Source organism: Myotis myotis, unplaced genomic scaffold, assembly GCF_014108235.1.
Source record: "Myotis myotis isolate mMyoMyo1 unplaced genomic scaffold, mMyoMyo1.p scaffold_m19_p_7, whole genome shotgun sequence".
In the NCBI taxonomy this organism is placed as follows: Eukaryota; Metazoa; Chordata; class Mammalia; order Chiroptera; family Vespertilionidae; genus Myotis; species Myotis myotis.
This window is the reverse complement of record NW_023416379.1, coordinates 92,485,669-92,743,796: the sequence shown is the minus strand read 5'-3', so window position 1 is coordinate 92,743,796 and position 258,128 is coordinate 92,485,669. Positions and strand designations below refer to the sequence as shown.

At 46.5% G+C, this 258,128-nt stretch overlaps 5 protein-coding genes, 1 long non-coding RNA gene and 2 pseudogenes across 12 annotated transcripts; 4 read left to right on the top strand and 4 right to left on the bottom strand.

The window, feature by feature from the left end:
- Window positions 1–9,108: 9,108 nt before the first annotated feature.
- LOC118660506 lies at window positions 9,109–10,417 on the bottom strand. Its single transcript, XR_004968964.1, has 2 exons — window positions 10,256–10,417; window positions 9,109–9,529 (listed from the first exon to the last, which is right to left on the bottom strand). It is a non-coding gene; the product is annotated as an uncharacterized LOC118660506 (long non-coding RNA).
- Window positions 10,418–41,582: 31,165 nt separating this feature from the next.
- FKBP5 (FKBP prolyl isomerase 5) lies at window positions 41,583–160,525 on the bottom strand. Of its 7 annotated transcripts, XM_036317839.1 has the most exons (14): window positions 160,373–160,508; window positions 114,024–114,107; window positions 113,476–113,644; window positions 112,620–112,702; window positions 107,223–107,348; window positions 96,667–96,811; window positions 80,048–80,190; window positions 78,688–78,802; window positions 67,549–67,705; window positions 55,805–55,895; window positions 53,484–53,567; window positions 47,503–47,688; window positions 44,569–44,808; window positions 41,583–43,935 (listed from the first exon to the last, which is right to left on the bottom strand). In XM_036317839.1, exons 5-14 carry the CDS (start codon window positions 107,325–107,327, stop codon window positions 43,828–43,830), a joined length of 1,374 nt encoding a protein of 457 aa, XP_036173732.1. In that variant the 5' UTR covers window positions 107,328–107,348; window positions 112,620–112,702; window positions 113,476–113,644; window positions 114,024–114,107; window positions 160,373–160,508; the 3' UTR covers window positions 41,583–43,827. The 7 variants fall into 7 exon arrangements, with proteins under 7 accessions (XP_036173732.1, XP_036173731.1, XP_036173733.1 ...); XM_036317838.1 differs by lacking the exon at window positions 160,373–160,508 and having other exon boundaries at window positions 112,624–112,702; window positions 114,024–114,113; XM_036317840.1 differs by lacking the exons at window positions 112,620–112,702; window positions 160,373–160,508 and having other exon boundaries at window positions 114,024–114,113.
- LOC118660907 lies at window positions 114,469–114,552 on the bottom strand (annotated as a pseudogene).
- Window positions 121,269–121,906, top strand: LOC118660427 (annotated as a pseudogene).
- Window positions 160,526–196,715: 36,190 nt separating the features above from the next.
- On the top strand, window positions 196,716–213,936 carry ARMC12 (armadillo repeat containing 12). The gene is made up of 6 exons (XM_036318150.1): window positions 196,716–199,654; window positions 200,266–200,411; window positions 200,618–200,752; window positions 207,191–207,364; window positions 207,809–207,880; window positions 212,961–213,936. Exons 1-6 carry the CDS (start codon window positions 199,414–199,416, stop codon window positions 213,291–213,293), a joined length of 1,101 nt encoding a protein of 366 aa, XP_036174043.1. The 5' UTR covers window positions 196,716–199,413; the 3' UTR covers window positions 213,294–213,936.
- A 10,330-nt stretch (window positions 213,937–224,266) lies between these two features.
- On the top strand, window positions 224,267–226,707 carry CLPSL2 (colipase like 2). The gene is made up of 3 exons (XM_036316106.1): window positions 224,267–224,476; window positions 225,295–225,417; window positions 226,512–226,707. The coding sequence occupies exons 1-3, from the start codon at window positions 224,291–224,293 to the stop codon at window positions 226,605–226,607; spliced, it is 405 nt and encodes a 134-aa protein (XP_036171999.1). The 5' UTR covers window positions 224,267–224,290; the 3' UTR covers window positions 226,608–226,707.
- A 5,632-nt stretch (window positions 226,708–232,339) lies between these two features.
- On the top strand, window positions 232,340–237,285 carry CLPSL1 (colipase like 1). Its single transcript, XM_036318437.1, has 3 exons — window positions 232,340–232,354; window positions 236,373–236,495; window positions 237,139–237,285. The coding sequence occupies exons 1-3, from the start codon at window positions 232,340–232,342 to the stop codon at window positions 237,283–237,285; spliced, it is 285 nt and encodes a 94-aa protein (XP_036174330.1).
- An 8,260-nt stretch (window positions 237,286–245,545) lies between these two features.
- Window positions 245,546–247,226, bottom strand: CLPS (colipase). The gene is made up of 3 exons (XM_036316249.1): window positions 247,103–247,226; window positions 246,205–246,327; window positions 245,546–245,807 (listed from the first exon to the last, which is right to left on the bottom strand). Exons 1-3 carry the CDS (start codon window positions 247,187–247,189, stop codon window positions 245,676–245,678), a joined length of 342 nt encoding a protein of 113 aa, XP_036172142.1. The 5' UTR covers window positions 247,190–247,226; the 3' UTR covers window positions 245,546–245,675.
- Window positions 247,227–258,128: the final 10,902 nt, after the last annotated feature.

Genomic DNA, 258,128 nt, shown 5'->3' with positions numbered 1-258,128 from the left:
CTTGGGTTGCAGGCTCCCTCCCCTGTGTGGGGTGTGTAGAGGCAGATGATCAGGAACTCTCTCATCATTGATGTTTCTATCTCTCTCTCCCTCTCCCTTTCTCTCTGAAATCAATAAAAAAATATTTTTAGAAATGGGCAAAGGACCTAAATAGACACTTCTCCAAAGGGGACATACAGATGGCCAAGAGACATGAAAAAATGCTCAAAGTCACTGATCATCAGAGAAATGCAAATTAAAACGATAATTCTCACACCTGTCAGAATGGCTACCATCAACAAATCAACAAATGACAAGTGCTGGAGAGGATGCGGAGAAAAGGGAACACTCGTGCACTGCTGGTGGGAATGCAGACTGGTGCAGCCATTATGGAAAACAGTATGGAGTTTCCTCAAAAAAAGAAATATGGAACTGCCATTTGACCCAGTGACCCCACTTCTAGGAATATATCCTAAGAAACCTGAAACACAATCAGCAAGGATATATGCACCCCTATGTTCATAGCAGCACAATTTACAATAGCTAAGATCTGGAAACAGCCTAAGTGCCCATCAGTAGATGAGCGGATAAAAAATCCGTGGTACTTTTACACAATAGTGCCGGGGTCCAGCCCCAGCAGGTCCAGGGGTTCCCAAAGGCGTAGACGGAGTCGGCGAAGAAGGAATGACACAGAGACAGCGTTCAGTTGATCAGCAGCCTAGCCAGGATCTCCAGCCAAGTTCTGGTCTGGATCTCCAGCCAGGTTCTGTGTCCATGTTCTCTTGCTAGGTTCTCCAGGTTCTCCAGCCAGGTTCAGTCACCAGGTTCTAGTCAGGTTCAGTCCAGGATCTTTTGCCATGTTCTCCCCAGCGAAGTTCTTCTGTCTCTAGAGAACGTTCTGTGTAGGTTCTGTGCCTCCTGGTTCTGTCTTCTTAGTTCTGTGTTCTGAGTTCTGTGTTGTTACATCTGTATTTATACCAGTTGATTCCAATCCTATCAATCTCTATTCAAAAGGTTAGGGCGTTTCTTATCTCCATTCTAGGGAGTAAAGATTATGTAGCTTAAGCATGATTGTAGTAAAGTGATTAATTACCCACCTGGCACTTAGTTAAGAGGTTTTATTCCCTCCCTAACTTCAGGGGAAAATCCCTACCTGGGGAAACAACCTTTCTCAGAGAGGAGACCCTGGTTAAAACACATAGTGCCAAGAAGGTGAGAAAACATTTTAAGAACAGTATGCCATATATGCCAGGTCCTTTGAAACAGCAAGCATGGACCGGCTCCCGACAAATAGAATACCATGCAGCTGTAAAAAAGAAGGAACTCTTACCATTTGCAACAGCATGGATGGACCTGGAGAGTATTATGCTAAGTGAAATAAGCCAGTCGGAGAAAGATAAACATCACATAATCTCGTAGAATCTAATGAGCAAAATAAACTGATGAACAAAAATAGATCCAAAGACATAGAAGCATGAATAGACTTTCGAACCTCAGAGGGAAGGCAGGGGAGGGAAGTGGGAAGAGGTCAACCAATGAACTTGTATGCATATATGCATAACCCGTGGACACAGACCATAGGGTGATGAAGGCCTGGGGGGGAGGGGGCCAATGGGGGAAAAAGGGAGACATCTGTAATATTTTCAACAATAAAGATTAGGAAAAAAGAAACATGCCTGTATGGGGTGTACACTTAAAGGTATTTTACTGAGAGGGGACATGTTTTCTTAAAAGTTAGAGATGAGAGAGCCAGTGTTGGTGTGATTGCCGTGGTGGGAGAGGGTTGGGTGAGCGCTGGGGAAGCCCAGAGGTCTGCCTGAGGCTTCCTGAAGCCCGGCCTAAAACTCCACAGGTGAGTAGCAGTTCCACAGGCCAGAAAGCAGGGGGGCTGCTACCCGGGGAAAGAACAGGGAGATAAAGGCTCGGGGGTTGGAAATAGCCAGAGGTATGCACAGGTCTGTCATCTCCAGCACGGTCACCCCTGGACTGCCACTTGGTGGCTGACCATCCCCGAGTGACAGCCTCACTGGGCCTTGGTTTGTCATTTATAAATGGGTTTGATGATGGCACCAACGTGGCAGGAGTCCTGTGCAGACTGAAGGCGACGGCAGGTGGGACCTGCACATAGTGGGCACTCAGACTTGGTCTTCTGCTCCTCTTCAGAGCTGCACTCCGTCTGCCTCCCGCATTCCCAGCCCAACTTGGCACGTGGTTGCGGTCATTTTTTGAGGGAATTAACGAGTGCGTCTTTATTTCAATTGTTTCTCACAAGAGTCCAGTGAGATAGGGTAGAGGTTGTCTCCATTTTACAGGTGGAGAAACTGAGGCTCGGGAGGCGAACTGACTAGCTCAGTGTCACCAGATCATAATGTTGCTTGAACCCAGATCTGTCTGCTGCCCGTAACGGTTCCCGTGTGTGTCTTATACTCGCAGGATTAGAGCTGGGGATTGAACAGAAGGCTCCGGCTCTTTGTCCCTCGTCACTTCCTTGGTCCACCTGACCCAGATTTGCCATAACTAATCTTTCTGAAATGCCACTTCTTCAGTTGACACCTTTGCTCAGACGCATTCACTGTCTCCACACTGCCGAAGGTTCAAGTTTAAATGTGCTGGGCTGACGTTCAAGGCTCTCCCTGTTCTGGCCTCCGGCTGCCATCCCAACTACAGGGATGCGTCAGACCCTGCTGTGCGTGTGTGTGGTCAAGGGGTAGATCAGCCGTGGGCAAACTACGGCCCGCGGGCCGGATCCGGCCCGTTTGAAATGAATAAAACTATTGAAGAAAAAGACCGTACCCTTTTATGTAATGATGTTTACTTTGAATGTATATTAGTTCACACAAACACTCCATCCATGCTTTTGTTCCGGCCCTCCGGTCCAGTTTAAGAACCCATTGTGGCCCTCGAGTCAAAAAGTTTGCCCACCCCTGGGGTAGATGCTGCGGACGGTCAGTGAGGGCATCTAGGAAGTCGGGCTTTCGGAAGGCTGCGAAGTCCACGTGAGGCTTCCTGAGCGATTCGGCAGCTTGGTTATGGTTAGAGTCGGGTTGGGGTGAGGTTTGAGGCTGAAGTTTATGCCAGAGTTGGATTCCAGTCAAAAGTAGGAAGAGTGCAATGGCAGGCGTCGGTGTCCCTGAGGCGTCTGACTTGGGAAGGGACATTGAGGGTCTAGTGATGCCTGGTGCTGGGATTGGGGTTTGACGCAGGGGCCGACAGGCAGCGCATTTGGAGGTGTGGGGGTGTTTTGAATTGTCACACGACTGGGGCTGCTGGCGGCATTCAGAGAGAGGAGCTCAGGCTCCAGGTGTCTGTAATGCAGCAAGCAGGCGCCGGGGCCTGCCCCACATGCAGCCCGCCCCTCCTGGGGACACTGAGGCAGAGCCTGTGTGAGGAGAACTGGACAGCATTAGGCTTGAATTCCAGTCTGTGGCTCTCTTCTCGGCAGCTGGGAGAGGCGGGGACCCTCGGTCCCCTGGGACAAGCCGAGGCAAATCTGGGGACCGTCTGGCCAGTTTGGGGCCGTGGTGTCCAACCATGCTGGGCATTAGAGTCGCTCGGCGGGGGTGGGGGTGGGGCTTTACAAAATGCTGATGCTAGTCTGACCTCCCAGCAATTCTGAGTTAATTAGTAGGAAGTGGGGTTAGGGCAGTAGGAGTTTTAAAAGCTCCTTGGGGGACTGGAGCCTTCTCTGGGGCTTGAGACTCTCTCTTTAAACTACTCCTCTCAGTAAAGCAGTGGTTCTCAAAGTGGGGTTCCGGGACCAGCAGCATCAGCGTCACTTGGGAACATGTTAGAAGGGCACATTCTCAGACCTCACCATTGACCATTGGAAGCTCTGGGTGGGGCCCAGCAAGCAGCATTCCAGCACCTTCGGGGCCTTTGTGCCCCTCAGCTCTGAGCCCCTGCAGCCCAGCACGGAACTGAGGCCCGCATGCAGAGACCGACCGTATTGGCCCGGAAGTGGGGGTGGTTCTCCACACTTCTGGAGTGATGGAGCGGCCACGTAGTTGTGGGTGCTGTGGATGGCAGGGTGCACGAGGCCAGGACGTTTCCATCCTGCTCCCGGCTCTCTCCAGGGCCTGGCCCTGGGTGTGTGCTGAGCAAGTGAATGAGGGGAGACACACAGAGAGACAGAGAGACCTGGGAGCGGAGACGTGACTTTCGCTTACTGTCCTGGTCCCACAGCATGTGAGGCTAGCGTTTCTAGTGCCTAAGATACAGGCTTCAGGCACCAAGGGGCCCTGACCACCTGCCTCTTCCCTGGCGCTCATTCAACGTCTGGGCTTGCCTCCAGTGTGGTGCGTGAATATGACGCGGGTGCACCACCCGACAGGCAATCTACAAGGTTGTTTTCTTTCCTCAGCTGAGGATCGTTTTGCCACTGATTTTTAGAAAGCGTGGAAGGGAATGAGGGAGAGAGGGAGAGAGAGAAACATTGATGTGAAAAGAGACACATCGACTGGTTGCCTCCCACATGCATCCGGACTGGGGCCGGGGATTGTGTGAGGGCCGATGAGTCACACCTACCAGGGCTACTTTTTGTTTTAAAATAATTCAAATTTACACATAAGCTGCAGGATAGCATAAGGAACTCTGGAATGAACGCTTGGCCAAAGGCCACTCACGTTTTGCTAATTGTCCCAATAATGGCTGTTGTAGTCTGGGCCACACCTTGCACTGGTTGTGCTCCAGTCCTCTTTAATGGATGGGGGATGGTGCAGGACAAGTTTCCTGCGTGCGATTTTCACTTGTGAGCAATTAACATGACTAGAAAGTTGCCTTTAAGTCCCCACTTCCATGTAAAAAGCCGTTCGGTTCACTGGGGTGTCTCAGCTGAGTCTCCAGTGGCCCTGGGCGGCAGGGAGTATGAATCAAGGGAAAGCCAGGCAGGACTCATGGCAGGCGACAGAAGTCCATGTGGACTAGCATACGCTCAGAGCTGATAACCCCTGACCTGGGCCTGCTGGGAGCATTCCCCCTCGGGCAGGGCGGTGCCAGGGCTATTTCCTCTGCTGGTGGGAAAGGTGACCACTGCGCCTCCCTGACACATCAGTTCCCCCAGGGGCGGGCAGGGGGGAGAGACTGGCTCTACTGGAATCACTTGCTTACTCCTGAATTAGTCCTATGGCCCAACAAGATGGGGGCACTCTGATTGGCCAACTCCAGTCATGTGCCCGCCTCTGGGCGGGGCTCTCTTGACGGACAGCCCTACCCCTCAGGAGGGGGGAATAAGGCGCGGGAAATATTTGGTCCGGCTCTGCCTAGGCATTAGGGTGAGTTAACTAAATGTTTGCCTAAATAGAGCAGGCGACCTTTAGAGCTGATAATTCTGTGTGGCCCCGAATGATGTTATACATACCCAAATGGCCGCTGGCAGAAAAAAGGTTCTCCCGGTTCTAAAAAGGAAAAGGGGGGTTCCGCTTCTCCCGGTGACTTGCGAGGAGTCCAGGTGGGAGCTCTGGTCAGAGCAGCGGCGGTAGCTGTGACGGTCACTGAGAGCTTGCGGGGCTCCAGGCACCGGGATGAGTGCTTCATCTGTTTTACCTGGTGTACCGAGGCCGTTTTATGCGATAGTCGCGTTCATACATGTGTCACATGCGAGGCAATTTCACAGAGAGGCGCAGTCGCCTGCCCAAGGCCACACAGCCTGCACTCCGCAGACTGCGGGCCCGGGGTGGCCGGCTCCGGAGCGCCCGGCGCCCTCCCAGGTGCAGCGACGCCAGGTCTCCCGCTGCAGGTGGCGCTGGAGCGGGCGGGGGCTGCCCCGCGCCGTGAGCGCACCTGCGGGCCGGGGTGGGGGCGGAGGCGAACGTCTCGGGGCAGATGGCTTATGGGAAGTTGCTCTTACTCCCAGAGCAAGGAGCAGAGCCCCGAGGTACAGAAAACAGAATGGGTGAGTTTAGGGCAGCCGCTAAAGTACTTACCTGAGCTTTGCAAAGTCCCAGAGCTCAAGCGCCAGCCCAGGCCGGTACCCTAACACTGCCCAGGTGAGCTGAGTGTCCAGCCCACGTGGGAACCACTAGTTTAGAGGCCTCGTGGTTTACTGGAGACAGTCGTAGGTTAAGACCCACCTGGGTCTGAGACGTGACAGTCATTGCAAACTGTGACTCTGTGCCAGCCACTTGACTTCTCTGCCTCCATTTCCTCATCTGTGGGGAGGCGTGAGAAGTCCCTGTACCTCATGCAGGGTTGTGAGGGCCCAGGAGAGGGTGTCTGTAAGGCCCTCGCGTAGACTTGGCAACTGCCGCACTGCCGGGAGGGGCAGAACAGAAGCCTGGTCGCTGGCAGGTCAGGACTGCGCAGGACCACCCAGGGAGGCAGTGTCGCCCACGACTCAGCATCACCGGGCTGAGGCTGTGGCATGGACTTTTGCAGCTGCTGAGACCGCGGCCCCGGCCCTCCCACCTTGGGCTTCCGCCTGGCCTTCACCGAGGGCCTCGAGGCTTCTGAATGGGGTGCGCTTGGAGTGGGACCGGGGTAGGAGAGTGGTGGTGCGTGGGCGCTGGGGGGCAGAGTGGGGTGGGGGAAAGGGGAATGGCTCTGAGTGCACTGGCTTAGTCCCACCACCAGGTGGCGACAGGAACCCACCCACTGGGCGAGGCCACCAGCCAGGCTGAAGGACGACTGGGAATAACAAAGCTATTAGAGGACCTTTTTGTTTGCTGTTTGTTTGTGTGAGTACTAGTTAGTATAGGCTAAAACTTCCTTTTCTTTCATCTCCATTTACTTCGTGCAACAGTCCTGTGGTAGGCGCCATTACTCTCCCTTAGGTTGTGAAAAAGTCAGTGCTGATAACTGGCAACTGGAAACTGAAGCCAGTCAGTCTGACTCCAGATTAATCACTTTAAAAAATATATATATATATATTTTATTGTTATTTTTATAGAGAGGAAGGGAGAGGGATAGAGAGTTAGAAACATCAATGAGAGAGAAACATCCATCAGCTGCCTCCTACATACCCCCAACTGGGGATGTGCCCGAAACCAGGGTACATGCCCTTGACAGGAATCAAACCTGGGACCCTTCAGTCCACAAGGCCGACGCTCCATCCACTGAGCCAAACCAGCCAGGGTCCAGATTAATCTCTTAACCCCTGAGGTCATAGACTTTAAGAGGTGCAAGGGACTTTGGAAATCCTCAGGCCCTGTGATTTCTAAACCTGTTCCAGGACAAACATCCCCTGAGGCTCTTTTAAAAAATATTCCAAATTCCTGGGCCCAGCCCATGCACTGACCTAGAATCTCCCAGTGAAAGGGGCCTAGGAATGTGTGTCCTTAAGAAGCGTCGAGACTTGGAAATATGGATCTAATCTCAGAGTGGGAAAGTGACCTGCCCAAGGTCACACAGCTAATCCCCTCCGAGTTCCGAACACCCTCTAATCCAGAAGCCAGACCACCCTCCTTAAAGAGGAGATGATATGCCATGTGACCCAGCAATTCCACTGCTGGGTATCTACCCAAAAGAACTGAAAGCAATGTCTTGAAGAAATACTTGAACACCCATGTTCATAGCAGCATTATTTTTTTTTTTTAAAAAAAGGCAGATGCAGCCCACGTGTCCATCAAGGGATGCATGGAACAAAGGGAGCTCACGTGCAATGGAATATCATTCAGTCTTAAAAGCAAGGGGATTTTGACAGGTGCTGTAACATGGATGAACCTCCAGGACATTCTGCCAAGGCTCATAATAAAAAGACACGTTCTCCACGACTCCATTTACATGAGGGACCTACAGTAGTCAAATCATGGAGACGGAAGGTAGCTGGTGGCCGCCAGGTCTGAGGGGAACGGGAGTGGGGAGATGCTGGTTAACTGCACAGAGTTTCAGTTTTGCCAGAGGAAGAGTCTGGAGGTGGATGGTGGTGATGACTGCACAATGATATGAACGTGCTTTATATCACAGCTGTAGGCTAAAAGCTTACGGTTCTTGTTTGTTTGTTTTTGTTAATCCTCACCCGAGGACATTTTCCCATCGATTTTTAGAGAGTGGAAGGGAGAGGGAGAGACACACAGAGAGAAGCATCGATGTGAGGAATTGGTTGTCTCTCACATGCACCCCAATTGGGGCTGGAGATCAAGCCTGCAATCGAGGTATATGCCCTTGACCGGAATCGAACCCGAGACCCTTCAGTCTGTAGGCCAACGCTCTGTCTACTGAGCCAAACCAGGGCAAGACCGCTGGTTTTATGTTATGTGTATTTTCCACTATAAGAACCACTTTACCGCTAGAGAAGACAATGTGTGCCCCGCCCTGGGAGCGAGGAGTGAGAATGTAAATGTGGTTTTCTTCATCTTTTGAGCGGTTTTGTAAATCAGTATTATATGGAATTTGATGATGAGTATTGTCAAATCGCCTCTCTGCTTGAAAAGGATTGTACTAATAATGTACTTTTCCCCTCCAATAACTTCACCAACTTTGGGTTTTATTATTTCACCTTTTCTTTATTTAACGGGTGAGAGATGGAGCTTCTTTATTATTTAAATGTGCATTAAAATGTATTAGATCTAAAGTGGAAGGTCCAGAATTTAATCAATGTCGTTGACAGTCTCAGGCTAATATCCCCCCGAATGTTAATTCCCAATTTGCTGTACTAAATAAAACAATCCACCCGGCCCTTGGAGCTCAGCGGTGGAGCATTGAGCAGGAACCAAGAGGCCACCTGTTCGATTCCCGGTCAAGGCGTATGCCTGGGCTGCGGGCTCGCTGGGAAGCCGGGCGGGTGCAGGAGGCAGCCGCTAGAGCAGCGGTTCTCAACCTTCCTAATGCCGCGACCCTTTAATACAGTTCCTCATGTTGTGGTGACCCCCAACCATAAAGTTATTTTCGTTGCTACTTCATCACTGTAATGTTGCTACTGTTATGATTCATCATGTAAATATCTGATATGCAGGATGTATTTTCATTGTTAGAAATTGGACATAATTAAAGCATAGTGATTGATCACAAAAACATGTAATTATATATGTGTTTTCCGATGGTCTTAGGCGACCCCTGTGAAAGGGTCGTTCGACCCCCAAAGGGGTCGCGACCCACAGGTTGAGAACCACTGTGCTAGATGGTGTTTATCTTTGATGTTTCATCTCTCTATCCCTCTCCCTTTCTCTCTCTAAAAAAATCAATAAAATATATTAAAAAAACAAAACAAAAAACAAGTCGATGTTTATTGTTACAGCAAATCAATAACACTACTAGGTCTGTGACTGAGGGGAGAAAGCGGCCCCTGCTCACTGCCTCGCTGGCTCCCGCCGGTGCAGCGTGGATTCTGGGTTCTCAAACAGAGGCGCTCAAGGCGAGGTGGGGTCCCCATGGCTGGCCCTCCCAGTGGCTGTGCACCTCCCAGGCCACCTCCTGTGACAGGACCAAGTGACAGGCTGGCCCCCCTCGGTCCCCCGAAAAGAGTCCTGTCACCGCAGCCCAGTTTCTCCCCGTCTCCTTCCTTCCTGGACGGCCCGGGCGCTTCCGTGGGGCAGTGGCTGAGCTGAGCTGGGAGTGGAGGGGAGCTTCTGCTCTTGTTCAGGGGGAGCTGGAGATGGAAATGAGCAGCACAGAGGCGCTGGGGGGGGGGGGCGGGGAGGGGATGGTAAGGGTGTGGCTTTGTAAGGAACTGAGTATAGGAGCCCTTTAAAGACCTCGGGGGTGTGACGAGTGACTGCTTGTTCATTGCTCTGGGCTCCTGGCTTGTGCTTCTTGTGTTAGATTCCCTTCGGAGGTCAGGGACCAAGTACACGCCGCGCACTTTAGCAGGTTCCACCTCAGTAAGGAATTGGGCAGCGGCTCCCCAGCGTCCACCACCCACCACCCACCACCAAGGCCACGCCCTGGACCCTGTCATCACCCGAAACTGCCCCACCTCGGCAATTACACGTCAGCCGGCAGCCGTCCCATCGGATGGCAGCCTCCTCCCCTCCCGCTCTCCGGCCACACCTCTGCCCTGACCCCATTGGGAACTCCCAGCCCATGGGCCCCAGGCCTGGTGCCCAGGCATCTTCCCCCCTTGCCCTTGGCATCCACTCTTCCCTGGAAGGAAAACTCATTGTTCCTTCCGTGCGGATGATGTGACTCAGCCGGGCCGGACCCGCCCTCCCCGCCCCCTCCACTGCGAGCCACAGCCACGGCCAGCCCCCCCCCCCCCCGGGCTGCTCAGGGGGGCCGCCGGGGCCACGCGGGGTGGGGAGCTGCAGGGTGCAGAGCGAGGCTCGGGGACAGGCTGGGCTTTCGGTGTGCGGACCGTCTCGGGTCCGTGCACGAGTCAGGGCTGGATTCCGTCCCGGAAACAGACCTGACAGTGGCCGTGTCCCTCAGCCGGGCTCCGGGCCGGGGGCCCTGCACGGGCTCATCAGGGTCCCGGGGCAGACGCTCCGTGAATCCTTGGTGTGAAGGCGCCGCAGACACAGGGAGCGCGGCACCCACGCACACGCCAGGGCGTCACGGTGCGGCCACCTCCGCACCTCAGCGAGGCCAGGAAACAGGACACTGTCACCCCCACTCCCGCTCCCGCCCCCCGCTCCAGCCCCCCGCCCGCCCCCCTCCCCGCTCCCGGTGCCCGCCGCCCGTCCCGCTCCGTCGCCGCCCGTGCCCGCCCCCGCTCCCTCGGGGTGCCCGCCGCCCGCCCCGCTCCCCGCCCCGCCGCTCCCGCCGCCCGGCCCCCCCCGCCTCCCCCCTCCCGCTCCCGCTCCCGTCCCGCTCCCGCCCGCTCCGCCCCCCCTCCCGCCCGCCCCGTCTCCTGCTCCCGCTCCCGGTGCCCGCTCCGGCTCCCGCTCCGCCCGCTGCCCGCTCCCGCTCCCGCCCGCTCCCGGTGCCCGCTCCCGCTCCCGCCCCACCCCGCTCCCGCCCCAGCCCGCTCCCGTGCCCGCTCCCGCTCACGCTCCCGCCGCCCGCCCCCGCTCCCGCTCCCGGCGCCCGCTCCCTCCCGCTCCGCTGCCCGCTCCCGTCCCGTCCCGGCGCCCGCTCCCGCCCGCTCCCGCTCCCGGCGCCCGTCCCGCTCCCGCTCCCGCCCCCGCTCCCGCCCCCGCTCCCGCCCCCGCTCCCGCCCCCGCTCCCGCTCCCGGTGCCCGCTCCCGCTCCCGCTCCCGGTGCCCGCTCCCTGCGCTCCGGTTCCGCTCCCGCTCCGCTCCCGCTCCCGCCCCGCCTGCCCGCTCCCGCTCCCGCCTCCCGGTGCCCGCTCCCTGCTCCGCTCCCGGTGCCCGCTCCCGCTCCCGCCCCCTCCCGCCGCCCGCTCCCGCTCCCGCCCCCCGCTCCCGCCCCGCTCCCGCCCCCGCTCCCCGCCCCCCGCTCCCGGCGCCCGCTTCCCGCCGCCCGCTCCTCGCTCCCGTCCCGCGCCCGCTCCCGCCCCGCTCCCGCCCCCGCTCCCGCCCCCGCTCCCGCCCCCGGTGCCCGCTCCCGCTCCCGCTCCCGGTGCCCGCTCCCGCTCCCGCTCCCGGTGCCCGCTCCCGCTCCCGCTCCCGGTGCCCGCTCCCGCTCCCGCTCCCGCTCCCGCTCCTGCTCCCGCTCCCGGTGCCCGCTCCCGCTCCCGCTCCCGCCGCCCGCCGCCCGCGCCCGCCGCCCGCTCCCGCTCCCGCCGCCCGCTCCCGCTCCCGCTCCCGCTCCCGCTCCCGCCCGCTCCCGCCCCCGGCGCCCGCTCCCGCTCCCGCTCCCGCTCCCGCTCCCGGCGCCCGCTGCCCCTGCGGCCTCGCCCAGCTTCCCCGCCAGCCTGCTCCCTGGCACGCGGCGCCGTAGAAATGGGACTGTTGAGCCATCGTAAGGGGACAGGCTCGTCCGACTTTCCGTTCAAGGTTGGCGCTTCTGTGTCATGAGGAGACACCTGTCCCCGCCCTGCGGTTCGCACCCTGAGTCTCTCCTTTCAGCTTCCTGGCCAGTGATGGCGAACCTTCTGAGCTCGGCGTGTCAGCATTTTGAAAAACCCTCACTTAACTCTGGTGCCGTGTCACATAGAGAAATGTTTTGATATTTGCAACCAGAGTAAAACAAAGACTTATATTTTTGATATTTATTTTATATACTTAAATGCCATTTAACAAAGAAAAATCAACCAAAAAAATGAGTTCGGGTGTCACCTGACACGCGTGTCATAGGTTCGCCATCACTGTTCTAGATCTTTCAGAATCTTTGTTGTCCTGCCTGGTGGACAGCCCACCGGGATTTCTTTGCTTTGGGCGTGAGGTCAGGTCGGGTGTCATTTTCCCTTTGAACACTAGATGTTTCCTGAAAGGCTCACCTTCCCCGTGCTCTTCGGCGCCACTGACTCAGGACCCAGGCCTCCATCTCAGCGCAGCTCCTCTCTTCTCCTGTCTGTCTCCTTGCACAGGCCTCCCGCTCCTCATCCCGGAACTTTTACCAAAGGTCCTGATGATCAATAGAGCAATATTCCCACGTGTTCCTCTTCAGGAAGCTCTTGGCCCTTTCATTTCCTCATTTCCACGTGTATTTTAGAACCATCCTAGCACATTCTCACACCCCCCCCCCCCCCAAAAACAAAACAAAACTAAACCAAAAACCAAATCCTGGAGAGTTTTTAGTTGATTGCATTGAATCTATAAATCAATAAGTTGTTCAACATCGATCTTCTAATTCCTTTGTTTTTTAATATATTTTTTATTGATTCTTTACAGAGAGGAAGGAAGAGAGATAGAGAGCCAGAAACATCGATGAGAGAGACACATCGATCAGCTGCCTCCTGCACACCTCCCACTGGGGATGTGCCCGCAACCCAGGTACATGCCCTTGACCGGAATCAAACCTGGGACCCCTCAGTCCGCAGGCCGAAGCTCTATCCACTGAGCCAAACCGGTTTCGGCAAATTCCTTTGTTTTTTTTGGAAGAGTTGCATATATTAAGAAGAGGACATAGAGGATGGGGAACCTAAAGTAATTAATTTTTTCCAGTTTTATTGAGGTATAATTGACACAACATTGTATAAGTTTAAGGTATACAACTCACTGGCTTGATACACGTATATAATGCAAAGTGATGACCGCCACACATTAGCTAACACCTCCATCCTGTCGCAGAATCGCCTTTCCTTCTTTGTCAATATTTAGATTTAAGTTCTTTATTGTAGAAAGTCTCCTCCTCCCCCCACAATGACGTCTCCCCGCCCGCTCCCGCCCCCCACCCTGCTGTCTGTGTCCACTGATCACCTCGTCTGTGTGCTGAGAACCTTTCGGATCTACTCTCTTAGCCACTTTCGAGTATGCAATTCAGTATTATTAGCTACAATCCCTTGCTGTACATCCGGTCTCCAGAGCTTGTTAATCTTATGCCTGGGAGTTTATCTCCCAGTCCTTGAACATGGCATACGTGTGTGTGTGTGTACTCACACATATGCATTCAGTCAGTTAATTAAACTTCTTTTTCTGTATGCTTTTTGCACATCTCTTATTCGATTTGTTCCCAGACAATGGCTGTATATTTAATGCTATTCAAGGGGCTTATTTGGAGTCAGATATTTGGCTCCATCTTTGGAAAGTCTGAGTAGCTCCGGGCGGCCCAGAGGTGGATGCTGAGAGAGCCCCCGGGATTCTGATGTGCAGCCAGGCTCGGGGATGTGGCCTGTCTGGGGCTCCCTCTTATCTCTGTTCAATCCGATTCAGCCCCTCCTCCCCCCTGGCCCAGTCCCATCCGCCTTGGGACAAGCTGAAGTCTCTGTCTGGGGTAACCCCCACCCCCTCTAGTCCGGCATCGCCTTTTCCTCCCCTTCACAGCCACACTGTCAGAGGGATTGCCACTGCGACCTCACCCCTTTATGCTTGCCCACTCCTTCCGGTAAATGTGAGAACGCACATGTAAACACTGACCTCTAATTCAGGCCATCCCCCCCCCCCCCCCCCGCCCCCGCTCCTCTGGCCCACCAGGCGGCTCCCCCTCACGCTCTCTTCTGAGGCCTGTGTGCCCCGAGTCAGTGTCACTAAGTGGTGGGGGCAGCTCCAGTCGTTGTCCCACCTGCCTTCTCTGCAGCTTGTGGGCCCTTGGCATTCCTTCCCCTTTTCTGGCCCCACCTCTCGAAGGATCGACTTCTGACTGATGAGCGAGTAAAGGGAACAGGCCCTGAGAGAAGAGGGAGGGCCTGGGAGGAGGGTGCCTAGGACAGTGATGGCGAACCTTTTGAGCTCGGTGTGTCAAAATTTTGAAAAACCCTAACTTAACTCTGGTGCTGTGTCACATATAGAAATATTCATAATTTTTTTGATATTTGCAACCATAGTAAAAAGAAGATTTATATTTTTGATACTTATTTTATATATTTAAATGCCATTTAACAAAGAAAAATCAACCAAAAAATATGTATAAAATGAACAAAAACAGAAAAACAATGTACATTTAGGAAAAAATAATAAAAACAATGATAATCAAATGGTACGAAAACTAGAAATTAGTGACTTTTTTGGTGCTGAAGTTTGTCTGCTAATTCTTCGATTGCAGGTTCATACTTGGTGCACTTCAAGGCCAAGCAAGCGCCACTAACTTCATCTGTTAGCGGTTTCTTTTGTTCGTTTTAATATTATTTAATGCTGAGGACAAAGTCTCACAGAAATGTGTTGATGAAAAAATTGTTAGCAAAGCCATCGCTAGATTTTTTATGTCGCTAAAAGTGTCAGGTACTCTGTTCCAAGCACTCAAATTTCTTGTTCGTAGTTGCACTCTTCTTCATTATTCAAATGATTTCGTTCCAGATTTTCAAGTTTCGACCTTAAGTCGACAAACACATGAGTCCAAATGCTACCTTGAAAACCTGCAAATTGCATCTCTAAATCGTCAATTTGCATCCATTGGAAATCCTTCAATTCCAAAGTACTGTAAACAACTACATCTGGATACTTAATTATTTTAATGGTCTGTTCTAGGCTTCTAAATTGGTCGAATCGTTTGCTGAACTGTTCAAATAACGAGTTTACTATATTCTGGCACATAAGTATGGACTCCATTACACTCGTTGTAGTGGCCTTCTCGAAATACTTTTTTATCCGAGGAAAATACTTGTGTTAGTTTCAGTATCTCGCTTGAAAATTTTAAGTTTACTTTCAAAAGATTTGATGTGTCCAAACATAACGTCGATACTTTTGCCAAAACCTTCTAATTTTAAGTTCAGCTCATTCATATGAACAGAGAAATCTGTAAAAAACACCAAATTGCTGACCCACTTATGATCATTGGTCTGAGGAAAGTTTGCCAGATCCTTCTTCTCAATAAATACCGTAATTTCTTCAAAGCACTCCACAAATCACTCAGGTACTTTACCTCGACTCAGCCATCTCACATTATTGAACATCAGTAGTCCACTGGAGGTTGAATCAACTTCCTGTAAAAGTGCAGAAAATTCTCGCTTGTGAAGGGGTCGAGAAGCTATAAAATTCACAATTTTTGGTACAACTGACATTAAATCATTCAATTCTGAGAATCCCGATTTGGCACACAACACCTCCTGATGGATAATGCAATGAAAAGGTCCAAGTGGATGTCTAATAGCGTCCATAAACAACTTCAGGAATCCCACATTTTTCCCACCATATTTGGTGCCCCATCTGTCGTGACTGACACAATTTTAGAGATGTCAATGTTTAGGTCACTGAATGTTTTTATAAACTTACATATTTTGTTTCCTGATGTACTTATTGGCACTGATTCTAACTTTATCAACTCTTCTCTCATTGTGAGACCGTCAGAATAATGTATTCCTTCCTTTCATGGATACTTTTTTTCAAGAGCTGACAATGATTAGTTTAAAAATGTCTCTCTACATTCCACGTTCTGCTTACTACCGTTTCATTACACAGTATGCACAGTGATCTGTTGTTTCTGTCGACAATCCCGTACATCTCGGGCCATATGTCTTGAAAGGGTCGGCTAGTGCTACTTCCACTTCCTTTATCATTCAATCTTGCTTTTTTATTTTTTTGATTCTCCATCACAAGGCTGCAAAAATAAATAAATATAAATCACGGCGTTTTTTTTATAAAAGGTTGATAGGTTTCTTACCTATTAACTTTTTGCAGTGTTGTTGCACTGACTCCTGGTGCAAAACAATTCAAAGATAGTATGTATAACCAACAAATATATGGTGCTGTAATCAATTATCCGACACGCAGAATGTCTCGTCGAGCACTGTTGCACTGTATATCTTTTTCTTCTAACCCTCCCACTCCTGTGTCCTATGAACATGGCGATCAAGCGCGTCCGTTTGCCGAATGCACCCGAACGCACGGGAAGCTTACCCGAGGCGCATGTTGACAATAACGAGGCCGTTTCCAGAATTGGGCATTTCGTCACTCGAGTAAAAATAAAATGTCATGAGTAAAGATTAATCTCTTTATAGTGCAATTATTTTTTTAAAATATATTTTAGTGATTTTTTTTTTTTACAGAGAGGAAGGGAGAGGGATAGAGAGTTAGAAACATCGATGAGAGAGAAACATCGATCAGCTGCCTCCTGCACACCCCCTACTGGGGATGTGCCCGCAACCAAGGTACATGCCCTTGACCGGAATTGAACCTGGGACCCTTCAGTCCACAGGCCTATCCTCTATCCACTGAGCCAAACTGGTTAGGGCTATAGTGCAATTCTTAACCATTTTATATTAATGTCAATATTGGAACAATGTATCTTGGATGTTTTCACTATGTATCTTGGCTACGCAACACCGCTGTACATGTTTACATCCGGTTTTAGAATGGCATTATTGATCATGAGTAACGTGAGTAATAATATTACTCGAGTGATGCCCAACTCTGGCCGTTGCGAGAGACAAATATTTGAATTATGCAATTTTTTGTCTCTGTTGATGCGTGTCACCCAAAATGAGTTCGCGTGTCACCTCTGACACGTGTGTCATAGGTTCTCCATCACTGCTCTAGGAGGAGGGTGCCTGGGGGGAGGGTGCCTGGGGGAGGGTGCCTGGGGGAGGGTGCCTGGGGGGAGGGTGCCTGGGGGAGGGTGCCTGGGGGGAGGGTGACTGGGGGAGGGTGCCTGGGGGAGGGTGCCTGGGGGGAGGGTGCCTGGGGGAGGGTGCCTGGGGGGAGGGTGCCTGGGGGGAGGGTGACTGGGGGAGGGTGCCTAGGGGGAGGGTGCCTGGGATGCGAGGTGCCTGGGATGCGGGGTGTCTGAGTGTTTCCTGGGCTCCACCCTCTCCCTCTCCCACGATGCCAATCCCAGACCTGCTAATCATCACCCGCTCACAGCATTTTTTCCCAAGAAGAAAAGAATGATGCTGATGAATGTAAATATTTAAATATACCACAAAGAAAGAGATTACACTTGCCTGAAACCCCCTCCCTGAGGAACCCCCTGTAATGTTGGCACGTGCCCCTCGTTGGCCTCTTTATGCGTCTGTACAGCCCCCAAGGGTTAGTTTCAAAGTTGGCAAAAGTGGTTATTATCTCAGATGCCCTTTTTTCCTTTTAAGAATGTACTCGTTTATTTATTTTGACTTTTCTTTTTCAGAAAAACAGCGTTAACACTTTGGTATTTGGCCTCCCAAACTTCCCACTTGTTGATAGAATAACACACAAAACCCTGGAACATGTGTAGGGTTATTTTTGTTACTGGTTTTTTTTTTATAAGCAGTGTTATTTATTTATTTATTTATTTGATATATTTTATTTTATTTTATATATTTTATTGATTTTTTACAGAGAGGAAGGGAGAGAAATAGAGAGTTAGAAACATCGATGAGAGAGAAACATCGATCAGCTGCCTCCTGCACACCCCCTACTGTGGATGTGCCCGCAACCGAGGTACATGCCCTTGACTGGAATCGAACCCGGGACCTTTCAGTCTGCAGGCCGACGCTCTATCCACTGAGCCAAACCGGTTTCGGCATTTTTTTAAAAAAATATATTTTATTGATTTTTTACAGAGAGGAAGGGAGAGGGATAGAGAGTTAGAAACATCAATGAGAGAGAAACATCGATCAGCTGCCTCCTGCACACTCCCTACTGGGGATGTGCCCGCAACCAAGGTACATGCCCCTGACCGGAATCGAACCTGGGACCCTTCAGTCCGCAGGCCGACACTCCATCCACTGAGCCAAACCAGTCACGGCTTTTGTTACTGTTTTTATGTAAAAATGTGATCATGTTATATTCACATCTCTTCTTGCTCATTTAACTTAACCCTTCATATGAATTAATATAGCTCTGACTCTGCCTTTTTAATGGCTGTATAATATTCCACGGCGTGGATGTACCACCATTTATTCACTCACTGCCCCATGAAGCATTTCAGGTTTGTCTTGTTTTGTTTTCACCACTGTGACTAATGCTACAGTAAATATTCTTGCACATCGTACACATCTATTCTTACACACTTTTGCTTTTATTTTTAAAGGGGTTGATTCCCAGGTGTGAACTGCTGGGTTAAAGAGTGTGTGATTTCAATTTAAATAAGTATTTCCGCCCTAGCCGGTTTGGCTCAGTGGATAGAGCGTCGGCCTGCGGACTGAAAGGTCCCGGGTTCGATTCCGGTCAAGGGCATGTACCTCGGTTGCGGGCACATCCCCAGTGGGGAGTGTGCAGGAGGCAGCTGATCGATGTTTCTCTCTCATCGGTGTTTCTGACTCTCTATCCCTCTCCCTTCCTCTCTGTAAAAAATCAATAAAATATATATTTTTAAAAAAATAAATAAATAAAATAAGTATTTCCACATTGTTTTCCAAAAAAGCTATTATGAAGCACATTTTCACTAGCAATGAATGAGAATAGAGCCATTTGCCCATATCTCTACAACCAAAAGTTATCACTTGTGTTTTTATTTTTTGTTGGTCTAGGGGTATTAAGTGATAGCACACTATTACTTTACTTATTTTACTTTTTAAAATATGTTTTTATTGCCCGGCCAGTGTGGCTCAGTGGTTAAGCATCAGCCTATGAAGCAGGAGGTCACGGTTGAATCTCCATCAGAGCACATGCCCGGGTTGCGGGCTCCATCCCCAGTGTGGGGCGTGCAGGAGGCAGCCAATCAGTGATTCTCTCTCATCATTGATGTTTCTCTCTCTCTCTCCCTTTCCCTTCCTCTCTGAAATCAATAAAAAGTATTTTAAAAATATTTTAAAGAAAGGGAGAGGGATACAGAGATGGAAACATCAATGAGAGAGAAAGAACCATAGATCGGCTGCCTTCTGCACGCCGCCTACTGGGGACTGAGCTCACAACCTGAGCATGTACCCTGACTGGAACTCGATCTAGTGACCTCCTGGTCCATAGGTTGACGGTCACCCATTGAGCCACACCAGCCAGGCTGAGTCATCTGAAATTTTTATTTGTCTAAGGGGAGAGCTAGGGTTCCATCTCATTTTCCTCCTGGTGAGATAGCCAGTTGAGTTAGCATCGCTGATTAAATAAGGTACCATTCTTTTCTCATCCAATTGAAATTCCATTATTACATATTAAATTTACATATTACATATTTATGTAGAAACATCAGTGAGAGAGAATCATTGATCAGCTGCCTCCTGCATGCCTCCTATGGGGATCGAGCCCACAACCCAGGCATGTGCCCTGACTGAGAATGGAACCATGACCTCCTGGTTCATAGGTCAATGTTCAACCACTGAACCACGCTGGCTGGGCTCACTGGTATTTTTATTTTTTAATGACATTTTATATTCAATATTATTTTGTATTAGTTTCAGGTGTACAGTATAGTGGTTAGACAATCATATACATTACAAAATAATCCCCTCCTCCATAGTTCAAGTACCCACCTGGCACCAGGCATATTTATTATAATATTATTGACTATATTCCCTATGTTGTACTTTATATTCCCATGTCTGTTTCGTAACTAACAACTTGTACTTCTTCTTCTTTTTTTTTTTTTAAATGTATTTTATTGATTTTTTACAGAGAGGAAGGGAGAGGGATAGAGAGTCAGAAACGTCGATGAGAGAGGAACATCGATCAGCTGCCTCCTGCACACTCCCCACTGGGGATGTGCCCGAAACCCAGGTACATGCCCTTGCCCGGAATCGAACCTGGGACCCTTGAGTCCGCAGGCTGTCGCTCCATCCACTGAGCCAAACCGGTCAGGGCCCAACTTGTACTTCTTAATCCCCTCACCTTTTTACCCAGCCCCCAAACCCCACCCCTTCTGGCAACTATCAGTCTGTTCTCTGTTGCTATGAGCCTGCTTTTATTATTATTTTTTAAATTTTTATTCATTTCAGAGAGGGAGGGAGAGGGAGAGAGAGAGAGATAGAAACATCAGTGATGAGAGAGAACCATTGATCAGCTGCCTCCTACATGCTCCCCACTGGGGATCAAGCCCACAACCCAGGCATGTGCCCTTGACCAGATTCGAACCTGGGACCTGTCCATCCACAAGCCAATGCTCTATCCACTGAGTCAAACTGGCCAAGGCAATGAGCCTGTTTTTATTTTGCTTGTTCATTTATTTTGCTCTTTAGATTCTATATATAAGTGAAATCGTATGGTATTGTTTTTGTCTGCCTTATTTTACTTAGCATAAACCCCCGTGGGTCCATCCATGCTGCCTCCTGCACATCTCCCACTGGGGATGTGCCCGCAACCCAGGCACATGCCCTTGACCAGAATCGAACCTAGGACCCTTCAGTCCGCAGGCCGACGCTCTATCCACCGAGCCAAACCGGTTTCGGCAATAACAAATATTTTTAAAAAATCATTCTTGGAAAGGTGTTGGTAGGAGTCAGAGTTCTGGAAAAGCCCATTGTCCCATGTCCTTGGCCAGAGGTGAAGGGTGAGAAGCCCAGATCATTGCTCTGACAAGACCCCCGTCCCCCCATAGAGGACTGTTTCTGACTGTATGTCCACCAGTGGTTCTCAACCTTCTGGCCCTTTAAATACAGTTCCTCATGTGGTGACCCAACCATAAAATTATTTTCGCTGCTACTTCATAACTGTAATGTTGCTACTGTTATGAATCGTCATGTAAATATCTGATAGGCAGGATGGTCTTAGGCGACCCCTGTGAAAGGGTCGCGACCCACAGGTTGAGAACCGCTGGACTCTACACACTTGTCTGCGCCCGGCTGGCTTTTCTCCCGCCAGCCCTGCGGGCCACGCAGCCCCACGCTGCCCCGCTGCAGACGCCAGGACTAAGCGCATTACTCCCTTATCCCTGCGCGGCAGGGCAGCCCTCTCCCGGAACCTAGTCCCCATCTGGCCTCCCTCCCCTCCGCCTTCCCAGCTCGCACCCCCAGCTAAGGAAGCTATTATTGCACCGAATCCCCTTGAACTGAGGCGTGGGAAGGGCCCTAGGGTCTGTCATGCAGGAGTTCAGCCTCAGCTCTCCTGGGACACTGCCTCTCCCTGAGGCCCCCTCCCCCACCCCTGCGTTCTCTCCCTCACCCCTCTTGACCCTTCCCTCTGCTCCCCAAACTCACTCTGAGCTTTAAACCCTGTGCTACTTAGCAACGCTGCCTGCAGACATCCGCTGAGCGCTGGCCACTCCTCATCCCTGGGAGAGCTGAGCACCCGACTCCTGCCCTTCCTCCAACACCTTCCTCCAACACCACTCCAGCCATCATTCTGGACGTGGTCAGTGTCCACAGTCCCCTGCTTCTCTCCACCTGTGACCCCACCCTTCACCTGACCTTGACACTCGCCTCATGGTCACACCCCAGGCTTTGCTGTTGCCAGTGACAGGCTCTCAGGTGGGGACCTCTTTGCTGGCTCTGTCTGAGGTCCCAGCTGCAGGCGTCTTCCCCCCCCCGCCCCCCCCTTAGCTCCCCAGCGTCTCTTCACCTCATTGCGTTGGGCACCCTCTTCGCCCATGTTGGAGTGGGTTTAGCTCTCTCCTGGACTCACCCATACGAGGTCGCTTCCCAGAGACTCTGGAGGGGACCTGCGCCCCAGTTCCCTACTATAGAGCCCAGTGGCATAAAACAACGACTCGTGATTCTGTGGGTTAGGAACTTGCTCTGCTCAGCTGGGCAGTTCTGCCCGTCTCCCCGGGATCCTCCCGGGTGGCAGTCATCGGGTGGCGTGGCTGGGGCCGGGGGAGCGACCCGCGGCAACTGGCCTGTTGGTGCGGCTGGGACTGTCTGCACATGGCCTTGCACCCTCAGGAGGCCAACCGGGCTTCGCTCCCTGACAGTCTCAGGCAGCAAGGGAGGGAGAAGGGAATCCAGAAGCACACGGAGGGAGAGCGTGAAGGGGGTGTCACATGGGGCCTGCACATCCTGTCCTATTGCACCCCCCCCCCCCAGGAGCCCCAGAGGACACAGCCGACAGAGGGCGTTAGGAATGCGGCCTCCAGGGGAGAACAGTGTCCTCCACAGCCCCGGGGAGACGGGCAGAACTGTCCCCCCCACCCCACCCCTCACTGGGCGCCCACATTTAGACAGGAAGGTGGAATCCCAGAGCAGGCGGGGCCCAGTGACAGCACTTTGTCACCAGAGAGTCAGTGGAGAGAGGTGAGCGGGCTGCTCGACCTGAACAGGCCCGGAGGACGGGGAGCTGGCTGCGGTGCCCTAGGAAAAGAGAGAAGGGCAGCCCGAATGCAGGCCAGGACCCTCTCGAGAGAGGATCTTGCAGAATTCCATAAGCGTGCAATCCAAATCTCTACAGCTCCTCCCACAGACAGGCCAGCCTGGACGTCAGCGAGTGCAGAAATGCACCAATTACTAGGGTAACGGTGTCCTGAGGAAAAGGTTTTCTCAGAATGTGTGACGGTTAGTAGGCTAATGACAATTCAAGCTTAGAAGGCAACGGGAACACGGGCTGGGGAAGGGAAGGAAGAAGTTGGTAACATCAACTGAGGTCTTGTGGCGAGTTGCACCTAGCTAGTGCATTCTTGTTTGTGGATTTTCTCTCTTGCCTGTTACGTGTGCTTGTGCGCGCACACACACACACACACACACAATTCATTTCCTAGTAACGAAAGCACAGGATGGGTGGCTTAAGAAGCAACAGAGATTTCTTCTCTCACAGTCTGGGAGGAGGAATCTCAGGTCAGGGCGTGAGGAGTACCATGCCCGCTCGAAGGCTCTGGGGAGAGGAAGGATCTTTTGTTCCTTCAGCTCCTGGCGGCCCCCGCAGTCCTTGGTGCTGCTGGGATTGCAGACACATCACTCCAGTCCTGCTTCCCCCAGAGCGTGGCCTTCTCTCTGTGGCTGTGGCTTCACATGACATTTTGTTCTTCTTGTAAGAACACCAGTCAGATTAGGGCGCATCCTAATGACCTCATCTTAATTTGATTTCATTTGCAAAGACCCTATTTCTAAATGAGGTCACATGCTAAAGTACTGGGGGTTAGGACTTCAACCTGTGTTTCTGGGAGACATACGTATCCATAACACACACCCATACACATATATACATGTAAACAGATCTATACCGTTGGCCCTTTGTATCCACAAGTTCTGTATCTACAGATTCAACCAACCACTGGTTGAAAATATAGTCACGCCCTGTATAGCGATGTTTTGGTTGACAATGGGCTGCATATACAATGGTGGCCCCGTAAGATGGTAATGGAGCTGAAAAATTCCCATCACCTAGTGATGCTGTTGCCATAGTAAAGTCATGAAGCAAGGCGCTACACAGACACTTACCACTGTGTTTCAATCGCCTACAGTGTTCAGTACGTAACATGCTGTGCAGGTTGTAGCTAGGAGCTGTAGGGGAACAGAATTTGTCACCTCAAAATATGTCTCTTTGTATGTGTAGGATTATTTTAGGCTGGTTAATTTTAAGAAATAATAGACAAGGGAGGAGCTCAGAAAACCAAGTAGAAGTCACCCTGTATAAAGACACTACATTTGGCCCTAACCGGTTTGGCTCAGTGGATAGAGCGTCGGCCTGCGGACTGAAGGGGCCCAGGTTCGATTCCGGTCAAGGGCATGTACCTTGGTTGTGGGCACATCCCCAGTAGGAGATGTGCAGGAGGCAGCTGGTCCATGTTTCTCTCTCATCGATGTTTCTAACTCTCTATCCCTCTCCCTTCCTCTCTGTAAAAAATCAATAAAATATATTTTTAAAAAGACACTACGTTTGAAGAAATAAACTCCATTTACGAGGTGTCTCCCTGGCTGCAGCAGGAAGAGGGAGCTGACCTTATCCCTAGAAGCTCTCACCACTGTAACTTGAATCTACATACACAACAGCAGTGGGTGCATCAGCCCAGGCGGGCAGGTGGCTTCATCCAGCTGTGGGAGTCCCAGCTCCCAGGCATCACCCGACGATATCTTCCCCCCGCCCCCCGTTGATTTTTGGACAGAGTGGAAGGGAGGGTGAGAGACACAGAGAGAAACATCAATGTGAGAGAGACACATCCCCTGGTTGCCTCCGCAGCGTCCTGACCAGGCCAGGGATCAAGCTTGCAACTGAGATATGTGCCTTTGACCGGAATCAAACCCAGACCCTTCAGTCCACAGGCTGATGCTCTAACCACTGAGCAAAATTGGCTAGGGCTGGCGGGTAAGTTTAAATCAGTATCAGGTTACAAGGATAGGTTAACCCACTGCTCTGAGGAGCCTTGGTTAGGGGATAGGTTAGCCCACTGCTCTGAGGAGCCTTGGTTAGGGGATAGGTTAGCCCACTGCTCTGAGGAGCCTTGGTTAGGGGATAGGCTAACCCACTGCTCTGAGGAGCCTTGGTTAGGGGATAGGTTAGCCCACTGCTCTGAGGAGCCTTGGTTAGTGGATAGGTTAACTCACTGCTCTGAGGAGCCTTGGTTAGGGGATAGGTTAGCCCACTGCTCTGAGGAGCCTTGGTTAGTGGATAGGTTAGCCCACTGCTCTGAGGAGCCTTGGTTAGTGGATAGGCTAACCCACTGCTCTGAGGAGACTTGGTTAGTGGATAGGTTAGCCCACTGCTCAGCGGAGCCTTGGTTAGGGGATAGGTTAGCCCACTGCTCAGAGGAGCCTTGGTTAGGGGATAGGTTAGCCCACTGCTCTGAGGAGCCTTGGTTAGGGGACAGGCTAACTCACTGCTCTGAGGAGACTTGGTTAGGGGATAGGCTAACTCACTGCTCTGAGGAGCCTTGGTTAGGGGACAGGCTAACCCACTGCTCTGAGGAGCCTTGGTTAGGGGACAGGCTAACTCACTGCTCTGAGGAGCCTTGGTTAGGGGATAGGTTAGCCCACTGCTCTGAGGAGACTTGGTTAGGGGACAGGCTAACTCACTGCTCTGAGGAGCCTTGGTTAGGGGATAGGTTAGCCCACTGCTCTGAGGAGCCTTGGTTAGGGGATAGGTTAGCCCACTGCTCTGAGGAGCCTTGGTTAGGGGATAGGATAACACACTGCTCTGAGGAGACTTGGTTAGGGGACAGGCTAACTCACTGCTCTGAGGAGACTTGGTTAGGGGATAGGCTAACTCACTGCTCTGAGGAGCCTTGGTTAGGGGACAGGCTAACTCACTGCTCTGAGGAGCCTTGGTTAGGGGACAGGCTAACTCACTGCTCTGAGGAGCCTTGGTTAGGGGATAGGTTATCCCACTGCTCTGAGGAGACTTGGTTAGGGGACAGGCTAACTCACTGCTCTGAGGAGCCGTGGTTAGGGGATAGGTTAGCCCACTGCTCTGAGGAGCCTTGGTTAGGGGATAGGTTAACCCACTGCTCTGAGGAGCCTTGGTTAGGGGATAGGCTAACCCACTGCTCTGAGGAGACTTGGTTAGGGGACAGGCTAACTCACTGCTCTGAGGAGACTTGGTTAGGGGATAGGCTAACCCACTGCTCTGAGGAGCCTTGGTTAGGGGATAGGTTATCCCACTGCTCTGAGGAGCCTTGGTTAGGGGATAGGCTAACCCACTGCTCTGAGGAGACTTGGTTAGGGGACAGGCTAACACACTGCTCTGAGGAGACTTGGTTAGGGGACAGGCTAACTCACTGCTCTGAGGAGACTTGGTTAGGGGACAGGCTAACCCACTGCTCTGAGGAGACTTGGTTAGGGGACAGGCTAACTCACTGCTCTGAGGAGACTTGGTTAGGGGATAGGTTAGCCCACTGCTCTGAGGAGACTTGGTTAGGGGACAGGCTAACCCACTGCTCTGAGGAGACTTGGTTAGGGGACAGGCTAACTCACTGCTCTGAGGAGCCTTGGTTAGGGGATAGGCTAACCCACTGCTCTGAGGAGCCTTGGTTAGGGGATAGGTTAGCCCACTGCTCTGAGGAGCCTTGGTTAGGGGATAGGCTAACCCACTGCTCTGAGGAGACTTGGTTAGGGGACAGGCTAACCCACTGCTCTGAGGAGCCTTGGTTAGGGGACAGGCTAACTCACTGCTCTGAGGAGCCTTGGTTAGGGGATAGGCTAACTCACTGCTCTGAGGAGCCTTGGTTAGGGGATAGGCTAACTCACTGCTCTGAGGAGCCTTGGTTAGGGGATAGGCTAACCCACTGCTCTGAGGAGCCTTGGTTAGGGGACAGGCTAACTCACTGCTCTGAGGAGCCTTGGTTAGGGGATAGGTTAGCCCACTGCTCTTGGTTGGGGGGAGAGAGGGTTGGGATTCATCCGCTGGCTGTGAATTGCTCAGCCGCTCTGGCCGTTTGTCCAGCCGTTTGTCTCATGTCCTCATTCCACTTGCAGGGAGTTTTCCTAGTTTCTTAGTAAACTGCCTCGGTTAATAATACAGTTTAGTCTTGGCTACAGATATTCAGCTAGAACTGTGGCTGAGTCAGGAGTAGCGACATCTGGAGAGGCTGCGGGGAGCCCGTGCTCCTCTTTGGGGAGAGGGCTGCAGGTCCTGTGAGCACAGCTGTGTTGTTATGTGCAGTCGGATACAGGGAGCGGGCGGCAAGGGTGCTGCGCAGCCACGGGTGTTCGCTGCTGTCAGGCTCAGTCTGCGCTCCCGCGCTCTGCCCGCAGGGGGCGCTGGGCCTGGGCCACGCTGCTCCTGCCAGGGAATTCCTGTGAGGCTCTGCCGGCAGGGGGCGCTGGAGGGAGACTGGAGGCGGCGCTGGGACTTGTCCTGTCACCTGCTGGGCCCGATGAGCACCCTCAACAGCCCAGGCCTTCCCCTCCAGCTGGCTGTGGGCGTCTCAGCCCCGAGCTCCCCACAGCCCCGACCCCCGTGAGGCACCCGACCCCGGGCACAGCCTCTCCTCTCCAGGGGGGTCTGAGCCGCAGGTTTGGGAGCCCCGCCTCCGAGCTTTTGGGTGGTAGCAGCAGGTCCAGATCTCGCCTCCGAGCCCCCGCCCCGCCCGCCAGGCTTTTAGGATCTTCCTTTGTCCCCTGGCCTCCCCAGCAGCACCTCCCTGCGGCCTCAGCGTCCATTTGTGCTTTTCTGGTCCTCCAGCCCCGTTTCACCAGCGTCCTGTTACATTCTCTCTGTTCACATAACCTGGTGTGGTGTCAGCTTTCTTGACCGGACCCGGCTCATACAGATGATTTCTAGACAAGGGTGGTGGGCGGCGCCGAATATTAACTGTAATGTGTTAAAGTCAGAAGCCAAGGACCCGGTTTACAAACTTTTGCGTATCCACCGGCTGAATGAGGACCCGTCCAATGTTCAGTAAGTGGCTGAGGAGTGAACGCTGAATGAAACCACGCGCGCTTAAAAGAGGCACATGTCCTCAGGTACGAGCCTGTGACTGCTTCCTCACGCCGGGGAGGGTCTTCGCCCGTAGGACTCAGGTAAGGAAGCTGAGCCTGGAGCTGATCCTAGACCGGTGGTTCTCAACCTTCCTAATGCCGCGACCCTTTAATACTGTTCCTCATGTTGTGGTGACCCCCAACCATAAAATTATTTTCGTTGCTACTTCATAACTGTAATTTTGCTAGTGTTATGAATCGTAATGTAAATATCTGATATGCAGGACGTATTTTCATTGTTACAAATGGAACATAATTAAAGCAGAGTGATTAATCACAAAAACAATATGTAATTATATATATGTAGGTGGATGGTCTTAGGCGATCTCTGTGAAAGGGTCGTTCGACCCCCAAAGGGGTCGCGACCCACAGGTTGAGAACCGCTGTCCTAGACCACCCAGGTGGGCGCTAAATGCAAACGCACGCGCCCTCCTTAGAAGAGGGATGCAAAGGAAGATTTGATCGACAGGAGAAGGCGATGTGACGGTGGCGGAGGCGCAGTTTCAGACGCTGGCCTGGAAGGTTGGCGTGACGCCGCGGGGAGCCACAGATTGCTGGCGGCCCCTGGCGGCTGGAGGAGGCATGGCGCAGCCTCGCCCCTGGAGCCTCAGAACGTGAGCTGAGCCCCGCGTGTCCGTCCTGGCCATCAGGTTTCCGCGATTTGTTAGAGCAGCCGCAGGAAACTGATGCATAAACATTGGGTCGGATCCAATGGCTCCTGGGGTCAAAAAGCCACAGCCCAGGCTTTTAAAGCTAGAAGCAAGGAAGAGGAGAAACAACAGAGCAAACAACGGCACGGGACGGGCCCTCGTGGTGTCAGCCCCCAGGGGCCTAACCAGACAGTGTCCTGCCTGTTTTGGCCCATGGGGGCCCCTCATTTTCAACCCCCTGGTTTATCTCATATTATAACCCACCTGCCGCCTAAAGGATTTGAGGTGGTTTAGGGTGGAGGCAGCTCTAGGTCTAGCAAAGGGGTGCAGGGGTTCAGAGCGAGTTGCCCCACGATGCCATGTATGGTATGCGGGTTACTTTGAGTTAAAGGTAATGGAGGCCTTGCGGGCTCAAGAGAAACTTCTGTTTCCCTCTTAACTACCCGGAAGAATTTAAATTAGGGGCCCTGCTCATAAAATGGGTTATTAGCAGAGATAAGGTTTGACATGTCTATAGGCGGGGCAAACATCTAATTACTGAACGTCTGCTCTTCCTACGGACCCACAAATGGCCCTCGGCCCTTCTGACGCCCCAGGGGCCTGACCTCATTCCTTAGCGAGGATGTCACGTATGCCTCGTTTTACCTTTCCGTCCTCTCCTGTATTGAGATTTTGTGCACACAAATTACACTTTCTTCTGTTAACCTGTCTCCTGTCGATTTGTTATTTAACCAGCCTAAGGACAGATAAGGGGAGGGGGACTTCCCCACTGCCCCCCAGTGCAGAGGAAAGAACAAAGCACACGGTAGTGCTCACGTCCATTCGTTCGTTTGTTCATGTTCTACTCATTTTAAATATTCTACACACCAAATGGACACACGCGGCACTGTGCTCGATTTGCTAACGATGACCTCACAATGCAGGGTCAAGATATTAAAAAATTATCAAACTAGTAAGCCCGGCCCCCTGGCTCAGTAGTTGAGCGTTGACCTATGAACCAGGAGGTCACGGTTTGATTCCCCGTCAGGGCACATGCCTGGGTTTCGGGCTCGATCCCCAGTAGGGGGTGTGCAGGAGGGAGCTGATCAGCCATTCTCATCATTGATGTTTCTATATCTCTCTCCCTCTCCCTTCCTCTCTGAAATAAATAAAAACATGTTTAAAAAAAATTGTGTCAGCATAATGGACACAGACAATAGTGTGGTGAAGGCCTGGGGTGGGGGACGAATGCCGGCTAGAACGGGTCAGTGGGGAAAAAGGGGCCAACTGTAATACTTTCAACAATAAAGAATTATTTAAAAAAGAAAAAGCCATCCCCTCCCTCCCCCCAGTGTCGCTCACCTAAGTGGTATCTGGGCGGGGGGGGGGGGGGGGGGGTTGGAATCCGAGCCACTGCGGCCTGAGCTCTCGTGGCTGTATCAGCCCCCGGCAGGCTGGGCAGCTGGGGGTGGGTCTGAGACACTGGGTGTTTCCCTCCTCCAGGGGCATGGGCGAGCGGATCTGTGGATGGATTAATGGATATGTGGATGGGTAGACAGAAAAAACACACACAACAAACTAAAAAAAAAAAAAAAAAAAAGTTTCCAAACCTGTAGAGAATTTTTAGGAGTTTATCTGAGCCAAACTGAAGACAATTGTTGAGAAGCAAAATCTCAACAAATTGAGAAAACGCTCCAGAAAGATGGAAGTTTTGCACCATATTTTAACATTACAATAAAAGGAGGCGTGAGGAGGGTTACATGAAATTCGTTGGTGATAGATTAGGGAAGTGGGCGGAAGCAAAGAGGAGAAATCTCTGCGATTGGATAAAGAGTAAAATGGTGAGACAAATACTTTTACGTCCGTGGGCACAGGTTAACATTAGCATTACAGCACGCAGCGGTGGCATGCAGGGTGAGAGGGAGGGGCTCTGGGACTGTGCCCTGACACCCAAGGATGTGCCGTCTGAGACGGAAAAGGACAATGGACAGGCTCAGCTGCGGTAGAGATGGGCCTTTGCCAAGGAAAACCCCACCCAGGACTGACTACCCGCCACCAGTTAGGCAGTTTTAATTTCAAACCATCCTATGTGGTTACTTTAGGTCTCTGAGTTTGTCAGGTTTCGTGTGTGGCCCCTTTTTCGTCTGCACCAGAGTGGAGTAGGCAGCGGGTGTTTGGGCTCAGCCTGGCTAAGAAACAGCAGGCCGCCTGCTCCAGTCCCCACCTGCTTCTTGTCTTGCTACCCGGCCTCTGCGTCCTCCAACAGCGCGGGGACCTGAACGCCTGCACGGAGGTGGCTGCTCACTGCTGTCACATTGCTCACAAAGACATTTCCGTTGTGTGCGAGCCTTACATAGTTTGGGCTGTTTGTTGCTGCCACTGGCCTGTCCTAGCCAATACAGCCTTCTCGGGCTGTAGATTGGCCCTTGGTTGGGGGTACAGTGCTCTGCTGATTTCGCTGGAGGGCCAGGCAGCTTGTAATATGTGACTTTTATGAAATATGTATTTGATCTTCCTTCTGTTTCTGGCACAGAGATCCTAGGTCAGCGGTTCTCAACCTGTGGGTCGCGATCCCTTTGGGGGTCGAGCGACCCTTTCACAGGGGTCCCCTAAGACCATCGGAAAACACATATATAATTACATAGTTTTTGTGATTAATCACTATGCTTTAATTATGTTCAATTTGTAACAATGAAATTGGGGGTCACCACAACATGAGGAACTGTATTAAAGGGTCACGGCATTAGGGAGGTTGAGAACCACTGTCCTAGATCCTTAGAATCCCCTAAGCTTGACGAGAGCAATGGGAGCGTCATTTGGTAGAATGTTTGTTTGGACCTTTGTCCTTGGTTCCTGAAATAACTCCAGAGCCATAAAGGCAAATGGAGTGTCTTGCACACCTGAAACTAATATAACATATATGCCAACTATCCTATCTAATAAAAGAGAAACATGGTAATTGGTGTATGACCACTACCCTTCCCATTGGCTAATCAGGGCGATATGCAAATTAACTGCCAGCCAAGATGGAGGCCGGCAGCCAGGCAGCTTGAAACTAACATGAGGCTTGCTTGCTTCAGTGACAGAGGACTGCAACGTTCCCCGCCTGCCGCTGCAGGCCTCTGAGCCTGCAGTTTAAGAAACATTGTAACAAATATAGAAGCTAAACAAAACCCCAGAAACCTACTTTAGTCCCCGGACTTCAGCCAGCAGGATCGCAACATTGTAAGCAAAGGCCAGAAACCTACTTTCAGCAGCGGAGGCCTAAGAGCTGGAGCCAAGCCTCAAAGCTAAAGCTGGCCCAGAATAAAAAAGAAAAAAAAGAAAAAAAGGAGCAGTTGGGAGCTTCAGTCACCCCCAGCCTGAAAACAGCCCTCAGCCCCTCACCCATACTGGCCAGGCACCCCAGTGGGGACCCCCACTCTGATCCAGGACACCCTTCAGGGCAAACCAGCCGGCACCCACCCGTGCACCAGGCTTCTAGCCTATATAGTAAAAGGGTAATATGCCTCCCAGCACCGGGATCAGCGGAGCCGCGAGGCCTCCCGGCACTGGGATCAGCGTGATAGGGGGCAGCGCCCAAACCCCTTGATCGCCCTGTGGCTCTGTGTGTGACAGGGTGCGGCGCCCCAACCCCCTGATCGGCCCTGCTCTGTGTGTGACAGGGGAAAGCGCCCCAACCCCCTGATCAGCCCTGCTCTGTGCCTGATAGGGGAGCTCCCCAACCCCCTGATCGCCCTGTGGCTCTGTGTGTGACAGGGTGCGGTGCCCCAATCCCCTGATCGGCCCTGCTCTGTGTGTGACAGGGTGCGGCGCCCCAACCCCCCAATCGGCCCTACCCTGAGCATGACTGAGGGTGGCATCGCAACCTCCCGATCCGCCCTGCTCTGTGCATGACAGGGGGCAGCGCCCCAACTCCCCAATCGGCCCTGCTCTGAGCCCGACCAGGGGCTGCACCTAGGGATTGGGCCTGCCCTCTGTCACCTGAGAGCAGGCCTAAGGCAGCAGGTCGTTATCTCCTGGGGGTCCCAGACTGCGAGAGGGCACAGGCCAGGCTGAGGGACCCCCCCCCCCCGAGTGCACAAATTTTTGTGCACCGGGCCTCTAGTACTTTAAATAAGAAGAGCTTTAAAACTACGTTCCAGAATGAAAAATATTATTTCAAAAATATATTTTTATTGATTTCAGAGAGGAAGGAAGAGGGAGAGAGAGACGAAAACATCAATGATGAGAGAGAATCATTGATCGGCTGCCTCCTGCACGCCCCACACCAGGGATTGAGACCGCAATCCGGGCATGTGCCTCAACTGGGAATCGAACCGTGACCTCTTGGTTCGTAGGTTGATGTTCAACCACTGAGCCATGCCGGCCGGGCAGAATAAAAAATATTTTTAAAAAGGAGTATCTTGTTATTCATCAACCCCCTTTCAATGACACCAGACTGTGCGAATGAGGTGACTTTTGGAAAGCCCCTAAGGGTGGGGGGCTGGGTGCCAGGGGAGCCAACCCTGATTAGATGTGCGACTTGCAGCCCCTCTGTCTTCCAGAGGGGAGTGTGGCTGAAGTCTGAGTTTAACCACCAAAGGCTAAAGGTATCCACCACGCCTAGGTAATGTAGCTGCTGCACAAACCCAAAAGGACCAAACTGTTTTGTGGTTTTCAGGGTACAAGTCTTGCACTTTTGGGGTTAAATTTGATCCTAAGTATTTTATCCCATTTGGATGCTTTTGTGAATGGAACTGTTTTCTTAACTGTGCTTTCATGTTTGGATTGCCCCTTGCTGAGGGCAGGGAAACGCCGCTGGCTCTCGTGTATTGACCTTGTGTCCTGCAGTGTCGCCGCCCTGGCTTGTTACTCTGCTAGTTGTCGCTGTTTGTAGATGTCTGGTTCTTGGTAGACACACGGCCGCTGATGGTACAGAGCACCTGCCGCCTCCTTGCACCCTGTTCTGGCCGACGGAGCCGTTCTGGCCACCGAATAGGAGTGAAAGCGACCCGTGGGCTCCAGGGTGGGCCGGCCCCTTCTTTCCAGCTCCCTTTGGCCTGGAATGCACTCGCATCTGGGCCTGTCTTGCGAAGCCCTGCCATCTGTTTTGTAGAGAGAGTGTTACTGGAATTGGGCCCACTCGTTCGCTATGTATGGGCTACGGTGCTTTCAAGTGCCGAGAGTTTGCTGCGGAGAGTTGGCCCCGTCCCGTCCCGCAGCATCTTGTCGCCAGCTTGCTGGCCATCACACGGTGGCCTCTTCCAATAGGTGGCGTCTCCTCAGGCCCGTCCATCTGAGCTCTCGTCCCGCCTTCCCGGGCAGTGTCCTGCGGGGCCATGACCTCACGTCCTCATTCTCCTCTCGGCTCTGGTGCTTTCTGGGGTTTGGTTGCCCCCTTCCTGCTCCCCGGGTGTGTCTGTGTGTACTTGGCTCAGAAGTTATTACCTCCAAGCTGAGCGCTCTCCCACCGCACCTCCGCCTCCGGCGTGGGGCTGGAGCAGCTGAGCCCCCAGCCAGGGGCTGGAGGGGGACAGGGAGCCGCCGGCCGGCCGGGAGCGGGGCACTGGGAATGAGGGTGCACGGTCTGCGGAGATTTGTTGTACTTTTACATTGTGTTTTGGGGTGTCTAGCTTGAGTATATACAGTGGGGCCTTGACTTACGAGTTTAATTCGTTCCGAGACCGAGCTCATTAAGGAGCTCGTTAACTCAAATTACTCTATCAACTCAATGCAAAAAATCAGCCGAGAGACAGCTGGTATCTCAAAAAACTCGTTAGTCGGGACACTCGTAAGTCAAGGCCCCACTGTATGTTAGATTGTTGCCCTGGTTCAATGACCCCCATTTTACCCTTCTACCTGTGACTTCGTTCTTAGATCATCACAAGGTCGCGCAATGTAACGTTGATGAGACAGATGCAGAGAATGTAATAAATCTATTCGCTTATCTGCTTTTCTCTGTAAAACGGTTCACGGGCAGTCGGAAAAACGGCAGTGATAAAATGCTCCTCCTCCACCCCCACCCTCCCAAATCTTGTTACAATTGCTTTGGTTATTTTTGACTTTCAATTAAAAAAACAACTCTGTAAGCTTCATACTAGCCATTTTATTGTCTATCCCTAGTTGTCTGCTTGGAAGCTAATAGGGAGAACTCCCAGCTTATACAGTAGGCCCGCCGCCCTGGCCATCACACACATACACTCAGCCACAGGGGCCATGGGAAAGTAGGTCCCTGAAGGTTGGGGACCCTTGAAGCTCCGCCCCAGCCCCTACTCCAAAGGCCTGCCTGTAATTCGTAAATAGGAAATAAAAGATGGCCAGTGCTTGTAAAAATGATGAAACAGACTGCAGCCATTTCAATCCTGTCGGTCCAGAGCAGCGATTTCCAGCCGCGGTGCCGCGAGAAGTTTTACAACACACAACGCCCGATTATTTATTTAGCCAGGGCCCAGGCCTCTTTTCCCTTAGATTGTCAAAGAAAAAAATGACAGCAGCCAACACAACCATAGCTCTTGTCAAGCTTAGGGGATTCTAAGGATTCTAGGATCTCTGTGCCAGAAACAGAAGGAAGATCAAATACCTGTTTCATACATGTCACATATTATAGTCCATTGACCATCTTATTTGTTTTTATGCCAGTATTCTACTCTTTTGATTGTTGTAGCTTTGTAGTGTAGTTGAAGTTAGGAGCATGATGCCTCCCACTTCGTTTTTTTTCTCAAAATTTCTTTTGCTATTTGGAGTCTTTTGCGGTTCCGTATAACTTTTTAGGATTAGTTGTTGTAGTTCTGAGAAGAATGCCATTGGTGTTTTTATAGGGATTACATTAAATCTGTATTTTGCTTTAGGTAGTAAGGATGTTTAGATATTGTTCATCCTTTCAACACACAAGCACAGTATATCCTTCCATTTATTGGTACCCGATTCAATTTCTTTCTTCAATGTCTTATAGTTTTCAGAGTAGAGGTCTTTCAACTGGTTAGATTTAGGTATTTTATGCTTTTTGATGTGATTATAAATTATAAATGTGATTGTCTCCTTAATTTCTCCTTCTGATGGTTTGTTATTTGTGTATAGAACCACAACAGATTTCTGTATGTTGATTTTGTGTTGTGCTAATAGTTTTTTGTGTGTAGAGTCTTTAGGGTTTTCTATAAATAGTATGATGTCACCAGCAAATAGTGACAGTTTTACTTCTTTTCCTATTTTGATGCCTTTTATTCCTTTTTCTTGCCTGATTGCTGTGGCTAGTACTATGTTGAATAGAAGTGGTGATAGTGGACATCATTGTCTTTTTCCTGATCTTAGAGGAAAAGCTTTTAGCTTTTCATGATTGAGTATGATATTAACTGTAGGTTTGTTATATAGTCTTTATTATGTTGAGCTATATTCCTTCTTCTTGAGAGTTATCATAAGAGAATATTGAATTTTGTCAAATGCTTCTTCTGCATTTACTGAGATGATCATATTATATTTATCTTGCATTTTGTTAATGTGATGTATCACATCGGATGCTTTATAGATGTTGAACCATCTTGCATCCCTGGGGTAAATCCACTTGGTCTAGGTGTATTATAGTTTTACATTATTGTTGAATGTGGTTTGCTAAGTTGAGAATTTTGTATATATGCTCATTAAGGATATTGGCCTGTAATTGTTTTTTAAATATATTTTTATTGATTTCAGAGAGGGAGAGGGAGAGATAGAAACATCAATGATGAGAGAGAATCATTGATAGGCTGTCTCCTGCACACCCCTCACTGGGGATCGAGCCTGCAACCTGGGCATGTGCCCTTGACTGGAATCGAATCCAGGACCCTTCAGTCTGCAGGTCAATACTCTATCCATTGAGCCAAACCAGCTAGGGCAGCCTGTAATTATTTTTAAAAATCCTCAGTCTTTTAGTTTTTCTATTTCTTTTTGGTTCAGTCTTGGAAGGTTCTATGGGTCTAGAAAATTTCCCATTTTTTTCTGAATTGTTAAACTGGTTGGCATATAATTGTTTGCAGTATCCTTTAATGATTTTTTAAAATATATTTTTATTGATTTCAGAGAGGAAGGGAGAGGGAGAGAGAGATAGAAACATCAATGATGAGAGAAAATCATTGATCAGCTGCCACCTGCATGCCACCTACTGGGGACCGAGCCCACAACCTAGGCATATGCCCTTGACCAGAATCAAACCCAGGACCCTTCAGTCCGCAGGTTGATGCTCTATCCACTGAGCCAAAACGGCCAGGGCCCTTTAATGATTCTTTGTATTTCTGTGATGTTGATTGTAACTTCTCTTTATGATTTTATTTTTGCTCTCACACTTCATTTTTCTTTTTTAAAATATATTATTATTGATTTCAGAGAGGAAGGGAGGAGAAAGAGAGCTAGAAACATAATGATGAGAGAGGACCATTGATGGGCTGCCTCCTGCACACCCCCTACCGGGGATTGAGCCCGCAACCCAGGCATGTGCCCTTGACTGGACTTGAACCCAGGACCTTTCAGTCTGCACACTGACGCTCTATTCACTGAGTCAAACTGGCTAGGGCCATTATTCTTTTTAAAATTTTTTTTAAATTTATGGATTTGAGAGAAACATTGATTTGTTTTTCCACTTATTAATGCATTCAGTGGTTGCTTCTTGTATGTACCCTGACAGGAGATCAAACCTGCAACCTTAAGCATATCAAGATGACACTCTGAGCCAGGGCCTTCATTTTCCTTAATAAATTTGGCTAAAGGTTTATCAATTTTGTTTATCTTTTCAAAGAACCAGCTCAGTTTTATCAATCTATTCTACTGTGTTTTAAAATTTTTCTATTTTGTTTATTTCCACTCTGAAATTATTTATTTCCTTCCGTGTTTTGTTTGTTCTTCTTTTTCTAGTTTACTTAAATGTAAAGTTAGATTTTTATTTTATTTTTTAAATTTCTTTATTGGCTAAGATATTACAAATGTGTCCTCATCCCCCCATTAACCCCCAAACTCCCCCCCCGCCCCACTCATGCTCTCATCCCCCTGTTGTCCATGTCCGTTGGTTTGGCTTATATGCATGCATACAAGTCCTTTGGTTGATCTCTTCCCCTTACCCCCACCCTCCCCTACTTTTCCTCTGAGGATTGATAGTCTGATTGCTGTTTCTCTGTCTTTGGATCTGTCCCTGTTCATCAGTCTATGTAGTTCTCTATATTCCACAAATGAGTGAGATCATGTGGTATTTATCTTTCTCTGACTGGCTAATTTCAATTAGCATAATGCTCTCCAGTTCCATCCATGCTGTTGAAAATGGCAAGAGTTCCTTCTTTTTTACCGCAGCATAGTATTCCATTGTGTAGATGTACCACAGTTTTTTAATCCACTCATCTGCTGATGGGCACTTAGGCTGTTTCCAAATCTTAGCTATGGTGAGTTGTGCTGCTATGAACATAGGGGTGCATATATCCTTTCTGACTGGTGTTTCTGTTTTCTTGGGATATATTCCTAGAAGTGGGATCATGGGGTCAAATGGGAGTTCCATTTTTAGTTTTTTGAGGAAGCTCCATACTGTTCTCCACAGTGGCTGCATGAGTCTGCATTCCCACCAGCAGTGCAGAAGGGTTCCTTTTTCTCCACATCCTCTCCAACACTTGTTTGTTGATTTGTTGATGATAGCCATTCTGGCAGGTGTGAGATGATACCGCATTGTCATTTTCATTTGCATCTCTCGTATAATTAGTGACTTTGAGCATGTTTTCATATGTCTTTCGGCCTTCTGTATGTCCTCTTTCGAAAAGTGTCTATCGAGGCCTGTTGCCCATTTTTTGATTGGATTGTTTATCTTCCTATTGTTAAGTTGTATGAGTTCCCTGTAAATGTTGGAGATTAAACCCTTATTGGTGATATCGTTGGCAAATATGTTCTCCCATGCAGTGGGCCTTCTTGTTGTTTTGTTGATGGTTTCCTTTGCTGTGCAAAAGTTTTTTATTTTGATGTAGTCCCATTTGTTTATTTTCTCTTTAGTTTCCATTGCCCTAGGAGCAGTATCAGAGAAGAAAAGTTAGATTTTTATTTAAAAATTTTAAAAATATGTTTTTGTTCATTTGAGAGCGATAGGGAGAGGGAGAGAGAGATAGAAACATTGAGAAACATTGGTTGGCTGTCTTGCATGGCCCTACTGGGGATTGAGCCCACACCCTGGGCATGTGCCCTGACCAGGAATCAAACCAGCTACCTCTTGGTGCATAGGACTACGTGCCAACTGTGCCACACTGGCCAGGCTGTAAAGTTAGATTTTTTTATATCAATTTAAAAAAATATATATTTTTATTGATTTTAGAGAGGGAGAGGGAGCGATAGAAACATCAATGATGAGAATCATTGATTAGCTGCTTCCTGCACGCCTCACAATGGGATCAAGCCTACAACCCGGGCATGTGCCCTTGACTGGAATTGAACCTGGGAGCCTTCAGTCCGCAGGCTGACACTCTATTCAGACTGGTTAGGGCTAATAGCATTATTTTGTTTCTTGAGGTAGACCTATGTAACTATGAACTTTTGTTGCATCCCATAAATTTTGAAAAGTTATGTTTTTGGTTTCATTTGTCTCTAGGAAGTTTTTGATTTCCTGTTTTACTTCCTCTTTGATCCACTGGTGGTTTAGTAGCATGTTGTTTAGTCTCCAGGTATTTGTATTTTTTTCCAGTTTTCTCCCTATAGTTGATTTCTAATTTCATGCCATTGTAGTCAGTAAAGATGCTTGATATGATCTCAATCTTCTTGAGTTTTACTGAGGCTTGTTTTAAGGTCTAATATGTAATTTATCCTGGAGAATGTTCCATGTGTACTTGAAAATGTTTATTCTGCAGTTTTTATTTTTAAAATATATTTTATTGATTTTTTACAGAGAAGAAGGGAGAGGGATAGAGAGTTAGAAACATCGATGAGAGAGAAACATCGATCAGCTGCCTCCTGCACGCCCCCCAGTGGGGATGTGCCTGCAACCAAGGTACATGCCCTTGACCGGAATCGAACCTGGGACCCTTCAGTCCGCAGGCCGATGCTCTACCCACTGAGCCAAACCAGTTCGGCTCTTCTGCAGTTTTTAGATGAAATGTTCTATCAATATCTACTAAGTTGGTCTGACCTAATGTGACATTTAAGGCCATTATTTCTTTATTAATTTTGTTTGGATGATTTATCCATGGATGTAAATGGGGTATTTACTGTGATTTTCTCCCTTTATGTATTTACCTGCTACTATTTGGTGTGTAAATATTTACCAGTTATATTAATATTCTTATTGGATTGATCCCTTTATAGTTATGTAATATCTTTCTTTTTTTGCATTCTTTGTTTTAAAGTCTATTTTGTCCAATGTGAGTATTGCTACACCAGCTTTCTTTTCTATTTGCATAGAATATTTTTTCCATCATTTCAGTTCAGTCTATATTTCTTTCAATTTTATTTTTGTCTTTATTATTAAAAGTATTACAGATGTCCCCCCCCCCCCCATTGACTCCCTCCACTGGGCCCCTGTCCGCCCCCCCCCCCCCCCCAAGCCTTCACCACACTATTGTCTGTGCCCAGGGGTAATACATATATACATACTAGAGGCCCAATGCACAAAATTTGTGTGAGAGTAGGCCTTCCTTCCCCCAGCTGCCAGCACCGGCTTCCCTCGCAGCCCTAGCTTCATCTGGAAGGTCGTCCGGTCTAATTAGCATATTACACTTTTATTATTATAGATAAGTTCTTTGGTTAATCTCTTCCCCCACCCCCTGCCTTCCCTCTGAGATTCCACTCTCTGTCCCATGCCTCTGTCTCTGGATCTATTTTGTTCATTAGATTCCACATATGGATGAGATCATGTGATACTTGTCTTTCTCTGACTGGCTTATGTCACTTAGCATAGCACTCCCCAGGTCCCTCCATGCTGTCTCCAAGGGTAAGAGAGCCGTCTTTTTCACTCCACGGTAGAATGTGAGGCCTATGGCTCTGTGCCATTTCAATTCCAACAGATGCTTAGGGATTTTAAGGGACTACCAACATCTCATTCCATATGCCAAGACACTCATGCTTCAGACTAGAAAACAACCTATTTTGGGGTTGAGGGCATCAGGTGACCTGGATAACCATGGGACGGCCACTCTGCCACAGGGCCTCCCCCTTCCTGACCTCCAGTCCTCGGGAAAGCCTGCATTAGGGACTCTGCTCCGACTGTCCATCTATGGGTAGCAGTTAGCGCCAGCAGGATGCTTCTTGGGAGTTACGTTCAGTGATGTATTAATAAGGTAATGTATTATTAAGGTCACACATACATTATGTGCACTTATAGGTCGAGATAAATTATGCCAATATAGCAGCAGCAAAATTATCGTGCCTTCTCTATATCCTCTTCCTACCTCCAAAAGAAATGTCAGACATGATGCGACAAATCTTAAAGAACGTACCAAGAGTTCCCCAAAACGTCTTCAAGCCATTGGAGAATGCCCTTTTAGGTCATTGCTATTCAAACACATAAGCAGCCAATCGATGGGAATAGGATACGGCTAGGTGGGGGAACTCTGAGTTTGGGGTTGTGACTAAACTAAAATTCCATGTATTTCTCACCAGTGTTGGTGACAGTCTCCCATACATCCTAATGTGCCATGCTAAGCAGGGTTCAGTGTTGCTGGAACGACCAAATAGGTATGACAAAGCTCTTCACTGACACTCCGCAGGCTTTAGATCGGTGCAGGCTGCCTCGAGTTAGCCAGGATCACACATTTCCGCCAGGACTCCTTCTCTGGCTCATCTCAAGATCCCTGGCGAGATCATCATTTGCTTCGGAAAAATATGCCAAGAGGATTACCTCATTACTAACTTAGCAGCCAATGGGGAGGAGTGTAACTCAAATCCAGAGATGTCACAAGGAACTGAGAGAATAAAAGGTGCCTGGAGCCTGCACCAACCTGTCTGTACACCTTGACAGGACCCCTGGAGAAAGGTGTGCCACTGCCCCAGCCCCACGCCACCTTCCCTTTGTAGCGTGTGAATGACTCAGTCTGTGGCATCATCTCCTAAAGCCTCCAGAGTATGTAAGCATGAGTATCCGATGGAATATGCTGCTTACCTAGAAATGTGCTTAACACAGAGCATCACCTGGCACAGGCTTGCTTCTATTTCTCGTATTTATTAAAGGGCAAATTAAATTTCTTCATTGCCCAAATTGAACCTAATTTACAACCACTTAAAATGGTGGAATCTGCCCTGGGTAATGAAAAAACAAAACCCTCTTGTTTTTCTGGTTATTTGGGTCATTTGAACAAAGATGCATCCTCACTGCCATTAGCCCAATGCTGGTTTTGAGCTGTGCATCACAGCAAGGAGCAGGTCAGCCCTGCCCTGCCAGCTTTCTGTGTCATTTCAATGCGGCCCAGTCCTTTCCAGCCCAAGCAACCCTTCCTGAAGACTATTCAAGCAACACCAAGAACAATGTGAAATCACACTTTGCATTTAAGGAACACACAAAATGTGCACCTGAATGGTTTTAAAAATTTTGTTTAATTCATCCCCACTCCATATGCAGTCTAAAAGACGGTTCAAAGACATCTGCCGGTTTCTAGACCACCTGTTTGAGATTACTGGATTTGACACATTTCTTTTTCTCGAGTGGTGATGGCCCCTTCTGCTTGTTTGCTCAAATCCTCTTGCCTATTCCCCTGGGGGCACATACACACTTGGGACAGTCGCTGGGCTAATCTCATTTTGGACACGTTTATGTTTGCTAACTGGCCTTTTTAGGTCAAATCTCAATTGTGGGCTCACTGGAGTCATGCTCTAGTCAACAGAGCTATAAATGCTAAACAGTTATGAGGCAAATAAGCAAAATCAACTTTTGCTTTTCATATTTCCTAGGTAAGATTTGGGGCTTTAAAAAGAAGTATCTTATGGAAAAAGAAAAGTATAAGTGAGCATTTAAAAGGATTTTTGTTAGCAACAACAGAGAAACACAATTTAATTCCATTTGTTCCATGGAGAAGAAAACAGGTATAAAAGGAAGTGACTTTATATGTAGATTTAACATGGGTCCTAACCTAATAATGAAACTGTTTTGTTAAAACCACCATAAAAATTAAAACTAATCTAAAATATAACTGCAGTGTTCTTTAGGATTTGAGAGAAATGTTGCAGGATGAAGCGAATGTTCCCTGGGTTGCCAAATGCATTCCGAAGTGTTTCCTAGGCAGTGGGAATAGAAGGCCAGTGTCAATCTTGTTTATCCATAAGGACTAACCTTCAACTACACGTACAGATTTAAGACTTGCCCTACCGCAATGTCCAAGTATCGGAAATTGTAAGCTAGATGTACCTGCATGGGAAGTTTTTTTCACAACTCACACCAGAATAAAGAAGCTCTCAGAAAAGGAAAAAAAAAGCCACTGTGTGGCAACCTGCAAGGAAAACCCTAATGTAGAAGAACAACTACTTATTTTTTTCAACCGCAGAGTTTGTTTTTGAAGATTCACCTACTGCCCTGGCCAGTGTGGCTCAGTTGGTTGAGTGTCGTCCCCTGCACAAAAAGGTGATGGGTTAGATCAATTCCTGGTCCATGCATGTCTGGGAGGCAACTGATGGATGTTTCTCTTTCTCTCTCTCTCTCAAAAAAAAAAAAATATCAATAAAGACTTACCCTCAAGTGAGGATTGAAAAAAGATTCAGCTACTTAATAGTAAAAAGTCAAGGTTTTTGTTTGTTTTACATGAGAAAGGAGTGTAAATAAGTTCATAAACCAGTATACAAATGTTTATGAGCCAGTAAATTTAAAAAGACAACAAAGAAAGCTGCATGGATCCTAAGAGGATATGTGATACATCCCCTCCAGTCAGAGGTATTGTGAGAACAGTCTACGTCCCTCAGAGCGGGCAGCACGGAATCAGGTGCTGTACAGAGGCGATGCCGGCAGGCAGCACTGCGCTCAGTTATTCCCTGAAAGGAATAGAGGAAGGAAAACAAGCGCCGTTCTGATGGCTCTTTTCACATTTCAGCCTCTCAGAACCCCACCCCAAACAGAGAGAGACCGTGAAGAAGCCCTCTGCCGCGGTCCCTGCGGGAGAGGTGGGAGTGGCAGGGTTCCTGCTGAGGGCGGGCTGGGCGCGGGAGAAACCCACTGCCGCAGGTGGCCGCTCACAGGGGCTGGGCTACGACAGCAAGCAAGTGGCGCTGAGGCCTTGAGGTCCTGGCTTTCCAGTCTGTGGCGCGGCTGTGGGCCTGCGGGGCACCGAGCCCTCTACTGTGGGTTCTGTTGGTGGAAAATACAACAGTTGCATTCGCAGCACTTCAGTTATTTAACAACAACTTCATCCTCCGTTCCCTCATCCAGCTGTGAGAAAGGAGAAAGTCATTAAGCATTTATTTTCAGGTTTCTGAACTGCTATTAAAATTCAATTAAATGTAAAACCTAATAGCCCCAAATTGTTAGGATTATCTCAAGGGACCCTGAATTGGGCAGTGAAAGTTGACATCAACTGAAATGAGCTGGACTTCCGCTGTTGGCTGTCTCCAGGCCGGCAGCCGTCTGTTGTCTCCCCGGAGTGGTCCCTGCCACCCCGTGGTGAGAGCGCTGAGCAGCAGCAGGGTGTGGTCTGGGGGAAGCTACTGGTTTTGCCTGTTGCTTCCAGAATCACAGAGACTATGATGAACTTGACATTGAACACTGCTGAGTCCTGATTTGGGGAAAGCCCGTAGAGGAGGGCCGAGTTCAGAGGCTCTCCCCTCCTTTGCCTGGTGTCATACACGGCCCCGGGCTCTCTCTTCTTCCGCTGCTTGACTTCCTGTTTCTTTTTCATTGGTGACCCCTCCTAAAGTCTTCTTGCCCGTTGCTTTACTGGCCTCTTCCTGAGGAAGAAAGAGTGGAATGCTCAGTTAGCTCCTGGCCCGCAGACCGTCTGTCCGCTCTAACGGGAGAGGGCAGCACAGGACTACTCAGGCTTCCCAGCTGCCCACGGAGTGGGAGCGGTTACTTGTCTTCAGTTAAAATGACCAGCTTTCCACTGTTTGATAACCAGGTCCCTGTGGCAAGCTGGAGGGGAGGGTGAGCTCAGGAGCAGAACGCAGCCTGCAGCCGGGGAGCAGGCCTCTCTCACCCCGTGCCAGGCTGGCTCCCGAGCCTCCAAGTAGAGGGCATGCGGTGGGCAGCCCCACCACAGCCCATTTTCTGGAAAACAGAGGTCTCAACATGGAGGTATTGCCTGGAAAAAACCTGATGTGCTTGATTTTCTTAAAAAGAATAAAAGCTTTAGTACATGTCTAGGCAGTCGCTTTGCCTCAGCTCCTGCATGGACAGGCCAGTGCCTCTACTACGGGCCTGGTGAGCAGAGCAGCCCCACGCTCCCTCTGGCCCAGCCCAGCCTCGCAGCTCGGAACCTGTTTCCTTGGGCTGTGCCTGGGTGTGGAGCTGTCCCCCGAGACTATAAATCAAAGGGCGAGGTCAGTTCCGATCTCCCCGACGGCCAGTGCGCCCGCACACACCTTGGCATCCTGCTCCGCAAACTTGGTGAACATGTTGGCGTAGATTCTGCGGTCCCGCTCGTTGTGCTCCTTCGCCTTTTTCTGGCACATGGAGATCTGCAGCCGCGCGGCCTTGTTCTGGGGATTGACTGCCAGCACCTTCTCGAAGTCGCCCTTGGCTGACTCGAACTCGTTCATGAGCAGCTGGGCTTCCCCCCGCCGGTACAAGCCCTTCTCATTGGCACTGTCTAGTCCCAGGGCCTGGAACACAAAGTGTATGTTTCAGAAAGAATGAGTGTAACTTGTGGGGCTTTGAAAGAAACTCAGTATTTAAATAACTTACTAAAGCTCTCTAGCCAGGGAATTAGAAAAAGTGTACTGAAAAGATGTGCTCAAGGTTATCACATACTACTGATCAAAACACAACGAATTACCCAAACCAATTCCTGTGTTTAATACAATTTCTCTGAAGACCCCAAAGGATTTATTTGGAAGGGGGATCTTGAGAAGTTCGTTTTACAGTTCAATTGAAAGGAGTAAATGACCAAGAATAGCTGAGAAAATTTTGGATAAACAAAAATAATAAGAGGAGAATTGCCTTACCTGAGAAAAAGATATACTACCAACTACTGACATTAAAACAGTTTGGTTAGTAGTCCGTGAACAAACAGGTCAGTGGAGCAGAACAAAGCAAGACAGACTATGTAAATCAGTAAGGAAAGGGTTAACTTGACAAAAAAAATGGGGTCAAAGCAATAAGACTTAATTCTTACCTCACATCATAAACACAAAAATAAGTTCTAAATCAAGTATATTTACATGCATTGCCCAATAAAAATAATAGATTTTTAAAATTATTTTTTTAAAAAGTAAACCCAGTTCGAGTATGTATTGCAAGTACTGAACGGGGTTATTTTTATACTCTTAGGGTGGGGAAGACTTCTAACCAGAAAGGAAAAGACAGATTTGATTCCGTCAACATTAAAACTTTCTTTATGGAAAAAGATGCCATCTCAAGTTAAAAGACAAGTAAGGAGAATGGGGTCCTAGTGTCCCTACTGCCAGACAAAGCGTTCAGAGTCATAATGTATAGATTGTCTCAATCAACCGAAAACAGACCAATAATGCAGTCGAAGAAGGTGAACAGGCAATCACAGAAGTAAAACAATAAAAATAATGTGCAATAAGAAATGAAAAAAATTTGTCAGTTGAGGAAAAAACTACTGATAATCTTCAATAATAATATATATTTAAATTTAAAATGTTACTGTATTAAAATTATTGTCTTTGACCCAGTATTTCCACTTCTAGAAATTTATCCTATAGAAACAATCCCACAAGTATGCAGAGAGAGACACCACGTACTGTAACATCACCACCTGGATGTCTACCAAAAGGGATGGGGAGATAAACCACAGATGCATGCAATGGATCCTCAATAGATATTTAAAAGCCTGAAGGAGAGTTATATGACAGATTGATAATATGCAGAAAAATGTTCTCATTTTATAAAATTATGTGTCTAAATCTACACATTCTAATTTTTAAAAGAACTTATACATATATGTTACTCTACACTGTATGGAAAAAACAGAAGGAATATGTGTGAGATCAATGAGTGATTTTGGGAGAGATGGTCAACTGGAACCTTATAAATGAACTTTTACTTTCTTGTATGTTTTGTAATTTTTGAACTTGAATAACTTTATACTACTATAATAAAAAATAAAGAAGAAAAAACTTAAAATGTAATTAACAGTAACATTTTTTCTTAGGCAAAAATTGAGTAAAACATGATAGGAACATATTAATCCACAAAACTCAAGATCTTAAAATTCAAAAATAATCTTACAAAGAATATATGAAATCGTTGCTTGTTTTTCTTATCCCTGTTTATCTTTCAGATACAATTGATTGTTAGCTTTTACCCACAGCATAACACACAGTTGGCTCTGAGACCAGACACCTGACCTAACGGTCAGCATCACATACATGTGCATAAGAACACCAGAATCACGCTTCCGACAGACAACTTCACGAACACCTGGGTTCATAGCCCAGGAACAGTATTAATAACACAAATGTAAAAGGGAGAGGGCTCCTGATGCTCAGTGGGTCTTTCACACTATTTATATGTATTCCTAACTCGGGAATAAATTTGATGATAACAGTGACTTCCTTATATATCCACAGCATGAGTAGTTTTATTAAAGTCCTGAAAGGCTTAAGTCAAATCTGTTCTTATTAAATTGAACCTGAGGAATTATATGATACCAAGTTATAATCTGATACCAAGTGGTATTAATTTAAGGAAGGTCATGGATAAAATTGTTTCTTATCGAAACTTTTATTCATAATGCATTATTATAAACTAGAGGCCTGGTGCATGAATTCATGCACAGGTGGGGCCCCTTGGCCTGGCTGGTGATTCGGCCAACTGAGGCAGTGGGAGGTTGGCCAGCAGTGGGGGTAAAGGAGCCGAAGGAGGTTGGCTGGCCAGGGGAGGGACCGCGGTAGGTTGGCCAGCTGCTCCTGATTGGGGTCAACTGGGGCCAACTGGCCGGGGTGAAGGATTGCACCAATCAGGGCCATCGGGGCGGGGGGGTGGGGGGGTGGGGAGGAAAGGACCCTGGGAGGTTGGCCGGGCGTGGGAGCATACTGATCACCAGGGGACAGCTCCTGCATTGAGCATCTGCCCCCTGGTGGTCGGTGTGTGTCATAGCAACTGGTCGTTCAGTCGCTTAGGCTTTCATATATATAGATAGTCTAGGCATCAGAAAAGTCTTTAATCAAAACCTTTCTGAACTTCCCAGTTCATACTGAGAAAAAAATCCCAAACGAAAAAAATAAAGCCAAATGAAAACCCCTCAACCCTTGGCGAGCAGCAGCGAAGGCAGACCAGGGATGAGGCTGGAGAGATGTGTGGCCTCTGCAGTCCGGCCTCGCAGACGCTACCTTATCGCAGCACTCCACAGCTTTGGTGTATTCTCGGAGCTTCAGGTAGCACATGGCCAGGTTCAGGAAGGCAGCGAGCAGGAACGCCTCAGAAGCTTTCGATTCCTTTTCGGACAGGCCGTATTCCATCTCGAGCCAGGACACTATCTTCCCATACTGAATGACCGCCTGCAGGTACTTGCCTCCCTGGGAGAGAAGAGCTGGGCATTACTCTTTACACAGGCTCTAGAGGGGCACACGGGAAGTGTAAGCCCAGGCCTCCCTGGGAGTACCAAACCCTCTAAATGGAAACCTCCTGGGATTTCATGATTTCTTTCTGTTCTCAGGGGTGGCTAGCCAGGCACTTTTCCATTCTCTCTGAAGTCCAGTGACCAGTGAGCTGGTCAGGACAGAGGCTGCCCTGCACTTACCCTGTCCTGTTCCAAGGGGGCAGTGCTCTCAGCGAGGAGGCTGCAAGGGATTGGGGTTGCATTCTGTGGTGCCGATTATCTATCTATCTATCCATCCATCCATCCACCCATCCGTCCATCCGTCCACTTTCCAAAAGGCTGGTGCATAGTTCCAGACCCTGTCACTAGGTTAACTAAAGGTAAGTGCCTTTTCCCGGGCTCCTGGGCGTCAGCACTGTGCATGAAATACATCCTGGCAAATCTAGCGACCTACACCAGGGCCGGCAAACTTTCTGCATGCACTCCACCCTCACTCACTGAGAGAGAAATCACAGAGGTCTACAAGAACGTCCCTGCTACAAAGGACCTCAAGAGGTTGGCTTAAGAAATGAGTTCACCTGGAAGGAAGCCCTGATGTCGATTTTGGGTGAGGATGAAGTAGACCAGTGCCAAGTGGAGTCTGGGTCTGAATGAGGCCAAAGCTGCACCCCACTGAGCACCCCTCTTCAGAGGGAGCTTAGGAAAGGGGTGACAGAGAGCTCCCCGTTCCACTTGACAAAGGCAGTGCTGAAGGACTGAGGTTTCTGAAGGAGGCTACTAAAGTTAGTCTGTTTCTTCTCCACCTCAGAAATTTGTGATACAAGTTGGAAAAATATGAAACCAGGCCCTTTCAGAGTAAATGCTGAAATTCTTGAGGAAATCATATTGTACTTCCTATGGACTGAACTGAACCCCTCCCAATTCATACACCGAAGCCCTGCCCCCAATGTACTGTTTTTGGAGATGGGACCTTTGAGAGGCAATCAGGTTTAGGGGAGCCTTGTAGGGGGTGTCCACCAGATAGAATTAGTTCCCTGCTTCCTCTCTCCCCATCCACAGCAGCTAGGGAAAGTCACGTGAGGACACAGCAAGAAAGATGCCTTCTGCGACCCAAGACCCTGCTGGCACCCTGGCCTTGGACTGCCATCTCCAGAACTGTGAGGAAGGAATTCCTATTGTTCAAGTCCAGTCTCGGGCGTTTCACTGCGGCAGCCGAGGTAACTAAGACATAGTTGGGTGCGCCTTTTTGGGCACCAGGTGAAGCAGCCCTCCCCAGTGTCAGGGTTGGCGTTTTCTCTCTGTCACCCTCTCCTGCTGGACCGGGAGCTCTTCGAGGACAGGAAGCATGTTCCAACCCTTTTGGAGTATTGAGGGTTTAGCACAAACAGGCCCTTAATGAAGGTTTGCTGACTGATATTAAGGTCAAGGAATATAATTATGGAATCCAAAGATCTTCTATCATTGGGGGCAATGTGGAGGTGGGTAGAAATGAAGGGTGTCCTTTCATTTAGATCAGGTAAGGACACTTTCCCCTATGCCTAGTTTCTTCTTCCTCTTTCCTCCTTCACTAATTCACCTATTAAGTTCTAATTACCTCCTCACATATTGTTATAGAAAAAGAAAAAGAGAGCCAGGTAGGACAAAGACCAGATCTTATAACTTCGGTGGGTTTGGAATAATCAGAATGGTAGTCTACAGTTTCTAAAAAGAAAAACAATAGACTTCATAGTCGTTCCTTTACATTGAAAGAGCATTTTAATTTCTTGAAAGCTCTTTCATATATATCACAATCATACATAATTTTATTTAGATCCCTTCTAACGAGCACAGTACAGGTAATTTGTTTTGTGGTACTTCTGCTTCTGATGTGCTAACAGGAGTTCTTTACTGGGATGACTGTGGCCTCCGGGACATTTGGCAATGTTTGGAGATGTCCTTTAGTTGTCATGTACTAGTGGCATCTAGTGGGTAGAGGCAAGGAATGCTGCTAAATAACTTACAACGCCACGGCAGTCTCCCATTAACACAGATCATTTGGCCCCAAATGTCAATAGTGCTAAGGCTGAGAAATGCTGCAGTAAACGAATGCAGAAGGAGCCCTGACTGGTGTGGCTCGGCTGGTTGGAGCATTGTCCCTTGCACCAAAAGGTGGCAGGTTCAATTCCCAGGCAGGGCACATATCCAGGTTGCAGGTTTTATTTCTGGTTGGGGTGCCTCTGGGAGGCAACTGATCAATGTTTCTCTCTCACATAGATGTTTGTCAGTCTCCCCCCCCCCCCCCCTTAAAATCAATTTTTAAAAAATGCAGGAGAAAAAAGCAGGGTTGACTCATAAATGGCTTGTTTCTAAATCATAGCACTGGTTTCTTGGTTCAGCCAGGGTGGTCAAAACATAGTAAAGCCTGTTTGTCTGAAAAGGGTTCCGTGGTTGAAAGATGATCCTTAACTAGCTTGCTTTGGAAATGCCTTTTCCCCACAGAGCACAAGGGGGCGCCCCATGTCACTGCTGGGTCCGCAGCCTTCTCGCCACCGCATGGTCAGAAGAGAGAAATACCAAGCACGTGTGACAGTGAAGGCTTTGTCCTGCAGATTGCTGCCAGCAAGAGGGAGGACATAAAAACCATTTCTGTTTCCCTGAGGTGCACAGCGCCTGGCATGATGTCACGTTGTTACCGAGGCTTAATTATGTTTAGAGCCACGTGAAGAGTCCTCTCCTACCTTTCTTCCCTTCAGTGTTCAGAGGCTGAAAGGAAGAATGTACGATCTACGCAGCAAAAGCGTTCCTATTTAGCCAAAAATCCAACCCTCCTAAGAGAGAGATTTACGCACTAAAGTGTAAACCAAATCGCAGATCAATGGAACTGGAGCTCCAATGTCCTGATAGCATGAAATGCACATTTTTATGTCACCATCTCTGCCGCACCCAGTTTGGACGTCTCTGCCTGCATGTGCACAACGCTCCAAGTCAGTCCCCGGAAAGACGAGGCCCAGGAGGGCAGGGTGGAGGGCTGAAACCTGCCCTGAACTCTGAAAAGGGAATGTGGGCAGGAAACGACCCACCGACCAGTTTGAGGCCTTAGAGCTAAAAGTAGGCTCACTGCCGGGATCTTTTACCTCTAATTAGGAAGGTGCCTCTGGGGAAGTGTTCAGAAGTACAAAATGTTCAGAGACATTCTGGGAGAAAGGCTTAGGTCAGTGGTTTTGAACCTTTCATTAATTTTCCCCCAATAGCCTAGTGTTTTGAAAGATTTCGTCTGTCAAATTGCATGTTAAAAATAATATGTTCCATATGTGTGACTGCTGATCCAGATTTTATTCAAAGATCAGTAATTTTAAGAGGGTTCATAATATTATGAAACACACAAATCACTACTGCAGTTGTGGTGCTAAGAAGCAACCAAGTTCAGTAACTGTATAGACACCTAAGCAATGCTTTTTGCTACTGATCACAAATTCTGGCATCTCTCTGTATATATATTCGGGACACAGCCATATGGCCTGTGGCTTTGCAGCATTACTTCATTATCAGTAATGTTCCCCAAAGTTATGAGCCATCAGCAACCAATAGTTTCTGAATCGTCGAGCTGTTTTGCTACATTGAGTTGATATGATTCTAGTTAAATGCCAAGAGCCTCAACCCCCTGCCCCAACTATTAATGTTCTATTTAGAAGTTTGGGAAATATAAAAAAATACATTTAAGGACTTTAGTGGACTCCAGGTATATAGGAAACACTATCCAGGACCTGTGGTCTAAAGGGATTTTTACAGAAAATTTTCTTTTTATTCTAGTGTACTGTGTATTTGGGTTTATAAAAAGCACACTTGGAATGAATAGTTTAGAAGTATCCAGTATACATAATTGAATTAAAAAATCAAACTTGCTCTTGAGAGTTTAAAAATTTATAGGATTTTAGGGCTGGAAGAAACTTGGGGATCATTTAATCTAACTCCCTCAACTGAAAAAATAACCTCTTTAGAATTTAAATGACTTTAAATCATTTGGAATCATAAAGCCCAATTTCCAATTCAGAGCTCATTTCACCACTGTTTTCTGGTGATCCATACAGTATATATAATAAGTGTTCAAAGTAAATATAAATAATTATGTATTATGTAAGCCAACATGTTTCAACTTTATTTAACCAAAACCCATAGTAAAAAATAAGTCTTAAAAAAGTCTTAAATTATGATCCACTACCCATTCATACACAAGTAAACAAAAGATTTATAAAACATTTATCCTTAGTACATAATGCAATATACATTTCCACAATACTGATTTCATGATCTAGTAATGGGTTTCCTATCCAAGTTTGGAAAACAACAGCCATGCATGCTGCTCCCGGGCTGCATTCACTCTGCTTACGCAGGCTCACACAATTCTCCAGGCGTTTCATGTGAGTGCACGTCGCCTCCACTCCCTCCAGACAAGGCTGTCAACCAACAGCATATCTTAGAAGCAATGCTCCACAAGGACTTGCTGAAGCACAGTTGTGCATCGCTGCTGTAGACTGTTGAAAACAGCATCTGATTTTTGTTCTTGGATTGCAGTGGCAAGAAAAAAATAAAGAAGGAAGCCTAACAACACTGCCCTCCTTCTCTAACTGCCCACTAAGCCCTTTGCGGATACAGAGCAGGTCCATGGAGTGGGAAGCACTGAGGTGCACTCTGATTAGAACTGAACAGAGTGTTGTTTCTTTTTTGTCTTCAATCTAGGGATTTAAGATCTAACTGAGGAAATCACATTTTCCTAGGTGTTACAAGAAATGGTTTTCGAGAAGCAATCAATGACAAAGATCATTCAAAAAAGTAGATGTGTGGCCATCAGAAGAAATGAATCATCTCCTATCAGTTTCTTTTTAAAAAAATATTTTTATTGATTTCAGAGAGAAAGGGAAAGGGAGAGATAAAAACATCAATGATGAGAGAATCATTGATTGGCTGTTTCCTGTATGCCCCCTACTGGGGATTGAGCCCGCAACCCGGGCATGTGCCCTTGAAAGGAATCGAACCCTTCAGTCTGCAGGCTGGCACTCTATCCACTCAGCCAAACCAGCCAGGGCTCAATTAGTTTCTTTTGAAATCTGTGCCTGTTCTCTTTCCTTTTGTCACGTGCCTTAGTGACTCCACCGAGACAGTGGAAAGGAAAATGATGTGAAACTTACCCTTATGAATTCCATTACAGCTAACAATTATTTTATTCTTTCTTTGTTTCATCCCACAGACACTCATTGAGTGCCAACTATGAACTAAAGCAAGATGCCTCACGTCTGCAGTGAGTGATCCAGTAGTGGTGGCTGGGCAAGCCACGCTGGTCTTTCTTCAGGGTTACAATCCAGAGTAGACCATTAAAAGGGGTATCTGTGCCCTGGCCACGTGGCTCAGTTGGTAGGAGCATTGTCCTGTACACCAAAAGGTTGTGGGTTCAATTCCCAGTCAAGACACATACCTAGGTTGTGCGTTCAGTCCCCGGCTGGGGTACAAACAGGAGGCAACCGATCGATGTTTCTCTCTCACATTGGTGTTTCTCTCTCTCTAAAAATTAATAAGCATATCCTTGGTGAGGATTTAAGAAAAAAAAAAAAAGAGGCATTTGTATTCTTTTGTCACCTTAATTTATTCTTTCTCACTATTTTTTATACTGTAAACAATAGACCTGTAAAAATTCAGGCTTACTCTTACCCAGAGGGGTGCTGATAAAATTCAGAGCAGGGAACACCAGCACAGTTCATTAACCTCTGAGTGAGTTCTCTGAGACAGAAACTCACATACCTTGAAGTACACAGTTCCCTTCTCCTTGACGATGGCAGCCTGCTCCAATTTTTCTTTGGTATCCATCTCCCAGGATTCTTTGGCCTGTTATGTAAATATGTGACAATGTTAGGTGAACAGAGAAGGAAAAGGCGTCAGCTGATGCCCATAGAACAAGCAGTAGCTCCTTGTAGAGGCCACCCACACCTCAAACACACTGTCTTTTAAAACTCTGCCACCACCAAAGTGAGTTCTAGTCACTGCCAGGTTAGAACTGGCTTTCCAATGACAGCTGCGCGGGAACCCGCTGCCCGGGAGGAGACTGCGGCAGAGCGCGTCTGGAGAGGCGTGAGATGAGGCCACACCACGGAAGCTAGGGTCCCTATTTCCCTCCCATAAACGGCACCACTCAGCTGCCATTATGACTTGGAGCTGTTTCTCTCAGGCCTTGGTTTTCAACTCTAAAATGGGAACTATTGCAGGCAAGTCACAGTTGTATATTCATGAGAATTTTTAAAATCCAGGCCATGTAGTTGTCTTTTCCACTCTATCGCAATAAGATATATATATAAAGCTTCCACACTGTATCCGCCTGCAGATGTATCCTTGGGGAATTTCAAGCAAAACATAATTGGGAGGGTAAATTGTAAAAACACAATTTCAAAGCCATAGATAAACGATTTAATGATCATCTGCTCATTTGTATTATATGTCATTATTCTCCCTAATTACAGGTACGAATCCAGAGACAACTACACTTCCATTATGAACAACTGGATTTAGGAGGATCAGAGTCCACAGAACAATCTGGGGTCCTTCAGGTAAAACAAGGCTATGTCAGAGCCACTTGCTGTGTAGGAATTATAAGCGTAAGTGGGTACCTGTAAAATTCTCTTTCTTTCAAGACACTTGGTGATGTATTCCTGGTGTTCCACTCCCACCCCTCCAAAGTAAATAATGAAAATTACTAGTCTTTCTGGCAACTCCATGTTGCTTCCCAACAAATGAGCTCTATCATTTAAAATCTATAAACCAGGGTCCTTTGCGTTTTTCTATTAGGTTCAGTCTTTAATGTCCTTAATACGAGGCAGAACATCAAATCGTGTTGCCTGCACAGCACACCCCTTCTTCACATGGTTTCAAATAAAGCAGGTTCATGGATACACCTGGGCGATGACAGACCCAGCTCACTGTGGGCAAAGGAGGGCCCCGGTGGGAAGGGACAGGGAGCTACTTCATTGAAATGGGAAGAGGAAAGTCAAACGCCCACATAACCATATGCAAGGGATGTTCTCTCTCTAACAATGTGGAGGCAGAGCTGCAGGATTGGTGCTGAGCTAGTAGGCCGTCTAAAGAGGTCCTGTGACAAGAAGCAACGGTCAATGATGAGAACATGTCTGCTTTGAGGAACATGAGTGTGAGGTTTGATCAGCAGCATCACTGCTAGGGGAGAATCCCAAAGCAGGCCTCCCTTGCCTTTCTTAGCCCAAAGCTCCAGGTCTACTGGACTGACAATGGTCTCCTTTCAGAATCTAGTGAAAAACAGAGTTGTGTTTCCAGTCCAAAGCTTAATGCACAGAAGCTGGAGGGAGCCCTGGAGCGTAAGAAAGGCACACGAAGTGAGGGCTCTCGGGAGGGGTGGGCTCTGGTGACTGCTGCACAGGGACTCAGCTGGACTCCACAGAATGTCTAGCTTGGGCACACGCTCTGTGCTTGTCCGGTGAGGCTGCTGCTGGGAGCTTCCAGGGGCAGGGAGATGGAAATATACTCTAGAGGCCTGCTGTTTCTGCCCTCAAGGCCACTGACAAACTCTTTTTTTCTACTTGGACAGGTATGAAAAGAAAAGGCCTGGGGTTAGCAGGGTGTCCCTGAGTTCCTTGTCACAGAGCCTGGTGGCCCATGAAGCCTTGCATTTTTAGACAGTAACTTGGAGCCACGCTGAGGGCCTCTTCACCACTCCTGAGAAGGGTACAATCCGTTCAGCACTGGAAAACGGCGCCCCTCCTCCAAGGAGCGGCTTGGCAGAACGTGAACCTTTTTGTCTTCAACCCAGGAAAAAAAGTACAAAAAGAACAAGTCTAGGAACAAATAGGGAACAAGTGTTGGATTCTACCCAAAAAAGAAAAAAAGAAAAAAGAAAAAAAAGGACTGACACATAGGAACACACTCTGAACACTGCGCTTCGGAGCTGTGGGTCAGCCATGCTGGCTCAGGGGTCCCAGACAAGACAACATGCAGGTAAGACCACTGACCTACGCCATCCAGAAATACATTCTATAGTTCACAGGAAGTGCGCAGAGAAGAAATATACCATGATTTCAGAGAAGTTGGTATTTTCTCACCTTTTCGAAGCTCTTAAGTGTAACTTCATATATAAGCTCAGCATTAGGTTCAATGCCAAATTTAGGCTTCCCTGCCTCTCCAAAACCGTATCTGAAATGGAGAGTAGAAAAATAAAACTTTATAAGAATTGGCATATTTCCAGGCACTTCCTTTGGTACTTTGTGGCATCACATGAGTGCAGAGCTAGCATCTGCAAAGTACACAGACCGGAGACCCTGAGGACAAGCCAGATGCTGATCAGAAGACCCACCAGGTGGCCCTGCGGCTTCAGGAACCAGGCCAGACTGAGCCTCCTTCCTTCTTCACATCCCCGTGCAATTGCGACACCTGTTCTCCCTGGGACAGCTTGCTTAATGTGGCCTTAATGTCACTGCCCTTTTCTCTGCTTGATTTTCTATCGAGTTCTTTTGATAAAACAGCCTTCATTTGGCTACTAGACCCTCCCCGAGGCCTCACCAGCAGGAGGGCGAGAAGACGGGCACTGTTGTCACAGTTCTGTGCCCACAGCGCTGTGCATTAGAGGCTTTAAGAAGCTTTCAACTCTGAAGTGCTGTCTCCATCAAACAGCACCACTTCCAGTCAGATGAACGGGAGGGAAGGCTCACATAGCAGGGGGAAAAATACATTTTCACAGTATTTCTTCAATAGTTTTAAAGAGCACACTAGAAAACACAAGTGACATAACTAATATACCACCAAAAAGAACAGCCCTAGCAAGTTCTAACCCCCATAAAAGACATACTTTCCCCCTGGCTGGTGTGGCTCAGTTGGTTGAACATCGTCCCGTATACTGAGGGGTTGCGGGTTTGATCCCCGGTCAGGATGCATGCAGGAGGCAAACGATTGATGTTTCTCTCTCTCCCGCTCTAAAAATCAATGAAAACATACTTGGAAAAAAAGAAAAAGAGAGAAAGCAATATTCTTACAGGTCTGTGGCTCTTACTCTAAATGCTATACCTTTTAGCCAAAATCTATCTGGACAAAATCACTGCAGACATATAAATTTGATTTTCAGATCACATTAATAAATACAAGGCATGTGGGGAGGACACATCTGCCAGAATGAAGTGCTGACGGAGCTTTGTCTGTCTGGTTCAATGGTTTCTCCGGGTTTTGAACAACACCCAGCATATTAGGAAAGCATGCACTGGAATATATTCTGTTCTCATCTACTAGTATTTCAAGCCAGACTACTCTTTAATATATGGAAGAACATTGCGAAAACCTTAGTAAACCCAAATGTTCAGGCTATGGGTTGAAAGATGCCAAACCAGGTCGATGCCAATGAATTTTCTCTGGGGCAAAAGGACCAGAGTGGGATTATACAAATCCTGCTGCTTGCACTACTCTCTTTACCCCTTGCCTAAATTTTCCCGGAAGAAAATGATTACTCACTCACCTCCACTGTTACACAAGTAAATGAAAGCTGCAGCCAGAGCAAGGCCATGAGAGCTGGTAGGAATGGGGTGTGGTAGTCATAATAGCAGGGCAAAGGGTATCTTCCGCAAAGAAATAAGAGGACGTTAATTGCCAGTGGCCAATTATAGGAGGTGGTGACCAGTTCTCTACCTGAGCTCCTAGACCTATGTAACTGCTATTGTGTTCCTGCCATCTGGTAAACAAAGAACATTCCGTAACTGCTGGGAACTGGGCTGGGGGAGAGTCCTTGCTGAGCGTGTTTACTGACAGCACGTTATATTTGGAGCCCTGTGCTACACAGGTACAAATCCAACAGATGACCTGGCACGCACCTCAGACCATTGGCTCTCAACAGGGGTGGATTTAATCCTCCCACCTCAGGGGTATTTGTCAATGTCTGAAGATGGGTTTATCACACAGAGGAAGGGGGTATAGGCATCCAGTGGGTATAGGCCAGGGAAACTGGTGAACATCCTACTACTAGGCACATGTCAGCCCCCACAACCAAAAAACTTCCAGCCCAAGATGTCAGTAGTGCTGAGGATGAGAAAAGCTGCCTTACTGGAACTCACAAATAGAGGTCTCATGGTAGGCAGAGTGGGGGTAGGGTCAAGGGAGACACCAAATTGTCCTGATTTTTATCAGTGGGATTAAGGAAAACTGGGGAAGGGCATTATTCCTATAACCTCTCCTGGGTTCAGATGAAGAGATTCTGTGGCGATGCGTGTGGAGCCTGGGAGGAGCATTGAGTCTGACTGCCATGTTACACAGAAAGGTGTCTGCCTGACACTACACCAGCCTGGCAGGCTACGACCCCAGGCACAGAAACGCTTCTCCCTGAAGACAGACACCACAAATGGGATTCTAGGACTTAACCAACAGACAAGCTGGGCTACAGTAACAGTAGGAATTCGTTATTAATGTTTTTTTTTTCTTTTTTCTTATTTTTTTATTATATCTATATGAGAAGATGGATGTTAGTGGAACATATTTCACAATATATGTAATTCAAACCATCATGCTGTATGCCTTAAACTTAATGTATGCCAATTATTTTTCAATAAAACTGGAAAAAATATACTTCTATTTGGTGAATTGGAAAGGCCACAAAGCAAACTTTAATAAATCCCAAATAAATAAAAATAAATAATAAATATAATATTCTTGGATCACAATTCAATAAAAATACATTTTTTAAAAGTCAGAAGGAAAAAGTCCTGGCTAGAGATGTTAAAATCTTAATCTTAAGAAAACTGTTGATGCAGGGGTACTTCAAATAAATATGATAATATGTGTAGAAAAGAATAACAAAGGAAATAGCATATGTCAGAATCTCTGAGATACACATAAAATGGTACCCAGGGGAGCATTCATAATATATATTTTTAAATATCCCAATTCTAATTTTACTCCTTTTGTATATTATTCATGTAACAATTTGTAGTACTTATTGATATACCTTTATATGTATTTGCTCCCACATGCATATAAAAGTATATAAATATACAAATAAGCAGGGATTAATTTGCAGTCTTTAATTACAGTTTTAAAATATAATTAATTTAGTAATAAAGTAAAACAATGTAGATGACATTAATGTTCTTGAATAGTTGCCTGCAGACAGCTGAGATACAAATAATGACTATTAATGACCATTAGCCTTTATGTGCATATAAGCACTTATGCCATAAGTTCTTACCAATTGCTGCCTTTTTATAGACAAAGAAACTGAGGCTCAGAGAGAAGTGCTTCCTGAGAGTCACACAAAGAGGAGTGCAGAGCTGGGATTTAAACTCAGACTCTGGAACAACAACAAAAATCACAGACATTCCAGAAAACTGGGATCTTAAGCCAGCCAAAGGAATGATATTTCAATTTTTCATTTTTATTTTTTTATTATTATTTTGTTAGCTTTTGTATTCTCTTCTTTCTTTGTTCTTTTTTGTTTGTTTGTTTTTGTTTTTTTGTTTCTTCCTTTATTTCCTACTTCTTTTCACGTTATTTTTTCAACCACGTGAGCAGCAGACATGTGAGCGGTGCGCTCTTGACCAGGGAGCATCAGCCCCGTGAGCAGCCTGCCTCGAGCCTAAGAGCAGCAGCCTCATGTGGCCTGCCCCTGTCCAAGGAGCAGCAGCTGTGTGAGTGGCCCACTTCCCCATCCGAGGAGCAACAACCATGCGAGCAGTCCAACCTGTCCAAGGAACAGCAGCCACACGAGCAGTCTTCCTATGTCTGAGGAGCGGCAGCCCTGCGCAGCCCGCCCCATCCGAGGACCAGCAGCTATGCACAGCCCGCACCCTGCACTAGTCCGAGGAGCAGCAGCTGCACAAGCATCTTGCCCTTGCCCAAGCAGCAGCAGCCGCACGAGCAGCCTGCCCAATTCGAGGAACAGCAGCTGTGTGAGCAGCCCGTCCCCATCCAAGGAGCAGCAGTTCTGCAAGCGGTCTGGCCCCATTAGAGGAGCAGCAGCAGCCCACCCTGGTCTGAGGAGCAGCAGCCACACTAGCAGACCGCCCACATCCAAGGAGCGGCAGCACTACGCAGCACACACCGGTCTGAGGAGCAGAGCCACAACAGCCTGTACCTGTCTGATGAACAGCAGCTGGGTGAGTGGCACGTCCCCGTCTCAGGAGGAGCAGCCACGCGTGCAGCTCACTCCCATCCAAAGAGCAGCAGCCTCGCAAGCAGCCCACCCCCGTCCGAGGAGCAGCAGACTTGCAATCAACCTATCCAAGTCCTAGGAGCAGTAGCCCCACAAGCAGCCCACCACATCAGAGGAACAACAGCAGCGTGCAGCCAGCCCCCATTCAAGGATCAGCAGCCATGTGAGCAGTCCGCCCCAGTTCAAGGAGTAGCAGCTGCACGTGTAGCCCGACCACATCCAAGGAACAGCACCCTCGTGATCAGCACACCCTCTGTCTGAGGAACAACAGCTGTGTGTGAAGCCTCCCCCCACCAGCCAGAGGAGCCACCACAGCTGTGAACAGCACCCACCAGAGGAGCTGCTACCAACTGAGGAGCAGCTGCTACCACAACTGCCCGAGGAGCAACCACAGTCCAAGGAGCCACTGCCATCCAAGGAGCAGCACCTAACTGACTCAACATCTAGATATGTCGGTGAGATCAAACATGGGTAGACAAAGAAACTCCCAAAGGAAAGAAAAGGAGGACTCGCCAGAAAAGCAGCTAAGTGAAACAGAGGCGTGCAGCATGACAGAAAAAGAATTCAGATTAAGGTCCTAGAATGCATAAACCGGATGGAGGAAAAAATCACCAATTTATGCAAGAAGCAAGAAGAAACAGATGAAAAAAATCAATAAATTATGTAAGAACCAGGAAGAAATGAAGAGTGATATAGCTGTAATAAAAAACACCATTGAAAGTTTCAACAGTAGACTAGGAGAAGTGGAGGAACGAATTAGCAAATTAGGACTCAGGGAACCAAACACACCCAAACTGAACTGCAATTGGAGAAAAAAATTAAAAGACAGGAGGAGAGCCTAAGGGAGCTATGGGACAACATGAAACAAAACAACATGCGAATAATAGGGGTGCCAGAACAACAGAAAGAGGAACAAGGGTTAGAAAACCTATTGGAAGAGATAATATCAGAAAACTTCCCAGAGGTGGGGAAGAAAAAAGTCACACAAGCACAGAGAGTCCCAAACAAGGTGAACCTGAAAAGACCCACACCAAGACACATCATAATTACCATGGCAAATGTTCAGGACAAAGAGAGAATCTTAAAGGCTGCAAGAGAGAGACGGAAAGTTACATACAAGGGATCTCCCATTAGATTATCAAATGATTTCTCAACAGAAACACATCAGGCCAGAAAAGAATGGACGGAAATTTACAAAGTGATGCAAAGCAAAGGACTGAATCCAAGAATACTCTATCCAGCAAGGCTATCATTCAAAATTGAAGGGGAAATAAGAAGCTTCACAGACAAAAAAAGGCTAAGGGAGTTTATCACCACCAAGCCAGCAATGCAAGAAATGCTAAAGAGACTGGTGTAAAAAGAAGAAATAAAAAGCTCAGAAAGAAAACAGCCACAAAAAATAGAAATGGCTACAAACAAGTACCTTTCAATAATAACTTTAAACGTAAATGGACTAAATGCTCCAACCAAAAGAGATTGAGTGGCTGAATGGATAAAAAAACATGACCCATACATTTGCTGTCTACAAGAGACCCACCTCAGAATAAGGGACTAACATAGACTGAAAGTGAAGGGATGGAAAAATATCTTTCAGGCAAATGGAAATGAAAAAAAAAGCTGGGGTAGCAATACTTATATCGGACAAAATAGATCTCAAAGTGAAGGCCATAACAAGAGATAAGGAAGGCCACTTCATAATACTAAAGGGATCAATACAACAAGAGGATATAACCCTGATAAAAATATATGCACCCAATGCAGGAGCACACAAATACATAAAAAAAAAAAAGTTCCAGGAAGATATCAAGGGAGAGATTGACAACAATACAATCATAGTAGGGGACTTTAATACACCACTGACATCACTGGATAAATCCTCCAGACAAAAAATCGGCAAAGAAACAGCAATCCTAAATGACTCACTAGATCAGATGGAGTTAATTGACATCTTCAGAACATTGCATCCCAAAGCCACGGAATATACGTTCTTCTCAAGTGCTCATGGGACATTTTCAAAAATAGACCACATACTGGGTCACAAACAGTCTCCCCAAATTCAAGAAGATTGAAATCATATCAAGCATCGTCTCAGACCATGATGGCATAATATTAGAAATAAACTACAATAAAAACAACCCAAAATACTCAAACACTTGGAAGCTGAATAGCATGTTATTAAATATTAATTGGGTTACCAATGATTTCAAAGAAGAAATTAAAAACATCCTGGAAACTAATGACAATGAAAACACAACAATCCAAAACCTATGGGACACAATGAAAGCAGTCCTGAGAGGGAAGTTTATAGCTCTACCGGCCTATCTCAAAAAACAAGAAAAAATGGTAGTAAATCATCTAACTCTACATCTCAAAGAACTGGAAAGAGAGCAACAAGAAAAGCCCAGAGTGAGCAGAAAGGAGATAATAAAGATTAGAGCAGAAATAAATGACATAGAGACCAAAAAAACAATACAGAAAATCAATGAAACCAAGAGCTGGTTCTTTGAAAGGATAAACAAGATTGATAAACCTCTAGCCAGGCTCACCAAGAAGCAAAGAGAGAGGACCCAAATAAACAAAATCAGAAACGATAGAGGCGAAATAACAACAGACCCCACAGAAATACAAATGATTGTTAAAAAATACTATGGACAACTCTACTCCAACAAACTAGACAACCTGGAGGAAATGGACATATTCCTAGAAAAATACAACATTCCAAAACTCAATCAGGAAGAATCTAAAAATCTCAACAGGCCAATAACTATGTAAGAAATTGAAGCAGTCATCAAAAAGCTTCCAGCAAACAAAAGCCCAGAACCAGACGGCTTCACAGGGGAGTTCTACCAAACATTCAAGGAAGAACTAAAACCTATCCTCCTCAGACTACTACAAAAAATTCAAGAGGAAGGAACACTTCCAAGCTCATTCTATGAAGCCAGCATCACCCTAATACCAAAACCAGGTAAGACAACACAATGAAGGAGAATTACAGGCCAATATCCCTCATGAACATAGATGCCAAAATCCTCAACAAAATCTTAGCAAATCGGATCCAGCAGTACATCAGAAAGATCATACACCATGACCAAGTAGGATTTATCCCAGGGATGCAAGGATGGTACAATATCCGCAAATCAATAAACGTGATACATCACATAAACAAACTGAAAGAAAAAAACTACATGGTCATATCAATTGATGCAGAAAAAGCATTTGACAAAATCCAACACCCATTTTTGATAAAAAACTCTCAGCAAGGTGGGAATAGAAGGATCATACCTCAACATAATAAAAGCCATATATGACAAACCCACAGCCAACATCATACTCAATGGACAAAAACTAACACCATTTCCCCTAAGAACAGGAACAAGACAGGGATGCCCACTCTCACCACTCCTGTTCAACATAGTACTGGAAGTATTAGCCATTGCAATTAGACAAGAAGAAGAAATAAAAGGCATCCAAATTGGAAAAGAAGTAAAACTGTCCTTATTTGCAGATGATATGATATTATACATAAAAAACCCTAAAGACTCCATTAAAAAACTATTAGACTTAATAAATGAATTTGGCAATGTAGCAGGATACAAAATTAACGCCAAGAAATCTATGGCATTTCTATACACCAATAGTGAACTTACAGAAAGACTAAAAAAAAACAATCCCATTTACCATTGCACCAAAAAAATTAAGATACCTAGGAATAAACTTCACTAAAGAGGTAAAAGACCTCTACTCAGAAAACTACAGGATGTTGAAAAAGAGATAGAGGAAGACATAAACAGATGGAAGAAAATACCATGTTCTTGGATTGGTAGAATCAACATCATTAAAATGTCCATACTACCCAAAGCAATCTATAAATTCAATGCACTTCCCATTAAAATACCAACGGCTTATTTCACAGGCCTAGAACGAACTCTCCAAAAATTCATCTGGAATAAAAAAAGACCCCAAATAGCTGCAGCGATCCTGAGAAAAAACAAAGTAGGTGGGATCTCAATACCAGATATCAAGCTGTATTACAAAGCCACTGTTCTCAAAACTGCCTGGTACTGGCACAAGAGCAGACATATAGATCAATGGAATAGAATAGAGAGCCCAGAAATTGACCAGAACCAATATGCTCAATTAATATTTGACAAAGGAGGCAAGAACATACAATGGAGCCAAGATAGTCTCTTCAATAAACGGTGTTGGGAAAATTGGACAGATACTTGCAAAAAAATGAAACTAGACGACCAACTTACCCCATACACAAAAATAAACTCAAAATGGCTAAAGGACTTAAATGTACGACAGGAAACCATAAAAATACTAGAAGAATCCAAAGGCAACAAAATCTCAGACATATGCCGAAGCAATTTCTTCACTGATACAGCTCCTAGGGCATTGGAAACTAAAGAGAAAATAAACAAATGGGACTACATCAAACTAAAAAGCTTCTGCACAGCAAAAGAAACCATCAACAAAACAACAAGAAAGCCCACAGCATGGGAGAACATATTTGCCAATGTTATCACCGATAAGAGCTTAATCTCCAAAATGTATAGGGAACTCATACAACTTAACAAAAGGAAGATAAACAATCCAATCAAAAAATGGGCAAAGGACCTAAATAGATACTTTTCAAAAGAGGACATTCAGAAAGCCAAGAGACATATGAAAACATGCTCAAAGTCACTAATCATCTGAGAAATGCAAATCAAAACAACAATGAGGTACCATCTCACACCTGTCAGACTGGCTATCATCAACAAATCCACAAATGACAAGTGCTGGAGAGGATGTGGAGAAAAAGGAACACTCGTGCACTGCTGGTGGGAATGCAGATTCATGCAGCCACTGTGGAAGACAGTATGGCATTTCCTCAAAAAACTAAAAATGGAATTCCATTTGACCCCATGATCCCACTTCTAGGAATATATCCCAAGAAACCAGAAACACCAATCAGAAAGGATATATGCACCCCTATGTTCATAGCAGCACAATTCACCATAGCTAAGATCTGGAAACAGCCTAAGTGCCCATCAGTAGATGAATGGATTAGAAAACTGTGGTACATCTACACGATGGAATACTATGCTTCTGTAAAAAAGAAGGAACTCTTACCATTTACAACAGCATGGATGGAACTGGAGAGCATTATGCTAAGTGAAATAAGCCAGTCAGTGAAGGAAAAATACCACATGATCTCAGTCATTTATGGATAATAAAGACCATTATAAACTGATGAACAAAAATAGATACAGAGGCAGAGCAGCCTCAAACAGACAGTCAAACTACAGCGGGAAGGCCGGGGAGGGTTGGGGGGCAGGAAGAGGGGGGTAAGAGACCAACCGAAGGACTTGTATGCATGCACATAAGCATAACCAATGGACATAAGGCACTGGGGGGTAGGGGAGGCCAGGGGATTGTCAAGGGCGGGGGAAAAAGAAAGGAGACATATGTAACACTTTTTGTAACACTTTAAGCAATAAAACAATAAAAAAAAATTAAAAAAAACCACACCAAAAACAAAACAAACAAAAACACTGGGCCAAGCCTTACTCTGATCCCTTGTATGCATTATCTCATTTAATTCTTAGAACACTAAGAGGGTAGTGCCATTATAAAATAAATAAATAAATAAATAAATAAATAAATAAATAAATAAATAAAATAAATTCAGACTCTGTGTGTTCCCAGAAAATGGTTTAGTTTTTGACCCAGGCTGCCTTGTTGTTGTTTGGGGTTGGTACAGGACAGAAACATAAGGAAAAAGTTAAAACTAGCCACCCTTAAACTAAAATGAAAAAGTTGAATATTCACAGTATTTAAAACAATATACAAGATACTGTCCTGATGAGAAGAGAGAAAATAGGTTCTTTGGAAGTGTTTTATAAACTTCTTATGGAAACACCCCATCAAATAGTCTATCGGAATGGAGGAGAAGGTATGCCCTGGAAATCTTGAGCGAAGGCACCCTAGGAGACAGGAAGTGACACAGAGCACCTATTTGCAACAGCCACATTACAACACTCAAGTGCCACTGCAATGGTGCACAGGCCTGGTGCGTGGGGTTTTCTACATACGGGGATAATGCCACGCAGTGCACGTGTAAACAGTCTCCTTTTGCACGGCAGGCCATTAAGTAACTCAACATACTGACATCTTGAAGAGAAAAATAACAACATATTCCTTTTGAGGGGTTTATATGTGTCAGGCACTTTGCTAAGTTCTTTACATGCATTATCTTATTTAGTTCTCCACAACTTTATGAGATTTTGTTTCTCTCTGCCATTAAACTTGAGACATCTGCCTCTACAAGTGCCTTGTCAGCCAGTTTAAAATATAACAAATGGATTCAAATGATATCATATGCTCACAGTGTATAAAGAACTTATCCTCTAGGAACTGAAATCTGAAAAGATACATGGGACATAAATAACACTCTTTATAGAAATCTAGAACTACTGTGATTTTGGAATGCCAGATTAAAAAACATTAGATATTATTTAGATATGGGGGAGAAAGCCTTTTCCATACATTGCTTGATTTAAAAAAAATTCATTATAGAAAGAGACAAAAAGGTTCACCTGAGGGTGAACTACAAATATTAAGTAAATATAAATAAAAGACACCGACGTGGGAATCCAGTAGTGGAGAAAGGAATATGACAGAGGAAAAGAAGGTATTAAATAAAAGGTGCCCCCAGTGAAAGCTGTAACAAGGTTCAAGGTGGTGAGCATTTTGGAAGGGTTTTCAAGTGAGTAGTGGCATGGTTAAAACATCACTTGAGAAATAGGATCATGGCCCAAGTGTTAGGGCAAAGGTAAATATGCCACTGATTACTACTGAGGCTGCACAAAGGCAAGCGATTGTACAACAGGCGCAATATTACCTACTGGTAAGTCTATTTCATCAAGATTCTTAATTTCTCAAAATCCTACTGACTGAAACCCAAAGAGCCAGAGAGGGAGTAGACATGAGATAAGCAGATGCACTTACAGGCAAACAGAATCAAAATACCCTGGTTTCTCTCAAGGGCCCATTTCTCAAGATAGAAGGGTTGGGTCCATGGTATAATTTTAGATCTAAAAATAATACCAAACATGTTTTCATAAGAGAGACTGTTAGTGTCTGATAGTTCTAAGCTTGGAAGTGCTAATGGGTATCCTTATGATGGAAAAAATTTAGGCAAAAATGAGTCATCTCCACTGCCTTTAGGTCCAGGAAGAGCACTTGTTTTTTTTTTCAGGGACTCTGTATAAGAACAGGTGGCACAAATTCAAGTGGTAATAAGTCATCCAAATGCTGCTTCTACTTCCAACCCACCATGTTTTACTGCCTCATTTGGAGAAAAGGGAACAGGGGGCAAGAGGATCACATGAGAAGTCCCAATAGCTTCCTGTCTTGGCAATATGACAAGCAAAACAAATACACAAAAAGCAAAACTTGTCTGCCAGTCCTATTAACACACATCAATCAAGTAAACAGGTCCATAAACGTTTGTTATATAAGGCCCAGTAATTCACTCCATCACTAACTATAGCTTGATTTAATTGTTTCTGTTAGCATTAGCTTCACCTAAAATATCAAATGTTGACCGAACAAGCAAGCATATCCCTGTTCTTTAGACAATGTCACTGTGCACTGAACTGGTATGCTGCTTACCGTGGTCCAAGACATAAAATACATTGTTCTTCCCGCTGCATTTTCTCCAGGGCTTTGTCAATTCCGATTGGAATGTCGTGGTCTTCTCCTTCGCCAACAATGAAAACCACATCTCTGCAATCAAACATCCTTTCACCACAGCGGCCTTCCAGGTGGACTGAGGGAGAGGAGACAGGTAGTCAACCAAGCTGTTCCTTAGGACTGGCAAACTTAGAGAAGTGATAAATGAGTGTTTCCCCTTCTCACTGCATCTAGAGCAGCGGTTCTCAACCTGTGGGTCGCGACCCCTTTGGGGGTCGAACGACCCTTTCACAGGAGTCCCCTAAAACCATCGGAAAACACATATCTAATTACATATTGTTTTGGGATTCATCACTATGCTTTAATTATGTTCCATTTGTAACAAAGAAAATACATCCTGCATATTAGATATTTACATTACGATTCATAACAGTAGCAAAATTACAGTTATGAAGTAGCAATGAAAATAATTTTATGGTTGGGGGTCACCACAACATGAGGAACTGTATTAAAGGGTCGCGGCATTAGGAAGGTTGAGAACCACTGATCTAGAGATATAATGGTATGTGTTGTGGAAGCTTAGTCTATTCATTCTGAAATTTAAGAGCAATCATGTTTCTTCCTGTTTTAAGCTTAAACTTAGATTACTGATAACTATATCAATATGATAGCTTAGCGAATAATAAAAGTATGGAAAATGGGTTTAATTAAAACCTACTAAATGGCAGAGGTTTCCTCAGAGGATTAAGAAATACTATATTAGTGAATAGATAATTATCAAAATGCCACCAATTTAATATCAAATATGTAATGCCTTAAACATTCAGAACTGTACCTTGCTTTGGATGCTAGGATGAAAAACTGAATGACCATTTCCCAAGGTGTACTGGTTAATAATGGCAGATTTTATAATCAAAGAAAACACGATAATTTCAAGAGAAACATCAAAAGTGCTTTATTCAAAGTAATGTCCATTGCTAGCTACACATTTCCCCCATCTTTCAGGTAATTTGTGGATACTGTCCCAATAGAACTTTTCTTGTTTTGAGGCAAACCATTCAGAGACCCAATTTTCCACTTCTTATGTTTTGAAGTGCTGCTGAGAAAGTGCATGTGCCATTGATCAGAACAAGTGGTAAACTGAAGGAGCAAGGTCTGGTGAATACGGTGGGTGGGTTAATACTTCCCAGGCAAGATCTTTTAACGTTCTTTAACTGGTTTTGAAGTGTGTGATGGTGGGTCATCATGAAGCAAAATTACTTTGCCGTATCTTCTGGCCCATTCTGGTCGTTTCACGATCAAAGCGTGGTTTATATTATTTGTTGTTGGCAGCATCAGTATTAACGGTTTCACCTGGTTTAAGAAGCTCATAATACACCACACCTTCCTGATCCAACCAAACGCAGAGCATTGTCGTCTTTCCGAAGTGATTTGGCCTTGCAGTCGATGTTGATGATTGACCTGGATCAACCCATGATTTTGTGCGTTTGGGATTCTCAAAATAAATCCACTTTTCATCGCCAGTCACAATTTGATGCAAAAATGACTTTCTTTCATGCCGTTGAAGCAACATTTTACTGACGACTTTTCAGTTTTCCATTTGTCTTTCGTTCAGTTGATGTGGCACCCATTTTTCTTCTTTTAAAATCTTTCCCATTGCTTGTAAATAATAGGAAATTGTTTGCTGAGCAACGTTTAATCTTTCTGCAAGTTGTTTTTGAGTTTGACACGCATCTTCATCCAATAATGCTTGAAATTGTTGGTCTTCAAACTTTTTCGGTTGACCTGGATGTTCTTTGTCTTTCACATCGAAATCATCACTTTTAAAGTGTTTAAACCAGCGTTCACAAGTATCTTGATATGGAGCATGTTCACCTTAAGCTTCCCGAAGTATACGGTAGCTTTCAGTAGCACTTTTCTTCAAAATAAAGTAATGAATTAAAACTTTCCACAAATCGTTTTTTGGCATGAAATTCGACATTTTTTTTTAATTTTTTAAAATATATTTTATTGATTTTTTACAGAGAGGAAGGGAGAGAGATAGAGAGCCAGAAACATCGATGAGAGAGAAATATCGATCAGCTGCCTCCTGCACACTCCCCACTGGGGATGTGCCCGCAACCAAGGTACATGTCCTTGACCGGAATCGAACCTGGGACCCTTGAGTCCGCAGGCCAACGCTCTATCAGCTGAGCCAAACCAGTTAGGGAGAAATTCGACATTTTTAAGTGTAAAAATATCTATGATGTCAACACCTTCAGCAAATTTGACATATGAAGTTTTGAAGCTTGCTGTCAATACAACAAAACAGCATACAAATCAAATCGCATATATACCAACATATGCATAACTCCATCTATTGAAAAAAATCTGCATTATTAACCGGTACACTTGGTATATACCAGAGGTCTGGTGCACGAAATTTGTGCATGGCGGGGGGGGGGGGGGGGCGTGTCCCTCAGCCTGGCCTGCACCCTCTCGCAATCCAGGACCCTTCAGGTAGGGTCCCTAGGCCTGGCCGGTGATCAGGGCCTATTGGGGTTCTCCTTCCCCCAGATGCTGGCAGCTGGACCCACCTTTGCCGCTGCCACTGCTTGCCATCTGTGTGGTGTGATCGCTTTGGCTGGCCTGGGCCTCCCTCTGTGGGGCGATCTATCATGGGGCCACCAGATCAATCGCCCTGCAGAGGGAGGCCCCGCCCACCTGCTGCCAGCCTGGTAGCCTAGGCCTCCCTCTTTGGGGCAATTGATCACGGGGCTCCGTGATGGATCATCCAACAGAAGGAGGTCCCACCCACCTGGCCAGGGCTCTGCGATCAACTGCCGCACAGAAGGTGGCCTGGGCCTCCCTCTCTGGGGTGATCACGAAGCCCCCCTCCCATTGATCGCTCCACTGGCTGGTGGTCTGGGCCTCCCTCTGGGGCAATTAATTGCGGAGCCCCCCCATTGATCGCCCTGCAGAGGGTGACCTCAGCCTCCCTTTGCAGGGCAATGGTAGGGCACCCCGACCAATCGCACTGCATCCGTCTTGGCTGGCCTGGTGCCAGTGTGTATCATAGTTTGGTTGTCCGGAAGGTCATCCAGACAGTCGTTCTGTTGTTTGGTCATTAAGTCAATTTGCATATTACATTTTTATTATTATAGATATATCTATATATATAAAAGACTAAGTGACCATTCAACTGGTAGCTATGATGCACACTGACCACCAGGGTGCAGATGCTCTGACCAGTAGGTTAGCTTGCTACTGGGGTCTGGCCGATGGGGACTGGGTGAGACAGGCCGGACACGCCTTGGAGCCCTCCAGCGGATCCTCCCCAGCCGGCGAACCTCCCACGGTACATCCCTGGCCCCGATCGTGCACCAGTGAGGCCCCTTGGCCTGCCTGAGCCCTCTTGCAATCCGGGACCCTTTGGGGGATGTCCACAGGCCAGGCCAAGGGACCCCACCGGTGCACGAATCTGTGCACCGGGCCTCTAGTATTTGAATAAAAATGGAAAACCCAATGGCAACATCATCAACTAACATAGCCATATCCCTTGGTGGAGAAATAAATGTAAACTGTGACAATCAATAAGTACTCTACTATACCATCACAAACCAAATTACTTAAAAATGCATGTATTTTTTTCTTGCTCGATTAGACTCCCCCCTCCCCCAGGATAAGCAATACTCTCAAACTTTCAACTACTTTTTTTTTTTTTTAATAGTAAGGGTTATTCATTCCTTACCATTTAGATCTTTGACTGAATAAGAAAAAACCAACTGCTTGTATTATTGCACAACAATATAATATCTTGTCTTTCATAAGAAAATTCTTTATTCTTACTTCTGTAATCTAATGGCCTAGATTAAAATGTAACGATTTCCTAAAATGCTTACTTTTTTTTTACTGGTTGCTCTACTGTACATCAATTACTTGCTTTAGACTTAAAAAAAAATCACTCATTCTGTTATAGTCATTCCATGAAACAACTATTTTTCAAATACAAATTTAATTCCAACTTACTCTATTTTTGAACTACATGATTTCCAAGGTCCTGTGCAGCTCTAAAATTCTATGGTTCTGTGACCCAGTAATATAACTCTCAATATAGGCCACAAATCAGTTTTAAAGGTAATTCCCATAGTTAATCATTTGATCAGTTACTTTTAGCCTGGGCCTGAGAAATGAGAGAAACCCTGAAGACACCAGTTCCATTGACACGAGGAGCCACAATGTCTCATGGACATTTATGCCTTTCTAATTCACTAGGATTAATAGCATCCTGATTTGTTCCCACTGCAGACTTAGGATGGAGTCGAAGCATGGCCAAACTAGAAAAGGTTTGACTTTCAGGGTACAGCTGGCATATAGGAATTTTGCTCTTTGTCCCATACTCAGAAATGCTGATGGTTCTATTCCACAAACTTTTGGAACGCTCTAGATCAGTGGTTCTCAACCTTCTGGCCCTTTAAATACAGTTCCTCATGTTGTAACCCAACCATAAAATTATTTTCGTTGCTACTTCATAACTGTAATGTTGCTACTGTTATGAATCGTAATGTAAATATCTGATATGCAGTATGGTCTTAGGCGACCCCTGTGAAAGGGTCGTTTGACCACCAAAGGGGTCGCGACCCACAGGTTGAGAACCGCTACTGTAGATAAAACGTAATCAACTTGCAACACATTGAAAGTTCTTTTGAATTGGAAAATATCTGAAAAATAAATTCAACTTTATTATTTTCAAATGTATACATATACTAGAAGTATAGATATTTTTACTAGAGTAAATGCTGATGTTTCTAAAGTTGAGGGTTCTGAAAAGTTTGCGTTATTTTTAAATCTGCCCAAGAAATTGAATTTAGATGAATGCGATGACACTTTTCCTGACAGATTTGCTGAGTGAGAAGTGAGGTTCAGCCCCCGTGTACTGTGGGATTCTTCAAGTATTGAGATACCTTAGTAGCTCACAACTGAGTTGACAAATCTTTTTTTCTGAGATTTATTGTTAGAAGTATCTTCCTCCCTAAAGGAGAGTACATTTGTGGTGGAGGAAACTACCAGTACATTCATTGTGGTTTTTGGTTGATCAAGTTTAAATGTGTTTTCAAAACAGTAAACGCAGAGACTGCAAGGACTCCTGCCTGTGTGTCACGTCCCCGGCCTGGTTTGGGGCTCGATGCATGTATTAGATATAAAAATTTCACAAATAACTCCAGAAGTTCTCCTTACATGTGATATCCGATGATATTAGGAAAAAAAGATTGGCTACTAATAAACATGTTGGGAAAGGTAAGTGAAGCAAACAAACAAAAAAAGACAAGTTCAAGTCAAATGATAGTGAAGGCATAATTAAGAAAGCAAAAAAAAAACAAAACCCCACATTCATTGCAGCTGGCCTAAGACAATAAATGATAGAACCAATGTTTGTTTCTGGTAAATTGAACTCTTCTAAGTTGGACCTGAGCAAGCACTACATATAGTACCATAAAATCTGAAACTGATAAACTATCTGTGCGCGCCCCCTTGCCCCCCAGTTTGTATGTATATATAAAACCACCACCTTTAATACTGATGCTATCTGGAATGTTAGCTAAGAGGAGGTATTATAGCCTCAGAGAGTATATAGTCCATTGATTCTTTACATCTACAAGTAGCAAAGGCTATGGCTCCTTAACTGGCTTCTAAACTTGGAACACTGGTGTGACACGGACTCACACACCACCTCCGAGCCACAGCAGCCACACAAATGTGTGCCTATGGCTATAGTAGGGGCCCCCTTTGTGGTGACAGAGGCAGACATGCCTATCTTCTACAGATCCAGTAACTATTTTTTAAACTGTCTCAACAATTGCTAAGGACTACTCTGGCAGCTCTGGCTGTGGAGGACCTGCGGTTGCTTCTGACCTTGCATTTCTTAATGCAAATACTCACTTAATAAATATTTAATAATAACCACCATGACTCACTGGGAGCTCAGCCCCTAGGGCTCAGAAGGTCTGTTGCTAATTCCAACCAGTATAATTTATGGGAAGTAAACGATCTATGACGTGCCCAAAGAGAAGAAAAGTGCATACAGGATGCTTCTACTTAGGATTTTTTGGTAGGGAAGAAATACACAAGTTAAAAAGGGACAACATTTTCTTTTGTCTTAAAGTCTATGCAACTTAAAGAAGGGTGGGGGAGGGGGAAAGGTCCTCCAATCCCCCAAAAGTCAAACCAAACCAAATTACTCCAGTTTAGCTATGCAATATGAGCTGTAACCACATCAAGTGAGCCCCGTCTGCTGCAAAACATCACTTAAGCTGGAGCTCTGACTTATTGTTCTCTGACTGCCCTGGAGCAATTTTGTTTTGAAGAGCACAGAACACCCTGTTCTGAATGTGGCTGGCACATGAACTCAATGTGCTGACAGCAATTTGTACTCTGATTAAACCGTGTGTGTGTGTGTGTGTGTGTGTGTGTGTGTGTGTGTGTGTGCGCGCGCTGTAGTAACAAAAACTGGAATGCAAAAACTGTATAATTTGTATTTTAGGAAGCAAAAGTGAGGAAGGCTCCACAACCCAAAAATAAAGTGCTGTAAACGTTCCAGCCTAAAGACGCAGCTCTGGTGAGTGTCTGTTTTCCCTTTTCTAATTATAGTTGTTGGTGTCTGATAGCTTTGCACTCATTCCCAAAACAATTACTGGGTCATGGGGATCTAAATGGGAATGTTGTAATAGCATTACTACTAGACAAGATCGGTCATTTGGCCAGAGAAAACCAGGTTGTGGCAGGTTACTCCCACTTGCCAAGGTTTTTTTCTCTGCTGCCTAATTCATGCCAAATAAGCTTCTCTCTGCCTGTGTCTCCTGCCTAATAGAGCAAGAGCATCCAAGAGACAAGGGGACCTTAACAACCCTGTGAAAAGGCAAATGAGGAAGCAGAGATGGATTTCTAGAGTTAGGAGAGCATATTTAATCACTGATTAGAAGAGAAACTGTTCCCACCAGGCGTGGTGGTCAATTTGGGGGCAAACTGCCTCCCTTCTTCCTCTGCACCATTTCGTACTATTCGAGATGAACAAATGCCTCTGCAGGATTGCTTATGAAACTTAGGGACAGGTCCTAACTGACAGCAGGCTTGGAAGCTGGCTACTTGAATAGAATAACATTTATACAGATGACATATATCTTAGTCTAAACAGGAAGCATACTCATAGCAATACATTCTACACCAACACAAATCCTCACCATTCTACGCAGGTTAGCACTTTAATCAGACCTGGGTTCCAGTCCCAGTTTGCCATTTAACAAATGTGACTTTGGGCAAGTTCATTTAAATTGTCTGACTCAGTTTCTTCATGCATAGCATGGGGGAAAGGATATTAGCTAACTCATAATTGTTGCGAGGATTCAATTAAATACTGAATAAAGCTTCTAGCCCAGGGGTGGGCAAACTTTTTGACTGGAGGGCCACAATGGGTTCTTAAACTGGACCGGAGGGCCGGAACAAAAGCATGGATGGAGTGTTTGTGTGAACTAATATAAATTCAAAGTAAACATCATTACATAAAAGGGTACGGTCTTTTTTTTTTTAGTTTTATTCATTTCAAACTGCCCGGATGGCCCGCAGGCCGTAGTTTGCCCATGGCTGGTCTAAGGCGACCCCTATGAAAGGGTCGCGACCCACAGGTTGAGAACTGCTGAGTTAATGGCTCCACAGAGAAAGCTGTTAAATTGTGAATAAAACTTAAAAGTAGGCAAAGGCAATGTCTTATGCTTCTCACTGTGCCCAATACACAGTTCAGGGCCACAAAGAAAATATTTTTTTAATGATTAATCTGAAAACAGAACAGCAGGGAAAATGGTAGTAATTTTCACTCATTTATAGGAATTTTCCTTTTTGATATATTAGTCAGTACTCCCATTTTTAATAAATTCCAAGAGCTATTTAAATTCTTTACTTATATGGAGCTTTTGTCTTTTAATATTATTCTAAAGTAAATGATTCATTGGCTGGATTTTTTAGTAACAAAAAAAGACTATTTTCTACTAAGATTTTACTCTACCTTAAGACTTAAAGATACCTTTTTTTAGAAGGAGTTATATAAATCCAAAATATTTGAAAGAATAAATACTGTCCATTTTAGACCAAGTGCCACAGTACATTATTTTGTGAAAACATAAAAAAAAATGGTTTCAAGAATTTTCTCTCTCCTACTGGACAAAATTTGGCAGGACATTGATACTTGAAAAGTATGTGAAAAACCAAACTAAAAAAGAACTCATAGCTCTTATCAGGTCTCAAGATAGGCACATAAAACCATTCCTCTATTTTCAATTTTTGGTGCTATTTTGTTTTTGGTGTTTTATTTACAAAGACTACAGAGCTAGATTTTGTTCTCATTTTAACCTTATGAGAATCCTATTCCTATTTTTTGTAATCACTGATGATTTGTTTTATTCCTACCATCTTATTTTAGGTTTTCTATATAAATTTTGTTATTTTTCTTTTATTACTTTTGCTAGATTTATACAATTTTTCTTGATCCTCTACTTCCCTACTCCCTTTTGGGTGGATGTGTAAGTTCTACATGCTATTCTTACTAGTATCTAGCATTAATTTTATTTTAATATGGCCTTACCGGCTTCAGCCTGGGAGCAAAAGCCAGTCAGACCCTAGAGTAGGAATTCTCAATCCCTGGCTGCAAACTACAATCACTAGGGGAGTTAAAAACAAACAAACAAAAAAACAACCACCCCCAAACAACACACACACACACACACACTGTGCCTGAGGAGTTCCATCCTTTGGGGTTTGAATCTTTTGTTTAACTGGTCTGGGCTGAAGCTTGGGCATCAGAATTTTAAAAGCTCCCCAGGTAATTCTAAATTCAGTCAAAGAACTACTCCATTAGAGGTTTACTGGCCCAGCTGTTCCATATTGTTTTATAACAACCCTGAGGATTGCCCCATAGCCTGCTTCGGCTCCCTCACACCAGCTGCCTGTGGGCTTGGAGTTCTGCCCAAGCTTGAGAAGAACTGCATGTACCTCTACAGAGGTCTTCTCTACACCTGTTTTGGGTTGAGTTTCCCAACCCTAGTTTCCATCAGTCCAGTTTCATCTAGTTTACATATTCCAGAATTTTCATAATTTCTGATTCACTTCTTGTATTCTTCCTGGATTCCAGCACTAACTAATGTGGATTTCTTCCTCTTCTATTTGCAATAATTCCTCCTCTCTCACTTCAGTGGGGTTTGGAGAGGAAAAGGAGGTGAGAGGAAAGGGTACTCCAACAATCTGAATCCCGGAAACCACTCTAGAAATTTTCACATTTGAAAATTACTGCCCATTGTCTGCATTCTTTGCATGTGAATGTGGTTGAAAGCACTGCGAGGCACCAGGCAAGAGAGCCACATCCAGCCAGCACCTCCATGTACCAGCCACAAGCACTGAATTTAACAAAGCAGAAGATGGGAGAGACCAGGAGTTGGGAGAAGAGGAGCTGGTGGGCTATTTAGAGCCTTAGGTCAGTCAGACTGGATTTTCTGTGAAAGCAAAGCTTAAAAGTAACAATGTAGTCACTACTGGCAATTAAACTAAAGTGCCATGACTAACAGTCATCATAACAATGTCAATTAGAATACTTTAGAACACAGTGACTATTTTAAAATGGAAAAAGGACAGCATTGAATAAAAATTACAAGATGGTCATCTTAATTGAGGTAAGAAAAATCACACTGGAATAGTGATTGTTAATATACTGAAAATGATTTTCTACCATTCCTATAACTTTTATAAACATTTCGAATTTTATCAAAGAATGTTTAGGGCTAGTGGGACCATAGGAACCAAGAGGTCTACCTGCCTGCATCACTGTATAGGAAGGAAGCTGAAGCTCAGAGAGGTAAGGAGGAGGAGAGAGCCAGCTGAAGCCAGAATCCTATCTCCTGACTCCTGGTCTAGGGATTTCTCCAACGTACATCTGAGCTCTTCTTCATTTAGTCTAAATCTTATTGTGAATGATAACTATCTAAACGCTTCAACTGCAATAGTACAGTAATACTATTTTTACTATTTCCAATTTTAGAACAACTAATTTGGACTAATTTGCCAGACTCATAAAAATGAAATATGGGTCCAAAGTAATATTTGAAAATAAACTATTCTAGTTTACAGTTTTAAATGAACGCTTTATTTTCAAATGGAACTTTTATAATAGTTCATGTTGCCATCCTTGTTTAGTGATTTGATTTTTTTTTTCTTAATGGAAGTAGTCCTGTTTTCTCACACTTCTTTTTGAAGTACTTCAGCTCAATAAATGGCATCTTTCCAAAATGCATGCAAAATGCATTTTCTGAGTAAGGCTCTGTCGGTGATGCTGGAAACAAAAGGATGAAGAAGCTTCTAGTCAAGCACTCACTGTGTACTGAGGAAATGGGCAAATGCTGGTTGCAATGTTAACTGATGAGCAGTACACAATGGTGTACACAATGTGCTCTGGGAGGAAGAATGGCCAGTCATCCAAGACCTCAGTAGTATCCTCACTCTCAACTTAGCAAATGAAAAAATAAAATAGTCTCAGGTCACTCAATAAAAAGCAGACCTTGAACCCAGGTCTCCTGATGTAGAACAGAATGAACACTCTCATCCAATTCTGATCAAGCTTAAATGATAAACTGTTTATCTTGATGACAGCCAGGGACATGGGTTGGAAAGGCCTGAAGGGCATTATAATCTATTACTCTGTTTAGTAACTCCGTACCGGCAATTTAGAAAACTTCTTACTTTTCTTAGGATAATAAATCATACCGTACAAGGTTATTGTGAGGAACATGTAAATAAACATATATGGCAACTAATACAGTTGTTAGCACACCAAGGAGTCCACAGAGTAAGAATTCCCTGATGGGTGGGATATTCTTTTGTTCATTTTGTGAGTTTGTGGAGTCTGGAATAGTACCTGGTATATACATGTTAAGTAAATATTTACTAAATGGAAGCATTATTAAACAAATGTCAAATTTAAACTATTGTTGATATATATTCACTATATTTATTTCTATAAACAAAGTTTAAAAAGAAATCTCCATTTCACCCACATAAATGGAGCCCAACCGTTAGGACTATTTTGCTCTCACATCTGCTTACTTTCTACGGTGGCTCCCTCGTTGGGGTTTGAATAGCCTTCTCCTTTCTGTTTGATTCTTCGGATAATGCCTCCATCTTCAAATAAATCCTCTCCTTTGAAATCAAGGAGCTCAATCTAGAAAGAAGAAAGAAATTTGGCTGAGAAAAGATCAAACAAAGCTAATTTAATATACTTAAAGGGAAGGGCAACCAATTCTTTCATTTTACAAAAATAAAACTGTTTATATTTATCTACGCATCTTAGTTATTGGAAGAGTGGGAAAACAAGAACATTGCACTTTTCAATACCTGGAAAGAACCTTCATGTAATGATAATGTCTGGGACCACATCCTGTGGGGAGCAGAGTAAAGACAGACAGGAAATACTAGGAAAAATGCCTGATGGGCAAAAAGCCAGAACTACAAAGTGCTGGCCGAAAACCATTTTGTCTGACTTGAGACACCACCACTTTTCCATCCCAGATTCATGGAATCCTCTTCCTAAAATGTAAGAATAAATCCTATGAAACCAGGCCTGTAACCACTTAAGGGTGTATTTTACCTAGTTACACTGTTTCAGACATTTATTTCCCCCCTCAATTTTAAAATCAATTTTAGTCAAATGTGTGTAACTCAACACACAATCAATAACATGTTATCACCCCTACTGTGTCTAATGAGATGTTACATTTATAAACCTTATAATATGAAAAAATGCCTTAGAATTTGATTTAGGCCCTTGCCGGTGTGCTTATTGGTTAGAGCATCAGCCTGCACCTTGAAGTGTCACAAGTTTGATTCCTAGTCAAGGGCACCATACCTGGGTTGCAGGTTTGATCCCTGGCCCTGGTCAGGGCACATGTGCGGTGGCAACTAATCGATGTGTATTTCTGACATCGATGTGTCTTTCTTTCTCCCCCCACTTCCATCCCTCCTTTTCACTCTCTCTAAAAATCAATGGAAAAAAATTTGATTTTTAGAGAGAGTGAAATCCTTACCTTTGGGTAAGGATTAAACTAAATAAATACAAAAACCAAAAACTTGATTTAGACACATGTCAACATTTATTTCCCACATTCCATCCTGTCTTCTGGTCAATTTTAGTATGTCATACTCACACTACTGACCAGAACCTTTATTGCTAAGCCTGGTCGCTTGTTTATTTGGATATGATCTTTTTGTGCCAGAGACACATTTCTAAGAAAGCACTGGCACACACCCCTTGGATTTGTGGGAAACAATTCAAAAAGTCAAGCTCTAAAAGAAATAAATTGGACCTCATTCTCAATCGCAAGCTCAGCTCCTCGTTCTACTGCCTGCTGCTTTAGAACCAGCACTAGCAGAGCAGATGCTACCAAGGCAGCATCACACACATACTTGCCTCAAAAAAGAGAGTTGCATTCGAGGGAATTTTGGGGACACTGCCAGCGGAGCCATATGCATATTCTGGTTTGCACAGTAAATGACACACCTCTCCTTTCTTCATGGTAGCCACTCCAATGTCCCATGCCCTGATAACTTGGCCTAAGAGAAAGAAAAAAGTGAGGGGCTGAAACTGCAATTATGTGAGGTATTAAGTTGGTTTGCTGATGTGAGGCTTAGCACAAGTGACTCCATTTTGGACCAGTTGTCTCTCCTTTTTAACAAAAGCTATATATTTTTTTACATATTTTAAAAAAGTAACTGTCATTAACACAAAAGTTGAAACAAATTTCCAATTCTTTACACTACATACTCAGGTAGGAAGGGTTACAAAAGAACTCAGTAAAAGCTACACACTGAGAAATAAATTTATTTTAAAAAAATTTTAGTTTTATTGACTTCAGAGAGGGAGAGAGAGGGAGAAAGAGAGGGAGACGGGGAAGGGGGGAGGGGGGAGAGAGGGGGAGGGGGAGAGAGGGGAGGGGAGGGGAGAGAGAGAGAGAGAGAGAGAGAGAGAGAGAGAGAGAGAGAGAGAGAAATATCCATGATGGGAGAATCACTGATTGGCTGCCTCCAGCACGTCCCACACTGGGGATGGAGCCCGAAACCCAGGGCACATGCCCTGACCAGGAACTGAACTGTGACCTCCTGGCTCACGGGGTGGCGCTCAACCACTGAGCCAGGCCGGCCGGGTGTGCTTTCTATTTTTAAGGCTACCAGAAGATTCCCCCGTGAGGAGGACAAAAGTCTCAATTTCCCAACTGCTCAAAGATTAAGCCTTTGAAAAGTAGCAGTAACATATTCTTTGAACTGTGTCAAGGTTGCAGTTGTTGCTTAATTTATAATTTCAACCATAATAATAAGTGAATATTTTCTAGGTAGAAATGAAACAGAAATAGTATAGAAAATTGAATTTGCCTTGGTCGGCTATCTCAGTTGGTTCAGAGTATTGTCCTGATATACCAAGACTGTAGGTTCCATTCCCAGATAGGGCACATATACGACACAACCAATGAATGCATAAATAAGTGGAATAAAATGATATTTCTCTCAAAATCAACCAATGATATTTTAAAAAAGAAAGAAAATTGAATTTGTCCTAAGGAAGCTTATAATTTAGTTGGGTAGAGAAAAACAACACACAAAAACAACCAGAAAAAGCCCTAGCCAGTTTGGCTCACTGGATAGAGTGTCGACCTGGGGACTGAAGGGTCCCAAGTTTGATTCCGGTAAAGGGCATGTACATTGGTTGCAGGCACATACCCAGTAGGGGGTGTGCAGGAGGCAGCTGATCGATGTTTCTCTCTCATCAATGTTTATAACTCTCTATCCCTCTCCCTTCCTCTCTGTAAAAAATCAATAAAATATAAAAAACAACCAGAAAAGAATAAATTGCATAAAAGAGCCTATGGAACAGACATTTTCTTCAAATTTAGTATGAGGTGGGGGAAAACTGTGGGGTTTTTTTGTTGTTTGTTTTTTAAGAAAAACAAGATGGTATGTGTCCTTTTGTCAAATCACAATTACAAAATTCAGTTTTTTTGCCTAATTCTAGGACACTAAAAGATAATCTTATTGCTCAACTATAGAACTATACTAGGTTATAGAATCATCTTAAAATAAGCAATCTCAAATCCTTTAGGAAACAATAGAAAAATGTAGGTAATTTAAAGGAATAAAATACAAAATTAAGGTGCTATGTCAATAAAAAACTTAAATATTTGAAGTGGGGTCAGGTAAATAATGAAGCCCAGAGGAAGTGAATTCTGAAGAGAGCTGTATCTTGAACTGAGAGCAGTGGTAGGGTATTAGAATAAGGGAAACCCTGTACTAAGGTATGTAAAAGGGAAGGGATAAAGCATTCGAGACTCATGACTTCAGCTTAGTTTTCAGTATGCATTGTAACTTTTCAAAATACCAGATACACTTATTTTAGTTAAAAATTTATATAATATATGCCTATTACTAAAACACATGTAAGAAACAGAGGCCATCCACTTCCTCCTTGTAAGAAGCATTATGTTTATTTTGTATCCTTCCACTGTGTGCTGTTGCTTTTTTGAAAATGAAAAACACAAATGACAGCATACTATACTTTCAGTTTTGAACTGCTTTTTTATTTAATATGTAATAGATGCTCCTCGACTTACGATGGGGTTACATATGGATAAACCCATTCAAAGCTGAAAATATGTCGAAATGCATGTAATGCACCTAACCTACAAAATATCACAGCCTAGCCCAGCCCGTTTCTGCTGACTGTGTAATGCTTCCCTACACTGAAGAAAGTGTAAGGCAAACCTGGGTAAGGCAAGGACCATTGTATCTTGATCTTTCTCTTTCAACAGAAAGAAGGATATGTATTTCAGAGGTCCAAGTACAACCTGCTTAAGTCTCAGACTGCTTGGATCTCAATACCAAGTCTACCCCTTACTTGTGCAAGTTATTTAATTTCTGTGCCTCATTTTCCTCATCTGCAAAATAATAATAGATGCTAATACCTGCCATAATAATAGTAATACCTGCCATAAAGCTATTACAAGAATTATCAAATATGTCAAATGCATGGCAAAGTGCATATAATATGTACTTAATAAAGGGTAACATCATTACCACTGTCGTGAATACAAACAGACCAACCTTGCTCTCAGTGGCTGCAGCACTCCAGTCACTCTCCTATTGGGAAACACAGGACCAGCAGCACTCTGATAAGGACATTTGTCTGTATGTGTTTGCCTACTTTGTGCAAGTTTATTTGGAGAGTGAATGCCCAGAAGTACAAAGGTTATATGTATTTTCAATTTGACGGCTATTGCTCAACTGCCCTTCTAAAATGGCTACGTCAATTTATACGTGCACACATGGTTCTACTGTGAAAACAGCCTAAGCCATCAAAAGCAATGTAAAGGCTGCTGTAACGGCTGCTTTCCTGTCACTGATGCTTTTCAAAGACTATTATGTCTTAGTGTGGGCCACTGAGAACACTTTTTTAAAACTATGAATTGGTATTTTAAGACAAATACCTTACACAGCCCTTCAGAAAACCTTTATATTGTGGGAGTTCTACTGTACATTTGTTCAAGACGTTTAGCTAATTACTGAGGAGCAAAGGTCTCTCTAGGCACTAATACAAAGATGGCCATTCCCTTTTCCTTCTAAAGAACATGCAGTGTCGTGTGGCCAGTGGAAGAGAAAGATAATTGTACTGTTTTTTTCTTCTCCTTTTAAAAACAAAGTGTGGTAAACACTGAAACAGTGTATAAAAAGGGAGCATTTGCCTTGGGGTGAGGGTTGGTGTATCAGCAAAAGCTTATCTCATAGATGGTATGAATGCTAGGCCTTAAGGCTGGAAACAACCTGTCAATTTAACCCACAGGGGCCCCAAGCTAAATAAGTCATGCCTGTGCCTTTACTTTCCTTCTCATCTGAGAACATTACAGCTTCTTGTACTGAATAAAACACGGAGGAAAGAGCCAGAAGGATATGGACACAGGTATGTTTCTAAAGTGGCCAACACTGGGACTCTTTTCATAAGAAGCATTTCCCTGATATAAAAAACACACACATACTCATTATAGAACTCATGGCAAGTATAAAAAAACATAAAGAATACAATAAAAAACCTCTGAAATCTCAGCATCTAGAGTAAACTGTCAATTTCTTGGTTTATTTCCTTCAAATTATACAGGGTGGGGCAAGAGCGGGTTTGCAGTTTTGAGCATGCAAAACAAAGCCTATTCTTATATTATTACTTATTGCATTATTTCCATACAAACAATCATAAACCCACTTTTGCCCACCCTGTATATGTAGACTTTGCATAGTAAATTTTTTTTTAAATGTCTTTATTGATTTGAGAGAAAGGGAGAGGGAGATAGAAACATCAATGATGAGAAAGAATCATTGTCTGACTGCCTCCTGCATGCCCCACACTGGGGATCAAGCCCATAACCCAGGCATGTGCCCTGACTGGGAATTGAACCGTGACCTCCTGGTTCATGGGTGGATGCTCAACCACACAGAACCACACTGGCCAGGCAATACATTTTTACATTCTTAAAATCCTGGTCATAGTTTATTTGGTTTTTATAGTTTGCTCCTTATATTTCATATTATATGAGCTGGTGTTGCACAGTGGTTAAAACGTTGGCCAGCACACCAAAGGGACTCAGGTTCAATTCCCAGTCAAGGGCATATACCTAGGCTTCAGGTTAGATCCCGGCCCCAGTCAGAGTGTGTGTATGAGGCAACCAATCAATGTGTCTCTCTCACATCCATTTTTTTCTCTCTCCCCCTCCCTTCAACTTTCTCTAAAAAAAAAAAAAAAAAAAAAAAAAAAGGAAAAGATCCTGTTGAGGATTAACAAAAAACAAACAAAAATGATAACATAAAAAACACAACTTTTTAAAATTTTTTTTAAATTTTATTTTTTTCCATCACCATTTATCCTCCTATATTCTCTTCCACCTCCACCCTCCCCAGTCACCACACTGTTACCTATGTCCATGAGTTCTTTCTCTTTTATTTTCTCCTTTGTTGCTCAATCCCTCCATGTCCCCTGCCTCCCCACACCCTACCGCCCAGAGCTGTCAGCCTGTTCTTTATCTATGAGTATGTCTCTCTATATTTTTTTAATATATTTTATTGATTTTCACAGAGAGGAAGGGAGAGGGACAGAGAGCTAGAAACACTGATGAGAGAGAAACATTGATCAGCTGCCTCCTGCACATCCCCCACTGGGGATGTGCCCGCAACCAAGGCACATGCCCTCGGCCGGAATCGAACCCGGGACCCCTCAGTTCGCAGGCCGACGCTCTATCCACTGAGCCAAACCAGTTAGGGCGTATGTCTCTATTTTGATTGTTAGTTCATGAAAACATGATTTTTAATAACTATATACTATTTTACCTTTTGGGTATACCATAATTTCATTACTCCCACTAATAAACATATAGGTTGTTTGTATTTATTTATTTTTTACTATTATAAAGTTTTAGTGAACCATTTTTGACCTAAATCCTCACATGACTTTTTTTGCATTGTTAAACATTCTTACCTGACACAATCAAGACTATGATGAGTAGGTTAATTAATTTTTAAAATAATGTTTTAATTTTTCAGTTATAGTTGACATAGACTAGTCTCATGTGTACAACTTAGAGATTAGACATTTAAAATATATTTTTAATTGATTTCAAAGAGGAAGAGAGAGGGCAAGAGAGGTGGAAACATCAATGATGAGAATCACTGATTGGCTGCCTCATGCATGTCCCCATTGGGGATCAAGCCCACAACCCCAACATGGGCCCTGACAGAGAATTGAACTGTGACCTCCTGGTTCATAGGCTGATGCTCAACCATTGAGCTACGCCAACCGGGCTGATTAAACATTTATATAAACTTAAAAAGTGATCCCCGATAAATCTCGTACCTATCAGACACCATACATAGTTATTATATTATTAACTATATTCCTTATGCTATACTTTACATCCCTGAAACTGTTTTTATAGCTGGCAACCCTAATCCTAACTCTAACCTTGCCCCCTTTTCACCCATCTCCCCAAACCTGTCTTCCATCTGGCAACCATCAAAATGTTCTCTGTATCTAAGAGTTTGTTTCTCTCTTGTTTGTTCACTCATTTTGTTTTTAAAGTTCCACTTATATGTGTGATATGGCATTTGTCTTTCTCTTTTAACATAACACTTTCTAGGTCCATCCATGTTACAGATGGAAAGATTTCATTCTTTTTTTATGGCTGAGTAAAATTCCATTACATATATGTACCATCTCTTTATCCATTCATCTATCGATGGATATTTAGTTTGCTTCCATATCTTAGATATTTAAGTAAGGTTGCAATGAACATAGGGATGCATATGTCTTTTCAAATTGGTGTTTTGGGAAATACCCAGAAGTGGAATTAATTGCTGGGTTATTCTTTGTCTCTTGATATATAGCCTTTGTTTGTTTTATTTTATCTGGTATAAGCATTGCTACCCCACATTTTTTGTCTTGTTTTCATTTTCATGAAATGTTTTTCCATCCCTTTACTTCCAGTATAAGTATGTCTTTTGGCCTGAAGTAAGTCTCTTGTAGGCAACATATAAATGGAACTTTTCTTTAAAAAAAAATGTTTATTGCTTTTTAGAAAGAGAAGAAAAGAGAGGGATAGAGAGAAACATTGTTGATCGGCTGCCTCCTGCACACCCCCTACTGGGGATTGAGCCCACAACTGAGCATGTGCCCTGACCAGGAATCGAAGCAGCAACCTTTCAGTGGACAGGATGATGTCCCAAAAAACTGAGCCACACAGGCCAGGGTGCTATCTCCTCTTTTATGTTTCCTATCTCTTTGTTAAAGTTCTCACTGAGTTCAATGAGCATCCTTATAATCAATATTTTGAACTGCACATCTGGTGAATTGCTTGTCTCTCCCGTTCAGTTCTTTTTATGGAGGTTTGTCCTGTTTTTTCACTTGGAACATGTTTCTTTGTCTCTTCATTTTGACAGCCTCCCTGTATTTGTTTCCCTTTTGGCTGAGCTGCTGTATCTCCTGGTCTTAGTAGCAGGTGCCACATGGGGTCCAGTGGTGCAGTCTCCTTAGTCACCTGAGCTGGGTGCTCCAGGTATAGCCTTGTGTGCCCTCCTATTGTAGTTGAGCCTTGATCACTGTTGGCCCAACAAGGAGGGATTGACCCTCAGGCTGACTGGCTGTGAGGACTGACCCTGACTATAGCAGAGGAGCTGCGGTGCAGGGGCTAACCCCACAGAGCAGCATTCGCTTTAGCAAGGCTCTGATGCTTGCCGAGTCAGCCCTTTGGTATGTCATTGTGGAGGTGGTTGGGTTGTGCTCTGGTGTGGTATAAAGCTGACCACTGGGTGTGCTGATTCTGGGATCTCTTGGGAGGTACAGGTCAAGGTCAGCCACTGCCTATGCCCTGGGGCACTTGTATGCGCTCCAAAGTTATCTGCAGATGGCTGCTACTTGTGCTGGGCTTGGAGGTGCCTGGGAGAGGCTAAGCTGTGAACTAAGGCCAGCTGTACTAGTGCCAGGCTTGGTTCTGCTTAGCAAGGAATATGGGGCACACAGGCCAGATGCTGCTGTATAGGGTTTATGAACCTTTGACAGGTTTTGGGAAAGCCTGCTAGTATGGAAAAGCCACTGGAACCAGCTTGGGTGGGCCTGAATGTTGAGTGGGGTGGGGTCTCAGAGAATCACCAGGGCAGGGCAAACAGTATTAGGTATTTTGAGACTCAAGATATAGTGCCCCACTGTGCCTGGAGGGGGACTCTGCAAAGGAATAATAACTTCTGTCAGTACTTCTGTCTAGCAGAAAGCTGCCCCCCAGCTCTAGCCCTTGCCTCAAGGCCAGATGATTCAGTTCCTCCCTGTATGTCCCTGGCACCTTTTGCATTGCTGCCTCAATTCTGGAGCTCAGAGCAAGTGAGCCCCAGTAAGCCTGTGCACTGGTCTCCAGCAGCTTTTTGTCTCCCTCAGTCACAATCCTCGCTCGTTTTCACAGCCGGAAGTCACTGGGACTTCTCTCCCCAGCACTGAAACCCAGGGCGGAGACTCCTTGTTCCTCAGAGGGGACGACCTCCCCAGCTGAGAGTTCCCTCCTGATTTTTAACCGCCACATGTGGGTGTGGGCCAAGCTTGTTCAGTGTCTCCACCTCTCCTAGTCTCAACGTGGCTTCATTCTTTATATTCTCAGCTGTAAGATTTCTATTCAGCCAGGTTTCAGGTGGTCCTCAATGATGGTTGCTCCATAGTTTTGTTGTAATTTTGATGTGGTTGAATGAGAAAGTGAGCATAGCGTTTACCTATGTCATCGCATCTGTATTATTAATATTTTTAAATATATTTTTATTGATTTCAGGGGGGAAAGGAGAGGGAGAGAAAGATAGAAACATCAATGATGAGAGAGAATCATTGATCGGCCACCTCCTGCACACCCCCTAACGGGGATCAAGCCCACAACCAGGCATGTACCCTTGACCGGAATCGAACCCAGGACCCTTTGGTCCGCAGGCTGATGCTCTATCCACTAAGCCAAACCGGCTAGGGCTGTATTATTAATTAAATAAATTATTAGTGTATCATGCCACAAACACTTCTGTTTCCACTTAGTTGCAGAAAAAGTCATCAGAAGAAACACTAGCCGGCAGAGAAGGTTGGACCCACTTGACTCACAATCTTTAGTGAGAAGGTAAGGTGTGATGCTCAAAAAGTCTGCTGGCCCTAACCGGTTTGGCTCAGTGGATGGAGTGTCGGCCTGCGGACTCGAGGGTCCCAGGTTCGATTCTGGTCAGGAGCATGTACCTTGGTTGCGGGCACATCCCCAGTAGGGAGTGTGCAGGGGGCAGCTGATCTGTGTTTCTCTCTCATCAATGTTTCTGGCTCTCTATCCCTCTCCCTTCCTCTCTGTAAAAAATCAATAAAATATATTAAAAAAAAAAAGTCTGCTGATAGTCCTGGATCCTATTTCTTCTGCAAAGTGTTCCCTACATAGGAGACACAGCACTCTTACTCCATGGCTTCTAGGAAAGAAAATGCAAACTCACTAACCTGAGTCAGTATTAAAGCCTGTGTCTTGACATTCTTTGGGTACTGCCTGGTCTGCTTTTATATGTTCTACTTGATGCTTTTAAAGTGACAGTGAGCTTTTATACTCTCATGGATGATGTCAGGTATCTATCTAAAGACTTATAGCTTGACCAGAAGTCAAAAGGGTAGGTTAATTTAAGATGTTGCTTTAAATAAAGAGTCATAAAAAAAGGACATACACATACCTCAAACATTTTTTAACTTAAAACATATTAAAGTACATTAAAGCACTAACCTTGTGTTAGAAGGCCAAGGCCTTGTCTCTGAGTGTGGCTCCAATGATAAGAGTTCCACATCCTCTTTACTAGATAAATTACACATGGTATTCCATTTGTAATTTACAATGTGGGTTTCTTTGAAGTGGAATAAGAACCAGAAGACACATCAGAATCAGTATGCAGAATCCTTCTGATAAAAAACATATTCTCAATGGCCTCTATTTCCCTTTTTACCTACCCCTAATTCAATAGCCATTTTAAAAAAATGCTGTTAGCAATTCACCTAAGTCTTTCCAAAAATGTTCAACTTAGTCTTCATAGAATTCATTTTTTATACTAACTTCAATGTTTTACATGCTATCTAATAAAATTATATAATTACATAAAGTACAATAGATATAAACAGGTTTCAACTGATTCTTATCAACAATCTGAGAAAGAAAACCAGCCCTGAATATCTGGAAACTGCTTGACACAGCTAGGCCTCAGCGGTGTCTGAAGCTGGCTTGGGGCACACAATGAGGCCATGTTATTCTCCTGCTGGACATAAACAATCTCACAAAATATCAACATCAGACAAGGTCACTCTGAGACCATGAGTAAGTGAGACAAAACAAGAAACACTTCAAAATTTTGTCTGAATATGGACAAAAACAAGGTCACGGTGCAACCTACAGAATACCAAACATCCCCCTCTCCTGGCTAACATGTGACTGCTACTCCCTGGCAGGTGTAGCTGTCATCTCCCGCTTGTCAGCCCTCCCAGATAAGATTTATTAAGATAAGCAAAGAATTGCCCCACAGTCTAATAATATCCAATCCAAAGTAAAGCCCCTCTTCCTCAAACCCTTCCCCAAATTACCTAATACAAACCCAAATCATGTAAGTCCTATGAATACTCTTACTGAGACACCCCAGAGTGTGCACACTCCCTTCCTACAATGCATGATGAGCTCAGCTTGTTCAGCTACAGCTGTGTTTCTAGTGGTCTGTTCCTGGAGGCACTGACCAGGCCGGTCAACTGGCTAAAGCAGAGTGTGCGACCACAGAATAGAAAACCAACAGTATCACTTAGGATATTTACCAACAAATGAAGAGCATCAGTTAATCTGGAGCTTGTTAAGCAAGCTTCTACCACATTTCCTTAAGTTTATTTCCTAGAAGTGGAATTACTGGGCCAAAGCAGAACTTTTTAAGATTCTTTATCTTGGGGCTTCCAGTCAAGATGATGGAATAGGGAAATGTATGTAGTACTTGAATCCACCCACAACCACATCAACATTCTAACTAAACTACAGAACCACCACCATTCAGAACTACCTGAAATCTAGCTGAATAGAAGTCCTACAACTAAGGATATATAAAGGAAGTCACATCAAGACTGTTAGGAGGGGTGGAGACACTGAATGGGCTGATTCCACACCCACATGTGGTGGATAAAAATTAGAAGGGAAATCTTGTCTGCAGAGGTCCCCACTGAGGAGCAAGGAGTCCCAGCCCCACACCAGGCTCTCCAGCCCAAGGTTACAGTGCAGGAAGAGAAGTCCCTATGACTTCTGACTGTGAAAACCGGTGGAAATTGTGGCTGAGGTACAATTAGGCTCAGGCACCAGAGTCCCGATGAAGTGAATCCTGGTCCGTGGTGTTGCCCCTGCACTGTGGGGTGGCCCCTTCATGGTGGTGAAGGCCAGTCCTTGAAGTGATCAGCCTGGGGTTAAATCCCTCTTATTGATATGCCAATAACAATTAAGGCTCAACTAAAACAGGAGGGTGCACACAGTCCACACGAGGGGGAGGCACACCTAGAACACCCAGCTTAGGTGACCAGTGAGGCTCTACAGGACACCTACTACATAAGGCCAGTCTACCAAGACCAAAAGACATAGCGGCTCTAGCTAATACACAGAAACAAACAGAGACAGCCAAAATGAGGGAAAAAAAGAAAGATGTCCCAAATGAAAGAGCAGAACAAAACTCCAGGAAAATGGAGACAAGCAATCTACCAGATGCAGAATTCAAAACATTAGTTATAAGGATGCTCAATGAACTCAGTGAAAACTTTAACAAAGAGTAGGAAACATAAAAAAAAGTAGATTTTAAAAAAAAGGGGAAGGACCATGTCTTTTTTTCACCTAGTTAATGTCCTCAAGTTTCATCAGTATTGTCACATGTCAGAATTTCCGTTTTTAAAGGATGAATAATATTCCATTGCATGTGTAAGACATTTTGTTTATCCACTGCCTGTAGGTAAACACTTGTGCTGCTTCCACTTTTTGGTTATAATGAATAATGCTGCTATGAACGTGAGTGCATAAATACCTCTCTGAGACACTTTCAGTTATTCCGGATAACTTCGGTATCCAGAAGTGAAATTGCTGGGGTATATGGTAGTCCTATTTTTAATTTTTTGAGGAACATTTTCCTTAGTGACTGCACCAGTTTACAGTGCACAAGGATTTCAATTTCTCCACAACCTTGTCAACATTTTTTAAAACATATTTTTATTGATTTCAAAGAGGAAGGGAAAGGGGAAAGATAGAAACATCAATGATGTTATGTATCCTTGGATGCATAGAAGTTTTAAATTTTGATGTAGTATAATGTATGTATTTTTTACTTTTGCCGCCTGTGCTACTTCTGGTGTCACAGCTGGAAATCACTGTGGAATCCAATATCATGAAACTTTTCCTCTAAGGTCTCTTCTAAGAAAACATAAGTTTTAGGTCTTACAATATTTAGATCTTTGACCAATTTTGAGTTAATTTTTGTAGATAGTATAAAGTTAGGGTCCAACTTCATTTTTTTGCATGTGACTATCCAGTTTGGGAAAACACCATTTGTTGAAAAAAAATTGTCCTTTTCCCATTCAATGGTCTTTGCATCCTTGATTAAAATGATTGATTATATAATTTTTAAATGTATGTTTGCATTTGAAATATAAGCATACTTAACAACACTACAGGATGAAATCTGTACAGTATTATACAGAAAAAATACTTTTTTATATGTGAGTAGAAAATGAGAAGAAAGCAAATATTTTAATTGTAAAAAGTTTTCCTTTAAAATATAAAAGTTAGCCCTAGCCGGCTTGGCTCAGTGGATAGAGCGTTGGCCTGAAGACTGAAGGGTCGCAGGTTCGATTCCAGTCAAGGACATATGCCTGGTTTGTGGGCTCGATCCCCAGTGGGGGGTGTGCGGGAGGCAGCCGGTCAGTGGTTCTCTGTCATCATTGATGTTTCTATCTCTCTCTCCCTTCCTCTCTGAAATCAATAAAAGTATATTTAAAAAAATAAAATACAAAAGTTAATAAATATTTAAATGAGGCTAATCACTAAAGAGTTTCAGATAATTAAAAATAGACCTGATTCACGCATGCTGTACTTTCTTTGAAGTATTTCCAGGACGTATTACCAACTTCTGATCTGCAATATTTTGCAAGTATACAGTGTAGGGCTAAAGTAGGTTTACAATTGTGAGCACGCAAACACAAAGTTTATTCTTGTATTATTATTTATTAATTATTGTATTATTTTCCATATGAATAACTGTAAACCTACTTTTGCCCCACCCTGTATTTTGCATGTTTTTATGAATAAGCTCTTACAATTCTATTTTAAATACTGAAGTCACAATAAAATTAACAACTTAGCATGACTTTCCATTCATCTATTTACTTCTATTTATTTCCTTGGGAGAGTAAGTACAATATAAGGGATCAAGAGAGTTCAATATACAATATGTAAGCTATAGTCCATTTATATCATTTGTCTTCATTTTGATGAAGTAGCTACTGCTATAGCATATAAATATAACATTATCTAACCAATGTTTCTTGTTTTATAAAGGTAACTGAACACAATATGTTACAGAAGTTTTACCAAAGTATATTGCTCTATTATCATATTTCTAATTATCACTTTAAGGGAGCTTCTAAAGGCTCTGTCATTGGGTTGGTTTTAGTCATTAACAGTTTTTATTCCTGTATCCTTTTTTAAAAATATATATTTTATTGATTTTTTACAGAGAGGAAGGGAGAGGGATAGAGAGTTAGAAACATCCATGAGAGAGAAACATCCATCAGCTGCCTCCTGCACACCCCCTACTGGGGATGTGCCCGAAACCAAGGTACATGCCCTTGACCGGAATTGAACCTGGGACTCTTCAGTCCACAGGCCGACACTCTAGCCACTGAGCCAAACTGGTCAGGGATATTCCTGTATTCTTTGCAGAAAGTACAAAAATGGAATTGTAGGCTCAGGATTAATCTTAAAGCTCTTCTACATTTTATAGGATCAGGAAAGAAGGCTAGGTGGCTTATTCATGTTAACGTACCAGAATGAAGAGCGAAGAGAGGAACCCTGGCTGCCCAACACCCACTGGATGCTCTCCCCATGAGACGACGCTGTCTCTAAATAGTTATGCTGCAGGAACCATGTCACTGAAAGTTATCTGTCTTCTCTCTGCTCAAAATTATAGGAAACGTAAAAGGCTTCTTCATCATAGAGTGATTTACTGAGAATATCTGGGTAGAGAAGATGGCAGTATAAATTCTCAGCAAGTCTTAAGTCTACTTGCAAAGATAACTGCCAGGAGAAGACTTACCTTAAATCTATCAACTTCTTCCACACAGAAATTCAAAGGTTAGAATAAGAATCGGGGCAGTGGGAACAAAGAGGTCTGCCATGGCCATTTACTCTGAGATCATCTAAATTAAACAATGTCAGAGCCATACTGATGGCCCTTACGCTTCACATCCCTAAATCAACAAAATGAAAAGAATTCTAATTTAACTGCCATTATTATCTGCTACATCAAGAAAAATAATCTTAATTGCTATGTTTTTTTTGAAAAGAAACATGTTGTTACTGATTTAAGAGAGAGAGGAAGGGAAAGGGAGAGAAAAACTGACGTGAGAAGAAAGAAACTCTGATTGGCTGCCTCCTGGGGACCAAACTGGTAACCTGGGCATGTGCCCCAAATGGGAATCGAACCGGCACTCTTTCAGTGCATGGGACAATGTTCAACCACTGAGCAACACCAGCCAGGTGCTGCTATCTTATTAAAATACAAGATCACTCTCACATGAGCCGTTACGTCATGAAGGACCCAGAGGAGAAGCGGGCAGCGGCACAGCCAGCACGAGAGCCTGGAGAGAGAACGGATGGACAGAAAGCAGAAGGCACCATGACAAACAAACACCTACAAGTACTGGGAAGACAGAGTGACAGAAAGGCAGGAAGAGTTTAACTTCTTAGCTCCTCACTTGTTGCTTCCTTTCCCAGATCACTACTTAGTTAACAATTCAACTAAGTTGTAGAGGCAGAAAAAGAAAGAAATTATAGTAGACACTGAGTTGGGGAAAACAGTGGTTATTAACCTGTTTTATTTTCAGGACCCCTTGACATCTTAAAAATTGAGGACCCCCAAAATTTACTTATATATCTAAAGATAGTTACAATATTAAAAATAAAAATAATTACATACAATTCATTTAAAAATAACTTCATTATGTTAATATACTTATTTTTGTGAAAATATTATATTTTCCAAAACAAAAAAAAAGTTAGTAAGGACAGTGACATTGTTTTGTGATTTTACAAATGTAAAGTATGTCTGACTTCAACTGGGCACAGCTGGTGTGCCTCAGTGATTGAGCAACGACCTATGAACCAACCAGGAAGTCACAGTTCAATTCCTGGTCAGGGCACATGCCCAGGTTGCAGGCTTGATTCCCAGTGTGGGGTGTGCAGGAGACAGCTGATCAATGATTCTCTCTCATCATTGATGTTTTTCTCTTTCCCTCTCCTTTCCTCTCTGAAATCAATAAAAATATATTTAAAAAAATAAAAAGACAACCAGATTCTCAAACCTTACTTATATTCGTCTGTTGCAATTTTGATTGATGTGCATGGCAAAAATATCCAGACTCACAAAGATAGATAGTTGAAAAAGGTAAGAGTATTCTAATACCCTTTTCAGGCTATTATGAAATGTAATCATCTATTACTACATCAAAACTAGACAAATGATAGCTTCATAAACTTTAGTTGCAATGTAGAACCTGAAAACATATCAATGAACTTTTTACCTTATACTACAGTAAATCCATTGGTCTAGCGTGCACACTGAATGAATCTTTTACTCATCTGTAACTTTATAACTTGCACTGGTCATTGGGAAAAATGCTTGTTCACTGAGTTACACAGATTTTCCAAATGCTAACAGATTTCATCATATAATAGTTTTTAAATCACACACATTAACACCCACTGACCTAATCAGAAATCTTTAGGGCTTTGAGAAGCTGTCAAGCTCAAAGTGGCAGATACTAATGTCCAAACTGTAACTTTCACTTGAAAATTCAATGGTAACAAATATTGTCAGCTGTTCTCGAAGTGACAGGTTACCTCACTCATTTTCAAGAAAATATCTGCATACTACTGAATAATCAAGTCTGAATAATCATACTTTTTGCCCTTTCTAATAAAAATGATGTTTCATGAAAAAAACAAAAAGCAGCTAGTACAGCTCTCCACTAAAGCCAGTGCACAGGTGTGTTTCCTTCAGAGCCATGAACGTGGTGAAGAGTGTGCTTTGTGTGTGCTTCTCTTTATCACAAAACAGCAAGACAATGTGAAACTCAAGGATTAGGACTGAATAAAATTAGTATTTTTTACACTATATCAAGGACATTCTTAAGTGAAACTGGCTTCTCTTTTTTTCTAACTTAAACAGTAAATGAGGGCAGTAAAGGATATATGACTGCTGGTGTATGTTGGCTCCAGAGTAAAAAGATAAATAACATCTTAGTATTATTATGAAAATAATTTTGACATTACGGATCTCCTAAAAGGATCTCAAGAATGCCCAAGGATCCAGGAACCGTAATCTGAGAACTACTTTAAAGTATCTTTACTTTTGTGTACTGGCCAGGTGGCTCAGTTGGTTGAGCATCATCCTGTACACCAAAAGGTTCGGTTTTGACCCCCAGACGGGGAGGGTGCAGGAGACAACTGATCAGTGTTTCTCTCTCACATTGATGTTTCTCTTTCTCCCTCCATCTCAGCGGTTCTCAACCTGTGGGTTGCGACCCCTTTGGGGGTCGAACGACCCTTTCACAGGGGTCGCCTAAGACCATGGGAAAACACATATATAATTACATGTTGTTTTTGTGATTACTCACTATGCTTTAATTATGTTCAATTTGTAACAATGAAAATACACCCTACATATCAAATATTTACATTACGATTCATAACAGTAGTAAAATTACAGTTATGAAGTAGCAACAAAATTTTATGGTTGGGGGTCACCACAACATAAGGAACTGTATTAAAGGGTTGCGGAATTAGGAAGGTTGAGAACCACTGCTCTATCTCTAAAATCAATAAAAAAAAATCTGAGCCCAGCTGGTGTGTCTCAGTGGTTGAGCATCGACCCATGAACCAGGAGATCATGGTTCAATTCCTGGTCAGGGCACATGCCCGGATTGCAGGCTCAATACTCACTGGGGGACGAGCAGAAGGCAGCCTATCAATGATTCTCTCTCATCATTGATGTTTCTATCTCTCTGTCTCCCTCTACCTTCCTCTCTCTGAAATCAATAAGAACATACTTTTTAAAAAAAGCATTCTTGGGTGAGGATTAAAAAAAATCTTTAACTTCTGGCAAAGATAGGACCCACTAGCTCCTATATAACATAAATAGCAAAAAATCTAAGCAAAACAAAACTCAAAAATACCCTCTTACCTTTGCCAAGATTAAAGACAAATGGTTCATTTCTATCATGACTGGAATCAAACTTCTTTCCATTTGACAATTTTCCATCGTAATGGACATAAACTTTATCTCCGATCATCGGTGTTTCCTCACTATTCCCCACTCTTTTGACAATCTAAAAAAGACAAACATCAAGAAAAAGGAGGTGGAACTTTTAACAACTAACCAGAGAATGAAAAAATTACAGACCATTTCATATCACCCAGGCAGATTTGCAAATAATTACCTGTCTTTTCTAAATGCTCCCCTCCTAGTTCTCTTAAAAACCTGTACTATTAGAAAATGTCCTATTCTACTCTTAATTTTTAATACTACATTTAATCTCGTTAATAACAACATTGTTTCCTCAAAATAACTTACCAACAGATCCTGCTTCATTGGTTTAATGCTCCCCATGCTTTGACACTAAAAATCTCTCAAAACACAGAGCTAGTCCATATACAAACTGAATTAGATAAAAAAAAGATTAGTAGACTTCCAAAAACATTCAAAAAGAAGTCTAAAGCAACATTCCAAAGGTGAGGTTTTATTTATTCCCTTTGTTAAAAAGATTAGCTTCTGACTAGATTCTACTAGTTTGATTTAATTTAAAAAAGCCCTATTTCCTGGTGTAACAGGTTACCCTTCCTATTATTTGAATATTCAATGTATAAAAACACAGTGTGACTGCAGTTTGATATAATACTGAATAATTTATTTTCTAGTAAAGGAAATGCCAAAAAAACCACCTCCTAGCTACAAAATATTTAGCTATCGTATAATCCAGTTTACTTATTTTGTTTTTGGCAGAGCAAGCCACTAATGCAATTGGTCAGTCCTGGGAAAAGAAAATCAAATCCAGGCATGTTGTGGTGTAATTTCTTCTGTCAATCACCTATGCTAATGTAATCATTTTATTAGATAACAGAGGATGATAGCTAATGTCCCAAGAACATCTTTTTGGGGGAAGGGTCTGAATTTTTATCTAAAGAATTCAATTTTTACCCTAGCCAGTTTGGCTCATTGGATAGAGCATCAGCCCAAGGACTAAGGGGTTCCTCCGGGTTTGATTCTGGTCAAGGACACAAACCTTGGTTGCAGGTTCCCGGCAGTGATCAGGGTGCATGCAGGAGGCAACCAATTGATGTGTCTCTCTCACATCGATGTTTCCCTCTCCCCCCGCCTTTCCTTTCACTCTCTCTAGAAATCAATGGAAAAAATATCCTCAGGTGAGGATTACAAAAAGAAAAAAGAGCATGGAGGTCCCTTAAAAAATTAAAAATAGAACTACCAGCAATCCCACTTTTGTATATAAACTCAAAGTAAACAAAATCACTATCTCGGAAGATATCTGCACTCCCATGTTCATTGTAGCATTATTCACAACAGCCAAGCCTTGAAGTGTCCATGGCTAAACAGATAGAGAAGATATGATACACGTGCACACATACAGAGGAATATTATTCAGCCATGAGAGAGAAGGAAATCATACCATTGTGACAATATGGATGTATTTTGAGGGCATTATGCTAAATGAAGTAAGCCAGATAAAGAAAAACACAGTCATAGCCCTAACAGGTTGAATTTTAAAAAGTTGAACTCACAGAAACAGCAAGTAAAATGGTGGTTGCCAAGGGCTAAAAAGGGTGGGGGATATGGTGAGATGTAAGTCAAAGCATATAAACTTTCAGATATAAGATGGGTAAATTCTGCTCTAACCGGTTTGGCTCAGTGGCTAGAGCGTCAGCCTGCGGACTCAAGGGTCCCAGGTTCGATTCTGGTCAAGGGCATGTACCTTGGTTGTGGGCACATCCCCAGTAGGGGGTGTGCAGGAGGCAGCTGATCAATGTTTCTTTCTCATGGATGTTTCTAACTCTCGATCCCTCTCCCTTCCTCTCTGTAAAAAATCAATAAAATATATTAAAAAAAAAAAAGATGGGTAAATTCTGAGGATCTAATGTACTGCATGCTGACCATAACTGACAACACTGTATTACATTCCTGAAAGTTGTTAAGTTATTAGAACTTAAACGTTCTCACCACAAAAAAGAAATGGTAATTATATGAAGTGATGGACGTTTAACTAACCCTACCGTGATGATCATTTTGAAACATATAAATATATCAAATCATCACATTCTACACCATAAACTTACATACAAACTTACATAATGTTATAGGTTAATTATATCAACAAAATTGGGGAAAATAATTATAATTTTAAAAAGTAAATTAAGAGCTACTTAAAAAAATCATTACTGCCCTTCAAGGACTTCATTTTGCTGTGGAAACCTGAGTGATTTCACAGTACCGCTTGCTGGTGTGCGCAGCTATCTGACTCCCCGGTAGCCATTCATCCCATCTGCCCAATTACTTGTTCATGTCCTGGAAATGCAGATTCAAAACTGGTGCAGGGGAAAATGTTTAAAAAAAAAAATCAACCTAAGAGAAATCACTTTATATTCTAGAAGTGCTCATGTTCATGAACTGCATGCAGTATGTGAACCTGAGCCCCACCCAGAGGGAATCGGCATTTCCAGTAATTGGGCAGATGGGATGAACAGCTACCAGGAAGTCAGATACTATTGTATCACTTCAAGTTTCCACAGCAAAATGATCTTGTACCAAAATCTGGAGTTGCCCTAAAGCAACTAGTCTCAATTCATTTAAAAAGACGTGAAGTCCACAATATCAGTTTATCTCCTTTGGCTAGTTACTGACTTCAGAGCTGCCTTGGTCTTAAAATATATATATATAATCTCCTATATAATAAAAGCCTAATATGCAAATCAACTGAACATGGAATGACTGGTAGCTATGACATGCACTGACCACCAGGGAGAAGATGCTCAACACAGGAGCTACACACAGGCCCCAGGACAGCCAAAGTGAGTACTAGCAGGGGGTCCCCCTGGATCGCGGCAGCGGGGGGATGGGGCCAGGCAGTGGGCTGGCGGCGCCAGGCTGGCCAAGGTGGGTACCAGCGGAGCACCCTGATCGCCCCACCAGTTGCCCCACAGATCGGCCCTGATCGCCAGCCAGGACTAGGGACCCTACCTGTGCACGAATTTTGTGCACCAGGCCTCTAGCGTGTGTATATGTATGTTTGTATACATATCTTTTTTTTTTAATTTACTTTTTTTATTGCTTTAAGTATTACATAGGGTATTACATATGTGGCCTCCCCTACCCCCCAGTGTCTTATGTCCATTGGTTATGCTTATATGCATGCATACAAGTCCTTCGGTTGATCTCTTACCCCCCTCCCTCCTGCCCCCCAACCCTCCCCGGCCTTCCCGCTGCAGTTTGACAATTTGTTTGAGGCAACTCTGCCTCTGTATCTATTATTGTTCAAAAGTTTATAATGGTCTCTATTATCCATGAATGAGTGAGATCATGTGATATTTTTCCTTCATTGACTGGCTTATTTCACTTAGCATAATGCTCTCCAGTTCCATCCATGCCGTTGCAAATGGTAAGAGTTCCTTCTTTTTTACAGAAGCATAGTATTCCATCGTGTAGATGTACCACAGTTTTCTAATCCATTCATCTACTGATGGGCACTTAGGCTGTTTCCAGATCTTAGCTATGGTGAATTGTGCTGCTATGAACATAGGGGTGCATATATCCTTTCTGATTGGTGTTTCTGGTTTCTTGGGATATATTCCTAGAAGTGGGATCACGGTCAAATGGGAGTTCCATTTTCAGTTTTTTGAGGAAACTCCATACTGTCTTCCATAGTGGCTGCATGAATCTGCATTCCCACCAGCAGTGCACGAGTGTTCCTTTTTCTCCACATCCTCTCCAGCACTTGTCATTTGTGGATTTGTTGATGATAGCCAGTCTGACAGGTGTGAGATGGCACCTCATTGTTGTTTTAATTTGCATCTCTCGGATGATTAGTGACTTTGAGCATGTTTTCATATGTCTCTTGGCTTTCTGAATGTTCTCTTTTGAAAGGTGTCTATTTAGGTCCTTTGCCCATTTTTTGATTGGATTGTTTATCTTCCTTTTGTTAAGTTGTATGAGTTCCCTATAAATTTTGGAGATTAGGCCCTTATCGGAGATAACATTGGCAAATATGTTCTCCCATGCTGTGGGCTTTCTTGTTGTTTTGTTGATGGTATCTTTTGCTGTGCAGAAGCTTTTTATTTTGATGTAGTCCCATTTGTTCATTTTCTCTTTAGTTTCAAGTGCCCTAGGAGCTGTATTGGTGAAGAAATTGCTTCGGCATATGTCTGAGATTTTGTTGCCTTTGGATTCTTCTAGAATTTTTATGGTTTCCTGTCTACATTTAAGTCTATCCATTTTGAGTTTATTTTTGTGTATGGTGTAAGTTGGTGGTTTAGTTTCATTTTCTTGCATATATCTGTCCAATTTTCCCAACACCATTTATTGAAGAGACTATCTTGGCTCCATTGTATGTTCTTGCCTCCTTTGTCAAATATTAATTGAGCATATTGGTTTGGGCCGTGTATATATATCTTAATAAGAGGGATTACCAAGAGCATGGCACTGTACTAAATGCTTTATGTAATCCTGCTAACCCTATAAGCTAGGCAGTATTATTATTCCCCACAGATATGTTAACTAAACTGCCCTAGGTCACACAGTTAGTAGACCTATTCAATCTTAACAAAAGCCTGAGGCTCCAGACAGTAATAAATGATATGACTGACTTAAAAAATTTACAATCTCAAAATGTTTCTAATTAGCCTTACAAAACTAAAAATCTTATTAGTTTACTAGAGGCCCAGTGCACGGATTTGTGCATCAGTGGGGTTCCTTGGCCTGGCCTGCAGGGATCGGGCTAAAACTGGCTCTCTGACATCTCCCGAGGGGTCCCGGATTGTGAGAGGGCACAGGCCAGGCTGAGGGACCCTACTGGTTGTGCACCAAGCCTCCAGTATGTATTTAAGATCTTTGGTTAATCTCTTCCCACCCTCCCCACTCCTCTCATCCTCTGAGATTCATCAGTCTATTCCATGTTTCCATGCCTGTGGTTTCCGCTCCTACATTGACTGTCTGCTCTCTGGTGGTCAGCGCGCATCACAGCTACCGGTCGAATAGTCGGCCGGTTGCTTAGGCTTTTATATATATACTAGAGGCCTGGTGCACAAAAATTTGTGCAGGGGGGTGGGGGGGGGGGCCCTCAGCCCGGCCTGTGCCCTCTCGCAGTCTGGGACCCATCAGGAGATAACGACCTGCTGGCTTAGGCCTGCTCCCGGGTGGCAGAGGGCAGGCCCAATCCCTAGGTGCAGCCCCTGGTCGGGCTCAGAGCAGGGCCGATTGGGGAGATGGGGCGCCGCCCCCTGTCATGCACAGAGCAGGGCGGATCGGGAGGTTGCGATGCCACCCTCAGTCACGCTCAGGGTAGGGTCGATTGGGGGGTTGGGGCACCGCCCCCTGTCACACTCAAGGCAGGGTCGATGGGGAGGTTGCGGCGCCACCACCTGTCACGCACAGAGCAGAGACAATCAGGGTGTTGGGGCGCTGCCCCGTCATGCGCATAGCAAGGCCCATCAGGGAGGTTGGGGCTCTGTACCCTGTCATGCACAGAGCAGGGCCCATCAGGGGGATGAGGAGCCCCCCCGTCACTCACAGAGTGGGGCCGATAGGGGAGTTGGGGCACCACCCCGTCACACACAGAGCAGGGCCGATCAGGGGGGTGGGGCACCGCCACTGTCACACTCAGGGCAGGGCCGATGGGGAGGTTATGGCTCTACCCCATCACACACAGAGCAGGGCCCGTGGGGTGGGGGTTGGGGCGCCGCCTTCTATCACCCACAGAGCAGGGCTGATCAGGGGGTTGGGGAGCTGCCACTCTCACACTCAGGGCAGGGCCGATGGGGAGGTTATGGCTCTACCCTGTCACACACAAAGCAAGGCTGAACAGGGGGTTGGGGCGCTGCCCCCTGTCACACACAGAGCAGGGCCGATCAGGGGGTTGGGGTGCCGCCCCCTGTCACACACAGAGCAGGGCTGATCAGGGGGTTGGGGCGCTGCACCCTGTCACACACAGAGCCGCAGGGCGAATCAGGGGGTTGGGGAGCTCCCCCTATCAGGCACAGAGCAGGGCTGATCAGGGGGTTGGGGCGCCTTCCCCTGTCATGAACAGAGCAGGGCGGATAGGGAGGTTGTGGCCCCGCCCCCTGTCACACACAGAGCCGCAGGGCGATCAGGGGGTTTGGGCGCTGCCCCGTCACACTGATCCTAGTGCCGGGAGGCTTCGCGGCTCTGTTGATCCCGGTGCTAGGAGGCATATTACCCTTTTACTATATAGGATAGAGGCCTGGTGCACAGGATGGGACCAGCTGGTTTGCCCTGAAGGGTGTCCTGGATCAGTGTGGGGGTCCCCACTGGGGTGCCTGGCCAGCCTGGGTGAGGGGATGATGGCTGTAGCTGGTCACACACCCTTCAGGGTGGGGGTCCCCACTGTGGTGCCTGGCCAGTCTGGGTGAGGGGCTGAGGGCTGTTTTCAGGCTGGCGAGTGACTGAAGATCCCAACCGCTCCTTTTTTTCTGTTCTGGGCCAGCTTTAGCTTTGAGGCTTGGCTCCAGCTCTTAGGCCTCCGCTGCTGAAAGCAGGTTTCTGGCCTTTGTTTACCTTCTGTATTTGAAACAATGTTGCGATCCTGATGGCTGAAGCCCGATGGACTAAAGCAGGTTTCTGGGGTTTTGTTTAGCTTCTATATTTGTAACATAGTTGCTTAGAGTTGCAGCTCAGAGGCCGGCAGCGGCAGGTGGGGAACGTTGGAGTCCTCCGTCACTGAAGCAAGCAAGCCTCATGTTCACTTTAAGCTGCCTGGCTGCCGGCCGCCATCTTGGCTGGCAGTTAATTTGCATATTCCCCTGATTAGCCAATGGGAAGGGTAGCGGTCGTACGCTAATTACCATGTTTCTCTTTTATTAGATAGGACTAGGGGCCCGGTGCACGAAATTCGTGCAGAGTGTGTGTGTGTGTGTGTGTGTGTGTGTCCCTCAGCCCAGCCTGCCCCCTCTCACATACTGGGAGCCCTTAGGGGATGTCCTAGTGACGGCTTAGGCCCGCTCCCTGCTCCCCTTGGGGATAGGGCTTAAGCCGTAGTCTGGCCTCCCTTTGTGGGAGGTGAGTGGGCTGATCCAGGGGAAGGCACCAGCCCCATCACCCCGCTGCTTCAGCCACTGCCAGTCACTACAGCCAGCAAGGGTTTTTCATCAACACGGACTCTAGTCCCTTCACCATGAAAAAATGACAACTTTCTTTAGGCATTTTCAAGATGTGTCTTTCATATAATAATAATTTCTTTATTATTTTTTTTAATCCTCACCTGAGGATATGTTTCCATTGATTTTTAGAGAATGTGGAAGAGAAAGGGAAAGACAGAGAGAAACATCAAAGTGAGAGGAACACTTTGATTGGTTGCCTCCTGCATGAGCCCTGAACTGGACCCCGGCAAGGGAGAAGCCTGCAACCTAGGTACATAGCCTTAGTCAGAATTGAACTCAGACCCAGCAGTGGGCAGGCCAAGACATTATCCACTGAGCCAAACCGGCTAGGGCAGGATATGACATTTCTTAGCCCTCCAGCAGCGGACCTTCGTTTTTCTTTGCCAGGAGTGCGGTGAAAAACCCTAGATCACCTTTTTGGATTCTTATTACCCAAGTTACTAAGAATATTACCAGTGGCATACAGGGAGCTTAACCAATGAGCGGTCAGAAAAGGTGTTTCCTCTGTAGTTCACACCAATCGCCAGCTTGCACCCCCCCCATCCCCGCCCCAGGCCTGACGCCTCTGGCCCAGGCTTCAGGCCTGGGCAGGGGACCCCCATCTGCCCCCGATCACTGGCTCTGCCCTCGCCCAGGACTGATGCCTTGGCCAGAGGCGTCGATCCCCATCACCCTCTGATCGCAGGATCGGCCCCTTGCCCAGGCCTGATGCCTCCACCAGAGGTGTCATGCCTGGGCAGGGGACCCGCATCTTCCCCCAATCACCGGCTCTGCCCCCCGCCCAGGCCTGACATCTCCGCCAGAGAGGTCAAGCCTGGGCAGGGGACACCCACCTCCCCCCGATCACTGGCTTCTGGGCAGCTTCTGGGGCCAGCCTGCGGCCTGGGATGGCGGCTTGTGCTGGCAGCTGCACTGTCCCGCCCTGCCTGCAGTATGCAAATTAGCCGCCATTTTTATTGGCAGTTAATTTGAATATCGCACTGATTAGCCAATGTGAGGCATAGCAAAGGTACGGTCAATTACCATGTTTGTCTATTATTAGATTAGCTAGATAAATGCCCTAGAGCAGGGGTGGGCAAACTTTTTGACTGGAGGGCCACAATGGGTTCTTAAACTGGACCGGAGGGCCGGAACAAAAGCATGGATGGAGTGTTTGTGTGAACTAATATAAATTCAAAGTAAACATCATTACATAAAAGGGTACGGTCTTTTTTTTTTTTAGTTTTATTCATTTCAAACGGGCCGAATCCGGCCTGCAGGCTGTAGTTTGCCCATGGCTGCCCTAGAGCAAAGCAGAACCTGAGGCGAGTTGGGGACTGTGTTCTCTGATGAGTGCTCTGAAAAGATGAAAGAGGAGGGAAATGCTGAGGACAGACTACAGAATCACACTGTCTCAAATAGCATAGTGCAGTTTGGGATGAGTAATTCATATAGCCACAAGGTTGAGAAGCCATCTGAAAGAAGGTATCATGATACAAACCAACAGCATAAACCCTTATTCTATAGTTGCAAGTCTCCAAAACTTGGCTTGGCACACAGCAAGCTAATAGTAAAACATGCATATTCAGAAGAGATTCAGGCACAGAAAAAGCATTCATTCACAAAAGCAACATTAGACAAAACAAATTAAAAAATTCTGGTTTGTTACGACAGACACAAGAAAATATCAAAACTCAGCTCAGAGGTAATATTTAGAATGCGTAAGATAATCTTTTCAGCAAAACAATTTAAGAATTACACAAAACTTGTATATATAACAACAGTGTAGGGGAAATTAATATGACTAAAGTCATTTAACTTCTCAGCTTGTTTATTCACTTATATGGACTACAAATATCTATTTTCCATATATAAATAGAAGAACCAAGAGGTACTGATTTTCTTACAAGACCATTGTGAGATACAACAACAACAAAAATAACACATGCAAAAATGTTTAACTACAGAGTGAAAAAAATATAAAGTGTTTTAAAAGGAGGAAAGCTAATTCAAAAAGTGAAATGAACCTCAAAAAATACCTTTACTACACACTGGAACACTATTTGTATATAAAAACAAACCCTTGCCTGGCCAAGTGGCTCAGCTGGTTGAAGTGTCTGTTGCTCATACACCAAAAGGTTGAGGGTTCAATCCTCAGTCGGGATGAGTGTAAGAGTCAACGGATTAATATTTCTCTCCCTCTCTCTCAAAATAAAAAAATCAATAAACATATCCTTTGGTGACAACAACAAAACAATGAATCCTTTTGAACTTTGCAAAGTCTTCTTGTTTTCCTTTAAAAAAGTATTTTAAATTGTTATTGGCTAGATTTAGTATACTGAAACATTATATTAAAACTAGAGGCCCAGTGCATGAAATTCATGCACTCGGGATGGGGGTGGGGGGTGGGGGGGGTGGGCAGTCACTCAGCTGGCCTGTGTCCTCTCACAGTCCGGGAGCCCTCGGTGGATGTCCGCCTGCCATGGAGGTGGGAGAGGCTCCCGCCACCACTGCTGCGCTCACCAGCCGTAAGCCCGGTTTCTGGCTGAGTAGCACTCCCCCTGTGGGAGTGCACTGACCACAAGGGGGCAGCTCCTGCATTGAGCGTCTGCCCCCTGGTGGTCAGTGCATGTCATAGCGACCAGTTGTTCCACCGTTCAGTCAATTTGCATATTAGCCTTTTATTATATAGGATAACACATTTGTATACACTTAGAAAAGAGAAACTGCCTTTTGGAGTCAGACATAACTTGGACCTGAACCACAGATCTGCATTTACTTATACATATGATACTAGGCAAGTAATTTACCTAGCTGGGCCTCAGTTCACCATCTATAATCTGGGATTAAAAATAAACCTTAAGCCCTGGCCCATGTGCTAAATGGTTAGCACTTTAGACCTCACACCAAAGGGTCATGGGTTCCATTCCTAGTCAAGGGTACATGCCTGGGTTTTGGGTTCAATCCCTGGCCCCAGTCAGGGTGAGTGTGGGAGGCAACTATTGATGTCTCTCTGACATTAATATTTCTTCTCTTTCTCTCTCCCTCCTTTCCACTCTCTCTGAAAATCAATGGCAAAATATCCTCGAGTGAGGATTTAAAAAATATATATATAACAAAATAAATAAATAAACCTCAAGCTATGAAATAATAATTTATCTGTAATGTTTGTCTGGGCCTCAGTTTCACCATAAATAATCTGGGATTAAAAATAAACCTCAAGTTATGAATGAAATGAGAATTTAACCATAATGTTTGGCACTTAGTAGCCTCAGTAAACATTATCCCCCTCCAGACACACACACAAGATTTTCACAAACAGTAAATTTCCCTTTATATCATTCATCCTTGTGGCCTCACCTTTAATACTCCTCTATCTTTTTTAGAGGTAATATCCTCTCCCTGTTCAGCAACAGCTGCTGCTGGGTTTTCTCCATTGTTTTTGGCACCTTCATCAGTAGTCATTGTCTTTTATAAGTTGAAAACCTGTTGAGAAGAAACATATTTTAGGAAAAATATCACTTCCTTATGCATCATAAAATGCTCCCAGTAACTGAGCATTTATGACCTGACCTAAGATTTACTTAGGGGCAATAAGGTTAAACAATGAAAAACAAAACAAAACAAAAAAACCCCACAAAGAACACTGACTATGAGCACATGTTGATATCATAAGGCATGTAAATAAAACATCATCCAACTCTTCAATTTCCCATCCAGCTCTGGTCCCAAATTAGACAGCAGTATAAAGTAGGCTTGGTAGTGATTATATTCCTTAACATAATTACACTTTGAGAACCAGTGCTTTTAGAACTTTGAAAACATCCTTTCCCTACAGCCATATTCTTGACAGAATTAAGAATTTATCAAGTGATCTGATAAGAGAAATGTCAATCTAATCATTATCGGAAATAAACAGGCTTTGGAAGCTGACAGATCCCAGCCCGAGTCCTAGCTCCAGCAATATCTGTTTGATACTTGCAAACTTAATATCACACTGAGCTTCAGTTTCACATCTGTAAAATGGACACAGTACATTGCTCACACAGTTACTATGAGACATTAATAAGAAAATGTATGTTAAGAGATTAGCACTGAATCAGAACTTAAAAATATAACCATTTATTATGATTATTATTAGGTTTTCTATAGAGTCACATCTTTCATTTCTTGCTCAAAAAAACCTACAGAATGAGGTTCTTCCCTAGCGTGATATTCAAGGTCCTTCACAGTCTGATCCTAATCTATCTTTCAGGTCCAGCTTGCACTACTTTCTTTGACTTTTTAAAATGCAGCTCAGGCTCTAGCCAAACCCAGACCAATTCCTCTTCCATAACAATCCCTGTGCTTTCCTATTTCCAAGCTTTTGTCATTCTTTTTCTTCCCCAAATATTCTCCCCCTTCAAATGCTCCCTCTAACATATCAACCTTGACCTTATACTTGGTGGTGGTCTGCCCTATTCTATACTTCCTTAGCTCTTCCCTTGATTTGCTGTCTAAAACATATTCATAAAACAGATTTGTTGGACTTAAAAGATCCTTGAGAGCATGGGCTATACGTTTGTTTATATATAGACTAGTGGCCTGGTGCATGAAATTCATACACTCAGGGCAGGGGAGGGTGGACCCAGCCAGGCCTGTGCCCTGTCACAGTGCGGGAGCCCCATGATCCATTGCCCCAAAGAGGTAGGCCGCGCCCACCCATCCAGGGCTCCTCGATGGATTGCCCCAAAGAGGTAGGCTGGAGCTGGGGGAGGCCTGCAGATCCGGGCTAGGCCGCAGTGGAGGCCTGCAGATCTCCACGCACCTGCGAACCCCTGGCTGGGCCCACGGCGGAGGGGCCTCTCCACGCACCTGCAGACCCCTGGGCCAGAGCAGGGGAGCAGGGACTTGAGCCTCATGTCCCCAGGCCTGTTGCCGGGGGTGGGGACGCGAGCCTCAAGTCTCCGGGCCAGCGCAGGGGACAGGGACACAAACCTCATGTCCCAGGTCTGTTGCCAGGTGCGGAGACGCGAGCCTCATGTCTCTGGGCCAGTGCAGGGGGCGGGGACGCAACCTGCTGATCGGGCGTTATGTGACGGCATCCCAACCGATTTGCATATTATCCTATTATTAGATAGATTCCTTAGAATGTCTCTACCTTTCAAATTAGTAAGACAGAAAGGACAAAGAATTTGGAGCTCCTTTCAAGCTATTTGATGTTGGCTACTTTAACTTCGTATATGCCTTTTTCCCCTGCCTGTGTAAGTACAATAACAGCAATATGTACTTTCACAGAGTGATCTTCTGTATTAAATGGCATAATGTGTATTTTTAAAAAATATATTTTTATTAATTTCAGAGAGGAAGGGAGAGGGAGAGAGATAGTAACATCAATGATGAGAGAGAATCATCAACCAGCTGCCTCCTGCACAGTCCCTATTGCGGATTGAGCCCGCAACCTGGGCATGTGCCCTGACCGAGAATCAACTGTGATCTCCTGGTTCATAAGTTGACACTCAATCACTGAGCCACACCAGCCGGGGATAGTGTGTGTTTTAAAAGTCTACTATCCCAATGTTAGCTCTTAGTATTACCCGTCACCCAAATGATAGACATTTTTTTTATGCAAGGCAAGTCAGTGTTACCAAAGGCTAATTAATACATGGAACAAAGCACACCTCACTAGTTACTGCCATGATTAATTCCATACTCCTCTCCTGGTTGAGCAGGGAAAGTCAAGAATTAGTCACTTCTATAGCTATTCCATAATAGGCTAAAAATGAATGCATGGCTTCCTAAAGTCACCTGCTGGATCTTCTTCCCTACACAGTCAAAAAGAGCTATTTAACACTTGTGAAAATGTCTCAGAACAACTAAAACTACATTGTAGCATTTTAACTCATTTCCAATTGACCTAAATTTATTTCAGTGTCAACAAAGACACAAATCAAATTTTGCTGCCCCCTCAAAATCTCAAAGAGAACACCAAAAACCAGGGGCTAACCCCTTCTGCTTTATCTTCTAGTACAGTTTATGCCAAATACAAAAGATCCAAATGCTTGGCGCAGGATAAGGGAAAGGCCAGAACAAAGTGCTCTCAAGCAAACAACAACAAAAATTAAGTATCTGGTTGCATGGGATGCTTGGCTGATAATTAGGAAAAGTGGATGAACAGGGCTTAGTCCCAGCGCCTAGAAACCTACCTCTTAGAACAGACTTCTCTGATGCACAGAAACTTGTAGAAGGCACCTCAAAAACGAGGGGTAAAATCTTTTAACTATTTTGGAGGTCATGGATTACATCCCTGGAAAAATACATACACACAGGGGTAGGATGGGAGAGGGGGAGGAGCAGCTGCTTCACAGATCCAGCAATAGAACCCCAAGGGAAATCCTGAATTAAATCAATAAGCAAATTAAAACCACCAGGTGAAAGGTTATTAGGGAACAGGGCAGTCCCATGTCTCAAAGCATGAACCTACAGCTGACTTGTTATTAAAAAAAGGAAAAAGGGCTTTGCAATGAAGTGATCTGACAGATGTACCCTTAACACAAGTGATCTACATCACAATCAAGCTCTGCATCACCAATAATACCACAAACTGATATCACTATGCCTCCTGATGTGAAGTAATGAAATGTCCTACCAAAAATGCTTAACCTGAAACTAACCAAGAAAAAAAGACAAAATTAGGTTGTGAAACATTCTACAAGGCAACTGGCGTAGACTTCTAATAATGTTAATATCATTAAAGACCAAAAAACTAATAAGCAAACAAACAAAAGGCGGGGGCGGGGGGACTGCTCTAGTTTAAAGGAGACTAAAGAGACACAACAAACTCAATGTGTGGTCCTCGGCTGCATCCTGGATTAGGGGACAGAAGTTATAAAAGTACATTTGGGGAAGAATTAGAAAAATTTGGAAAAACAGACTGTATATTAGATTACTATTATTATTGTATAATGTTAGCTTCTAGAATCTAGAATGTGATACAGTACTGTAGTCTTATGCAGAACGACATCCTCATTCTTCAGAGACATATGCTGAAGTCTTTAGGGTGAGATGTCACAAGAAGTCTGCCATTTACGTTCCAATCATTTAAGAAAAAGCATGTGCGAGCACAAATATTGCAAAAAACGAAACCAAAGCACCGAGAAAGCATGTCTACAATACATCCAAAGGCAATGCTTTTCTTTTGAATGTTCATCATTTGGATCAGCTCAATTTTTAAATGAAAGTATTATCAATCAAAAAACATTTTATTGTGGGTCCTAACCCTGCCCTTTGGAAATAATGGCTTTCTAAAGTTCAAATAAATAGAAAACTTGTATAAGCTGATTTGCTCTTCAATCTCGACTTTAAGGGATGCAATGCAAGTAAGTATTCTTCATAATCTCAGAGAACAGTTCTGAGTAAAACGGAATCCATATGAAGAGGGGTAACATGAGTAATTAAAATGCAAAGATAAAACAACTTTTGAAGACAGATAAATGTGGAAAAATAAAGAAATAAATTGAACTTTCCAGTATTTCTCTTTAATTCCAGTTATGCCATTTGGGATATAAATTTTTGTAAGCAAACAAAATAAATTATTTAAAAAGCAACTTTTTCTTTGATCTAGTATTATATGAAAAAAGAGAGGCCCTGATCGGGTGGCTCAGTTAACTGGAGCGCCATCTGGTACACGAAAAGGTTGTGGGTTCGATTCCTAATCAGGACACATACCCAGGTTGCAGGTTCAATCCCCAGTCAGGGCGTGTGTGGGAGGCCGTCGCTCAATGTTTCTCTCACATTGACGTTTCTCTCTCTCTCCTTTCCTCTCTAAAACTAACTTGAAAAAAGAAAGAAAAAAGGCAGTAAAAACAGATGATTCCTGAGAACATGTAAGACACATATACTTCTTGAGAAGTCCCCCCCTTTTTTTTTTCTTAAGAGAGCCTTTTCTTTTTTCTAACCTAGGTTTATTCTGGATTTAAAATCACTATGTGGCTACGGATATTTATCTGTGATAAAACTCGCTGTTCTGAACCACCGAAGGGGAGAAACTGCAACCCAGTACAGCAGAGAGGAACGTGCAGTTCCTTCTGTTATGGACATGCTAGATAAGCACATACTCTCCAATGTGCCAGTCAGTAAACACCTGAGACATAACAGAAAAATGAGAATACGCTTAAAATTTCATCAACAGTACACTGAAAGCGACAGTTAACATAATTAAATTGTCATATTCCCCCAAATGAAAAGTCACTTTAAAGCTTTTTCCATTAATTTCCCGTGTATATTATTTACTGTGTTAAATATAATTCTCTTTGCTAAAATATCAGTCGGTATCTTGTACTATACTGTCCTCACAAGAGAGTTTTCACAAAAAAGAATACAGGAACTGGCTACTTTGTTAGAAGCATAGAAAATGACAGCACCATCTAAGTACCACAGATGTCTGGGCCATAAAGCCTTTCAGCCTCCTACAACTAAAACACAAAAGAAAGAAAGAAAACATAAGAAGGAGGTATACCAGGGCTTGGAAGTGAATGCAATACAAATGCATCCTAATTTTGAAAATATCCATGTAAGGATGAACTGGAAAACCCTCATTTACTTTCAATGCCAGACCTTTCTCAACCATTTAAGTCAGGAACACAGTATCGGCAATCAGGCGTTATCTATTTGTAGACAAGACATATGTACACAAAAGAGATAAGTATGCATGCAGAGGAAACCAGATATAAAGACAGACAATACAACTGTATAAAACGGCACACTATTTATATTTACCTACTTTCCTCCGCACTGGGGTGGGAATGAGGAGATGAACAATCCTATACATGCTCATCTTTTTTCTCCTTTAAAAAAGAAACCTTTGAGAAGATATACAAATAGCCAGTAAGCACATGAAAAGATACGCAAAATCATTAGTCATAAGGAAAATGCAAATCAAAATCACCATGAGATACCATACCCATTAGCATGGCTATTGCCAAAAATGGGAAAATGAGAAATGCTGGTGAGGATGTAGAGAAATTGGAACCCTCATGCTGGTGGAAATGTCAATGGCAGAGCCTCCATGGAAAAATTTGGTTGTCCCTCAAAATGTTAAACATAGAATTACCATATAATCCATCTATTGCACTCCTAGGTATACAACCAAAAGACGTGAAAGCAGCCCCCACTGGGTGGCTCAGTTGGTTGGAGCGTTGTCCTGTACACCAAAAAGGTTGTGGGTTTGGTCCCTGGCTGGGGCAGTTAGATACGAGATGCAACCAATGGATGTCTGTCTGTCTCCCCGCTCCCCTTCTTCTAAGAAATCAATAGCATATCCTCAGGTGAGGATTAAAAAAAGAAGAAGAAGAAAAAGAATCAGGTAGCCAACGCGGGGAAAGAACACTATAAGAAGGAGACATATGAGTTGAAAGTTGAAAGATAAGGGGTCATTCACCTATTCATTCAGCAAATATCTACTGAGCATCAACTATGTGTCAGGTAGTATATTCTAGGCAATGGAGATACAGTGTAAACAACAAAACAATTTCTATTTCCATGGAACTTACTTGACTTTTTATAAGAGTGAAGACAATAGGAGTGAGTCTCTACTACTTGTTCATGTTTTTGATTTTAAAAAATCAATTCCTACCTGTGTCACAGGGGTATTAACTTGGGTTGATTCACTAGGGCCAAACAGTTTGATTCCAAGTCTGATGATGATTTCTAAGAACAAGCCAGCAAGGTAACATATGACAAAGGTCTGTAGACTGTATATTTAGGTGGAGAATGTATCCTATTCACTTTTGTACCCCCACAACCTAGTATAAATAAATGACATACAACAGACACTCAATAAACACTGGAATGAATTGTGATTTCCAAAAGCAGTCAATATAAAGCTGACAAAATGCCAGGCACTCTGAGCAACCAGTGCTAAAATATATTACCAGTGGACTATATTCCTTCTCTAAATCTACTCTGAAAAATCTAATCTGGAGAATTACACGGTACCTGAATGTTCACTTATAAAAATAATATTCTGTCCTGATCAGGAGTGGTAATTAAGAAACCCTCGCATAGTTAATGTATCTCAGAAGTGCACTAAAAGTATATGTCTGTGCATACATACACATAGCAGATTTATCTTATTATTTTAGTTTGGCATTAACATGGGCAGTCAAGAACAGAGGACCACACCTAGCTGTCAATCCCTGAACACAGCAGTCCCCCCTTAAACGTAGTTTTGCTTTCCACGGTTTGTTACCCACAGTCAACTGTGATCTGAAAATAGTAAATGGAAAATTTCAGAAACAAATAGTTCATAGGTTTTAAATTTCACACAGTTTTGAGTAACGTGATGAAATCTCCCATAATCCTGCTTCATCCAGGCTGGGGACGGATTCTTCCCTTTGTACAGCATGTCCACATTGTATATGCTTCCCATTCGTTACTTAGTAGCCATCTCTATTACTAGATTGACTGCCTTGGTACCGCAATCCCTGTGTTCAAATACTTAATAATGGCCCCAAAGCACAATACAGCAATGCTGGCAATTGGGATATGCCAAAGAGAAGTCATAAATTGCTTCCTTTAAGTGAAAAAGTTTGAGAGACCACATTCACATACCTTTCTTTTTTTATTACATCAGATGGATAATGTGCCAAAGTTGTACATCTCACACAAAAGCATGAACACCCAATCATCACGCTTATGACTACAAAAAGATCGCATTCACATAACTTTTATCACAGTATACTGTTATAATTATTCTATTTTATTAGTTACTGTTGTTAATCTCTTATTGTGCCTAATTTACAAATTAAATGTTATCATAGGTATATATGAATAGGAAAAAACACAAGTCTATGCAGGGTTTGGTACTATTTGCAATTTCAGGCATTATACATTAACTAGCAACTGGAGGAAGAGACGGTTCAGAGAGCTGGAATGCAGAAGAAACTAACTTAGCATAAATATTCCATATAACATTGCATCCTCTTATAATATTCTCATTAAAGCACTGTAATATAAATTAAGAAAATTTAAAACAGGGCTTCACTATGTTTCCCAAGCTCCATTATATGTCCAAGAGAAAAACTGTACAAGAACACCATTTTGGTCCTGTAAACAAACACTTAGCCACTTAAATCCCTACCCTATCTAATAAAAGAGAAACATGGTAATTAGCCATACCTCCGCTACACTTCCCATTGGCTAATCAGGGCGATATGCAAATTAACTGCCAGCCATGATGGCGGCCGGCAGCCAGGCAGCTTGAAGCCAACATGAGGCTTGCTTGCTTCAGTGATGGAGGAATCCAACGTTCCCTGCCTGCCGCTGCCGGCCTCTGAGCTTGCAGTTTGAAGCATTGTTACAAATATAGAAGCTAAACAAAACCCCAGAAACTTGCTTTCAGCCAGTCGGGATCTCAGAGCTGGAGTTGAAACAGTGTTTCGATTATAGAACCCAAACAAACCAGATACCTGCTTTCAGCAGCCGAGGCCTAAGAGCTGGAGCCAAGCCTCAGAGCTAAAGCTGGCCCAGAATAAAAAAGAAACAAAAAGAAAAAAAAGGAGCAGTTGGGAGCTTCAGTCACCCGCCAGCCTGAAAACAGCCCTCAGCCCCTCACCCAGGCTGGCCAGGCACCCCAGTGGGGACCCCCACCCTGATCCAGGACACCCTTCAGGGCAAACCAGCTGGCCCCCACCTGTGCACCAGGCCTCTATCCTATATAGTAAAAGGGTAATATGCCTCCCAGCACCGGGATCAGCGTGGCAGGGGGCAGCGCCCAAACCCCCTGATTGCCCTGCGGCTCTATGACAGGGTGCGGGGCCACAACCTCCCTATCCGCCCTGCTCTGTTCGTGACAGGGGAAGGCGCCCCAACCTCCTGATCAGCCCTGCTCTGTGCCTGATAGGGGGGAGCTTCCCAACCCCCTGATCGCCCTGCGGCTCTGTGTGTGACAGGGTGCAGCGCCCCAACCCCCTGATCGCCCTGCAGCTCTCTGTGTGACAGGGTGCGGCGGCCCAACCCCCCCCCCCCCCACAACGGGCCCTGCTCTGTGTGTGACGGGGTAGAGCCATAACCTCCTCATCAGCCCTGCCCTGAGTGTGACAGGGTGCGGCGCCCCAACCCCCTGATCCACCCTACTGTGTGTGTGACAGGGGGTGGTGCCCCAACTCCCCTATCGGCCCTACTCTGTGAGTGACAGGGGGGAGCTCCCTAACCCCGATTGACCCTGCTCTGTGCGTGACAGGGGATGGCGCCGCAACCTCCCCATCGACCCTGCCTTGAGTGTGACAGGGAGCGGTGCCCCAACCCCCAAATCGGCCCTACCCTGAGCGTGACTGAGGGTGGCATCGCAACCTCCCGATCCGCCCTGCTCTGTGCATGACAGGGGGCAGTGCCCCAACTCCCCAATCAGCCCTGCTCTGAGCCCGACCAGGGGCTGCACCTAGGGATTGGGCCTGCCCTCTGCCACCCGGGAGCAGGCCTAAGCCAGCAGGTCGTTATCTCCTGCGGGGTCCCAGACTGCGAGAGAGCACAGGCCGGGCTGAGGGAACCCCCCCTCCCCCCCGAGTGCACAAATTTTTGTGCACCGGGCCTCTAGTTTATACTAATAAAATGGTAATATGCTAATTAGGGCAGATGTCTTCCAGACATCATTCCAGACGTCCATCCGGACAAAGCTGCAGCTGCTGCCCGAGGCTCAGGCAAGCCGCAGATGGTGCCTGCTGCTGTGAGGGCCCAAGGCTCAGGCAGCTGTGGCAGCTGGCAGTGGCAGCAACAGAGGTGTGATTGGGGCGTTGCCTTGCCCTGTTCAGCCACTTGCCTCCCCAGAGGGAGGCCAGACTAAGCCATCAGTAGGACATCCTCTGAGGTCTCCTGGACTGTGAGAGGGGGCAGGCTAGGCTGAGGGACGCCACCTCCCCCCCCCCCGCCAGTGCATGAATTTTTGTGCACCAGACATCTAGTTATAGAAATAAGCATAAAGGACAGAAGAAGAATCGGGATTGAGGAGAGAGGAAGAGAGTGCTGCTCTCATGCTTGGTGACCAGAGCCTATGTCTGGGCATGGGGTTCTGAGAACCAGTGGGTGTTCCATTGCAGGAGAGACTTACAGAGTTTAGGGAGAAGTCTAGGGACAAGTGAAATCTATTCGGCTATAACATATTCTAGGGAGGAAGAAATAAAGATTTATTTTTTATGTTTCCTACCATCTCTCAAACTTCTCCATTCTCAGTTGGTACCTTCCCCTGTATGAAAATCTAGTTACTGACCAGTGAAGTTTGTAAATGTGACTGATTTCACCTATTCCAGGTCAGGCTCTTAGGGCCTGCAAAGGTGACATGTTAATCTTATAAATTAATTCTATCAGCTAGAAAAAGATTCGTCTATCTCACTAAGTAAACACCCTCTTGAAGTGACTCATATATTCCACAGCTCCAGAACAAATTTCTAATTAAAGGGTGTATGTGGTAGAACACTAAAACATGTCTAAATATAAACTCAGATCTATTGGTAACTAGCTATGGAATCTTTGACCCTTGTTCAGTTTCTCCAACTGTGTATTTCAGGGGGTTGGCTAGAATGATATTTAAGGTTTATTCTAATGCTAATATTTTCTATTTAGAATTACTTTTAAATTAGTAAATACATGTTTTACTTGATGGGAAAATGAGGTTTGAAATGTAGAAGGAAAAACAACTCTCAAGGAATGGAAAAAGTTATTTTGGTATTAAAGAGTTTACTTTCCATTGCAACCCTTTGGCAAACATTACTAATTCTGAGCTTTACCCCCCCCCCCCACCCCCTTAGGTATTATACTGGTTTTCTGTAGCTGTCATAACAAACAACCGCACACTTAATGGCCTAAATAATACGTATTTAATGTCTCACACTTCTGGAGGTCAGAAGTCAGAAATGGACCCACTGGGCTAAGAGCAAGGTGAGGCCAGGCCCTGAGAGAATCTATTTCCTTACCTTTCCCAGATTCCAGAGGCCACCCAGATTCCTCATGGCCCTATTTCTCCATTTTCAAAGCCAGCAATATTGCATTTCACTGATCATTCTTCTGTAGTCACATCTCCTGCTGAACACAGCTGGGAAAGTTCCTCTAGTTTTTAAAGAATCAGTGTGATGACAGCCCAGACTCCAAGATGGCGTCAGTAGTACCAGTGAAGAAGAAACTCACAGACGTCAAATTAGGGGAGCTACCAAGCTGATATTGTTGTGGGATTTCACCCCTAACAACATTGCTGGAGAGTTTCAGGAGCTTTTCAAAGAGGTTACTACCAATATCACAACAAGTATGTCAATGTGATCAAAGGGAGCAACTTCCGTGTTTTTCAGCTACTGCCATTCTTATAAGGAACTCAAACATGAGGGGAACGCAAGTACAACTGAAGAGGGCCCAGTGTGGACTCCACAATGACCATGAGCTTTGCCAATGACCTATTAATCCTTTCATATCCTAACACCTAGTAAAAGATGACCTGCACTGGGGGAAAAGAGTCTCTTTGTGATTATGTCATGTCCATCTGGGTAATTCAGGATAATCTCATCTCCAAATCTTTAACCTTAATCACAACTGCAAAGTCCTCTCTTCTCTGTAATGTAACTATTAACAAATTCCAGTGATTAGGATGTAGACACCTTTAAGGAGCCATTATTCTACCTACCGTAGATACCTAGTCATCCAATCAAGGTCATAAGAATTTCTCCTAAGCCTAGAGTTCTGTTGATTTACTCCATTTTATACTTAGGGCTCTACAACATCCTTTGTTTCTCTCTCCCTTTATTTACTTACTAGAGGCCCAATGCCCAAAATTCATGTAGGAGTAGGACTTCCTTCCCCCGGCTGCCAGCACCAGCTTCCCTCTGGCACCCGGGACCCGGGCTTCCCTCCAGCCACCAACAAGCACCCGGGACCTGGGCTTCCCTAGCAGCCCTGGCTTTGTCCAGAAAGTCATCCAGTTTAATTAGCATACTGTGCCTTTATTATTATAGATCACCTAGTTGGATAACAGCATTCTAACCTACAATAAAATTAAATCTTACATTTGGTACTTATCATTCTGAAAATTCCCTCAGCCTTTCAGAAAGCCCAAACTGGAACATTCATTTAGTTTCTCAATCTATAAAGTTAAAAGCGTAATATGCTAATTAGACCGGATGTCCTTCCGTCCTTTGGGACAAAGCCAGGGCTGCCAGGGAAGCCCGGGTCCTGGGTGCCTGCCAGAAGCTGCTGCTGGCAGCTGGGGGAAGGAAGGCCTACTCTTGCATGAATTTCATGCATCAGGCCTCTAGTTTTGTAATAAGCTCAAATTTTAGGTAAACTTGGTATATACAATACATGTTTTCCTACCTCATCAAACTTAATCACTGGAAAAGTATTTAAAAAATTATTCTGAGTTCCTTACATAATTCCAAAATTTGAACAGCATGTTATAAATGTTGAACATACATGAATAGTTTTATAGATTTAGTGGCTTATACTTAACATAATAAACTATACATAAAGTATACAATTTGGTAAGTTTTGACACATGTATATATATCCATAAAGTCATCACTATTAGTAAGATAATGAACATATTTGTCACCCACAAAAGTTTCCTGTGCCCCTTTATAATTCATCCCTCACCAGCTCATATCTCCAAGCAATAACTGATCTGCTTTCTAAATAGTTGTATTTTACAGAATTTCATATAAATGGAATCATGTCTTTTTCCCCATGGCTCCTTTCTCTTATGGCAAATTATATTGAAAATCAAATACATTGTTGGGTGTATCAATCGTTCATTCCTTTTTACTGTTGAGTACTATTCCATTGCACGAAGACAGTGCCAAGTTTGCCTGTTGATGCACATTTTGATTATTTACCTATTGATGCATGTTTTTAATTTCTTTTACAAATAAAGCTGCTGTGAATATTTAGGTACAAATCTTTATGTATCTATTTACATATATATATATATATATTTATTTATTTATTTATTTATTTATTTATCTTGAATAAATGCCTAGGAGTGAAATGGCTAAGTCACAGGGTAGATGTACATTTTTGAGTCTTTAAGAAAGTACCAAACTGTTTCCAAAGTGGTTGTACCATGTTGCATTCCCACCAGAAGTGTAGGAGTTTCCGTTGCTCCTCATCCTCACCAGCACTTGGTACTGTAAGCCTTTTGAACCGAAGACATTCTAACATATATGTAGTGGTATCATTGAGGTTTTAAACAGTATTTCTCTAATGACAAATGATGTTGGTCATCTTTTCATGTACTCATTTGCCATCCATATAGCTTCTTTGATGAAGGGTCTATTCAAATCTTTCGCCTATTTTTACTGGGCTGTTTTCTTTTTTCTTAAATATATTTTTATTGATTTCAGAATGGAAGGAAGAGGGAGATATAGAAACATCAATGATGAGAGAAAATCATTGATCGGCTGCCTCCTGCACACCCCACACAGAGGATCGAGCCCGCAGCTAAGGCATATGTCCTAACCAGGAATCAAACAATGACCTCCTGGTTCCTAGGTCGATGTTCAATCACTTAGCCACGCCAGCTGGGCACTAGGTGTTTTTTTTAATTACCGCGTTTTCAGAATTCCTTATACATTCTGAGTAGAAACATTTGAGATATTTTCTCCCAGTCTATGGCTTGTCCTTTTAGTCTCTTAAAGATGGCTTTTGAAGACATATTCCTAATATTGATATAGCTTAATTTACTTTTTTTCTTTTGCAAATCATGTTTTTAGCGTTATACTTTAAAAATTTTTACCAAACCCAAAGTCACAAATATTTTCTTATAGAAATTTTATAGATTTGAGTTTCAAGATCAATTTTGAATTAACGTTTACATATGATGCCAAGATACAGATTAAGGTATGAATTTATTGTTGCTGTTTTTTTGTATGAATATCAAATTGTTCTACCACTATTTGTTGAAAAGACCTTTTCCCACTTAATTGTCATGGCACCATACTCAAAATTAATTGACCATATTTACTTCTGGACTCTTCTGTTCCATGGATATATCCGTTTATCTTTATACCAATACCAATGTTTTGATTATTATAGATATAAGTTTTAGAAATCAGATATTGTTAAGTCCTCTCTGTTCTTAATCAAAACTGTTTTGGCTATTCCAGGTTCTTTGCATTTCCATAGAGAATTTAAAACCAGCTTGCCACTTCCTACAAATAGCCATCTGGGATTGTGATTTGGATTGTACTGAATCTGTATCTTTAGAGCAGCGGTCACCAACCTTTCGGACCTCATAGACCACGTGGCCCACAGACCACTGGAAGGTGACCACTGCTTTAGAGAAAATTGACAATAATGAGTCTTTCAATCCTTGAACACATATCTCTTCATTTAGGTTTTCCTTAATTTCTCTGAGTAATATTTTATAGCTTCCAGTGTATAGTTCTTACATGTTTTATGAAATGTATCCTTAGGTATTGAATATTTTTATTTTACTGTAGATGATATTCTTTTAAAATTTCAACTCTGGCTGTTCATTTGCTAGTATACAGAAAGGTAATTAAGTTCTTCCACCGTGGCAGCCATTGAGCAGCAGCCATGGCTCTGCACTACCCATGGCCATGGGCTTCAACAAGGGCCACAAAGTGACCAAGAACGTGAGCAAGCCGAGGCAGTCACTGCCATCGGTGCCTCACCAAGCACAGCAAGTTTTGCAGGACATGATCTGAGAGGTGTGTGGCTTTGCCTCCTATGAGCAGCACACCACAGAACTGCGCAAGGCCTCTTAAGGACAAAAGGGCCCTAAAATTCATCAAGCAAACAGTGGGGACACACATCTATGGCAAGGGAAAGAGAGAAGAGCTGAGCAATGTCCTTGCAATCATGAGGAAGACAGCAAGCAAGAAGGACTGAGCCCCATTCCCTGTGTAATAAAATCTGTCCACAGAAGAAAAAGGAAATATCACTGACTCTTCTATATAGATATTGTATCCCACAACTTTGCTAAGTGCACTTAATTGTTCTAGTAGCTTTTTAAAAGTAATTATAGTAATCACATCATCTGTAAATAAAGAGTTTTACTTCTTCCCAATCTGGATGCTTTTTATTTATTTTTCTTATCTGACTGCACTGGCTAGAAACTCCAGTACAATACTGAATAGACGTGGTGACAGGTGGACATCTTGCCTTGGTCCTGATCTTAGACAAAAGGATTCATTTTTCAACATTAAATATGATTTCAGATATTGGTTTTTCATATTCTTTATTGGGATGAGGAAGTCCCCTTCTACTTCTAATTTGTTTAAAGTTTTCATCAATAAAGAATGTTGGATTTTGTTAAATGCTTTTTCTGCACTTACTAAGTAGATTACATGCTTTTCCTTTTTCATTTTAACATGGTACATGATGTTGATTTTCAAACATTAAACCAACCTTGCATTCCTGTGACAAACCCCATGTGGTCATTGTATTTTATCCTTGTTATATGTTGCTGCAATTTGGTAAAAGTTTGTTTTAAAATTTGCAACTATGTTCATGAAGGATATTAGTCTGTAATTTTCTTTTTTTTGCAATGTATTTATCTGGTTTTAGTATCAGGATAACACTAGTGTTATAGAATGAGTTTAAGAAGTATCCTCCTCCTCCCCCCCATCAATTTTATGGAGTAATTTGTGTAAAATTGGTATTATGACTTCTTAAAATGTTTGGTAGAATCCATCAGGGAAATCATCTGAATCCAGTGTTTTCTTTGAGAGAATTCAATTTCTTTAACAGATATAGGATTATTTAGGTTATTTGTTTCTTCTTAAAGAGCTTTGTTATTTTATGTCTCTCAAGGAATTTGCCCATTTCATCTAAGTATAGAATGCATTGGAATAAAGTAATTCATATAATTCTGTTAGCCTTTTAATAACTATTGAATCTGCAGTTTAATCAACTGCATTCATTCCTGATATTGGTAATTTGTGTCTTCTCTTTTTCCTAATCCAGCAGGCTATTTAGGCTTATCAGTATTGGTCTTCTCAAAAAGCCAGCTTTTTATTTCATTGACTTTCTCTACTATTTCCTGTTTTCTGTTTCAATGGTTTTGGCTTTTTAACTCATTTTTTCTGCTTACTTTGGGCTAAACTGCTTTTTTTTTTTTCTAGTTTCTTAAAGGTAGAAGCTGATGACATTAATTTGCAACCTTATTTCTCTAATTTAGTACTATAAATTTTCCTCTGAGCACTTGCATTGCTATAACCCACAAATTTCATGTTGTTTTCATTTTCAATAAGTACAATAATGTATGTTCTAAATTAATCTTTGATTTTTTTTCTTTGACCCATGGGTTTCTTAAAAATGTATTAGTGTCTAAATATTTAGGGGTTTTCCAGATATGTTTCTGCAATTTTTAATTTAATTTTCTTTTGGTCAGATGACATACTTTTTATGATTTGAGTAATTTTAATTTTATTGACATTATTTTCTAGACCATAATGTGGTCCATATTAGTAAATGTTCTGTGTGCAAATGAACAGAATGTATATTCTGCTGTATTGGGTAGAATGTCATGTAAATGCCAATTAGGTCAATTAGTTGATAGTGTTGCTTAAATCTAAATTACTGATTTTTTTTTTTTTGTCTACTTGTTTAAATTATTGAGAGGTAAGGTATTGAAATCTCCAATTATAATTGTGGATCTATTTCTCCTTTCAGTTCTATCAGTTTCTGATTTATGTATTTTGAAGCTCTGTTATTAGGTACACAAATATTTAGAGCTTTCAATTCCACTTGATGAATTGACCGCTTTGTCATTATGAAATGACTCTTTATTCCTGGTAATAATCTTCGCTCTAAAACCTAGTTTGTCTGAAATTAATGTACTTATTCCAAGTTTCTTAATTAGTACTAGCATGGAATGTTCTTTTCCAAACTTTTACTTTTTGCCTATTTGTAACATCTTAAAAATAAATTTATTTATGTATGTGTTTATCTACAATTGTTTTTATTTCAGAGAGAGAAGAAGGGATAGGGAGAGAGAATAAGGAGGAAGGGGGGGGAGAGGAAAGAGAGAGAGAGAAACATTGATGGGCCGCCTCCCACAATCACCCTGACCAGGGATTCATTCCGTAACCTGGGTATGTGCCCAGACTGGAAATTGAACTGGTAGCCTTTCAGTGTACAGGATGACGCTCAACTCACTGAGCAACATTGGCCAGGGCAGCTTTATCTTAATATGTATAATAGGTTTCTTGTAGGCAGCATAGTTGAATCTTGCTTTTGAGTCTTGCTTTTTTACCCAATCTACTAAGCTCTGCCTTTTAACTGAGTTGCTTAGACTTTTTATAGTTAATGCAATTACTGATAGAGTATAAACCTAAAATCTTGCTATTCGTTTTCTATTTGTCACATCTGTTCTTTGTTTACTTTTCCACTTTTTTTTGGATCTCTGACCTTATAGTTTTTATAAAATTGGAAATTTGGGGCCATTGCATCTTCGAAAACTCCCCCTTTTCAAAACAATTATATGTATATTAAGCCACCTGAAATTTTCTAACAGCTCATTAATGCTCTATTGATTTAAAAAAATATGTTTTTATTGATTTCAGAGAGAGGAAGGGAGAGGGATAGAAACATCAATGATGAGAATCACTGACGTTATCCTCTACTGCAAATTGAGCCCGAAACCCAGGCATGTGCTCTGACTGGAAATTGAACCGTGACCTCTTGGTTCATGGGTTGATACTCAACCACTGAGCCACACCGGCCAGGCTCTATTCATTTTTTCCTAGTCTTTATTTCCTGTCTGAGTTTATCTTGCATAGGTTGTATTGCTATGACTTCAGGTTTACTGACCTTTTTTCCTGCACTAATTTGCTGTAAATCCCATGTAGTATATTTTTCATCTCACACATTGTAGTTTTCATCTCTAGATGTTCACTTTGGGTCTTTTAAATATATTTCGTATCTACTTAATACTGTCAATCTTTCCTCTACTTTCTTGAACATATGGAAAATAGTCAAGCCTGGCCAGGATGGCTCAGGGGTTGCTATTTGTTTCCTATCGACCTGTGAACCAGAAGGTCAAGGTTCAATTCCTGGTCAGGGCACATGCCTAGGATGTGGACTCGATTCCCAATGTGAGGCCTGCAGGAGGCAGCCGACCAATGATTCTCTCTCATCACTGATATTTCTACCTCTCTCTCTCCCTTCCTCTCTAAAATCAATAAAAATATATATTTTAAAAACAAAATAGTCAAAGCTGTTTTAATGTTTTTGTCCACTAATTCTATCATCTGTGTCATATCTGGGTCTTTTTCTTTCTATTTTTTTTATTTTTTTATTTTCCTCCTCATGGGTTGTATTTTTCCTGTGTATTCCAAGTCTTATCTTTTGACTAGGGGCCAAATGTGAATTTTACCTTGGTGAGTGCTAAATATTTTCACATAAATCTAAATATTGTTGTTCTAGGATGCAGTTAAGTTACTTGGAAACAATCTGATCCACTTTGAGGCCTGTTCTTAAGCTTTGTTAGAAGGAATCAGAGCAGTCTTTGATGGGCTTCATTTGCCCCTTTGCCGAGGCAATGCCCTTCTGAGGACTCTGCCCAATATCCTGTGACTTATGTTTTTTCTCTTTGTCTGGTGGGAACATAAACTCTTCTCAAACCTGAAAAAGAATCAGGGTTTGTTCCCTCTAGTTCTTTTGAGTGGTTCTTTCTCAGCTTTGGGTGGCTTCCACACAGCACATGCACTTATGAGTCCTTATCTGAAGACTTACAGGGACTTGCTGCAGACGTGTGGAGTTCTCTCCTTGTGCAGCTCTCTTCTCCAAACTGTAGCCACCTTGGCCTCCCTGGACTCCAGCTCTGTCTTCTCAACTCAAGGAGACTGATGGACTCTGCCTGGATTCCACCTCCTGACACTGCAGCCGGGAAACTCTGCAGGCAGTGAGTGTGGATAATTGCAGGGTTCATCATTGTCTTTCTGCTTTCTTGGGGATCACTGTCCTGTGTCGCCTGTTGTTCAGTATTTACAACTTCACTTTTTTTTTTCCCCTGGGGTTTTTGTTTGTTTGTTATATGATTACAGCCAAGAGTAAATACAATCTGTTATTCCATCTCGACTGGGAGCACAAGTCCATGAGTACATTTTATTTTAATATATTTTATTGATTTTTTACAGAGAGGAAGGGAGAGGGATAGAGAGTTAGAAACATCGATGAGAGAGAAACATCGGTCAGCTGCCTCCTGCACACTCCCTACTGGGGATGTGCCCGAAACCAAGGTACATGCCCTTGACCGGAATCGAACCTGGGACTCTTGAGTCTGCAGGCTGACGCTCTATCCACTGAGCCAAACTGGTTAGGGCATGGGTACATTTTAAAGCCAGAAAAAGGGAGACACTGTAAAAAGACACAACTATTATGGATGGAGTTCCAAGTGGGGAAAAGCGTCTGACAAAATAAACACTGTTTAGAAAAATTTTGACAGTCTGAAATATGAAGGGTAGAGTTTTCCCATGACATTACAAAAGTCAAAGCCTATAACTGATGACAATAAATCCCTCTCCCAAAATGGCAAGTACTTTATTTTAAAAACAACAATCAAATTATGGTTATATTCATATTTCTGGATTTATGGATAATGGCAGTATCTCCTCTTTCCTTTAATCTATATAAAAAGTATTATTTTAGCCCAGCTGGTGAGGCTCAGTGGTTGAGCGTTGACCTATGAACCAGGAGATCATGGTTCAATTCCTGGTCAGAGCACATGCCTAGGTTGTGGGCTCGATCCCCAGTGCGGGCCATGCAGGAGGCAGCTGATCAATGATTCTCACCATTGATGTTTCTATCCCTCTCTCCCTCTCCCTTCCTCTCTGAAATCAATAAAAAAATATTTTTAAAAAATGATTATTTTAAACCTTATAGTTAAAATTGGTATTTTACATTTCTAAAGGTTATTAATAAATATGCCGTAATATTTTTAAAATCTAAGTTAAAAGCTCTTTCCGCCCTTCTTTTGATTAATTCAACTGAACAATATATGCTGAAAATCATCTTAGTAGTTCTTGAACTACTTAAGTTGGCTTGTGGCAAACATGCCACAAAGTTGGCTTGTGGTTGACAACTAGTATTAATAGTCTTTAGCAGGTCTATAACATTTGCTTTTGTTTTGTAACAAATCTCAAATGAACACCTATAATATGCAAATTTTATAAAGTATTTAAATATACTGAAATTTTAACACTGCTTAAACTACAAAGACAACCCCAAACTATTTAGAACAAGGACACACTCTATAGTGGCACTTACAAAAACATATGAGCCCTGGCTGCTATGGTTTACTGGTTAGAGCATCAGCCCACGTACCAAAGTGTCTCAGGTTCGATTCCCAGTCAAGGTCACATACCTCAGTTGCAGGTTCACTCCCTGGCCCCCTGTTGGGGTACATGCAGGAAGTAACCAATCAATGTATCTCTCTCACATCGATGTCTGTCTCTCTCTCTCTCTCTCTTTCCCCCTCCCACTCCCCCTTCCACTCTCTAAAAAATCCATGAAAAAAATATCCTTGGGTGAGGATTAACATCATCAAAAAACATACGAATAGCAGTCTGTCACCAAGCCACATGGCTGGCTTCTCTGTGTGCCCATTTAAACATGTTAAGCGCCATGTCAGTCACCAGTGACTGACACTATACTTTCCGTCCATAAGACAAAACAGGCTGGGCGCTTGATGTGTTAAACTTTTAACTAGCCCTAGCACCACCTGCAGGTCTCTGACCTTAAAGAGCATATGCTTTATAAGAAAACAGCATATACAGATGCAAAAAAATTAACAGAACACAATGAGGTCAGAGAAGGCAGTAAAGAGCTCTGCTTGCATGACTTCCTTTGAAAATCACTTTCCACCAAAGTGGCTTATGTGGCCCAGACTGCACTGTCCGGCTCCTTGCTTTCAAGCTACTCAACCATTCACTCCATTGATAATTATACAAACTAGCCAAATTTTCATCTATGGACATTTCTGAGAAAAGTCCCAAGCTAGGGTGTGAGGGAGGGCTTTTAATGTATTGTGTGTGAGAAGGCAGGGAAGACACTGAAGGAAACTCATTGGAGAGAGAAAGAATTCAAAGAGCTGAGTGTTAAATCTGAGACTGGCTCATTCTAACCGTGACATTATACCCCAGCTCCTCACCTTCATACACTCTTCCTGGAAAGTTAGGTAACTCTGGTTTTTAGCTATAGATCTAAGGGCTGCCTCTTGAATTAAAAAATTATTCTATTAGCCAAAACTTAGTTAAATTTTTAAAATTTTAAGTGTAATATATTACAGGAATTTGGGGAGGTAAAGAAAAACATTCACCATAATCCAAATATTATAATTTAGGAGTACTTTTTAAAAATAGACTTTATTTTTTACAACTTTGGGTTCACAGCAAAATTGAATAAAATAACCAAAAGAGCCTTGAAAAGAACAAAGCTAGGAGGTCTCACACTTTGGGGTTCCAAAACTTGCTACAGAGCTACAGTAATCAAGTCAGTGTGGTACTGGGATAAGGGTAAATACATAGATCAATGTAACAGAAATGAAAGCTGAGAAATAAATTCTTAGATTTATGGTCAACTAATATTCAAAAAGGGTGCCAAGACCATTCAATGGGGAAAAAAAGAGTCTTTTCAATAAATGATGCTGGGACAAATGGATTTCCACATGCCAAAGCTTACAAAATTGGACAACTTTCCTCACACTATATGTAAAAAGTATTTCAAAATGGATCAAAGGCCTCAAAAACATCAAATTCCTACAAGAAAACACAAGGGTAAATTTCATTAACCTTTAATCAGGTTAATAGTTTCTTGTGTAAAACTGAAAGCACAAGCACAGAGAAAAAAAATAGATAAATTAGACATCATGAAAATTAAAAACTTTTGTGCTTCAAAGGACACCATCACGAAAGTGAAGAAACAACACACAAGATGGAAAAAAATTTTTACAAATCATGTATCTGATAACAGGATTATATCTAGAACATATTAAGAACTCCTACAACTCAATAAAAAGACACCCCAATTTAAAAATGAGCAAAAGTTTCAAGCAGACATTTCTCCAAAGAAGATATACAAATGGCCACACATGAAAAGATGCTCAACATCATCAGTCATTAGGGAAATGGAAATCAAAGCCACAGTGAGATACCACTCCATACCCAAAACATAACATAATAACGAGTCCTAACAAAGATGTGGACAAAGTGGCATTGCTATGAGGAATATAAAATGGTGCAGCTGCTTTGGAAAACATAGTCTGGCAGTTCTTAAACAGTTACTATATAATCAACAATTCCAAGAAAAACATATGTTCACACAAAAATTTGTACATGAGTATTCATAACAGCATTATTTATAACTAGAGGCCCAGTGCACAAATTCACGCACGGGTGGGGACCGGCCAGCCAGCCTGCCCTGATCGGGGCTGTATGATCGGGTAAGACCGGCCAGGGGGAAGGGCCGTGGGAGGTTGGCTGGCTGGCCCCACCACTGATGGGGGGAGGGGCAATCAGGGGCAGGGCTGACCAGGGGGAGGGGCTGCGGGAGGTTGGCCAGCCAGCCCCGCCTCCATCGAGCCGGTTGGCCGGCCAGCCGAAGCGCACATCAGAGTGACCGGTCAGTCCAGTTGCTTGGCATACACACACACACACACACACACACACACACAGCCAAGGGGTAAAAATAACTCACATGTCCACTAATGAATGGATAAACAAAATGTAATAAATCCAAACAATGGAATGTTATTCCGCAATGAAAAGCAATGAAGTAAATATTATGCTAAATGAAAGCCAGACAAAATGACATTTACTGTATGATTCCACTATATGAAATATCCAAAATAAGCAAATCCATAAAGACAGAAAGTAGAGTGGTGGTTGCCTAGGGTAATGGGGAAATAAGTAGTGAGTGCTAATGGGTATGAGAGTTCTATTTGTGTTGATAAAATGTTTTGAAGTGGGATATTGGTAACAGTTGTACAACTCTGTGACTATACTGGAAACCGTGGACTTATAAACTTTACAGAAGTGAATATTGTTATAAAAATTACTCTACTGAATAGATGGAGCATAAAATTCACGATATACTAGTATATCACTTTCAATTTATTTATTCTACATAACACTACTGTGAACATTTTGATCCATTATCATATAATTAAGAAGTATGGATTCTTCAAACAATCTGCTTCAGTGGGAATCTTGAATTGACAACATAGCAGGTGTGTAATCTTGCGTAAGTCACTTAATTTCCCCATCTATGACATGAGGTTAACAGTATTCACACCTCTTGGGAGTCTGAGGATTAAATTAAATAATGCATGTAAAGGGCTTTGCATGGTGCTGTCACATAGTAAACTGTCAACATTAGCAGCATTTATAATTGTCATTATTTTCTTAAGATGATTTTCAGTAGGTCCCTGTGTCAAACACCATGAATATTTATGTATCTGAATACATTTTGCCAAACTACATTTCAAAATGTAGTACCAGTAGTAAACATGAGAGAACCAGAGTAACCATGCCATCATCAACATTATGCTCTAGTAAATTTGTTAATTTAACAGATGTCCCACTTTGTCCACTTTTGCTGCTTTTGGCCCAGATTTCACATTCAGTAGATGTTCATGGTATGCAGGGTTCACAGAATAATTAGAAAACCATTGGTTTTCAAGCTGCTGGAGGCTACAATGAAAACTGAAATGAGTAAGACTAAGGATTTTGCATGAGATAGGCAAAGAAAATTTTAATTCAAGATCACTATGATTAAGTGTAAGAGAGCTACAGAGTATAGGGGTAGGGAAAAGATGGCAGTGTCTGAGTTAGTTCTTGAAGGAGGGGCATAATTTCAACTGGCCAGGATGTGGCAAGAGTAAAATCAAAGCTAGTGAAAGAACGCAACATGTTCCAAGACTCCATGGCTTGAGTACAAAGTGGCCAGGGGAGGGAATGGCTAGAGAACAAGGCCCAGGGCGCTCGAAGAGCACAACGAGGACCCTCTACAGCAGAGCCAATGACCATGTGAGCTTAGGGGGAGCGTTTCCTCACAGGGAAACAGTATGCAGAAAGACACCAAAACACGAATCATCATGACCTATCCAGGGAACTGCACGTAATCCAATTTGGCTAAAGTGAAGGGTCCATGCGGGAAGGAGGCCGATGATGCTAAATAAATAGGCTGAGGCCTGACTATGAAGACTTTGCGTGCCAAAATAAACCATTTAAACTTTATTCTAAAGGAAACAGAGAACTGAAGCATTTTTAAGAAAAGAAGTGACAACCAGACTGCCTTAAAAAAATTTGCTCTGGCTGCACTCCAACAACTTCCCATCTTCCACAGAATAAGATCCAAAGTCCTCCTTATGTCTAAAACCCTACACGCTGGTCAGTGGCCATCTCTAAAATCATTTCCTACTGCTCCTCTCACTCACGCTGCTTTTGCTGCCCTGGCCTTCTTGCTGCACCCTGCAATATGCCCCTCCTCGGGGCTTTTGCACTTGCCATTCCTTCTGCCTGGAACTCTTCCCTCAGATAGCCCCCAGTTTGCTCCCTCGACCTCCTTCAGGTCTCTGTTCAAATACTTCCTCCTCAGAGAGTCCTCCCCATTACACGATATAAAAAGAGCAAATGAGAGCCATCAGCCCTACCATTTTTTCCCTTCACTTACGAGCTGGCACATATATTTGTCCACTGCCGGCACCTCCTTACCATAATGTAAGTTTCATGATAGATTCTCTCAATAATCATGATGTAGGAACTATTATTGCTATTTTCAGATGGCAAAATTAAGGAGCATAACATTCCAGTGAGCAGTGGAACCAGGCAGACTGTCTCCTAAGTCTGCACTCTAACCACTTCACATGCTGACTCTCTGGTAGTGTTGCAGGTTCCTGACTTTGATTCTAGAAGATCAATCCTGTGAATACAGGCCATTATAAAAAACACTAAAATAGTAAAAACTCTAAATTCACACTATGTCCTTCTAAGAAGATATGGATTCTTATCATTTGTTATTAGCCTGGTTTCAAAAGCCAGGACACATTTTTTAAATGATTAATTAAAATACACAAGGTATCTGAACTTTTATCTATCAAACAATGAGCTGTAACTTTTCTTTTTTTAATTGTTATTTACTGATTTGAGGAAGGAAGTGAGAAAGAGAGAGAAACATCAATTTCTTGTTCTTATTTATGCACTCATTGGTTGATTCTTGTATGTGCCCTGACCAGTGATCAAACCTGCAACCTTGGTATATTGGGACGATGCTCTAATCAACGGAGCTACCTGGCCAGGGCCAACATTTTCTTGTTTAAGAGCCACAGAACTAAAACAAGCTGAAAAATTTTATGAAATCAGAAGGAACATAGCATATGACACCAAAACCATTCTTCCAAGATGCTTTTTCAAGTAAATATTCAACTTCAGGAATAAAATTAACTCCATTTTAAAAATAACCCATCAAAATTTTCTGAGTATCACTACCAAAGGAAGAACATGATGTTTTCCAGTAGATACCATATCATATGTAGAGTAAAAGAATGAAAGTGAGGTCTCAGTAACAGTCTCTCCTGATTCTTTTCCTAATCCTCAGATTATTAATTTCTTTTTTCACTGGTTATTCTTTCATTTCATCTCTCATTACTGAGAACCCCTTTACAAAATGCAGTTCTCAATGAACAAACAATTCCCTGTCAACCACTTCATGCCAGAATTCATTCACTTAATTTCAACTACTACGTATCTCTGTTAGGATAACTTCCAATTTATTTATACTTTCTCTCTCTTTCCTTCTCCAATTTTTTTCCTAATCCTCACTGGAGGATATTTTTCCACTGCTTTTTTAGACAGAGTTGGAAGAGGGAGGAAGGGAAGGAGAGGGGGGGATGTGGGGGGGGAGAGAGGAGGGGAGGGGGGGGAGAGAGAGAGAGAGAGAGAGAGAAAGAGAGAGAGAGAGAAGGAAACACTGATGTGAGACACACTGACTGGTTGCCTCAAGCACACGCCCAGACCAGGGGAGGCAAGAAGTGAACCCACAACCCTATGGTGCTGGGGTCAACACTCTAATCACTGAGCAACACCAGTCAGGCAACATCCCTAGATTTTTAAAAGAAAATCAGTTTTTTCAAAATTGGCCCCTTCTGTATCTACTTCTTATCTGTATTATCTGGCTATTCTCCTAAGTTTACAACTTTAAGCAACAGGACCTGCCAACTGTTCATTGTGTTTCTATTATCTTACTTTCCAATTCCACAGCTCTAACCATATTCTGAGTTTTCTTCATCTCCTTCCTGAACTCGCCCAGTCCTCCACTGACATGCCTACTTCCAGCCTATTCCCTCACTTCCATTCATTCCATACATACTGCCAGTAGACCTCTCTCATGCAGTACACTCCCCACCTGAAGGACTTTAAATGGAAACCATTTAAACAAATCCGGACTTCACAAAGCAGCACTCAGGGTCTTCTACGAACCCTTCAGACTGTCACTAATTATGTTAAACATTCTAGGAAACAAAACCCTAGAAAACCAGTATCTTGATCTTCCGTATCTGAATCAGTGCAACACATACCACAGGTCTGTAGGGAATATAGTCCACCATCTCCCACTTGATTTCAACTAATTACATCAGACAATGGGAATATATATGACTGAACCTGCTGTCTTCTGAACATCTCAATTACCATGAGAGAGATCCATTTTCAAAAGCTGAACCCTTCCAAAATGAAAGCGTGTACAGTTACCAGAAAATAACACCCCATATCCTTAGTGAACATTAGGGAGTACAAAGTGGTAAAATATTTTTAAGGTGAATTTGCCAATATCTATCAGAAGTTTAAGTACAAACTTCCTTTAGCTGGCAATACCACTTCCAGGAAATTACCTGTAGATATTCTCATAGAAGTGTGAGAATAAACAAGTAATATTTTCTGTCAAGGAAGGGAGTTTAGGCAGCTGCCATTTTGGCTCCATGACTCGCAGCTCCCTTAGGGCTGACATTCTGAAATGGCAAAGGTTAACTCCTCCCTTTAAATTAGCCAATTGCACAGGATTGTGTGAGCCTAAGCTCTTCCAATCAAGAATAAGGGACAGATCATGTGCGTCAAGAATAAAAACCCAGCAGACTGTTGCTCAGTGTGCGTGTGCTCCCGAGACCATGTGCAGGCACACCATTCTGCAGAAGTAAAGATATCTGCCTTGGGCAAAGGACCTAAATAGACACTTTTCAAAAGAGGACATACAGATGGCCAAGAGACATATGAAAATATTCTCGAAATTACTAATCATCTGAGAGATGCAAATCAAAAGGACAATCAGGTACCATCTCACACCTGTCAGAATGGCTGTCATCAACAAATGACAAGTGCTGGCAAGAATGTGGAGAAAACAGACCCCTTGTCACTGCTGGTGGGAATGCAGACTGGTGCAGCCACTGTGGAAGACAGTATGAAGCTTCCTCAAAAAACTGAAAAGGGAACTCCCATTTGACCCAGTAATCCCACTTCTAGGAATATATCCCAAGAAATCAGAAACACCAATCAGAAAGGATATATGGGGAAACAAAGATGGCGACATAGGTAAACACTGGAGATTGCTGCCTCGCACAACCACTTCAAAAATACAACTAAAAGACAGAATGAACATCACCCAGAACGACAGGAAGGCTGGCTGAGTGGTAATTCTACAATTAGAAGGCAAGAGAAAAGCATACCGAGACTCAGAGGAGGCGCAGTGGAAGTAAAATACTAAGGTGCAGAGGTGCATGCGGAGTGGGCTGGGGGCTGAGGGCGCGGTTGTCTTTCTCAATCGGGAGGGAGTCTCAGGCTCTGGGCTCCAGTTCCGGGCAAGTATCTGGGGACCCAGACTCAAGTGGGAGAAGCAGGACTGTCTGACATCGGTCGGAACTCGAGGGCAGCTTTCTCTCCGAGGCACTTGCAGCGGTTGCTGGGACACTGAGCTCCACCCGCCTGTTGATCCCCTGGGACCCGCCCCGCCCAAGCCTTGCACAGAGGCATTTGCTGGATAGCCTCAGGCAAAGGCTAGATTAGCACCTCCTTAGAGGACAGAAGTTCTCCCACTGCAGACACAGCTGATTCTCACAGCCAGTTGGACTGGAGGTCAAATCCCCCCCAGTGTTAACTACAACAATCAAGGCTTAACTACAACAAGACTGCGCACAAAGACCACTAGGGGGTGCACCAAGAAAGCATAAAAAATGCGGAGACAAAGAAACAGGACACAAATGACAGAAATGGAGGAAAGCAAAATGCTGGATATAGAGTTCAAAACCACACTTTTAGGGTCTCTCAAGAACTGTCTAGAAGCCACCGATAAATTTAGTAAGGCCCTCGAAAAGACTGGTGAGACCGCCGATAAATATAGTGAGATCCTCAAGAAATCTGATGAGACCCTCGATGTTGTGATAAAGGACCAACTAGAAATTAAGCATACACTGACTGAAATAAAGAATATTATACAGACTCCCAACAGCAGACCAGAGGAGAGCAAGAAACAAGTCAAAGATTTGAAATGTGAAGAAGCAAAAACACCCAACTGGAAAAGCAAAATGAAAAAAGAATCCGAAAATACGAAGATAGTGTAAGGAGCCTCTGGGACAGCTTCAAGCGTATCAACATCCGAATTATAGGGGTGCCAGAAGAAGAGAGAGAGCAAGATATTGAAAACCTATTTGAAGAAATAATGACAGAAAACTTCCCCTACCTGGTGAAAGAAATAGACTTACCAGTCCAGGAAGTGCAGAGAACCCCAAACAAAAGGAATCCAAAGAGGACCACACCAAGACACATCATAATTAAAATACCAAGAGCAGCCGAAACCGGTTGGGCTCAGTGGATGGAGCGTCGGCCTGCGGACTGAAAGGTCCCAGGTTCGATTCTGGTTGAGGGCGTGTGCCTGGGTTGCGGGCATATCCCCAGTGGAGATGTGCAGGAGGCAGCTGATCGATGTTTCTCTCTCATCGATGTTTCTAACTCTCTATCTCTCTCCCTTCCTCTCTGTAAAAAATCAATAAAATATATTTAAAAAAAAACATACCAAGATCAAAAGACAAAGAGAGAATCTTAAAAGCAGCAAGAGAAAGAAAGGCAGTTATCTACAAGGGAGTACCCATATGACTGTCAGCTGATTTGTCAGCAGAAACTTTGCAGGCCAGAAGGGAGTGGCAAGAAATATTCAAAGTGATGAATACCAAGAACCTACAACCAAGATTACTTTATCCAGCAAAGCTATCATTCAGAATTGAAGGTCAGATAAAGAGCTTCACAGATAAGGAAAAGCTAAAGGAGTTCATCACCACCAAACCAGTATTATATGAAATGCTGAAAGGTATCCTTTAAGAAGAGAAAGAAGAAGAAAAAGGTAAAGATACAAATTATGAACAAATATGCATCTATCAACAAGTGAATCTAAGAATCAAATGAATAAATAACCTGATGAACAGAATGAACTGGTGATTATAATAGAATCAGGGACATAGAAAGGGAATGGACTATTCTTGTGGGGGAAAGGGATGTGGGGGATGCAGGAAGAGACTGGACAAAAATCGTGCACCTATGGATGAGGGCAGTAGGTGGGGAGTGAGGGCGGAGGATGGGGATTGGAACTGGGAGGAGGGGAGTTATGGGGAGAAAAAAGAGGAACAAATGTAATAATCTGAACAATAAAGAATTAATTTAAAAAAATTAAAATTAAAATTAAAATTAAAAAAAAGAAAGGATATATGCACCCCTATGTTCATAGCAGCACAATTTACAATAGCTACGATTTGGAAACAGCCTAAGTGCCCATCAGCAGATGAGTGGATTAAAAAACTGTGTTGCATCTACACAATGGAATACTACACTGCTGTAAAAAGGAAGGAACTTTTACCATTCACAACAGCATGGATGCACCTGGAGAGCATTATGCTGAGCGAAATAATCCAGTTGGAGAAAGATAAGTATCACATGATCTCACTCATTTGTGGAATAGAATGAACAACATAAACTAAACAAAAATAGAGCCAGAGTTATAGAAGCATCAAACAGATCATCCAACCTAAGAGGGAAGGCAGGGGGAGGAGGAGGGGGTAAGAGATCAACCAAAGGACTTGTATGCATGCATATGAGCATAACCAATGGACACAAACAGTAGAGGGATGAGGGCATGAGCTGGGGGTTGGGAGTGACCCGGGAGAGGTCAAAGGAGACTTATATAATACTTTAAACAATAAAGAATTTTTTTAAAAAGATTTTTACCTTGCTTCTGGCTCCTGAGTATGCTTTGTGTTTTACCAGGACCCCTGATTTTGGGGACTTGCCTTATTTCTAACAGAAACAATCAAAATTATATGCAGAAGAATATTAAACAAAACATTATTGTAAGAGTTTTTAAAAATGGGGCAGAATTGAAATTTCTTTACAGGAGTATTATTATATATCCCCATAAGAGAATATTATGCAAAAATTAAAAATAAAGCAGCAGCTGTATATGAATTGAGATGAGATGGAAAGATGTTTAAGAATGGCATAAAGGGGGAGCAGCTTATAGAACAGAATGTACGTTATTCTATCTGTGCCAAGAAAATTCATTTAGCCCTAACCGGTTTGGCTCAGTGGATACAGCGTTGGCCAGAGGACTGAAGGTGTCCCAGGTTTGATTCCGGTTAAGGGCACATGCCCAGGTTGCAGGCTCAATCCTCAGTAGGGGATATGCAGGAGGCAGCTTGCTCAATGATTCTCTCTTATCATTGATGTTTCTATCTCTCTCTCCCTCTTCCTTCCTCTCTGAAATCAATAAAAATATGTATTTTTTAAAAAAGCACAGCCTTAAAAATAAGGAAAATGCATTTACACTTGTAAATGCAAGAAAAAGTCTAGAAAAAAATATACCAAACCATTAATCATAGCTAATCTAGAAAACGGGATTCAGGGGAAGAAACAAGGGATTTTCATTTTACGTATATGTGTGTGTATATATCTTCAAAAACAAAAATAAGACAGTTTATTAAATTTTAATTTTAAAAAAAGGCTGAGCATAGCAAAGGCTCTTAACTTTGTTTATTTTTAAAATAATTCTTTATTGTTGAAAGTATTACATATGTCCCCTTCCTCCCACCCCATTAACCCCCTCCAGCCCGCCCCCGGCCCTCACTGCCCCATTGTCTGCGTCCATGGGTTATGCATATATACATACAAGGTCTTTGGTTAATTACCTCCCACCCATTCACCCTCCCCTGCCTTTCTTCTGAGATTCGGCACTGTTCCATGCTTCCATGTCTCTGGATCCACTGTGTTCATCCATTTATTTTGTTACTTGGATTCCACATATGAGTGAGATCATGTGATACTTGTCTTTCTCTGACTTATTTCACTTAGCATGATACTCTCCAGGTCCCTCCATGCTGTCTCAAAGGGTAAGAGATTCTTCTTTTTTACTGCTGCATAGTATTCCACAGTATAAATGTACCACAGCTTTTTTATCCACTCATCTACTGATGGGCACTTGGGCTGTTTCCACATTTTAGCTATTGTAAACTGTGCTATGAACATAGGGGTGCATACATTCTTTCTGATTGGTATTTAGGGTTTCTTAGGATAACTATATATATAAAAGGCTAATATGCTAAGTGTCCCTCCCACCATCCAACTAGTCGCTATGATGTGCACTGACCACCAGGGGGCAGATGCTCAACACAGGAGTTGTCAAGCTACAGTGACTTGGCAATGGTGGTTCTCTGGTGACACACCCTGAAACCAGAGAGGAGGGAGCCCGATTCCTCGTGGAGCCCCACGATTCCACCTTCAGCCATGAGTTATGTTGTTGCTGGGGCACTGTTGGCCCCGAATCTGGTTTACAGCACACTTGTGTTTGTGTTCCACACCCTGTATGACAGCAACTTTACAGAGTGCCCTCTCGCACTCCAGGACCCCTCAGGAGATATTGGAGAGCCAGTTTCAACCCGATCCCCGCAGGCCAGGTCAAAGGACCCAACCTGCCAGAGGGACCCCACTCACTCCACAGATGCCCTTTGAGCCTGAGGTGAGGCCGGCCAGGGAGGGACCGCAGGCATATCTGGCCGGTCTCACCCAGTCCCATCCCACCCCGCTGGCCTCCTTCTAATTAATTTCCTTTCAATGTGCATGAATCCATGCACTGGGTCACTAGTATTCCCATAAGTGGGATCACTGGGTCAAATGGCAGTTCCATATTTAATTTGTTGAGAAAACTCCATACTTTTTTCCATAATGGCTGCACCAGTCTGCATTCCCATCAGCAGTGTACTAGGGTTCCCTATTCTCTACATCCTTGCCAGCACTTGTCATTTGTTGATGGTAGCCATTCTGACAGATGTGAGGTTGTAACTCATTGTCATTTTAATTTGCATTTCTCTGATGATCAGTGACTTTGAGCATTTTTTCATGTCTCTTGGCCATCTGTATGTCCACTTTGGAGAAGCGTCTATTTAGGTCCTTTGCCCATTTTTTAACTGGATTGTTTGTCTTCCTTCTGTAAAGTTGTATGAGTTCTTTATATATTTTGGATATTAACCCTTTATCAGATGTATCATTGCCAAATACGTTCTCCCATACAGTGGGCTTTCTTGCTGTTTTGTTGATGGTTTCTTTTCTTGTGCAGAAGCTTTTTAGTTTGATGTCCCATTTGTTTATTTTCTTAGTTTCCTTTGCCCTAGATGTATCCGTAAACATATTGCTATGAGAGTTGTCTGAGATTTTGCTGCCTATTGTTTCTTCTAGGATTTTTATGGTTTCATGACTTACATTTAAGTCTTTTATCCAATTTGAGTCTATTCTTGTGTATGGTGTAAATTGGTGGTCTAGTTTCATTTTTTTGCATGTATTTGTCCAATTTTCCCAACACCATTTATTGAAGAGATTCTCTTGACTCCACTGTATGCTCTTGCCTCCTCTGTCAAATATTAATTAAGCATAATGGCTTGGGCGATTTCTGGGGTCTCTGTTCTGTTCCATTGATCTATATGCCTGTTCTAGTGCCAGTACCAGGCTGTTTTGATTACAGTGGCTTTATAGTATAACTTGAAATCTGGTATTGTGATTCCTCCAACTTTGTTCTTCTTAGGCTCTTAACTTTAGATAAGTATAATTTATCTTGATTGTCCACAGTACAGGAAATATGAGCTATCAAAGTGGTTAATGAGAACCTCCTCCATTCACTCAACAACTATTTATGGAACACTTTATACTATATGTCAGGCATTGTGCCTAATGATAGTGACATAATGGTAAACAAGAAGGACCTTGTCCCTCCTGCCAAAGAGCTTACACCAGGCTTTGGTCTTCAGTTTTCCTGTTTCTCCTGTAAAACTCACTCTGACTCCCCAGGGTGGTGCTCTCATTATGCCTATTATAACTATGGTTTCCTAGAAAATAGATACAATTAACAGGATAATTATATCAAACAAAGGCTTTAAGATTATTAACTCGTATTTCCTCCATAATTAAGAAATAATTAGAAGCAAAATTTGTAGAAAGAACAGTTCAACAAGCACCCCTTCAAATAACTAAGTAAGCTAGATATTAAATGCAGTTTAAGGGAATTAACTAAGAACATTAAAAAACAAACCAAAAAAAAAAAGGTTACAGGAAAGTTTTATTTTCTTCACTGATTATATATTTACTAAATTTTCGTAAAATAAACATGTACTACATAGTAAGAACAAAGTAAAAACTGTCCTTCAAAGAACTAGCTACTGCAATAACAGATCAACTACTGGGTAAAGTTAGGCTCCTTTCCCCACTATACCAGGCCAATTATGGTCTGGCCTTGAGACTCCTTGACTTATCAGCTCAAAGTCCATTCCCCCTTCTGCTGGAAACATTTTGGGACTCTCCATTGGGGAACCACGATCCTCACCTCTTGGAGGGACCCCAAACCCCAATCTCTGCCAGTCAGCATTTCCCACCCCCTTAGCCACCACAATAGTTTAAATGTGAACACATGACCCTAACAGATCCAAATTCAAATCAATCTGAAGAGGCTAACTTTAATGAGGCTCTATAAAACAATTATAATTACTGATGTAAAAATGCTGCTCAAATTCCTAAAAAGAACCTTGTAATAAATAGAATGTTCATTTAGTACAACAGTGAAAAAGTCCAAAGCAAACTCTTTTATTGAGATATAGATCAACAGGCCCTAACCATTTTGGCTCAGTGGATAGAGCGTCGGCCTGCGGACTGAAGGTCCCAGTTTCGATTCCGGTCAAGGGCATGTACCTTGGTTGCGGGCACATCCCCAGTAGGGGGTGTGCAGTAGGTAGCTGATTGATGTTTCTCTCTCATCGATGTTCCTATCTCTCTATCCCTCTCCCTTACTCTCTGTAAAAAAATCAACAAAATATAAAAAAAAGAGATATAGATCAATAGAACAGCAACAAAAATACACTATCAAAAACTCCCATTTTAAAGAAGCTATTAATATATGCATAACCCATGGACACAGCCAATAAGGTGCTGAAGTCTTGGGGCGGGGTGGTGGTGGTGGTGGTGGAAGTGGGCTGGAGGGGGTTAATGGGGGAAAAAAGCAAGCATATGTAATACTTTCAACAATAAAGAATTATTAAAAATAAATAAATAAAAATAAAGAAGCTATTAAAACTTCATGCTTGTCTTAAAGAGTAAGAATGTTTAATCCAATTAAAGCACATCCTGCTTTTTTAAAAAAGCAAAGTATAGGAACAGTAAGAAAAATACAGGTTACCTGGCATATACATTCATCACAACTCCTCTGACAGAAAAAATTTTAGTTAACGTAAAAAATAAAGATGCCTATGAGCAGTATTTTCTGAGGCACCTAAAATGTCATAATATCAATGTTTTACCTCAATAAAAAATTAATAAAAATAATAAAAGAAAATGCCACAATACCTAAAAAACCAAACCAAACAAAAATGCTTGAGATACATTTAACTTTTTAAATAGTTTTGATCAATTAGTGATTTCTTTTCGATGCTAAGAAAACTATAGATATATTAATAAATTATAAGGAAACAAAGTTCAATTCAGTATGAGAAAATGAAATTTAACCATGAGACTTGTAAGAGTAAAATGGGCCATCTTGTAAAGAGAGGGACCTCCCCTTCTCTGGAACTAAACTAAAATCAAAACTGTAATTCTCTGGAAATAAGACATCCTTGAAGAATTCAACTGATGTGCCAGCTGTTTCATTTCTTGAAAGCATATAGCTGAACACGTATAATTGTTGCAATTTTTTCTAGCATTGCACAATTTTCCTGCCTACAATGCACATACTGTATCTATTATCATATTTAAGCATCTAACAACATTGTTATAAGAATCTATAATATTTATCCCTAACTAAACACATATATAAATTTTAGTCTTCAAATGGCCATGGATTTCAGTAAATATCATATATATTTTTTCCACCAAGTCTAAACACATTTCCTGAACTTTCAGCTTTCAGTTTCCTGTTCGTCAATGGCTACCACTCTAGAGTTAATACATAAACACACCCCAGACATGCTATTTCCACTTCTGACAAAAGGGGACATAAACTTAATATGACCAAATACAACTATAGCCCTTATAATTGGTACATGACAACTAACACAATAACAGCAGAAACTTAAAATTTTATAAAAGTGGAAAATATAAATTATATTCCTTATATAAGTATTCCCATAACATACTCCTTTTATACCCTAGCATTCAGAAATAGTTTCTCTCTCCTGAGAAACTGATATGCTCTCTTTAATCAGACAATAGCTATGAAACCCATCCTGTTTCCTTTTTTCTCTTGCTTGCCAGGAAGCTCAGAGCTAAATTTAATGTTCAAGTACAGAAACTATCTTGCCTCAAATTACTGATGTAAAGATTTCTTTGTACTCCTCCTTAAAACTGCTCATTATTTCTCAAGTGATTTATGCTTGTTTTCAAAGGTCCAAGGCTTTTTTAATTACAAACTATCAAACCCTTGCAATGAATAAAATACAAATTAGAAAGATTTAACAATTTAAAAAATTTTATCATCGTATCGCTGCATAATCTGTTATGTCAATCTGTTAAACAAAATCTATTAACCTATATTTATATAATATGTAGATTCTAAAATGCATCTTAATTCTCTTCTTTTAAAGTTTATTATTTAACATGGTTCATGATTTACTTTTAGAAAGGCCATTGGCAAGTTTCTAAAACAAAAGAATGATAAAATGACACAGGATAAAGACCACGTACTAAATTTGGGACATTAGATTAGGAGGATTTATAATTTTTAAATGCTTTTAATTTACTAACAAAATTGGTCTGGCAAAAAGTTAGGTAACTGTTATAAAACAATTCACATAAAATGAATTAAAAATCTTATTGCTGTTATCAGCATTCTTAAATGCAAAATAGACCATAGGTATAAAAAATATTTAAATAGTTTAGAAATCTTTAAAAAAGAAAGATACTAAGTCACACTTCTTTAGAAATTATGGACACACACATATACATGAAAACGTTCATATATGGTAATACTAAATGTTTATTAAATGGAAATAAAAGGAGATATTAATAAAATGAACAAAAACAATATGAAGATGGGGGAAAAACAACCCAAATGAACAAATCTAGATAAAAACTAAGCAAAAATATACCACGAATTAAAGAAAATCTAGAATGTAATTATATTAAAGATAGAAATGAGGCCCTAGCCAGTTTTGTTCAGTGGATAGAGCGTTGGCCTACACACTAAAGGGTCTAGGGTTCGATTCCAGTCAAGGGCACATGCCTGGGTTATGGGCTGGGTCCCCAGTGGGGGGCATGCAGGAGGCTGCCAATCAATAATTCTCTCTCATCATTGATGTTTCTATCTCTCTCTCTCCCTTCCTCTCTGAAATCAATTAAAAATTATATATGCCCTGACCGGTTTGGCTCAGTGGATAGAGCGTTGGCCTGCAGACTCAAGGGTCCCGGGTTCGATTCCGGTCAAGGGCATGTACATTGGTTGCGGGCACATCCCCAGTAGGGAGTGTGCAGGAGGCAGCTGACCGATGTTTCTCTCTCATCAATGTTTCTAACTCTTTATCCCTCTCCCTTCCTCTCTGTAAAAAAATCAATAAAATATACTTTAAAAAAATTATATATAAAAAAAGATAAAAATGAGAAATAATTACATTTTTTAACAAGGACTATAGTCTATAAGAATACATAACAATAACGCACTCTACTTCCAGGAGCCAAAAATAAAAACCAGAAAATGGTAATAAATAGAAGAAGATGGCCGAAACCGGTTTGTCTCAGTGGATAGAGCGTCGGCCTGCAGACTGAAAGGTCCTAGGTTCGATTCCGGTCAAGGGCATGTACCTGGGTTGCGGGCACATCCCCAGGAGGAGGTGTGCAGGAGGCAGCTGATCGATGTTTCTCTCTCATCGATGTTTCTAACTCTCTCTCTCCCTTCCTCTCTGTAAAAAATCAATAAAATATATTTAAAAAAAAAAAAAAAGAAGATGGCCAAATTTATATAATGAAAGTGACAAAAAGCAATTGTCCCTTTCTCTCTCAACATGTAAGAATTGCAGGGCTTATACCTAAAAAAATTAAATTACAAAAAACTTAATATTCTAACAATAAAGTTAACAGAAAAATTTATTACTATATAAATTTAGAAGGAAAGGCTAACAACCATTCATAAATAACAGATTTCTTTCAAACAACAATAAAACAATTCTGCATAAGGAAACATTTAAAACCCAGCCAGAGTGGTTCAGTTTGGTTGAGCATTGTCCTGTGAACCAAAAGGTTGCAAGTTCGATTCCCAGGTCAGGACAACATGCCCAGGTTTTGGGTTCATTCCCCAATTGGGTTGCAACTGATGTTTTTTGCTCTCTCTCTTCCTCTCCCTTCCTCTCGCTCCAAAAATCAATAAAAATATTTTTTTAGTCTGTTATAAAGAGTAATCATTCAAATACAAAAGTAACATCATAAGAGAGAGAAAAATCCCCTTCTCCCTTCACAAAAAGAAACAGAGCCATGGGAAATATAAATAAGCACTAACGACATGGAATTTTTTTTTTTTGTATAGACATTTGTGGACTATACAATTCAACTTTACAGTGTTTAAAAATCATTTAAAAATTACTATTTCAGTAAAAATGAACCCAGCCTTGAAGCCTGTTTTTCTTTTAAGGAGTATGGCAGGATGAACAGAGGTCTGGAGCATCTTTATGTAACCCATACCACTTTTCCTTCTTTAATTACGGGAAAGAATATAGAACGTGATTACCAGTTGCAAAATTATTTCACAATAAAATTATGCTTAATGTGACTAAAAACACTTGTACAACACACAAATTTTCAAAATGTAGAGAGGGCATCTTGCCAGAATTAAAACAATACATTTCAAAGGAATAAAAATGTTGTTATAGTGATTTGGTGATTAGGAACTGACATTATCTATATAGGAGAAAAAATTACCTGCTCTGCAAAAAGGGAATATTTACTGAGCAACCAGAGTAACCAGACCCTAAGCTTAGGGCTTCAAAGATATTCTATCACATTGCATCTAGGTAGGAAAACAATGTAGAAGGCAACAGGGCTTAAATAAGTTCCTCACCATTATGTGTGGCATATGATTAAGTGTAAGAGACGAATGAAGAAGATGAAAACTTAGAAACTACTGTAATAGAAGTACAGGGTTAGGGATTGTGAGGTAGAAGTACAATCGTTCCCAATTAAAAAAATTATTTTTTGTTTTACTTTAGAGAGAGGAAGGGAGGAAGAGGGAGAGAAACAACGATGAGCCTCCTGCACGTATTCCAACCAGGGATTGAACCCGAAAACTGGCTTTGTGCCCCGTGAATCAAACCCGCCATCTTCTGGTGCATGGGAAGATGATCCAACCAACTGAGCCACACCAGCCAGGGCTCATTCCCAAATTTTTAATGCTAATCTTACTGTCTTGTAAATCACTTTGTAAAAGAGCCATAACAGAAACAAAATGCCCACTTTGAGAATGCTGTTTATGTATGACACTACTACGTTTATAATTCACAAGTCTAAAAATGAAAGAAATAAACCCTTTCTTCTTAAAGCAGATTTTGGAGACTTGGTTATAAATGTTACTTTAAGAATAGTAATGCTCGTCCAAAAAATGTAATCACATTATTACTGGTGGTAAAATTGCTTTTTATCTTGGTTTTTAATAACATTAGTAGAAAAATTATTGGTAGTACTATTATAATTCAGATGGTTGAGAATCACATGAGGATGGCATTAAAAAAACAGCCTTTATTTAGCTCAGGAAGATACAGGCCTGCTTACTAATTAGCTGTGGGTCTTGACCACCTGACTTTCCTACCTCTGGACCTCAAGGTCCTCATCTATAAACAAGAGGGCTGCACTAGAGGGTATTTCCCAACCTTCCTCTACCTGGCCCTTCCCACTTTATGGCTTTGGTGATTTAAGATCTAGACTGGGGTTTTCAAGGACAGAGAGGAAAACGGCAGTAGAAACAACCCACTAAACTGGAGGAAAAAAATGCACATGTTTACAAAAAGAAATGGACAAATTAGCCCTAGCCAGTTTGGCTCCTGGATAGAGCCCACGACTCCAGAGTTTGATTCGCAAAAGGGTAGTACTTCGGTTGCAGGCTCCTCCCCTGAACAGGCCCTGATCAATTGATGTGTTTCTCTCACGTCGATATTTCTCTCCATCTCTCCCTCTCTCTTGATCTCTCTCTAAAAATCAACTGGCAAATACCCTCGAGTGAGGATTTAAAAAGTAAACGAACAAAAATATATATATATTTTTTAAATATATTTTATTTTTTTTTAAATATATTTTATTGGTTTTTTACAGAGAGGAAGGGAGAGAGATAGAGAGTCAGAAACATCGATGAGAGAGAAACACCGATCAGCTGCCTCCTGCACACCTCCCACTGGGGATGTGCCCGCAACCAAGGCACATGCCCTTGACCGGAATCGAACCTGGGACCCTTCAGTCTGCAGGCCGATGCTCTATCCACTGAGCCAAACCGGTCAGGGCCAAAAATATTTTTTAAAAAAAGAAAAAGAAATGCACAAATTAAAGAGGCATAACGTTCAGGAAAGATCATGAGCTTCACTGTCAAAATTAGTTTGAATAGGAATTTCAGTTATATTGAAGTTAGATGAGATATGCTAGAGATGCAGACTTAGAAATGTTATCTATAACACAGGAATACTTCACAAATCATCCAAGAAATCCTCCCAAGTTCCCTCCGTACATAGGGAAAGATGTCATACTCCCTGGCTTAATCATTCATAATTCTGCCCTGACACCATTACCTACTATTTTCCAACAGGTTATTCCCTCCAGCCAATTTTGCTTCATCATTTCAACAAATCAAGGATTATCTCCCCTTCATTATCACTCAATGTTCTATCTGAAATGCATTTTCCCTTCTTTCGCCTTATAATAATTTATCATACTCTAACCATGTTTGAGGCACATTCTAAGTCAGCGGTTCTCAACCTGTGGGTCGCGACCTCTTTAGCGGTCGAATGACCCTTTCACAGGGGTCGCCTAAGACCATCCTGCATATCAGATATTTACATTACAATTCATAACAGTAGCAACATTACAGTTATGAAGTAGCAACAAAAATAGTTTTATGGTTGGGTCACAACATGAGGAACTGTATTTAAAGGGCCAGAAGGTTGAGAACCATTGTTCTAAGTGCTTGACATGTAAACACTTATTTAATTATCTCAATAATCCTAGGAGGGAGAGTAAATATATTGCTTATGATTACACGGTAGCAGAGCTAGGATTCCAACACAGCTAGTCTGGCTCCAAGGAGCCTATCCTCTTAATTTGCCAGCTAGTCCTTCTAAGCTCAGGCCAATCAAGTTCTGTCACCTTCTTGAAGTTCTCATCTGCTTAGCAATTATTCCTGCCTCTTGAATCTTTAAGTAAACCACTCATGTGCCACTTACCATGGGACCTAGCCTGTTATTTATCTTTTGTGCATATGTTCTATCTTTTCTAAAAACAGGATTTTGTCTTATTTATTATGTAACGCTATTTAGAGCATAAAAGAACTTACCATCTGAACACTAACGTGCTTATTAATAAAACTATGATAGCATTTAATACTTATAGCTCAAAGATATATACCAGGTTCCAGGTTAAGTACTTTATATGTATTATCTCATTTAATCCTCACAACAACCCTGAGGTAGGAATTAACAATGCCCCCTCTCCAGTATTATAGAGGAGGAAAGTGGGGCTTAGAAAAGCTAAGTAGCTTGCCCAAATATCAGAGAGTGGTAGTGACAGTCTTACTAAGAGTCTATGCCAGCCGTGGGCAAACTACGGCCCTCGGGCCGGATCTGGCCCGTTTGAAATGAATAAAACTATTGAAAAAAAAGACCGTACCCTTTTATATAATGTTTACTTTGAATTTATATTAGTTCACACAAACACTCCATCCATGCTTTTGTTCCGGCCCTCCGGTCCAGTTTAAGAACTCATTGTGGCCCTCGAGTCAAAAAGTTTGCCCACCCCTGGGCTATGCCATACTCTTAATCTCCAGCCTACCACAAAACACCTTGAAGAATCAGTCCCAACTTGCTCTTACTCTGCAGCACTATGCTGAACATTAAGGATTCAGAATGAGAGTTACAGCTGTTACTCTCAAGAAAATCACAACCCATTAAGACAGTGGTTCTCAACCTGTGGGTCGCGACCCCTTTGGCGGTCGAACGACCCTTTCACAGGGGTCGCCTAAGACCATCCTGCATATCAGATATTTATATTACGATTCATAACAGTAGCAACATTACAGTTATGAAGTAGCAACGAAAATAATTTTATGGCTGGGTCACAACATGAGGAACTGTATTTAAAGGGCCAGAAGGTTGAGAACCACTGCATTAAGACTTCTAGACCAAATTTTTGTATCACTGGCAGAGTCACCATTATCAAAACTTATATATTTTAACTTTTTTTTTTTTTTTAAATATATTTTATTGATTTTTTACAGAGAGGAAGGGAGAGGGATAGAGAGTTAGAAACATCAATGAGAGAGAAACATTGATCAGCTGCCTCCTGCACACCTCCTACTGGGGATGTGCTCGCAACCAAGGTACATGCCCTTGACCGGAATCGAACCTGGGACCCTTCAGTCTGCAGGCCGACACTCCATCCACTGAGCCAAACCGGTTAGGGCTATATTTTAACTTTTAAGTGAAAAAGAAATCCAAAAATTCTTGGAAACTCTTCTGCACACCATTTCTTCTCTCTTCAGCTCTCCCACTTCATTGACCTTAAGATTCATCTCTCCAGTTTCTATATTAGAGTAGAAGGGTTCCGTTAATCCTAACAACCATTGCGATGTCTAACTTTAATTTAGTGATAGATCAGACTCAAGGGTCTAGAGCAGGGATTCTCAACCTGTGGGTCGCGACCCCTTTAGGGGTCGAACGACCCTTTCACAGGGGTCGCCTAAGACCATCGGAAAACACATATATAATTACATATTGTTTACAGTAGCAAGACTACAGTATGAAGTAGCAACGAAAATAATTTTATGGTTGGGGGTCACCACAACATGAGGAACTGTATTAAAGGGTCGTGGCATTAGGAATGTTGAGAACCACTGGTCTTAGAGGATGAATTCCATGCCCATATGAAATACGGGCAATGAAGGCCAGCTAGAAAAAAAAAACAATGGTAAGAAGAAGCAATGAAAAGAGGGATATGAAAGTCCTATTGTAAAGCAAAGACAATAAAATAAAAAAGTGAGAACGGCAGGAAAATGGACACAAATAGGTGAAAGTAAGAGTTCAGAATAAATTCAGTGGAGACACATACTAGTAAATGAACACTCTACAATCTAATCAATTTTTTGAATGCTGACTCCTTTAATTACTTCTTTTCCTAAACTGAAGTGGAAACAACCAAAAAAATATGTACATAAAACAGCCACTGAAAAACCATTAATTATGAACACTAGATGAGGGTTTTTTTCCCCTGAGAAAACACTCATTTTAGAATTTCAAAGCTACAAAAAGACCTTAAAATACTATCTAATCCAACCCACTCATTATACAATTAAAATAAGTCTCAGAAAGGTTAAATAACTTTAACTTGCTCAAGATCAAATGGGAACTTAGTAGCAACACTCCTGAATCTCTTCCCAACGGCTATTCCTACCACACTAGGCTTCCAAGAAATGGTGTATTTTTCTCTTCCCTTTTCCACTCTTAACCATTAAATTAATTGCTGCATAAGCATCTCAGAATCCCCATATTATTCATAGTTCCTATTGGAGAAAATAATCAGATATTCTGGTTTATCTAAAACAATAAGATAATTATCTTATTCCCAAAGTCAGTAATCTTAAATTGGGTCTTAATTCCTACCAGTAAGAAATGCAAACATTTCCCAGAAGAACAGAAAGATGAAAGATCTCCATAAACTGACCAAAAGTAAGCCAAGTACATACTAGTAAACTATAATCCCTCTGGAAAGGAATCGGGCCCCGAAGCCCTGGAGGCTGGATGACTGCTAATGGAAGTACGATGGGTATTACTTATTTTCCCCTTTCTATTTTATATCCTCCCAACTAACCTCTGTCCCCTATCTTTCTGACACACTAGAGGCCCAGTGCACAAAATTCATGCACAGGTACGGTCCCTAGGCCTGGCCAGCGCTCAAAGCGCGAGCATCTGGAAGGGCAGGTCCCAGCTGACCTCTAGGCCCTGGGCAGCACCTGGGCCCCGGGCGCCCCCCTCCGCCTGAGTCATCGGGCCCCGCCCAGCTCCCTCAGCGCCTGGGAGCTGGGCAGTGGCCCCGCCCCCCGCCGCCAGTCACCGTCTGCAGGATGATCGGCTGGGCCATTGGGCCCCCGCTGGCACCCGCCTTGGCCTGGTGCCGCCCGCTCACCTGCTCCACCATCCCGCTGTGGTCCCGCTCACGTTGGGGCCCATCGGGGCCAGCAGCACCTCCACTGCCACCTGCTGCCAGTGCTGTATTGCTGACGCCCACCATGTTCTGCGCCACCCCCTGGTGGTCAGCGCACGTCATAGCGAGCAGTCGAACTCCCCGCCGAGGGGACAATTTGCATATTAGGCTTTTATTATATAGGATGTCCATTCCAGGAGCCTGTAAAGAAAGGGGAAAGCCCCAGCCAGTGTGGCTTAGAAGGATCACGGTTCAATTCTCGGTCAAGGGCATATATCTTGGCTGCGAGTTCCCTCCCTGCTCTGGGTTGGGGCTTGTGTGGGAGGCAAGCAATCTGTGTGTCTCTCACACATCTATGTTTCTTTCTTTCTCTCTCCCTTTCTCCCTCCCTTCCACTCTCTCTCTGAAAAGCAATGGAAAAGAAATCCTTGGATGAGGATTAACAAAACAAATAAAAGGGCCGGGCCCGTGTGGCGCAATTGGTTGAGCATCGGCCCATGCACCAGGAGGTCACAGGTTCAATTCCCATTGAGAGCACATGTCACGGTTCTGGCTCAATCACCAATAGGAGGGATGCAGGAGGCAGATGATTGATGTTCCTCATTGACGTTTCTCTCTCTCTCCCTATCCCTTCTTCTCTCTGAAATCAGTAAAAACAAAACAAACAAAAAAACATATTTAAGAAGGGAAGGAGTAATAAAAGGGAAGGAGTATCATGTCACTTTCAGCAAAGGTGGCTTTTTGATGGGAACTATCTTGGCCAGGAAATAAGGGGACAAGGGATAAAAGAGTTTTAAGATAAACCTACACACCAGTTCTTTTAGCCATGAAAACACTAGTAAGTCCTAAAAATGTGTTATATATTCTCAGTATTTCCCCCCACTGCAAAGTACTTGCAGAAGTACTGGGCTAGAAGGAACTCATCCTGGGTCATTTCTGTGGTCTATGAAGTCTGCTGCTTATATTCCTTGATAAACTGCCAGTCACCATTCACCAGATTATTTGAGCTAAGTGACTTGGAAATCAGCTACAATAGTACCCCTTTATCCACAGTCTCACTTTCTGAGGTTTCAGTTACCCCAGTAAATGGAAAGTTCCAGAAACAAACAATTCATAGGTTTTTAAACTGCACACCATCCGCTCCATCCCACCCAGGACATGAATCATCCCTTCCTCAAGCTTATCCACACTGTGCATGCTGTCCACTGTTAGTAGCTGTCTAGGTATGGCAGTTGTGCGTGTGTGCGTGTGTGTGTGTGTGTGGGGGGGGGGGGTGATCGATGAGTCTCTCTCACTGATGTTTCTGTCACTCCCTCTCTCTGAAATCAAAATAAATAAAATACAAAACTCAAAGACACAAAGAGACATTTTAATATTGGGGGGGGGGGGGGCTGACTAGTGACTCATTGAGCTTAAGAAGTAAAGGAAGAGTAACAAATGACCAGTAAGAACAATGGAGTCGTTAACAGCTAAAGAGGAAAAGTCAGGAAGGGAAGGGGGGATTTGGCTGGGGGGGGAGGGGTGTTGGGTGTGCAGCTGCTAGAGATGGTATTTAAGCATATTTAGTTTCAAGACATAGGTGAAAATCTGGGCCTCAAATTTGGAAGGCCTCAAGTTTAGACAGAAGATATAGATTTGAGACCTAACAAAAGCATGAGTTTTTAGAGAAAGAGAAGATAACAGAAAAACATTTAGACAACAGCATTTCTCAGAAACTACACTTTGGAGACAATCTAACTTTCCAAATGAATAGTACTTTATTCTATAGATATAGAATATTTGGACTAATTTATCCTAAATGAAAGCTAAAAAAATCAATCTTTCTTTCCCAGGCTATGAATTGACAGAAAGTCATTAGGGGGTAAGAAAGGGCAAAAGGGCCCTGTCTGCCATTTCAGAGGAACATGAATTTATGAATACATTCATTTAATTGAAAAAAGTTAGTCCTTTTATCCATGTTGGCTGATGTTGGACATTGGACATTTTTCTCTTCAACTAACATATTTTTGTTGAAAAAATATATATAAGCCACATAAATGTATAATTTTGGTTAGTTAAAATAGATGTTTATCCCCAGCATCAATGATTAATTTGTTGAACCCTAATCAGTGTGGCTCAGCTTGTTAAGTGCTGTCCAGTACATCAAAAGGTTATGGGTTGCATCCCTGGTCGGGGAGTATGCAGGGGGCAACCAATTGATATTCTCTCTCACCTCAAAGTTTCTCTCTTTGTGTGTGTGTGTGTCTCTCTCTCTCTCTCTCTCTCTCCCCCTTCCCCTCTCTCTAAAATCAATGAAAATATGTCCTCGGGTGAGGATTTTTTAAAATTTTAATTAATTAAAAACCATTATCAAACATCTTCCAATCTAGTAAGTAACAAGATAAATAACTTTCTTATGTAGATGCGAAAAGGGAAGAATTTAAATAAATGAACCAATAGCCATAACTTATACCTAATACTAAATTGTGGACACATATTTAAAATTATATGGGGGGGAGGTGAATTTTTTAAAATTATAGTCCAAACTATGATTTAAATAGGTGTAATTTAAATCAAATCACTCTATTGAGACTATGGAAGCAATAAGACTAATGGCAAATTCACTTAGAGTGATCAAGAACAGTTTATATGGTTTACAAGCACCAATCTTTCCTCCCTGTGATAAACAGCACCATCCCAAAATGACATTTGCTTAACCTCCTCTCTGGTAAAAACTGTACACGTCTGTGCAAAAATCAGCACACTGTAGGTGTGCAACTCTTTTAATAAGAGTAATCACCACCTTCAACTCCCAGAAAGCTATTGCTATCAGTCTCATTTGCTAGGTAACACGCACAGGACAACGTAAAGCAGGTTCCCTTGCTGGCGGTTCTGCCCTGGATCATTTTCAGTATCCTGTTTTTTCTGACAGAAATATGCCATCATGAAACTTCAGAAAGAAGCATACATATATGCAGAGAGAAAAGACTGATTCTCTTTTTCCACATTATTAATTCTAAATAGAGGTATTTCACATTTGCAGAGATCATTCTCCTTCAACAAACGTTTGTAGCTTTTTTCCTATGTAAAATTTATACGGTAAGATGCAGATCTTAAGTACACAATTCAGTAAGTTTGAACAAATGTATACACCAACAATTCCTGGTGCTAATCTTACAATTTTCTGTAAGTTAAAAATTATATGGAAATAAAGTTACCAAAAGGGTACACTTGAATTACCATCACCCAAAAAAGCTATAGAGTATTTCCATCTCCCTAGAAAGCTCCCTTTTTGCCCTTTTCCGGAAACCACTGACCTGATTTCTATCACCATATGTAAGTCTTGCCTCTTCTTGTATTTTTTATAAACAGCATCATTTGGTACATTCGTATGCCTGGCTTCCCTTGCTCTGCATACTATTACTGAGATTCATATATATTGTTGTGTTCATTCCTGTTATGAAAAAAGCTGCTATGAACATTTTGGATCAGTTTTTTGGACATGTACTTTATTTCTCTTGGTGCAGGATTTCATTTAAGAAGGGGGTCCGGCCGGTGTGGATCAGTGGTTGAGCGTTGACCTATGAACCAGGAGATCACGGTTTGATTCCTAGTCAGGGGACATGCCCGTGTTGTGGGCTCGATCCCCAGTTTGGGTCATGCAGGAGGCAGCCAATCAATTATTCTCTATCACTGATGTTTCTATCTCTCTCTCACTCCCTCTCCCTTCCTCCCTGAAATCAATAAAAAATGTATTTTTTTTTAATGGGGGGGTTGCCCTGGCCGGTTTGGCTCAGTGGTTAAGAGTAGCAGCCCACAGACGGACAAAAGGGATGCAGGCTCCATTCCCAGTCATGGGCACGTACCTCAGTGGTAGGTTTGATCATGGCCCATCTCTCACATCGATGTCTCTCTCTCTCTCTGTCTCTGTCTCTCCCCCACCTCTCCTCCCTCACTTCCACTCTAAAATTCAATGAAAAAAATATCCTGGGGTGAGGACTTAAAAAGGGGGGAAGGTTTCACATATAAATTACCCTGGGAAGTCATATAGTATAGATAAATGGATTGATTTGTATAGTAAATATAGTTACATATATAAAATGCAAAAAAATAGAAATTTTACCTACCTACCTATGTGTGTACCTATCTACCTGTATGTGTGTAGATATAGATGACCCTTGAACAACACAGGTGGGAACTATGCTGGCCCACTGACATGTGATTTTTTTTCCAATAAATACAGTAAATGTATTTACTCTTCCTTCTGGTTTTCTCTAGCTTACTCTATTACAGAACACAGTATATAACACAAACCATAGAAAATGTTAATAAACTGTTTATGTTATCAGTAAGGCAAAGACAAGCTATGAGTACAGTTGACTCTCCATAAAGCAGATTACTAACCAGATTGAAAATACCGTTTTGGCCCGGCCGGTGTGGCTCAATGGTTGAGCATCGACCTATGAACCAGGTGGTCACGGTTTGTGGGGGTTGCAGGCTCGATCCCCAGTGGGGGACATGCAGGTAGCTGATGAATGATTCTCTCTCATAAGCGATGTTTCTATTTCTCTCTTCCCCCTCTCCTTTTCTCTCTAAAATCAATAAAAGTTTGTGTGTATTTTTTTTAAGAAAGTATCTTTTTGGGTTGCAGTTGGTTAAATCCATGGATATGAAGGGCTGACTATAGTTAAGTTTTGGAGGAGTCAAAAGATATACTTGGGTTTTCAACTTGGGGAGCGGGGGGTCAACACCCCTACCCTGCCTTATTCAAGGGTCAACTGCACACACACCCATATATATATGTGTATATAAATGAACAGATTCTAAGAAGTCCATCCAGGACCAACAAAGATACATTAAAATAATTTATAAAGTTCATAGTGAAAATCTAAGATGGGAAAGACGACCATCTCAATTTTTCTTAATAAGTATTATGTATTGACTTAAGAGTAAGTCAAAAGAAATGAATTTCTCTCCATGTAAACTACCCTGTCTTGCTTCAATGAAATAACCTTCTTCTCGTAACAAATGTCCTTCCCAAACTAGAATTTCAAAACATTAAATGTTATCATCCATCATGTAATAATTTTTAAGGTAGAGGCAAAACCTAAAATAAGTTAAGATTAGATTTTATTTTGTCTTGCCTTTTTAAAAAGTTAAACATGGAAATAATTCCATCAGTTAATATTTAACATGAGTAAAGACTATTTTATCCTCATTCAAATTATATTTTCTCCATTCCTAAAAGTAATTCACTGCAGCCTTAAGTCTGTGATAGAGACATTTTGACTTTCAAATTCCACTGTGTAATTTTCAGCTGACAGAAAAAGGAAATCTTAATTTCCAGAGGCAGGAAAGAAACATATGCACAAATCTTATTTCTGAAGATATCAAACTGAAATTTCCAACCCTGCTTCTGATAATCATACGGTCATTTTCAAGGCTCTAGAGTGGCTCCTCATTTAACATCATCTATAAATGCCACGATGGAGGCAGAATATTACAAATGGTTCTAGAATTAACCACTGCCTGCTTTCCCCTCCCAACCCCCCAGCTACAAAAGGGAAAAGAACCTTCTTCTAGTCTTTGATATTTCTTCATCTTTATTCCTCCTTCCAAAATATGAGCAATTTCAAGAACAAACAATTTAAATGTACTACATTTTTTATCTTAAAAAAACATTTTTGGTATTTGGATGTTCCTTAACTTTCACAGATGTGTAACTGTTTACTTAAAAACCCATTATTTCACTCTGAAAATACATCATTTTCATTTTTCTAATAACTGTACCTCTTTCTAAAAGAAAACAACCTTGATTAACTATTACATAAATGATAGCAGCTCCAAACAGCTACAATTCCCAACTTACTTTCAATATCTTTCGTCTAATTGTTTGAGAACTAAAATAAAATTTTATTCTTATTTTTAAAGTGGGTTTTTTCCCCCCCAGACCAAGGGTAGAAAACAGGTATAACAAATGTGGGAGTATAACAGGTATACTCCCTCTGGTGATTCTTCTCTCTCAATAACCAGACGTTCTCCAGAAGACTAGAATTAAATACTAAATAAAGCATAAAACGAACTTTTCCCTTTGGAGGGCTATGGTCTTACATGTTTAAATTTCAGCAGAGTGTAGGTCAATTCTCATCATAACAAACTGTAAGGTACAAATTATTGTCAGTTCTTGAATTTCAGTGTTTCAAAGACTGCTAAAATATCCTTAGTAACCTGTGAGCTACAGAGATTAAGGTGACAAGGTTACATAAGGTCCTACTATAAAGTATCCTCACGTGTCTCACTGGCAGAAGTCTCTTTTATACAATAAACGAACATCTTCTTGGCAAATTAAAGCACACTTAAGTGGCTATTGTTTTTAAATCAATAGTTATGTGATTTATATACCAATGTCCACCCAGTTTCTCATGAGTGTAAATTTAATTTTCTTTACACTTTGGGAGATTAATGTCAGAAATTAAAAATGCACTATAGAAAACTCAGAAATGTAAAATAATGAAAAAACAAAATCTAATTACTAATCAGCTAGGTTAGAAAGCTCAAATAGTTTAAAAATTATAGCATTAAATAATTAGAGAATTTAGTATGCAAAAATATGTATAATACAGATTCTTCTTTAGGAATTGTGATGATTATACAGGGTGGGGCAAAAGTAGCTTTACAGTTGTTCATATGGAAAATAATACAATATATTAAAGGCCTATAGTGGCTATTCCTAAAGCCAGGTATATTATGCATAGTACTGTTAAGTAAGGCAGTATTAATGTCTAACAGTGTCATTTGAATTAGCCTTGAATTTAGCTATTTTAATATGTCCTTATTTTTTTGTCGTTTTATTCATTTAAAATTATTTGCCCACTCCCCAAACTCAAAAGAAGCTACACCTGAAGGTACATGACTTACAAACACTCCCAATATTTACTGTGTAGATGTGAGAATTCATAAACTTATGCTTAATTTTGAAACTGAAATGTGGTTGATAATTTTATGATACGGTCTACCACAAGTTAAAATGGACAAAAATCAGTAATTTAAAATATCTAAAAACTGAAAATGAGCTTTTAATTATAAAAGGCACTTTTATAAAGTTCCTAAAGTATAATTTTGTGTAAATAAAACTATAACTTTAATTTATATGTGGCATAAACACCATCATATAATAAAGATTGTAAAATTTCTAATTACGCATAGTAGTTAAACTAATATATTCCCTAATCATATGTGATTCCTTACTACTTTATATTGAAAATAAAACACTACCTGAAGAGGACCCACTGTTCAATCAAAAAGCCAACCCAGCCTTTAATAATAATAACTTCTTCTACAGCTATGGAAAAGGATGTCCTTTCTTCTCTAGTCTGATTCCTCTTAAGCTAAGAAACCTTTAAGAAACTAAAAATAACCCAAGATATGTAGTCTTTTCCAATCCAAGGATAAACAGAAATTTTAAGATTTAATTAGTCATCTAATCCAATATTTTTTAAGTTCTTCGGGTTGAACTGGTTAAAATTATCTTTTACAAAAGACATTCACCCCAAATTCCCCAAAAGAAAAAAATTATTCGGAAACATACTTGTTTTGTTAAATGTTGGAAAGACAAAAAACCGCATAACATGTAAGCCTGTTCTAGAAAAATAAAACATTGCACAAAGACCAATTTTGATTATTTTTTTAAAATCCCAAATAGTCACAACTAGCCTGTTGGTTAGAGTTCAGCTTTAAAGAGTGTTACTAATTAGCTAAGTAAAATTACCATTCAACGAGACACTAATAAGGTAACATAATTAAATAAAAATTATAACTTTGTTCTTAAGAAGTTAAACGTACATCTCAAGTATAAATCATATCCAATAGAGACATAAAACAAGGCACATTAGAAACAAATGAGTAAACTAAATCGTTTCTCATAAATGAATGTTATTAATAATTCTCATTTAAAATATGTATTTTAAAAATAATCCTTATACATTATTTTTTAAATGTATTTTTTCTGTAGATGTCCTAAATTGGGTAGGGCCATCATTGTAGATTGTTAAATGGAGGTCAGCTGGAAAGAGACAAACAGAAAACGCCAAGTGGAGGTATGCGAAATAAAAATGTCCCATAAGAATGATTTTTAAGTCTATCTTGAATTTTTATTTAAACAGCAAAAGAAAAACCTACCATAATTCTCCAAAGTAAAAAACCCTGGCGGAGGGGGGGGGGGGTCGGGGGGCGGGGGGAGAGGGCAGCAGAACTCCATAGAATTAAAAACACTAACCAAAACATCGCCTTCACTTTTCCCTCGTACACAATGTAACAAAGTGAGAAGACAATAAAAACAAACACTCCCGTCTGCCCTCAGAGAGGCAAAGAAAGCTCCCATTCAATACTAAGCCTGACTCCACTGGAAAACGTACTCCTGAAAAGTCAATCCAAAGCCACGAGCTCGCACCGCTTCACGCAGCGTTTACTGAATGGCGGCCAGGCGGGCACACGCTGTCCCGAGCCGCGGTGAAGGGCGTCTGCAGCGCGGCGCCCTCCACGTGCCCCTCGTACCTGCCTGCGCTTCCTTCCGCCACCTGTGCAGAAACTGGTTTTTTAAAATGAGGCTAAAATGTTCCTCCAGGCTCGTCAAGCGAAAGAGGTCAATCTACACGCCGCCGCCTCTATTTTTCTTCTTTTGTTTTTTGCAATAATCCACACTGGGTTCGTCCCCTGCCCTAGCGCCAGCACCACCTTTTGAAACAGCAGCCGGTCAGGGGGAAGGCGCGATAACGTCCCGGGAGCGGCATGAACGGGGAGCCCTACAACTACTTTGAACGGGCTTTCGGGGGCCCCGGGATCATCGCCGGTGAGGACGGGCGCCGCACCGGCACCTCCGGGAGCGCCCGACAGCGGGATGCGCTCCCCGCCATGCGTCCCGGGGCGGCAGGTGAGGCGGGGAGCGCGCACCCGCATCCACCGCCCCGGAGCGCAAACCTACCGCGAGGAGCGCAGAGCCAGCCGCTCCGCCCTCCTCGGGCCCCGCCGGCCGAGCGAGGCTCCATCGCGCCCTCGGCGTCCCGGCGCACGGCTCTCCCCGGTGGACTGGTCCCGCCGCCCGGGCCCCGTCAGGCGAAGTTTCTCTCCCGCCCGCGGCGGCTGCTGCTCACGCGCCGGGTCCCGCCGCCGGCTCCGGGCGGCCGCGGTCACGAGCGCCGGGCCTCGGGCGATTCGGGACCGCCGACGGGAGCGGAGCCGGGACCTGTCAACCCGGGCGGGAAACAAAAGCCGGTGAGGACGAGCGGGCGCGACCGGCCTCGCCTCCGCGAGAGGGAGCGCGGCGGGACGGGGAGCGGCTCCCGCGGCCGCCCGGCTCCACGCCTCCGGGAGGGAGCCCCGGTCCCGCGGCCGGGCGGGCGCAGAGGGGCCCCGCAATGGGGCTGGGGCCTCCGCCGCGCTGACCGCGAGGCTCCCCCGGCCCCGCTCGCTCGGACGCGCCGCCCCCCGCTTGGGGAGCCGCGTGAGGCGTGAGGGGGCGGGGAGGTGGCGCGGCAGCGGCTGGACCGCGAAGGAGGGGATTCGGCTCCCGGGGCGCCGCGGCCGCCCGCCCGATCCCTGCGGCCACGGAGCCGATACCTGTCGCTGCGGTAGTTCGTCGGCCCCGTCTCTTGCCGCCTCACCCGCGCGCCGTTTGCCCTCAGCCCGCCCAGCAGGCTGCCCGCGCGCCGGACGCCGCCGCCCAAGACTGGCAGCGCCCGCGAACCGGCCCGAATCCCCCGGGCAGCGCCCGGCGCCGTCCCGCCCCTGCCGTTCGCAGGACCCGCCTTCCATTGGGCCCCGGAGCTGTCAGTCCGCCCCCAAAAGGCGCGCGGGCTCTTGTTCTGCTTGTCTGGATTGGTAGCTGCGAGCCGTTCATGCAGATGAGGCCCCGCCCCCGTCCATTTGCACCTCCGCCTTAGTGTAACCTCCGCCCCTTCACAGCAGCCCACGTGTCTGACCCTAGCCCTTTGTGGGGCTGGAGGGAAGGGATGGAGGAAACTGACCGCCCACCACCACCCTACACGCGCGCATATACACCACATACACACACACTACACACACACACACCACACCACACACACAACTACACACACACACACACCACACACACTACACACACACACACACACACACACACTACACACACACAACTACACACACACACAACTACACACACACACACCACACACACGACTACACACACACACACCACACACACTACACACACACACACCACACACACGACTACACACACACACACCACACACACTACACACACACAACTACACACACACACCACACACACAACTACACACACACACCACACACACGACTACACACACACGACTACACACACCACACAAACTACACACACGCCACACACACACAACTACACACACACATACACACACACACCTACACACACACACCTACACACACACACGCCACACACAACTACACACACACCACACACACACAAACTACACACACACAACTACACACACCACACACACAACTATACACAACACACCACACACACGACTACACACAGACCACACACACACAACTACATACACACACACACACACACACACACCCGTACCCTTACTTCCACAGAAAGTGATGCCTGAACAAGCTGACTTTTATGAACCTTTCAAACATTAGATTCCATGTGATTGAGACAACAAAGCACCTTAAAACAATGTGTTCTCCACCAGCACTCCTCCCCCAAAGGGTAGGTCTGCTGAGCAAACTCAGCTTCAAGAGGGGACCCGGCTCCTCCAAGTCGATGGCCACCCCTGAGTTGCCCCCATGGAGATTCCTGGGCCTTGGGGAATAACTAGATCAATCCCCTCGTTTTTTTGAAAAACAGAAACCTTAAGTCCCATATAGGACTTCATAGTTAGCAATGGAAACCTAATGTCTCACAGCTAGATTAGAAGCCGAATGAATTTCCTACCTCCAGATCTGCTCTCTCCACTGTATCACCTTGATCTTTTAGGTCTTTATGAGGAGCCAACTTGCAACTCATTCCTGCCTTCAGGAGGTGGGGCCTGCAGAAAAGACAGAGCCAACACTGAAACCTCCTCAAGGGCAAGGGCCCTGTCTCTGTGCCTAGAAGCTTCCCTTTTGACCAGACGCCAGGAAGAGTCACTGAAACAATTTATGCATACATTAATTCAGCCAGACAGTGGTGATTAAAACTACTCTGCATACCAACACCCATTGATTAAGCATCTGCGATGCTTACTAACAGCAGGGAGGAAGCACTGTGTGTGCTTTGTGCAGGTATGCAGATGTGAGAAGGCATTTTTTGCAGCCCTTGACAGCTTCAGCCTAGGAGACAGTGAGATGCACATTACATGGCAATACTCCTCCTGTTACAGGCACTGTGACAGATAATCTGCCTAGAGCTCAGCGGAAGGTCCCAGGGAGTGAGGAATCAGCTTTTCCTGAGAGAGGCAGGAAAGGCCTCATTGAAGAGGTGATCCTAGAGCTGAGTCTTAAAAGATTGTGTTTGCCAGGTGGAGGGATTTGGATGAGGAAGGAAAGGGACTCCCAGTCAGTGGGAGGATAACAGGAGCAAAAGGAATACAGACCTGGAGCCCGGCTGGTGTGGCTCAATGGTTGAGTGTTGACCTATGAACCAGGAGGTCATGGTTCGATTCCGAGTCGGATTTGTGGGCTTGATCCCCAGTGTGGGGTGGGGTGTGCAGGAGGCAGCCAATCAATGATTCTCTCTCATCATTGATGTTTCTGTCTCTCTCTCCCTTCCTCTCTGAAATCAATAAAAATATATACTTGTTCAAAATACAGACCTGGAAAAGCCTAGTAATTGAGGGAACAGCAAGGAGCAGTGTGGGCAAATCTGCGGGGCTGTGTGGCCATGTCACAGGCTCTGGGCCCACGCTCTTCCAGGAGGAAGGCAGAGAGGCCCCGGAGGCTGCCAGGCTGTGTTGTAACACACCGCAGCAAACAACAACAGGCCCTGTACATACCGCGGCAGGCTTTTCTTCCTAGGCCAGAGTCTGCGGGGAACAGTCAGTTCCACCGCTCCAATGGCAGCCTCACTGGCCCCACCCCCTCTCAGAAAACCACGCCCATCACCACACTTGCCCTACTCAGCATTTGGAAACATATAAGCTTGCAATTTCCCTAAATACTGCTGCGCTTCATAATTCAAAGAGAATATGGGCTATGGCTACAGACACCTCGGTGTGGGCCTCATGTACAGAGCAGTTCTATGCCAGGCTTGTCACCAAGGCTCATTTTGTGGGCATGTGATCTGTGCTGGGCTTAATGCTCTGCTGTCACCATCTTGAAATTCTTTTTTTTTTTTTTTTTAAATATATTTTATTGATTTTTTACAGAGAGGAAGGGAGAGAGATAGAGAGTTAGAAACATCGATGAGAGAGAAACATCGATCAGCCGCCTCCTGCACATCTCCTACTGGGGGTGTGCCCACAACCCAGGTACATGCCCTTGACCGGAATCGAACCCGGGACCCTTCAGTCCGCAGGCCGACGCTCTATCCACTGAGCCAAACCGGTTTTGGCACCATCTTGAAATTCTTAATCATTTTTCAACAAGGCGCCCTTGCATTTTCGTTTTGTGCCAGGACCTGCAGATTAAGTAGCCGTTACTACCGGTCACTGTTAGTGCCCTGGGAATGCTTGTGATACTGCTCAAACCACACTCACCCTGAAAGCATTCACGAGGTTTGTTCACATGTACTCTGTGACTTGATTCTCACAATAGCAATGTGGAGTAGGCCAGTATTACGAGTCCCGTTTATTAGTTGAGAAAACTGAACTTCAACAGCCTTCTCCAAGTGGCACAGCTAGGAAGCAACAGAGCTTGTACTTGAACTCAGCCTGCCCAAGCCCTATTCCATCCACCACAGAGCTACCTCCATGTTGGTTTCAGAATCCCTTCAAAGGCAGATTTGTGCATGAAGGATGTACTGTTTTAAGAGTCAGAACATGTGGTGGAGTGGATATCTGTCATTTCATGGCTACCTAGCAACTTTTGCATAATTTTTTTTAAATAAATGTTGAAATATTCTCAGCCATTCAATTACTGTTTCTGTACTTTTTTCTCTTTGCTTCTGAGGCCCCAATTGAAACACATTAGACCTCAATACAGCCCTTGCTATCTTTGGTCCTTCCATGCTTTATTCTAAAATTTTCTTCTCACTATTTTTTCAGTTCACTAATTCTCTCTTCAGCTTTTTTTTTTTTTAAAAAAAAATCTCTTAGCCCTAGAGGGTTTGGCTCAGTGGATAGAGCGTTGGCCTGTGGACTGAAGGATCCCAGGTTTGATTCCAGTCAAGGGCACATGCCCAGATTGCAGGCTCAATCCCCTGTGGGGGGTGTGCAAGAGGCAGCGAGCAATGATTCTCATCATTGATGTTTCTATCTCTCTCTCCCTCTCCCTTCTTCCCTGAAATCAATAAAAAATATATTTTTAAATAAATATTTATTGTTCAGATTATTACAGATGTTCCTCTTTTTTCCATCCATAGCTCCCTTCCACCCTGTTCCCACCCCACCCCATGCCCTTACCCCCCACCACTGTCCTCATCCATAGGTGTAAGATTTTTGTCCAATCTCTTCCCGTACCCCCCACATCTCTTCCCCCCGAGAATTGTCAGTCCACTCCCTTTCTATGCCCCTGATTCTATTATATTCACCAGTTTATTCTGTTCATCAGATTTTTTGTTGACTTGATTTTTAGACTCACTTATTGATAGATATGTATCTGTTGTCACTTTGTTGTGGGTAGAGTAATCTTGGTTGTAGGTTCTTGCTATTCATCACTTTGAATATTTCCTGCCACTACCTTCTGTCCTGTATAGTTTCTGTTGATAGATATGTATTTGCTGTTCATAATTTTTATCTTTACCTTTTACTTCTTCCTCTTCTTAAAGAATATCTTTCAGCATTTCATATAATACTGGTTTGGTGGTGATGAACTCCTTTAGCTTTTTCTTATCTGTGAAGCTCTTTATCTGACCTTCAATTCTGAATGATAGCTTTGCTGGATAAAGTAATCTTGGTTGTAGGTTCTTGGTATTCATCACTTTGAATATTTCTTAACACTCCCTTCTGGCGTGCATAGTTTCTGTTGAGAAATCAGCTGACAGTCGTATGGGTATTCCCTTGTAGGTGACTGACTGTCTTTCTCTTGCTGCTTTTAAGATTCTCTCTTTGTCTTTTGCTCTTGGCATTTTAATTATGATGTGTCTTGGTGTGGTCCTCTTTGGATTCCTTTTGTTTGGGGTTCTCTGTGCATCCTGGACTTGTAAGTCTATTTCTTTCACCAGGTAGGGGAAGTTTTCTGTCATTATTTCTCCAAATAGGTTTTCAATATCTTGCTCTCTCTCTTTTTCTGGCACCCCTATAATTCGGATGTTGGTGCGCTTGAAGTTGTCCCAGAGGCTCCTTACACTATTGTCATATTTTTGGATTCTTTTTTCTTTTTGCTTTTCTGGTTGGGTATTTTTTTGCTTCTTCGTATTTCAAATCTTTGACTTGATTCTTGGGATCCTCTTGTCTGCTGTTGGATCTCTGTATATTATTCTTTATTTCAGTCAGTGTATGCTTAATTTCTAGTTGGTCTTTTTTCATATCCTCCAGGGTCTCACTAAATTTATCAGTGGTTTCCAGAAAATTCTTGAAAAACCTTATAACCGTGGTTTTGAACTCTATATCCAGTCGTTTGCTTTCCTCCATTTCTGTCATTTGTGACCTGTTTCTTTGTCTCCACATTTTTTATGCTTCCCTATGTTGGTAGAGTGGCTTTGTGTGCTAGGTGTCCTATAGGGCCCAGTGGCTCAGCCTCCCCAATTACCTGAGGTGGACACTCTTGGTGCACCCCCTTGTGGGCTTTGTGCACAGCCTTTTCGTAGTTAAGCCTTAATTGTTGTAGGTATCACTGGGAGGAATTGACCTCCAGGCCAATTGGCTGTGAGAATCAGCTGTGTCTACGGTGGGAGAACTTCTGTGCTGAAGACACCCTTCTGGGGCAAGACTTGCTTCAGTGGGGCTTTGGTGCTCACTGAGTCTGCCCCCTGAGTGTGTCCCTTATGGATCTGAGGAGTTGTAATCTGGATGGTCCCACTTTGACCACTGGGTACACTGGCTCTTGGATCTAAGGAGGTGCTAATTTAGCCTCTGCCTGAGACTACCCAGAAGGAGCTACGAAGAGATCTTCAGATTCCCCTTCCTTGTTTGGGGTTTGGAGGTGCCCAGATGAGGCCCAGCTGTGAAGCAATGCAAGCTGCTGTGGGGCCTTGGGCCTTCTCTTGGAAGTTCTGGGTCTGTCTGCCCCAGCTGCAGTTTGTTAGGTAGTTTTCAGATTGCAAAGGGCCAGGGCATTCATATACAAAAGCCTCTGCCACAGCTTGGGAGGGACGGGGGTCTCAGGGAATCAACAGGGCGGAGCAAGCAGCTATGGCTGATCCTCAGCCCTGCCCTAAGGGGCCCCACGTCTCAGCATCCTGGTAATCGCTGCAAGCACCTCTGAGAGAAAGCCGCCCTCGAGTTCCGAGTTCTGTCCACTGCCAGACAGTCCAGTTTCTCCCCATATGAATCTGGGTCCCCAGAGACTTCCTGGAACTGGAGTTCAGAGCAGTCGGGAGCTTGTGACTCCCTCCCAGTTCAAAAAGACAGCCGCGTCCTCAGGTGTCAGCCCTTACCGCATGCGCCTCCGTACCTCTGCACTTTACTTCCGCAGCTCCTCTGAGTCTCAGTGTGCTTTTCTCTTTCCTTCTAGTTGTAGAATTTCCACTCAGCCAGCCTTCCTGTAGTTCTGGATGTTGTCAGTTTTGTCTTTTAGTTGTATTTTTGAAGTTGTTGTGGGAGGCAGCAATTTCCGGTGTTTACCTATGCCGCCATCTTGGTTTTCTTGCTCCTGGCATTTTAATTATGATGTGTCTTGGTGTGGTCCTCTTTGGATTCCTCTTGTTTGGGGTTCTCTGTGCTTCCTGGACTTGTAAGTCTATTTCTTGCAACAGGGAGGGGAAGTTTTCTGTCATTATTTCTCCAAATAGGTTTTCAATATCTTGCTCTTTCTCTTCTCTGGCACTCCCATAATTTGGATGTTGGTACGCTTGAAGTTTCCCAGAGGTTCCTTACACTATCTTCATATTTTTGGATTCTTTTTTCTTTTTGCTCTTCTGGTTGGGTGTTTTTTGCTTCCTCATATTTCAAATCTTTGATTTAATTCTGGGGATCCTCTAGTCTACTGTTGAATTTCTGTATATTATTCTTTATTTCAGTGAGTGTATGTTTAATTTCTGACTGGTCCTTTCCATTTTTTTGGCATTCTCATTAAGATCATTGAAGGTCTCACTAAGTTCCTCGGAGGTTTCTAGAAGATTCTTGAGTAACCTTATAAGTGTGGTATCCAGTAGTTTGCTTTCCTCCATTTCTTTCATTTGTGACATGTTTCTTTGTCTCCGCATTTTGGCTGCTTCCCTGTGTTGATAGAGTGGCCTTGTGTGGTAGGTGTCCTGTAGGGCCCAGTGGCTCAGTCTCCCCAATCACCTGAGGTGGACACTCTTAAATCCACCATTAATCTCTTAAATTAGGTTATTCTACTTTTTATTTTTTATTTTATTTTAGTTCTAGAATTTCTGTTTTGTTCTTTTTCAGAATTGCTGTCACTTCTTATCTCTAGCTCTTTGTGCTCTGATGTGATTTTCAAGCTTGGCTTTTCTCTCCTTAAGCGTAGTAAGCTGTTTTAAGGTCTATGTCTGTTAATTCCAGTCTGGAGTCCCTATGGATCATCTTCCATTGACATTTTTTACTACTGGTTCTTCCTCATGCTGTTTTGCCTTCTCGTGTACCTAGTTATATTTTGGACATTGCATTTTTTTTTAAACCATTTCACCCTGGCCTGTGTGGTTCAATGGTTGGAATGTAAGCCTGCAGACAGAAGGGTTGTGAGTTTGATCCCTGGTCCCAGTCCGCATGTGTATGGGAGGAGGCAACCAATTGATGTATCTCTCTCACATCAATGTTTTTCTCTCTCCCTCCATCCCTCTCTTCTTCCTCCCACTCCCTTCCTGCCTTCCTTTCATTCTCTCTGGACATCAATGGAAGAAATATCCTCGGATAAAGATTAACGACAAAAACAAACAAACATTAAAAGAATAAATATGGGGCCCTAGCGGGTTTGGCTCGGTGGATAGAGCGTCAGCCTGCGGACTGAAGGGTCCCAGGTTTGATTCTGGTCAAAGGCACATGCCTGGGTTGCAGGCTCGGTCCCCGGGGGGGGGGGGGGGGGGCGTGCAGGAGGCAGCCGATCAATGATTCTCTCTCATCATTGATGTTTCTATCTCCCTCTCCCTGCCTCTCTGAAATCAATGAAAAACATTTTTAAAAAAGAATAAATATGGGAACAGCCGAGGGGAGATTAATGGGTTAATGGGGGGGGGGGGGGAAGAAGACATATGTAATATTTTAAACAATAAAGAATTTTAAAAATAAATAAATAAAAAATCATTTAGGGCAAAAATGATCCTATCTTCCTCTGCGACGAATTTCCATTTGTTTCTGCAGGCATCTAGGGACACTAGCAAGCTTGGCTCACTGTAACCCAGGTTCAGAGCTTGTGATTTCTGAGTCTCCCAGATGACTTCAAGTGGACTGTAGTCTGTGGGACAGTTTGCTTATTGAAGGTTCCCCCTTACTCATTGCTGCAGTTCTTTGAGGTCCCAAAGATGGAGAGTTACTTTAGTTACATATTGCTCCCTAGCACACTATCCCAAAATTTAGTGGTTTAAAAGCAGATGTCAATGGACTTTGCCTTAAAGGGCCAGATGGTAAATATTTTAGGCTTATAGGCCATACACAGCTATTCAACTCTGTTGTTATGATACAAAATAGCCATAGACAATACATGAAATGAATGACATGGCTGGGTTCCAATAACACTTTATTTGCAAAAACAGACAGCCATCCTCAAACTGATAAAGGGTATATACGAAAACCCACAACTAATATCATACTTAATGTTGAAAGACTGAATACTTCCCCCAGGAAACCAGATAAGGAACAAGGCAAGGAGGCTCACTCTTGCCACTTTTGTTTAATATTGTACTGAAGGTTCTATCCAGGGCAATTAGACAAGAAATAAAAATTAAAAGGCATCCTGCCCCAGCCAGTTTGGCTCAGTGGATAGAGTGTCAGCCTGAGGACTGAAGGGTCCCAGGTTCAATTCCGGTCAAGGGCACATACCCAGGTTGTGGGCTTGATCCCCGGTAGGGAGCATGCAGAAGGCAGATGATCAATGATTCTCTTTCATCACTGATGTTTCTATCTCCCCCTTCCTCTCTAAAATCAATAAAAATATATATTAAAAAAATCATTGCACTTTTTTTTAAAAAAAATGGCATCCAGATTAGAAAGGAGAAATTAAAACTATCTCTACTCACAGATATCATAATCTCGTGTATAGAAAATCCTAAGGAATCCACTAAAAAAAACCATTAAACTAATAAATAAATTTAGCAAGGTTGCAGGGTACAAGATGAATAACAAAAATCAATTGTATTTCTCTTTACACTTTCAATGAAAAATCCAAAAATGAAATTAAGAAAAAATTTCATTTATAAAATTGTTTAAAAGAATAAAATACTCAGTAATAAGTTTACAAAAGAAATACCAAACTTATACAATGAAAACTTCAAAACATTATGGAAAGAAAACGTAAAAGACCCAAATAATTGGAAAAACATCCTCTGTTCATACATTAAAGGACTTAATATTCCTACGATGGCAACACTCCCCAAATTGATTTATAAATTGATTTATAAATTCAATGCAATCCCATCAGCATCCCAGCTGATTTCTCTGTAGAAATTGACAAGCTGATTCTAAAATTCATGTGGAATTGCAAGGAACCCAGAATAACCAAAACAATATTTTTTAAAAAGTAGAAGAAATCACATTTCCTGATTTCAGAACTTACTACAAAGAAATCAACACTTGGTATTGGCACACAGATAGATAAATAGATCAATGAAGTAGAATTGAGAGTCGAGAAGTAAGCCCACGTATTTGTGGTCACCTGATTTTTATTTTTTACTTTTAAAATTTCATTTTATTTATTTATTTTTTAGAGAGAGAAACATTAATTTGTTGTTCCCTTTACTGGTATTTATACATTCATTGGTTGATTCTTATATGTGCCCTGACTAGGGATCAAACCCAAAACCGTGGTGTATTGGGACAATGCTCTAACCAACTCAGCTAGCTAGCCAGGCCCTGTGGCTAACTGATTTTTGATAAGGCTGCTAAGTATTGGTGAGTATGTAGAGAAATTAGAACCCTTGTGCACTACTGGTGGGAATGTAAAATAGTACAGCCTCTGTGAAAAAAATGGCATTTCCTAAAATGTTAAACATAGAATTACCATATGACCCAGCAATTGCAATCCTAGACACATATCCAAAAGAATTGAAAACAGGGATTCAAACAGACACTTCTTCACCAATGTGTATATAATCTACACTAATAAAAGGGTACTATGCTAATTAGACCAGGAGACCTTCCGAACGTCCTTCTGGACAAAGCCATGGTGGCGGGGCCGAGGCAGAGATGGTTAGGGGCAATCAGGCTAAGAGGGGAGGACAGTTGGGGGTGATCAGGCTGGCGGGGGGGCAGTTGGGGGCGAGCAGGCCGGCAGGCAGAGTGGTTAGGGGCTATCAGGCAGGCAGGCAGGTGAGCAGTTAGGAGCCAGTGGTCCTGGATTGTGAGAGGGATGTCCAACTGCCTGTTTAGTCCCGATCCACTGAGGGGTCCCAGATCGGAGAGAGTGCAAGCCGGGCTGAGGGGTTACCCCCCTCCCCCTCATGCATGAATTTCATGCACCAGGCCACTAGTTATTCATAATAGCTAAAAGTTGAAAATAATATAAATGTCTATCAACTGCTGAATGGATGAACAAATATGGTACATCCATACAATGGAACATTATTTGCCATAAAAAAGGGATTAAGTGCAGATAGATGCTACAACAGTGAAGAATCTTGAAAACATTATGCTTAGTAAAACAAGCCAGTCACAAAAGACCATATAGTATATGATTCCATTCATATGAAATATTTCTCAAGAAAAGACAGAAGACAGGAAGTAGAGTAGTGATTGCTTAGAACTTGGAGTATGGGGGAAGGAAGGGTAGGAAGATGCCAGGTAAAGAGTTTCTTTTTGAGGTGAGAAAAAAGTTCTAGCCTGACCAGTGTGGCTCAGTGGTTGAGCATTGACTTGTGAACCAGAAGGTAGCGGTTCAATTCCCTGTCAGGGCACATGCCCAGGTTGCAGGCTTGATCCCCAGTAGGGGGCATGCAGGAGGCAGCCAAGTAATGATTCTCTCTCATTGATGTTTCTCTCTCTCTCCCTTTCCCTTCCTCTGTGAAATAAATAAAATATATGTTGTTTTAAAAAAGAAAGTTCTGAAGTTAACTGTAGGGATGATTACAAACATCTGTGAATATACTAAAAACCACTGAGTTGGATATTTATTTTTGTTAATCCTCAACTGAGGATATCTTTTTCCATTGATTTTTTTTTCTTTTTCTTTTTTTAAATTTTATTTTATTGTTTAAATTATTACAAATAGTAGTACATATGTCTCCTTTTTTTCCCCACTGACCTTCCCCCAGCCTCCCCTACCCCACCGGCACATGCCCTCCCCCCTTCCCCCCCCCCTCCATTGATTTTTAGAGAGTGGAAGGAAGGGAGGGAGGAGGAGGGAGAGAGTGAGTAAGAGAGAAACATAAATGTGAGAAAGAAAGAGCACCCCTTGCCTACTGCACGTGCCCCAACCAGGCCGGGGTTTGAACCTGCAACCCAGGTATGTGCCCTTGACCGGGAATCAAACCCCTGACCCTTTGGTGCATGGGCCAACAGTCTAACCACTGAGCAACATCGGCCAGGGCCTGAGTTGAATATTTTAAATGAGTTAATTGTATGGACTGTGAATGAGTTATATTTCTTTTTTTTTTCTTCTTTAAAAATTTTTTTTCTTTTTATTCATTTTGAATGAGTTATATTTCAATAAATCAATAAATCTGTTAAAAAACAAACAAACAGGCAGGCCCGGCTGGTGTGACTTAGTGCTTGAACATCGACCTATGAACCAGGAGGTCACGGTTCAATTCCCGGGCAGGGCACATGCCTGGGTTGCATGCCCAATCCCCAGTGGGGGTGTGCAGGGACAGCCGATCAATGATTCTCTTTTTTCATTGATGTTTCTATCTTTCTCTCCCTCTCCCTTCCTCTCTGAAATCAATAAATATATATATTTAAAAACCAGGCAGCCATTCATTGGCCCTAGTTTGCTTACTCCTGGATTAAAACAACAGCTACTGTATATATTTGCTCATGACTCAGCAATTTAAACAGGACTCAGCAGAGACAACTGGTCTTTATGTGGCAACAGTTGGGGCAGCTTGAGCAAGCCTGAACGGTTTACTTCCGAGACGGCCTTCCTCACACAGAGGGCCAGTGGGAGCTCAGTGGGATGTTGGCCAGGATCCTGGGTTCTTGTCCACATGGTCTCTCCAGGAGGCTCACTTGGGCTTCTCACAGTGTGGTGGTCTTACAGTAGCTGGACTTCTAAACAGGGTAGCTGGCTCCCGTCAAAGAGCAACTGTGGAAGCTGCCAGGCTTCTTAACTTTTAGGCCTGAAGTTTACACTGTCATTTCCACCGCAATCGGTTAGAGCAGGTCACAGGGCAGGCCAGATCCAAGGGGAGGAAACTAATAACGGTGTGAATGCTTACATACATGGCTCACTGGGGGCCACGAAAGCAACCATTTATCTCTATCCCTAATGAGTCACTTCCCTCCACATACAAAATATAGTTGCCACCCTTAAGACCTCAAAGTCTCACCCCATTACTGTAACAGGATTGAGCTTGAAGTCTATAACGTCATCGTCTAAATCAGATCCAGGTATGGATGAAGTTTCTCAAGTGATGCTCCTCTGGATCTGATGACCTTTGAACTAAGACAACTTATCTGCTCCCCACAGGAAATGATGAGGCAGAGAAAGGAAAATCTCAATATATACTCCTATTCAAAAAGGATGAAATGGCAGGCACCTGGTAGCCACAGGTTCAGAATTTTAGAAATTCTGAAATCCAGCTGGACACATGCCACCAATTCCTTGGTTAGGTCCCAGTTCTTAGGGTAGTTGAACTTCTTACATGACAACTCTGGTTACCCCCAGAGACAAAATATGGAAGGAAGTTGCCTCCTTAAGTCTTGAACTAGACCTGATACAACATCACTTCCATCACATTCTATTAGGTAAAGTGGATCACAGAGCCCAGGGTACATAGGACATAAATATCCATGGTTCATTGGGGGTCAAAGTACAGTCTACCACAGGGGTGGTTTATCAGAGTCTCTGACTTTGGGAGGCCCTGAACTCCAATTTTGTACCCCTAGTCCTATGAAGCTTTCAAAAGTATAGCTCAGCCTCCCCAGTGACTCAGATTGGCAAATGCCCTCGAGCAAAAGCAGCCACAAGGGCTGGACTCACTTCTCTGGTAGGGCTGCCAGGTTGAACAAATAAAAAAAAAATACAGGACACCTAGTTAAATTTGAGTTTCAAATAAACAACAAATTATTTTTAGTATCAGTATGTTCCAAGTATTACATGGATATACTTACACGAAAAAGTAATGTTATTTATCTGAAATTCAAATTTCATTGGGAATTCTGCATTTTATCTGGTGACTCTAATCTCTCTGGACTCCTATCTCTTCATGTATCGTAGTCCAGTAATTCCTCACTATCTTGCTAGAGTTTTTGATGCTTTTAAGATTTAAAAACATTTGTCTAGCATATACAGTTGTCTTTGACAGGAGGATTGGTCCAAATTCTCAATGGCCTTTCTATATTAGGGGAAATTCCCTTATTATGAGTTTTCCCCTCAATCTAGAAGTCAGAAGTCAAATCTTGAGCGTCCCTTGCAGCTAGGACATAGACATGTGACCTAGCTCTACCAATCACACAACCAAGAGAGACTTCAGTTTGGGAGTGCAGGACATGAGGCTTGGTGAGAGGCTCCCACTTTTCATTGGACAAGTGGCTATAAACAATTCCACAGGCAAATCTGTCCTAGCCAGCTTAGCTCAGTAGATAAAGCGTTAGCCTGAGGACTGAAGGGTCCCAGGTTCGATTCTGGTCTAGGTCACATTCCTGGGTTGTGGCCTTGAACCCCAGTAGGGGGCGTGCAGGAGGCAGCTGATCAATGATTGCTCTCTCATTATTGATGTTTCCATTTCTCCCTCTCCCTTCCCCTCTGAAATTAATAAAAATATATTCTTAAAAACCCTGTTAAAATGAGGCAAATCTATGTATACTATAACAAGATTGCTAGTCATCTCCTAATATTCATTCTCCTCTTCTACTCTGATTTTTGAATTGGGTGCATGGTTACCTGAAATAAAGAAGATGTTTTCCAGCCTCCCTTGCAGCTGGGTGTGTACTGGCCAACGGGAGCTGAGCAGAAATGTCATGGGAAGTGTCCTTATAGAAAGGACACTTTCCTTTCCTCTTTCTGCTGGCTAGATGCAGATGTAATAGCTGGAGCCCAGGCAGCCATATTACACCATGAGGTAGAAGCCCCATGTTGAGGACAGCATACTAAAAGATAGAAGGAATCTGGGTTCCCGATAATGTAGAGTCCTAGTTTTGCCTGGCTACTTACCTCTGGACTTCATTAGTGAGAGAGAAATCAACATCTAATTTTACAAGGCACTGATATTTTGAATTGTCCGTCACTCACAGCTGAACCTAATCTTAATTTATACACATAATGATGTAGAATGACTTCTAAGATAAATTGATACATTTTTAAAAAGCAAGAAATAGCAATGCATACAATATGGTAGTATTTGGGGGAAATGCAAATAGGTATACCTATGTTTGTATATGAGCAGCCTTTTCTGGAAGCATATAATGTTTAATTTTTTTCCATGTAAAAATATTACTTATTCAAAAGCAAACTTTAAAAACAAAAATTAAATTAGTTAATAACTAAAAATGATTTATACTTTTAAACCAGAAGAATTTTGTGGCACTATGGCTGATTTTCCTCTTTCTACATTTCTATATTTTTAGGTTTCTAAGTATAGTTACATGCAAAATCAAATCACCCAGAAAATAAAAATAATTTATGCTTTAAATTATTTAAATATTTCTGTTTTGTTGATATGCATACACTTTAAACTCCGGGACCTCAAAGACCAATATATTGAGCATATGCTTTGGACTGCAAATTTATACAACAATATATATATACTAGAGGCCCGGTGCACAAAAATTTGTGCACTGGGGGGGGGGGGGGTCCCTCAGCCCAGCCTGTGCCCTCTCACAGTCTGGGACCCCTCAGGAGATAATGACCTGCTGGCTTAGGCCTGCTCCTGGGTGGCAGAGGGCAGGCTCAATCCCTAGGTGCAGCCCCTGGTCAGGTTCAGAGCAGGGCCAATCAGGGGGTTGGGGCGCTGCCCCCTGTCACACACAGAGCAGGGCCCATCAGGGGGGTTTGGGCTCCGTACCCTGTCATGCACAGAGCAGGGCCCATCAGGGGGTTGGGGAGCTCCCCCTTGTCACTCACAGAGTAGGGCCAATAGGGGAGTTGGGGCACCGCCCCCTGTCACACACAGAGCCGCAGGGCGATCAGGGGGTTTGGGCGCTGCCCCCTGTCATGCTGATCCCGGTGCCAGGAGGCCTCTCAGCTCCAGTGATCCCGATGCTGGGAGGCATATCACCCTTTTACTATATAGGATAGAGGCCTGGTGCACGGGTGGGGGCCGGCTGGTTTGCCCTGAAGGGTGTCCTGGATCAGGGTGGGGGTCCCCACTGGGGTGCCTGGCCAGCCTGGGTGAGGGAATGATGGCTGTTTGCAGCTGGTCACACACCCTTCAGGGTGGGGTTCCCCACTGGGGTGCCTGGCCAGTCTGGGTGAGGGGCTGAGGGCTGTTTTCAGGCTGGCGGGTGACTGAAGCTCACAACTGCTCCTTTTTTTCTCTTTTTTTGTTTTATTCTGGGCCAGCTTTAGCTCTGGCTCCAGCTCTGAGGCCTCTGCTGCTGAAAGCAGGTATCTGGTTTGTTTGGGTTCTATAATCGAAACACTGTATCAATTCCAGCTCTGAGATCCCGGCTGGCTAAAAGCAGGTTTCTGGGGTTTTGTTTAACTTCTATAATTGTAACAATGTTTCAAACTGCAAGCTCAGGGGCCAGCAAGGCAGGCGGGGAATGTTGGAGTCCTTCGTTACTGAAGCAAGCAAGCCTCATGTTAGCTTCAAGCTGCCTGGCTGCTGGCCGCCATCTTGGCTTGCAGTTAATTTGCATATTGCCCTGATTAGCCAATGGGAAGGGTAGCGAATGTATGGCTAATTACCATATTTCTCTTTTATTAGATAGGATACTAGAGGCCCGGTGCACAAAATAGGGCCGAGATTGGGGCCTTCCAGTTGCCGGCCAGGGTCTTCTTTCGTTCCTCTCGTGGTCAGTGTATGTCATAGTGAGCAATCGAACTCCCAGTCAAACTCCCAAGGGTACACTTTGCATATTAGCCTTTTTTATATATATAGATTGGGCACCTACTATTTATCTGGAACTATTCTAGGTAAAACAGATAAGATGTCGCCCTGACCGGTTTGGCTCAGTGGATAGAGCGTCAGCCTGCGGACTGAAGGGTCCCAGGTTCGATTCTGGTTAAGGGCATGTACCTTGGTTGTGGGTACATCCCCAGTGGGAGATGTGCAGGAGGCAGCTGATCGATGTTTCTCTCTTATCGATGTTTCTAACTCTCTATCCCTCTCCCTTCCTCTCTGTAAAAAATCAATAAAATATATTTTAAAAAAACAACAAAACAAAAACACAACAGATAAGATGTCTTTGTTCATGGAGCTAATATTCGCATGGGGCAGGCAGTCAACAAGTAGACAGACAAATAAGCTTCTTTCCATAGGGCTCACTACACCAAAGAAAAAGGCAGGCTAAGGTGATAAAAAGTGTTGAGGACACTAACAGAGAGGGTGAGGAGGAAAGACCTCTAAGAAGGTAACACATGCTGCCTGGCCGGCAAGGCTCAGTGGTTGAGCATCGACCTATGAACCAGAAGGTCACAGTTCGGTTCCCTGTCAGGGCACATGCCCGGGTTTGCGGGCTCGATCCCCAGTGTGAGGCGTGCAGGAGGCAGCCAATCAATGATTCTCTCTCATCATTGATGTTTCTATCTCTCTCTCCCTCTCCTTTCCTCTCTGAAAATCAATAAAAATATATTTTTAAAAAAGAAAAGAAGGTAATACGTGCTGAGATCTGAATGATGAGAAAGGGCCAGTTACGGAAATTTTGAGAGGATGAAAATTCCAGGAAAGGAGCTCTGAGCGTGGGAGAAACAGAGAGAAGGTCAGAGAAGATGGGGAGAAGCGTGGGGGCGGGAGGAGTGGTCCCAGAGGAGGGTGGAGGGGTGGGCATCTATGTGCTTCAGGGAGAGACCCCTCATGCCTAACCAGATGGCTAACGTCAAAATGACCAACAATACCAAGAACTGGCAAAGGTGCGACAAATGGAGCTCTCAGAGTTTGCTGGTGGGAACATACAGCCACTTTGGAATAGTTTGGCAGTTTCTTTGGAGGTTAATCATACACTTACCATATAACTCAGCAATTCTGCTTCCACGAGAAATAAAAAACATGTGTTCACAAAGAATGTTCATAGCAACTTTTTCACCATAGCCTCAAACTACAAACGACAGTAATCTCCATCAATAGGAGTAGGTAAGCACGTTGTGGTACAGCCTTACAATGGCACACAACACAGCAATAGAAAGGAACAAACTAATGTAAAATCATAAACAAATCTCAAAAACATTATGTTGAGCAAAAGAAGCCAGATGCAAAAGAATACACACTGTGCGATTCCATGTACCTGAAATTCTAAAAAATACCAATAGAATCCAAAGTGACAGAAAGCAGATTAGGGGCCGCTCAGGCCAGGTGGGGATCGATTGCAAAAAAGGAGCAAGAAAACTTTTAGAGCGAAGGAAATGAATGATCTGTACTGGGATGGAGGTTATACAGGCAAATACCTGTGTCCAAACTCATCAGACTGTACACTTAAATGAGTGCATGGCATCGTGCGTCAGTGACACCTCCGGAAAGTTGACCCAGCATGGACGCACTGTATGTGTGTATTCACTGGCCGGTACGTTGTCAGCTGCTTTCTGTATGTTCTACGAAGGAGCTTGTAAATCCCTTCTTAACTGTTCACTGTTTTCCCCCCTCTAACTACCCCTAACCCCAAAGTGAGTTAAACCTGTCACCCAGAATTCCCAGCTTTTGAAGCTGACTCCATCACACCAACCCTCACCGTAGAAATGTTTTTCTCCATTTTACAGAGGACAGAGGTCCAACGGGGTTACGTCAGCAGGCGTGCTGTCCCTGGAGGCCTCATGAGTGTATTTGGGGGAGCTCCTCAAAGCCCCCCTGCTGACTGATGCAGAGCTGGGAAGGGAGATGGCACCAGGCTTGCTGACTCCGTGAATGAAGAACTCCTCGCAGCTGAGGGCTCCATTCCTCAAACGGGCCCTGTGGGGCCTGGGGCACAGAGATGAGTGACACCCAGGCCCTGCCATTGACGCATTCGCAGTCGCAGCTGAGGGGGTCTTGGTTCAGTGGGCCCAAGACCCAGCCTGGAACTTGTTCGAAACACAGACTCCTGAGCTCCAGGAGATTCTTATTGTTAACAAGCTCCCAGGCGTCTCCTTTAAGCAGCAGTGGTTGCAACAGAAGGGATACGGAAGCCAGTTAGGATCAATAATGGCTGACATTGTTCCACATTTGCTGAATGGACCCCACGCAGGATAGACACAAGGGAAATCTCACCATGGCACCTCACGATAGAATTGTTTAAAAATAGTGAGAAGGAGAAACTTTGGTTTGGGGGGTCTGAGAGAAAGCGTTTGGGGTGTTAGAAGAAACCTCCGCATGGGCAAGGAGTTAGGAGAGGAGGGAAGGTGGCCCTGACAGTTCAGTGTGCATCCTCAAGGCCCTGGGGTTCGCTCCGGGGCAGCCCGTTGGGCCTGCCACTGGGCCAGGGCCCAGCCTCTGTTTTGTAAGCTAATCCCTCTCTACCTGTCCCTTCGCTGGAGGAGCCAGATTTGTATGCCACCCCAGCCTCGTTCTCAGGGATCTGTGGGCTCTTTGCATAGCTGGATGGTGCTGTCACCCTGTTGTGTGAACAGCCAACAGGTACAGTATTTCCCAGGCCTGGCTGTGTGCAGGGCTGTGAGCCCTCTGCCCCTCGAGGGGCCCAGAGCCGCCAGCACCTACTCTCCGGGGACTTAGCTCCGGTGTCAGGAACCTGGCCGACCCTGGGAACTGAAGTTGGCAGTGTGCCCCGTGCACTCCCAGGGAGAATCCACTCAGGTTTCACCGCAGTGTTGCTTTCCCGTGCAGGCCCTGCGGGCACAGAGCAAAATTACCCTCCTCCCCAGAGACCGGGGCAGCAGCCTACAGAAGGGGCAGAGGCAGAAGGTGGGGGACACTGACTCGGGACATTTGGCAGGTGAGGAGGATACTGCTCAGGTTAACTGGAGCCACACTTGTGAGGAGAACCCTGGGACTTGAGGGAGGTGGCAGCAAAGGCCCAATCCTGTGGCCTGGAAGAGAGAGGCCAGTGAAATTCTGTATCATCTCAAAGACCTTTGACGACACCAGCTAATTTCTTCAGGGCACCTGTTGGCAGCTGGCCCATGTCCCAGATGCTTTAAGTGCCTTAACTGATTTAATCTTCAACAACCCCAGCAAACTGTGCCAATGGCCTGCCAACCCAGCCAGTGGCAGAGCCATGGCTGGTCCCCTAGGCCAAACCCGTCTGGGAAGCGAGCATAGGAAGACTGAAGCTGTTGGCTGGTTGGGTGGCAGCCAAGGGTGTTAGATTGGAGGATCAGCAAACTCTCCTACCTGGCGGGTCCTCATTTGAGCTTTTCCCCAGACAGAAATGATCCATTTGCATATAGGACAGCGGAACAAGAAAAAGCCAGCCACTTGTCCAAACATGTACCGTCACCGAGGATGGAAGTGGAGGTGGTTTCAACCCCTTCCACTCTCCCATGCGGTTGCCGGGTCTCACCACCTGTCACAGCCTCTCTTTTTTTGCTGCCTTCCTGTCCTTTCTACCAGCAAAACCTGGGGGGGCCAAACGTTCTCTGGACTTCCCTGCCCTTCTCCCATCTCTCCAATTATCAAAGTCTTTCAACACTTATCCCCAATCTCACCTCTTCCAGAAAGCCCCCCCCAGACACCCCTGTTTGGAACAACTCTGTCCCTGGCCCGTGTGCTGAGAGGGGTGTTCTTTCAGCATCAGCCGCAATTACCTTGTTTGAGGTCACTTCTCAGCGGGTCTGTCTGCCTGGTGGCATAACCACAGGGGTGGCTCAGTATGTAGCTGGCACCTGCCCATGTCATGGGGTGCGGTCCTGGTAAGCAGGTCATTAGATCCTGAGGACATCTCTCTTCCTTGACTTGAAAAACTTAGGCTTGGAGATCCATATAAATTCCATGTAAAAAGCATGAAGATACAATGAAAACATGATCTATGGGATTTTACTATCAAAATCTGTTTTCTTTATAATTTTCTGTTCTACTAGAGGCCCGGTGCATGAAATTAGTGCACAGGAGGGGTGTCCCTCAGCCCGACCTGCACCCTCTCCAATCTGGGACTCCTCAGGGGATGTCCGACTGCCTCTTGCAATCCGGGACCCCTGGCTTCTAATTGCTCACCTGCCTGCCTGCCTGATTGCCTTTAACCCCTCTGCCTGCCTGATCACCCCTAACCACCTCTGCCTGCCTGATCACCTCTAACCACCTCTGCCTGCCTGCCTGATCACTCCTAACCACCTCTGCCTGCCTGCCTGATTGCCCCTAACTGCTCCCTTGCTGGCCTGATCACCCCTAACTGGCTCTGCCTTGCCCCGCACCTGGGACCCAGGATTCCCTCCCTCTGGCCGGCCACAGGCACCCAGGACCTGGGCTGGCTTCGCCCAGGCTGGCCGCAGCCGCAGGGGACCATGGGCAGACGGCTTGTCCCTCTCCTGGGCTGCAGGCACAGTCACAGCCGCAGCCGCTGGCACCCGGGACTGAAGGGTGGGCTGCAGCCTGGCTGGTCCCATTCCTCTCTCCCCAGTGTTGAGTGTGTGAGCTGTTACAGTGTGACGGTGTGATGACCATTTGCATATTAGCTCTTTATTATATAGGATAAAAATAAAAGTGTTAGCATGGGAGACATCTTTCCGAAATGAAGATGAGCCCTACCTCTTCATTCCATTAAATTTTAGTGAGTTCATTCATTCATCAGACATTAACTGACCCTGAAATGCTCAAAAGCTATGTAAGTTGGCAAGTACTTAGAACAATGAGTGAGGGTGTGTAATGCAGGGGTTAACTGCACAAATTCTTCAGCTGAACTGGCTATGTGCAAATCTCCCTCCATCACCTACTAGGCATGTCACCTTAGGAAAATAAGGCACTTAAACTCCTGTGTATCAATTTCCCCATCTCTAAAATGGAGATGATAAATAGTAGCCAGGTTGATATGAGGATTAAACAAGCATATATAGCATAGATGTGCAAGTCAAAATGTTGACTTTAAATCATTATTGTCAGCACTATGTTTTTGTTGTTTGTTTTTATTGATTTTTTTCTTTTTTAGAGAGAGGGAGAGAGAGCTCAAAATAGAAACATCGATGAGAGAGAAATATCAATCAGCTGCCTCCTGCAGAAGCCCACAACCCGGGCATGTGCCTTGACCGGGAATTGAACCGGTGACCTCTTGGTGCATGGGTGGATGCTCAACCACTGAGCCATACTGGCTGGGCTGTCAGCACTATTATACAATGTCTTCTAATAGAATATGGAAAGATGAGGAGGTCCTTCCTAGGTCAAGGAGGAGGTGGGCATGCCAGGCAATAGACACAGCACCTACGAAGCTCAGAGGTGCACACCAACATGGCCACCTGGGGGTCCGGGAGGCTGGGACATCATGCGAGTTAGCGGCCGGCTGCGAGCGCAGGAGCACAGCATGCCGTGCACGGAGGATGGCTGTGCCATGTTAGGCATTTGGTCCTTCATCTGGATGGTGGTGGGGGTCCAGCAGGGTTCTAAGTTACAGATCAGCTGTGTGTTTGAGGCAGACTGTCTTGGCAGTGGTGTGGAGGGTGGAGTAAGCCCAGAGGTGGGACCCCCCCCACCCCCACTTAGGAGCCCTGGCAGGGAGGTGGTGAGAGATGTCAAGGCAGTGGCAGTGGGCCCCCAAAGAAGAGAGTGGATGGGAGGGATGGGACAAGAATAACCCATGGGATGGGGGGCTGTTTGGATGGGGTAGGAGAGGGCAGACCTGGAGTGGCACCCACGTGTTTGCCCTAGGCCACCATGTGACCTTAGTAACCAGCATAGGCAAGGCAGCTGGGGGACCAGGGTGGCGGTGGTATTTGTGACCCTCTGGGGAGGGGTGGGCGGAGCTGATGGCTTCCGTGTGGAGCATGTTGTGTTTGAGTTCCACTCTCAGGGGTTGGGGTTGTTCCCCAGGTGTATGCATATGAGTGTGTACACCCACCTCACACACGCATGTGCACACGCACGCACACTCTTAGAAGACAGTTACTGTGGCTTCCTCCTTTCTGCATCCACCCCCTCACCCTCCCTGCTCACAGCACAACGCCAGGCCCAGGCTCTGTGCTTGGCGCAGCTGCACTGGGGGGAAGGGAACCCAAGCTTGTTCTCTGCCGGACCCTGTAGACCAGGTAACGCGTCACAACACAACCACTCCTCCAACCACCTCCGGATTTCTGTCCTGCTACCCTGGAGGGTCCAGGAGGAGCCCCCTCCGCGTGAGGCCATCCTGCCTGACCCCCACAACCTGGGACGAGGACCACAGGTGGAGAGGCAGGGCTGAGGCCTCTGCGGAGACGGAGGCAGTGGAGTAGCGAGTGTGGCAGTGAACGCAGAGCAGCCTCACACTTACTGGTCCCACAAAATGAAGGCTCTTTGAGTCGTTTGTTCAGGGAAGTAATGAATCCTTACCCCACCCCATTCTTGTCAGGCCCAAGCGAGATGCTGCCCGAGTGAACTCACAGCTCTTGGGGCTTTGTCTGCTGCCCATTGGGCAACAGTAAGGAAAGTTAATACAAAAGACTCCAGTTCGTACAAAAGACTCCAGTAAGCCCTGGCCAGGTAGCTCAATTAGTTAGAGTGTTGTCTTGATAGGCCAAGGTTGTGGGATGGAAGGGGGGCATATACAACAATCAACTGATGAATGCATTAATAAGTGGAACGACAAATCGATGTTTCTCTCTCTCTCTCTCTCTCTCTCTCTCTCTCTCTCTCTCTCTCTCTTTCCCCCTCTCTCCCCGCCTTTCCTCCTCTCTCTCTCAAATCTATTTTTAAAAGACCCCAGTTGGAAGTAAATCCAGAGGCAGCCAGACCCCACAGCAGAGCACTGTCCTCATGCCGCATCCCCTGGAGCTCCTCGGCTCACCTGAGAACTGAGGAGGTGTGTACACACATACGTGTGCCCACGTGTTAATGCATGAGTGTGTATACCCAAGCGCATGTGGGCATGACTGTGCGCTATGCGTGCATGTGCGACACATGTGTACGTGTGTGCAATGCCTGCAGGGGGAGGGGAGGGGAGCTGAGGCGGCAGTGGGGTACATTTTTGTAAACTTGCTAGTCCGCTCATGGGCATGTAGGTGGGAGTGGGTTTGGGTGTGGTCGTGGGAGCAAGAGCTCTATGTTTGCTGAGAGAGAGGGTTTCCGCCCAGGTGTTTGTGAATGAGGATGAGACAGGTGAGGGGGCAGCCATCCTCTGGCTGAGGCCCTGTCTTTCCAACTCATCCTTCCTGGGGCCTCTTCTCCGGGTGGCCACCTTTGCCCAAAGTGCCCCAGTTTGATAGCTGGGTGGCTTGGGTCGCCCCACAGGAAGGCACAATCTCTTAAGGGCCCTAAGGAAGAATGAGCTCAGGCTCTGAAAGTTGGAAGGAGCAAGTGCAAGTAGGTGGGAGCAAGAATTCACTTCAACTCCTCTAACGGTGGCTGGCAAAACAGATCTCTCCCCTTGGGAGGCCCTGCCCCCGGTCACAAAACCAGGGAGGCTCTGCTCTGTCCGTGCTGGTGGAGGAGACTTAGGTGACCAGTCAGTGGATCCCCAACACTGTGGGCCTCCGTGGGCAGCATCTGAATGAAGTCTGAAGTGACTGGGAAAATGTCAGAGGAAGGAAGTGGGAGGGAAAAGGCAGGGCATTCCAGGCGCAGAAATAACCAGCGCAGAGGCACCGAGGCAGGAAAATGTGGGGACACTGGGGAAGCCGGAGGGAAAGGAACTCTGGAGGGGCCTTCCCTCCATACGGGAGATCACCAAGGCCCAGAGAGAGGAAGTGCTTCAAGGCCCAGAAGCAGAGCGAGGCCCCCTGACTCCCAGGTCAGTGCTCTCCCGCTTCTCCAGAAAGCCTGTGAGGAGCCAAGTCCGGCTGTTGATTTTGCTTCCTTTGCTTTCTTTCTTTCTTTCTTAAAAAAATATATTTTATTGATTTCTTACAGAGAGGAAGGGAGAGGGATAGAAACATCGATGAGAGAGAAACATCAATCAGCTGCCTCCTGCGCACCTCCTACTGGGGATGTGCCCGCAACCAAGGTACATGCCCTGGACCAGAATCGAACCTGGGACTTTGCAGTCTGCAGGCCGACGCTCTATCCACTGAGCCAAACTGGTCAGGGAGTCTTTCTTTCTTTCTTTTTTTTTTTAATAACGATTTATTTTATTATTTTATTTTATTTTTAAATCCTCACCCGAGGACATTTTTTCCATTGATATTTAGGGAGAGTGGAAGGGAGAGGGTGAGACAGAGAGAAACACCGATGTGAGAGAGACACATCAATTAGTTGCCTCCCACATGACCCTGACCAAAGCCCGGAGCCTGCAACCCAGGTACGTGCACTTGACTGGAATCAAACCCGGGACCCTTCAGTCCACAGGCCGACGCTGTACCCACTGAACCAAACTGGCTGGCCGCTTCCTTCACTTTCTTATCTAGGGAGGCCTGGGCCAAGGGTCTCCATTCTTTGCCTCCCTCTGCAGCAGCCGGCTGTGTGATACCGAACAAGTCATTTGACCTCTCTGAGCCCCTCATCTCCAATGTGAAGGGGTAAAGGCCTTGCCTCACCTGAGAATGCTATCTTCGCCTGCCTGGTGAGCTAAAACTTTTACTCCTCCTCCTCCTTCCGCAGCCCTGGCAGAAGCTACAGCCCAAATGTGTTGTTAAATGAAGGACAGCGGAGTGGTGAGCTCTGTGACCAGCTCTTCTTCCTTCGACTCCCTACTTTGAGAGGCTCGGCCTCTCCCCATCCCCAGACAGGACTAGGGGTGCAGGAATCCCAGAATCCCATAGTGGAGACCTTGAAAGGGAAGGTCGGAAGCATAAATAATGGAGCCGTGCAGAGGCCCTGGCTTCTCCCTGTCTGGATGCCCCAGGAGCGCCCTTCCTTGCAGCCTTGTCCTTGCTGAAAACTGCTGGGGTGAGGGCGGGAGAAGGGGAGCGGATCTAGGACCTCTAGCTGAACGTGGGCGCGGCCGGGCCCAGGAGGAGCCCAGCAGGCCTCTCCCTTACTCCCGCTCGCCCACTCACTGCCTCTCTGCTCCAAGGGGTGTCCGCAGCCCTCCCTGCGGCCTCAGTCCTGAGGGTCAGGTGGGCTCTGGACGCCCCTGTTTCCTGCACCAATGACTCCTTGGTGTTTTTGCATTTGAATAACCCTCCTTTTCCGGGGACTCCTTTTCATGGGAAGATGTTATTGCCTTCTTCCCTCTTCCACCAAGGCAGCTGTTTCTTTTAACCTTGTAACACACACACACACACACACACACACACACACACACACACCCCTAATCTGTGGTGACAGAAAGCGGATTGTGGCCACTTCTGCCTGGGAGGGGACACAGGAGATGTAGGGGTGCTGCAAAGTGTTCAGAATCTTGACCTAGATGACGGCTACGTGGTTCCAGGCACGTGTGAAGATTTGTGCATTTTGCAGTCTATAGATCCCCTCAGTGAAGTACCGCTAGCACCTACAGGGCATACGTACAGAGACCCGGAGAGAGACCTGCCCAGCCTGTGTAAACAACCCACAACGCCTGGCGGCCCACGTGGCGCTGGGTGTGGGCTGCAACCAGGCAGTTCCCCTTGGACCCCACACCCACAGGCGGGCACCTCCACTCTGGACTCCATGCGCCTCTTGCTCCCTAGGCTTATGGGGCCGCCCGGGACGGGGCGGAGCCCCTAGAGACGGTCCCAGCAGCGCTTGACTGGAGCTCCTGTTCTGGGAGGCGAAGGAACAGAAAGCGCACACGTTTCCCATTTGTGGGCGGGGGTTTCCGTGCAGGTCTCTCCCGGCCGGTCTTGGCTGGGGGAGGGGGCTGTCCCCAGGAAAAGTCCGGAGAAACCCGCCTTCCCTGCATCCCAACTAAAAATAGCCCAGGCCGAGCCGCCCCCCCGCCCCAGCGCAGGAAGGACAGAATGGTGTTTGCTTTAAACCCAGAAGCGGCTCAGCAGTTGGGGGCGAGGAAGGGGTGGGAGCGGGGGGCCAGGGGCCTGAGAAGCCGGCGTGCTCCCCCTCCCCCACGCGGCTGCAGCTGGCCTGCGGGTGCACCGGAGGCTGAGGGAGTGTGCGCGGTGGCGGGGCGGCAGCAGGAAGCCGGGAAGGTTGAGATGGGTGGGGAGGGGTCTCTGTCCTGCTAACTGGAGCTCAGAGGCTGGGGGAGCGGGTGTCACGTACCCCACGGGCCCCCACCTCCTCTGAGAAGTGCTCTGTCCCAGCAGGCCACGCCAGGCTGCCTCTGTGGTCGGCCCTCCTGCAGCGTGGCCGCCGGCCCCTGGGGGCTCCTGGCACACACAGGGCCGAGGATTGTCACTTCATAGACACCCGGCTGTGTCTCCTGCTTCACCCAAAGAGCTGGGGGGCGGGTGTGGCCCAATGTGGAGGAATTTCGCTGGAAACGCGGAGCACAAGCTGTGTCAGTGTGGGGTCCAGGGGGAGTGGGTGGCTGAGCGAAGGGAAGGGCCCTCCTGGCCGCCCTCCCCTGCTCTCTCTCCTCCCACAGCTCCCGCCTGGCCTGTCGCAGGCATCAGAGGCCTCACAGGGGGAGAACTTACAGCAGCCGCCCTCAGCTCTCCACGAACTGAACGTGTGCCATGTGCCGGGCACTCCCCTGGCCCTTACGGGGATAACCTCATTTAATCCTCTCAGCAAGCCTGTGGTATTGGAAGTGTCAGTCTCCCTATTCACAGATGGCAAAACTGAGGCGCCCATCCTGGGACCCCGCTGGTATTACATGACAGAGACGGGGTGTGAAGTCATGATTTGGGACGAAGAATGTCTGCCCAGAGAACAATGAGACAGAATTTTGGAAATTGGGACTTACTAAATAATTTAGAACACATGATTGCTATGCTTGGTACTTTGGTAGAAAACACAGCAGTGGCTTTAGAGCCAACATTTATACTACCAGTTGTGATTTTGGCCAAGGACCTTAACCATTCTGAGTCTCAGTTCCCATCTCTACAAAACGGGTACAATAATCATTGCATAGAGTTGCTGGGGAGTAATGAATTTGAACCCAGCATTTTTTCCCCCCCTAAACCTAGAAAACCTCAAGCTGCTTCCTGCCTCAGGGCCTTTGCATGTGCTGGAACCGAAAGCACCTGTTCTTCACATACTGGTTTGTTCTTGCCATCTAGGACTCAGCTCAAAGGTAACTTTCCTGAGAGAAGCCTTACCTGACTACCCAGCCCACCCCAATACTCTCACCTGCATCACTCTGTTTTATTTTCTTTGCACTTAGCACAATCTGAAATTACCATGCGAATTTATTTGTTTTGTGTCTTTGTCTATGGCCTAGCCTCCCTTCCCAACTACCAAGGCTGTAAGTTTCTTGAGAGCTGGGACCTCTATGGCGTTCAATGGCCCATCCCCTGAGCTCAGAGTCGCACTTGGCAAAATCAGAGCTTGCTAAACATTTATGAATGAACAAATAAATGTGCCTGGGAAACAGCATGATATTTAAGTGTCTGACTCTCCCACAGGCCTCGCTGAGCCAAAGAGCAGTCAATATGGGTTAATGGGAGCTCCAGAGAAAGCTGTGGGCAGGGCCCATGCCCAGCCCTGCAGCTCCCAGGCTGCAGGAGCCGTGAGGCTACTTGGGCTTCTGGGTGCTCCAGGGTAAAGGGTGACCCTTTTGCTGGAACATGAGGTTCTGCACCATCCTGGCCTGCCTGCCTCTGGCCTCATCTCCCTGGGCTCCCCAGCCTGCAGTCCATGTTCAGGTCAGATCAAACACCTCAAAGTGCCTGCCAGAGAACACGGGGCCGCTTCACGCCTGTGTGCCTTTATACACACTGTCCCTTCTACCTGGAACACCTGCACCCTTGCTCTGCCTGGCTAGCTCCTCAGTCAGACTGGACTCCTCTGGCCATGCCCAGCCCCCAACTTCCCAGGACATTATAATGATCTGTTGCCGTGCATATTCCCAAGTAGCCCAGAGATCTCTTGAGGGCAGTGACCAGCTTTTGTGCCACCACTTTGAAGCACAATGCCTAATGCACCAGTAGGTGCTTAATAGATGCTCCAGCACAGCTTTTGGACTTTGGGGTCCCAGGCATTAACACAATTCCGGGAGCACACAGTAGGTGCTCATTAAGAGCCCAGTGAGTGCATGAACCTGAACAATTTGACACTGGCAGAAGCTCAGGAGGGGAGGGGAGCACTGGGGTAGGGTAGGAATGGGAGATGCTTCTAGATGCCTCAGAGGGAAGAAGGCAGAGGGGAGCTGGGAAAATGTCCCAGGAGAATGGACACACAAAAAGCAAAAATAAAAAGCAAACTCAGATGGATGGAGGCATATACACAGGGCTCTCTTGAGCAAGAAGAGAGAAAGAGAGTAGGAAGGGTAAAAGAGGAAGGAAGGATGACTGGGTTCAGCGAGGACAAGATGTGCCCTTGAGAGCTGCAGAGGACAGGAAGCCAGGGAGCAGGCCAGGCCAGCTACCTGCAGGATATCTGGTGCCCTGCTTCAGCCCCCGGGGGTAGGTAAAGGTGGCAGGGGCAGCCCGGTGCAGTGGGCCCTTCCCAGGGTGATAGGGCTGGGGGAAAGGCCACACGTCAGCAGGTTTGGGAACATCTTGGGAAACTCTTTTTCTCTTAGCTCAGGAAAGGCCCTGTGTCATGAAACAAAGCACCCCAGATATCACAGTCTCAAACCTAGTTTCGTGCTTTTGGGTGAGCAACTCAGCTGCTCTTGCCTCAATTTTCCATCAGGAAAGTGGGTAATATTCTCCTTATTTAGTTTAGAGGAACATTAAAATCATTCTGAGCTGGGACATGTAAGTGAAATGGGCTCAAATGTGAGGAATTGACATCTGGTGGTGATTTCCCCCAAAGCCCTGCGGTGAATGGATCACTGGGTGCCGCCGAGAGATCTGCGTGCAGAGCCCTGGAACCCAGGCTCGGGCCCGGGTGTTTAGACCCCAGTGCCAGATCAGCACACTCAGGCGGAGTTTGTTCCCAGGTGAGGGGTGAGTGCAGCACGCATGCCAGTGGCTAAGAGACAACTGAAGCCGCCCACAGCCGCAGAGCAGGACTGACCATCCAGCCCCACTGGTGTCCTCTGAGGCCTCCACAGGAAAAGGGCTGAAAACACTCTTCTGGCTAATCACATTTCAGGGCGTGCCAGGGCTCAAGGAGGCAGTGTTCTGGAATCATCTGAAGGGAGAAGGGAATGGGGCTCTGAGGCTGGAGACACGGAGGGTCTATGACCGTGGGGAAAGACCATTGGGAGTGCTGGCTTTGACGCCAGCCACACCGAAATGTGAACTTAGTTCCATCACTTCTCTGAGCCTCTGAGTGTCACTTCTCTGAGTAGTGGATCAACCTCGTAGGCCCACCAGAGAACCTTCACACCCAACGTGGAGGGTCCATGGCCTTGGAGGGAGTCCCAGGGCTGGGTGACGGGAGAGAGAAAGGGGACTAGGGGCTTCACTCGTCTAGAGTTCAACTTCTCTCCCCCAGGGCTCGCTGTGTACCCCGCCCCCCACTAGAGTTTACAACCTGAGCAGGACCCATGGTGGGTGGGGGTGGCGGTCAGGTGGGAGGTGGCAGATGAGAGCAGGGGTGACTGACAGCAGGATGCCAGGGCTGAAGAAGGAAGTATAAATATAAAGCGGCCAGTGTAGGACTGGACAGAGGCCATATGAAACACACGGTACATTCCTGCCCCAGCGTAACAAACTGTACCAGGCTTTTTGAGAGCTGGGAGCTCTGAGGAGGGGAGGGAAGAGAGCAGAGGTTCCTTCGAGGTTGGCCCTGTTTCCTCCTCCCCCACTTCTCCCACAGCTTGGCCTGTGGGGAAAGTCCCCATGTTACTTTTGCAACCACAGGAAACCTACTATCCCTGTTCACACTCTGTACCCAGTGTTCTCAGCAGTTCCAGACTGGGAGGGAGCAGTGAGTGGGGGAGGAGGGAGCGGTGGTGGCGCAGGCAGCCACAGTAGCCCAGGTAACGCCAGGGGAGGTAGCTGGTATGGCTGGGACTCAGAGTCACAGCCTACTGTACGCGCTGCCATGGAGGTACAGATGGCAGTGAGGTTAGGGAAGGAAGCGCCTTGCCCAAGGCCACACAATGGCTGTTCAGCAGGGTGGGACCAGAGTGCATCCAGAGTTGGGCAGCGCTGGGCAGCCCTCCTGGGTGTAGTGTGTAGGAGTGGCAGGCCAGGGAACAGGCAGTGCCTGGGGACTGAGGGTGGGGAAGCTTTACCTCAAAGCCCTGGGCAGGTCTGGCTTGGGCACGGTCCCCTCCACGCCTCCTCTCTCCTCCTCCGCAGGTCAAGGCCTAGAACCTCCCGGGATCTCTCTCCCATATCGCCACTTCCTTCCCACCAGGCCCTAGAGCTCTTACAAACATGTGGTGCTCACCACCTGCTGGCTTGGGTTATTATTTAACCTCACATGCTGTATGTTTGTCTCCTCAACTGGCCTGCAAATCGCCCCAGGGCAGGAAATCATTTCCATACACCCGACATTTATTGAATATCAACGCCAGGGCCAAACTTGGCCAGTGGGGTATGAGCTGAGCGATGGGGGAGGCTTCCAAGAAGCAGACTTTGTTTCTGCCTCAAGGACTTTCTAATCTGGTTAGAGGCACAGGATTAGTAAACAGATCAGTAGAATGCCAGACGGGCCACGCGCTGTGCGAGAGGGACGAACCCAGTGTGCGGGCCTCCGGAGGGGAGAGGAACCAGGTTCCAGGCAGGCTTTGTGAGTTGGAGCTGAGAGATGGGCTGACATGGAGGATGGGCTCCCCGGCATGGCAAATGGCATGCCAACTGTGAGGTGGGAAGGAGGGGGAAGAAAGGACTTTCGGAATTGTGCCTTCAACTTTAAAACTTAAAGACCCAGCGGCGCCTTGCCTACAGCAGGTGCTGGGTCAGTCAGTCCTTGGTTTGGAGATGAAGAACCTTCAGGCCCAGCACCCAGCGTATCTCTAAGAGGATGGGTAATGAGAACACGGGGCTCGGAGCACATCTGGCTTTGGGGGCTGGGCAAAGCGGTCCTCTTCTTCCACCCTACCGTGGCTCCCAGCGGTAGGGTGTGGGCTCTTCCTACTCCTGGTGTCCTGCGGGGGGCGGGGGGGCGGGGGGCGGGGGGGGGGGGCAAGCGATCCAAAAGGGCTGGGCTTGCTTTGCCAGCCCCTGGGAGCCCCTGGAGTCTCCAGGCGGGTGTGAAGAATGGATCAGGAAAGAAGCCTAGGAGGGGCTCCTTGGGGATGGCTTGAATTGGCCCCTCTGCCCGGCTTCCGTTGTCACGTGACTACACCCCCAGGCCTCGGGTCTGGGGCTGTCGCGCCCCCAGCTGTGCGCCAACAGAGTCCAGGGCCGAGCGCTGGCGGTGCCAGGGCGGCTCCTTCTCCCTCGTGGGCTGCACCACCTGTGCGCCCCCCGGCCCCCACCTGCGCTCCTCCAGGCCCCACACGCCTGGGGTTCCCTACCAGGGCTCAGGTCGGGGATGGCAGGTCTGGGCGCTCTAAGGGCTGCGGGGGCCCCCGGCTGGGGCGCGCGTCCCCGGGGCCCGCGTCTGGCCCCGGCCCGGCCCCGGGCGCTCGCCGGCGGCGGGGAGGCTGCGCGCCGAGCGCAAGCCGCGAGCACAAACAGGGCGAGGAGGCTGGTGCGAGCGCCTGGGCCCCGTGCCAGCGCCGGGGCTGGAACACAATGTCCCGGGCGGGCGGGCGCGAGCGAGAACAGCCTGACTCAGCAGCCGGGCAGTGGGTGTGCTCGCTCACCAGATAAACCGCTCTCGCAGCCTGCGGTCGGCGACGACCGGTCTCGGGGGAGGGGCGAGCTCGCGGCTGGCTCCGGTTCCGCCTCCCGCCCGGCCTGCCGCTCGCTCGGGACCTCCACGTGGCCGGTTGGCGCGTCCCTCCGGCTCCCCCCCCCCCCCCCCTCCGCCCAGGACAGAGGCGCACCAGCCCCAGCCCGAGCGGAGCCGGCTCGGCCTCCCCGGAGGGGCACCTCCTCCGCCACCAGCAGGTGTGGCCGGGCCCACAGCGGCGGCCACAGGTCCGGCTTCCTCCACACCCACATGCTGGGAGCCCACTGGACGATGCAATCCTTGCAGACGGAGCAGAATTTTTTTCTAGGGTGGTGGGAGCTGAGGAAGAGGATGCTGGCAGAAATGGGACATGGGGCAAAAAGACCTCCGTCATGTCTGTTCTCAGCTGACCCAGAGTTCAGAGTCTCTTCCTGTCCCCACGCCTCAAAACCACTAGGCCCCTGAAGATTTCCTCAGAGGGAGGGGGGAGCAGGTGGGAGGCGCTTTGAAGCCTGAGACTCTGCTTTTCGGCCTTACCCCACGCTCCTACCCAAAGCCACAACAAAGACCACGAACCCTGCCCCCCAGCCACAAGCTGCTCCTTCCTCCTGGGCGCCTGCTGGCCCCTGAGGTCTGGTGGCGCCTTTATGAGAATGACAGCCCTGGGTCAGGAGCTCAGATGGCAGCCCAAGCAGGACTCTTGGCGGGGAGGGGAGGGGTAAGGACCTATCCCAGGCCCCAGCCAACTGGGGTGTCTGCAAGGTACCCCAGAGGACATGCTGTGCCTGGAGTGTGCCAGGGCAGGCAGGGAGGGGCTCCATCCTCTGCCGAATTCCAGGAAAGGCCCTGGCAGTCAGCACAGGCCTGGGCTCCAGGGCCTTGGAGGGTGGGGCAGGGGGAGGGACCCTAGGCTGTGAAGTGCCTCACCTGGGCCTCATTATCCCCCCTACACCCCCCTTGTGGCCCATCTGATGGCATCTCTGGCACCCTCTGTAGCCAAGGGTAAGGAGGTGCATGCCAACGCAGGCCTGGGCCATGGACCACGTTCCCACACATACAGGCACACTTCCCACACATCTGCTCACCCATCCAACCCTCACAGACTCTCCCAGGCAGGAGGCACCCTCAGCGGCACTGACTTAAACTTCTACCTGATTTATGAAATCTGTCCATGATATCCCAGGTCAGTGACTGCTCTGAAGCTGTTTGCACACCTATAATGACAGGGACACTCTCACAATGCAGCCCCCTCCCCTTCTGGACTTCCCTGTCCCAAGCCCAGTCACATGCCTTCACATAGCCTAGAAGTGACTGAACTTATCATGTTCCTCACACGAGTCCTCCCCTTTGTCCACCGCGGCCCTCCCATCCCCCCAGATCACCATGATGGTGGACTAATTTTTAACTATTTTCTCTCCTTTACCATCCTATATCTGATCTGTTACCAAATTATTCCCTCTGTTGCTTTTATGACAAGACGCACTGTTATTTTTCTGTCACCTCTTCTCCAGCCCTATCGATTACCTTTGGCCCAAATGCCCACAGCAGCTGCCACACTGTCCTTTCTAGCCCAGGTTTTTCCTTCTTCCTGCACACCCTGCTGGAATAATCTTTCTCAAACACTGTTTATTGTGTGTGCTATCTACTTTGGACTCCTCAGTAAGCACACAGGGTACACCAGCTTCTAACCTGCGTGTTCCATAGGAAGGGCCCGATTGGTTCATGGCGTGCCCGGGTCACAGCGTCCAACACAGGCTGGCGCGGAGCGGGAGAGCAGCAGTGACCCATCTGTTTGGCTGCTCCTTTCTCATCGTAACAGTTCGCCCTCCAGACTTGGTCTCCCCAGCCCCATCAAGCCTGTTGGCTTCCTGATGCTCACTCGGGCCCCTTGGTTTTGAGGAGCCACTATTTTTCGTTTCCCAAAACCTTCAGAGAGCGATTGGGAAGGGAGAAGCCAACATCCAGGTTGGAGCCAACTACCAACTGCAAAGACCTTGGGGTGCAGGGTGGAAGGAGTGCAGCTGCCCGCCGGGTCTCTGCTGCAGTAAGAAACGGAAGCGCTGAGGAGGGTGGAAGGAGAAAGGGAGTGTGGGCAACCAGTGGCTTTGGGTTTACAGAGGGATCTTGCCATGGAGATTCCAGCCTGCCTAGTTCTGGGTCCCTGGTCCGATGCCCTTAGATTGTTCTCTTTCTTGACAGCACATCACACACACACACACACACACACACACACACGCGCGCGCGCACGCGCGCACACACACACACACACACACAGCCAGTCACCACCTCAAACCCCCACTCAAGTCCACCTCCTTCCGAAAGGCTCTCACAACCTCCACTTCACTTTGATCATTTTGTTTCCAACTTCCCCTGAGCGTAATGAGCTGTCTTCAATCTTTTCTATATTTTATTGTTTACTTATTACCTGTAGTACTTTCAACCCCACAGGTAATAAACTCCCCACAGGCAGAGACAGTGTCTTTATTTATTTAACATCGTTTATTTACCTGGAGAAGGAAGCAGAGGTGAGACAAGGCAATCAGGCTGGGGAGGCCACATGAACTTGAGTCTGGATCCTGGTTCCAAACACTTAGCTGTTTGGCCCCGGGCAAGTCTCTTAACCTCTCTGACCCAGTTTCTTCATCTGTAAAAGGCACTGGTGATACTTGCAGAATGAGGGGAAAAGACGACGGAGAATGCCAGGCCTGGGCCACGGACCGCCTTCCCACACATACAGGCGCATTTCCCACACATCTGCTCACAGCAGGCACTTGTGCGGAGTGAGAAGACAATAGCTTGCCTTCCTTTCCTGCACGGTTGGAGCCTTCCACGAATTCCAAGTCAAGGTCCCCCCCCCACCCCCAAGACACTTTTAAGCTCGAAGAGGGACATTATCAATAATGACACTGGTAATCCCGGGACGCATGGCCACCGACCCCAACTCAGCAACCAGTGAGCACCGCGGACACCCAGCGCCTAGGCCTGGCGCCGAGCCCAGCGCCAGCGGAATAACGAAAGTTTGTTGAATGAACCAGCGAACAGAACCAGTCCTTCCACCAGCGAGTCAATAAGAAAAGCTTGAAAAGCCCGCCCCCGCCTCCTCCCACCCCCATCCGAGTCCCGAAGCCTCTGGCAGCCTCCGAAGCCTCCCTTCTCGAAGGTCTCGTCTCCAGCTCTCCCGCCCGCTCCCCCGCCCCGGTTGCCTTGACAACAGTGACGTATCCGAGAGGGGCGTCGCCTCTCCATCCTCGGCCGGAGCCTGGGGCCCCTTCTCGTCCCCAGCGGGGGAGAGGCTGAGGCTGGGGTCCTCGACCTCCCGGCTCCCCCGGCCTGGGGCGACCTGCGCCCGCCTGGCCGCCCCTTCGGTTGCGGGGCCCCCGGAGTGCGAACCCCCCCCCCCCAGCCCTCTTCGCAGCGCCGAACTGGAGGGGCCCGGAGGGTGCCGGCTTCGGGCCGGGGACCCCTGCCCACCCCTTCACTGCCGCCCAGCCAGTGGATCCCGCGAACCCGAGCCCAGCGCTCAGCCCAGGCCCCCCGTTCCCCGTGCAGCCCTCGGGCTCCTGGGGGTGCGGGGCGGGTGGGACCCCAGGGCGGCCGGGCGCCGCGGTGCGCGGGAGGGAAGGAGTTAAACTAGGTGCCGGCGGCGGGGCGGGGGAGGGGAGCGAAGGGAAAGTGAGAGCGGGGGCGCGGGGGGGGGGGGGTATGTGGGGAACCAACGCGAAAGAACATCCTGTGCCCGCCGCCGGATGCACGCGGGGGGGGGGGGAGGTCGGGGGGAGGGCGAGAGGGAGGCCCGGGCTGGGAGAGGCGCGGCCTCCGCCCCGCGCGCTCCTCCTCCTCCTCCTCCTCCTCCTCCTCCTCCTCCTCCTCCTCCTCCGGGGGCGCGGCCCCCTGCGCTCCCGGGGCCTCCGCCGCGCTTCTCCCGGTCCCTACGCCTTCGCGGGACTCACGAGGCGCCGAGCGGCCCCCGAGTGTGATGGCTGGGCCAGGGGGCGGGCGCGGAGAGGGGGGCATCCGCGCAGGGCTCGGCGCCCCGTCCTTCCATCTGTGCGCCCTGCTTTCTGCACGGGAAGCTCGCGGGTGTAGAGCGCCTGTGCCCCGGGTCACAGCAGTCATCCCTGCCCGCGCTTCCCGGTAGTGGGAGGTATTAATAGACCCGCGTTCCGGAGGAGGAAATGGGGACTCAGACTGTGGAATTTGCCCAAACTCCAGCCGGTCGGACTCCGAAGGCGTTTCAGTCAAGTCACCTCCTTGCCCTTAGCTTGTGCGCACACAAGCGTCGGGTCCCTGCACCGTCACCCTCCTTAATGACCTAGAACTTGGTCTTGCACAGTACCCCCCCCCCCCCATATCGTATGAGGTTTCTCAAATTTCTCTAATCCGAAATTGTTCAAGGCGGTTAAATGGGTTACAGGAGTTGAGCGTGATTAGTCTGAACAAGACCGGGTGTGTGTGTGTGTGGGGGGGGCGCGAGGGGGGGGTGAGGGTGAGTGGAAGGGGCTGAAGGATGTGCCTTTGAGGCCTCTTCGAGGCCCACCATCGCGTGCTCACAGCCTTCCCGCCCAATGTTCTTGACCGCTGAAACCTGATCATCACAGTGTTAAGCACTTTACTTAATCCCCACACACCCTCCCAGGTAGGTATCATTTCCATTTTACAGATGGGGAAGAAGCAGCAAGAAGAAATGGCAAAGCTGCCCTGGCTGGTGTGGCTCAGTTGGCTGGACACCCTCCTCTGCACCAAGGAGTCCTGGTTCCATCCACTGGTGGGGTTGTGTGCAGGAGGCAACCAATCCACGTTTCCCTCTCTCTAAAAAATCAAAATTTAAAAATTTTTTTAAAAAGGAAACACAAAGCTAAGTCAGTGACTGAGCTGGTTTTGAACCTGGAAGTCTGGCTAGAGCCCACACTCTCACTAAGCTAAACTGCACCTAACCTGGGAGGACAGCAGCCCGGGAGGTAGAAGGCTGGTGGGGAGGCCAGAGGCTCTCGCTAGGGCAGCCCACACCCTTTGCTTTGGTAAGAAACTTGGGGCTGAGTGTATGTGAAATCTCAGACTTCTCTCTCACCAGTAGTTCCAGATTTCTGGATTTGACAGAAAAGCCAATCAATACAAGGGAACAAAAGCCAAGTTCCCACAAAGAGTTGCAGCTTTCATTTATGCTCCCTAAGAACACTCGAAGCACGACCATCATCTATTACCATATTTCATAAAAGCAAGTATATTTGAATTCTCCTCTCACTAAGAAACACATCATCTCAATCAAAAGCAGCCATTCCCAAGAAAGACCAGTCACTGACTTTACACCCGCAAATAGACATTCCTCTTGCTTTATTATTTCCTCGTGCTGTGGACCCGTGGAAATGTCACCCTGGGGGTGCCTCTGCCGCCAACCCCTTTGAGTCAGTTGAGGGAAGAACCGAAGGGAAGGGGCTTTAGGTGTAGCGGGAAGGAGCTGGGTTAGAGCCAAGAAAGAGTTCGCCTTTGGAGGCCTTTACAGAACATGTGAGCACCATGTTTGCTTAGCATGGGAAGGTCGCAGAATCAAATCCATGGACGGGAGAGGCCAGTAGCTCTGAGTTACACCCCAGAGAAGGGCAGGGACCTTGTTCTGAAGGTTCTATCCTCGGGCCCACCAGGGTCACCCTTGGAACCTAAAGCAGCCCTCAGCAGGCAGGCAGGCGTTTCCTTCCTGGAGTTCATGGGTGGTGACTGTGGGTCCCACGCAAGGAGGAGGCCTCCTTGCAGGGAGTCTGTGTAGTCACCCATAGGCTACCTAGCTGGGTGTCTGTGGGGCTGGGGCAGAGGGACGAAGAGAATGGCCATGTTAGAGCGCTGCCTGCAGCCAGGTGTGGTGGGCACAGACTCTGAGTGGACAGGCCTGGATGGCTGCAGCATCGTGGGGAGGCTGTCTTCCTGTTTCCCCACCTCCTTCAAGCCCAGGGGCAGCCCAGGACCCAATGCCTTTCAACAGGAGCTTGCCGCCAGGCAGGGAAGCCCCGTTCTGGTACAACCATGCTCAGCACTGGCTCTGGGCCCGTCACCTCCTGGCTCTACACCAGAGGTGAGGCCCGCAGGTGTGGGGCCAGGGGGTGAAGAGAGGATGGAAGGGTCTGGCCACCTGCCCCATCCTAGTAGTGAAGATCAAGGCCTTCAAAGTTGGGCTCTTCCAGAAGAGGCCTCAAGCCTCATTCTGCCTGGGGGAGGAGGGGGGTGGGGAGGTGGGAGTGGTACTCACAGATTTAAGCCCCCATAGTTTAAAGGCACAGACCTACCCAAGTTTTAAACCTGGAGTTTTAGAATGGTAAACCTGAGTCTCCGGGTAGAAATGCAGAAACTGGGACCAAGGCAAGGGCAGTCCCTTCCTCTAGGCCACACTGGTTAAATGGGCCCGGAGCCCGTATCTAGATTCTGTCCCTGTTCTGCCCTCAAGTCCTCAGAGGACGACAGAAGTCATGACTTTAACCACCTAAGTGCAAGACTGTGCTGCATGTTGGAGAGGCAGACAACTACCCTCTGGAGCTTCTGGTGCCACAGGTTGTACACTGCAGGAGCACATGCAGGTGCTGGGAGCCGGTGGATTTGCCTCTGGACTCTGTAACACTTTCAGTCTCTCAGAACCCCAAATAGCAGGAACCTCTCAGTTCCCAAACTGCATCCCTGTGTTGGGGGGTTGGGGAGGGGGCTGCCTGCAGCAGCTCCCAAGGCCCAGCAGTGGATCTGTGGTGAAGAGATGGAAGATAGGAGGGCCAGGGAAGGGAGGGAACTGGGGCTGCCAGTGGGCACACCCCCAACACCCCTCCCAAAAAGTTTCAAAGGCCCAGCCCAGAAATTGGGCCTCTGCTGCCCTCTAATGGAGGAAAGGCAGCCTCGGGAGCCCCCTGCTGGCACCCCACCAGCCTGGCTGCCCTAAGGAATAGGGGAGGTGAAGATCCTGCCCGCCCAGACTTTTTATTCCCGTAGAGTCTTGAGCTTCATTTCCCGCAGCCTCTAAGCTAAACCTTCTCTTCTTCCAAGCTGCTCTGGCTTCCCTGCTTCCCGAGCACCCTCCATCCCACCATTTCTTCCGTTTCCTTTGTTGCCTGGGTTGCGATTCTTGCACCCTGGTTCCTGGCTCTGCCAGGGTTCTGGTTCCGGAAGGCCCTTACCAGGCGCCTCCGGCCTAGCTCCCATCTGGGCCCAAGGCGGTGCGGAGGACATGGGCAAGAACCTCTCCCCACTGGGGCAACTGAACATCCGCAAGAGCGTACTGGGCTTGACCATAGGCGCTGGGGCCGTCTACCTGCTCTACAAGGCCATCAAGACTGGCATGAAATGCCAGCAGCCCCTCTCTACCTCCTCGCCCACCTGCATCGCCCGTGAGTGTCTGGGCCCTGGGGGCAGGACTTGGCTCCAGGAGGACCTGCTCCCCGAGGCCTCCAGTGTGGGAGGGCCCAAAGGTGACTCCAAGTTCCTCCTCTCTCTTTCTCTCCTCCATCTTCCTTAAACTCGCCCCAGCACAGGGGCCTGGGACTCAAGGGGGTCCTCAGGACTCATCTGGCAGACCTTTACACTCTCCATTCACTCTGGCTTCCGGGAAGCCACTGCGTGAGGATCAGGCATCAGCAGTCCCCACCCCCCCACCCCCCCACCCCGGCCCCAACAAAGGAAAATTGGGGGACCTACGTGCCCAGAGCCTGTACTAGTTCATATGACAACTTTGGGCAAAGCAGAAAAGGGCTCCCCTTCTGCAAGACGTGTTGTTGCCATCTGCTGGAATCTCAGGGCCATATGCTAATTAGGATGGAAAACTGCGTGTTACTGCATATGCCAGGAAATTGTTAGAGTAAATATTTAAAACTGTGATGTTTATGATGTGACTGACACAGCATTAGATAAGGTGGGCCGTGCACGCCACACCCTGTCCAGCTGGACGCGGTGGTCCTGCCTGTAGCGAGAAAGCTCTTCAGAAGAGGCAAGGCAGCTTTGCCCCAGGTCCTCCCCGTCCTTCCAACCCCATTCTGTCTGCGCTCCGAGTCCACAGCCTGAACTGCCTGGGTTGGCTGTCTAGGCCTGGCCATCGAGCGAGAGCGGCACGGGGGGGACTCAGGTGAGCTCCGGAGGCTTCTCAACTCTCTGGAGAACAGACACGATGAGTACACCAAGGGCATGATCCTGCACAACATCACGCGCTGTGTGTACTTGCTGGAGGCTGAGGTGAGGGGCGGGAAGCAGGGGCCCCCCCTAGCAGCCTGGCCCCTGGCGGCTACAGTCTTGCCTGGCCAGACTGTGTCCCGGGGCCTGTCTCCGGCTGGTGATGGCGGGAGGGGCGGTGGGGAGAGGTCTTGGTGACATGGGGCGGGGGGCACTGGGCCTAGGACATGCACTGCTCCTGCCTCCTCCGTCTCTCCCGGCACACCTAGGCCTCTGCCTGCACCCCTGATGACATCATGCTCGTGGGCTCCATGCTGGATGACAAGGACAACAGTGTCAAAATCCAAGCTCTGAACACGCTGAAGGCTTTCTCTGGCATCAGAAAATTCAGGCTCAAAATTCAGGTGAGCCCAGGGGCAAGAGGTGGGGCCGAGTGCACAGGATGCCCGCAGCCCATGGGTCCTTGAACGGGCGTAGGACAAGTGGTCACCTTCCAGAAGTTTGTTTGGGGCTGAGTTTACAAACCAGAAATAGGTTTTTCCCTGGGAATAAGGGGGAAATTGGTGGTCACATTCTCAACAGGGTCATTCAAAGCCTTTGACTCTCAGGATGAAACTGGACTGGGCTCCAGGGCTGGGAGTCTCTCAGAACCCCAAATAGCAGAAAGCCCCCTGAGGTTCTTTCTGACACCAACTGGGCGTTCCACAGTTTAACCCGATGCTGACACCACCTGGAGCTGGCACAGGCTCCACAGGTTAAGGGCTTAGTCCCAGCAGGATGCCCCACCTCAGAGGCTAGTCACAAGTCCCAGCACTTCAGCCTGAGCGGCTATAAATTTGGAGGTTCCTGCGATCCCCTTTTTCAGGTTTGATAATTCATTAGAACGACTCTCAGAACTCAAGAAAGTACTACTTATTCTTACTGGTTTATTGTAAAAGATATAACCGAGGAGCAGCCCAGTGGAAGAGAGGAAGACTCAGAGGTTCCATGCCTTCTCCCGGCTGGCCTCCCTCCTAGCGCCTCGATGTGCGCAACCCGGAAGTTCTCCGAACCCTGTCACTTGGCGATATTGATGGAGGTCTCGTTATGTAGGCATGATTGATTAATCATTGGCCATTGGAGGCTGAACTCACCCTTTAACCCCTCACTGCTCCCCAGAGGTCAGGGATGGGGCTAAAAGTCTCAACCCTTTAATCAAGGTGCGGTCTTTCAGGCCACCAGCCCCATCCAGAAGCTATCTGGAGGCATACCACAAGTCACCTCATTAGCATAAATGTTGGGGTGGTGGAAAGGGGGTCAGTGTGAATAACAAAAGAGCTTCCAGTCACGAAACTGCAAGGATTTTAGAAGCTCTGTGCCTGGAACCAGGAATACTGTCATACCACCCCCCCACCCCACGCTGTGCTGGTCCATGTCAGCTCCCCCCGCTTCCTGCCACCAGGCCCAGCCTGCCTGTTTCCACACCCATCCTGCTGGCGCCATGGTAACATGCTTGCTTCCCATCTGCGGTCAGTGTTAGTCTGTCTTGGTCGCATCCCATCCTTGAGGGCCTCTCTCCTGGTCGGCGCTCTGTCTCATGCAGTCGCTCCAGTGCCTTGCCGTTGCATTCAGCATGCTCTAGGCCAGTGATGGCGAACCTATGACACGCGTGTCAGAGGTGATACGCGAACTCATTTTTTTGGTTGATTTTTCTTTGTTAAATGGCATTTAAATATATAAAATAAATATCAAAAATATGAAGCTTTGTTTTGCTATGGTTGCAAATATCAAAAAATTTCTATATGTGACACGGCACCAGAGTTAAGTTAGGGTTTTTCAAAATGCTGACATGCCGAGCTCAGAAGGTTCACCATCACTGCTCTAGTCCCTCTCATCTTGAAAAGCACAACTTACACCCTGACTGGTTTGGCTCAGTGTCGGCCAGTGGACTGAAGGGTCCCGGGTTCAATTCTGGTCAAGGGCATATGCCCAGGTTGTGGGCTCGATCCCCAGTAGGGGGGCGTGCAAGAGGCATCCGGTCAATGATTCTCTCTCATCATTGATGTTTCTATCTTTCTCTTCCTCCCCCTTCCTCTCTGAAATCAATAAAAATATGTTAGACAGAAAGAAGTGAGCAGCAAGAGAGAGAGCCAAGGAAGCACCAAGAAAGTGAAATTCCTTTGTTTAGGACCTTAAATATCTCAGGTTTCACATCCTTGCAGTAGCCACGCCTATTCTGGCCAATTACCTGTTCCCAGGTGTGACCGACACGTAAGCACCTTCCCACGTCACCCGGGCCTTATGGGCATGTGTCTAACGGCAGCTCTCTGGCAAAGCTGTGTAAGAGGCATGCCTGCATTGTCCAGCCTCCCCTTACTCCTTCCCTGTTATCCAGTAACCAGGTTGTTATGACGGTAGCGTTTGCACACTGTGCTGTGAACATTCTTGTACACATCTCCCTTGTGGACATGGGAGACTTTCCCCAGGGCGTGTACACAGGAGTGGAGTGGCTGGGGGAATGCTATGCCCACCTTTTCCAGGCCGGTCGCATCGGTGTGCACCCTCTCCCTGCCCTGTATGCACGTTCCGTGGCAGTATTTTCCCCCCAACCCCCCGCCCCGCCTTCCCGCCGAGCCTTGGTATTTTCACACTTTAATTTTTTCTTTTTACATCAAACTCTTTTTTGGGGAACAAACTTCTCTAGGTCTTCACTTTCTTGTCGCCTCCCCTTCATCCCTCTCAGCCCTCTCAGTTCCCAAAGGCTGTGAGTCTCAGGCTTATCAGAATTGCCCAGAAGGCTGGTTAAAAACAAAGATTTTGGGGCCCCCACACCCAGAGTCCAGTTCAACAGAGAGCTGTGTTTTTCACCAGCCCCTGGGCATCGCTGTTCCTTCTTCCCCCAGCGCTTGTATCCTGAGGACCTAACCCTGCTCTTCTCTCTCCCGGTGAGAGCAGCCACGCCCTGGCCTCAGTTTCCATCTGCATGTGCTCTCCTCCTTCTCTGTCCGCCGTATGGGGCTCTCCTGACCGCTAGACCTGTGGCCAGCTGCTCAACTTAGATGACCTAGTGGCCCTCTAACCCAACACATCGAAAATGGAGCTCGTTCCCATTCCCCAAGTCCGACCACCCTCTCCAGAGGATCTGATCCCATCACCCTCCTGCTTGGTCTTCCTTGAGGCCCTCCACTCCTTGCCCCAGCCCCAGCCATTTACACTGTATGTCTCATGCTCCCACTCCCTGGCCTTTGCACCTGCTGTTCTCTCTGCCTGAAACTTAAAAGACAGCGAGGGGTGGGGGCAGGGAGGAGCAGGGTGCTAGTGGGACTGCTGTAGTCCTCACTCCAGTATGCTTGTCTCCCCCTCATGTGGCTCACAAAGGTACAGCTGGTGAGGTTACCTGTCTTGAGTAATACCTCTTGGTCCCAGCATCTTGCATCTCAGAAGCCAAGATCCCTTTAATCATTCAACAAATGCATCCTGGGCACTTTGTACCAAGAGCAGTGAACAGAACAGGAAAGACCCCTGTGCCAGTGGAACTTCGATTCCGGCAGGGCAAGGCAGGCCATACAAAATAATAAAATGTACAATGAAGCGCTATGGAGACGAAGAAAAGCAAGAAGGTTGGTAAGGAAGGCTGGGGTGGAGGTGCTGTTGCAGTTTCAAAAGGAGAAAATCTGTAGGACGTAGGGCTTGGTGACGAGTTTTTAGAAATGACCCCAAAAGCATGATCTATAAAATAAAGAATTGAGAAATTAAACTTTATGAAAATTAAAAACATTTGCTTTATGTAAGACCCGGTTGAGAGGATGAAAAGATAAGCTACAGACTGGGAGAAAATGTTTGCAAACCACGTATCTGACAAAGGACACATATCTAGATTATATAAAGAGCTTTGAAAGCTCAATATCAGAAAAACAATCCGATTAGAAAATGGGCAGAAGACATGGAGAAATGTCACTGAAGAAGACACACAGATTGCAGATAAGCGCACGAGGAGATGTTTAACATCACTAGCCCTTGGGGAAATGCAAATTAAGGCCACAGTAAGATACAACAATATACCTGTTACATGATCTACACTCCAAATTAGTGACAACACTAAACGCTGGTGAAGATGTAGAAACTAGATCTATCATACATTGCTGATGGGAATGTAAAATGGTATAACAACTACTCAGGAAAATTGCTTGGCAGTTTCTTAAAAAATCTATAAATTTACTAGAAAAACTCCTCTGCGTTCATTTCTGAAGGGTCTTGGGTTTGATTCTGGTCAAGGGCACACACCTCGGTTGCAGATCCCCAGCCCTGGCCGGGGCGTGTACGGGAGGCAACCAATCAATGTGTCTCTCTCACGTCGATGTTTCTCTCTCTCTCCCCCTCCCTTCTGCTCTTTCTAAAAATCAATGGAAAAATATCCTCAGGTGAGGACTCACCAAAAACAAAACAAAACAAACAAAAAACAAAAACTGCCACACCACCCCCATACCAGCCTTCCTTGTCCCCCATCCTTTACTTTTCTCCATCACACTGTCACAGGTGTAACACACTTCTTACTTTTAAACTTTTTATTTTCAAATCATTATAAATTCATGAAATGAAAACTTACATTTGTACAAAAACCTGTGCACAATTGTCCAGAGGAACTTCGTTTGTAATAGTAAAAAATGAAACAGCCACCGTGAGTCTCAGTAGATCACTGGTTAGACAAACCGGTCGCCCATACCATGGAACACTACTCAGTAATAAAAAGGAATGAATGGATGCATACAACAACTTGGATGGATTTCAAGAGCATTATACCGAGTCAGAAAATCTTAGATGGTCACAAAGTTTGATACTATTTCTATAACATTCTCCAACTGTCAGAATTATAAGATGAGATGCAGATTAGTGGTTGCCAGCGGTTAGGGCTGGTTTTGGTGGGAAGAGGCGTGACTATAGGGGGTTCCACAAGGGAGATCTTTGTGGTGATGGGACAATTTTGGTGGAATACCCTGTTGATTGCCGTGGTGGTTACATGAACTGACACCTGTGATAAAATGACCTGGAACGAAACACACGCCACACCAATTCTAATTTCCTAGTTTTGATGTCGTCTATGGAAGATGTGACCCTTGAGGGAAACTGGGTGAAAGGCACAAGGTCCTCTCTGTACAATTTTTGCAGCTTCTCATGAATTTATAATTATTTGAAAATAAAAAGTTTAAAAATAAAAAGTGAGTTACACCTGTGACAGTGTGATGGAGAAAAGTAAAAGATGGGCGACAAGGTGGTGTGGCAGCAGTTTTTGTTTGTTTGTTTGTTTTGTTTTGTTTTGTTTTTGGTGAATCCTCACCTGTGGATATTTTCCTATTGATTTTTTAAAAAATATATTTTACTGATTTTTTTACAGAGAGGAAGGGAGAGAGATAGAGAGTTAGAAACATCGATGAGAGAGAAACATCGATCAGCTGCCTCCTGCACATCTACTGGGGATGTGCCCGCAACCCAGGTACATGCCCCTGACCAGAATCAAACCTGGGACCTTTCAGTCTGCAGGCCGACGCTCTATCCACTGAGCCAAACCGGTTTTGGCTCCCATTGATTTTTAGAAAGAGCAGAAGGGAGGGGGAGAGAGAGAGAGAGAGAAACATCGATGTGAGAGAGAGATATTGATTGGTTGCCTCCTGTACACGCCCCGGCCAGGGCTGGGGATCTGCAACTGAGGTGGGTGCCCTTGACCAGAATCAAACCCAAGACCCTTCAGTCTGAGGCTGCTGTTCTAACCACTGAGGAAAATGGGCCAGGGCTGGTGTAGCAGTTTTAAGGAAGGAGGGGGTCGGGGAAGCCTCACTGAGGCAACATTCAAGTCCTGAGGGAGGTAGGCGTGAGCCATGAATGTCAGGTATGAGAGTAGAGGGAACAGCCTATGCAAAAACCCCAAAATAAGTGTGTACCGGGCATGTTCCAGGAATAGCTAAGAGGCCATTGTAATGGGAACCAGGAAGCAAAGGAGAGAATAGGGGATAAGGCCAACGAAATAATGGGGAGAGAGGGGAATATCGGATTGTAAGCCACTGTAAGGACTCTAGCTTTTACCCTCAATGAACTAGGGACTCTGGAGCAGACGAGTGACACAGTGACACGTCTGTTGTTCTGAAAACAGATATGGCGTTGGGGGTGGGGGTGGTGGGAGCAGGGCGACCAGAGGCTATTGCAGAAATCAGATGCGAGACGGTGGCTGGGAACAGGGTGGTAGAAGGCGGGTGGTGAGACGTGGCTTGATGGTTGATCGATTTTGAAGGTAGAGCCCACAGGATTTCCCGAAGGATTGGAAAAAGGGTGTGAGAGAAAGAGAGTGGTCAAGGAGGGCCCGATTTTTCGGCCTGAGTAATGGAAGGAAGGCGTAAAGAACAGCTGAGACAGGGAAGGTGGTAGGAGGAGCAGGATGTGGCTGGGCACTTGTTAACTCGGGGCTCAATTAGACATTCTGGGAAAGGGGGCACTGGCTGGCACCTGCATATATGGCGAGCTGAGGAGAGGTCTGAGCCACACTTAAAAGGCAGCAGCTTAGGGATAGCACTTCCACTCAGTCTGGATGGCATCACTAAGGAGTGACGAAGACAGAGAGGAGGGGCTTGGGCACAAGGACCAGGAAAGAAGACTGAAAGGGAAGCGAGTGAAGAAAGAATCTCAAGAATATGGGAATGGTCAACTAGGTCAAATGATGTTGAGAGTTTGTCGGATGGAATTTTCTATTGGGTTCGGCTCAGGCGTCCTGGGTGCGGGCAGGGAAGAGTGAAGGCAGAGGCTGGGGTAGTGTGAGATCATCATATAAAAGCAGACCCTTCTTTTACCGCCCCCCCGCCCCCCTCCCTCCCCAGGAACACTTCATCAAGGTCCTGGAGCTGATAGCTACCATCTGGGACTCAGAGCTGCACATCGCTGGCCTCAGGCTCCTCAACAACCTTCCACTGCCTGACTTCGTGCACCCACAGCTGCGACGGGTGATGCCTGCCTTGATGGAGATTCTTCAGTCAGACTATCACCTGGCACAGGTGCCTCGAGACCATGACCCAGGCCCTGCCCAGCACAGCATCTAGAGCAGTGGTTCTCAACCTTCCTAATGCCATGACCCTTTAATACAGTTCCTCACGTTGTGGTGACCCCAGCCATAAAATTATTTTCGTTGCTACTCCATAACTGTAATTTTGCTACTGTTATGAATCGTCATGTAAATATCTGATATGCAGGATGTATTTTCATTGTTACAAATGGAACATAATTAAAGCATAGTGATTAGTCACAAAAACAATATGTAATTATATATGTGTTTTCCGATGGTCTTAGGCGACCCCTGTGAAAGGGTCATTTGACCCCCAAAGGGGTCGCAACCCACAGGTTGAGAACCGCTGGTCCAGAGGGAGGAGAAGAGACCGTGTCCTCTCTGCTCAGGCCCGGACTCACCTGCCTTCTCATGGTTTACGATTTCCTTCACTTAGGTGCAAGCCATCCGACTGCTGAGCCACCTGGCACAGAAGAATGACCTTCTCTATGATATTCTCAACTGCCAGGTGAGAAAGGCAGTGCTGAGGGGCTAATGGGTGCCAACTCGGATACTGGGGAAGGAAGAATTCTCCAGACAGACTTCGCCCTGACAAGACTGGTGTTCCTCTTCCTGCCTGTGCGCCAGGCACACTGAAAAGCACTCCCTGCTCCGTCCTCCCAAAAGAATCAGAATCAGTTCTGTTGGGAGGAGGCTCTCCTCTGAGGGGCTTTCCAAACTCTGAGAATGAGGAGCACAGGTGACAAAACAGAAGTTCATGTAGTTACTTTAATATTAGGGAAAAGCTACTTATAACAAAAACCATTATTAGGAATAGACAAGGTCACCACCATAATAATTAATGATTCAGGGGGCTAAAGCAACTCTAAATTTATTTATTTATTTATTTATTTATTTATTTAAATATATTTTATAATTTTTTACAGAGAGGAATGGAGAGAGATAGAGAGTTAGAAACATCGATGAGCAAGAAATATCGATCAGCTGCCTCCTGCACACCCGCTACTGGGGATGTGCCCGCAGCCAAGGTACATGCCCTTGATAGGGAATTGAACCTGGGAACCTTCAGTCCGCAGGCCGACGCTCTATCCACTGAACCAAACCGGTTAGGGTGCAACTCTAAATTTAGATGAACCTAATAACAAAATCTCAAAATATAGTGGCAAAACTTGATAGAATTACAAAGAAACAAAATTTCTCTCTTTTTTTTTCTTCCAGTTTTGTTGAGGTATAATTGACAAATGAGCTTGTAAGATAGTTAAAGTATACAGTGTGGTGATTAACATGTATGCATTGTGAAGGATTCCCACCCACCACCTCACATCTATTTTGGGGGAGGAGGGAGTGGTGAGAACATTTAAGTTCTAATCTCTTAGCAAATTTCATTATATAATACAGTGTTATCCACTAGTCAACATGTTTTACATAAAGCCTCAGACCTTATTTGTTTTATAGTTTAAAGTTTATACTCTTTTACCAACTGCTCCCTACTCCCCCCTCCTCCAACCCCTGACAACCATTTGTCTCTGTTTCTACGACTTTTCTTTTTTAAAAAAATCTTTATTGTTGAGAGTATTACAGATGTTCCCCCTCTTTCCCCCATCACCCCACTCCACCTGGTTCCTGCCCCACCCCAGGCCTTCCCCACCCTACTGTCTATGTTCTTAGGTAAGCACTTTAATCTCTTCCCTCCACCCCCACCCCCTTCCCTCTGAGATTCGTCAGTCTGTTCCGTGCTCCCATGCCTCTGATTCTGTTTATTCACCAGTTTCTTTTGTTCATTAGATTTCTTGTTTTCTTTTTATTTTTAGATTTGATTGTTGGTAGATATGTATTTGTTGCCATTTTATTGTTCATATTTTTTATCTCTTCCCCCTCCCCCTCCTCTTTCTCCTCTTCCACCTCCTTCTTCAGTAACACCCTTCAACATTTCATGTAATACTGGTTTGGTGGTGATGAACTCCTTTAGCTTTTTCTTATATGTGAAGCTCTTTATCTGAACCTCAATTCTGAATGATAGCTTTGCTGGGTAAAGTAATCTTGGTTGTAGGTCCTTGCTATTCATCACTTTGAATATTTCTTGACACTCCTTTCTGGCCTGCAAAGTTTCTGTTGAGAAATCAGCTGACAGTCGTATGGGTGCTCCCTTGTTGGTAACTAACTGTTTTTCTCTTGCTGCTTTTAAGATTCTCTCTTTGTCTTTAACCCTTAGCATTTTAATTATGATGTGTCTTGGTGTGGGCCTCTTTGGGTTTCTCTTGTTTGGGACTCTCTGCACTTGCTGGACTTGTAAGTCTGCTTCTTTCACAGGGATGGGAAGTTTTCTGTCATTATTTCTTCAAATAGGTTTTCAATACCTTGCTCTCTCTCGCTTCCTTCCGGCACCCCCATGATGTGAATGTTGGTATGCTTGAAGTTGCCCCAGAGGCTACCTACAGTTTCTTCATATCTTTGGATTCTTTTTTCTTTTTGCTCTTCTGGTTGGGTGTTTGTTGCTTCCTCATATTCCAAACCATTGATTTGGTTCTCAGAATCTTTTACTCTACTGTTGAATCACTGTAAATTGTTCTTTATTTTGGTTAGTGTATGCTTCGTTTCTGACTGGTTCTTTTCCATGTCTTTGACATTCTCACTAATATCCTTGAAAGTCTCATGAAGATCCTTGAGTAACCTCCAGGCAAACTGGTTGTGAGGACAAGCTGTGACTACCGTGGGAACACTGCTGTGCAGGAGACGAGACCCAGCTGTGAAGAAGGCAGGCTGGTGCTAGTGCCCGGTCTTGGGCCTTTTATTGATAGGTTTGAGGCGTGCTGTCACCAACTGGATACATGGTTTTGAACTCTGTATCCAGTAGTTTGCTTGCTTCTATTTCTTTCATTTGTAACATGTTTCTTTGTCTCCCCATTTTGGGTGCTTCCCTGTGTTTGTTTCTATGTATTAGGTCAGGGGTCCTCAAACTACGGCCCGCGGGCCACATGAAAATACAAATATTTTATTTTTTTACTTCAAAATAAGATATGTGCAGTGTGCATAGGAATTTGTTCATAGTTTATTTTAAACTATAGTCTGGCCCTCCAACAGTCTGAGGGACAGTGAACTGGCCCCCTGTTTAAAAAGTTTGAGGACCCCTGTATTAGGTAGAGAGAGCTAGTATGTCTCCTGGAATTGGTAGAGTGGCCTTGTGTATTAGGTGTGCTGTAGGGCCCAGTGGCTCAACCTCCCCAGTCACCTGAGCTGGGGACTCTAGGTGCACCTCTGTGTGGGCTGTGTGCACAGTCTTGTAGTTGAGCCTTGATTGCTGTTGGCATCTCTGGGAGCAGTTGACCTCCAGGCAAACTGGTTGTGAGGACAAGCTGTGACTACCGTGGGAGCACTGCTGTGTAGGAGTCGAGACCCAGCTGTGAAGAAGGCAGGCTGGTGCTAGTGCCCGGTCTTGGGCCTTTTATTGATAGGTTTGGGGCATGCTCTCACCAGCTGCAGCTTGTTTGAGAGATTTTAGCAAAGTCTGAAACCTGAGCCAGGACAGGCCATTCATATGGAAAAGCTGCTGCAAACAGCTTGGGTGGGGCTGTGTCTCAGGGAATCCCCAGGGTGGAGCATCAGTGTGAAGCAGGCTGATGGAAACTCAGATATGGCTGCCAGTCAGCCCTGTGACAGGGTAGGTCCCAGCACAGGAACAATGACCCTTGTGAGCACTCCCGTCTGGGAGAAGGCCGCCCTGAAGTTCCTGCACCGATGCCAGACTATCCAGTTCCTCCCTGCATGTGTCTGGGTCCCCTGGCACTGGAGCTCAGAAGAAGTGGGATAGTTTAAGTCAGTGGTTCTCAACCTTGGCTGCACATTAGAATCACCTGGGAATCTTTTTAAAATCCTGATTTCTGGGCCTCATTCCAGGGGATGAGGTTCTCCAAGGTTGAGAACCACTGGTTTAAGTTTGTGTACAGGCCCTTTAAGAGGAATACCTGGGACTCCAGCAGCTTATGTGTCACTCAGCCACAAGACCCATCGGTTTTTACAGCCTGAAGTTACAGGGACTTCTCTTCTCAGCTCTGGAACTCTGGGCTGGGGGTCTGGTGTGGGGCTGGGACCCCCTGCTTCTCATGGGCAGTCTCTGCAGAGACGATCTTCCTCCCGACTGAAAAAACAGCCCTGTGGGTGCGGGACTAGTCCATTCAGTGCCTCCACCCCTCCTACCAGTCCTGATGTGCTTTCTTCTTTACTTCTCTAGTAGTAGGACTTCCATTTAGCCAGCTTTCAGGCAGTTCTGCGCAATGGTGGTTTTGTATTTTAGTTGAAATTTTGATGTAGTAGAAGGAGGCAGTGAGTACAGGTGGTTACCTATGCTGCCATCTTGGTTCCTCTTCCTGACTTATCTTTTTTGAAAGATTCCACATAAAAATAAACATGATACCATGTATTGTTTGTCTTTGTCTGTCTGGTTTATCCCTTAGTATAATGTCCTCAAGGTCCATCTATGATGTCACAAATTAGCAGGATTTCCTTCTTCCTCAGAGCTGAATAATTATAAAGAAAAATTGACAAATCTACTACCACAGTGGAAGACTTGGAAGATTGTACTCTTTCAGCAATTATTAGATAAAATCCTAAAACCAGTTAAGTCAGTGGTTCTCAACCTTCCTAATGCTGCGACCCTTTAATACAGTTCCTTATGTTGTGGTGACCCCCAACCATAAAATTATTTTCATTGCTACTTCATAACTGTAATTTTGCTACTGTTATGAATTGTAATGTAAATATCTGATATGCAGGATGTATTTTCTTTGTTACAAATTGAACATAATTAAAGCATAGTGATTAATCAAAAAAACAATATGTAATTATATATGTGTTTTCTGATGGTCTTAGGCAACCCCTGTGAAAGGGTCGTTCGACCCCAAAGGGGTCTCGACCCACAGGTTGAGAACCACTGAGTTAAGGGTATACTTGCTGGGAACAACACAAACCAGCTTGAGACATACTTAGAACACTGAGTATCAGACATACTCAGAACACTCTATAATTAGTAAATGCACATTCCTCTCAAACACACAAAACATTTATAAAAACTAACCACACATTAAACCTTAAAGTTTGTCATGACATATTTCCTAGAATTAATGTTATTACCAAATAACTCATGTTTTATGCCCACAAGATAATTATGTTAGAGAACTAGAAGCCCGGTGCACAGATTCGTGCATGAGTGGGGCCCTCTCACAATCTGGGACCCCTGGGGGATGTAGTAGTGCTGAAGCGGCAGGCTCATTCTGGCTCCACTGCCGCCCGGCTTCTGACTGAGTGGTGCTCCCACTGTGGGAGTCCACTGACAACCAGAGGGTAGCTCCTGTGTTGAGTGTCTGCCCCCTTGTGGTCAGTGTGTGTCATGACGACTGGTCCTCTGGTCATTTGGCCATAACGGTCATTTAGGCTTTTATATTTATAGATGATAATGAAAAGAAAATTAAAAATGCTCCCATACAGTGGACTCTGAAATTAGGTATATTAGGGAGTTGAGGCAATAGGAAGATGGAAGAACTTCAGGATTTGTCTTGGATTTCATTGCCATCCTCTCTTCATCCCCATCACAGGTGCACACCAACTTTCTGAACCTGTTCCAGGTCAAACAACCAGGGAGCCTGCTGTTCGAGGTCCTGGTGTTTGCCGAGCGGCTGAGTGAGGGCCGGAACACGCCACACTACCGTGCCGTGAAATGGCATTACAACGAGCAGTCTCTGCATGAAGCTCTCTTTGGGGAAAAGTCACGCCTGGCAGACCGGCTGCTGGCCCTGGTCATCCACCCGGAGGAGGAGGTTCAGATCCAGGCCTGCAAGGTCATAGTCAGCCTGCAGTGCCCCCAGGACATAAGAGGGCGGTCCTCTTCCTGCATTACTGGTCATCCCTGTTTTAATAGTGGGGAATAAAAGTAAGGAGAGCCAATAAATGAGTTTGGGAGAGACGCTCGAGGAGCAGTGTCTGTCCAGGGCCTCCAGGGCTGGTGGAGATTTCATCCAGCTTAGCCCGTGCCCCAGAGCATGACAGAGGCTGGGCCCACCTCCCCGCACACATCCCCACTTCCCTGTTTGGGGGACAGACTCCCTTTCCTCTTGCTGCTTTTCAAGTTGCAGTGTGGAGCCAGTGCTTCCAGGGAGCTTCCGGGAGAAGGCAGGCTTGGGGACTGAGGCCAAAGATAATCAACAACAGATGGTATAACATTGGATTACTCAGGATGGGAGAGGTTTTGCTGCAGTAACAAACGACCTCCAAATTTTAGCAGCTTAAAAAGGATCAAGGGTATTTCTTATTCACACTCTGTGTCCATGGGTTGGGGGTAGGGGGTGAGTGGAAGGGCAGGCGAATGTTTTAAACCATCTTCTCTCAGGGGCAGGCTGAGGGAGGCTCTTCATTGTGTTTCTGCAACTCCTACTAGAGAAGGCAAAGGAAGTGTGGCAGTGATCACTGGCTCTTAAAAGTTCAACCACAGCCCACTGTTGTGGCTCAGTGGTTGAGCATCATCCTAAGAACCAGGAGGTCACGTTTGATTCCCGGTCAGGGCACATGCCGAGGTTGTGGGCTCAATCCCCAGTGCGGGGCGTGCAGGAGGCAGCCAATCAATGATTCTCTCTCATCATTGGTGTTTCTGTCTCTCTCTCCCTCTCCCTTCCCCTCTGAAATCAATAAAAAAAACACAAAAAACTAAAAAAAAAAAAAAAAAAGAATATAGTAATAGTACTTATCTTGTGAAGCTGTTGGGAAGATTCTATGGGGATTATCTGAGTTAATGAATATCAGGCGCAGAGTTGTGCCTGAAGAGGTGTTCATCAAAGATGGGCTCTGAGGAGCTAGGAAATGCTCGTTGAGAAAATGAAAGATTAGCGTGGAAAGGCCCTTGGAGAGCGCTGAGTCCGACGTCTCTCCAGTCTCTTTGGGTAACAGGCACCAGAGAGTCCCAGAGTCCCCTGCGAAGCGCCCTGAAACGCCGCAGGAAGCAGAGGGCGTGTGTATATAAACCCACACCGTGAAGTCTCCGTAACAGGGAGACTGCCCGACCGCGGCGGCCACCCACTCAGGTTTGCCCATGCACGGCATTTCCCACTCTTCGTTCCCTGTGCTATCTGTGATCGCTTCCCGGCAGGCACGCAGTGCTGGTGCTGGTTGCTCCTGGCTTAAGACAACATCATGGGAGAGAACCCACAACTGGAGCCAGTCACAGTCTGCTGGCACTTGCTTTAGAAGGCAGGTCATGCTGACCAGCTGTGGATCTCCACTGTCCTTCAGAGGCAGGATTGAAAGCTACCATCTGCCCAAGGCCAAGCCTGGCATTTGGCTGAAGGGGAAACAAGCCCAAATAGGGAAAGTGACTTGCTCAAGGTCACATGACTGGTCTGGGGCACAAAGAGGATTAGAGCCATTTAGTCTTGGGTTTTTGTGTGTGTGTGTGTGTGTGTGTGTGTGTGTGTGTGTGTGTGTGTATGTTTGCTTTTGTTTGGTTAGTCCCCATCTGAGGATAGTTTTCCATTGATTTTTAGGGAGAGTGGAAGAAAGAGGGAAAGACAGACAGAAAAGAAACATCAATGTGAGAGAAACACATCGATTGGTTTGCCTCCTGCACGAGTCCTGACCAGGGCCGCTCTCAGCCAGCTCCCTGTGTTCCCATGTCACCTGGGTACTGGTCCTCACCTTCCACTGCTCCACCCCACCACATCCCAGCAGCCATTCTGAACATCTCACGTCTACCCAGGTCTCCAGTGTCCACTGCTGCTACCCTGATCCTGACATCAGGACTTTTGGGTAGTCATGTTCCGACTCTGGTCTCCATCACTCCAGGATACGCTTAAAACCCACATCACATCATCTTCAAAAACCTTCGGGGGCTCCCCACTGCCACAGTGAACTTTTTCTCAGCCCCAAAGCTAAGTCACATAACCCAGCAAGTAAAAATGTACTTATAGCCAAAGCAGGTGGAGTTTCGTTCTCAGAGATATGGTCATTGGGCCCCATTTATCATGGTAGTTGCACAGGAATTAGCTTTGCACTTAAGGCCCTTCACAATCTGGTCATCTTGCCTGCCACTAGCCTCCCATGTCAGGTCTCATCTCCAGCCACACTGCAGTGAGCCAGTCCTGCCTGAGCAGTTGATCCAACTTCTCCCTGCCTACAGTGCCCTTCTCTCTCCTTTGCACTGGGCTGGCTAAGTCTTCTACTGCAGGCTGGAGCTTTCTTCAGCCTTTGCTGCTTCCTGCGGCCCTTCTCCTGTGAATCTCATTGGGCATTTGGCAAATTAAAGCCTGAATCTTACCGAATTTGTTCTTTTCACAGTGGGCCTTGCAGTAGAGCCAGCTCTGGGGAGGCACCTGATAACAATTGGCTGATGGTAATGACAGGAGAGTTGGCAGTGGGCAATGAGATGGGCAGGTTGGGGGTGGTTCTTTGTGTTATGCCCAGAATTCAAGATCCCCAAGAAACCACGCCAGGGAGTCAGTCCGATGCAAAAGCAGAAGGTCCTTTATTGAGTTAGCTAACCCGACCCGGGCCTCCAGTCGACGCAGCGACCGGAAACCGAGTCCGACCCGTGTGAAAATCAGGGCTTTAATAGTGAGGGGAGGGGAGCTGGCTGTGGCCCTGCCAATTGGCCGGGTGCAAGTCGGGTCTTGTTACACAGGATGTGGTCATCTCTATGGCGCGCACATCCCTTGCTTGTCATTGGTTAGTTCAAAGAAATCCTGGGCGTGGCCAGCAGGGGCCTGGGCTCAGGAAGAAGGCACTTTTCTGAGCACATGGCCTCTGCCCCAACATGGAGGATCCAGGGTAAGATGGAGGGCGTAGCCCTCGCCCTTTCACTTTGTTGCTGTGCAACAAATTATGACAAAACTTAGCATATCAAGCCCAGACAAGAGAAAGTGAAGGAGTTCATCACCACCAAACCAGTATTATGAGAAATGTTAAAGGGACTTCTTAAGAAGAACAAAAAATAAAAATAAAAATTATGAATAACAAAATGTTGCAAAAAAAAAAATTCTCATCGGCAAAGGCAAACATAATAAAAGCAGTGGATTAGCCAACACTAACACTGGTACAAAGGTTAAAGGGTAAAAGTAGGAAGATTATGTGTAATGACAACAGTAAAATAAAGGGTACACACTCACACACACACACAGTAAGTAAAAAATGACAAAAACATAAACATGAAGGGGGTGAGTAAAAATAGTAGTGACTTTATTTTTAAAAAATATGTTTTTATTGATTTCAGAGAGATGAAGGGAGAGGGGGAGAGAGGTAGAAACATCGCTGAGAGAGAAGCATCAACGGGCTGCATCCTGCACGCCCCCCACTGGGGATCGAACCAACAATATCTACTGGTTGTCCAAATGCCAGTATAAAATAAATCTTTTGTAATTAAAAAAAAAATGGTTGAAATCTACTGGCCTATGGAACATAGCTTAAGGCCTTTTTGGGGTGGGAGGCAGTGGGCACAGGTGTCTGAGGACCCTTCCTTTGCCCTTGGCTGAAGGAACATGGCTGTAACTCACCCAGAGCAATCCTCAGTGTGTTGCAGCTCAGGGTATTCTAGACACCTGTGTTTCTGCTTGCCTGCATCCATTCCCATGAGGAACCACATCTCCCCTGCCTTTGGGAACCTGCTCTGTCCGGGTTCCTGAGGTTCTGCTAATAATACCAGTCCCTCCCCCACCCCCACCCCCCATCCGCCCGGCCCCAGCCACATGATTGGCCTAACTTGGGCCAAAGTTTCCTAGGATTTTATGTATGGGTGCTGAAGGGAGATGCTAGGGGCTTTGTTCAGCTTTGCCCTCCCCCTGCCCCTGTCCAGAGAGGCAGAGAATGAGGTTGAAGCCAAGGAGAAAGACATCTGATGTCGGCAAGGTGCGTCTCTGGGCCCCTGAAGCTGCTGACCCAGAATTGTTTCTTCTGGTTTTTATTTTTTAAACTAGAGACCTGGTGCATGAAATTCATGCATGGGTAGGGTCCCTAGGCCTGACCGGCAATCAGGGCCTATGGGGACCTTCTGGCTGCCAGCCAGGGCCTTCCTTTATTCTGTGCCGCCCCCTGGTGGTCAGTGCACATCACAGCGAGTGATTAAACTCCCAGTCGAACTCCCGAGGGGACACTTTGCATATTAGCCTTTTATATATAAGATAAGTTAATTTGTGCCCTAGCTGGTTTGGCTCAGTGGCTAGATCATTGGTCTGCAGACAGAAGAGTCCTGGGTTCGATTCTGGTCAAGGGCACATGCTTGGGTAGCGGGCTTGATCCCCAGGAGGCAGCCGATCAATGATTCTCTCTCATCATTGATGTTTCTAACTCTCTCTCCCTTCCTCTCTGAAATCAATAAAAAAAAAACATTAAAAAAATACAAAAGTTAGCTTCTTTCACTTGCACTAAAGGAATCGTGATTACCTCATGGCTTCCTGAGGTGGGCGAGGGGCTGAGGACTAAAGTGGCCCAGAAAGTCACTGAGTGGGAGGAGAGTCGGGTCATCTGGTGTCAGTGAGTCTACGCATGCGCCCTACACTCAGGCAGTGTGGGCAGGCACCAGGTCGGGCACCCCTCTGCTGTGCCCCAAGCTGTGTGGAGCCCACTGTGGACTAAACATGGAGGTGGTAGGGATTCCTGCCTTGCCCTCTGAGGAGCTCAACCCACTTCCATGGGTGGGAGCAGTGCCCACCAGGTACGGGTGCCCACCTCTGTCTCCAGGCAGAAGCCCCAGGGCCTCAGGGCCTGGCTAGGTCTGCAAGGGGCTGCTGGTCAGTTAGCTCTGTCCTCTCCCCCCAGGTCTTTCTCCTCCGCTAAGCCGACAGCCCCTTCCCTTCTCAGCCTGTCCTGAGAAATAAGATGAGAGCTGTGTGCTCTGAGCCCTGACCCTTGTAGTGTGTGTGTGTGTGAGTGTGTGTGTGTGTGTGTGTGTGTGTGTATGTGTGTGTGAGAGAGAGGGTGGGGGGTGGGCTGAGGTGGGCGTGTGCAGACCTCTGTTGGTCATGCTGGGCCTCTGCCTCTCTCAGGAGCCTCCTTCCCCTCACACCCCGGCTCCCAGGCTGGGGCTGGGTCCCCTGCCCTGACTCCGGCCCTGACTCCCCAGCCCGCTGTCCACTGAAGAGCCATCTCAACGGGGGTTCAGGCCCCCACCTCCCTGGAGCACAGCCGGCCCCACTGGGCTCTGTGCCCCCGAGCAGACACCTGTCCTCTTGTGTTCTCCTGCACTTGCCCTCACCTCCAAGCCCTGCTCCCTCCGGCGCCTGCTTGGGAGACCTGTTCTCTCAGCTTGTCCACCCCCAGGTCCCCTTCAAGCAAGAGAGCCTCCCCTCGGGCATCAGGGCTGCGGGCATTCTACCTGGTGCCTCCACCTGGCCACCTGGAACATTCCCCCTGAGGTCCTCCAAGAGCCTCTGCGGTCTCCACACCTCCCCTCCCCCGGGCCCTCACGGCACCCCGCCAGGTCGCTGTCAGGAATGTACTGGGTGACAGGCGGTCTCCGCTAGGTCACTGTTCTCGGGATTTTATCATGGACTTCGCAGACCAAGAAAACTTTCAAAAAATTATGGAGACTATATATATATATATATGTATATATATTTAACAACATATATAACAACCAAGTAATGACATGGAAAACAGAACAAAACGACCATTGTGCTATTGCCATTGTTTCATAAAAACATATCGAACCCCCAAGAAGTAGGGAGGATGTAATTTCAGAATAAAGGATCATTATTTGATTTCAATACATTTATTTATTTTTTTTTTTTTTTATTTATTTATTTTTTAAAATATATTTTATTGATTTTTTACAGAGAGGAAGGGAGAGAGATAGAGAGTCAGAAACATCGATGGGAGAGAAACATCGATCAGCTGTCTCCTGCACACTCCCCACTGGGGACGTGCCCGCAACCCAGGTACATGCCCTTGACCGGAATCGAACCTGGGACCCCTCAGTCCGCAGGCCGACGCTCTATCCACTGAGCCAAACCGGCTCCGGCTCAATACATTTATTTTTAACCAAACAAAAACCCCACATTACCCTTATTTTTTCATTTTGCTGTAGACCAGTAAGTACATTGTCATGGAAACCACCAGAAAGACGCAGGAAAGAAAAAGAGGCCCGGAGAATGTCAGAGGCAGGAAGGGGAAAGGACAGGAATGAGGGGTGAGGGGGGGAGTAACAGAGGTCTCCCAGTGAGGGGCTCCCCTGACCTGAGCTGCCCCCATTCTCCTCATACCGGACGGGGGCGGCCAGGTTTGGGCCCTGACCAGCGGGCAGAGCTGTGGCCACAGTCACAGGTCAAGTGGCTCAGTGACCACCCCATCGGCCCCAGAGGCTGCGGCCTGCTCCCACCCTCCTCACTGTGCAGACGGGTCCTGGGTGCGTGCTTGCACCCACACCAGCTGGGTTTGGACAGGCCGCTGGGACGGGACTTGGAGCCGGAGCCGGAGTGGAGGCCTGGCTGTGCCGAGTCCCTTGGGAAGGGCCCTTCCTTCTCTGGGCCTCGGTCTCCTCACCTCAAAATCAAGATTCGGAACCGGTCTCAAGGAAAACTGCAGTTCTCTGTCAGAAATAACCTGTTAAAGCCATGCACAAAATGTTTTGCCTAGAATTTCAAATACTCGTCCCCCCTACCCCCCGGCTGGACCTTCAGTACACTGCCCAGGGGCCCCTGGACCCCAGATCAAGGACCCCACCTGCCAATTGGGGCTCAGCTGGGGCCTTTGCCTCCAGATCCTCCCCCTTACTGAGCAGCCAGCAATATTTTCCCGTTGCCTCCCACGCACAACGGCAGGACCAGCTCCCGCAGGGGCCGTGGACCTCTGTGCAGAGATGTGTTAGCCCCCGGGCTCCTGGCCGGTTCACGGGGAGGCGGAAGACACAACGAACTTCATGGACGGCTAACGAGCTGACCGAAGCAGCAGGTTCCAGACTGTGACTGCTGGAGGGACACAGTGGTGACAGCACGGGGGACACGGCCTTCTGGCCGCCCACGCGGTGCGGGGGCTGGGAAGAGCTTGGGCTCAGCCGCTAGCACGCCTGGGCGTTCTATCTGACTCCGAAATGTACTTGTGCTGTTAGGGCCTGTTAGTCAACCTCGGCCTTTGGAGTTCCCCTTCTGTAAGTGGGCATACGAGTGATGCAGCAGAAATGATAGAATACACCACATGTTCCCAGATCCCCTCACCTTCCCAGCCTCCCTTGCAGAAGGTGAGGTCATGTGACTAGTTCTGGCCGGTGGTCTGTGGGAGAGGCCCGTGCCACACCTGGCTGAGCACTCCAGGGTCCCTGTGTCCCTCCCTCCCTCCCTTCCATCTTCCACAATGTCCGCAGGGGCCGTCTCCCCGGTGGCGTGGCTGCAGGCGGAAGAAAGGTCTCCCGTGCCATCTCACACTCTACCTGCGAGGCACAGAGGGCATTGCTGTGCTTCAGGAGTTCTCAGTTGTGCCCACTAGTGTTGATTACCCGAATGCAGGGAGGGCTGATTGAGGTGATGGACACAAAACCCTCTCAGTACAGTGGGGCTGTTCCTCTTTTTTTTAAAAAAAATATCACTTTTAAAAAATACATTTTTATTAATTTCAGAAAGGAAGGGAGAGAGATAGAAACATCAATGATGAGAGAAAATCATTGATCAGCTGCCTCTTGCACGCCCCCTACTGGGGACTAAGCTCGCAACCTGGGCATGTGGGGAATTGAACCGTGACCTCCTGGTTCATGGGTCAACGCTCAACCACTGAGCCACAGGGCTGTTATTCCTAAAGAAAAGACCAAAGCCCCATACAATAGTCAGCTCAGCTGCCACAACAAAGTGCCACAGACTGGGTGGCTTAAATGAGAGACACTTCTTCCTCCCAGTTCTGGAAGCTGGAAGCCCGAGATAGGGTGTCGGCATGGCAGGTTTGGGTAAGAGCTCTTTCCGACTTGCAGGGGAGAGAGAGAGACAACACCTCCCAAAAGCCCATCTCCAAATGTCATAGCGCTGAGGGGCAGGCTTCCACATGCACGTGGGGGACTCACAGTTCAGTCAATAGCACCCCTCGCCAGGACAGAGCTCCTCAAAGCCCTCCTTCCACTAGATGTTCGACTGCCAGGTGCAGGCCTGGGACCCTGGGGTTCTGGACACAGCCCTGGCTGGGAGGGCTTCTCTGCAGGGTGGGGTGGCTGGGCCAGCTGCTGAGTCCCCCCCTTCTGTCTGTCCGTCCATCTGCCACCTTCCCCGCTCCCAGGCTCTGGCTGCCATGGAACCTCATTAATCAGCCAGGCAGACCCTGGGCCTCTTGGAAGTCCTGGGTGGGCCGGCCTCAGGGAGTGGGAGAGGAGCCCCCAGGGCCAGGAGAGGGTCAACATCCCGAGGAGATGTCAGGATAAACTGCTCCCTGAGCAACAGGAGGCTCAAGCTCAGCTCAGACTGGGGCCCAAGAAGAGCTGGCTGAGTTACGTGGGAAGGACTGGAGGCCTGGAGCTCGGACCCGTGGGCTGCAGGAAGGGCACGCAGACTGGTTTGACTGGCGCAGCTTGTGGGTGAAGGTGGGCACAGACCGGCAGGCAGGGGCAACATGCCAGGCAGGTGAGGGTCTCAGCAGGGGACTTGGAGCAAGTGGGAGGGGTGAAGCAGGGCTGGGGCGAGGAGTGGAGGCCTCGTGGCAGCTGGTCCCTGAGGCATCCTCTGACCCCCTTGGCCTCAGGCCCAGCACTGCCTTCCTTCCAGAATCACCAGAGATGCTAATGATAATAATGGTAGCACCATTGTTTTGAGACTGTTTTGTTTGTCAGGCTCTGTGCCAAGCACTCTACCCAATTAACTCATTTAACCCTCTCAGCAACCTCCCCTTTTACAGATGGGGAAGCTGAGGCCGAGATGTCAGCATCTTCCCTAGTCATCCAGCTGGTGAATGCTGGGACCATCCAAATTTCCTGAGCGGTTAACCTAACCATTGAATTCCTTGCCTCCCGGATGCTAATAGAGGTTGAAGGAAGCCCAGGGCCTTCCTCCTAATGAGTGATGGTGGGGTGTGTGTGGTGTCCCCTGGCTTGTTTCCTATATCCCAGTGGCCGGTCCCTGCTGGTACCAACTTGGGGCCTGGAAAAGAACTTCCATTTAGCTGACTTGACAAGTACTCAGCGGGCCCAGGGCTATGGGTCCTGCCCTCAGGGGGCTGAATTCCAGGCTCCGAGGGACTGCCAGGGACTGGGCCCAGGACACACGCCCTCTGCTTCACCCCCATGGTGTCTGAGGCAGCCTCAGTGGCCTGAGCATGTCACAGATTCAACAGTTGACTTAGGGAGCACCCAGGAGTGCTAGGCACTAAGGCAAGTTAGAGGCCTCTACCCTCACAGTACTCAGGGCTAGTGGGCGTTTTTGCTGGTGGGTAGGGGTGGGGGCTGGCACCATCCTGAAGTCCAGAAAAGTGGGCCTGGCTTTTGCCCTCTGACACCCCAACTCTTTAAAAAAAAAATATATATATATATATATATATATATATATAGTTTTTAAAAAATATTTTTATTGATTTTTTAGAAAGGAAGGGAGAGGGACAGAGAGTAAGAAACATCGATCAGCTGCCTCCTGCACACCTCCCACTGGGGATGTGCCTGCAACCAAGGTACATGCCCTTGACCAGAATCAAACCCGGGACCTTTTCAGTCCGCAGGCCGACACTCTATCCACTGAGCCAAACAGGTCAGGGCTAAAAAAAATATTTTTTTAAAAATAATTTCAGAGAGGAAGGGAGAGGGAGAGAGAGATAGAAATATCAGTGGTGAGAATCATTGATCAGCTGCCTCTTGCACGCCCCCCACTGGGGGTCCAACCAGTGCCTTGATCTGGAATCAAACTGCGACCTCCTGGTTCATAGGCCAACGCTCAACCACTGAGCCATGCTGGCCGTGCCCAACTCTTATCTGTGGGTAGCCACTGGCCACACAAGCTGTGGCCTCCAGTGAGGGACCCACTGCACTGGTGTTTTGGGGGGGACGGGGCGCAGATCCTGCAAAACAAGCTACAGGGGGGAAGACAGAGCTCCTCAGATCTTTTCTCAAGAGCACATTTTCTTCTTTTTGTTTTTGTTTTTTGTTAATTCTCACCAGAGGACATTTTTCCATTGATTTTTAGAGAGAGCGGAGGGAGAGGGAGAGACACAGAGAGAGACACATCCGTGTGAGCGAGACACATGGATTGGTTGCCTCCAAGCACTGCAGACCGAGGATGGAGCCTGCCCGGGAGGTACCAGGTATGAGCGAGGCTCCCGCCCTTGACCGGAATCAAACCGGGACCCTTCAGCCCACGGGCGGAGGCTGTATATCCACTGAGCCACACCGGCCAGGGCAAGAGCACGTTTTCAAATGCAGAAGCAGGCAAGGCTGGGGAGGTGGGAGCTCCGTCCAGGGAAAGGCGGGGAAGGCCTGCCGCCTGGTTCCAGCGATTGCCCTGCACTCTCCCTTCCCCCTCCCCGTCCCCCTGCGATTTCCTCTCTCCTCCCCTCCACCTGCCCCACACTTCACAGACGACTCCTTGGACACGTGGTGACTGGGGAGAGGGAAGAGCCCCGTGTGTGCAGCGTCTCGGAGCGGACAGGCGGGCCTGGGAGTCTGAGCTGGGCGGCTTGTCCCAAAGGTGCGGGTGGGCAGCCGTGCGCCCCGCGGACGGAGGGTCGGAGTATCGAGAAGGAAGCGGCTTTCATTTCGGTGTATCCGTTTTGCATCCTTTCTCCAAAACAAGGTTCCTGGTCCAGCTTTAAGTTTTCACTTGGAAGTGATCTCCAGGGAGGCCCCGGGCCCCCGAATCCGTATCATCAGGCCCGTCCCAGGCGGCATCGGGGCTCCGCCGCGCACGCCTCCCGGGGCTGGAGAGGGCTCCGCGCCGCTCGCCTCCGCGCGGGGCAGCCTGTGCCCATTCACTCGCTCACCCCGGCCTCCGCGGCCATGGCCTTGGGCTTCGCCGCCCCCCCTCCAGCCGGGTCACGTGCCCGGGAAGGAGGCCCATCCCCGCGGCCCGAGCCCAGGACCGCCGCGCCCAGGGCCATGGCCACCGCGCTCGCGCTCCTGGCGGGGGTCCTGCTGCCCTGCGGGGGCACCTTCCCGCACTACAAACCGCGGCCCCCGCTGAAGGTGAGCGGCCCCCCGCGGGCGGGGCACCGGCCGGGCTGGAGGGGCAGTGGCGGGTGGAGGGACCACCCAGAAGGGGCTTGTGCCCGGCTGGAGGCTCGGTGGTTCCCAACCGACAAAGCCCGGCTTCACCTCCCTGGTGGCGCCGGAGATGAGAGGAAGGGCCTGTGGCCAGCGGTCGCCCCCCCCCCCCCGCCCCCCGCGCCCTCTCGGGACGTGTCGGCCCTGGGTCCTGGCCATGCCTTACCGACCTGCTCTAGTGCCTCCCCCTGAACCCCCACTTCTGGGCGCAGTGGCGCTTTCTCCCCTTCCCAGCTTTCTCTCTCCCCTACCGCCTGCCCGCACTCCTAGGACTGTGATCTGGGAGTATTTGCTCCCCAGCTCAGGAGCCCTTTGGGACCCACAGGAAGAGGAGGCCGAGGGAAAACGCTAGACCTCCCTGCCCTGGACGGTTTAGCTCAGTGGATAGAGCGTTGGCCTGCGGACTGAAGGGTCCCAGTTTCGATTCAGTCAAGGGCATGTACCTTGGTTGCGGGCACATCCCCAGTAGGGGGTGTGCAGGAGGCAGCTGATCGATGTTTCTCTCCCATCAATGTTTCTAACTCTCTATCCCTCTCCCTTCCTCTCTGTAAAAATCAATAAAATAAAAAATCAATAAAATATATTAAAAAAAGAAAACGCTAGACCCCCCTCTCCCTCTCCCCTGCCCTCTGAGTGCTGGGGGAGGGGCGTGCTGGGGGGTGGCCCCTGGGCCTTGGCAAGAACCCTCCCCACCCTCCCCCACCGCCAGAGAGCTGGTGACGCAGGGGCTGTCCCCACAGGTGGATGGAGCTCCGTGCTCCCACCACTCGGAGTGCTTCAGTGACTGCTGTCTCATGAACTTGGACAACGGAGGTGAATTCTGTGCCCCCAAGGGCAGAAAAACCATGGTGTGCTTGCCCCAGGTGAGGCTCTGGGGTGGAGAAGGTTAAAAACCCCACATGGCTACACCTGCTTTCTCACCCTCTGCTTCGTGTGCCCTTCCTCCTCCTCCACCTGGCAAACTCCTCCTCGTCCTGCAATGCCAGCCACTCCCTCTGACAAGCCTTCTCTCCTTGGAATCCCCACACCCTTGGCCCAGACCCTCAGCAGGGCCCGGGCCTCCCTGGTGGCCATGACTTCCGTCTGAGTCCCCCACGCTTGGAGCACTTCAAGGGCAGAACACAGCACACTCATCTTTGAACCCCCTACCCCTCAGCTTAGTGCCCGTGCAACGCAGGTGCTCAACACATGTTTGTTGAATGGATAGCTACCGTAACATCACTGAGGCAAAGTGGGGAAGACATTCTCCCCAGCAGCCCCTACCCCCTGCCACAGTGACCTCACTTCTGGAGAGAAGCGAGGCACCGCAGTGGCAGAGCACAGCTTTGGAGCTGGGCCTGAGTGCAGATCCTGGCTTCCCACCCCGGCTTTGCGACCTCAGACAGGCCACTTCTGCTCTCTGGCCTTGGTTTCCTCATCTGTAAAATGGGGTCACAGACCTCCCCCACCAGGTTGCTGGGAAGAGTGTGGGTTCCTGGCAGCGACAGAGTTCCGCTGCACTTGCTGGTTGTTAGCTGGTGGAAACGGGGAGCAGTGTGCGCAGTACGTCTTGTACCTGCTCGTCTTCTCTCTTCTGGCCCTGGGCCCACACCCCTCTAGGGAGGCGGGGCCCGGCCTCCGTGGTCCTGTCTGGGGAGCTGCCGGTGCCCTTGGAAGCAGCCAGCCCCCCGCCCTGGCCTGACTCTCTCGCAGAAGCGGCCAGAGCGTCTTTTCATTGTGAGCCCTTGATCCAACTCATTTCACTTAATCCCCTTAATAACCCTAGGAGGTGGGCTACAGTTCTCAGCTCCTTTCGCAGATGAGGAAAGGGAGACAAAGTTGCCTAAGGTCCTGAAGGTATAAGCTGTAGAGAAGACAGGCCCCAGGTCCGACTCACATGACTTGTGCTCCCGAGAAGTGTAAACCCCCTTCTTCCCGAACCTTGGTGACCCCTAACTCTCATACTCACTTCCCACAGACCAAGGGAGCCATCAACTTCATATGCCCCTGCCGACTGGGCTTGAGTTGCATACCCCAGGACCCGAGCTGTCCCCGCCGCTGCTATTTGATTTAGAGGACGATGCGGTGGTCACTGCCATCCTCCTCCCCTCCCTCGGGCCAGAGGCCTTGGAGTCCCCATCTTGTTCATAATCCAGCTCCAGACACATTAAAGTCCGTCTCTGGCTCTGGCCTCTGTGCATTTCCTGGGCGAGGGAACCTGGTCGCGCTCGTCCCAGTCTGGGGCCCGTGAAAGGGGAGTCTGGAGGCATGAAAGAGCTTCCCCTGGGGTTTGGCCTTGGAGGAGGCATGGTGGCCCCAGGGCAGTGCTTGGGAAGGGAGTGGGTGGGACGTGTGGGTGAGAGGCTGGGTCCAGGAAGGGCCAGTCGGATGAACGCCTGTGTGGAAGGGGCAGAGTAGAAGAATGTGCCCGGAGCGTGGACGTTGAGGTGCCCGTGGGTGGCTGTGTGGTAGCAGGGACTGAGACGGGGGATGTAAACACTTTGCAAGGGGGTGAAAGGGTGGAGGTCACTGAGAGCGGATTTGTGAGAATGTGCGTGAAGTGTGGATGCAGAAATGCTTGTGCCGCCGTTGGAAAGGCGCCTGGTGTGCTGTTACCTCTGCTCTCTCAGATGTGACCACTTCATGGATAAGGAAACAGGCTCAGAGAGCTACCTGACTTGTCCAAGGGCACCCCATGGGGGTCTCAGCGAGTTCTTTCTGCTGCAAGTATATCCTATATAATAAAAGGCTAATATGCAAATTGACCAACCGGTCAATATGACGAGTACTAACCACCAGGGGGCAGATGCTCAATGCAGGAGCTGCCCCCTGATGGTCAGTGTGCTCCCACAGGGGAAGCGCCACTCAGCCAGAAGCTGGGCTCACAGCTGGTAAGCGCAGTGGTGGTAGTGGGAGCCTCTCCCGCCCCCGCAGCACTAATGATGTCCGACTGACCAGGCCTAAGCTGTCAGTCAGACATCCCTCAAGGGCTCCCAGACTGAGAGGGTGCAGGTTGGGCTGAGGGACACCCCCCCAGTGCACAAATTTCGTGTGCAGGGCCTTATATAAATAAAAGAAGGGTGCTTGACTCGAAGTTCCAACAAACTAGCAGCTGCCGTTGCTGCAGTTCCGTCTTCAGCTTCACAAAGTTTCCATTAACCCAGAACTTGCTAAGTCGTCTCTCAGTGCGAAAAGGTCCACCAGAAATGGACACCGATTTTCAGGACAAATATGGCCACACTGCATTAGCTAGCGGAGCCACTTTCTGTGTTGCTACGTGGACATGTACAGCAACACGCATGGGCATAGAGTGGAACCTGTCCCCTGTTGGCAGAATCACCCCAAAGGAATGGAGAGGTCAGTAATCATCCCAGCGGGGGGAAGAAGGAATTGTCTCAAAACCAACTCATAACTGATGCCAAGCGAAAGCTCTTGACATTAAAATATAGCACGATTGTGAAGAAACTTTCAAAAATAACAAACAAATTGGCCCAAATGACGAGGGAACTCATTGGTGGTCAGAAGTAGAATTTAAAGGCGGGGCAGGCCTCAGGTCTGGCTGAATCCAGCCACTTCACGGCCTCAGGCTGGATTCCTCTCCACATAAGTTCTAGATGTCACCTAACAAAAACAGCCAGGATTTACTGACAACTTAGGCCCCAGACCTTATACGAAGTGTCTTCTAATCTGTATTAACTCACTGGTACAGCAAGGTAATATATAATTATCCCTATTTTACAAATAGGGAGTTAAGGCTCAATAATCCTTCTCAAGGGTTCACAGTAAGGGTGGGTCCGGGGTTTGGACCCAGGCCTCTTGCCCACAAATCCACCTCACACATGCATATTGTGCCTTCCAGAGAGAGGGACTGTCTCTGTCCCAGGATTCTTAGCAAACACCTTAGGATTGATTCTGATTGGATTGACTTCATCTGCAAAGGGGGTAAGACAGCAAATGCTCACGCTTCCTAGAAGGGTATGACCAATAGGCAGCATGAATTATTTTCACTTGAGAAAAACTTGAATATATGACTGTAGCTAGCTAGCTGCAAGGGAGACTGGGAAATGTAGTTTCCGTGTGTCCAGTGAAAGCTTGGGGTTCTGTTATTAAAGGACAAAGGGAGAATCTACAGCAAGAGCAACTTGCCTCCACAAAATCCTCTTCTATTTTAACGAGCGAGAGGAGCTGGGACGCCAGGACCTCGAGGTGACGGCGCACTGCTAGGCAGCCCTCACTCGGGCTGCGCACTCTGGCGGAGCCGTACCCTCGGGAGGAGGTGGGGGAGGGAGCACATGACCCCCGGCTTCCCAGCCAGCCTTGTGGGAAAGGCAGCTGAGTGGGTCACTGTGGGAAACAGGGTAGACGTGTCGGTAGTACTCAGGAGATCCCTAACCGGTGTGGCTCAGTGGATAGAGCGTCGGCCTGCGGACTGAATGATGGGGCAGAGGCCATTCGCTCAGAAAAGTGCCTTCTTCCCGAGCCCAGGCCCCTGCTGGCCACGCCCAGGATTTAACAAGACCCGACTTGCGCCTGGCCAATCGGCAGGGCCCACAGCCGGCTCCCCTCCCCTCACTATTCTCACGGGGGGCACTCGGTTTCCGGTCGCTGCGGCGACTGGAGGCCCGGGTCGGGTTAGCTAACTCAATAAAGGACCTTCTGCTTTTGCATCGGACTGACTCCCTGGCATGGTTTCTTGGGGATCTTGAATTCTGGGCATAACACTGAAGGGTCCCAGGTTTGATTCCGGTGAAGGGCATGTACCTGGGTTGCGGGCACATCCCCAGTGGGGGGTGTGCAGGAGGCGGCTGATCGATGTTTCTAACTCTGTCCCTCTCCCCTCCTCTCTGTAAAAATCAATAAAATAGCTAGTACTCAGGAGGGCAGCTCTCCAAGTCTATATCCATGATCCATGGCTTTCTTTCCTGCAGGAGGTGAACATGGCAAGATTTTCATGAAGGTTATATTTTTTAATTTGAGGTTTCTTTCACAGAGTGAAAATTTTTAGAAATATATTTTTATTGATTTCAGAGAGTAACGGAGAGGGGGAGAGAGATAAACATCAATGATGAGAGAGAATCACTGATTGGCTGCCTCCTGCACAGCCCACCCCACACTAGGGATCGAGCCTGCAACTCAGGCACGTGCCCTGACTGGGAATCGAACCGTGACCTCCTGGTTCATGGGTGGATGCTCAACCCCTGAGCCATGCCGGCCCCTGAGCCAGCTGGCTGGAGTGCTATTTCTCCCCACCCCAAACATTGACAGCGTGCCACCCTTAGGGTTAATGATGAGCTTTGGGGCAGGTGTGACTCCTCCCCTCCAGGTCCCCAACAAGTAAAGCACCCCGGCCTTAGGGACAGACTTGGGGAGTGGGGGAGGAGCAGGGGGGAATGGCAGAAGCACACGCATGCTCCCAGCCTGGTGGTGGGTTTGGCAGGAAGGTGTGCAAATCACCTGTTTGCCTGTTTGCTCACCTCCTGCTCTGCTCGTTGCCCCTGGGCACACCTTTCCCAGTCTCCTTTGTCTTCTGGTCCTAGGACTGGCTGGAGGTAGGAGACAAGTGGTGGCACCTTCGGCTTCAGGCGATGCCAGCAGTCCCCGGGGACTCCGGTCGCAGCCTCAGCACGTTGTTCCTCCAGCCACAGGGGCATTGGTGTTGACCTGCTGGCCGTCTCCCTGCGCCTGACAGCCTGTGAACATGGCCGTGTATTAAATTCTCTTCATGTCAAACACCTAGAGTGGTTTCTGTCTTCCAGGCGGCTCTGACTGCTAGAGAAAAAAACCTTCCAAGTGGCAGCAAAGCGATACTGGACCACTAGCCCCTCCTTCAATGGGCAGAATTCACTCCAAACACAATTAATCGCTCTGGAAAGAGAGCTGAGAATGATAGTGACTTATGAAAAGTCTTACAAATACTTTTACTTTGAAACACTTTAAAACCAATAAAGACTGAGTAGACTTCATAAAAGTTGTGCCGGTGACATTGTGCATTGTTTAAATTAGGCACAATGGGTGGCTCCCCGTCAGTTCCCATTTGCCACATCTAAGTAACGTCTACTGATCTGGCCGGCCAAGGGTCCCCTGCTCCCTTTCCCTTGGTGACCCTGAATTTCCCGCAGGAAACTATCTCCCCTCCCCCAGCCCCTGAAGTGGAGAGCGGCTGCCTGCACATCAGAGCACTGAATCCTCCACCGGAGATTGGCTCCACGGGTGGCCATGAGGTTCCTGCTGCTTCAGGGACAGGTTTGGGATGGGCACATGATCTAGTTTGTCCAATCAGAGCGAAGCTTAGGATTTGCACGAGTCACCAAAATGTAATACTTCCTCTTCCACTGGACAATTTCCCTTCTCTGTCACTGGACTTGAGCTTGGGAGAAGGGAGGTCTGTGGCTGTTGGCAGCCGTCATATCCCTCACTATGTGGACTCAGAATGAAGCCAGCTCAGAGGAGGCTGGAGACTAGTGTCTTCATTCCGCCCCTGAAACGAGCTGTGTCTTAACCAGATAGCTCTACCTCTGGACTTTTACGTTTCAAAACCCAGAAAATTCACCTTTTCTTTAACCACTTTGGGTTGGGTTTCTGTCGCTTGTGATCAAGGAAGCCCTTCTGGCTCTGTCCTGTTCAGAAGGCGTGCGGAAGTGCACCCAGGCAGGCTGGATTCCCCAGGAACGGAGTGGCTGAAATTCTATGACGGCCTCTGGGAGGAGGGAGTACAACGATGCAAACCAGCCCACCTGGTGTGGCTCTGCCGTTGAGCATCGACCTATGAACCAGGAGGTCAGGGTTCAATTCCTGGTCAGGGCACATGCCTGGGTTGTGGGCTCGATCCCCAGTAGGGGGCCTGCAGGAGGCAGCCAATCAATGATTCTCATCATCATTGATGTTTCTATTTCTCTCTCCCTCTCCCTTCCTCTCTGAAATCAATAAAAAAAAAAAAGATGAAAACCAGGGTCTAACCTTCCACCACCTGACAGCTTTGTGACTTTGGGGAAGTGTAGCAACCTCTCTGGTCTTAGTCACTTCATCGGAGAGACAAGATGTCATAATGTGGCAGGGTAGCAAGAAGCTAGGAAAATTCCTGGGCGAGTGGAATGGGGAAACTGAGGCAAGAAAATTAAACAAGACCAAACGGTTTGGGCAGCTTGCAGCCAGCTTGTGAATTGCAAGACCTTGTCTTCTCCAACCAAGGACACTTGGGAGCAAATGGTTTACAAGTCTCCTCCCTAACCAGAGAACACATAGCTCAAGCCACCCTCGCCTGGGAAAATAGGGAGCGAAGACCCACCTCACGCTACCTGTGCGCGCTAAACCCAAGGACAGACGAAGTCTGGGGACACGTAACAAACCCCCCAGAGCATTTACATGGTATCACTTGAGGGGGGATGTTAGGCAGGAGAGATAGCTGCCAGGGCGGGAGGAGGGGAGGGCGGAGAAGAAGAGGGGAGTTTACCTCACCCACTGATCAAAGGAGTCAGTAGTCCTGGGACTTGCCAAGACAAAATCGCCAAATGTTCTTGTAAATTCTGGAAAAAGCTGCAACAATGTAAAAGGGGGACCCTGAAACCTACAAGGGGAAAAGGTATAAAACCCTTGACCCCACAGGCTACCTGGCTGAATGGCCCGCTGTGCTTCATGCCAAGTGCGTTCGTAATAAGCCTGCTTGCTGGCTTCCCTAATGTCTCCTCCGTCTCTTGCTTTGCCTCCTTCACAAATTCACTGGCTTTGCTTCAACACTGCTGTCCGTCACTCATCTGAATTCTGTCTCAGGAGCTGGCAAGAGCTGAGGAGGGGAGAGCCACACCCGACATGGGCAGCTCTCCAGTAACAAGAATGCTGCTTATTAGTAACAATATACAATTGGACTGGGTGGGAGCATCTTTTGAAACCCCTCTAGCGCCAAGATCTTCTGATTCTAAAGACAAGAACAGCTCCTGTCTATTGGGTGCCTGTTCTACATGAAGTGCAACACCTGCTATTTAAGCCTGGCATCATCCCTGTGATGTACTGCTATTATTTCACATTTTGCAGATGGGGAAACTGAGGCTCAAAGAGGTTATGAAGTCTGCACAAGATTAGACAGCCGTTAAGCACTAGGTCTGGGCTTGAACCCAGATCTTGCCAGATTCCAAGCACAGAGACTAGACCAGGGGTGGGCAACCCCTGGCACGCGTGATGAAAGTAGTAGCTCATGCATATCTCTGAAGGTCACGGAATATAAACCCGATGTAAAATCTCTGTCATCAGTGATGCAGCAGCAAAAGCCCCACTGATAATATCAAACGGAGTCATACAGTTTTCTGTCGGACTATCAGTGCACATGTATACATTAAAAAATAAATGTATTTTTCATCATCATATATAGTGTTTTTGTCGCTCAAATGAATTTTATTATTTCTTCAAGGTCCTTCACATACGTACACCTTAAGAGATATCAAGTAGGCGTAACATGTTCTCAAAAAATTAGGGTTGGCACGCAGAAGAATTTTGAGTCAGAGATCTTGCTGGTTTGGGCACGCACTCACAAAAAGGTTGCCCACCCCTGGACTAGACTATTCTGAGGGTAGCAAGAGGAGCACAGCAGTGGCTCGGGATGCCTCTGTGGTCAAAAAACTTCCACCCCCAGCCCCTGGCTTGTTCCTCCGTCTCTGCCATCTGCAGCCCACACAGCCTCTCCTGTCAAGGCTAGGCCTGGGCAGTCACACCTGCTACCTACCCTCCAGGCCTGAGTCACATGGCAGTCAGATGGCAGATGCAGGGTATTTAGCTGGACCTTGGAGATGCCACCAACACCTCTGGGCCATGATTCGGACGCTGCTGCTCCCGGTCCTCCTCCTCCTCCTCTCTGATTTCTTCCTCCTCACCAGCAGCTCAATTATAAAGACACTGGACACTAGACAGTTGGTAAGAAACCCAGAGGATACAGTCACCTCCTCTGCACCATCCTAAGATCTATACTATTTGGGGAGGGTGGGTGGGCACGGAGGCGGTGAGAGTGAAAGCCAGAAGTGAGGGGCAGTAGCGGGTGTTGGGTGGAGGATGCCTGGGAAGGAAAGGCAGACCCAGGTGCTGCCACCAGAGCACCCCACCCTCAGGCTCACATCTGGTAAGACGTCCACCCATCCAGCCATTCATTCATTATCGAGCACCTGTGATAGGCCCATTATTTTTCTAGGTGCTGGGTTAGGGCTGTGAGCAAGAAGCAAAAATCATTGCCCTTGTGGAGCTAACGTTCTTCTGCGGGAGGCAAATGAGTAAAATTGAAACATCGCAGGTGACAAACGCCCGCGGACAGAGAGAATGAGGAAGGGCCTTCAGGAGCGGCGGCGTGAAGAGGGCCTGCAGCTCTAAACGGGTGCTCAGGGGAGACCTTCCCAGCAAAGTGAAATTTAAACAAAGGCCCAAAGGAAGTGAGGCCTTTCCCAAAGGGAGCCTCGCAGGTGGAGGAAGAGCGAGGACGAAGGCCTGGAGACGGGACCTCGGCCGCAGATTCAGAGAGGAGTGAGAGCCTGGAAATAATAGATGAGGTCAGATAAACGCACCGAGAAGTACAGTACCCGCATTTATTCAGCTGTTTTGCAATCTGTATCTACAAGAGGCTAAGAAATACCACCCTGAACAAGGCAGCCAAAGATCCCGGAGGTTCTAGCAGGGGAGACAACATTTTAAAAACAAAAAGAAATAAAGGAGGTAATTTCAGACACACAAATGTGAACCAGGTGATGGGAACTGCTCTAGCTGGGTGTGCAGGAAGGCCTGTCAGCCCCAGGCAGGAGAGGGAGGCAGCCAGGCAGAGCTCACAGGGCAGGGTGTTCTGGGCAGAGGAACCAGCAGTGCAAATGGCCTGGGGCCAGGCGGGGTGGGTGCATTCGGAGGCCCAGTGGTGGCTACAGGGCGAGTGTAGAGGGGGGCAGGAGGCGATCCAGTGCTGGCAGCCAGCCGGGAATGAGTAGGCCCACAGGTCCCATGGAGTTGCCATGTGTAAATGCTCTGGGAAGTCCTGGGAGGTTTTGAAGTAAGGAAATGGTGTGATGGGATTATCTTTTGGAAAAAGATTCCGCTAGCTGTTCTGGGAAGGACTGATGGCCAGAGAGGGTGGGGGGGAGGGGAAGGGGGAGATGAGAGTGGAGCGGAATCAGGAAGACCAGTCCTTCTTTCCAGCTTTATCCTCTCTCTCTCTCTCTCTCTCTCTATCTCTCTCTCTCTCTCTCTCTCGATCTTTCATTGATTTTTAGAGAGAGAAGAAGGGAGAGGGAGAGACAGAACATCTCTGTGAAGATCGGCTGCCTCTTGCATGCCCTTCACGGGGACCGAGCCCCAAACCCGGGCATGTGCCCTGGCTGGGAATCAAAGCGCAGCCCCTCAGAGCACCGGACGACACCCAACCAGCTGAGCCACACTGGCCAGGGCTCTGGCTTCTTTTCGTTACAGCACTTAGTCATACACAATAGATATGATTATACGTATGTAATACGTCATAATTGTTAATTATACCACCTTAGGTAAAAATTACATGCAGCGGACTGCCCAAATCTTGATTTACATGAAAATCAATGAATTGTAAACTCGTGTAAACACCCGCATGACCACCACCGGGTCAGTTTGCAGGGCGTTTCAGCCCCCAGCGGGCTCCCTGGGGCTTGGGGCCAGCAGTCCCAAAGGGCACACCCTCCGACCTCCTTCGCTGTGGGTTAGTGCTGCCTGCTTTCAAGCTTCATATGATGGAATCACACAGTATGGTTTTTTGCTGTTGGTTTGTTTAAATCTAGCTATTTTTGCTGAACATCTGTGCCTCCTCACCTATTTCACGTATGTAGTTGTGATATTTCTTGTCTAGAGCTGGGTTCGTCCAATAGTGTAACTAGTCACTTGCAATTTCTTAAATGAAAAGTAAATAATATTTAAAATTCAGTTTCTGCCCTAGCTGGTTTGGCTTAGTGGATAGAGCATCGGCCTGTGGACTGAAGGGTCCCGGGTTTGATTCCAGTCAGGGGCACATGCCTGGGTTGTGGGCTCGATCCCCAGTAGGGGGCGTGCAGGAGGCAGCCGATTAATGATTCTCTCTCATCATTGATGTTTCTATCTCTCTCTCTCCCTTCCCTTTGAAATCAATAAAAAAAATATGTATATATTTAATCAAACAAAATTCAGTTTCTCAGTCACACCAGCCGCCTCTCACGTGTCGATAGCCACATGCGGCTGTGACTGCCCAGTGAACAGGGCGGAAAGCGCGTTCCCTCACCATGGAAAGCTCTGTCAGGCGGCTCGCTGCGGCGTGAGCCCCAGGAGGCGGGCATTTGTTCCCAGCGGCATCCCCAGTGCTGGGAGCAGGGCCTGCACACAGTAGGTGCTCAGCATTTGCTGGTTGAATGACTATTGAAATCGTGGGACAGAGAGGCGATGGGTGACAGAGAGGCGATGGGTGATGGCGATAAATAATGCAATGCTGTAAGCCCCAGCACTGGGGGCCATTGACCTGTGTGTCTGTGTGTGTGGGGGAGAGGTAGGTGGCATCCCAGCTCAGGTGAGAAGGTAGGTAAGAGTTTGCAGAAGGAACTGCAGGAGCAAAGACAGAAGGTCTGGACGCCCCTGAAGTGCGGGAGGAGGAGAACCTACTTTGGGGGCCCTGGAACGAACCTTTAAGCGCTCTTGTAGCTCCTCTAGGCACCAGCCAGGTCCTGCCAGCGGCTCCTTCCCCTCCTAACCCTCTGCCCGTCCCAGGCTGGGCGCAGTGGGGTGGTGCTTAGGGCATAACGTGTGTGTGTGGGGGGGCAGCTGGGAGAAAGCCCCCCAGCGGGCGGGCAGGGGCTGCAGAAGAGCCAGAGGGGTGCTCTTCCAACAGAACAACGGGGAGGCTTGCATCCAGAGCATCAAGTGCAAGAGCAGGTGCTGCCGGCGGGACCCCTACAACTGCGAGTCGCACTGCACCCAGAAGGGGTCTGAGGACGACTGGTGCCACACGCAGGTGGGTGAGGCACGGCGTTGGGGAGGGCTTCGGGGTGGGGGGTGCACGGAAACAGAGAGCCTGGCGGACCCAGAGCCCAGGGGAGGGGGGGAGGGGAAGGTGGGCGGCAAAGACCCGAGCTGGGAATTCTCTGCTGTGCCTGCGTCTCCAAGCCGCCTGTGGCCTGGGGGAGCCGAGGACAGACCCAAGGTGGGTCCCTACCCCAGAGGCGTGGCAGTGCTTCCCTCTAACATGGGTTCCTGTTCTCCGAGGCTCATCTCAGCAAACCCTGAAAGTAGCACTGTGATTGGGCACAGCTAGAAGGTCTAACCCTAACCACGGTCCTACTATGCCTGACTCTGCTCTCCCCCGTTCCCACCGCCCCCCAAACCACACACACAGCCCCAGGAGTTATGCTGTAGCCTCAGGTATTCTTGGCTGGATTTTGCCCAAGAATAGGAGGGCACTGAGCAATCCTAGGGGTCAGCATGGAGGAGGCAACCGGAGGCACAGACCCAGGCAGCTGGGTGAGAGGATACTTTATGCCGAGGCCCCTCTGCTGTGTGCAAACAAATGAGCTGGGCTGGGGTGGAAATGGGGGCTGCCGCTCAGACCTGAGGGCAGAGCAGCAGCCAGGGTCAAGGTCAAATCTTGCCTTTCCCAGACGTTCCTCGGCCTGTATAACGAGTGTCCCTGCCTGCCGGACCTGACTTGTATATTTCCGAAGAATGTGAAAATCTTTAAAATTACCTACGGCCATTGTAAGAAAATTGTTGTAAAAAAGAAGTTAACTAAGAGAGGTTTTTTCTAATGTGCCCTCTTCCGTGTCTCCTGCCCCTCCTCCTCCACCCACTCCAGGTCCACCCAGAACTGTGTGTACCTGCCCCTGCCCCCACAGCCTCCACCAACAGGGAGGGACAGGGAGGGAGGGGGATAATGCACCATCGTTGAAATAAAGAATTTTCAATATGTGTTGCCTTGACCCTAGCCAGTTTGGCTCAGTAGATAGAGCGCCGGCCTGTGGACTAAAGGGTTCCAGGTTCTATTCCAGTCAAGGGCACATGCCTGGGTTGTGGGCTCCATCCCCAGTAGGGGGCGTGCAGGAGGCAATCAATGATGTTTCTATCTCTCTCTCCCTTTCTCTCATCATTTTCTCTCATCATTGATGTTTCTATCTCTCTCTCCCTTTCTCTCTGAAATCAATTAAAAAATATTTTTAAAAAATTTGTTTCCTTGGGGGTGGGGGCGAGGGAACAAGTTCCTGGGGCAGTGGGGAGGTGGGAGGAAATGGGGGAGGATACAGCAAGGGGTTCTCTTGGGCTTGGGGTTGTTGACAAAAGTTTGCAGCGACCAAGCCAGTGCCAACATCTGGGCTGTGGGAAAAGGAGAAACTTCAGTCAGATACGCTAGTAGTTTGCAAAACCAGGAGAGGCAACCTTCAGAGGAAACCCAAAGTGCCCTTTACTGAAACAAAGGGGAGGCCTGCTTTTATAAAGCTCCCACCCCAGTCCCTGTACATTAATAGCACTGTCTTCATTGGTCAGACTCATGCATTCTGATTGGTCATTATGGAGATGCTCTGATTGGTCAGTAAAAATGCAAATGAGGATGTTGGATGTGACAGGTCTCACCCATTGGTTGAAAGGCAATTCCAGGAACTCCTTTCTAAGGGTTGGCTCAGCCGGCAGGAACACAGTGCAGAAAGCTGGCAGTTCAGTCTGTGGCTTCTCCTGAGGTGCAGAGTGGGGAGAAGCCCCTGTCAGCAATGGCTGCTAGACTCTGATTATGAATTTGTGCCTAATTAACTACAGGGAGTCCTTCTTCATAGGTATTTTCCTTCTTGGGGTCAATAGAGTCTTTCTCCTGTTGAATAAAAGTCCTTCAGAGGGGGCATGAGTTCCCCTTCCCAGCCCCACTCCCTTTTTGCCTATAGCCCACGCCATCATAAGCTCAGTTTACACCTGAGTTCTTGGTTCCCTGGCCTTAAATTTCAGAAATGTGAAAGAAAGTGTACAGAACAAACATGTGTATAAAGAATTGAATGTTGCCCGGCTGTGGTGGCTCAGTGGTTAAGCATCAATCTGTGAACCAGGTTCAATTCCCGGTCGGGGCACGTGCCTGGGTTGCGGACTTGATCCCCAGTGTGGGGCATGCAGGAGGCGGATCGATGGTTCTCTCTCATCGATGTTTCTGCTCTCTGCCCTTTTCCCTTCCTCTATGAAGTCAATAAAAATATATTTAAAAAAAAAAGAATGGAATGTTTATTGAGTACACACTAGATGCCAGGGGTCTCACACACATGATCTCACTTAACCCTACAAACACCCATGAGGAGTAGGCACTGTTATCGCCCTGTGCTATAGGCGAGGAGACAGAGGGATTGGGCGATGTCAGCATAAGAAACATCCAAACCTGCAGAGAATTTTTAAAATAATTTATTTGAGTCAAACTGAGGATAAGATCTTAAATGAGCCCTAAAATGATAGTTTACAGAACTGAGGAAACTAAGAAAGAGTAAATGAAGTTGGGAGAAAGCAAGGTGGGGATCAGATTATAGCAGCAATTTTCAACTGATGTGTTGCAAGAATATTTTTTTTATAATACTCACCTGTGGGTATGTTAATTATTTTTAGAGAGAGAGGAAGGGAGAGAAAGAGAGAGAGAGAGAGAGAGAGAGAGAGAGAGAGAGAGAGAGAGAGAGGGAGAGAGAGAGAGAGAAACACCAACGCGAGAAACATCAATCAGTTGCCTCCCGTATGCCCCAACGGGGGATTGAACCCGCAACCTAGGTATGTGCTCTGACCAGGAATCGAACTTGGAAGGAACAAGGTTCCAACTAACTGAGCCACCGGCTGGGCAAGAATTTTTAAAACATGCGATACCCTAGCCAGGGCATTGACCTCTTCCCTCAGATTCTCAAATCAAAAAAATGACAACAGCCAACACAGCAATCGCTGTCTGGTGTGAATTCCTTGTCTTTAACCATAAATATATAGGTTACATAATAGAGTTGCATCTTATTGTTCTGTGGCATAATAAGGTTGCATCTGATTGGTTAACTCTTGGTACCAGACATCCTTATATACAAGTATAGGCATCCGATTTTTTTTAAAAAAAGTCACTTTGGAGCAAAAAGGGTAGGTAATTAAATTACTATTATTATCATTCTTTTGCAAGTCAATAAAAATAATGCTTATTTTTTCATCAGATCGGCCAAAAATACAGTGTCTTTTTTGGAGTTCCACAGAATCTTAGTAATTAGTTTATGTGTGCCATGAGACGTGAGAGTTGAAAATGGCTGGATTACAGGATAGTTAACAAGAGTTTGTGTTCTTTTGAGGGTGGTTATGCCTCCCTAAGGGCCTGGGAAAGAGGATTGCTTCTGGTGTTTCAAAGGTTTGCTAACGTAGATGCACAAGAACAATGCTTAAGGCAAAAACCAACCTTTTATAGGCCTGGGACATGACCACCCACCATGACCTGCCCAGTTAGCAATTTGTGATCAGATCATCCTGTGAGGTTACCCTCCATAGAACCTCTTTCTTTGTCCACAGCAACTTTCTCCAGGTCACACAGCTTGGAAGCGATGAATATGACTCTTCAGGACATCGGGTTAGAAGAAGGGGATGAGAAAGGAAGAGAGTGGGAGAAAGACTGGAGCACCTACCGTGCCGATGGGAAGAGCAGGAGTCAAGAGGAGCTTTAGGAAGTTGCACTGCATGTTGAGAGGCTGTCAGAGCCAGAGGCTAGCTCGCTGGCCTGTGTACAGTGCAGTGCGTTCTCCGCAGAGGCTGGCTCACGGTGGCCGCTATATTCAGGTTACACTTCGTACCTCAGGTTCCATGCTCAGGCACGCCTCGGATTGAAGTTAAGCCTCCAGACCTGAGCAAGAGTGCTGGCCAGGATGCCAGGCTTATGGTGCAAGAGCACGCCCCTATAAATCAGGAAGAGTGTAAATCATAACTTGGTAGAATATGTACTAAACATATCAGGCTTACACATACATCAGACAGATACACATTGTTAGAGTTCATAGTGTTACATGAGCTCCCCCATTTGGAGAACGTCAATGAAACAGCAGTGGAAGAAGAGCTTGCAAGCTGGAAGCCCAGCCTCCAGGGATAATCAACGTCTTAGAAGTTGAAGGGAGGGGAAAAAAGAAATGCTGCTGATATGATTAAGCTGGTCCTAAGTGTTGTGGAGAAAAAAATTTTCTTCTACCCTCTTAGGTTCAGTGTTTGGAGGTCTGTGAATTAAAGTGACAGGAGAGCCGAAACCGGTTTGGCTCAGTGGATAGAGCGTCGGCCTGCGGACTGAAGGGTCCCAGGTTCGATTCCGGTCAGGGGCGTGTGCCTTGGTTGCGGGCACATCCCTAGTGGGAGGTGTGCAGGAGGCAGCTGATCGATGTTTCTCTCTCATCGATGTTTCTGACTCTCTATCTCTCTCCCTTCCTCTCTGTAAAAAATCAATAAAATATAAAATAAAATAAAAATAAAGTGACAGGAGAGATTAGCAAGGGAAAAGACAGATTTTTCTTTATTTATACACTGGAGGCCCGGTGCATGAAATCTGTGCACAGGTAGGGTCCCTAGGCCTGGCCAGCGATCAGGGCCAATCAGGGCCTTCCAGCTGCTGGCCGGGACCTTCCTTCATTCTGTGCCATCCCCCGGTAATCAGCACACGTCATAGTGAGCGATCGAACTCCCTGTCTCCTGGTTGAACTCCTGAGGGGACAATTTGCTTATTAGGCATATATATATATATATGGACTAGAGGCCCAGTGCATGGATTCGTGCACCAGTTGGGTCCCTCAGCATGGTCTGTGGGGGGACCTCTGTGTCACCGCAGCTCAGCCTCACCCACCAGCTCATTGGGCTCCAGCCCCCTGTCCATGTCGATCCCGCACAGCACGAAGTAGTGCAGGAAGCAGTAGGTGGCTGGGAAGGAGCACTTCTCCCACTCATCCCGGCCCTGCTGCCACCGCTGCTCAGACACACAGGGGAAGTGTCTGCAGGAGAGGCTTGTGAGCCTGGTGTCTGGCGCCTATCTGTCAGCTGAGTGGTGCTCTGGTTGTGGGAGCGCACCGACCACCAGAGGGCAGCTCCTGAGTTGAGCGTCTGCACCCTGGTGGTCAGTGTGTGTCACAGCTACTTGCCAATCATCCGGTCATCCAGTCTTCCCGTCGCTTAGGCATATATATATATATTAGAGGCTTGGTGCACTAAAATTCGTGCACTGGGGGTGTGTGTCTCTCCTCCCCCGGCTGCTAGGAGAGCCGTTCTCCTCTTGAGCCTGCCACGACTGCCTTCCTCCTCCCGCACCACTGCCTCTCCCTTCGCTACTGGCCCTCAGACCTTGCATCTGCTATGGCTTTGTCTGGAAGGACATCCGGAAGGACGTCTGGAAGAAATCTGGTCTAATTAGCATGTTACCCTTTTATTAGTATAGATAGATGGGGGAGTTCACAGAAAAGTGTGACTTAATGAGGCAGTTAGAATTTGGGGCTTATATACCATCCAAATTGGGGACGGAAGGGGGAGAAGGACACTTTTTTTAAAAAAAAAAATATTTTTATTGATTTCAGAGAGAAAAGGAGAGGGAGAGAGAGATAGAAATATCAATGATGAGAGAGAATCATTGATTGGCTGCCTCCTGCATACTGGCGATGGAGCCCACAACCCAGGCATGTGCCCTTGACCAGAATCAAACCTGCAACCCTTCAGTCCACAGGCTGGCACTCTAACCACTGAGCCAAACCAGCCAGGGCAGAGAAGGACACTTTGGAAAATGACTTCTTAATAGGGGAAGGGATGGGGGAGGGCATTTATGGGAAGACAAATGAGCTTTAGGAAAGATAAATGGGGTCGTAGGAGAGTAAATGGGAGAGATGTGACAATGTCTACTTAGTGTGGTGCGAACATCTCCTCTCCGACAATGAAGCCAATACAGCAAAACAGTCCATCTTTGCTGGTTATAAGAAACCTCCCAGGAGGGGATTTATGACAATTGAGTTTTTGGGAGACTCTGCTTTTAGGTAGATAAGGGGGTTCAGAAAAAATGCCTACACTCAAATGCCTTCTGTTCAAAATAATTGTAATGCTACAGTGGCATATTCTGGATCCCTTCACAAGCCATGGATCTTCAGCTGCCCCTGAGGAAAAAGGGGTCATTGTGAGGACACTGCTGCCAGAACCTAGAGACCTGTGCTTCGAGGTGTAAGACGGTGCTTCTTCTGTGAAGAGTCAGCTCTCTAGGGCAGCACTGTCCAGTGGAAAGAAAATGGAGCTATACATGTAATTTCAAATTTTCGAATAGCCATACTGAAAGGTAAAAAGAAACAGGTGGAATCAATTTTGAACCAAAGCTTTTTTTCATTTCAACATGTAAAAATTATTTGAGATATTTTAGCTTATTTTTGGAACTTGGTCCAAAATCCAGTGTGTAATTTGCCCTTCTCTCCGTTCAGATGAGCCGCATGCCAAGTGCTGAGCATGTGGCTGGCTGAGAGCTAGCGTATGAGACAACGTAGGTCACCAGGGTCCAGCATTAGGAATTTTTTATGGACTCGAGGCTGCAAAACCTCTGCTTCTGCACCCGAATATCTAGCAGGTCTAGAAAACGTTACAGCCATATGGGGAGTTCCTGGGAGTAGGCTGCTAGATGGAAAGTGTCAATGTCAAGGCTACAGCCTCTAGGACAGCGGTTCTCAACCTGTGGGTCACAACCCCTTTGGCGGTCGAACGACCCTTTCACAGGGGTCGCCTAAGACCATCCTGCATATCAGATATTTACATTACGATTCATAACAGTAGCAACGTTACAGTTATGAAGTAGCAACGAAAATAATTTTATGGTTGGGTCACCACATGAGGAACTGTATTTAAAGGGCCAGAAGGTTGAGAACCACTGCTCTAGGACATCTGTATGTGAATTAGGAAATGGTGAGGGCTATGGGCTCCGGCTTAGAGAGAGAAAAGCCCTTTTGAACAAGAACAACAAGAGCCCCAGGCTCCTCTTTTCCAGCAGTCTGGTATTAGCCAGGCTCAGCATCGCAGGCATTTCAGGTGGAATATATTTAATATAAAAAACAGGGGTCTGGGCCACTTACTTCTTAAGAACCCAGCCCCTATTCACTCCCAGAAACTAAGGACGTTTTCCTCGCGTCCCCACAGCCCGTAGCACAGTGCTGAGCACTGTGGCCACTCAGCAGTTGTGTGAAGAAGTGAATGAGTGCAGACCCCGCAGGGCTGAATCTGGACACCAAGAAGTAGGCCCTGCCCTTGCCTCGGGGCCTGAGACCCCTACTGGGTTAAGATGTTGAAAGCACCTCTGGTTGAGCACTAACTCAGATGTGGCAGACACTGTAACCAGCCATTGCCCCCCTTCCTTGCTCACTGAACCCCAATATTGTTTGAGTAATAATGTGTCCAACCCCTGGAGAGGGAGAATGATTAATCTAACCTAGTGATGGCACCCACATCCCCATTGCCCGATACTTGCTTTCCCAGCCTCCCTTGCAGCTAGAGGTGGTCAGGTGACCTATTATAGACATGGAGATATGGAGAAGTCTGCCTGGAGGCTTTAGCACAAGACAAGAAAGTATCGTAGGAGACCTACCTGCCCTCACTCCCTATCCCACCCATCCTCTGCTCTGCACGTTCTCACTGAGCATCTGGTGCGAGGATATGACGTTAGGAGCTGCTATGCAGGCGTGTGCCTTGTGAGAAGGTCAAGAGAATGGCAGATCTGCCAGCCCCCAAACAAATGCCAGCACCTCCTATCTCTAGACTTCTTGACTCATGAGAAATATATGCCCCATGTGTAAAGCCGTATCACTTTGTTTTCTTTTTATTTGTTTATTTGCTTGTTTTTTGGTCGTTGTTGTTACAGCTGAATCGAGTCCCTAACTCATAAACCTAATGGTTACTCGAAGAATTCATTGATCCCGGAACTACAGAATCCTGGGGCTGGCAGGCAGCTCACTGAGTTGCCTCTCCCACAGTCTCTGTGCGAATTTCCTCTCCAGCAGCCCACTCAGGGACCCTCCACTTGCACATCTCAGACGGGGACCTCAGGTTGGAGTAGGAAATTTTTATATTAAGCCAAAACTAAATTCCCTGCAACTCCACCCACTTGTCCTGATATGAATAATTGGGAAAGAACAGGGAATTGTAGAAAAGGGGGTGGGGGTGGAGTGAGATGGGTTTAGTGCCAACTTTTCCTAGTTCTGTGACATCGAGCAAGGCACCGAACCTTCTAAACCTCAGTCTTTTATCTCTAAAGTGGAGACAACCCTTCTCCCAGCATCACTGTGAGGGTTTGATTTGTGAGCACAGGGAGCCCACAGCGAAGTTGGTGGTCTGTGTTAGGTCTGATCAAATAATTGATCCGTACCCCCGCCCCTGGGAACTGACCTTTAGGCCCCTTCACAATGGACATTCCACTTGCCAAGACCCTTATCTCTCCCCTCCGGAGTTTCCCAGGATCCGGACCTGCACAGAGAATCCTCCGCCCAGGGTCCTTTAAAAACCTCTGACTCCCAGTCTTCGCGGCAGCTGGCCCCATTTTGGGGCTCAGCCCATCTGGTACCCAGATGACCTAATAAATTCATAATTCTTTACCCCTTTTATCCTCATGCGTTCCTCCTTCGGTGACCCTAACAGTCTGACCCTTCACACACGCGTGTGTCCTCTGGTTGTCACATCTGAAAGTTGGGGCCCAGAACAGAGGTGTGAGCCCAGCACAGGGGACAGGTAAGCTTTGATGCAGGGCAAAGAATAGGGTCATTATAGCGCCCCACCAGAGGGGTGTGTGTGCGTGTGTGTGTGTGTGTGTGTGTGTGTGCAAGCGCACACATGCTTGCCTGTCTTTCTGTCTGAGAACTTGAGGGGCAAGGAGGGCTCCCAGGGAGGAGGGATTGCTCCCCAGAAGTGGGGAGATCCTCTGCCTCCTCTGCCTGTGCAGCCTCCTCCCTCCTTCCTCCGGCCTGTTTGCTGCGGGCTCCGAGGGGCACAGGCTCTGTGAAAGGAAGACGCCAACTCAGCAGTGACATCCAGGCCTCGGGGGAGGTTTGCAGGACGGGCTTTAATGGCCAAGAACCCAATCAGGACATGGAGGTGCTGGTCCCGGGCGGCCAGCCGGGGAGAAGGGGCACAGGAGGGGCACCCTTCCGGCTGGGCCACGGGCACGGCCCGTGGGGCTTCACTCCTGGGAGCGGCCTTTGTCTCGGCAGGTGCCAAAGTTGGTGTTGGTGATGGAGCCCACGATGGACTTGTCCGCCTCGCAGGTCAGGCCCCGCTCGCAGGGACACTTGTAGTAAACCCCGTAGAGCGTCTGCGGAGACAGGGCGCCAGGGGAGTCACACGCTGTGGGGGCTCCGCGGGCATCACTTGCCTTGGATCTGACGCCAGAACCAGGGGGCAGCCCGTCTTTCCCGCGGTGCTGCCCCCTGACTGCCCCCGGGCGCCCTGGCTCCCTCTCTGGCTCCTCCGCTCTTCCTAACCAGGTCTGCCTGGGGAGCCTCTCTCTACCCATCCACGAAATGGGTACCAGATCCCTGCCCCCGCGCACCCCCTGGTCAGCTGAGACCCTGGGCTGGGAAAGGGCTTGGAGGCCCGTTGACCTTCCTGTCTCCCCAACATTGGAGGTTCCGGCTACTCCCTCCCCATCCATCCCCAAGCCTGGAGGCCGCCTCTCTGGGTGCCCCCCGCCCCCCAGTCCTCGGACCCACCTTGGCAGAGCACTCGCTGTTCTCGCTGGCCTTGGGCGCGCAGCGGGCCAGGCTCAGCCCGCTCGTCCGGTGGCAGCACTTGCTCTTGCACTGGGCGCTGTTCAGGCAGAGCTCGCCCTCCTCCTGCGTGGGGGGTGGGGGGTGGGGGGGAGGGAGGGGAGCCGTCAGCGGACCCTCCCCTGGGCCGGCTCCACCCGCCACCTCCGGCTGAGCCTCCCCGCCACCCCCAGCCCCGTGGGGAAGGGCGGTGGGTGCAGTGAGGCTGCCTGGGCGGGGCTGTACCGCCAGCTCCCTGGGTGCCCCTGGAGCCGTGCCCCTTGCCTCAGCGCTCCCATGGAGGGTGCCCGTGTGGCCCCCAAACGGTCTCCAAGTCTCTGGGTCCCACAGGCCTTTGAGGAAGGAGCCTGTGAAAATGAAGGACCTTCTCCCTGGAAAACTCCTCCCTCCCCGAAGGACCTTTGCACATAATCTCAGTGGGACCCTGCCCCCAAGCCCGAGCGTGGCACCCGTTAGGGATCTCAGCATGGGGGGGGGGGGTGCCCTCGGGGAGAGTGGTGTGTGTGTGTGTGGGGGGGGGGGGGGAGCGTGGCTGTCCAGGTTGATAGGAAGGGTCCCTCTTGGGTCGCTCGTGTGATGACTGGATGTCCGTGAGGCTCTGAGAACTGGGAGCTTAAACCCCTGGGCTCTGAGCCAGGCTTTCAGGACGGTGCCGAGGGCTCTAGTTTGCAAACTCCCTTAGCCAGGCTGAACCACTGCTCTGAGCATGTGCCCAGCTGGTCAGCTTCTCTGGGGCCCCTGGGGAGGAGGCGAGGACAGGGCACAGGCAGTGGAAGAAGGCGCCTCACCTCCAGCTCTGGGCAGCCCCCGGTGGGACCCAGAGGTCAAGAGCCAGCCTTACCAGGTTGACAATGATTCCCCGGGGGTCAGGGACCGCGTAGGCCACCACCGCCAGGGTGACAAGCAGAAGGACAAGGATCTTCTCCATGGTGAATGGGCACAGCTGGTGTAGGGAGCAGCCAGCAGGTCAGGTGGCAGAAGACGGAGCCAGTTGGGGTGCTGGGGCTATAAAAGGCCCTGTCCACATGTGACCCACCTTCCCCGTCTCACAGGGCTGCCGTGAGCAGAGGCCAGCTGTGGCACCCGCTTGGGGGGAGCGGGCGGGGGAGGTCCTGATAAGGTAAGTGGGTGGCACCTGGGCACCTGGCTGTGTGTGGGTTGGTGGGTGGTGATATTGTGTCATGTGCAGAGTGTGGGTTCGGGGACACTTTTACCTGCACAAGTTACTCGCTGAGCAAGTTATCTATTCTGCGTCTCAATTTCCTTATCTGTCAACTGGAGGATAATTTCAAGAGTTGTAAGGGCTGCCCTGGCCGGTGTGGCTCAGTTGGTTGGGCATCGTCCTGCAGTTCAGTTCCTGGGAGGGCTCATGCCTGGGTTGTGGGGTCCATCCCCCATAGGGGGTGTGCAGGAGGCAGCCGATGGATGACGTTTCTCTCTCCCTTCCTCTCTAAAAATCAATTAAAAATCTTAAAAAATATATCTGTAAGGGTTAATTGAATGAATATGTTATTTATATTACATAGTAACAGATAGATAGAGCTCAGGACAGGGCTTGGCGCATGTGAGCAGTGTGTGCTGGCTGCTGCGACTGTTGCTGTCATTCATTCACGTCTAGTGCCTGAGCTCCTCAGCGGGGCTCAGACGAAGGTGAGGGAAGAGAGGCCCCGGGTGTAAGCGCCGCCTTGAATTTTCACCTGAAGCCCCTCTTTTCCTTACCCTCATCTGGCCCTGCTTTGGCCCCACCCAAAGCCAGGTACCTGGCATGTCAGACTCAGGTGAGGAGGCCTCCCCAGGCCTCTTTAGGTCCCTGTGTCTGCAGCCTTGTGGGGGGATGTGTGTTCTGGCTCTGGGCGCACCTCCTCCAGCCCCCCACCAGGCTGTCTCCAAGAGTAGTTTCAGAGGCCCTTAGGAAGTCCTCAGATGATTCTCTCCAGTTTCCTTTTCATTTCACTTAATACCTGCAATTCCAGCATTTAAGACTCACCCGTTCAGTTCAGGCTTCACGCACCCTGGCCCCTAGCCAAGGCCACGTGGGCGTGGGCGGAGGTCTGAGCTCAGGGCCCAGGGGAGAGCCTGGGAAGGGGGCAGCTGCCCCAGTGTGCTCAGGTGTGGACAGCGCAGCTTTCCCTAGAGGCCTGGCCAGCAGCCAGGCCCCTTCCCCAGTCCAGGAAGTGGAAACCAGCTCCCCTGAGAGGCCCCAGGTGGGGTTGCTGCAAGCACAGCTTTGATCCACACAGACATGGCTTCCAAACTCAGCACTAACCAGCTACATGACCTTGGACAAGGGATTTACATGTGTAAGCTCCCTGAGCCCGTTTCCTCCCTGTCTAAGGAGGGCTCGGGCTCCTTCATTCGGTCAGGATGGACTAAGACCAGGGCTGTGGTGTGACACCATGAATGGGCCTACAGGGTATTCTGCTGAGTGAGATAAGTCAGAGAAACACAAATACCGTAGGATTTCACTCACATGTGGAATCTAATGAACAAAATAAATGAACAAACAAAACAAACTAACTCATAGATACAGAGAACAAACTGATGGTTGCCAGAGGGGAAGGGGTTGGTGAAAAAGGTGAAGGGATTAAGAACTACAAATTGGCAGTTAAAAATGGTCACGGATGTAAAGTTCAGTATAGGGAATATAGTCAATAATATTGTAATAACTATGTGTGATGCCAGCTGGGCACTAGACTTATCAGGGGGGTCACTTCATAAGTTATGCAAATGTCTAACCACTATGTTGTACACCTGAAACTAATCTATACTAATAAAATGTAATATGCTAATTAGGCTGGACAGCTAAATGACTGTCTGGACGACCTTCTGGACGAAGCCGGGGCTTCCAGGGCCAAGGCAAGCCGCCGGGGCTGCGAGGGCCGAGCCTGTTGCACAGATTTCATGCACTGGGCCTCTAGTATATTTTTTATTGATTTCAGAGAGGAAGGGAGAGGGAGAGAGAGCTAGAAACATCAATGACTGGGGATCAAGCTTGCAACCTGGACATTAAACCCAGGACCCTTCAGTCTGCAGGCTGATGCTCTATCCACTGAGCCAAACCGGCTAGGGCTTAAACTAATATAATATTGAATGTCAATTGTAATTGAAAAAATAAAATAAATTAAAATTAACATTTAAATAAAAGATAATGGTGCTCACTTTGGCAGCACATATATTAAAAAAAAAGACAATGTGTGTAGAACCCCCATGGAAGTGCCTGGCGCATAGTAGGTGCTCAACCTGAGCACTACCTTCCCTCTCCCCTCCCCTTACACCAAATGAGGGCGGAATATAAGGGAGCAACCGTGGGGGCCAGCCAGGAGGCCCTCAAAATGAGAGAAACCCGCCCAATTCCGGAGACACGGTAATAATATTGATTAAAGGAACACTGTCCTTTCTTATTTTCATGGAACTCAGTGGTTAACAACACTTTCCCAAGCTCCTCCTGGCTCCTCCTGCTCTCTCCTCCCCCCTTCACCCCAGCACTCCGGAGGCTGAGCCGCAGGGAAGCTAATTAAGGTTCCCTTCCCACAGTGAGGCAGGGAAGGAATGAGGAGCTGTTTCCGTCTGTGAATGAAGCTGTGAAAACGCCTCAGCCCTGTCTCCATCTGCTAGCGGCCAGCTTCCCAAAGAAGAGAGAATGGCGTTTTTCCCATTAAGAGAATGTGGGCAATGCCTGTGCTTCCAGACTGCTAAGCAAGAATGAAGTGCTTTCTGTATCAAAACCTCACAATGATTGTTCAGGTCGGTGTGGCTCAGTGGTTACAGCCCACGTACAGAAGGGTCGTAAGTTCAGTTCCGGGTCAGGGGCATGTACCTGGGTTGCAGGTTCATTTCTCAGTCGGGGTGTGTCGGGGGAGGCAAGTAATCGATTGTCTCTCTCACATCCATGTTTCTCTGTCTCTCCTCCTTCCACACTTTCTAAAAAGCAATGGGAAAAAGATCTTCGGGTGAGGATTAAAAACAACAGCAAAACCTCACTAGGTTCAACCAGCCCTTCCCAATCCAAGGAGTCGTTTGCTTTCGGGTTTCCCCTTCAAAAAAGAACTGAGTTCTGGTTCCCACGTGCAGTCATTAGGCTTTTATTCACAGGCATGAGTGAGAAAAGCCGTAGACCGAAGGAATACAGACTGTGCGATGCCGTTTTCCTGAAGTTCAAGAAGAGGCAGAACTAACCCCTGGTGATGAGAGTCTTCGGTTGCCTCAGGGAGGGATCCTGACTGGGGTGTTGGGATTGTTCTAAGTCTTGATCTGGGGTGTCAGTAGCACATCGCTGCATGTGATGTAGACACTGCATCTCAGTTGGAAAACAAACAAAAAATGGAGCAAAGTTCTCCCTGGTCAAGTCTTGCCACTAGGATGCTGGGGGCTGGGGTGGTGCCAGGCCTCCTGCTGAGTGGGGTGGGGACGAAGTGGTTTTAAACCTAGAAATGGGGCCAACTCCTCCTGGGTGTCTCCCAGTCTCCACTGTCCACGATGGGCCCCAGACACCCGAGGGTGGGCCTCGGGCCGCCACGCTAGGAAACAAGCCCGTCTTTGCTCCTCGCACATCTGGCCCAAGCCCCCCTCCTGGGATGCAGCCTGTGCCCAACAGGATGTAGCTCCTTCCCAGCAGGTCTGAGACATGGAACTAGGGATCCCAGGAAGGCAGTTTGCTGATGAGGAAAAGGAGAAAGCTGGTCAGCAGAGGGAAGCAAGCATGGAGTAGCCCAAGCATGTCAAACTCATGGCCCTCGGGCTGCATGCGGTCCACAATGAATATTTTTGCTGCCCAGCCAATGTAACGGTATGTAAGAAATGTTTTAATAAAAATTTCATAACTTAATTTTTACAATATCCTGTTATACATAATCCTATCTAATAAAAGAGAAACATGGTAATTAGCCGTAACTTCACTACCCTTCCCATTGGCTAATCAGCGAGATATGCAAATTAACTGCCAACCAAGATGGCGGCCGGCAGTCAGGCAGCTGAAGCGAACAGGGAGGCTTGCTTGCTCCAGTGATGGAGGAAGCCAGGTTCCCCGCCTGCTGCTGCCGGCCTCTCAGCTGCTCTCTAAGAAACATTGTTACAAATATAGAAGCTAAACAAAACCCCAGAAACCTGCTTTCAGCCAGCCGGGCTTCAGCTGGCAGGATCGCAACAGTGTTTCAATTATAGAACCCAAACAAACACAGATCCCTGCTTTCAGCAGCTGAGGTCTCAGAGCTGGAGCCGAGCCTCAGAGCTAAAGATGGCTCTCAGCTCCAGTGACAGCCATAAAAGGTAAATAAATCCCAGAATAAAAAAGAAAAAAGAAATAAAAGAGAGGTTGGGAGCTTCAGTCACCCGCCAGCCTGAAAACGGCCCTCAGCCCCTCACCCAGACTGGCCAGGCACCCCAGTGGGGACCCCCACCCTGAAGGGGGTGTGACCAGATGCAAACAGCCATCATCCCCTCATCCAGGCTGGCCAGGCACCCAAGCGGGACCCCCACCCTGATGCAGAACACCCTTCAGGGCAAACCAGCTGGCCCCCACCCGTGCACCAGGCCTCTATCCTATATAGTAAAAGGGTAATATGCCTCCCAGCACCGGGATCAGTGGAGCAGTGAGGCCCCCCAGCACCGGGATCAGCGAAGACACAAGGCCTCCCGAACCCGGGATCAGCTGAGCAGCGAAGCCTCACTGCCCCAGTGTCAAGCGGAGCCGCGAGGCCTCCTGGCCCCTGGAGCAGCGTGACAGGGGGCAGCGCCCAAACCCCCTGACTGCCCTGAGGCTCTGTGTTTGACAGGGGGTGGGGCCACAACCTCCCTATCCACCCTGCTCTGTTTGTGACAGGGGAAGGCGCCCCAACCCCCTGATCAGCCCTGCTCTGTGCCTGATAGGGGGGAGCTCCCTAACCCCCTGATCGACCCTGCTCTATGTGTGACAGGGTGGAGCTGCAACCTCCCCATCGGCCCTGCCTTGAGCGTGACAGGGGGTGGCGCCCCAACCCCCCAATCGGCCCTACCCTGAGCGTGACTTAGGGTGGCATTGCAACTTCCTGATCCACCCTGCTCTGTGCATGGCAGGGGGGATCTCCTCAACCCCCTGATCTGCCCTGCACTGTGGGTGACAGGGGGGAGCTCCCCAACCTCTTGATCAGCCCTGCTCTGTGTGTGACAGGGTACAGAGCCCCAACCCCCCTGATGGGCCCTGCTCTGTATGTGACAGGGGTAGTGCCACAACCCCCTGATCTTCCCTGCTCTGTGCGTGACAGGGGGTGGCGCCGCAACCTCCCCATCGACCCTGCCTTGAATGTGACAGGGGGCGGCACCCCAACCCCCCAATCGGCCCTACCCTGAGCGTGACTGAGGGTGGCATCACAACCTCCCTATCCGCCCTCCTCTGTGCATGACAGGGGGCGGCGCCCCAACTCCCCAATCGGCCCTGCTCTGAGCCCGACCAGGGGCTGCACCTAGGGATTGGGCCTGCCCTCTGCCACCCGGGAGCGGGCCTAAGCCAGCAGGTCGTTATCTCCCGAGGGGTCCCAGACTGTGAGAGGGCACAGGCCGGGCTGAGAGACCCCCCCTCCCCCCCGAGTGCACAAATTTTTGTGCACCGGGCCTCTAGTTATTAATAATGAACTACAACATTCGCTAATGACTGATCACTATAATCGTGTTGCATTCATTTCCCGTATGCACCTTACCCACAGGCGCACCATTTCTCTCCACTAATACCAGCAGCAAATATTTTAGCAGCCGATTGCCACGCCATTAGTCTTGAACTGACTTTTTGGTGTGCACAACAGGAAATATTTCACTTTTGAGAACAAGGAAAATAGGTTTAATTTGCATTACACTTATTAATTTGTGCAGTTATTCAGTGTCTGCTAAGCTAATGTTCAAGAAAAAATATTTATTTTTATTAAAATGTTCTAATATTTTTTTAAAAATATATTTTATTGATTTTTTACAGAGAGAAAGGGAGAGAGATAGAGAGTTAGAAACATCGATGAGAGAGAAACATCGATCAGCCGCCTCCTGCACACCTCCCACTGGGATGTGCCCGCAACCAAGGTACATGCCCTTGACCGGAATCGAACTCAGACCCCTCAGTCCACAGGCCGACACTCTATCCACTGAGCCAAACTGGTTAGGGCTGTTCTATTATTTTATGTTAATGATGACTCATTTATTTCAGCCCTTTGTATTCAGCATGTCTCTATCGAAATAAACCTACATTTCTATGACAATTGAAGCTTTTGGTTTTTTTGTGGTCGCAGAAACTTCAACCTTGTTTATTTGGCCTTTGTTGGCGTTTGAATTTGACATGCTTGGCTTAGCCATTCAGGAAGAGGTGGTGGCAGCCATGCCCTGACTTCCTGATGGAGGTCCCGGTCCTGGTTACACACTTGCGTGCGTGCATTCTCCGCCCCCCTCCCCCCCCCCCCCCCCCGCCTCCGCCACACACACACACCCTCCCTTCCCATGGGGCCTGAAACTCCCCTGTGTTCCTATAACACACCCCCTTTGCGGAGGCCACCAACACAGACATCTCAGCTCTGGGAAAGAGCTCACGGCTCTGGGTCAAGGCCAGATGTGTGACAACCGAGGAGTCAGAGCGGGGAGAGTCAGGGATCCCCTCAAGATTCAGGTTCCCCACCAAGAGACCCAGGCTGGCCCAGCTTGTGTCCTCCAAACCCCTCCCTGTGGTGGGTCCTGGGCAGAGCCCTGAGGTGGGCAGCCCCGGAGCCACACGGGGAGGGGCAGCTCTCCAGAGTGGGGTTCTGTTACCAAGAAAAGGGAGGGAATCCGGGCAAACAATAAATGCCTCCTCCACCCACTGCAGGCTGCCCAGCCCACAGACAACCTTCCTTCCCCACGAAGTAGCTCAAATGACAGCTGGGCTGCACCAGAATTGTAACTTCTCGTTTCCTCTGATTATCTAGCCCCGTCTTGTTTAGTGAGGGCGGCAGTGAGGCCCAGCCTGTAGGGGTCTTCTCCACCCGCTCTCCTGACCAGGCCTGGATGGAGTGGAGGGAGCAGGGAGGGGCCTGGACGGTCTTCTGTGGCTGCTGTGACCATGTCCCTTGTTCTACCTCACCCTCTGGCCCCTGAAGTTGTGGCTCTGTTCTCTGTGGGTCCCTCCCATCAGCTGGTGAAAAGCCTCATGGACCCGCTTTCCACGTTCAAAGGCCCACTCCCTGTCGGTGTTGCCCTCACACACACCGCACTGTCCTCTGTAAGACCAACGTGCGTGCCTGGCCCAGCTCTCCCCAGTCGCTGCCCAGGGCTGTCCAGGATGTCTTTGTGAGGTCACCCTCTTTTAGCTTGGTCACGACCACATCTCCGTATTCTGTAACTTAGAGGCTGAAGTGTAAAGTTAGCCGCCACCAAGAAAGAAGAGAGTTATAAGATATATAAGTACAGGGTGTCCCTAAAAATGTGTACACACTTTAACAGCTGATAACTCACTCCATTTTCACTCCTTTTCAGGTTTAACTGATTTGAAATAATGGGTGAAGCCAGACTAAGCTTTGAACAGAGAACATTTATCCACTAGCCCTTTTTATGGGGATACAGAAAAGATAAAGTTCACACTACAAACTGGCAACAGCTGAGGGCTCACAAACACGGAACGAAATGATTCTTGATGTTTGCGATTCCATTGCCTCGTGTTATCAGCAGGGCCTCGACCAGGACGGTCATCAGTTTGAAAACAGGATTTGACAAAGAAAATTATTCATTTCTGTAGATTCTTTTAAATTTTGAAAGTGAACTGTATGTGAATGAACACTGGCTTTTTACTCATTCAAAGTGTGTAAACATTTTGGGGGACACCCTCCACATGCATGAGACAGCAAGAAGGAAAGCGGGTGATGCTAGAGTCCCTTCTGCAGATGCTACTGCCTGCGGGTAGTTCTTAGACTTTCATCCTCCACCCCCACCCCACGTGCCTGCTCTCAGCCTGCTCTCTGCTGACCAGGGTCCGTAGGACCCAGACCTTCTGTTCCTGAGACACTGGGCTCTTGGTGGGCCTGCCCTGTGTTGGGTGACAAAGTCTTCATTAACGTTTCTTCCATTAACTTTTACACTGGACTTGGCAGTAACAGGAGGCAGGCCAGGCGTTATGAGTTCAACACACACTCCTCTCCCTCGTGTGCAGCACCCTTCTCCTCTGGGCACCCTACCAATGTTAGTCCCTGCCCCCCCCCCCTTAAAAATTAAAGTATAACTGACACAGTAAAACTCGCCCTTTGTAGTTACAGTTCTCTGAGTTTTAACAAATGCAGACACCATGTAACTACCACCACATCCAATAGACAGAGCACTTCCATACCCCAAAACACTCCCTGGTACTGCCCCTTGGTAGCCAACCCTGCCACCAGGTCCTGGCACCTACCAACCTGTTTTATTTCCCTCCCGGTCTGCCCTTCCCGTAATGTGATATGCTGAGCGCACACATACTGTTGGGGGTCTGGCTCCTTGTACTGAGCACAGGCGTCGGAGATCTGCGCACGCCGTGCCAGGGTCCGTAGATCCTTACGTTACGCTGCCGGACCCGTGGTCACAGTGGCACCGCAGCAGCCTATCCATCCCCGCTGAGGGACATTTGGGCTATTTCTGAAAAGTTTGGGACAGTTATGAGCAAAGATGCTACACATTCATGCACAGGTCTTCGTGTGAACACACGTTTTCACTTCTCTGGGACGAATACCCACGAAGGAGATGGCCCAGTCTCGTGGCAAACGTTGGCTTCAGTTTCTAAGAGATGTCAACCCGCTTTCCAAAGTGGCTGACCCAGCGTGGGTCCCCATCAGCAGGACTCAGCATCGCCAGGCGATTTGTTTAACTGCCTGTCTGCTGGGCGTGCAGTGCCAGGTCACTGTGGTTCCATGTGCATTTCCCTGCCAACGAATGACGGCCAGCATTTCCTCATGTGTTAACTGCCACCCATATATCTTCCCTGCGGAAGTGTTTGTCAGTCTTTTGCCAGCCAATCTTTAATTGGCTTGTTTGTTTTCTTATGATTGAGTTTTGAGAGAAATAGATGCCGCACCAGGGGCTCAAAGTTTGCTGAGATTGTTGGGAGTCATAGCGACTGCTGCGTCTGCCTGGGGGCAGATCTGTTCACTGTCTCCGTCTGCCCCGATGGACGCCTTGTTAGGAGCCTGAGCCAGTGTGGTGGGGTGAACTTTAACCAGAAACTGCCAAAACACCCCCAAAGGGGAAATGATTACACAATTACTACACAGGCATTAAAATACTGCTTTTGAAAAATAGTAATATGAGAAAATATTAATGGTGTAATGCAAAGTGAAAAAATTGGATACTAAATTGTACATACATTATCACCCAATGTAATGCAATATGTGCAGAAGGAGGGAAATACACCGAAATGTTAACAGAGGTAATGATAATAATATACAAATAGTAATAAAAACATTTTTGAGCACTTTGTATGTGAGGCCCTGGGCTAAGCAGTTTACACATATTATTTTACCTGACATTTATATGACAGGAACTATTATCACCCCAGGTTATATACGACAAAACTGAGGCTCACAGATGGTCCCTGAGCTAAGTGCTGATTCAAATCCAGGCTGTCTAAAAGCCAAAAGTCCAATAAAAAAAAAAATCCTCATTTGAGAATATTTCATTGATTTTTTAAAATATTTTTTATTGATTTGAGAGAGAAAGAGCTCACAACTCAGGTATGTATGTGCCCTGATGGAGAGTCAAACCGACCACCCTTTGGGGCACTGGACAACGCTTCAATCACTGATCCACACCAGCACGGGCCAAAGCCCATCTTTTTTTTTTTTTTTTTTTGATATATTTTTATTGATTTCAGAGAAGAAGGGAGAGAGAGAGAGAAACATCAGTGATGACAGAGAATCATTGATCGTCTGCCTCCTGCACACCCCCTACTGGGGATCAAGCCCACAACCCAGGCATGTGCCCTTGACCGGAATTGAACCCCGGACCCTTCAGTCCACAGCAATGCTCTATCCACTGAGCCAAACCAGCTAGGGATAAAAAAAAAAATGTTTTTATTGATTTCAGAGAGGGGAAGGAAGAGGGAGAGAGAGAGGGGAACATCAGTGAGAGCCCAGCCCGTGTGCTCAGTGGTTGAGCACCCATCCATGAACCAAGAGGTCATGGTTCGATTCCCCGTTGCGGGCTCGTGCAGGAGGCAGCCGATAGATGATGCTTCTCTCTCATCGATGTTTTTTATACATTACACATAATGTATTCATAAATAATTACAAAATACATTGTTTATAAATAACATGTAAATACCATGCATATATGTAAATATCTCACTGTTTTTGAGGGCAGGGCCCTGCCCTTTTATTTCTGTGGTTCTTGCTCGGGGAAGATGCCCTCCAACATAGGGCTTAGTAACTGCTGGTGGAGCCACGGGAACTAGAAACCGGTGACCGAAGATCACATCAGAGCAGGCTCCGCTGGCCTCGGGGAGTGCAGGGTCGGGGAGGCGACCCGGGCGCCCGGAGGGTGGGAGGGGCCGCGCTCAGGAAGCGCTTTTGCGGCAGGAACTGAGCGGGAGGAAAGTGGCAGCCGCAGGCCCCCTCCCAGTGCTCGTCCTCGCGCTGAAGAGTCACGAAGGGCCGCGGTTCCCTCCCAGGCGAGCGGGTCGGCGGCTCCCGCGCTTCCCTGGGCGGCGCGGCCCCACCCGCCCTCCGGGCCCCGCCTCCCGGGTCCCGGGCGCTGTCCGCGGTGCTGAAGCGGAGCTGTCCGAGGGGGAGGAGGGCCGGGCCAAGGGGCGGAGTCCCCGGAGCCCCGAGCAGAAAACCGGGAGGGGCAGGGCGGCGCCGGCGGCCCGAGGCCCCCGCGGGCGTGGGAGGAGGCAGGAGGCCCGAGGCCGCCGGCTGAAGCGG

What these genes read in the sequence shown, in the direction of transcription:
- CLPSL1 (XM_036318437.1), top strand. An exon ending in ACGACTGGTGCCACACGCAG is followed by an intron (nt 236,496 to 237,138) that starts GTGGGTGAGGCA and finishes TGCCTTTCCCAG; the next exon opens with ACGTTCCTCGGCCTGTATAA.
- CLPSL2 (XM_036316106.1), top strand. Translation starts at nt 224,291, where the DNA reads ATGGCCTTGGGCTTCGCCGCCCCCCCTCCAGCCGGGTCACGTGCCCGG. An exon ending in AACCGCGGCCCCCGCTGAAG is followed by an intron (nt 224,477 to 225,294) that starts GTGAGCGGCCCC and finishes CTGTCCCCACAG; the next exon opens with GTGGATGGAGCTCCGTGCTC. An exon ending in CCATGGTGTGCTTGCCCCAG is followed by an intron (nt 225,418 to 226,511) that starts GTGAGGCTCTGG and finishes CACTTCCCACAG; the next exon opens with ACCAAGGGAGCCATCAACTT.
- CLPS (XM_036316249.1), bottom strand. Translation starts at nt 247,189, where the DNA reads ATGGAGAAGATCCTTGTCCTTCTGCTTGTCACCCTGGCGGTGGTGGCC. An exon ending in GGGGAATCATTGTCAACCTG is followed by an intron (nt 246,328 to 247,102) that starts GTAAGGCTGGCT and finishes CCCCCCACGCAG; the next exon opens with GAGGAGGGCGAGCTCTGCCT. An exon ending in ACAGCGAGTGCTCTGCCAAG is followed by an intron (nt 245,808 to 246,204) that starts GTGGGTCCGAGG and finishes CTGTCTCCGCAG; the next exon opens with ACGCTCTACGGGGTTTACTA.
- ARMC12 (XM_036318150.1), top strand. Translation starts at nt 199,414, where the DNA reads ATGGGCAAGAACCTCTCCCCACTGGGGCAACTGAACATCCGCAAGAGC. An exon ending in CAGTGTGGGAGGGCCCAAAG is followed by an intron (nt 199,655 to 200,265) that starts GTGACTCCAAGT and finishes TTGGCTGTCTAG; the next exon opens with GCCTGGCCATCGAGCGAGAG. An exon ending in ATGATATTCTCAACTGCCAG is followed by an intron (nt 207,881 to 212,960) that starts GTGAGAAAGGCA and finishes TCCCCATCACAG; the next exon opens with GTGCACACCAACTTTCTGAA.
- FKBP5 (XM_036317841.1), bottom strand. Translation starts at nt 107,327, where the DNA reads ATGACTACTGATGAAGGTGCCAAAAACAATGGAGAAAACCCAGCAGCA. An exon ending in AAGATAGAGGAGTATTAAAG is followed by an intron (nt 96,812 to 107,222) that starts GTGAGGCCACAA and finishes TGTCTTTTTTAG; the next exon opens with ATTGTCAAAAGAGTGGGGAA. An exon ending in TGTCTTTAATCTTGGCAAAG is followed by an intron (nt 80,191 to 96,666) that starts GTAAGAGGGTAT and finishes TCTTTCTCTTAG; the next exon opens with GCCAAGTTATCAGGGCATGG.